This window comes from Elgaria multicarinata, chromosome 1, assembly GCF_023053635.1.
Source record: "Elgaria multicarinata webbii isolate HBS135686 ecotype San Diego chromosome 1, rElgMul1.1.pri, whole genome shotgun sequence".
In the NCBI taxonomy this organism is placed as follows: domain Eukaryota; kingdom Metazoa; phylum Chordata; class Lepidosauria; order Squamata; family Anguidae; genus Elgaria; species Elgaria multicarinata.
In genome coordinates this window covers 121,878,608-122,122,854 of record NC_086171.1, presented here as the reverse complement: position 1 = coordinate 122,122,854, position 244,247 = coordinate 121,878,608, and the positions used below count along the sequence as shown (strand labels likewise).

Sequence of the window (244,247 nt, the reverse complement as noted above, 5' to 3'; positions counted from 1 at the left end):
GCAAGCAGCGCAATGGAGAGGTTAGGACCTTGAGGGAACAAGAGTAGACTGCCCTGGGTCGCTGCAGGTGAGACACCTTTCCGCCCCCCTCTGCGGTGTTAAATAAAAAACAACTGCTCACGGTAAGTAACAAACCAAGCATATTGAAGAGAAAGCGCAAAATCCAACCTAAGTCCAACATAAAAAACCCACTGAAATGAATGAGATTTAAGTTAATCGTGACTAAATTAAGTTCCATTTATTTTAGTAGGTCTACTCTAAGTCTGACTTACGTTGGGGTTTGCCCAAAGTTCTAGCCCAACCTTTTCCGAGCTGTGCTGTGCTATCTTTCTAGTGGGGGGTAGCATTAAAAAAAAAAGGCGAATCCGGCGTTGGCAGTCTTGTATTAAAGTACATTCTATCATCTCTAGACACGACCACCTCTTTTTATGTTTTTTTGTGAACCGCCCAGAGAGCTCCAGCTATTGGGCGGTATAGAAATGTAATTAATAAAATAAACAAATAAATAAATGTTTTGTTTTATTGCAGAGAATGAGTGGGAGAATGCCTCAAGGTAGAGACAGGCATTTCATCCTCTTGGCCAAATTTAAAAACGGGAGGTACAGATTCAAGGTTTATTACTTGTCTATTTTTGGATAGAAGCTGCCCTCCCTTCGCAAAGAAAATGAACTCTGTATGTGCTTACAAGCACTCAGTCTGAATTGCTGGGATTTGGTGTTTTCATGGTGGAGGGCATTTTGCCAATCTCAAGTTTGAGGAGGAAGGAGACTTCAATGTTTCATTGCTGCTGGAGCAACTGAGGAAATGAAACAGTCGGCTGTTAATTGGTGTTTGGGGTGTGGAAGTCACACCCTAACCTCCAGTAACCCCCAGGTGTTTCTAAAAGTGCTGTAGGTAAGATAAACAGGTGCCCGTGCAAAGTGGCTTAGGATAGAATCCTGTGCATGTAGTGGGGGGTTCTGTCTAAACAACTCCCAGGATGTTTAGGGAGGTTGTAGGACTTTTCTCTGTCTAAACGTGCAAAGGACGGCATCCTTTTAGGAACATAGGAAGTTCCCTTATTCAGAATCAGACTATTGGTCCATCCAGTATTATTGACACTGACTGGCAGTGGGTTTCAGATAGAATTCTTTTCCTGGCCCTACCTGGAGATGTTAGGGATTGAACGAAGGACCTTCTGCATGCAAAATCCAATAATCATATTATTATAGATGAAGTCTCAAATTGGAAAAGCCTCATCATTTACCTTTTACACCAAGGGTGAGCAACTTGTCATCCTTCTAGATGTAGTTGGACTTCTATTCCTATCAACCCCTGTCACCATAGCCAATGGTGAGGGATAATGGGAGATGCAGCTCAACAATATCTGGAGGGCCGCAAAATGTCAACCTGTGTTTTACACTTTCGGTTTGCTTTTGTATTCATGCAGTGTACCAGTGTTCAATATTCCAGTAAGGATTATTCAGGAGAAAGTAGTCTATCATTTCTTAACTATTAGAGACGCTGGTGCAAATGTTCTGTAGACATCAGAAATTCAATCCAGTAGTACAATAAGGCTCCTGCAATAATAAGCAACAACACCAAGGGGATCTTCACCAAGATTTTAATGTCTACATTAATGTCTAAATTTAAACAAATGAAATCTTATGCAGTGAAATCTACAAGTCAAGGTTTTCTTTAAATTTTGCCCAATTTTTTGTGTGCATTTCATGTCTGGAGTGTGGTTTAAAGGTAACAATTGACCAATACTAATTTTAAAGCTTGTATGAGAGCTTTCATCTAAAATCAACATCTAAAATCAATAAATTCATCTAAAATCAATAAAATCAGCCAAACAACCAAATCCTGTGAGATGATACATTCCTCGCTTTGTGCACTCTGTGCCATGTGGTTGGCATAGATGCAAGAAACATCAACCTCAAGCTTTACATCGGGAGAAATTTTCCTGAGGATTTTCATTAGGAATATCATCCTGAGGATTTTCATTGGAAATCTCATTCTAAATGTTATCATTGTGCACTTCCTCTTCCTCCATTGCACTTCTATTACTCCAACCATGGCCAGCACAAAAAACCATACATTGTAGTACATAACAGACATCCTAATTTGCACTCACAGGCATGTTCAAAACCTGATTTGCAATTGCAAGCAGCCAGGTGAAGGAGATTTTTGGGAGCTGCAGCCTGTAATGTTCGAATGGGTTTCAGTGTATCACCATCCAAAAGTCCGCTCAATCCCAGAGCTAACAGATTAAAACCAAAATACCTCTGGACCTGATAGAAATATCTGAGACTATGCTGTCTTGCTACAAGGTCAAATTGTGCATGTAATCATTGGCTGCATACACCTTTTTTATACATGTGGTACCTTTTCTCCTTTATTTATTTATTGCATTTTTATACTGCCCGATAGGCGGAGCTCTCTGGGTAGTTCACACTAGATCATACACACACACACTCTTTCCCCCCAAAAGCCTGTGAACCGCATCATGGGAACCACACCAGGTTTGGTGAATGCAGCAAGGGAAGTGTTTCTTCTGGGTTGCCCCATACAGTGTCCATGGTCCGGAACAGAATTCTTCCCTTTGACAAACATTTGATATTTCACTTTGACAGACAACCAAGAAAGACTCCCAAAGCAGCTTATAAAGATTAGTATTGAGACAATTCTTGCCCTCAGGATTACAATCTAAAAGACATGGCACAAAAGGAAAAGGGATTTTCAGGCACTAGTTCTTAATTTCAAAGTTTTTATTTTTGTTCTTTCTGGCAGGGAAGGGTGAAACAAGCTCCCTGCAGCTCTTGCTTCTCTGTTTGATGCATGGGGCTATGTTGGTCTCCTTCTTGCCATGAGCTTTCTGCTGTAAATAAAAACCTCACTGTAGACAACAAATTTATGATCCTAGGTGATAATAGAACCCACAACTGTAGTAGTTTACTGTATTCAGACAATGGCCACCATTTTTTCAAGATGGAAGCTATTGCTCAAATGGGATTGTTTGGGACATTTAGTACATTGTTCAGGAGGCAAAGCTGCAATTATGTACCAAATTTCAGCTTTTTTCACATTTCTTCCAGGTTCACTGGCTTTTGGGGGCTGAAATTCCTGGACTACTCCTGAAGAGAAGTGGAACATCTCTAGCCTTCAGGAATTGCAGATACCAGACACAGGCATTTGATAGGATAGGCAACCACCAACAAATTTAAAAAGAAACTGTTTAAGAGCTACAAGAACTTGAAACTGCAGTGGTAGGACCAGGAAAAAAATATTGGGCAGAGAGGCACAGAAAAAGTAATGTACACTTCTAGAAGGTCAAGTTTCTCTGTAAGCAAAATAACATTTCAAATTAATGTTCCCATCCTAAACATATTTTCTCTAAAGTAAATCTTATTTGACTTTTTTTAAAAAAACAACAACCCCAAACTTTATTTATTTATTGTAACTTTATAACAGGTACAGTTTAGCCCATTCTGCATCCATTTAAGATACAGATAAAACAGTTTCTGTTTTGTTTCCTAATACATCCCTCCAGAATTTATGCTGAATGTTTGGTGGGCCCCACCTCCCTGCTTTTCCACTGAGGTACTCAATAAATAGAAACCAGACAGTGATAAACAAGTCTCAATTCTCCACCTCCTTCAACAACATCAGTTTATGAGTCAATTTCTTCGAAAATGCTATATCCCACATTCTTATCCATCTACCGCTATTCTGAGAGGTCCTCACCCATCTTCTAGTGAGCCTGCACCTCCAAATGTGCAGCTTCCAATAAAAGACTTAACAAGTCCTTGTGTGTTAGATGTTAATTCGCACCAATGAATACAGATAATAAAATTAAGGCACCACAGAAGTTGACTGTTTGGTTTGTTATTTCACCACTTATATTCCAGAAGCACTAGGCAGCCACCTAAGTATTAGTAGACCTCTGAGCCCACAACCCCTCCAGCATAGGGAGATAAGTTTGAGTTAATTTGGAACAATTTGATAGGGATTCAATGCCATCTATGCACAGTTTTTAAAGATGCTTCTTTGATTTGCACCGAAATAGTTTTGAGAGGGGGGATATCCAAAGCAGTTTCCACTGAGTCTCTTAACACCTGCATATGAAGGTCCATTTTTCATTGGATTTTCAAACCATGTGAGTTACTATAACTACCTTTCAATAGTAATCCATAAATAGACAATACCACCCCTTCAAAACAACATTACTGCCCAAGCAAAATTCTTCAAAAATGGTTAATGACCTTGGGTGCCCTATTTTAGCATGCATCTTCTTTGTGAAAGAACCAACCTGGATCTTTTACATCCAGTTTGGCTGAGAAAATATGTTCTCAAGTTGCCATAGTAATCGGCTTCCCCCCTGAGAACAAATACAGTAAATGGTATAAATGCTTGTCTTTCCATGACCTATATTAGGAATGTTTGTGCAGGCCCTAGGATACCAGATAATCTATAAAGGGATATAACCGTGACATGGTGCAAGGACTCCATATTTGTAGTGTGGCTGCAAAAAAGGGATTTCTTCAGCTAAAATTTTATTTGAAAGGTTCATAAATGGAAGCAGAAGACTGCTAACCTACCCAATAAAGATAGGTCTATTTTTCCACTTATGTAATTCTTGTTTAATGCTTTTAATTAACAGGTTGTAGTTCTGTATTGTCAGTTGGCAGATGTCTTTAGGAATGACTATGCTTTGATATTGCAGGCATGAATGTTTAAGGTTCAGCTGAAACTGAACTTGTATTTACCGTTGGGTTAGCCGAATTGATCTTGTTGGAGTTAACTTTCAAAGTAGCATGTTTAGAATTGCAGTCTTCTTTTAATGCCAGTTGATGAATTACTTCTAATTCATCTGCCTTTCCTTCAGGTAACCACAAAGGTCCAGTAATGGGACAGGAGGTGAGCTGCTTGTCTGGACCAGCAGGCATTTGCCCCCCTTTAGAACTGTCAATGATAAACTGTTGAAAAAAATATTGAAAGGGGAAATCTTCTAAAATGAAAGCTTTACAGCTTGAAGAAGAAGAAATAACCCAGCCTTATCAGTGGCATTATTGCTTGTTAGTGTGGTGTAGTGGCTAGGGTGTCAGACTGGGAGTCGGGAAATCCGGGTTCTGGTCCCTACTCAGCCATGGAAACCCACTGGGTGACTTTGGGCCAGTCACAGACTCTCAGCCCAACCCACCTCACAGGGTTGTTGTGAGGACAAAGTGGAGAGGAAGAGGATTATGTACGCCGCCTTGGGTTCCTTGCAGGAAAAAAGGTGGGATATAAATGCAATAATAAATAAATGTAATAAATAAATACATACTTATCAAATAATTGCTTTCAAACTGTTGTTAGTCTAATTAAAGATGCCACCTCACTTACTTTGTTTGACATTTAAAGGTGGTAGACTGCAAAACATCCCAATAAAGGATAGGTAGATTGAGTCTTAATAGAAACTTGTGAAGTACTCACCTATGAAGTACTCACCTATGAGTGTATAATGAATTCGGCAATGATGAGTGAATAGTTAAAGAAGAAATCAGCACAGTTTCTGTATTACTTGCTCAAGTGTTAACAGAGGGTCATATAAGATAAAGGAAAAATACCCCCACCCATCCTGAACTCTATTGGCTGGCCATCCTCTTTTAAGATTATTGGCAACGTCAATGATGAAATAGCTCTCCTGCATTTGCAACAAACTCTTGGGTAGCACAATGTGGCCTAGCTGTCACTTTGCCATAAATTTCAATATGGCTACCTATCCAATGCCTCACCTTAATGGTTGGGGCACCCAAGTAGGGCTTGATATATCTAGTGCAATGAATTCAATTTATAAAACACTCCAAATAAATATGTCAATATTTCATTGACTTTGTAAGCCATACAAAGACCAATAGAAATCTTTAGCATTTCAGTAATCCAACATTTAATCCAGTCTGACGTGACACGTGTCAGTGTTATCCAGTGCAAACAACACATCCATGTAGTCAAATATTTATTGAAATACATGTTTTAACAAGGTTTTGTACATGCACATCACAAATAGTACATGTAAATGGTGCCACCTCTCTCCCTTCAAATTCCTCCTCAAAGACTACCTTTTCTGTGTGGGCTTTGACTTAATCCATATTCCCAGTTCCAACCCCATTTTTCACTATGTGCAACTGCCTACATCCCTCCCTTCCTCCCATTCTCTCTCCTTTCCTCTTCTGTTTCTTCCCCTTTTCTATTTTAGATTGTAAGCGCCTTGGGGCCAAGAACCTGTCGATTTTTGCCTATGTAAGTCTGTATGATCCCATGTATATGCTTATATAAATAAATTGTAAGCATAATACAAAGTAGTACAAATAATGTTTTTTAAAAAGGATAAACAAATATGTGGGACGAAAGAAATTTAATGGAAAAACATTTTAAGTCCTGTGTGGAATTTTCCCCCTTTAAAAATGCATTTCTGTACAGCTGCTGCATGGAGACTAGATCAAATCTCATAAACTAAGGAATGTGAAACCCAGGACATTGCTAACTTGGGAGGAAGACCTTTAAGAAAAACAACACATTGTTCAGACTAATTAAAGGAAATATGCATTTGGAAACCTAATTACCTAGTCTGTTGTGTAGGTACATTGCATTTGAAAGGTTCAAGTACAGCCTACAATGGAAGAAGATAAATGGTGTTGTTGTTGTTTTAAAAAGTATAAATAGGATTCAGGACCAAAATAATACTTCTGTGGCGCATTAACAAGCAGAGCATAATTGAGGCCTCAGTGTGATAATGGCCTGGTTCAGACAACATGCTAAACCATGCTGCTTAACCACAAAATAGTTAACGGAATGCATTGACCAGGCCATAGTCTACATGCCTCCTTTTTTTAAGTGTTCTGTCAGTCCTAAAGTTGTGCTTTCTCTCTCTGCTCTTCAAAATATTCTTAAAGAGGGCGGTCTTTGCTCACACAATCTCTCATTTTCTACTAGACACTATTGTTTTCCGCTTCTATGGTACTGTGGCTTGTTGGAGGTGGTAATTGTGCTCAGTGTTAATTTCTTCAGAGTCTGCCACCTTCCCCATTTCTTCTCTCACGTTTCTGCTTGAGCAGTTTTCTTCTGGAGCCGAACAAATTGGCCGTTCTAACCTCTCACAAAGTAAAGTTGGAAGGTTCTGGCACATTGGATGTTGGCAGTTTTTCAGGGGCTAGTTATCACCAGGATACACGCTGATTGTTCCTTTTGTAAAGCTGACATTATTTGGCAACCTTAAGTTTACAATGGAACATTGCTCACATTTCATGTAATGTTGATGGGCTCTGCTTGTTTGCTGTACAAGCAGAGAAAAGGAAGTCCAGCAAATGCGCCACTAACCTGCCTCTTCCCCATACTAAGTGGAAAAATAGAGGAAATCATACTTCTTACCCTTCTTCCTTTACAAATAAGGTAACACCATTAAAATTGTCAAAGTGGCATAACGTGGTAAGGTATCATTTTACCTAAGGGGGGGATGGGACTGAAAGGGCACCTCAGCTTCCCATAAAAACATGCTGATGACTCATAACATAAGAATCTTACATCCCTAATGAAACAATTTGAAGATGCTTCCTGCTGATAAGATAAAATTCGGTGAGATCAAGAAACTGAAAGTACCTTGTTTATTGGCCTGGATATTATTGCCATTACTGAATTAGAAGTGGGCCTATTGCAACTCTTATATTAGGCCTTTCTCTGTGAAAGGTCCATACTTTTGTTTTGATGGGCTAATTCAAATAATCTTACCACTACAGAAACACTGAGGGTTTAGAATGCATGGCTTTCTCTTCCTTTTTTTATATGATCAGTTTTACTCCAAGATTTTCAAGCCACAAAAGTGGACACCCACAGTCAGCTACACAATATTCTCTTTGAAATGCCCAATCCTTTCTTAAACTGTTTTTTTAAGATCAATTTCACATATGGCGTTTGGCATCAGCTTTCATGCTTTATAATTGCTGTGTTTGATGTAGGTGTATGGATGAGGAGTTCAAGGCCAAGATGGCGATCGGGACATGGATTAGCATAATCAGCACACAATTTTTGCTATGATTTGCTTATAGCTTTGTATCAGAAAGCAGGGATTGGTATGGGGTATAAATAGAAAAAAAAATAACCCCACTGCGATGATGGAAATCCCCAAAGTTCAGGAAATGAATTAATGAGATGCATGCAAATATAGATCAGTAGTAAGTAACTGGGTCTTTGTGGCTTAGCTGGTTAAGGACTGTAAGTCATGCTTTCTCTTTTTTTTTTACAGTGTCACCTAAGAAACACAATTAGGTATACTAAGCATATACCTGATTCTTCACTAAAACATCATATGATTTGATAATGGAAATTTATCAAAAATATATAGGCCAGGATCCAAAAAGCCTATGGATGCATGGAAAGATTTTCTGCCTCTGTAAGGGAAAGCAGATAATTTTCCCTTTCAGCTGCAACCACTAATAACGCCAATCAGGAGTAGCAGTGGGCAAATGAGCTGATTTCTGGTCAATATCACTGTCACATATATTTCCCCTTTCTGGTCTGTATTAGTATTCTAAGAGTTTTAAATATTTCTCAATGTATTTTCGCTCAAAATGCAAATTTCTAAGTGCATTTTATTTTGAACGATGCATTTCTGAATGTACCTTTTCTCAAATTATGGATTTAAAAATGTGCTTTGGTATATTTTTTTGTGCTGAGAACTGCATTGGAAACATTCAGGAATTGCAAAATCCATTGGATAACAGGCCTAATAATCCCATAATTACCTTACACTGATCCAGAGATGCAGCCCACCAATCAGAGACTGTGCCAGCAATAACACCAACATGCCTGCCATACACAGAACCCCCACTCCGGCAACCTCCAGGGGCTCCTGCATTGGGCATGCGGCTGGGTAGCAGGAGATGGGAGGACATGTGGCCACAAACTTTTCTCATGCCTGGGATTTTTTTATTTAAGCAAGTCAGGAGCAAAAGAGATAGTGCAGCTATGACTGAAACCTACCCTGAAATGACCACTGAAGAGCTCCCTAACCATTCAGCAACAACAGCATCCAGCACATCATGGGTCATCAACCTCAGCCACAAGAGCCAGTCATAAGCCATAGTTAGACGGGGCTTTATCCCGGGGTGAGCCCTGGGATTGTCCCTGTGCATTCACATGACGCACATGAGATGATCCCTCCCTTGCCCTGGGATATGGCCCTACAATTTAGGCCCACTTTTTTCCATGGTCTCGGGATGATCCTGAGACCGTGGAAAGTGTGGCCCACCGTCCCAGTTTGTCCTGGCTCCTCACAGTTACTTGTGAGGAGCTGGGACCCGTGCACAGGATGCAGAGCTCCTCAGGAGCTCTGCACCCATCAGGAGTGGGGTGGGAGGAGCGGGGAAATTTCAAAAAATAAAAAAGCACTTCCTTTTGAGCACGAGCGCTCGTGCGCTACTTCCTCTTTATAAAAAAAATGGCGGACGTGACATCCTCTCCCTCCGAAGTCATCGCGCCCCACGTGTAAACAGAGGGGGAGATCTCATGATAAAAATATCTTGAGATCTTCACTCCTCCGTCGTGCTAGACCGGTAGGTCTAGCTGAGGCCATAGATGCCAAGAAAACAGGAGATGCAAGAAGAAACCTGATCTGGTTGGCCAAAAGACGTTTTACATGCAGGAGGCCCGTGGTTTAGATTGCAGGGAGAGGGAACCCCGAACAAGGGTGGAAAGTTCCCCACACCCAGGCACACCTGAGCCATTCAGGAGGAACACAGCATGAGCCAATCAGCCCCCTTAGGCCCACCCTCCTCCAAGCAACCATGTGACCTCACCTCTGTTTTTCTTGATAGGTCAGGTAGCATCGCAACGGGCTTAATTCCCCCTCCCTTGTCACCCCACCCACTCCATATCTCACAGCATCCTCTCCCCTCCTCAGACCCTTCCAGCTCCACTCCCTGTGATGATCAGGAAGGTCTGAAGAGAGACTGTAACCCAGTTTGACTGAAGCTGGCTGCACTGCAGTCCTCCCCATGATCAGGAACTCTGATCGTGCAGGGCTCCTGGTCGTACATAGGAATGAATGCAGTTACTGTCTCACTTTAGGCTTTCCTGGTCAGTGGAGGAGTGAAGGAACCAGGGGAAACACACACACACACACACACACACATTCCTGTGTCCCCTCCATGCTTCTAGCTTTTTAATATTTGCATGAGGCCCAAGTGACTGCTTATGTACCCTGGCAGCATCATGCCCTCTTGAGAGCTGTCCAGGGAACCTGAGTGAGCAGAGAAAGGAGATACTACACTGCCCCTGAGTCCCTCAAACTCCATGTGCCCCTTTGAGTTCCATCCAGAGGCCACCTGAAGCCAGATAATCCTAGGGAAAGAGAAAGGAATCTCTACTGGCTAAAATCTAGCAATGTATGGCAATGTGCCCCTTTGAGTTCCATCCAGAGGCCACCTGAAGCCAGATAATCCTAGGGAAAGAGAAAGGAATCTCTACTGGCTAAAATCTAGCAATGTATGGCAATGTCAAAGCCTTCATTGAACAGCATCCAGCATGGAGGAGATCCTGAAAGGAAAAGATGAGTGAAGAGTTGCAAAGCAGTTACCCCAGCAGAGCTGGAGTAAGGTAAGTACAAGATTGGTTGGCCCATTATCCAGTGGATTTCGCACTATGAGAATGTTTCCAATGCTGTTTTCAGCTCAAAAAACATGAGAATACAAAATTGGGAGAAAATACATTATGAAATGTGTGTTTTCTTTGTCGTGTTTTCACCACCACCCTCCTGGCTGACTGGACATAGAATATTGCCGCTGTTCCTCTGCCAAACCCACAGCATTTCTCTGGTCCCATTGTAAGTTATAGGACTGCTGAGGTTAATGCACATAATATTTTAGAATACACTCTGAATGACCATTAACCTTGAATGAAAAGTATCTTGGTTTTGCAGTTAATTTCCCCTAAGTTTAGCTTTGCAAAGTAGGGAAAGTTTCATTAAGATCAAACACAGTTTTCTTATCATACCTTGTTTCCAAAGCAGAAGTAATAAATTATTGTGTTAAACTTGACAGCCACCTAGCGGTAAACCAGGGGACAAGGTTCTTTTTTAAAAAAAAATTACAGCAAAAACAGACACACAGAATTCCCTGCAGAACATGTAATTGCAAAAGAAAACTAGATGTGAAACCAATCAAATTATTTTAATTCCCATTTTCTCTCTCATGAGTCAAGAATAACTTCAATAATGTTGTAACTGATGAGATAGGGAAATGCTATCTTTTGGTTGCTTTGATTGATCGTCCAATCCCCGTTGCTGCTGCCGATCTTGTGACCTTTGCACAGCAAACAAAGAAACCATCCACATCATAATTAGTTATATGCTTACTCTATGAAGCGTCTACTTGCCTCCTGAAAAGAAACGCAATGCCGTGATCAGACTCTGAATTTAAGTCAAAATCTTGGACCACAGAATAGAAAAGTGCAAAAAATAATAATCCATGGCCTCACATAAGAAGCACATGCGTTAATAACCATGTGCCTCTGAACATTATTCTACTTGACATTATTTTGTTAGAAATCTGTGTAAACAATAGAGACCACATTTCTCTTTTATGCATTATTATCACTCCAAACAGATAATCATATAAATAAGAATAAATCCATGAATGAAATCAATAGCAAGATCCAAACCATTAAGAACACATTCTGCCAATGGCAGGAGTGGGAGAAATATTCTGAACATGTGCTGGTTGTTCCCAGTGATCAGATGAAAGTCTAGGACATTTTTAAAAGTCAGGTTTCCAGAGGTACCTATAGGTCATTGTAATGGCTTAGTATATTGTAAATGGAATCTATATGAAGAATGAGTTGCTTTTGTTTTAAATAGTTCCATTTCTTACTGCATCAACACTTAGTGTTTAGGATAGGTCTCAGTAGCTATATCAGTATCTCAAAAGATTACGTTACATTCGGTTTTGCATGATGGGTTATAGGCACTTGTATTGGCACAAATACATAAGTGTTGCACTTGTGGGGGGGAAACAATAGCTCTAGCCTTGGGAATATGCTACAAGTTGTAATTTAGAATTGGGGGTGGGGGGGGAGAGAAATGTCCCACAAAGTACACACACAAAAGGAACACCAAAAGAAAGTATTTATCTGGAAATTTGGGGTGCTCCTTTCTGTCCAATATGGAGAGAAGGTAGTCTCCAATGTATTTTATATTTACTGTTGTTCCCCGCCTCGATCAAAATGGAGAGGCGGGTAAGAAATAGATGATGATGATGATGATGCAGATGCAGTAACATTCCTGTTTATTCCCAGGAGTGCTTAACCCATCCGTAGAATCATAGAATACCCCCATTGGCTCTAGGTAGTGTGGCCTTCATCCACTTTCCCCCACAGCTGTTATTAGTGGGGAAAAGAACACTGCTATTAGTAGCACGGGAACAGCAATCCAGATTAAGGGCAAAGGTGGGAGTGGGGAGGCTTTCTTCAGGAGTAAGCAGGGAAACCCCTTCTTGTCTTTGATCAGTGAGATATTGCTGATGAGTCTTTTGGTAATTTCTGCCTTTGCAGTGATTGGAGAGGAGACTGAAGATGAGATTTAAAGACATTTAATCCTTAAAACATATTATTATCTATTAAGTATTAAAGAACAGGGTATTTAAACCAGTTGGGCAAGGAGAAGGTGTGGAAACTGGAGGCTTGTGCTTTGAAAATCCATTCCCTCACCTCCTGTACTGTGGCTTACTTCTGAATAGACATGCATAGGACTGAGCTCTGCTTTGTATGCCTGAAAGCTATTGCACTGAAAGCTATTACATCTGAGTAGACATGCCTAGAATTACTTCTTAGTATCATGCCACCAAATACTGATTACTTCAAGTGGCTGTAGCTTTCTAAAGCCTGAGGTTGAAGCTTTGAGTTAAAGTTGCCAGGAATTGAATCTAGGATGTTCCACATGCAAAACATTTTGTCTTATGGGAATACCAAGGCTTACAGATCAACAAAGTGAAGGGTATGTTTTATCGCACCTTGAACAGGCTATTAGGGTGACCATATGAAAAGGAGAAAAGGGCTTCTGTATCTTTAACAGTTTATTGAAAAGGGGATTCCAGCAGGTGTCTTTTGTATGCAGGCAGCACCTGGTGAAATTCCCTCTTCACCACAACAGTTAAAGCTCCAGGAGTCCTGCCCTCTTTTGTATCTGGTCACACTAGGCAGAGCTCCTGAAGCACACCCCAAATCCGCACCAGAGGGTTGGGGGACCCTCCAGAGCTGATTTGGGATGTGTGCAGAGAGCTGCAGTGGGAGAAGAGTAATGGGAAGCCCTGTGGCATGAGAGGAAGTCCACTTGCACAACACTGCTTTAACCCTATGGCTGTTTCTTGTATGTGATGGGCAACTTGCCTGACTTGTCTGCCACAAGCTCGGACTGCAATTTTGAATGCCATTGCTCAACCCACATTGAGATGGTTTGCAGCGACATGCAAAATTGCAGGGTCTGCTTATGGTGAATCCGTCAATCTCAAGAAGCAAAGATGTGATGGAATCCCTGGCCCTGTCATTTGTGGTGTGTGATGAAGAGGAGAAAAACAGTACCTCCAACAGACAAACCTGGAAGAAGCAGAAAACTCTGGTGCTGAGTAATGGTAGAAAATGGAGTTCTACATGTAAAAACCCCTTCAGGAGCTTGGAATGAAAATGCTGTGTGCCGTTATAATAGGGTGACCATATGGAAAGGAGGACAGGGTTCCTGTATCTTTAACAGTTGCATAGAAAAGGAAATTTCAGCAGGTGTCATTTGTATATATGGGGAACCTGGGGAAATTTCCTCTTCATCACAGCAGTTAAAGCTGCAGGGGTCCTGCCCTCTTTTTAATCTGGTCACTCTAGTATAGTTCCTGCAGCTTTAACTGCTGTGATGAAGAGGGAATTTCACCAGGTTCTCCATATGTACAAATGATACCTGCTGAAATTCTCTTTTCTGTGCAACTGTTAAAGATACAGGAGCCCTGTCCTCCTTTTCATATGGTCACCCTATTTATAAATGCAGAGAACAAGAAAGCGTTGCTCCTTTGTTTTTCTAAGATTTTGTACATATCTACAGAAGTAAGTTTGTTTCTTACTTCTGGAATTTCTGCATTTTCTCTCCATGTGCCTCAAGGAGTATTTATGCCAAAATGCATAGAGCTACATCATGCAGGAGTTTTCAACGATTTTTCAGGTCAGTCGGCACATTTGGAATTTTAAGAGTGTTGTGAGCACTCTGAAAAGATGGCTGCCACGTGGGGGTGGAGCTTGTCCATTCATAATGAGTGCATGGTGAGCATCGCCAGCTACAAAACACTCATTTTCCAGGAGGCAAACTGATGAAACATAAACCCAGTTTGCATGTCATCATGCCAATTTCTGGGTTTTTTAACCCAGGAATTGCAGGGACACACAGAGCACAGAAGCTGCAGACTCATTGTTTCTGCTTTTAATTAACAACTCAGGAACACCCCACTCCCGGATTTCGTGACATGTGAACCTGGAAACTCTTGAGTTGTTTATGGATTAAACAACCTGGAGTTAACCCAACAACAAACCATGGGTAATTATTGGCTATATGTTGGCTAGGAAGTCTTCCCCTAGTGACTAAAAATGCTACTGCAGGCTTCAAAGACATGGACGCATCTAAAGTGGCTAAAATTAAAGAGTTTCAAAAACAAAATAAGGCAATACACACACTCACCCCAGGATCCACTTAGTACGCATACCAAGTTTTAGGTGTCTAGGTTTCATGTTTTGGAGCTATGGCACTGACAGACAAAGAGTAAATTAAACTGGCAGTCATCAGTTCGGAATACCCAACCATGGAATGTGTGCATGGCTCCCTCCCTGGCTGGTTATAAATGGTCCTTAAAGACCTGGATGACCCAGTCTGCTTTTAAATGAACAGACACCCCCTTTTTATTTTATAAAAATAGAGTTTTTACTGTTGCTGTTATCTTAAATGTTTTGTGCTGCTGTTCTTGCATTAAGTGTAAGGCAGCATAAAAATATTTTACTAGGGTGACCATATGAAAAGGAGGACAGGGCTCCTGTATCTTTAACAGTTGCATAGAAAATAAAATTTCAGCAGGTGTCATTTGTATATATGGGGGACCGTTAAAGGTGCAGGAGCTCTACTAGAGTAACCAGATTTAAAAGATGGCAGGGCAACTGCATTTTTAACTGTTGTGATGAAGAGGAAATTTCACCAGGTCCCCCATATATACAAATGACACCTGCTGAAATTTTCTTTTCAATACAACTGTTAAAGATACAGGATCCCTGTCCTCCTTTTTGTATGGTCACCCTAATTTTACATAAATAAAATGTATAGCCTGGTGGTGTGCACCTGCTGTCATAATTTATCTGTGCCCTGTTCTTTGGGATTATTGATCACGTAATTGCTATGGCAAGAACCAAGGCAGGAAATGTGCATATAAACATACACACGTGGCTCTAGTTTCACACACTTTGCTTTCTGCTTCTTCAGTGTTGAGAAAATACCGATTGATCACTAGGTGGAGTCCCTATGCTACATCTTTTCAAAAGAAGCAAAAGGAAAATAAAAGACATAGAAGAAACTGGCACTGAAAATATTGTTCATATACTGAAGAACACAAAAGAACTAACAAGCTAAACACAGACTTTAAATAAGCATTTTCTATCATTGAGTGTGATTCACTTTGATAGGGTTCCACCCTTATAGGCAGCCAAGAAATAATTTCAGACAAATAGAGTATGGTATTGACAGCAAAAAAAGGTGACAAATACGTTGCTGTTGTTATTTATTACATTTTAAGCCATCCCATAGCCAAAGCTCTCTGGGCGGTTTACATAAGATTAAAACAATTAAAAACAATACACAAAATTTAAAACCACAAAAACATACAACATAGCCAGAAACATATGTCTAAAAACAACTATAAACAACTTTATAAACAACTATAAAAACAGATCTAGAATCAATGAAGCGCATCACATATTGCTAAATGTCTGGGGAAAGAAAAAGTTTTAACCTGGTGCCCAAAAGATAGCAATGTTGGTGCCAGGCAGGCCTCATTGGGGAGATCATTCCATAATTGGGGGGCCACCACTGAGAACTCCCTCTCCCTTATACATTGAGGTTCAATGTATAAGGAGCATTTAAACATGCAGTTCCGATGCTGAAGCCCAGGAAAACTCCACTATGTGTTTCTCTGAACTTGTAACTCAGTTCTAAGCCACATGGTCAGGAAGGATTTTAGTACTTTTCTCCTTAGTATAAATACTTGCACTCACAAAAATGGCAACATTAAAAAGGCATGCTTGCACCTACTTTTTCAAACAACAGTGCATCCTTCTCACATTTATTTATATCAGCAGTAATGTACTCCTGTGTTTACACTGAGTCTCAAAGCATAACAAGGTATGGGAGGAGTATGTCTTGAAAGATACCATAGAAGTACTTTAAATAAAACCAATAGACACATACATGCATAATTCTGCAGGACTTCTAATAATAATTTCCATTTAGTTAGCACTCTTTCTACAGACGTTCCTATGGCAATCACGCTGGGCCACATGCAAACACATCAGAGTGGCACTACTCACTGCCGAACAAGCAAGCAGAGACGTGCATAAAATTTGCATATGCTAATTTATACCTATGAATGCAAATATAGAAATTGTTACTAGAATTTAAATAGTAATATAGCACAGCTCACCACAGTGAGGAAGACTGTTAGCAGGTGACAGCATAAATTCTATTTTTAATCGCTAACTGCTCAAGGCCCTTGCTCTCCCTTGTTAAAGTTCTTTATTTAAACCAGACTTGCTCTTCAAGTAGAAGACTATCTTTTTAAAGCAGGCCACCCTAAAACATATTTGAAGTGCGAGACACTTCCTATAGTGGTATAGAATCAATGTAGTAACATGTAATACAGGAAGCCATTCTGCGGAATGTGCAAGAAGGAAATAAACCTAGCGCAGTTAGTATCTTTTCCTGTTATGTGAAGCTTCACGGAGTTAAAAGAAAAGTCCCTTGTTTCATACTCTTCTCTTTGTGTGCAGCAGAAACTCTCAGACTACCAGCCAAAAGTTGATTGTGCAAACACAGCCCAGTGTTGGCGGCTGCAAGGAAAGTACTGCTCTTCCTCTTTGATGAGTTCCCACAAGGAGAAGTAACTGCTGTCCCATATTCTCTTAGATTACGTAAAACAGCATGGAAGATTTTGCAACTGAAGACAGCACACTGCATAATTACTTCTGGACCAAAGGAACAACCCAGGACTCCCAAACTGTCTGCATTGCTTCTTTCAGAACCTCCAGGGAAATTGCTGTAAACTGGAGTTAGAGCTTCCAAGCTGACATTTGGCACTAAACAGCTGCTAAGAGTGGATTCAGCAGGAAATGAGAAGTTAACAGTTCATGCAAGCACAGCCTCATAGTGAGAATGAAGGAGCACTTCCCTTTCCATGCAACTTACTTGAGAGGTGAACGAATTAAATTTGTTTAAAACATTCAGGTCCCAAGCCCGTTAGATTGCATAAAATCTGCAATATAAATTTGCTAATTTATATTGAACATGTACAAAGTTAGAAATAATTACTAGGGTTTATTTAAATTTCACAAGAGGCAAAGCCAGCCAATTAATTTCTTATCCAAGTCAGCTCAAATAAAATAATATCCTTCAATCAATTTGCACCTTGACCCAGTTCATCCCAAACTCATGGGAAAAGTTTTTTCTAACCTGAGATGCCATACAGCAGAAAGTGCATGGGAAGGAAAATGTTAACCCTTCTCTCCCCAACTGCAACCCCCCCCCCCTTGAAAATTGCCCCTACATGGCAAGGAAGTTGAGTGAGGAAAACCGCTCAGGACTCTGTGCAATAGAATCAGGGCCTTGAGAAAATACCAGGAGGAGGGCCTTCTCTGCTGTGGCACCCCAGCTGTGGAACGAGCTCCCTAAGGAGGTTCGCTTGGCACCTACATTATATGCCTTTAGACGCCAGGTGAAGACCTTTTTATTCTCCCAGCATTTAAACAGTCTATAAATAAATTTTAACTGGTGTTTTAAATTTGAAATTTTGCATTGCTGCGGTTTTTATCAGGTTGAGCTTTTATATAGTATTTTATATTATGGTTTTATACTGTTGTTTTATACTTTGAATGGTTTTAATTTTTGTGAACTGCCCAGAGAGCTCTGGCTATTGGGAGGTATAGAAATGCAAGCAAGCAAGCAAGCAAGCAATAAATAAATAAATAAATAAATTTAGGTCTGGGCCTAGCAACGCTTCTGCTCTTTAATCTTGGAGTGGAGTTGGAGTGAAGAGAGTGAGGAAAAGAAAAAGTTATAATGGAATCCTGTGCAGGCTTCCAGGAGGATACCTCTAGCAATACAGCAAGGTTCATCTGAGAAATGAAATCCCAAAGGCCTCCTTGGGCATGTGGAAGTAGTTGTGCAGCTTGCTGGATTTAGCCCATTTCTTGCTCTTCTATATATATAATGCACTGCCAGGTTTGCACAGCAATTATTTCAGGTGCCGACTTCAAAACATGCTTGAGAACATTTAATTGTTGCCATCACCACCCTAAGAGGCACATTATGCAAGATCAATCAAGGCTTGTCTAGCGCTTTGAAGAGAGAACAACTCATGTAAGTGCTGAGTGGTAATTATTATTCACACCTAATTCAATTTATTTATATGGCTAATCCCAGTCGTTATCACACATTAGTGTTACCACAACTGGTTCAAAACAATTTTATCTCCCACTCCAGTATTACAAAGTATGGATTTTGGGGTTGGGTAGAGAATAATTTTAGATGATTTTATAGCACCTTACATTGCCATTTCTGAGCCTTGGAGATATGTCTGTGCTAACTGCATATTTCTCGTTCATTTCCAGTCGTAAAAAGTTGGGGTTTCTTAACAGAAAAAAGCCTAAAATTTCATACATTAAGCTCCAGAAGCTAAGCCTTGAAGAAGCATAAAATACCATCAGACCTCTCGAAAATGTAAAGTAAAGCCAGAGAAATAATGTTTGCATGCTAAATTACGGGACTGCGGAGTACTGCTCTCCCAGTCAGACAGAGGCAGTGTGGTGTAGCTGTTAGATAGACTAGGAAGATCCATGTGCACATTCCCACTCAACAGGAAGCTCACTGGATGACTTTGTCTCGGATTACAACACTGAATTGTTTTTGGGAATAACACATGGGTGTGGCAGGAGAGAACCATGTATTAGCATGCTTTGGAGGAAGAGCAGAAATATAGTCATCATAATAAATATTTAAATTGCCTAGTTTTCTTCTCACCTGATGGTTAATAGTTTATTAATGGTTGTGCTGAAATGGCTTAATGTATTTAAATAAATTCTTCTTTGTTTAAAATCTTCAGGAACCGTTATTATATTAATTGTGTACCAACTTGTGCTACCGTCTCCTGCGCAGAGACCAGACCGGAACCTTCTCTAGCTGAGTGGAACGTTTTTGGCGGGAACCCCTCCCCCCACGCTACCGTGCATGTCCACGGGGTTCCCGCCCTTACCTCAGTTTACAGGAGTCCGACATTGTGCCCCCATAAACATGAGTGTAAATAAAATAAAGTACATTCCACAATATAACTGTGTCATTTATAAGTCTCACACCACCAAGAGGGGATGGTGGGTGGGTTGTGTGAATGCATAGATGACCACTCGAAGAACTACAGTTACAGGTAAGCAACCTGCATTTCTTCTTCGTGGTCTCTATGCATCACACATATGGGCGAGTAGCAAGCTGACATACCTTTGGAGGTGGGTTGGTGCATCATCTGAAGATCTCTGAAAGCACTGTCCTCCCAAACGAGCAGTCTTGCCTCGCACGGGTGTCCAAACTGTAGTGCTTGACAAACGTGGATGGAGTGGACCACGTTGCGGCTCTACAGACTTCTGCCAGTGGAACACCTCTGGTGAAGGCAACCGATGTTGAGACGGCTCTGGTAGAATGAGCTGTCACAGGTTTTACTAGCTCTAATTTAGAAATAGAGTAGGCCAATTCAATTGTCTCCACTATCCAGCGTGACAGTCGCTGAGATGAGACAGGGAGTCCCTTATAAGGCTCACCATAACAAATAAACAATTGCTTTGTCTTCCTAAAATTCTCTGTCCTGTCTTTGTAAAAAGCAAGAGCTCTTCTTACATCGAGAGTATGCAAAGAAGACTCAAGAGGTGATGTTGGATTAGGAAAGAAAGCAGGAAGGGTAATATGTTGAGACAGATGAAAGGATGACACTACCTTAGGCAGAAAGGCTGGGTCTGTGCGTAGCACAACCTTATCCTTATGAAAGATAGTGTATGGAACATCTATCCTGAGAGCTTTAAGCTCACTTGCATGTCTTGCTGATGTAATGGCTACTAAAAAGACAGTCTTTAAAGTTAGAAGCCTAAAATCTGTCGAAACCATAGGCTCAAAGGGTTTGCGTGTCAATGCCTGTAGCACAACTGACAGGCTCCATGGTGGAACAATACATTTTATAGCTGGTATTGTATTTTTGAGTCCCTTTAGGAATTTTTTGGTTGTTGGATGAGTAAAAGGTGTAAAACCATCCATTCCTCGATGAAAAGATGTAATAGCTGCCAAATGGACTCTGATAGAAGTAAGTTTGAGTCCCTGCTGGAAGAGCATCAACAAATAATTGAAGATCAAAGTTATACGGCAAGATTCTGGTGTCTGATTATTCTTCGCAGCGAACTTTTGGAATTTTTGCCATTTTGACGCATAAGATTTCCTCGTGGAAGGCTTTAGGGCTGCTAAAATAATGTGGTCTACAGTTAGGTCCTTGGTGGAAGAGGAGGCACGGCTGTTATCTTCCATGCGGTCAATTTGAGGGTCTACTCAAATTGACCGCATGGTACTCAAACTACAATTTGAGTAGTTTCGGTATCGACGGGAGCCTGATGTAATCCCCGTTCGATAGTCGAAGGGCGTGCGGGAACCACGTTTGTCGAGGCCACCATGGTGTGATCAAGATGCAGTTAGAGTTGTCCATCTGGATCTTGGCTAACACCTTCGTCAATAGTGGAAAGGGTGGAAAGATGTACAGTAGATTCCCTCTCCAAGTCCTGGTGAAAGCGTCTCCTAACGAGTGCTTTCCTCTTCCTGCCCTGCTGCAAAACTTGGTACAGACTGCGTTGTCCTCGGTAGCGAAGACATCGACAGCAGGGCGGCCCCAGTACCGAAAAAGACCGTCTCGGACCTCGGCATCGAGCTCCCACTCGTGGTCGACATGGAAGGACCTGCTGAGGGAGTCCGCAATGATGTTGTCCTTGCCGGCTACATGAATCGCAGTCAGGTAAGTCTTTTTCTTTATGCACCAGTTCCAGATCCTGAATGCAGAACAGTTCAAGGGGTGCGATCTTGTTCCACCTTGCCTGTTGATGTAAGCCACTACGGTGGTATTGTCCGTCGCGATCAAGACATTTTGGCCATCGATCATTTGTGCAAATGTCTTTACTGCATTTTCTACTGCCAAGAGTTCGAGATGATTGATGTGATGTTCTCTCTGTGATCGAGGCCAGCGACCTTGAGCGGTAAGGGAGCTGCAATGAGCTCCCCATCCTTCTAGGGATGCATCTGTTGTGATCGTTACCGAGGGCGCCTTCTGTTGGAATGGTACGCCGTCGAGGAGCGTCGACATCGAGAACCACCATTTCAGGGATGCCCTCACTTGCTTCGGTATCGAGAGGTAAGTTCGTCGAGCATTGTCTCGAAGATCGAAAGTTCTCAAAAACCAGGCCTGTAATATCCTCATCCTGAGTCTTGCAAATCTGATGACTGCAGTTGTAGCTGCCATCAAACCTAGTAGTCTCTGAATTGTCCATGCCGAAACTTTTCGGCGGCTCTCGGTATCGATGGCTAACTGCTGAAGGGTATTCGCCCTGGCCGAGGGTAAGTACGCTCTCCCATCTCGAGATGAGAGGGTTATCCCTATGAAGTCCAACCTCTGCTGTGGGGTCAAGATGGATTTTTCTTCGTTGACCCACAGACACAACGAGTCCAACAGGTTGAGGGTAGTTAGAATATCTGTCCGGAGCGTGTCGCTGTTGTCCGCTACCAGAAGCCAATCGTCCAGGTATGGATAAACGTAAATGCCTTTCTGTCTTAGGTGGGCGCATACCACCGCCATGACTTTGGTGAAGACTCTTGGTGCTGTGGCCAATCCAAACGGAAGAACCGTGAATTGGTACTGCGATGCACCGATCGAAAATCGAAGGTAAGCTTGATGCAACTTCCTGATGGAGATATGGAAGTACGCATCCTTCAGATCCACCACTGCAAACCAAACTCCCTTGTGTAGGAGTTGCAAAATCGAAGTAGCTGTTGTCATACGGAACTTCCTCGGGGTGATAAATTTGTTCAATTTCCTTAAGTCCATGATCGGTCGAAGACCTCCATCTTTCTTCGGGACCGTGAAGTATCGGGAGAAAACCCCCCGGTTGAGTTCCTCTGCGGGTACGGGAGAGATGGCTCCCTTCGACAGCAAGGTCTGTACCTCGAGCAGCAGAGGAGGGGATGGCGCCGTTACTTTCATACCCGAAAAAGGAGGAAGGGCATCGAGCTCGATGGCATAGCCCAAGTTGATGATAGTGAGCACCCAGGAGTCTGTTGTTATTGACTCCCATTGATGGTAATGGGGTGCTAGGCGGTTCGCAAAGGGAGGTGGATCTGGTACCGAAGAGTCAAATACTCTGCTTCTTACTGAAGTCAGGCTGACGTTTGTCATGCTGGAAACGACCCTGATATGGTCGTTTTCTTTGGAGCTGCTGTTGTTGTTGCCTTTGTTGGCCTTGATATTGAGGCTGTTGCTGAGATTGATGTTTTACAGGTGGCCTTGTCCATCTTCTGGGTTTGTACCGTACAGGGGGAGCAGAAAAACCCATCTTTTTAGCAGTCGTACGAGCCTTATAGGTCAGTATTTGAATTAAACAAGCCTTCGCCATCGAAGGGCATGTTTTCGATTCTGGATTTTGTCTCAGTCGGGAGGTTGGCTGAACGTAGCCAGGCATGCCTTCTCAAAGATATGGCCCCCATCATATTCTTCGAGTGGCAATCGACTTGATGTCTCGCAGTCGATAATTGTTGCCTCGCAATTGCCGAAGCCTCAGATTGGAAGACCCTCGCTAAATCTCTTTTATCCTCTGGGAGGTAGTCACATAGTGACCCCACTTTCTCCCAGAGGAAGAGCTGGTATCTTGCCATCGTCGCTTCATAAGTTGAGGCTTTGATACCGAGGGACGCTGCAGAGTAGATCTTTCTTCCTGCTAAATCTAGCTTCCTGCCCTCTTTATCCACGGGAGCGGAATGGGCTCTCTGTGATTGACCCTGAGCTGACTCCACCACAATCGAATTTGGTTTTGGGTGCTTGATTAAGAATCCCGCATCCCGCTCCTGAATTCGATAAAGGGTCTCCAATCTCTTTGAAGCCGATTGTGTCATAGCCGGTGTCTCCCATGATAATTGCGCTGTTTGCTTGAGTGCTGGAGGGAATGGGATCGCAATTGTAGAATTGGTTTTTGTTTGAAAGACATCATAGATGGGGTCGATCACCGGCTCGTCTGCTTGTTCAAGATCTAAGCCTAGTGCCCTGGCCATTCTTAACATGTGGTCCGAAAACCTCACCATATCAGCCGATGGTGATGAGGGATCTTCTCCATGCACAGCATCATTTGGCGATGGTACGGATGCTGCTACTGACTGTACTGAGTCGGAGTCAGATGGGTAGTTACCTCTGGCGATGAAACAGTAACCAGTTGTATTTGATGTTGTGCTGGTTGAACTAGCTCCTGCTCTGTCGGTACCGTGACAGTTGCAGCGGCTGGTGTTGAAGAGCGGCTTTGGCGTCGAGACGGAGATTGGTATGCTGATGGAGGCCGTAACGGCAATTGGCAGACCCTGGTAGTAGGTGGAGGTTGGGCAAAACATTCCTCCTGTGGATATTGATAACCTTGGTCGGAATGGTAATATCTTTGGGGTCGGTAACGATCCCAATCGTAGAAGCTCTGCCTGCCTTGGGGCTCAGAATACTGGGAGACCCTGTCCCAATCACGCCTCGGTGTTCGTCTAGGCGACACCCGCAAGGGGATTATATCCTGGGACGCTTGCAGTCTTACAGGCTCCCGTACCGAGGCTGCTGATGCCGAGTCTCGTAACTCACCCTCCGATAAACTGGGAGGGTGTATCGGTACCGTGTTCCTCGGTATCGACTGGGGTCTCGGCGTCGAGACATGCCTCGATACCGAAATGGCGGCAGGAGGAGTTGTCTGCCTTTGAGGGGGCTCAGATGGTCGAGGAGAACCACGAGAGGGTTTCTCCGCAGATTTCTTCTTCTTTTTCTTTTTCTTCTCCATTTCAATGGAGGATTTTGGCGTTCTGGCCTTTTTAGAAATTTTGTTGGCTGCAGAACTTGCCAATGACCGGCCAGGCGTCAGGGGTATCTGTGCCCTATCAGTTGCTCTGGCTTGCACACTCGTCCCTGTGCTTCGGTCAGAAACGGTCTTATCAGCTGCCGTTTTATCCATTGGAGCCTCTGTAGCTCTGAGGGCTTTCTCCCAAAGTATTGAGCGAAGGCGGTCTGCCCTGTTCTTTCTGGTCTGCTTTGTAAAGGACATGCAATGGTGGCACGCCTCTACAATATGACCTTCGCCTAAACAAAGGACACAACGGGAGTGTCTGTCCGTAGGAGGTAGTTTGGCTCTGCACTTGACACACTTGCGGAACGGGGCCTTCACTGCCATGCGGCAGTCGCGACCGTAGTCGCTAAGAAAAAACTATCTACAAGAGAATTTTTTTTTAAATATATATAGATAAGAGAGAAAAAGGACGAAAAAGAAGAAGCTGAAGAAAAGGTAAGCTAGAAAGTATTTTTTTAACAGATTTAAACAGAGAAACGCTAGCGGTTAAGTTTTTCGGTCTAGGCACAATGGCGGACAACGAAGAACTGAGGTAAGGGCGGGAACCCCGTGGACATGCACGGTAGCGTGGGGGGAGGGGTTCCCGCCAAAAACGTTCCACTCAGCTAGAGAAGGTTCCGGTCTGGTCTCTGCGCAGGCGCAAAGCCCATATGTGTGATGCATAGAGACCACGAAGAAGAACCCCTGCTGAGGGTTGCATATTCAAATGACACCCAGCACATGCTGTGGATCATTGGGGTTAAACAACCTCCGATGAACCCGGTTGTGTTGTAGGAACCGGTGCAATGTCTCAGGTTAATCTACCTTAGAGGAATTTTGCAAGAATAAACATGCAAGTGGTAGTGACTTGTCCAAAGCCTAAACCAAACTGGGCCCCTTTTTACCATTTCTGGTGCTTCCCAAAGTGAAGCAGGCTTCTTTCTGAAGGAACCAGAACCAAAGCTGTACCTTGCATGAGGCTTCCTTCACATTTCAGCTTTGGAAAGGCAGTGTGCCCCCCCCCCCCCCCAAACAGTATATTCTGCTTTCTTTCTCTGAACAGATTGCAGGGGGTGGATGTAGTGGTCACAGCACATAACTCTTATGTAGCAGGGGTTTCCTTTAGTAAAAAAAAAAAAAGAACAGGTAGCTTCTGAATATGGAGGTCTCCATGTATGAACTAGATTTATTGAATCAAGGACAGTAATGACTAAAGAGGACTAATCTTTTACATTTTGAAATACTTGGTATATAAGTCTTTTCTAACTACAAAATTAAAAGAATAAGGTACCTCACATGAGTTAAAGGTTCTCACTGAGGGAGAACATTTACAAACATCTTGAAATGGTGACTCTGATTCATGTACAAAAAAGCAAGTGATGCAACTAGGTATGACGCATTCCGAGCAAGAAGAGTCACAGGGAGAAAATTATGCAAACAGTAAAGGATTAGCCCTAACATGTATGGCTATTATAAGCATCTCTTTGGTTAGCTCAGCTTGGTTGCGAGACATTTGCATAGCTGGTCCAAATCGGAATAAAATTAAGCATCTCTATGAGATTATAAACAATGAAGACAAAGTTGAATATTCAAACATTAAATATAAAAACACATTTGAATTTTATTGCTTGAGGAATACAGCATATGAAAAAGCACAAATATGTCCAAAGGTCACAGGAATTTAAACATATTATGATACATACCAGATGCAGTAAAATATTAACCTGAACTCTGCATCAGGAAAAAAAGTGTGAAAGTTTATCTTTCTTCCTTGCTTAAAAAGAAAAAAAATTAACTAATTTAAAACAGGAAGGGTAAGGGTGTTACAGTACAAATTAGAAAAGCCAACACTGCACATTAACATGGTTTCACTAGCCTAGTGTTTCTACCTTTGGTACTTCAACCTTCATGAAGACTAGATCTTTAATCAGATCTTGTCCCAATACTTTTTCCCGCTGAACGCACAAATGTGTTTCAGCTTAACATTCAGACTAATGTATATCTCAGACACGAGCGTATAAATACGGGTGCAAGTTATTTCCGATGAATCCCCTTAAACTGCCGTTCCAGATCTTAAATTAACTCCCAGTTTGGTTCTCTGCTCCACAGACAAAACTTTCACCATTCAGTCTCAGTTCTTACATAATCTTTAATAGCCATCAAGGCGATGCTAGACAGTTTAACATCTCTGCAGTCTGATAATGCTGCTTTATGCATTCATATGCAAGATACGAGATTCTATCTCCCCTCCCCCAACAAAAAGTACCAGAAAAATATGCTGATAAATCTTCAAGTATATTTTCAAATTCTAAAATGTTCTTTATTTCAAAACAAATAGCTATCTAAGCACTGCTATGGAAAAAAAAATCCATTTCCATCACAACCTCAAAATAATGTTTCCTTATTCAGGTCCTGTTGGTCAGTATAGGGCTCAGGTCACCAAACTAAATTTGGAATTGAATCATGTATAACTAGTATCCTACTTGAATATAGAAGCAGTCAGTTTCACCAGATAAAGCTTTATCTATTGGTACACTAGTTTGAGAACTGTTAACATTGTGCTGACAACAAATAATCAGAGTTAAATAAAAAAAAATCCTCTCACTGTGAGCGTGCTCATTACTTCCAATATCTGCTTTCCTACATCTGACTGTTTAAGCATTCCCAATCAAAACAGAATTAAAACAACTCTGTCCACCAAGCCCCACCTTTCCATTTGAACACTTATGACTATGAACATGCTTAGACTATGCATGTAATCCCACCTAGTTAAAATTAAACGACTCTCAAACAAGAATAGCTTTAATTTTCCAAAGTGGTCAATATCTGAAATGAAATATTCATTTTGCTCAGGACACTGAATCAATAGCATAATGAAGTCGTGGGTTTTGTTTTTAACCCACCATACAAAAAAAAAAAATCTGTACAACTCCTATTAAACATACATTTTCCTAGTTTGGCAAAAATGTATCATTTCTCAGATGGGTGGTATTTGCACACATAGTATTTATTGCCATATCTCTCCCTCCTCATTTTAAAAAGACAAAGAATTCAGACCAAATTACCCTGAACCCTTTGCTTTTTCTACCCAAAGCAGACCAAATGCCTGCTCCCTTCCAAAAAAACAAATTAAAATATTTTTTAAATAAGATTCTATGGTTAAAAGGAAAGAGAAATGCAAATGTGAATTTAGAGCTTCTGTATAAATTCTGCTATATTTTATAAACTTTATTGTAACACTGTTTGTTGATCAAATAAGTAACGCACGGCTATCTAAAATTTCCATAAACACCATTAAAAATCCAAAGTTGATATGATACTGAACCTTAAGTCTTCAAGAGTTCAAAGAGACAGTTTTTACAAGTACAGCACACAACAGCAGACATCCCTAAAATACCAACAGCCGGTCCAAGATGCAGACAAAGTTACAGGCAAGCATTCATTTCACTGGTTTGGTTGTGCAGGACTATTTCTTTGTGGGGATCAAAACAGCCTGGAAGATTTCAGATGTCATCTTCATCATCTTCATCTTGAGAAGATCCTGCCTGGTTGGATGCACTGGCTGAGGCAGCCGCAAGCTGTGCTTGTTGGGCTGCTTGTTGCATTTGTAGCCATTCCTGCTGGGCTAGCTCTGCCTGTTGCTGTCTGGCCTGGGGACACAAAACTAACGTTCAGAGTTGATGGCATGAATTGATGAAATGCATGTAGATTGATATGTACATGAACGAGAAAATTAGTGTACAGCTTTCAGACAGATGGACATGGACTCCTATCTATAACAGTAACATTGGGGGGGACCAAACTTAGAAGTCTGATGTCTGTTTACTGTTATTTTCCACGTGCCTCGAGGGACACCGTTTTTAAATAACTGTAAAGAACTATAACGTAAAAGGGTATGTTGTGTTCAACACTTTATTTTGCAATTGTTCCCTCTAACAATATAGTTTCCCTCTAACAAACAAAAAAAGAGAGCCAAATTTCCCAGTGAGGTCTGCTCACAAAACAAAAACCAGCCCTCTTGTGGAAACAGAACTTTAGGAAGAGCAAAAATCTTTAACAATGACAAAAATAAGAGAAAGGGCTGCGGCTAGACAGTGCAGAGGGAAGGGGCTCAGGGGTGGGGAGATGGAGTTAAATTTCCCTATCCTGCTGTAGTACTCAGAATGTTTGAGGAAGCCATCTCCTCATGTGCAATGCTATAACAGTTAGGTTTTGTGCTGGCATGAAGAAGGGTTTACACTCCCCCTTTGCTGTACTATACTAACTAGATTGTGGGTTTTAAGGGTAGCCTCCACAATTTCCCTCTCCCTTTGAGGGAGAATAGAATCTGAGCTCTCCGCCCTGAATGAATCCTTGCAGATCCCTCAAGTTGTATCTTTCTAGTTCCAACTCCTTTTATGTGTATGATACAAGAAGGGTTTAATAGCAGAAATAGCTGTGAAGAAAGCATATATCTTGGGAAAGTTAAACACAAGCATATTTGAGTCTATTTTAATGTATTATTCGCAACTGCTGGACTTGTTAAATATAATCTCTTAGAGCATTTCTTTCTTCTTCTTCTTTAACATGTTGTATTGCAAACTGCTTTTGGAACTCTGCATTCCAAAACTGGTTTACTTGTTGGCACGGATGGGAGCAAGTGTTCAAGAAACACAAGTCTAAAGACGTGCCATATTCCAGACCGTCACCCTATTTGGTACAATAAAATATAATTTTGGGAAGGCAGTTGCAGGAAATAAGATACAGATCTGAAAATAAATATATTCTAGGAATAGCAACAAAGTCCTGTAGCATTTTCAGGTCCAAGAAATTTATTGTAGGATAAGCTTTTGTGGACTCCACTTCACCAGATGCATTAAGAGTTACCTCACAATTGGCAGGTTTGTATATACATGGATGTTGAGAAAAACGAAATATAAATATGTAAGTTTTCATCAGACAGACAATTTAATAGCACACATTTGTTTTTAAACAATTGTGGTGTGGTATTGTAACGAGTAAAGAAAACAAAAATATTAAAGGTGACAAACTATAGGTAAAATCCAACCTAAGTCCTACTTAGTGTAGGCCCATCAAAATAAAAGAGATTTAAGTTAGTAATAACTAACTTAAGTACCATTCATTTCAATAAGTTTATTTGGTTGGATTTTACCCATGAGTAGTGATTTTTATTTCAAGTTCTCATTTCCTTCAATATCTCTAAAAGGCACCTACCTGTCATTTTAACAACATGAATATATTTTTAAGTGATTAATTTGTAAAAAATATATATGGCAACTGACATGATGCATCTAAAATTAAGGAACTCGTCCATTTTCACCTATTATTGAACAAGTCCCAATTTACTAAATTTGTCACATCCAAAGAACAAACAACATAACAACACCCACATCACATTTCCAAAATTTAGACCGGCCTGCAATATCTAACTCTAGGACATCAGCAAAAAATCTTGTGGCACCTTACAGACTAAGAGATATATTCGCCTTTAAGGTGCCACAAGACTCTCTTGTATTTGCTGCAACAGACTTAACACAGCTATGTTCCCTCTGGAAACAAGTCTAGGAGGCTGTAGCTGATCCCATCTTCACTGATTGTTTTGAACATTTAATTGTTGAAAGATAAAAGAAAGCACTGCACATACAGTTATCTGTGACTATTTCTTCACTTACTTTTGCAAATAACTCTTGTTGCTGCCTTAGGAGCTCTTCTTCAGGAATGCCAAGATTTTCCAAACGAGAATTAGCCTTTCTCCTTTTTAGTGCTACTGTTTTGCATTCTTGTAAGACTTCTTTCACCTCACTGATATAGGAGCCAAACCCTAAACTTTCTAGCGCTGGGGGTGAGGGGTGGGGGAAGAAAAACAAAGATTTTCTAGTTAGCTAAAATAAATTATTTTAGGCAACACAATACATTAGCCTATCTGACACAGTTCTCTCTGCCCCTGGATATACAGTATAAACTGATGGTGTGTATTGGCCTTTACAAGCATAAAGTGATTTTGGGATGGCTAGAGAAATCCATACATTGACAGATCTAAATTACTACCTCAAGCCAGTAATTAACAACAATAACAACAACAAAAGATAAAGAACACTAGGTTGTATCCATTTAGTGTCTCTTTACAGATGGGAGGCTCTTGGATATAGTGGAGGGTTTTACTAGCATAACACAGAAGCAAGCAGTATTTTGCGATTCCCCTACAGCTCCACCATGCTGCCACCTACCCTCTGGAGCAGAACGGGGACGACGACACGGAGGGCTAAAAGTGGGAGGCAGAGTATTAAAAAAACCCCACCCCCATTCCACTGGCAGAAGCCTTTGCTAGATTGAAGACCTTTCCATCATCGGAGGAACACCAACTGGATACACCCATTAAGATTTTCTGATTTATAGTTAATATGTATTTACACAAACTTTACCATCTATTGGAAATGATTTCTTACATTGGACTGGACTTGGAGTTAAGAGAGACATTATAACCTCTATTTCTCTATTGGCAGTTTACAGTAATCAGGACCAAAGCAAATTGAGATAGAAGACTTTACTCATCTAAGATTCTATGCAGTTTTGAAAAATCTAGGGAAAAAGAATGTGTGTGTGTGTGTGAAGTTGCACATGTGTAAATGCTTATTTACTTAAAATCTCTCTGTTTGTGGAAAGCTAGAGCACCAAGTAGGTGGCTTCTAGCTGAGCTCATACAGAAGATTTTGAACTCAGGGAAACATCTGAATGGTCGAAGAGCACATGACATTGTAGCATTGTTAAACCTAAGATCCAATCCATGAGACTGATTGGATTCCACTGGCTAGCACGTTGATATAATAAATAATGCAGAAGCATCCAAAGTGTATACCCTGCTAAACACTTGTATCACATTATTTTGATACCATGCCATTTATTTTGAGTGCCATTTTTGCCAGAAAGGCAGGTTAGAAATCTAATAAATGCAAATTATATTAAGTGTTTAAAATTCACTATGCAATTCTGATAAACTTAAATGGAAGAAAAAATATATACCAATGGCTTTTAGTTTTGTCAGACTTGAGTTTATCAGAGAAATAAGCACAGATAAATGTATACAAAAATGGTTGATTAAGCTAGATGCAGAGAGAATTCGGCAAAGTTACTAAGTGAACAATCCTATTGCTCCTAGACAGCATCTGGGGGACATGGGATTGTTCAGTTTTCTAGCTCCATGGCTAGAAACAGGGCTCCAACCTCAGAGCCAGGAAACCTCAATCATTGTCCTTCCCCCTCGGAGCCCATGTGGAGAGAACTGCACATGTTACCTCTCCGTGCTTTATTTATTTATTTATTACATTTCTATACCGCCCAATAGCAGAAGCACTCTGGGCGGTTCACAGAGAGCTTGGGAACAGGAGCATGGAGAGGAGGGGGAAAAGGGGAGTTCCAGGGGTTTGGGGAGGAGACTGGGGTGGCAGCCATGCAACAAATCCTATGGCCGCCCCAGGCTCCTTCCCTCCTGCTCCCCAAAGCCTCTGCTAGACAGGTGAAAATGCTTGTCTAGCTTAAATGCAGAGCAGGAGGCTCAATGTATCTCAGCTCTGCACAGAACACTCATAGGCCTCCGAATTTGGAGGCTTACAAGTACCTGGGTGGATCATGTAGGACTGTGCTCTTAAGAATTCAACATGTGGTAGCATGTGAGATAAAAGAAAAAAAACAGTAAGTTCCGATTCTGCAAAGATGCATGCTTAGATCATGTCTTGGTATTTAAGCCACACACAATGGATATTAAAAAAGAAAAAAAGACCAAAGATAAAAACTGAAAGTATAGTAACTGAATCATTTCTTAAATTAGTCAGTGACTAACAGTCCTGCTGCTCATGAAGACGATTGCCAGAAAAGGTGAAATACAGTTTATGGTAGAATGATGTGCAGTAACCAATGCACAATTAGCTGTCTATTAATTAACCACAAGATGTTCTAAGTGCATAGAAACTGCAAAGTATGTCAAGTTATTTAACCAACTGATAACAAGCATAGAATAATATACAGTTATACACTAATCAGATCAGCAAGAAGCCACTCAGGGGATAGTCACCTGCTTCACTTCCCTGATGCCCCTCTTTCCATCTGTTATCTGTCCTACTGTTTTTCTTGAAACTGAGAGCCTAGTGGAGGTTGGGATCCACAATGCTGCAATATCAGGCTGTGTTCAGGGCTCAGGCTAACTTTGCAGCAAGCAGTCCTGTCTCTTGAGCCACATAAATGCTTGGATACTAATCCTTCTGTGGCTAGAAGAGGGAGAGAGATTCAAAACAAATGCATACAGCCAACTTGGGCTTGTCCTACATTAAAAACAAGGCCTAAGCTAGATAGAACCCTGTGCATAGAGCCATCATAACATGTAGGGCTATTGATGAGGAGGATCATGTATGCTGCTTAGAGGGAAGGCAGGATATAAATGCTACAAATAATTAGGGATGCACTTCTCTATGTTAGCTAACAAGTGGCCATTTTTACTTTGGTGATTCTTAAAATTATAAAGAGAACTATATCTATTAATCCTGTCAGACACTTTGCTAAACTGTAGTTTAGGATTAGTTTTATTATTAGGATTTTTTTTTTCATTATAGCTGTAACCACAGTTAAATATTCAGGTTTTTACAATTCCATTTGCATTTTAATAATTGCTGTTGTTTTTATGTGACATGTATATATGCTGTAATATGTTTATGTGCATGTTTTGATTTACTGTGTTATCTGTGGTTACAAAAATAAAATAAACTCCTCCTCCTCAAATAATTAATAAAATAATAGTTACTTGTTGCAAGTCAACAAAGGAAAATTTCAATCTGAATTAGGCATGGTATTTATGTGCCTGAACACAGCCAGGACATGGTGCATTTCACTATTCTGTGAAACCAAAGAAAAATGCAGTTTGTTAAGGGTCACGTATTTCAACAGCTTGACAACTTCAGCTTTCATTTTTGGATATGTTTTCTAAAAAGCCAATTAAAGTTACAGTTACAAAGATCCATTGGACACACACTTTCCAGCCCGAAGAACTCTCTTAAGCCAGAGGAGAGTAAGCACCATTTCCAGTGGTCTACATTTCACAGCCTTGCACATCTGCACATCTCCTTGAGTCTTCCCATGAAAACTGCAAGCAAAAGTGAATTACACAGAAAGTTCTTTTTAAATGATGTAATTTTTGTTTCACAGAATCCAGATTTTCTTGACACAGAACTCTGCTTAGTTTTTGAGACCAATGACACAGCTCTCAACATAGTATCTGCCCTATTGTAACAGATCCACTTTAAGTCAAGCAAGTACACTCTACAAGGATATGCAATAGGGACAGAGAACGTGAGGCCCTTCAGAGGGGTAGACTCTAACTTCCATCAACCCTAGCTAACATAGCCAATGGTGAGGGATGTTGGGAATTGCAGACCAACAACATCTGAAGGACCACATGTGTCCCATCCATGATATATAAGGATTAGTCTATCAATAGCTACTGTTCATGATAGCCGCACGCCATCTCCATATTCAGAGACAGCATGCCTCTCAATGACAGTATGCTAGGAACATGTCCTACTTGTGGGCTTCCCAGAGGCATCTGGCTGGCTACTGTGGGAAACAGGATACTGTACTAGATAGAGCCTTGGTCTGATCCAGTAGGGCTCTTGTTCCCTTACGTGTTTTTTTTAAATATTTAAATCAGCAAACGTGACTTGATCCTGAAAGTAGCATCACCAAGCAACAGCTGAACGAAACCAAGACTTGGGTTACTTTCACTGTTGCTGTTCTGAATGGTGAGCACAACTTGGAAACCACCATAAACCTAATTTTGTCAAGTAATTAAGAAAAGCAACAGGAAAGAAAGTAAAAACCTAATCCTAATCAGATTTGCCTTGTTTCTGTGAAGAGCAGCTAAGGAAACAAACATGGCTGTTGTTCTTAGACTAACATCCTTCTGTTTCATCAAAAAGGCAAGCAATTAAATATGGAAATAAAGAGTAAGAATTGTTTCCAACAACCTACAAGAAACAAAGAACAGGTGTGAGAGAATGATGATAATGATTAACTCTTCTCTAATGAAGCCAATTAATGTCTTAAATAGAAATAATTATGTTTGTTTCAACACTCAGTATTGCTACTTTCATCCAAGACTATGTAGATACTAACCCTCCTCCCTTATATTATCGCAAAAGCAATGAAACAGATTCGGGAAACTTGTGCAGGAACAATGTCCTCTTGTCTTTCTACAAAATAAACACAACAGAGCTTTCACTTTTATCATTAGGAAAGTATAGCTATACTTGTCAAGTTCAGCTGACTTCAGTAAAAGCTTCTCCCAAGCAGATGTGCTTAGGTTTAAGATTAAGATGTAAGAGCACATCTAGACAAACAACTTCTGCTTGTCTGTCCCATAATGAACATGACTTTTACAGTCAACAACTATTACTAAGTTGCCTGAAGGAGTGAATGTACCACGGACTAGCTTGTTTAACAGGCAGGGGCTGCAGCTCACCAGAGTCCTTCAAGCAACCTAGTATATTTTCATGTCAGTTACACAGCAAATGGTAAAAGTCACATCGGGAGGGGCGGTGCTCTGAATTTGTTAAAGTTGTGGTTTGCATTCTGAGGTCCTAGTAATAGAAAACCTAAAGTTACGATTTTGAATCCTGCAGAAGAGCAGAGGGCGGCAACTAAGTGGCTATAAGGAATGGGTGGATGGGAAGAGAGAGTGAGTTCGCGGACCAGGCGGAGGTTCTTGCCTTGGATGACGTGCTCCGGAGAGATGGTTTTCTTCTCGGATTTGTTACAGATCTCGTTGGCCTCGGAGGAGATGAGGTGGATGAACTCGGTGCAGCAGTTCACCACCAGCTCCCGGGCGTCGTTGGCCACCCGTACGTTCGGCAGCGTCTCCTTGATCATCTTATTGATCGCTGCCCGGGGGATGGTCAGATCGTCGTCGTTGCCGGACGACGAAGCCATGCTGGGCCGACTCGGGCGCAGGCCTCACGAAGGGGCAGAGCCCGTCGCCCCAAACCCCGGCTCGAGGAAACTGTAAGAGGGGCGGAACGAGACCAGAGAAGCGCCGCAGGACGCTGGGCTGGGTCAAGGGCCGCCGGGATCCGGACGGCTCGCCCTCCCCTCGCACGGCGGGGCAAGAGGCGGACCGAGGGGAGCCTCCGTGGGAAGCGCCCCCGGCTTCCTCCACAGCTGCCGGCGTTACAACAGCAGCCACCGGCGCCGCCTCCGCCACATCCCTTCAGGCGCTGCTGCTGCTGGGGACTACCGGCGATATCTCGTCAGCACTGCCGCCTCCAGGAATGGGAACTGGGAGGAGAACCGGCCGAAGAAGCGCGAGCTCAGCTGCGCAGAGCCGGCAGCGGCTTTTCTTTTTCCTCCCTTTCGTTCGTCCCCCCTCACACAACGCGCGACGGGCTGCCGGGAACAAGGAAAGGGCTCGCGACGGGCAAGCCAGCCCAGGCAGCGCCGCACGCCACTTCCGCCGGAAGCGTTCCTTTGCAGCCCACATTAATTCCGCTTCCGGCTGCTTTCCGCTTCTACCCGTATACGGAGGGTGGGCATGGCGGCTGTGGGCCTTCTTTCAGGTAGAGAATGACGGCGCGCGCGCGGGGCGCTCTACCTCCGTCGCGAATGTCCTGGCAGCGAGAGCGCCTGCTCTTTTGTTCCTCTACGCTTTAGCCGTTGGGCGCGCGCGAACAACCGTCCAGAGAGGACAAAGGACACGCGTTAACGGTTTGGCGACCTGCGCGTGCGTAGTGACGTCATCTCCCCTTGGGTTGCACGTTCGTCAATCGGGGCCCGTCTGGTTTTCCGTCTCAGTGGTGCTGGGAGTTTTCTGCGCGGGTTTTGTGATGGAGAGAGGCAGAGGTGTCCCTTTAGATGCGGGATCGATGTTCAACCGGGACGGAGGTCGACAAACGCCTTTCATTCTGGCATAGTGCCTGTGCAAAGGCAGTCAGCTTCGCAACAGGCCGACATTCAGCAAGTGGATGTTAAGCTTTTTCATTGTAGAAGGACCCTCCCTGCATTGTGGAAATACATTTTTCCCTCTTCCCTCGTTGTGTGTGTTGTCTTTTTTTCCCCGATTGTAAGCCTGCGGGCAAGGACTGTCCTTTTTCCTGATTTCTTGTAAACCACTCCAGGAGTTGTTTTTTTCACTGAAGAGCGGAATAAAATTTATTTAAAATGTGTAGGCATATAAAATCCTGATCCAGTGTGGTTTTGTGTTGGACCTAGACAAGGGAGAGCTACAGTTCAACACTATGCACGTCTACACAAAACTAAACTCCCCTGAGTTCAGTGGAATTTATTATCAAATAAATGTGCTTAGTACTTCAATGTAGATTTAAAGCCATGAGGTGACTCTTCTGCCCTGTGCATCAGTCACGATGACTTTAACCTCCTTTATAGCACTGCTGTCAGGATAAAATTGGTGGTGGAGGTGGCAACATCCATTACCCCACCTTGAGCGTTTTGGAGAACGTGTCGGTTACAAATTATGATTAATGATGTTACAATAATTTCTCTATTGGCTTTGTATGTTTCCTACCTTGCATACACCTTTGTGTAAATGTGCTTTTAAAATTGAAAGGTATGCAACCAGTACAAGGTATTTTTTATAGAAGCAATGCATGTGAATATTACCACTTATTAAAACTAGACTCATCACTGAGCAAGTTGTATCCTTTATTTTTAACTAACAGTGCAAACAGTTATCTACCTTAAATTATACAGAGATCCAGTCTGCATATGCTGCACAAACAACAGGTAGAGGAATGCTTTATTTTAACATTAATTTAGATCGTGCTTTCTGCTGAACCATTCAGGCTAATAGCATTTACAATTCCACTCTGGCATAATTTCCTGTAGACAGTGGTTTGCTTTGCCCTGATTACTGGGATGAAGTAGGCTATTTCACACACAAAAGGTTCTTGTCTACTACTACTACTCAAAATTACTACAGTATGTGGGTGTTTCATGTGGCAGGCCATTTTGTGAAAAGTAGCTCCATATTAGTGGTTCTAATAATTTTCCCCAAGCAGCAACAACAGAGTTTGTAATAGCAGGTGAGGGGTGCTAGTGACATGGGAAGGGTTAGTGCAGAGAGCGCCATTTCACAAAAAGCCTGACATGTACAGCAGCCCCCATGCAATTATGTTGTAAGTGGTAACTATATTGTTCCCATGTGTGAAAGTGTCCTTATTGGGAGTAAGGACACTTTTCCATACTTTTCCATGTTTTATATTTGAGACACATAAGCCTTGTAGCATGTTATTCCTAGGAATCTCCCCTAATGTCAGTTTGTATTATTGTATAGTGTTTTTATGAAAAACAGGTTCATCTTATTTTAAAAAACAAAGTAAGTTCAAAACGTTAACTTGTGTTTCCTCTGGAATAATATTACCCAGCCTAGCATTGCAATCTGTCTGCTCAAGAGCCACTGATATTTGAAGTCCTGTCTTGTTTTTGTTGCCCCTATATACAGGAAATTTGCCTTTTTAATTGCTTTATTCAGCTACTGCATATCCCCTACAATTAAAGAAAAATAAAGCCACAATTTGGGATAAGTAATCAACAGTTATTTTTCTTCTGAATTCTAAGTAGTTAGAAATGACAGTTGCAGGATTAATACTCATACTTGGATAAAATAACTAGAAATCTTTCATAAGTAAATATCTTTAGTACACTACTGGTCACATTTCATCTTTGCTAATTTGATGGTTGGGATTATACTAAATGTATATATTATAGTACTCTGTAATTGGGAAGTATTGGTATTAAGAATATAATTTAAACAGTTTTCCTAATCCAGCTAAGGAGGTCTAAATGTAAAAGCATTTACTGTATCAAAAACTGCAGGTGTAAATGAGATGCTCATCCAAGGGCTAATGAGTACTGCAAGTACCTCTCTCCACATTCTGGTGCAACGGCTGGTGGCTACAAATCACTATGAAATTTCACGCAAGCCATGAAGCCATTTGCAGCTTCCAAATGCAGAATCTCAGGTATGGGGGTAATCCAGGCCTTCTGTGGTTCCTCAGATGCCCTCACTCACCCACTGACCCTTTTGTAATTCCTGAGCTTTTGTGCAGCTTTTAACCCATACCAAAAGGTTGAAATAGCTCTAAGTTATTTTTGGCCCCACTACTTTTGTCTTCAGCACCATCCACCACCAAAATGTGGCCTCCAAAAGTTCTTGTGAAATGGAATTCAATCTTGGGTTGAAAGAGGTTCTGCACCCTTGATGTACACATAGTGAATAATATCCACATAAGAACAAGGGATTCATACAAAATCCAATGTGGAAGTGGATTTCTATCAACATTGTTGTGTGCGAAGTGGTCTTATTATCTGTGCCACAGGGGAACAGTGTGATTGTACTTTCAATTGAGGCAGCAAATAGAAAATCGTCAAAAACCTATGCGAAGATGGTGTGTGCATAGAAGTAATATTCAGAATAGCTCCATGGAGCAAGTGAGAAAGTGTGACTTGAAAAGTTGATAGTATGTTGGGAGTGAGGCATATGAAATTGAGTCCAAAACAACGAGAGGGTACCAGGTTGCCTACCCCAGAAATAGACCAATGAAGTGTGGTGTGCCTATGAGAGGGTTGTATTGAGTAAGTAGGTGAAAGTAGGGATCCAAAGGGCCTAATGTGTGCGCTTCAAGCTTAAAACCCTTTTCTTCATAGGCTCCTACTCCAGAAAAAGCTGTCATTGAAGGGGTGGAGAGGAGAGGACAACTCTCTGGTATCCTGTGTCACTCATGAGTGCGCAGACTTGGGCAAGTCAGTTGTTTCTCAATCTGGAAAAGAGGGGTAGTGAGCCAACCGTACATCATTTTAACAAGGATAAAAGCACTGTATACATTAAAACTGTGTTAAAGTGATAAAAAAGTGGACACTGAATAGCTTAAATAGAAGACCAGTTTATACATGTAACAGAATCAAGTGGCAAAGCTTTCCATGGACTATACAAGCTGATGGTGGGAAGAATGGCATGGTGGACTTTTCTCCTAATTAAAAAAATGCCTTCTTGAGATGCTCCTTTTCTATGCAAATAACTGTTTATGCACTGAGAGAAAAAACAAAGCACAACCCTCCCCACCCCATTATAGTGTGAAATAGTACAATCCAGGAAAAGCTTTACCACCTGATTCTGTTGCACTTAGAAACTAGCATTTAAACCGTAAAGGATTTATAAGAATCAATTTGAATTTTCAATAGACTTCTTTTCCTCCAATTTCCAAGTAGATGAAAGTGTTCCTTGGGAAAACATGCAGGTGGTCAGAATGACACGTTTATGTTCATGAGAGGAGCTACCAAACTAAAGTGGTGGTGATGGAGGATCAGAAACATTGATGTCTTCAGGTGGGGAGAATTATCTAGAAATACTGTGTTCTGAAACAGAGGTTCAGTCAGCACCATTTGTTTTGTGTTTTCTATACAGAAAGCGCCTCTACATAGGAAACATCAGAAATAGCCCACTGCAATCCCTCTTCATTGGGAGGATCTTCCTCCTAAGTCAAAGCTCTTTCTGCTTTTCCATCTCAGCAATTTAATGAAGTTAAGACTTGCGCTGAAGATCTTATCATGCTGAAAAACCATTTTGTAGAAGGTATCAATAGGCAGGTCTCCATTTGGGTCGGCATACTTCAGTGTCGTAATTGGAGTGTATAAGGTGTTGGTCTGGTGCCGAAAAGGTGGGTTTTCTGCCAGAATTATCTTTACTGTATGCTGTGAAAAATGAAAGAATTGGGCATTGTAAGTTGTGCGAACCAGTAATACCAATAAGCATTCTGGAATCACACGAGCCTGAGAATAAAATTATATCAATAGATTTGGAAGTGGGAGAAGAGAATGCAAGAAGGGGAAATAACTTTAGGAAATATAATCAGTGCTTTAACCCATGATTGCTTTTTGAGTTGCTTAAGCTGTTTCAGGAATAATGTGGGTTTACTGAAGAAGCTTACAATTTCTTCCACATCATGCCAGTTCGTACACTACGTACGACATGTGAACTGGGTCATCAACTCTGTTTTATCTCAGACTGCTGCTCAGTTTCCAGAGGAGTAGTTTGTGTTAGTCTGTTGCAGTGAAACCAACAAATATTCTGTGGCATAAATGTTTATGGCATAACTTTCATGGATTAAAATGCACTCCATCAGATGCATGAAGTGTTAACCTCAAATTGGCATATATGCTCAGTAGTGGGGGTGGGAGAGAGAGAAAATTCAAACCTTGTGTTCAGAGGAAATTGAAATACAAAAAGTATAGACTACTACTTCTTCTGATTTCTATACTGCTCCATAATCTTAATGGGTGCCATTCATAAAACTTCCACCTAACACCCCATATAAAATCATATTTAATATTTATATGAAATCCTTACATGGCTTGGGCCACAATACCTGATGGAACGCCTCTCCCAACATGAACCTACCTGTACACTACGCTCAACATCTAAGGTCCTCCTCTGAGGGAAGCTTGGGGGATGGCAACAAGGGAGAGGGCCTTTTCAGTGGTGCCCCCCCAGTTATGGAATGATCTCCCCAACGAGGCTCACCTGGCACCAACATTGTTATCTTTTTGGCGCCAGGTTAAGACTTTTCTCCCAGGCAGTTAACATATGCTGAGTTTTTAACTGACCCCAGAATAGCTGTTTTGAATGGATATTGCTCTTTTTATGCTTTTAAATTTTTGTATATTTGTTTTTAATAATTGTTTTTAACTTTTGTAAACCGCCCAGAGAGCTTCGGCTATGGGGTGGTATATAAAATAAATAAATAAATCATATTTAATATTTATATGAAATCATATTAAAATGTTAAAAAGCAAGCATGCTAGCCACTCTGAAAACAATCAATTCAAGTGTGTGCATGTTTACCTTATCTGCAATTTATACAGTGTAGAATCCTTGACTTCCTGGTAGCAAGATGAGAATTTCAGTCACTGAATTCTAGCTACCGTATTTCTTTGATTGTAAGACGCCATCGATTGTAAGACGCCCACTAATTTCAGTACCACCAACAGGAAAAAAAAATACCTAAGACACACCCACGATTCTAAGATGCACTCCATTTTTAGAGATGCTTATATGGGAAAAAGTGTGTCTTAGAATCAAAGAAATAGGGTATGTAGCAACATTGGACAGTCGTGCTAATAAAAGAACTGGGAAGTGGCAGGGTGAATCAGAGAAAATGACTGCATCAGGTGTGGCAAGGAGCAAGACTACCATTGATTGAAATCATACCTTCTCCCAGGACCTGGGGACAATAGGATCCAGAGAAGGGAGACATCACTTTAGCAGTTGGTAGGAGGCCATTCTTGTGGCCAACATGCATGCCCTCTATAGCTGTACCTGTTCTCACAGCTATCCCCAAGTTCAGGAATCACTGCTTCAAAGCAGGGCTGGGCAAAAATCAGATCTCCAGATGGTTTGGATTTCATCTCCCATAATCCCCTGCCAACATGGCTAATAGTCAGGTACACCGGTGGGTGAAGTCCAGAATGTCTGTGGAGATCTACCTTCAGCCTACCTCTGCTTTAGAACATCCTGGATGTCTTCAGTCTTAGCATGAGTTGGTAATGCAAGTGATTTCAGTACTAAGCCTTGGATGCTCAGATAAATGTTGCGCAGGGCGGTTGGCCCCTCACTGGTTACATTTAGAGCTGGCTGCACTTTTGCTTTCTAAAATGTTACTCCTCAAATGATCAGATTCTCATAAGCCCAGGTATTTTTAGACTTGGATATCACCTTTTCCTCTTTAATTGGATTGCAGGTTCACCAGTTAGGTCGATAGAATGATGGAACATGATACTCTTAAGCTGCTCATTAGCTTTTGACAAGTTGGAGAAAGTTGCAGTTCTAAATGGACGATTACTCTCCTACAAGGAAGAAGCTATTACATTCTTAGGTCATGATCCAATGAAGCAGTCCACTGCGCAGACGCTGCCCTCATCCACATCAGCATAGGCGGCTGAGACCCAGCAAACTCCAGATGTATTGGAGAGGCAGATACTGCATAGATCACAGGCTGAGCAGCTGCAAGTTGTTCTGTCCAAATCCTGGCCAGCAATAAGAGTGTTATTGTATACCCCACCCTTAAATATCACAACATCCTTTTAACATATTTACCTCCGCTATGTCCTCGGCAGTTTGTCCCAGAGTCTGGAAAATTTGCTTGTAATTTTTCAGGTAAATATTTACAAACATGTCTGCTGTTTCCACATCTGCGGCTGAAAGATCCATTTTCATTCCCTCTTCAAAAACCTTCCTTTCAAACTCTGTAACCACTGGGCCTGGTTCTACTAAAGTTAGTCTGTTTAGGGTGGGGTGGGGTGGGGAGAAAGAAAAATCCATGTAAGTCATTGGCTATATGGAAGAGATGGATGGGTAAATGCATCCCTCAATGCTGAGCAATTGTGCATAAATAGGCCAAGATGCAAGCCATAGTGCTTAGTTTAATCATTTAATCTAGGGGCAGGAAGACCTCAGAATTGTGAAATGACTTTTACTAGAACCTTAAGATCCACCTTCAGGTGCAAAACAAATACATGTAGCGTTTTAAGAATTCTGATCCCAGGAACTTGTTTTAAGTACCAGAACGGAATGCAGCTCATAGTCCTTCCACACAAAAATCCACTCCTGGCTTTTATCCCAACCTTCCTTCTTTTCAGCAGTATAAATTTAGGACAGTAGTAACATTTTGTTACTTTGGTTGTTAAACAATTGAGAATGAAATATCCTTGCTAAATTTTTACAGTGGATCAATTCAGTCAAAAAAAACCTATTTCATATGAAAGCATGGTCAGAGGCAAGCATGACATGATCTTAGTTGATACAGGATATCTGTATTTCCACGTGGTGCACATGTCTAAATGAAACCCACGCCCCCAACACATTACCAAATGGTCTTTCACATTTCAATAGATCAGGCGTCCCCAACCTGGTCGCCTCCAGATGTGCTAGACTATAATTCCCATCATCCCCAGCTACCTGGAGAATAGAAGTTGTAATCTGAACCCATCTGTAGGGCACTAGGTTGGGGAAGACTGTAATAGCTATTACACTTCAGATCAATTTTTTGTTATCTAGTTATCTCTCTTCATTGTTTTGCAGAGAAAGCAAGAAACCTTTTGTAAGAATCCTTTTGTGCCTATATAACTGATGTTGGCTCAATCTGCTAACTAGCTGCCATCATTGAAGCAAGTAGTCTCCATGCTTAATAGCTTTTTAAAATTAAAGTTATACATGAGCCAGGCCAATACTTACTGAAGTTTAAACTTGAGTGCTTGTATGGCTAAACTTTCACAGAATCCTTCCACTGCAAATTTAGATGCAGCATAAACATCATTGAATAGAATCCCTATATAAAAAAGACAGAAACATTGGTGACCTGCTAACTTTAATATACCCTAGTTTCCCTGAATTTATGCCAATGAAACCATCAGGAAAAGGTTTCTTGTTTAACATACACTAAATTATTCCAGATCCTGGTTTGGAAGCCATGGTTAACTAAAACGTGAAGTTTCCAAACTCCTCCTCTTGGATATGCAGGAGGGGCGGGGCAAGAGAGGTGAACAAGACTGGGAGAAGGCTAGGCATATTCATATGCTAAATCGTGGTTTGGCCACTAAACTTTCGCATGATATCCGAACAGCCTGGCCCCATTCACACATAACAGCAGCAAATCCGTGAGTTAATTAACTCACGATTCACTGCGTTATTGTGCTGTGCATGAGGCACTTCCAATTTGAATATGCAGCCTCCAAACTGCCTGATCGTAAGTTGCTCTTTGACGTGTGAACATGGAAGCCATGGGTTTAACAACTCAAAGATAACACAAGGACTAATTATAGGTTAACTTTGGGTTGTCTAACCCAAGAACCCATAATGTTCGTGTTCACATGTCACACAACAACATACAATCGTACTGAAGTAGCTTGCACGTGGCACACAACCTGGCAAATTAATTGGCCCACATTTTGCCACCATTGCATGCGAACCGGGTCATTTTTTTGCTTGTAAAAAGTGTGGTTTTTAGCATACAACCACACTTTTCTTTCCCAGCAGTAATTGCATCCCTGCATTTCATCAGTAGGTCACTACTTTATTTTGTTCTATGCAGTCTTTGGGTTGTATCCCATTTTAGTCCTACTTGGAGTAGACCCATTGAAATGACTGGGACTTAAGTCAGACTAACATTCCCTTTACAGCACTCTTAATGGGTGTTGCTGTCCTATGGCTAATACAAAGTTATGAGGGAAACTATAGTTAGTTGAGATAACTATACCGGCACCCTGGTTTGAGAGTCTGTTCTGCTCTGCTGGCTATCAAATGCTATGTAGTGGTTCACTGCAATACATCAAGCCTGTAAGGTGAAGGACAAACACCAGTTTTTAAGGTGGGTGAAAGGTGTTTGAAAGAGGCTTTGCGATTTTGTCCCTCTGCCACCTCCAGTCAGACAGATTTTGCAACTTTGTAAAACATAAGCTCATCTCTAGTCTTGCCACTGCTTCCCCATAAATCCCTGGTCCAGTCCAGTACTGTTACTGCATCTGATTGCACTGACACCGTGTCCCGGGTCACAGTGCCACAAATAATGGGTTGCCAAAGCAGACCTTGTTCTTGATCCAACATTGCAAATTGCAGCTCAGTGGTTTATAAAACTAAATTATTAGTTACTCTTGTTCCTTGCCTAAACACACATACACAAACAAAAGCTGATGAAAATCATATAATCCTTTCACTTGAATAAAAGAGGAAGGAAAATAAGGGAAACATAAAATTAACTTCCTGCTACAGGAGTAAGCGGTGCTAGATGCTTCACGATTAGCAAAGCTTTAGCTTAGACAGAATTAACTCTGGGTCAACATGGGTGCCATGGTAAAGGGCAGTTCCAAAGGTAATTACACCACTCAAACTGGGATAGAATTGTAGGGTCGGACAGCCCTTTGAACTACAAACACACTGCCGTAAGCAATTATATGTAATATATCATTTTGCCTTGTATTCCCATGACACTGCTAATAATGACGATGTGGCCACTCTTTCTTTTCTTCATGTCAGGCAAAATCTCCTTCAGCAGTCGGACCAGCCCAAAGAAGTTTGTATCCATCACGTTTTGCATCTCTGCAATGGTTTGGCATTCAATAGGTCCAATGAGTCCTACGCCAGCATTGCTTACTGTATAAATGGGAGAAATGGCAGCAACAATTGGTAATTCACATTTTGAACTATTGGACTCGGCAACAAATTTCCAAGGTAGCAGCATGGTCAGCATAAATTAACAGATGAATGGTTGCTTTCTTTCTTGATGGAGCTTATTTTTCAGTTATAGCAGGGGAGTGGAACTTGGTGCCCTCCAGATATTTTGCACTACAATTTCAGACTTGGTATGAATCTGCTCAGTTATTAAGATCAGCAGGAGAGGCCCTTTAGAAGCCCGTTTTTAGAGGCCTGTTTGCAGAGGAATGCTTGTCGGGAACATAGGAAAAGGCTCACTTTCCCATGTCTTTACAAAACTCTGAAATGTGCTCCCTTTGGAGTTGCAACTGGTCCGTACTCTCTCCATTCAGGAAGGGTGTCAAGACACATCTTTTTAATTTGGCTTTAAAAATTGTCTTGATGGGTTTTAATGGGTTTTTTAAAAAAATGGTTTATGTTTTCAGCTGATTTTGTATTTTTTGACACTGCATGGTGGGTTTCAGAAAAGCGATAGATACTTCAAACAAATAAAAATAATAATCTCCATGTTGCCTGGGGCTTATGGGATTTGTAGTCTAAAACATCTGGAGTACTGGATTGCCTACCCCTAGGTTACAATTTGGTCCTATATTGGAAACTTTGCATGTTGCAAAGAAGTTCAGAATATATAATACACTACTTTATATCATTGTGAACAGTGTGAGAGAGATGTTTTAAGACAAGGCAATTACCTTCCTAATTCTCTGAAGCCAGAAACTGGGCTGGCGGTTGGAAGATCTGGCTGTAATGCCCTTGTCAAGTTCAGATATAGGGAAAGATGACGCCATCCATGAGGGGGTGGAAGTATATTGGATATTTATGGCTTTAGAGCAGGACTAGGCAATCTGCTTTCCTCCAAATGTTTTGGGCTACAACTCCCATCAGCCCCAGCCAGCATACTCAATGGTGTGAGATTATGGGTGTTGTAGTCCAAACATCTGGCGGACACCACATTGCCTATCCCTGGCTTCAGAAAGGACAGAAGCATCTCCTTGTTATTTCCCCCAATGCTCTCAGTATTTATACACATTTGGAGTAGAAGATAATGGAAGGGTGGAAGTGGTAGCAGAGGCGCTTCTGCCCCCACCCCACGAAGCTGGTTGGAAGAAGCAGCCAAGCTATTTCCACCATCATGCCATCCATTTTAGGCTACAGCTGTAGGAATTAACCTTTGCAGAAAAAGTTACACACGGTTAGTCGTAAAAATATAGTGTAGGTGGAGTACATGACACACGCATACCCTGATAGTGTTTTGGGGATATACAGTAGATAGCATAGCTAGATTATACCACACATAAATCCCCAGGGCAGGGATGGGTAACTTGTGACCCTCCAGATATGTTGGTCTACAACAACGCCCAATAGCCCTCGCCAGCATAGCCAATAGTAAGAGAAGTTAGCAGCTGTAGGCAAAACATCCAGAGAACCACACGATACCTGCTGCTGCCTTAGTGAGAATGAGGACATTGGTGTAAAGCTAAAAGATATGATTAAAGATGTATTGTTGACTTTATAAATACATTTGCAGAAAAGGCCCTGTTTTAGAAAACGTGGGTTTCTGAAATCTCTACTAGATACATATCTACTGAAATGTAATTAAATAATAATTAGTTTAAAAGGGTACTTTAAAATACATAATACAATCTATCTTCTGCTTGTTTATCAATTACTTGCCTAGGATATCAATCCTCTTATCTGGAATGCTACTGATACACATTTTAATAGATTCTTCACTGCATACATCCAGTTGTTTGATCTCTAAGGTGCTTCCAATAGCATTGCCTGCAGCTTCTATAAGGTTGTCCTTTTTGGCCAGGCTCCGCATTGTAGCATACACTGTAAAAACAACAACCGAGAGCAGTTGTAAACTGGCTTTCTTTTGAGAATTATGAAAACTACAACACTAATTACTAAAGCATTCAGGTCCATACTCTTAAGCCAGGTATAGGCAATCTGGTGCCCTCCAGATGTTCTGGATGACAACACCCATAATTTCTCACCATTGACTATGCTGGCCTGGGTTGATGGGAGTTGTAACCCAAAACATCTGGAGGAAAGCAGATTGCCTAGCCCTGCACTAAGGCCATAAATATCCAATTTTGGGTGCAATCCTATGTATGATTACATAGAAAAAGGGCTACAATTCCCAGCATATCCCTGACAGCATGGACTCCCCCCCCCCATCTAACTCTGCATAGGATTGCACCCTTTATCTCCAATTTGAAAGAGTCCCTAGATTTAAACTTTTTTTTTTAAACCCAGCATGGCCACAATCCAATGAAACCAATGAGTTGTAGCATTTTGGAAGTGCCACCCTATCCATCTCTACTAAGAAGTAAATCCCACTGAATTCAATGGGACTTACTCCTAGTTAAGGTGGTATAGGATTGCAACCTTGCACACTAAACTGGATTGTGATCAGAAAATCCAAACTTCAGAACACTTGTGAAATTAATTTGGATTGTTCTGTCATTGCCGTCAGAGGACTAAAGGTTAGAGGTTATTTTACCTTTTTGTTAGAATCATCCCAGGTTCTGTAAATCAGAGTAAATAAGATTGATCTGATTTAATACACGAATTTACTAAAATGCTTGTAAAGTAAAAAAGATCCACTGCTTAACACTGAGCTTAAAAAAATGTTAACAAGTGTTGAGCATGCTCAAGTTGAGCAGATGACTATTCTGCAACAAGCAAATAAACCATTAAAACTGCTTTTTCTAAAGCTATACAACAAAATACTATAGATAAAGCAAACTATATTAAAAAAAAAAAAGGTAATGATGTGATCTGTTGCAGGCAGGCACTCATTAAAAGCAAATCTTTGGCCACTGGAATCAGAAGTACAACCAGAATGTAAATCATAGTGAAATCAAGCAAACAACATATGTATGCCGCTGAACATTAAGCGCTTTTATGTCACATTAAGGTTGCAATCCAATGTGGGCTTAGACAGAAAAACATCCTACAACTTCCAGCTGGCTGGGACATGCTGGGTGTTATAGGACTTTTTCCATCTAAAGATGCATAGGATTACACCCTAAATCTCTCCTATGGAGATCAGTGGGATTTAAAATTGCTTAATGGTGGCTTGTCCTTGCCTTTGTTTGGAGATGTGTTTATTAGGTAGTACCTGTGAGAGAGAATGCAATTAGATCGCAGCATATTATTATGGAAAACTTTATTCTGAGTTATTGTAATAGTGTGTTTTTAATCGCTGGGGATTTTAAAAAAGGCTATATGAATTGATTTGAATTATTGCTGTAAACCACCTTGAGCACTGTTAAAGGTGTTCTACAAATATACGAAATAAAGAATAGCCGTAACAGAGCCCCTATGAGAAAGATGAAATTAGTTGCAACCCAGTAATCAAGAATGGTCTCCAGAAATTAGTGTCACTACTTCAGGAGTTCAATATTATAATGGCCGGGGAAGGCAACGGCAAACCACCCCACTATAAGGCCTGCCAAGAAAACGTCAGCAAAAGCTGGCGTCCCTCCAAGAGTCAGCAATGACTCAGTGCTTGCACGAGAGCTTCCTTTCCTTCCCTAACCTTAGTAGGCAAATTCAGGAAACAAGATCTATTCCCTCCCCTGTCCGTATGTATTGAAGTTGCAGACAAGAACTGTGACGAATGTCCTCCCACCTCTGCCCCCACCAACAAGTCCTAATTTCATTAAAGCTATATTTACTGTGTTTCTTTTAAGTCAAGTAATAGAATTAAGATTTGGAAGACTTGTTCAGTGTAGACGGAGTTGGTCTTCTTAGCTCTGAAAAAAATGATTCAGAATATCTCCTTTTAAAGAGTTCAGGTTCAGAATATTCTCATGATCGTGTTACATTTCAGATCAATTGCCAGCAATGCAGCTGTAAGATCTCAAACTCTTCCTGAAATCTAGAGCGATGTGTAAACTTCTTGTGGTGGGAAAGGGGCTGGAGGAATTGAACAGATGGTTTTTAAGTACTGCCAGGTCATGAAGTGTAAAACTTTTAACTCTAGCTCAGCCTTTCTGACTACAACATTCATCATCCCCACCCATCCATCATAGCCATCAGCAACATTTAGCAATGTTAAAAAGCACATGTGTGTTACCTTTAAATCTTTTCTGTTCGTCTGCGGCCATTTTGACAGCTAATGCCAGACCAATTCCCGAAGAACAACCTGTAATAAGTACAGTTTTTTGAGGCATTATGGATGGCAGCAGAGAAACTGGCAAGTCTCCTTCAGAAGATCTGTGGGAAGCGTTGTAGCTTTGCAGGACAAGAGCTTAACATTCTCAACTCTGAATGCTTTTATCCATAAGTTTTTAAGGAGTCAGCAAATCTAAAGATGCATACCTAGGCATTACAGAGCTAAAGGGATAATCTCCATATGGACAGTGATAAACAAAAGCAGAAGCTTATGTATGATTATGTACTATGGTTATATAATCTGGACCAATGATGCATTGTTAGGAAGTTTGGCTTCAATATTCCATCGGTTTTTAAATTCAATTTCTGAATAAGACATAATGCTTGAAATGCTATCTCATGAATACGGGATTCCTAAGGCATGGGGGACATGACAGTAGCTTATTAAAATTATGAATAGGGTGGAGCGATTAGCCAGAGATACATTTTCATCCCTTTCTCATAGATTTGGTTAACTCAATAAAGTTGATATGCATTAGAATGAGTGACACTTCACGCAGTACACTTCTGGAATTCCGTTCTACAAAATGTAGTGGTGGTGGTCTCTTGCTTCCTTTTTTAATTTTTAATTAGACAAAGGTTTGGAGGATGGGTCTATCACAGCTTTTATCTATGATAGTTAAAGAGAACCAAGATATTCCAAGGCAGTACATCTTTATGTTCCACATGCTAGGAAGAAACGTTTCATGCCCTGCTGTGAGCTTCTAGAGCTATCTCGTTTGGCCAGTGTTAGAAACCAAATGTTGGATTAGCTGTGGTTCCCAACCCTGTGTCCCGACTCCCAAGATGTGTTTGAATTTAAATTCCCATGACCATCAGCCAGCACAGCCAATAGTCCGGGATGATGGGAGTTCTAGACCCAACAGAAAAGACCAGTACTACTGTAATATGGTGTCCGAGGCCCAGTGCTGCCAACCCCCCTGTAAATTAGAGTTCTTGCTTTTAGCCTGTTTAGAACCACTGTTTAGAACTCTGTTCTATAGTCACAAAAGATCTCTTTAGAGCAAATTATTCACAGGCACATGAAACAGGGCTGGAAGAAAGTGGACTTCCCCATAGGAGACCATCAGCCTCCTAGAAATGCTACATAGAGGGTCAAGGCTCTACTGACAGAAGGTGCCTTAGCCTGATTTTTGGCGATCCCTCTTTGCCCGCACAACAGCTCATGCTATTCAGCAGGATCCCTCAAACCCCCGTATGGGGTCTGTGTGCTAGTGAGGCTCCCAATGGAAGGTGGATATAGGGAAGTCTTCTTCTACTAGTCCAGTTGCTGGACCTTAGTCTGGATCCAACCCTTTTACCTAAGAAAGAATCAAAAGCATTTTTCTTGCATGGTAAAATACTATTTTAATAACAGTGTTCAGCATTTCTGAAAATGCATTTTAAAATATGAAGTGCTTTATTGATCGTTGGAAAAACATTATTGGTTCATAGGCTAAAACAGCCAAATAGTTTCCTTCGCTGAATATAATGCAGGTGTTTACTTGTTAAGCGATATATTTTGTATAGCTCAGGAGGGCATTTAGAATTTTTTCCATGAGGGGTCAACTGCTTGAATGAGGAACTGGCTTTGAGGCTGCAACAAAATAAAAGTGTTTGCAAGTTAAATTATACTCCAATCCATATATCTAAAACTAACAGAAAGAATGCATTCTATCATTCTTCATTGATTATATAATTCGTTATTGATGCAGAAGATCTTAGCATGCTGGGAGTATTTATTTATTTATTACATTTCTATACCGCCCAATAGCCGGAGCTCTCTGGGCGGTTCACAAAAATATTGTATTCACACAACCCCCACTCTGCTCCTGCTATTTATTTATTTAAAACATTTGTATCCTGCCCTATATCACTAGGATCTCAGGGCGGCGTACAGATAAAATCATACAATATAAAACAATAAATATACACAGCTAAAAACAAATTAAACCATTACTGTCAGGAAGGCCATCTGACTGCTTAGTATTTCTGAACTGGTATGGGATATCTTGGTTAGGGAGTTAGGTAGGGGAAGAAGGGAATCTTTGATGACTTTATAAAGCAAGTAAATGGTTGATGCTGCAATCTATGAGCTCAGTGAATAATTTATTTAACACAATTTAAAATTCCATTTACGTCCAGTGGGAATAAACTGGCTGAAAGTAGAGCAGGCAGCAACAGTATGCTTGTGGTAACGCACCTGCCGAGGCCCCACAGCCCAGCAGAAGCCCACAGAGAAGAGCCTCCTGGACTTGCTCCTCCTCTTCGCCCTGGCAACCTACTTGCTCACCTGCCTCTTGCTTTGGCCCGGACAACAGTGGTGGTGGTGAGGAGCAGAAGATGCCACGGCCTACATGCTTGCTGGCGCTCTGCCTGTCAAGCAAGCAAGCGGTAGCAATAATGAGAAAGAGGAGTAGGAGTGGGGTTCAGTTGAGGCCCCTCGCCCAAAGAACCTAAAAAAACCTGAAGCTGGCTGAAAACAGGCTTGGCTTCAACACCCAGTATGATGGGGGTAAAAGCAGAAGCCAGCAGCCTTTTAAAATTTTTATCCTCTTTTTTAAAAATAGGCCAAAACTATAAAGATGGCAGTGGCAACAGCTGTAGTTGCCTCACTCAGTACTTCTCTTCACAGCACTGGGCCAAGGATGTACCTGGAAGCTGGAGCTGTGCTGTTCTGATTCTTCGCTCCGGACGTGCTCTCTGGAGGACAACTTGCTCATGGCTCCAATCAAGCCTGGCACTCCCTGTCCCTGTCTGAAAGCAAGCACTCCTCCAACTTTCTCGGAGAAGGAAGTTGCACCCAACATGGATCTGACTTCAAGGGTACTGCATGTTTCCAAAATACATGAAAGCTTTAGGCAGTGATGTCAAGACCCTAGAGACTCCAAGCTACGAGTATCACAAGAATCATTATTATTGTTTCCTAAGCAATCCTAACTACCTATGCAGTACTCCCCGTTTCTCGAAACCTAGAACCCAATGTTCTGTTCCCAGTCTCTCACCATCCCACCACACTCTAGCATGATCAAGAAACAGAACCCAGGACAAATGTGTACCGATGGGAGCAAAGTTGATGCACAACGGGTAGATCTTTAATTCCCCATACACACATATATGAGTGGTTGCTATTCGACTGTTAGTCCTCACTGACACCGATCCCAAGGGATACAATGAGGCATAGCAATGTACCTCCGTGTGTGGTTCGAAGATGTATCACATAACCATTCAGAGTCATAGAATCATAGAAAAGTAGAGTTGGAAGGCACCTATAAGGCCATCGAGTCCAACCCCCTGCTCAATGCAGGAATCCACCCTAACGCATACCTGACAGATAGTTGTCCAGCTGCCTTCTAATATGCAAGCCTGAGGTCCTCACTACAGACACGCACGCACACACACACACACACAAACACACCATCCGTTATGATGACAAGCATTCTGTTGTAGCGGGGTGAAACGAGCAATACAATTTGAATTGTTTGTTTATTAATTCAGTAATATGTTTAGTTAAAATATCAAAGTATTGGGAAAATGTTTAAAAAGCAAGGCCCTTTGGATTTTTCTTTAAGAGTCAATGTAACAAAATAATATCATCACTGTATAAATTACTTCAAAGCAATAATCATGAAAATAGAACTGGAAAAATAAGGCAGGGATTGTGAGTCACTATAAATATCTCAACTATATACATGGTTTCTCTAAAACGTCCTCATAAACACAATGCCAACAAATCCATCCTTTGTTGACTGCTTGCCAGCCCGTTGTTTCTTCACAATCTTTGTTCCTGAAATAGACATATTTGCCAGTTAAAGCCATGTATTAATAATGAGATTCACTCAGACTACTTAAGGGTGCAATCCTATGCATGTTTAAACATAAAAAGTCCTACAACTCCCAGCATTCCCTAGCCAGCTGTCTAAACATACATAGAATTGCAATTTAAAGTGCATCATTGGATATGTGGCGTGTTCCTTACAAAATGAAATTAAAACAAAAAGATTGAATGGCAGAACCTCAAATCCTGCAGCTTGAATTGAAAAAGTTAACTTTAAATCATTTCCAAAACAGGAAGCGTTCTAAGGATATGATCCGCAATTTGGTGCATTACTGTACTTCGGCAGTAACGGACTGGATGAGGGCGAACAAATTGAAGCTTAATCCAGGCAAGACAGAGGTGCTCCTGGTCAGTCGAAAGGCAGATCAGGGAATAGGGATTCAGCTTGTGCTGGATGAGCTTACGCTCCCCCTGAAGACACAGGTCCGCAGCTTGGGCGTACTTCTGGATTCAGCCCTGGCTTGGGTACAAGTTATCTGAAAGACTGCCTGTGCCCTTATCAGCCTGCCTGTGCCCTGAGGTCTTCAGGGGAGGCTCTGCTCTTGGTCCCGCCATCACCACAGGCACGTCTGGTAGGAATGCAGGAGAAGGCCTTCTCGGTGGCTGCTCCAAGGATCTGGAACTCCCTTCTTGCTATGTTTCCGGAGGCAGATAAAAACTTTTTTGTTCCGGCAGGCCTTTGGGAATAGTCTGGACCTCTAATAATGCACTGGATTTTGTATTGTCATTTGCCTTTTTATTTTTTTAAAATGTTTTAATGTTACAGCTGGCTTTATTATATATCTTTTTAACTTTGGGATGCTTCTGTTTATATGTTTTAATTGTATATGTTTTAATTTTGTAAAGCCGCCTTGAGTCCCAGGATTGGGAAAAAGGTGAGATACAAATAAATATAATAAATAAATAAATATCTGGAGACCATGAAGTCACTCTTGAAACTGCTTCAAAAGATTGGAGAAGCCACAGTAATTCTCAGTAAGTCCATGCCTGTCACTAGGAAGACCTTGTCTCTGGTTCAATTACTCTAATAGGCTAAAGCAGAATATAGATGTTGCAGGAGCGCTGGGCCATTCAGTATCTTAAATCTCAAGTGTGCCTTGCATTTTCTGGAGCAAAAACGCCCATCTAAGTAAAATGCAGGATGAGGGGATTGCAGAGGAGCCAATTGCCTGTCAGCCTCTGAGTTCACTATGCAGACTTACCTGGAAGTAAGTTCTACTGAACACAGTGGGGCTTACTTCTGAGTTAATATGCACAGGATCATGCTTTAGCTGTAATACATTTTTGAATGAGTTTGCATCTTTTTATATATGATGAAAAATCTATCCCGGAGATACACTTATTAATGGATCTTGGTAGCCTTGTTTGCTCCACAGAATGAAAACCTTAGAACAAGAGATAATATCTCCCCACCCCCCAAAACATAGTTATTTAACTGTTTTTAGTTACACTGTATTATCATCATCATCATCATCTTCATTTAAATATCACCTTTTTTTGCTAAAATTAAATATGTAATTTTAAAGGCTAAATTAAAGAGATGGTTTTCAGAAAGGGTATGAAGACAAAAGAGATTGGGGCCAACTGTGCACTGCATAGTTTGGGAACAGCACCTATCCCACATGCTTGACAAACGGTAACAGTCTCACATCCCTAACAAACCCTCAGAAGTGTGTCTCCGGCAGATCTTAACAACCTGATTGGTCCATACGGAGACAGGAAGTTCCTTAGATAGCCAGGTCCTAAGCTCTTTAGGGCTTTAAAAGTTTAAAACACTTTAAAATGAGCCTGGAAAACAACTGGCAACCAGTACAAGTCTTCCAAGACAGGTGTAATATGGTCTCAGTTCCATGTCCCATTTAGGAGCTAGCTTTTGGACACTCTTCACTGGTAGCCCCATGTGGAGGGCACTGCAGCGATACCAAAGAAACACTATAGTACAAGAGTACTTACTTGATTTTCCTCTGCAGCAGGTGAATATTATGGGGAAGAATTTTCAGTATTCTTCATCTCTTTGTTGATATATTTTAGCATGCTGCTAAGAGTCTGGAAATCATTACTGTCAGAAGTTGAATCTTCATCTACAATGTGTGTCAAGGGATCAAAGGAAGATTCATTTAGACTTTTTGGTGAAGCATGAGTTACGTCTTTTAGCTTCCCACAAGCCACTGAAGAGTCTAATGTAAATATCTCTTTCAGATCTAATACATCCCCAGCAACGTCAACGCTCAGATCATTAGTGCTTGTAGAACGCCGCAATTTTCTGTGAGTAGAGTAGGAAATCTGAGCATGCTTGGCAAAGTCTACTTCTTGATCAAACCACCGACACGTAGTTAGGTTTTGTGGGTCTGATAGTTGCTTGATGCCTTGTGTTCTTTCATGACCTGCAATTCTAGTTTGCAGTCTTGTTACTTCAGATTCCTGTAGTGCAATAAAAACCAACCACAATTTAATACTTTAATAAACATTAGATTTAATAGACTTCTGTGTGAGGGGACTGGAAGGGAATATGACTGTTCTTATGTATTGGAAAAAGGTGCCTAAATATACAGTCAGGGCCTGTCTTAAGGTAAATAGTGCCCCAGGAGAAGACTGCCTTTGGTGCCCCTGCCATGGCCACCTTTGCAGGGCCACCCAAAGATTTTATGAGGCCTGGTACAGGTGTGATGTTGGTGCCCCTGTCAGCACAGCTTGGTGCCTCCCTCATCTCAGCTTGGAAGCCTCCTTCAGCTCAGCTTAGTGGCCCCTTGTCCAGCTCACCCACCCCTAAGTCCGGCCCTGTATACAGTTAACCAATAAAGTATACAGTAGAAAAGTGTCAAAGGAAGAGGGGAAGAACTAGCCTCAAGAGGACACATATTTGCCAAGGCCCCTGTGCCACCATGCTCCTTTAAACTGCGAAGGGGCATTCCCTCTTACAGCTCAAAGGATGCAACTGGAAGGGGGAGAATGACGGCCGCATGCACCCTGCATATGTCGCAGCCTCAAGTGCAAACCAGCCCACTGTGGAATCACATTGGGTCTCATTTCTTTTAAGCAGCCTTACTTAGAATAGTGGGTGTGCATTAGGTGGAAATGTTGAGAGCCCAAACTAGGCAGTGAGGCTCTACTAACATTAGAAAGCCTGAGGGTGCCATGTTGTGTGAACCAGGTCAATCTTTCCCTCACATTTACCCATCAGTATTGCGGGGATTCTAATTCTCATAATTCATTGTGGTAGGAAGATGAGCGTTTCCAGATAATTTATCTGTGAAATAAAATGTGCAGTTGGCACCTGGTTGCTGAGGGAATTCAGAGAGCTTTCGCCCAGCTGCTATGTCTGTTAGAAGAAAAATCACATTTTTCCTGGATGTGAACAGCAATATCAGTATTACCCCTGGCACTGCAACTTCTACACTATGCCCTTTGTAACTCTTTTTTAGTCCTTTACAGGCCAAGAGACCCCTCAATACTCAAGGATGAAAATGTTGAAGCCTTTACTAGCTAAGCCAAAACTGATCTATAAAGCTAAGGCCACCTTCTTCTCCTAAGCAATGCTCTACAATTTTGTAAATTTATTTTGTATCATTTCTCTCCCCAGCCCAACTCCACCGAGTATTTCTACTGTAGCTATGAGAGGGCGCTGTTTGGAACGCAGATGTCCAAGTGTCATAGACATGCACTGGACAGTGCCCATAAAATGATTAGAGATGAGCAACCTACATTCCATGTGTGTGTTATGGCCAGAATATAAAGAGCTATTTGAGTTCATTCAAAGGACTTGTCCTAGCAGAACAAGATCAAGCAACATAGTTCATATTCTAGATATGATTGTGGAAATCTGTAGAGAACATCTAATTAAGTCCTGAACTAGTACCAGAGATATATAAGCCCAATTTAGGTTCTTTCCTTTGTGCATCAACACAGTTGGATAAGTTAGTAAATCCTCCTTGTAGAAGGGATTTTAAGCCTGACAGCCTTGTGTTAGACAAAATAGTGCCGTGTTAACTCACTTTGAGAAGAAGAGCTTCATTTGCTGCTTGAATCATCTCATTTCTTGACTGAAGCTGTAGTTGTAGATTGCAGACAGTGCTTTGAGCATCATCCAGCTCCTGCTTTAGCTGCTGCAGTTGTCCAAGAGCATGATGAGATTTTGATATCGATTGCTTCCATTTTGCTTGCTGTGTTTCATGTGAGATTTTCCGAAGATTTAAAGTAAGTTGAGAAATCATATCATTAAGTGATAGTTCAAATTCAAAACACATCTCATTCTGGTAATCCAGCCATGGCCACGATAGCCTTGTTACTACTAAAGCCCCAGTTAATGACATCTAAATTACGGAATTCTCTGCTAGAATGATGACATCTAAATTACGGAATTCTCTGCTAGAATGACTTTATTAGCTCAATAATCAAATATTATGCCTTTACAGTTTGTCTGCCAATGTTAATTTGGTAACTTTACAAAATGTTAATTTAAAATGAATGTAAATTCCATGTTACTTTAACAACTTCCTCCCTATTCTTACAGAAACAATTGCTCAATGTGGAGCTAAAACCTTCCCTTTATGGGAAAAAAATGGCAGACATTTTGCTGGCAGTGCTGCTATTCAACGGCATTCAGAAAATATACCAGCAAAATTGAGAAACTGCATTTAAAAAAGAGGGGGACATGTGCTTAAATTTTGTTGTTTAAGCTGTGCTTACATTTTGGGAAGGGAGGATGTGGGATCGTAAAGTATTTTCCATCTATCTGCAGTGCTAGAGGCAATACTTAACTTTAAAAGAAAGAGTAAAACCTGAGGCCAGCTTTTATAGCCCCAAGGAAAGTAGGAACTGGTGAGTTCTCATACACATAACAATGCAGCACAAATTGAGAAGGGCAATTCCGGTTTACCTCTGATATATAAGACTGCTTTAGCGAATGTATTTCTGCAGAGAGCCTCTTAACCTCTGTTTCCATTCTTGCTTCTAACTGCGTTTCCCGTGCCTGAGATGCCCCCAGTTGTTCTGCCAAATTATTTGCATGACTTTCCTGAAAGGAAATTATGAAGCAAAGCATATAAGCAATTATCTCTTTATCCTATCTTATTAAAACTAAAAATGTTTTCTCTCAAAGTTTGAAAATTATTAGGATAAAGCATAGGCATTTCATCGTAAACGTTTGCCCAGTATGCTCCAAGTAGGTTCATATGAGAGACAAAAAACAACCAACATTTTTCTAAAGCAAATTCAAGGAATGAATATTTCTAACGGTATTTCTAGGGTTTTCTGAGAAATCGTAGCCCTTTAATACCTCAGGTTATTCCCATTACATGGGAGGGTTACTGCAAGTTAAGGCTGGTGCTATTATTAGATTTGTATACTGCCCAACTGGAAAAGGCTCTCAGGATGGATTACAATCATAAAACCAAACAACAATAAAATAACCAAAATAAATAAATATGAATAGCAATATAACAGTAGAAATATCAGACTAATGCAATATTAAACAAAAAACCACCACTGAGAACCACAGTAAAAGTGAAGGTCTTAATGCTAGTAAGCCACTAAGGAAAAACAGCGTCACCCCACAAGAAAGAATCTTTGGAAAGGCCACTATTTATTCTGCTACACAAATTGTATAGTGCACATCCTTTAAGTATGGAGCAAAATATTAACCCGGTAGTAAAAATCTTGCTTAAAAATACGTGTGCTATCAGGTACTCTATGGGAGGGTTTACCTGATCATGGAGGGAAAATAATCCACAGTGGCTTCTTTTCCCTCTCCGCATGTGCTGGTTGCAAGTCACCAAATTAACATAATTATCCTTGTCGGGCAGAAGTTGTCATGACATACCAACCATACGAGGGTGGGAGGCTGGGGTTGTTTACAAACCACCCGGCAACCCTAGAACAAGCCATGGGTTTCAGGATAACAAACCACAGCTTTGCGGAAGGTTTGCCATACAAAGCCAGGTATAGCCATCTCCCTGGGCACTATTTCAGTAAAGCGTACTGGTCTGGGATTCCCAGAGTCTCTGGGACACTCAAAGCCTTTGGACATCATAAGGAGACACCTACAAGCCTCCTCATCCTGAAGGCTGTGTTCCTATTCAAAGCAAAACACCACTTAGCTTAATATTTTACTTTTAAAAGTCATAAAAGCAGCAACTGGCAAACTGAAGTTGCTATGAGAAAATAATAATAATAAAAAAATCGTGGGGGCCTTGTGCCAAGACACACATTGTTTACTGATACCATTGTGAGTGACCAGATAAAACTCATAATGTGTCATAGTAACAACTGGCTGAGGGCAAACAAACTGAAGCTTAATCCAAACAAGACAGAAGTGCTTCTGGTTAGTCAAAAGGCAGATCAGGAAATAGGGTTTCAGCCTGAATTGAATAGGGTTTGCAGTTTGGGTGTAAGCCTATGCGGCAGGGTCTTGCTATTTACTGTTTTACTCTGTACAGCACCATGTACATTGATGGTGCTATATAAATAAATAAATAAATAAATAAATAAATAAATAAATAATAATAATAATAATAAACCTAGACGTCCAGGGGTCCATTTGCACAGCTAAGGGTAGTGTACAACCTGCAGCCATTCCTGGAGATGTCATTTTGTTTGTCATATATATAAAGTTGGGGATATGCCCCTGCTGCCCTCTGCCATAACCCTGAATTAAATATATATTGAACAAACAAAATGTAACACTTTGGCCAGATCAGACATCTCCAGGAATATGTGTAGATTGTATACTAGCATTAGCTGTGCATTTACACTGCTGGCCACTACCAAAACCTTGGCATGTGCTGCTGAAGTAGGTTTTAATATAGTGGGAGCTGCTTTTTTCCCCTTCTTACTGATGTGCTTTTATTTGTTATTCTATTTGGGATGTGTTTTATTATTATTATTATTATTATTTATTTATATAGCACCATCAATGTACATGGTGCTGTACAGATTACACAGTAAATAGCAAGACCCTGCCGCATAGGCTTAATGAGTTTTATTGTTTTAATATAACTTTATTTGATTTGTACTTTTCTGTTAGCTGCTTTGAGCACTGCTTTTAATGGAAAGGTGGGATATACATTTAATTATTATTAATGCCTTTTTAATAATGTGCCGCTTTTAATAATGTATTAGTTTTAAAAGTTTTAATTAGTTATATGTATTTTATGGTATTTTGCATTTGTGTTGTACCCCGCCTTGAACCAGAGGGAGAGGCAGGTAACAACTAATTTATTATTATTTAATAATTATTTAATAATTTATTTATTATTATTAATAATAATTTATTATTATTAAATTATTAATAATTTATTTATTTATTTATAGCTTGTCTTCTTCTTTTCCCCTTTCAGTAGGGGTTCCGCAAGGCTCGGTGCTTGGCCCGTTGTTTTCTTTATACATGTTGCCCTTGGGCAAGCTTATTCAATCTCATGGCCTCCAATATCAACTGTATGCCAATGATACACAATTATATCTTTCATATCCGGAACTTTCTCCCGATGTTCATGATTGTATCTCGGCATGTCTTTCAGATATCTCAGCTTGGTTGCTGCATCGTCGTTTGAAACTTAATATGGCAAAGACTGAATTGCTTGTTTTTCCTCCTAAACCTTCTCCTCACCTCTCATTCTCTCTTACTGTCAATGATGTTACACTTACTCCAGTCAAGGAAGCGCGTAGTCTTGGCTTTATATTTGATTCCTCGCTCTCCTTTATTCCTCATATTGAGGCAGTAGCTAAATCCTGTCGTTTCTTCCTGTATAATATTGCCAGGATTCGATCATTTTTGTTTGTCTCTTCTGCCAAGACTCTTGTTCATGCATTGGTTATTTCTCGGTTGGACTACTGCAACCTTCTTCTCACATCAGCTCGTTGGTTTCTGTTCACCACTCTGCTGCTAAGATCATCTTCTTGGCTCGCCACTCTGACCATGTTACTCCACTTCTGAAATCTCTTCATTGGCTTCCAATTCACTTCAGAATCCAATATAAACTTCTCCTGTTGACCTACAAAGCTTTTCACAGTCTAGCGCCTTCCTATCTCTCCTCTCTCATCTCACACTACTGCCCCGCTCGTGCTCTTCGCTCCTCTGCTGCCATGTTTCTCGCCTGCCCACGGGTCTCTACTTCCCTTGCTCGGCTTCGTCCATTTTCTTCTGCTGCCCCTTACGCCTGGCACGCTCTTCCAGAATATTTGCAAACTACAAGTTCAATCGCAGTTTTAAAAGCTCAGCTAAAAACTTTATTTTTTCTAAAGCTTTTAAAACTTGATTTTGATCTTACTTTTATACTGTTAGTTTTACTCTACCCTGTGCCTGTTTGGTGCATTCTCTTCCCCTTCTTATTGTTTTATTATGATTCTATTAGAATGTAAACCTATGCGGCAGGGTTTTGCTATTTTATTGTTTTACTCTGTACAGCACCATGTACACTGATGGTGCTATATAAATAAATAATAATAATATAAATAAAACACACTCATAGAAAGACAGGGAAGGTTCAGTGAGAATGCATGTAAGCCTCAGCTCCTTTTATAGTTCCAAGGGGACTGAAAGGAAGCTGTCTTCCCAACGGTCCGACTAGGGAAACTCTGGTCACAAGCCTGCTGCCACTGTGCAATAATGGCAATGCCACAAATAGCCCATCCAGGCCCAAGGACTTATCGAAGTCAGGCATGCTGCAGCTTGCTAGGGCTTCGCTTCTCCCGTCTTGCCATAGAGGCACAAAAGAGTAGCTTCCTCTCACTCAAGGGAGGAAGCTACCGTTGCCAAATACACATTAAATTGGTCACGGGAACAGTCCTGTATCAGGCCAATTATGTTGGCATGAAAGTACTCTGAAAACAAAACAAAACCTGTGGTTACTTTTTCATGAGTGAGATGGTTGATTTCTTCCAGTTCAAGAGAGATTCTATCCACATCTCTCTGAGCTTGAGCCTGTTGACGGCGACTCTCCAGTAGGTCCACATGGATGTGTTTCATCTGTTCACGTTCAAGCCTCAGTTGCTGACCCAAATCAAGTATTTCTTTGTACTGTTCTGCAATGCATTTTTCTTGTTCTTTCATCTTCTAAAAGGCATAAACAATTTACATTAACAAGTTTTGTATTCTCCCCTCCCCATTTTTTAACATTCCTTTCTGTTACCATACAAGACCAGATCTTATCTGTAAAAAACAACATACAGCCTTATGGAACCTTAATGACTAATAAATTTATTTAGGCATAAGTTTTCCTTTACCAGAGTCCACTTCATCAAATGCACAGATTGTTTTCTCTCTCTACACACATTTGTATATATACTTGCCAGCTCTAGATAACAATGTTAGCAGCAAGATCAGAGGGAAATTAAATGCAAGAAACACGGGCCATATTCACACATAATGCTAAACCAGGATTCTGGTGAATCCTGGTTTACTATGGATGAACTGCATCCTAATGTTTGGTTCCATTTGGCTCCTCCTACTAGCCTGAACAGTTATACAAATAAGAAGTGGCTTGCTTAGTGTGTTGTCCAAACCCAGTATCCAGGCTTGTGGCTCTCTTTACAAGCTAGGGTTATTCTGGCTTGTAAAGTGAGCAACAAGCCAGGATCCTGGGTTTTGATGATATATGCTAAACAAACCATTGCTGCTTTGTTTAGCAGCTCTCACTAGTGGGAGTAGCTAAGCAGAATGAGATGCATGCACCAACACTCATCTCATTCATGCTAAGCCATGATTCGCCATAATCATGGCTTACAGTTCCATGTGAATGCATTTTCTATAAGGAACCCTGAGGACCATGCGCCTTCTCGGGTGATCAGAGATCGCAACCAACGAAAACATAAATAATAGTAAAAAGTAAAGTTAGAAGGTAACAAGAGAGAGAGTAAGAAAGAGTGAAATAAAAATGCCTCTAGACAATTTTTTGGTAATAATTCTTCAAAGAGGAAGAGAATTTCCCAGACGAGGTTGGTGGTCGAAAGAGAACGGAGGAGATTGGGGTAGGAACCCCTTTGGTCATGAGCAGTACTGCATGGCGGAGGAGTTCCCACCCAAAACATCTCAGCTATGGAAGTTTCCTGAACGACACTCCGCACAGGCGCAGAGCCCATATATGTGTGATGCTCAGAGACCACGAAGAAGAACTTGATAATTACATTACAGCTCAAATGTCAAACTAATTATAATAATTGTTTACAATGCACTGTTGATAATGTAAACATACTGACATTGGTAGTTTAACACCTGTAAAAACATACCTTGATTTAAGCCACAGCTGATACAACTGATTTTCCTGAATAACTAATTCACCAAGAGTTTCCCTCTGAATTTCCTCTGTTTAAATATGGCCACTTTAAGATCAGAGGTAGAGTGTCCTAGGAGGTTGAACCTTTACTTTTGTAATTGTTTTTACATTTGAGGCATAAAATAATTATCACAGTTCCTGATTCTTGCATTTCATTCCTTTCTAACCTCACTGCTAACATTTCCCCCCTCTCTACACTCATTTCTTTAAAGCATTTAATTGTATTTAAGGCATGCAGAACAAAAAGATCGATAATAAGACAGTCCCTGCCCTCAAGCTTACTATCAAAAAGACACAACACAAAGGGAAAAGGGATTTGGAGGAAGGAGGACAAAAACAAACTCAGGCAATACTTCTTAGTTACACACGTGTGTGTGTGTGTGTGTGTGTGTGTGTAAATGTTACTCTGGGCGTTGCTAGACGTACCGGGTGTTCCGTCGTTGAGGAGCGGTGAAAGCGGCTTTTCCCGTTCAGCCGTGACGCCTCATGATCCACACCTGCCTTCGATTTATGGCGGAAGTTTGCGCCGGTTGTGCTGCTGCCGCCGCGAGCACGGTTGCGCAGCCACACCGGCCTGATTGCCGCGGCTTTTTTTTTCGCTCGCTGCACGGTTTGCGCACGTCCGAAAGACCGCAAACTTGCGCAGCCGTCAGCGATGCCGCCGCCGGCCCTGGCGGCGGCAGCGGCGGCAGTGCCAGTGCCAGCTGAAGTGCTGCTGGTGCTGTTGAGGGTCAACATTGATGCGCTCACTTCCTGATGGGGGTCGTGGCGGGTGTCATATGACCCGAGGTCAATCGTCTGCATGGCCACTCTGTGCCTACATCTCCCATCATGCCTCTGAGGTGTCGGCGGCGATGACCGCCTCTGTGCCCTGTGCCCCATCCCAAGGAGCCAACCCACATCTGGCCGTAGCCATGGCAGCAGCCCACAAACAGCTCTGCCCTCTGCCAGCCTGGTACCCACACTAACAGGCAGCGTACAGCACCGCCATTATGCGGCCACGGTAGCTGCCCACCGCAAGGAGTCACCAGCCACTTTTGCGGTCCTCCGTTCCTGCGCAAACTGTCACTGGGGAAATAAAAAAAAAAAGCCGCTCCGCCGCGCTGCCCCAGCTGCCGGACTGCGCGCAAATGGCGGAGGCGGCTTGACCGAAGCCGCTGACCACTCCCCCTTAGCACGCCTTTTCCTGACCAGTGCGGACCGCAGTGACCTCACATCCTCCCACACGTACTCCGAATTACCGCGGGACAGCAGGAAAAGGCGCACTACAACTCACTTTTTTAAAGTCGGGAGAAAGAGGCTTCACCGCGGGATAACGGCGGATCCTCGTGAACGTCATCTGGAAGCCTCGACGTGGCTGCGGAAGGTAACGCGCGCTACAGCCTCGTCTAGTAACGCCCTATATGTATATACCTGCCAACTCAGGGTAATACTTTATTTTTGCTGATAAAGTAGATACTGGTCCGCAAAAGCTTATGCCATAATAAATCTCTTAGGATGCAATCTTATGCATGTTTTAACATGCGATCTTATGCATGTTAAAACAATCCTATGGCTGGCTGGGAAACGCTAGGAGTTGTAGGACTTTTTTCCTGTCTAAACATGCATAGGATTGATCCCCTAGTCTTTAAGGTGCCACAAGACTCTTTATCATGTTTGTTCCAACAGACTAATATACCTCCCCTCTAGAATCGGTTATCTGTGTCCTTCTGTCCTCTCTATGATAAATTATTTACTTTGCAAAAGAACACTGTGACATGAAACACACACATTGAGGCTGCAATCCTATGTACAATTATCTAGGAGTAAGCCCCAGTGATCTTAATGGGACTTACTTCTGAATAGACACACATAGGATATTAGTGTTAAATGTCCTATATTAAAAAGGCAGCATATTACTTCTATCTTTTATTGCTTACTGATTTAAAAGTGATTAGACTGATTAAAAAAATCTGGCACAGCCAGAGAGCCAGGCAAGAATATTTATGCAAAGAAAAACTTACCTTTTCGATATCTGATATTCTTTGCTCCTTTCTTTCAGCTTCTTTTTTAAGACGATTTATCTCTTGATTTTGTTGGAGTATATTAAACTCTTTTTCGTGAAGCTCATCTTTTGAATGCTGTAGCTTGCTTTCTAAACTCTCAATCTGAAAACATGGCATAGGCCACAAGATAATTTATGAAGAAGCTATCTATTTCAGGAGTTCTTTATAGTATATATACTGTAGACAGCTTAATTTTTGTTGAAAATGTACAGCTGGTGAGCTGCACAGGTTCTCACTTACAATTATTTGAAATGGTATTTTGATTGTTTAAAGTACCTTTTTATTAGATTCCTTGGTCTGCAGCTCTGCTTTTTCTAAACTTCCTTCTAACTTAATGATTTTTTGTTCCATTTCTCCCCTGTGCTCACGAATGGACATATCCAACTGTGTAACCTTTAAGAGAGAAAAAGAAAGAGAGAGAGAAAATCAACACACGAAACAAATATTATAACATAATTGATACCACTTATGAAATTATGTACCTCAGAGATGTGGCTACCATTTGAGCCCCAATAGTATGTCCAAAAATGATTATATTTGCTAAGCAAATTATTCTGAAAAAGTTCTAACCTGAGCCGCTCTTTGTTTCAAATCCCAATTTCTTTCTTTCAGTGCCTTGTCCAAGTCAAGAAGTTCTTGTTTTTTATCCTCAAGTTCATCCTTGCACTGTCTGCAATTTTCATTTAAAAATAACATACAATGAGGTTTTTTTTCTTTCAACAAGGAAGCCAAATGATGGCTGTCACCAGAGGTTCCAATCCTATGCACGCTTACCTGGATGGATTACCTCAATCCTCCATGGAACCAAGTGGAATTTATTTTGGAATAAACATGCATAAAATCAGGCAGCTAATTTCTTACATGTAATCACCACAGCATTGAATTAACACTAAATATATGCTGAACTGTGAGAACATACCTATTAATTTAAATTGGAATACTTTAATGTTGATAAATTTCAATCTGGATTTTTAAAAAACTGAATTCCAGAAAGTCTATTCTCAGTGACTTATTTATAGAAAAACACCTGTCACATCTTTATCAAAATTTCATTGATTTCTCATAAAAACTGGATGACCAGTTAAAGCTATAGGATCACATTAAAAAACTTTGAAAACTGGGCAATGGGTTACAAATTAAAACCATGGGAGTTTCTGTGGGATAAAACCAGACAGAGAATTCTTTTGAGAAATGGAACGATTTTTTAGCTGTGTTTCCCAGCCCCACCCACACATCTGTGACTGCTATAGAATGCAGGCATACTTCTCACAGAAGTTTGCCATCCATGTCTCAGAAGAAGGAAAGAGGAAGATCAGCTGGGCTCCTGGGCACTATTTTGTTTCCTGTTGCCAGTATTACCTTCACTGTAGTGGAATATGGCAGAAATACTGTGGGAAGTGGCAGCATAGGCTTTCTCCCTAGCCACCCCCTCCTTTTTCACCACTTCTCTTCTCCTACACAGATAAAGGTGGAGACAAGAGGGAGGAGGGCTCAGCCATATTCATGTTGGGGCTTCAAATTTGTAGTCTCCATCATCTATCTCTTCCAGCAAATGGAGATGGATTGGAGAACAGGTTGAGCTGTTATTAATCTGGTACTAAAAGGGTTAAATACTTTCGAACTGAAGAGGCTACTTCAAACTGAAGATGGGCAATTTCATCTGGAATGGTTGAATGACTTGAATGAGGGTTTTGAAAAGACCTACAAAAATAGTCCCTAAAAGACTCTAGACCCTTGATAGTGAGGGCTGCAGTTCATTTTGCTCCTTTGCCTCTGATCTTTTCTGGACCAATGGACCTAAGGATTTGGGTCTTTAGACTTTTAGACTTTGGAAGTTATGACTTAGGGTATTCCTGATGGTACAACTTGGAATATTTTCTGAGTGTGAGTCTTTGCATTATTTCTGAGCTTGAGACGTGGAGTTATTTCTGAAGATGGGACTTAGAATTATTTCCAAGTCTTGGGTTTTTCCTTTCACTCCAGCTTCTGCCTTTATTCTTCACATGCCCAGAACTTAGTAATGCCTTAGTATAGCTTTTATATTCAAGTATTGTGCAGGAGGAAGTAAAAGGGAGAGTTAACAATTATGTTTTAGTTTAGTTTTAAACTGCAAGTAGTAAGCAGGAAAAGATAGTACAGAGGAGTCATAACAATGCTAGAAGCTCAAGCCATTTTATTATTAGCTGAATTTGTAGTACCAGCTTTGGCAGTTGCAATTTTTTAAATTAATCTCACATTTTCTTGCATTCTCTTTCCCTGTAATAACAGGAAGAAGTTCTAATGCTCATATAACCACCATGCCACCATTTAATTTTAATTTTGTAATTTTCTAAAATAAATAGATTCCAATTTACAATTTTGTCTGTAGTGATGCTTGTCTGTTTGGATCAGCTTGGTTACCCACTGGGATGTTAGAACCGATTTGGTGTAGGTTCTGACTTTAAACAGGATTTACAGCTGTTTTATTTCAAAACTTTGCAATGCAGCGTTTTGGGGGCAACGGAGTACAGCAATTTGAAACAAAATTACAAACACTAGCATTTTCACTGCTAAAAAAATACATATAAATTCAATATGTAGTCCTTGGTCTAGAGGGGTTGCCAGCCACAAATTTTGAAAGAAAAATCTGTAATCAGATTTCAAGTTTACTAGTTTGGAACACAGATGCAGTTCAGTAACAGGGGTTGGCCTACCTTAGTTCCTCTGTTAGTTCCTGAATAGCAGCATACTTCTCCTCCAGAGACATCTGAGCCTTCTGTATCATATCTTTAAGTTCTTGCTGTTGTCTCAAAGCGGTTTTTAGCTCCCCATTGGCATTCTGCAGGTCAGTCTCTAGAGTTTCTACTTCCTGCACAGTATCTTTTTGCTGTGTCTCACTCACAAGTAGTTTGTTTTCTAACTCTTTCACTTTTGTGCACATTAAAAGCAAAAAAGAGAGAATGCTTATCCTCCCCACCAAAAAATAAATAAAAATGATGTCATTGTACATGTTACATTGATTTAGAATTTTTATCCTGTTCTTCAATGCTTTTATTTAGCTTTACCATTTCAATATAAACTGTGTACCCTACAAGCAACATCTCTCATTCATTTCAATGAAGCTTGTGTAGAATACTCCCAAAAGCATTACTAAAAGGCATACTAGAGAGCCTACCTTGGTGTGTCTTTTTATGTAGTTCTGAGACTTTCTGCTCCAAAGTCATTTCCAAGTGGCCCAGCTTTAGTGCTTTATTATGACCATCACGTCTTAAGTGCACTAATTCTTTCTCCATGTCTATTAACTCATCTTTACACTGATCCATCTCTATTTTAATCTGCCTAAACAAACAGAATTAGCAAGTCTCAATAAGGAACTGAAATAACAGTGTTTTGAAGATACACTATCTTGTATACATTTTCTCCATAAATCTACAACACATGCAGTTTGATCATTCGAAGAAGTTAAAGACACTGGAACTATGTATATGTTTCAGAACAAAATGGATCTGAACCATCAAGATAATTTTAGGTATCCCAGCCTTTAGTGGTTAATTTGCTTAAGGCTACAATCTTCTATATTTATCTAGGAGGAAATCCCACTGAATCTTATGGAGCTTACTTCTGAGTAGACACAGCTAGGATTGTGCTGTAAAAGTTCTGTTTTTAAACCTTTTCCTTTAAAACACAGTACATTCAAGAAAAGTATCACCATTTTTAGTTATAAAATAAATAATACATAATATGAACTTAAAAGAACACTTCCATAAAAAAATATTCTGAACGTTATAAATGAGTGAGAATTCTGTTTCGATTTAAAATTTACAAACATTTGCAAATATCTTCATATTTGGGACAGAAAGAACTTGTTTTAAAAAACCTGAATTCAAGAGAAAGCGAAACAGACAGATTTATCCATTTTTTAGAACAAATCCAGATTTATAGAACAAACCTGATTGTCCCAGTAAGTTCTGTTACTTTTTGTCTTTTCAAATCAGCTTCTTCAGAAGCTAAATGGAGTTTCTCAGTTGTTTTTCTCAACTCTTCTTCCAAATTTTCCTTCTGCTTTTGAAGTTCTTGCTCTAGCTTTGATACCTATTTGAAAAAGTAACATATTTTTAGTTGCAATCCTAAGCACACATTAGGAAGTGAGCCGCAATGAATTAAATTGGACTTACTTCTGCATAAACATGCTTAGGATTGCGGCCCAATACTATATATTGGTTACTCAGGAGTAAATCTCACCGAGTTCTGGTTGCAGCTTGACAAAACAATCCTATGCATGCCCCCTCAGAAGTAAGGCCCACTGAGTTCAATGGCCTAGTAAGTGTATTTAGACTGCAATCCTATAGTTAGAAGTCCTGGGAGTTCAATGGGACTTGCATCCAAGTGAGTATACATGCATGCATAGGATTGCACTATTTTCAGTTATTTTTGTTATTTATATATATTAACCATTTATATATAGCTTTCAGGTATACAATCTCTGAAAACAAATATATATATATACATATATATATACACACCTTTCATTACTGTTTGCTTAATGAATATGATTCCTCCTTTTTGAAAATTATTGTTTTCAAGAAACATGTAACAGAACTGAAATATAAATGTCTCTGCTGCTTTTAAATCACAGTTCTGATATACAGGTATTGAATACTATTTAATTTTCCCATCAAAGGGCCAACAAAGTAATAGAGCCACTGAAGAATTACATTAAAAGCCAATTACTCTAGAGAAGTTTCATTAAATTTAACAAGAATGCTGTGAAATTATCAGCTTGGAGACTCCTGCCTGGCAATCCTAAAGCCATTTCCAAGGAGTTAAGTCTAATTACTTTCAGATAACAGACACTATCCAAATCAAGTCAAACCTCACTAAACCAACGAAGCACGGAAAGACTGAACTGTACAAACACATTTCTTAGGAAATAAGCCCCAATGAATCCAGGAGGGCATCTGAGTAATAATCCATAGGATTACACTAACGGTAGACGTAGGCTAGTATCTGGAAATAAATTTTACCAAGCTTCAGAAATCAAGAAAAGCATGATCCTGTGCAAACGGGGCTTGCACCTGACTGTAGAACAGCATGTGCATAGGCCTATGCTACACCCATGCGTTTCTGGACCACAGGCAATAGGCAGGTTCCCAAAAGATCCAAACACAGCTACTTTTGTATGCTCAACACGCCTTTGGGATTGTGTTCCTGAAACAGTAGCCCCTCATCCCACGTAGCAAAAAAACCCTAGTGAAACTGATAGGACTTTTAAGAACAACTTATGACATAGCACGTGGGTGGGGGAGGTCTTCTATTCAAAGAAAAACAGTCAAATTCCACTGGTCATGTTCAAACTCTTGGGCACACACAAAGTAGCTCTTTGGAGCCCAGTCAATATTTTAATTTTGTTTTCCAAATATTATTTGATATGCTTTCAGTAATAACTATAATATGAAGTCAAGATACCCTTTACAGATCATTTAAAATATTTATCATAAGGAATGCACCTGCTTTTGGAGCTTTGTTTGGCTGTCTTCTAGTTCACCATTTCTGATGGTTTCCTGATGTAACATCTGCTGCTGCTGCTGCAGTGTTTGCTGTAGAACTAAGTTCTGTTCACAAGTTGACTGAAGATTGTCATTCTTTAACTTTATTTCTTTCTGCAAACGTTGCACCTAGAAACACACCAATATGATGAAGCACTAAAACCATTTGATGTACATTCTCAGCTTGCTCCCATTTAATCGTCCTTAGAAGAGCAGATTGGGAACAACTGTAAACTACTACTAAATTCTGGTTCTTATCACTAAAATCCATGAGAAACTGAAATCAAATATACACAGCATGATCTATGCTTGAAAATCTAGTCCAGCTTGAAATGACTAGGTCCTGAAAAGGTGTATTTAGAGTAATTCAGGATGAGTTCTGATTTTCAGAGATATTTGCATGCTAATGAGTGACAGACAATGGCTGGGTTCACACATCACAGTAACCCACAGTGGGTGGCAAGCTATGGTGGTTGGTGGTTATGAAGACAACCTACTGTGCTCCTGTCAAATGATCAGGAAAGCAAGCTACACAGAGTAGCTTATTTCACCCTCCCTCCCACCTCTCCTCCTCCTGTAGTCCTCCCACCCTGCTGGGCAGGTATCCAAGCTTCCTTTGTGCCAGGAATGGAGGACACTTGAGAGGAATAGAGCAGCAACAGTGGTTTTGGCTGATCTTAATTCTTATTGCAGACTGTGGGTTCTCAGGGTGGCTTATTTGGGAGAAATAACCCATTGAGAGGAGGGGGAGGGAAACATTCCACCGACAACACGCTAACCCATCATGAGTTGTTCTGCAAATTATGGGTTAGCATGAGCCCAGTCTTTAAATCCTTAGCCACATGTTATGATTTCAGTCCTGTTGCAGCAGTATATCAGTAAAGCTTGCTCTTTCCTTACATTTGCTTCTAGTAAAATATCTATAACAACCAGACTAATTTTCTCCATGACCAGTATAAGTTTCTTCTAAACGCAGATTCAACTACCACCACATGGGGATATTGATACCATTTGCAACACTTTTTTTTTTTTACTTAGGCTGCAATCCTATGCCCACCTACTTGGAAGTAAGCTCTACTGAACTCAATGGGACTTATTTCAAGTAGACATGCATAGAGTTGCACTGTTACTGTATTCCCATAATACAAGTTAAGAAATATTTTTGTAAGCCGCCGTGAGAGCCTTTTTTGGCTGAATGGCGGCATAAAAATCCTTAAATAAATAAAAAATAAAAAAATAAGTTCTCTAGGCATATCAGAAAACAAATACAACACTGAAACACAATACAAAATAATAAAAATGAATGCATTTTTTTAAAATGCGCATTTTAAAATTGTCAGGCCCAAACTATGAGATGAGTTATTTAAAAGGGCTGGACGAAAAGATCTTCACCTGTCACCAAAAAGGCCAAAAAGATGGCACCAGGTGCCCTCTCCAGGAAAGCTATTCCACTACTAAAACGGTTCAATCCCCAGTGGTTATGTGCCTCACTTCATTTGGCAGGGACTTTCAGAGGAGGGCCCCTGAATATCTTAAGGTTTAGGAAAATATCTATGGGAGAAGGCATGTTTTAGAAATCTGGTCCCAAGCTGTTTAGTCCTTTAAAGGTTAAAACCAGCACATGAAGTTGTGACTGGAAACTGACTGGGAGCTAGGGCAGCTAACAAAGCACAGATGTAATGTGATAGTAAGACTATCAGAAACATCAAGTTTACCTCTTCAGATTTCTTCTTCAGCTGCTTTTCAAATAACATTTTATTTTCTTCTAGACGATTTAAATATAACGCTAGGTCTTCTTTATAGATATCCAATGCCGTCTGTAGTTGTTTAACCTAAAAGAGATCACATAACAATGGGAAGCAAGTAGCTGTGCCCAAATATTTGCAAAATCTAAATAAGCATTAAAGTAGAATCAAATATGCTGCTTTTGGTTACAGGTACATAGTCAACATAATTTTGGTTAATATCTTAGCAGACAAAAATATTTTTGTTCTTTAAATAACAATACATATTTGGTTGGATAACATGTTTTTTTTAAAAAAACACTATTGTCAGGATTGGGCCCAGGCTCCAATTGTTTGCTGCCTCTGATTCCTATTTGGAGGGAGCTAGAAGAAGCCCAGCTGAGACTGGGAGCAGGGGAGGAAATTCCCCAAGACTCTCCAGGAGTAAGCGAAGAACCTTCCCAAGGGCTTATCGACCAGGAGGGCCAGGGTCAGAGACCTTCTTCCCCCATCCCTGTGGGAACCCAGTCTCTGTCGGAAGGGGAGGGAGCATTAGAATTGACAAATGCCAGAGCCTGCCACCAAGCGGGTAGAGCTGAGAGGAGGTGGGAGCGCCTCACCAGATTGGCTGCCTGTCAAAAGTTGGGTCCAGAGAATCTTCCCTGAAGGAAGGAGCCCCCAAAAAGCCAGCCAAGCATGGCAGGAAACCCATCCATTAGTAGAAAGGCAACTGTCCTGCTTTCAGTAGCTCTCTTAACCAAAGCGCTATTTAGCTAATTCGGCTCTGAGGACAGCTTCCAGCCTTTGTAGTCGCTTCAAGTTTGAAGAAGTGCTATAACTGAATAAAAGAGTTTGTGGATTGCACCACGAGTCTCTGTTGCCTCACTTCTCAGTGGGAGGGCTTGGAAGACCTCATCTATAGGCCTATTCAGCAGTAGTTACCTGTACCTGTGAAGGGAAGAGTAGGGCTGTATATGTTAGTCCTGCCCTCAAAGCCCCCATGTACACCAGCTCTATGCTCAATTGTCTTCCCCCATTGAGTGGGAAGGTCTGAAATAACTGTTTCTCAGATTATTCCCCCCCAGCTTCAAATTGTATTCTTTGCAAAGCTATGTGCTGGTTAGGGAAGTCTGCCATGTAGTAACTGAAGAAAGTACTTTGGGTTTCAAATACACAGGCACATTTAAATTAATTAAAATTAATTAATGCATTTTAAAATAAAAATAACCACAAGGTGAACAACCTTAGGGTCCCTTTAGTATGCATGCCAAGTTTCAGCTGTCTAGTTTTCAGTTTTCATGTTATGGTGCACACAGACAGACAGATATATTTGTATTATTATAGATGAAATGATGATGATAACAATTAACATATACGGTAGTATCATTTAGGGTACAGTCCTATGCATATTTAGGCAGAAAAAGTCCTACAACACCTAGCATTCCTGAGGCATCATGGCTCGCTGGGAAATTACGTGAGTTGCAGGACTTTTCCCTATCTAAACATGCAAAAGATTGCACACTTAATAAACCTTACAAGATACAAGGTAAAACATGGAACTATGAAGAACTTTTTTTTACAAACATAAACAGCTCAACATTACCTTGATGGCCAAAGGAAAAACAACTTTATTTATTCTTTTTCAAAATGAAAGGTTGCAAATATTTGATGTTAAGTTGAACCTTCAGTGTAAGCAATGTAATACTTCAGTAATAAAATATAGAAAGGAACAGAAAGATACTGCAAGTCATAAAAAGCCAGAAGTGAGAAGCCACATACCTTGAGGGTTTCTTCAGTGAGTTGGCCTTGTAACGTCTTTAAAGCTTCATGCTTCTTGGTTTTCTGCTTTTCCATTTCCTGTTTGCATTCAGCATCAGCAGAAGAAAATATCTGATGTTATAACTAGGTATTACAGCTTACTTCTTAAATAGTCAATCTATAGAAAGCTTAAACTGGATCAAACCATATATGTCTGTGTCTTACGATGGCCAAGCTCTATCCCAACAGTTCTCAGTTATGCCATTTGGATATGGGGCCTCTAAGAGCTAATCCAGACATTGGCTGGGATCCAAAGAGCAGCTTAGGATCAAACAAGGGAAAGGGTTGAGTTTGAACTATAAAATGCTGCTTAAATGATGGGAACATCACAGAATACTTGATGGCAGGCATTGAGCAGGAGGCAGCAGAAAACCATTCCTCTGTCTCCCTAGCCACCTCTAGCAACTACAAAAGACATATGTAGACACAGCTGATATGAACATATGAAACATATACTTAGATATATACTTAAGTTTATCCAGTCTGACTAGCAGTGATTCTCAGAGTTCCCAGACATGGATGTTTCCCAGGCCACCTATCTGGCAATATTTTAAGTATGGGTGGCAGACGCTGAACATGGGACCAGTTGAATGCAAAGCCTCTGCTCTACTACAGAGTGACTGAAGGCAGGCTCTCCCCACTCCACCCATCCCCCAAACACCCCAAGACATTTTGAGATAGGCAAGGCAAGCATTAGTCTGCAAACAGCACTTTCTCAAGCAGCCAAACACAGTCCTGGAACAAGCATAAAATAAAGAAAAAACATACTCTGCAAGAAGTATTTCAGGAAAAATGCTACCTCTTGGCTTTCTATTAGCAGTCGATCCAGTGACTCCAGCTGACGTTGTTTACATAATAGATCTTGCTGTAAAATGGACATTGTGTTCTCTTGTTCCAGGAATTGTTGGTTTTTAGTCTCTAGTAGAGACTGAAGCTATATAAAAAATAATAATTCTTGATTGCCCTTTCTACAGTATTTTTCACATATTTGTTAGAAGAAACTTAACTGCTATTAATCACCAACAACAATGGGTCTATCTACATGCTACCTATTTCAACAGTGCAACCAACTATATTTTATACTTCTGACATATATATTGACCCTGACAACATGTAATTATTACCCGTGGCTTAATTAAGCTATGGTGAATTGACACTTGTAATTATGTCCAAATCCAGGAACATGGGTTAACTGTGAGTTGTTAACCACGAACAAGCCTCAAAGTGAACCCATAGCTTGTTGTTGGGTTCAAGCCATGGGTTCTTGTTGTATCCGAACCCAGAATTGTGGGTTGTGCACAGGCTGCTGGTGCGGCTGTTTGGTGTCACAAAGGCTCCTCAGATAGAGGCTAGGAGCCAGCGAGGGGGCGAAACAAAACAACCCATAATTTGGAAAAACAAAACACAATGTGCTTGATCGTCAATGGCCCTATTGTGGGTTATGTCAACAACTTAATTGAGGTATGGGTTCTCATGATGTGTAAACAGTCAATATGTTTTAGAATAAAACCTTGGGCTAACCTTTACAGATTCTACAATGTGGTGTGCTGAATTTAGGGGAAAAGAGCCAAAGCCCACCTTGGAACTAAATAGCTTGGCTGGAATCCTTCTTAGAAATGGAGGAGAGATGACATGCCTCTCCATCAATGGTACTAGATAAGCAAACATTCTGGAAAGACCCCTCAATCACCTCACACACTATTCATGCACACCCCTTTCACAAATACCCTTTCACTGCAGCAGTGCAAACACTCAGAACATCCTGGCTGCAGTTCTTGGAATGTTAAAAGTTGAACAAGCAGTTGCAATATTCCAGCAGAGCTATTTCTGGCATGAGGAAACATTACAGCAATAGGTAGCTCTACAGGGCCATGAAGTACACGCAAGTATGACAGCACTGTGCTGCTCTTTTTCTATGCTGGAAACAAGCAAAATTGTGTTTTCCAGCTTTCGAGTTCTAAGAGGCATGTAGCAGTACAGTGGATGAGAGAGGAGGTGGGCAGGAATAATTGCTTGGAGACAGTAGCTAATCATGCCAGACCAGTGGCAAATTGCATCTCTGTGCTAGAACCTTCTCATGTGAATTCTGGAGACGGTGTGTTCCAAAAGACTGAAAATCTTTTATCCTTTATGTCCAATCATCATCTAAGAACAGTCTTGGTCTTTTTAAAATCAGAAATAAGGCACAAATGCTTAAGAGCACAATCCTATACATGTTTAGACAGACAAAGGTCCTACAACTCCCAGCATTCCCTGTGACTGATTGGGGAATGCTGGGAATTTTAGGATTTTTTTCTGTTTAAACATGCATAGGCTTGCACCTTTAAGGGCTGGTTCAGACATGCAGCCCAACACCGGATGATGATGATTATGATGATGATTTGTATCCCAGCTTTTTCCCCAATACTGGGACTCAAGGTGGCTTTAAAAATTTAAAATATATACAATTAAAACATATAAATAGATATATACAATAGTTAAAATATAATTAAACCCACCGTAATACTAAAAACATTAAAAACATTTAAAATACAGATGACAATTTTTAAAAAATCCAATGTGGACTACACCCCAAAGGCCAGCCAGAACAAAAACATTTTTGCCTGCCTCCAGAAACATAGCAAGGGAGGGAGCCAGTCTAACCTCCCTGGTAAGGGAGTTCCAGAGCCTTGGAGCAGCCACCGAGAAGGCCCTCCCCGTGTTCCCACCAGGCGTGCCTGCGATGATGGCAGGACTGAGAGAAGGGCCTCCCCTGAAGATCTCAGGGCACGGGCAGGCTCATAAGGGAGAGTACAGTCTTTCAGATAACCTGAAAGTCTGTGGCAAATCATTTATGGGGAACTGTTCTCCACAATATTCTATCAATTCGAATGCCAGCCCATTCATTTTTTGAGACCTGCAATAACATGATGAGAACAGAGCCATGCAGGGGGCTGCCTCCCACAAACAGCAGCAGCTTCCATGCATCTACATTTCAAGTGGTCACACATATGGCTGCTTCCACATGTGGATCAAATCCAAAAGGAATATTGCAAAGAAATACTGCATCTTTTTAAATTGCTACAGATCACCAAAACCTATAGTTGCTGAAAAAAGTTGTATGTGACAGTCCGGAGAAATGGTAATGAATATTATATGAGTTAGAAACTTACTAATTCAACCTGCTTTTCCATCTCTTTGTGTTGCTCGAGATGAATTATCTTTGTTTTTTCTAGCATTATGGAGAAGTGCTCATGTTCCTCATTGATGCTTCTTTCCAAGTTGTGAAGCTGAGAATTCGCTTCCTAGAAAAATGACCACACTTTTGACATTTACTATCGGGTAGGAAAAGTATGTGGCTCTTTCAATGCCTTATCATTGCATTGTGAAGCGCACCTAGAAAATGGGTAAGCATAAATTGTAGCAAACTGTAAGCAAGAATTTAAGGAAAACGCTTTCATTTTTAAAATCACATTACAGGTATTTACATTGGTGAATGCACCAAAGCTTGTTCATATATTTTGTATGACATGACAAATGTGAATACATCTTCCAATGTTCCAAAATGTTGTGAAAAGATTACAAAAGTTTTACCAATAATTCCTGTTCCAGCTCAGTTTTTCTTGCAGCTGCATTTGTATAAGCAACTGTCTTTTCTTCTAACTGTTTATCAAGGGCTGAAAGTTGAGAAGATTTCCTTGCCATCTACAAAGAACATACGTATATTTCAAATGCACAAAAATAAAAGAATAAAGATGGATTTCTGCATAAATAGTGATGCCTTCCCACCCACTGAATGTTATCTGTGCCTCTTGGACAGTGTTATTTATTTATTTATTTATTTATTACATTTCTATACCGCCCAATAGCCAGATGTCAGTGATGGCAAGCAACACAACTCTTCCTGCCTAAAACTTTTAAAAATAATTCTTAGCTCAAAGCACACTTTCATTCACAATCCGCTCCATCCCCAGAAATACTCTGCATTTTATTTCCCATTTGCTTTTCATTAAAATAAGTAGCAGACAGCTGCCACACCTGGAACAAGGATTACATAAGCACCCCCAGCATTACACAGGGATAGGATAAATTATCCTGGATTTATCCTATCCCTGTGGATAAATCCACAGGGATAGGATAAATCCAGTATGCTGGATCCAGTATGCTGGATTTGGGTTTATGGAACTATGCTACAAAGGCAAAAATACACTTCGGGCACTCTTTGACTGACCATCTTGATAGGCTCTAACTGATGGTTTGGAGGAGCCAAGTTAAGAATTGCAATTCCAATGTGAGTTATCACTGTGAAAGCAGCAACAACCTAAAGGACAGGGCCTCTAGAATTACTAAATAAAAAGAAGTTTACTACCGGCATGTTTTTTGGTTTCTCTTCCTCTCTCAAAATACTAGAACCCAGGGCCATCCCATGAAGCTGATTGGTGGGAGATTTAGGACAAATAAAAGGAAGTACTTCTTTAAACAGCGCATAATTAAATTATGGAATTCACTACCATAATGTGGCCATCACTAGATGTAGTGATGGCCACCAATTTTGATGGCTTTAAAAGGGGGTTGGATAAATTCCTGCAGGCGAAGGCTATCAATGGCTACTAGCCCTGATGGTTGTGTGCTATCTCCAGTATTCAGGCAGTAAGCCTGTGTGCACCAGTTGCTGGGGAACATGGGTGAGAGGGTGCTGTTGTACCATGTCCTGCTTTGTTGATCTCTGGCTGAAACAGAGTCCTGGACTAGATGGACCCTCAATCTGATCCAGCATGGCTCTTCTTATGTTCTTATGATTAACTATGGAGCCCTTTAGACTGCTTTTTCACAGGTTCACTCACTGTGTTCCTGTAACAATAAAAAGGCCCACCCACCCCGTGAGTGGAGCTGATTGCTACCATCCAATCATGTCCTTCAGTCCTAATAAGAATAGCATCTATAACATCTAAAGGGCAATTGTGTGGCCTTTCATAACAGAAACTGTCTTTATGAAATTAACTAGATCACTCCTAAGAATACAGGCGTTTTTGTTTCCACTTACTTCTCTTTCCAAGCTGCTAGATTTTGTAGCTTTCTCCAATAGTTCTTCTTGTAGTGCTTGAAAATGACTAGTTCTTTGGGCCATGCTATTCTTTAAAAAAGAGTTCTCCTCTTCAGATCGTTCCAGCTGACTATGTAGCTCTTCTAATTGTCTAATTAATCTTTGCTTCTCCTTTTCAAACTGTTTACTGATAAGTTCCAATTGTTGGCATTTTCTTTCTTCACAAAAGAAACAGTAATTTTAGACACAGTAAGTTAATACACTTATAATTACAAACATTTAGAAACTACAGGGTTATAAAGGCATGCATTCCATTTCTGGTTTGGAAGAAACTGCAGTTTCCTGTTTTATCTATATGTTTCTTAACCTAAGGAGCTTCGCTTGGCACCTACATTATATGCTTTTAGACGCCAGGTGAAGACCTTTTTATTCTCTCAGCATTTTAACAGTCTATAAATTTTAACTTGGTGTTTTAAATTTGTAATTTTGCATTGCTGCTGTTTTTATCTGGTTGAGCTTTTATATTGTATTTTATATTATGGTTTTATACTGTTGTTTTATACTTTGAATGTTTTTAATTTTTGTGAACCGCCCAGAGAGCTCCGGCTATTGGGAGGTATAGAAATGTAATAAATAAATGAATAAATTATATTCAAACAAAATGGGAAATGGTGGTTTGTTCAAATCTTCTCCTCTCACAGATGAAGGAGTGAGGAAGGGGAGAAGAGCATGAACCAAGGCATGTCATAGCACACTTGCCTCATAACAAACCATGGTTTGTTGTAACATCTGAATGCAGCGAAGTCAGTCAGAACATGCAAAATTACCCAAAAAGAGTTCATTCTCAAAATTAGCCCAAAGGTGACATCACCTTGAACTAATACAATTAGGAACCAGTCTACATGTTACCAAATCTGCGTGACAAGCCACTGTGTGTGCCCTGGAGTTATGTATGCCAACATATCACATAGAAGCTCCCAATAACATAAACCTCCACCAAATGTTCCTGGAGATGTCTGTTGCAGGTACAGAAATTCTGCATATCATTTGGAGTGGACCCCATACATTACTGTGTGATGTAGAAAATCATCACAGGGAAGCAGCTCACCACACAGATCAGGTAACATGTATGCTAACCCGAAGCCCCAGATATACAAATTATCCCAGAAAATATTGGATTCTAGAGCAAAAAAATTAAACTGTACTTGCCTCATAACAATAAACATCATTAAGGTAAAAGGGTCACAGGTATCAATTGATATATTAAATTTGTAATGGAAAGTAAAATAAATTCAACAGTACTCCATTTTAATTGGGTCAACATGGAAAGGAAGAGGTCAGAAAGCATATGAGGCATCTAATAAATGTTATAATGGCTTGGCTGGCATGTCACGCTAAGCCACGGTGTGTTGCTCTGATGGGTGGTTTACCAGTGACGCAGCCCTTCTCTCTCTGCCCTTCTCAGCACCCGTTGCCTCAGCATGAATTTTAAATATTTCATTGAAATCTTGAAAAAAAGACACCAGAGAATGTCCTGAAGGCATATAGTAGTTCATTCCATTTCTCTCTCTCTTTAGCTCTTTTCTTTCGAATAATAAGTGCTTTGTATTCTCGTTTCAGTTCATAATACACTTCAGGAAGACGTTTATCACCCCTATTACAGTATATAGAATAAACCTGGCTAATCTGTTTCTTGAGCAACATACAATCACAGTCAAACCAGGTCTTATTCCTATAATATTTAGTACTAGCCAGAGAGCTATCTGTCCCTAGATTCCTTTGGATATCAGAAATAAGCACCTCATAATGATACAGCTTTCCTTCACCAGTAAAGGCTATACAGATGGACTTTAAATGGTAATATCATTGAGCAAGTTGCCCATATAAAATATCTAGGCATACAAATGCAGAGCACTGGAGCTTGGTCTGAACAAAGAAGGCAGACAATTAATTCAGCAAATTCTAGTCAGCAGCTGATCCTAAGATGCTTTTTTATGCAAGGTGGTCAATTCATCCCTTCTGCAATTCAAATTTACAAAGCTAAGACTCTGGCCCAACTTACTTACAGTATTCCTATTTGGATACTGGGATTAAATGCCCAAATTGAAAGAGTCAGATCTGTATTTCTTAGAAAACTACTGGGCCTCCCTTCCTGTGTGGGGAACGCAGCTATTTATCTGGAAGTGGGTATTAGATCAGTTGAATGCAAGGCATGGATCGAGGCCTTTAAATGGTGGCTACGGCTACACTTCCTTGCAGCTCCTGGTAGCTATCTCTTTTTGCTGCTCTCAGATTCCTATGTCACTCGTTGGATGAGAGAGATGGAGAAGAAGCTACTTAGGCTGGGCTCCTCTGTGGAAGCTGTAGGCAACTATGGGCTCCAGAAGGCCCAATCTCTTGTTGTTCAAAGACTAATAGAACTAGATCTATAGCATTTAAGAACTGCTGCTAACAAATCTTGCTCTCCACTGCTCTATAATAATTTTAATAACTATGGACTCACTGCAGCTTCATATCTGTATGTTTTAACTATTCCCAAGTATAGGAGAGCATTTACCCTTGCTCGCTTTAATGTGTTGCCATCAGCATTACTAGAAGGACGATTTAGTAAGATCCCGGTTAATGAACGGATATGTCCCTGTGGTTCTGGAGCAATAGAATCTGTTGAACATGGCATTTTGCATTGTAACATGTATGAGGAATGCAGAAAAAAGTTAATCTTTCCTTTATTAACAGCCTTTTCTGGATATAGCCCCACAACGTTGGTATTAATCTGTTTAAGGGATGTGTCCTCCCATATTACTGAACGGGTCTCTAAGTTTCTCATGACCTCGATGCAAATTAGAAAAATAACATTGCAATCCTTCTGAGAGAAGCAACTCACCAAGCTGTATTTTGTTTTTATGTCACTTTTTATCTATCCTTTGCATGTTTTGGTGTTGATTTTGCTGGTCTGTGACCGTAATAAATAACAATGAATGTCCTGAAGGCATTCACATTAAAAAAAAATCAGTCCTGTGCAAAAGTAAACATCTGCTGCTAGGAATTTTGTGTAATTTCCCTATCCATTTTACTCCTCTGCCTTTAAATTTACATAATTTCCCCCCTCCGTTTTACTGCTCTGCCATGATATTTGCATATATTTAGCCTCACCTGTCTGCTTTGAAATTCGCATATTTTTACCCACTCAGTTCCCGATATGTCATGAAATTTGCATATATTAAGCTATCCCGCTCACTACTCTGTAAACCTTATGTACATCTGACAATTAGCAATGGAGATCAGTGGAGGGAAGCGAAAAGCATGAAAGGGGAGGGGCGCCAAAGTGGCTGCAGAAGAGAAGGAACTTTAGGGGTGTTATTACTTCAGTAGAATGTGAGGCAGCCATTTTTTTTTAAAAAAAGGTGTTCACTAGCAAGGGAAGCACCAAAGTGGTGGATGAAATTGACAGGAGGGAGATATCAGTATGTTTGGCTAAATATTGGACAGACGGCCATGCCGTCTTGCACAAGACCCTAAGGGAAACATTTGCAAACACTTTCCTGCATTTGTAAGGGCTCACAACATTATTTCCTTTTTGTGAAGTGGATGATGAATCTGTCAAGGACATTGACAAGAGGGTAAATATGGCTATGTTGGGCTCAATAGTGGACAGGCGGCATTGCAGCCCTGCACACTTGCGTAAGTCCCCTAAAATAAACATTTGCATCTGTATATTTTAAGGTATTATACATTCATAAGAACAGCCCTGCTGGATCAAACCAATGGGCTGCCTAGACCAGCATTCTGTTCTCATGGTAGCCAACCAGATGCTATTGGGAAGCCCTTGGGAAGGACATGAGCGTATAGCACTCCCCCAGTTGTGTTCTTCAGCAACTGGTGGTCAGAGACATACTGCCACTAATACTGGAGATACAATATAGCCATCACGCATACCTGTTTGATTTCCAGTGAGTTTTACTGGTTCAGTTTCTAGGCTGTGCAATCCTTGTCCCTCATTTTCTTCAAAGAATCCTTGACCTATCTTACTGGCCATAAGTTCTGCCTGAAGTTTCTGAATCCCTGCTTCTTTCATTTTCAGTTTTAGTCTAGGAAAAATAAAAATTGTAGAACAGTCCTGTGTTTCTTTTTGTCACTTCTAATACATTCAAGTACTCTACAGTCACTTTAAAAAAAATACAATACCGTAGCTCTTCTATCAGGGATCTAGCTGACTCACAGCAATTGGCAGATGATGCTTCATTAGAATAATGCTTAACCTAAAAGTTAAGTGGAGGAGAAGACACAAACATAAAAGCATTGTTTATAATTGATCATTTATTGTTTGGGAAAACTTAATGGGCACCATCCCACCAAGGTGGAACACTTAAATTCTACTTTATTTCAATAGGTGATAGCCAAGCACACGTTTGCCCACTGCAAGTAGCAGGAATTAAAAGTGCTGATCTTTGGCTACATCATGTCCATATAGATGGGCTTTGATTCAAGGGTGGCGGTACAATAATTCTATGCATTTAATGAAGCTGCTCTCTCTTTATAGAATACCATCTGTCCCCATCACATTGCAAGTCACTTCTCAATACCGGAAAACCTTCGGGGATGTTTCTGAAGTGACATGAAATGTGACACAGACAGGAAAAGAAAAATATGCCAGGCATATTCAATCTTTGGCCTTCTCTATATCATGGCAAATTTTTATTTACTTTCCTCATTATTTGCTTTTGCACTTATGCCAATATAGAGATTAGAAATTGACACCTTTATGTCAGAACGCTGGGACCTGTGGCTGCTATTCCACAATATCTGACCGGGTTCACATGTCATGGTAAGCCATGGTGGGTTGTGAGCCTTGTTAGTGTCAGCATAGCTTACTGTGATTCCAAATCTGGCACAGGCTGTTTAGCGTGGGTTGTTTTTCCTGAACAAGTTACCACAAGAACCCATGGCTTATAATAGGATTGTTGAGGGTAGCTTGCCCTTAAGGTGGCTTTATTATGAAGACAGAACCCAATAACAAATTTCCTTGTATATTACCTACTCCATTTCAGGGCTCCCTTTGACAGCTGTAACATACAAGGAAATTGACAAGACAGGGACGGCTGAATCTGCGCTTTTGCGAAAAATCAAGTGGGCTGGGTTAGGGGTGGAATAGGATCCCATTTGCACACTTCAGAGGCACTGAAAAATCAAATTAAAAATGTGGCGAATGAAATAAGTGCTATGAAAAAGGGTAGTGATTAGAATGCGGAAGGGGCTGGGTTGAGGAGATAAGACGGGCTGCCATATAAAGGGATACATGTAGGGATAGGCTGGAGGTTTGGAGGGAAAGATTCAGGCCAAGCTGCTGCTCAACCAATAATCTGACAGGAGTAATATGGATTGGTGAGTGTAAAACCAACCCACATTGGCTTGTCCATCAGGGTGGCTTAGCGGTATGTGTGAACTCATCCTCTGCCTCTGTGAGGTGCAGATTGGCTTTTCAGACAGGCACATCACTTGCAAATGTTGAGGTGATGTCATGCCCTGATTGTCCTGAGAACTTGTTGAGGCTGCACTGACTTATGGGTGCATTATATGGCATATCTTTCAAGGAAGGATATGCCATATAACTAAGGAAGGGTTTTCTTTTCCTTTGAGGGACAATGGTAAGGAGTTACTCAACAGAAGTATGTAAAGTATCACCAGCAACCATTATTGCCCATATCAAGGGGAAGAAATTGTACTCTGTTCTTGATATTGGTCGTTGCCTATTTACAGCTTCCTAAGACAACACTTAACTAGCGAAAAAAGGGTATGTCATTTCCCTCTAGGAATTGCTCTCTGTGTAGAAATTTTGCAGTGCTAGAAATGGCCCTTGAGAGTACAATCTGAGCACAATTCCCATTACAAGCTCCAATGAAATAAATAGGTTACTCTATGTTTTTAAATAGAGCATTATACTCCGCAACTGTGAGTTCTATGGCCAAGATTTAGATCAGTGCTAACAATACAAAAGACATTTCAAAGGCATTACTGTACCTCATTTGATGAGCTTTGGGACAACTGGGAAATAACATTTTCTAAGGTTTTCAGTTCAATTTTTGAATTCTCAATTTCTTGATGATATAAATTAAGTTGATCCTTTTGCTCTACAATTTGTGCTTTTAAATCAGCATTTTCTTTTATCAGGGTATTTTTCTCTTCAAGCACTGTGTCTTGGTCCTGAAGTCTACTTTCAAGCATCTGGATGGTCTGCTGAGAATGTTTCAGCAGCAATTCCATTTCAGAACTCTTGGCTTCTATACACTTTATGTTCTCTTTTTCAGTAAAATTCTCTTCAGCTAATTCTCTAAACAAATACAAAACAAAAGCAGAAAGGTTCTGCAAAAATTTCCAAGGTCTGAAAGATTTCATTTTGAAGATTCCCTCTTACTGAGGGAAAGGAACATATGCATAATGTTTCCATTTTACTCAGGCAGAGTGTTCTAAGCAATGGCCTATGCATCTAGAGATAGCCTCAAGGAATCTGAAACTATCATCCTACTCTAACCCTGTCTTTTCTCAGAACCAATAATAAAAAAGCCAGTAATTAAAATTACATAAATCCAAACTGAACTTTCACTCCTATAAGCTATTCCATTAAACATTGAAACTGGTTCCACAGTGAAGTCTAATCCAGAATCCAATGGACAGCAGATTGGCGGAACAGTAACAGAGAACTGGGGAAACCATTTACCCCAAGTGTATAATAATAATAATAATAATATATAATATTTATGTATTTCTTACCCACCTCTCCCTCTGGATCGAGGTGGGGAACAACACAAATACAAAACACCATAAAATACATATAATTGATTAAAAACATATAAAACTAATACATTATTAAGAGGCATTTAAAATTCAGCTAGGTAGGCCTGCCGGAAGAGATCAGTCTTTATGGCTTTCTTAAATTCTAGAAGACTGTTAAGTTGATCTGTTAATCTCTCCCGGCAGGTGGCAGAAGAGAAGGTCCTCTGGGTAACGGTTGTCAGCCTAGTTTTTGCTGATTGGAGTAAATTCTTTCCAGGGGACCTGAGTATGTGGGATGGGTTAAACGGGAGAAGGCTATCCCGCAGGTAACTTGGATCCAAACTATGTAGGGCTTTAAAGGTAATAACCAACACTTTATACTTCGCCCAGAAACTAATTGGCAGCCAGTGTAGTGATTTTAAAGCTGGTGTAATATGGTCACCCCTAGATGTACCAGTGACCAACCTGGCTGCCATATTTTGCACTAGTTGAAGTTTCCAGAATAGGCACAAAGGTACCGTTATGTACAGTGCATTGCAGAAGTTAAGCCTTGAAGTTACCAGTGTGTGCAGCTGGCGTATCAGCCGAAGCTGATAGTAGGCAGTCCTGGCATTGCATCTATCTGAGCTGTCATTTGGAGTGACAGATCCAGGAGTACCCCCATCCAGAACTGGTTGACACACCTCCAAACCCAGGTTGGGAACTTTGACAGTAAGTACTTCTGTCTTGTCTGGATTCAGCTTCAGTTTGTCTTTCCTCATCCAGCCCATTACCTCCTCCAAGCATTCATTCAGAGGAGACACACTATCCTTAGCTGATGCTGTTGTCAAAGGCATAGAGAAATATATTTGGGTGTCATCACCATACTGATAGCACCCCGCTCCATGCCTCCAGATGATCTCTCCCAGCAGTTTCATGTAGATGTTAAACATCACTGGGGATAGGATAATGCCTTGTGGTATGCAGCTATCCCCAAGCATCACCATCTGGAACCTACCTGAGAGGTAGGACCGGAACCACTGCAGCACAGTGCCTCTGATTCCCAATCCCCTCAGGCGTTCCAGAAGGATACCATGATTGATGGTATTGAAAGCTGCTGAGAGATCCAGAAGTTCCAACAGGGACACACTCCCTTTGTCAATACTCAGGCGTAGATCATCCACTAAGGTGACCATAGCAGTCTCAACTCCATATCCTGCCCTGATGCCGGTTTGAAATGGGTCTAGAAAATCTGTATCATCCCAAACTGCTTGGAGTTGGAAGGCAACTGCCCTCTCAATCACCTTGCCCAAAAATGGAAGGTTTGATACTGGTCTGTAGTTATTAAGGTCCAGGGGATCCAGAGAGGGCTTTTTTAGAAGCGGCCGTACCACTGCTTCTTTTAAACATGTTGGAAAACTCCCCTCCCTGAGAGATACATTGATAATACGTTGTAGATGTAATCTAACTGCATCTCCTCCCTGGGTGACCAGCCAAGAAGGACAGGGATCGAGAGGGCAAGTTGTCCTCCTCACTCGTCCAAGCAGCTTGTCCATATCCTTGGTACTCATGAACTGAAACCGATCCAGTGTAATCCAACTCGCGAAATTGCTTGTCACCCCATTGTTAGCTTCTGCTATAATGGCGGCATCTAAATTGGCTCTTATACGAGAGATTTTATCTGTGAAATTATCATTAAAGGCATTGCAGCAAACTACTGAAGGCTCTAAGACCAGGTTCCGGGGGGAAGGTGTCTGAGACCCCTGAACAGTTCTACTGGACTTGAGTTCACGGACACAATGCGTGCAGAAAATAAAGCTTCCTTCGCTGCACATATTGCCACCACATAGGAACGAAGATGTTCTCCATGTCGTGTCTTGTCAGATACAAGTCGAGTTTTCCGCCATTGGCACTCCAGTCGTCATCTTTCCCGCTTCAGCTCCTTGAGATTTTCTGTATACCAGGGCGCCCAGTTAGAAGTGGGTCGGACAGGACGTTTGGGGGTGATTGTGTCAATACCCCTAGTCAGATCTTGATTCCATCTATTGACCAGGGCTTCTACAGGACCATTGACAGTACCAGCCATAGAATCCTCTAAGGCCTTCTGGAATCCAAGAGGATCCATCAGCCTTCGAGAGTGGATCATCTTAATAGGTCTGCCACCCCTGCAGGGGCAGATAGTAGCCGTCATATTAACCAGAAAATGGTCTGTCCATTATAATGCAGAGGTATTTAACACCTCAACCCTCAGAACAGTCCGTTTGGAACTGAAAACAGCATTGAGGGTGTGACCTTCTGAATGTGTGGGTCCAGAGACCAGTTGGGATAGGCCCACGTTTGTCATGGATGCCATGAACTCCCAAGCGGCACCTGACAAACTGGTCTCGAATGGGATGTTGAAGTCACCCAGGACCGAAAGCCCAGGCGACTCCAACACCAGCTCCGAGACCAATTCCGTGAGCTCAGCCAGAGAGTCTGATAGGCAGCAGGGTGGCCGTTACACTAACAGAATCCCTAGTCTATGTATGGTATGGTATATGACATGTATGGTATATATCTGACTGTTGACAAAACACTAATTTGAATACATTTAAGCTGATCTTCCGCCATTTGTCATGAGGTAAGAAAACTTTGTATGTCTGAAAATCAATCATATTACAGTTTTGCTGCTCAGTCAACAGTAACATGGATTAGACTAGCCAGGCAGTCACATTCATCAACCATTCATCTTTTGACCCAGTTTGCAAGTAACATCAGCCTATGGGTTGTTTAATCCATGGGTTGTTGAGGCCAAGTGTGAGACAGTGTGTAGCCTCCCACACACCTGTCACTTCTGCTTTGCATCTTCTAGGGGAAACAACCCCAGGTTTGTTAAACAACCCATGACTTGGCATTACATATGAACCAGGTCAAAATCAGAGGACTTCATTATCCAAATATCAAAACAACTTTAAAAATTATCCGTTAGCATATGTTTTCCATATGGAGGCATCAAAGAAAAACACACACACATTTACCTCAGTTGTTCCCTCATGTTTTCAAGCTCATTTCTATAGCTATCACATTTTGCGTGCAATTTTTCCTTTTCTTTTACACAGTCCATTAAATTTCTTTCTAAAATTTGTTCTTCCACTTGAACCTGAATGAAAAGTAAACATTTTTCAGCAATAATGCATTGGCTATTGATCAAAAAAATAAGTTATGGTTGCAGTCCTGCTTTGAGCAAGCTTTGAGCAAGATTCTTCTTTGGGAAGAATCTCCACAGCAGAGTGAGGGAATGCAAGTGTTCGGTACTGATGTTCATACTACACACTCACATGTCCCTTCCTAGAACTAGGACAAACACTTAGCTATGCAAAGAACTCAGTCGTGTGTGTGTGTGTGTGTGTGTGTCTAGGTCAGGATACAGAAAAAAGTTTTACTTTTGCCAATATTCTTCCGGGTTAAAATAAGCAGCATACTTGAATTAATGCAACCAGTCTTCCAAAAAGGGCTCAGTGGTGCCCTGCAGAGAATGGGGTTAGCATTCTACTCTTGAACATGTATGAGGAATATTAGAGCCTTCTTTACTGGCTCTAAAGCCCCTCAATGCCTTCCTGAATTTTAAGTAATAATCACACACTTGCTAAGGAAAGAAGAGACTAAGACAGCCTGATTTTGTGAAAACCATCCTGTTTTAGGAGGAAATTTAGCCTTTTTACTGCTTTTTGTCAGATAGACCTTTTTGTGGTCCAGTTTTCATTTTATTGTACTTTAAGGTGTTTTGAGTGGCATGCTGTGAACATCTTTGATTTTGCAGGATGAAAAGAACTATTAAACTAATTAAAACAAATAAAGCAGAACCTTATAGTCTTTATTTTTTTAATGTCAAAGGAATAAAAAGCAAGTTGGGATATAGCTATAAGGCATTTAATCCTAGATAACTGCACAATCTTATGGATGTCAACTAAGAAGTAAGATCCATTGAGTTCAATGGGACTTACGCCCAGGTAAGTGTAAAAGAAGTAAACTATTTTACAATGTTAGCTACGGCTGCCATCTCCCCAACCCTCAATCTTGCTACTGTGCCTTTAACAGCAAGCCTAGTTATTAAATTTAGCAGGCTATGCTCTCCTTGGTACGGAGCTGATTTCTGTTGTTCAAGCTGCATTTAAAAGGCGTAGGAGGAAAAGCATGCTAGAATAACATTGGTTAATTTTAGCATCAAAACACAGCTTCATCAATTCTGGGTACACATAAAATTCTGTTAAAATGATCGACTTTTTGAAGTCTTACCTTTTCCAATTTATCAGTTATTTTCTCTTTGTATTTTTTAAAAGTTCTTGTCAGCTCCTCAGCATTATACAGAGCTTCATTTCTTTGCTGCTCAGTTCTTTAAATGAAAGAGGTAACTCAGTTTTAAACTGGCCAAGGAAAGTAATGGTATAAGATTATATTTCCCACAACAGCAAAGCTTTAAAATGACCCTCACCATCCTGGTGACCTCCAGATGGTTTGGACTAGAACTCCCAGTATTTCCAACCATTTTATAATAAAAGCTGTATCTTTCAAACTATAAAAAAACCCCACCCAACATGAAAATACAGTATCTTAAAATATAAAACATTTTACATTTTATATCTGTTGGCTATATTTTAATCTGTTGGTTCACTCATTCATTTCTCTACATGGTGGGAAGAACAGGGGAGGGGGAGGAGCATGCATTCACAGCCACATCCAGGATCTCTGCAAGGGGAAACAACTTCTGAACAGGGCCTTGATGTTCCTATGCATAGGCAGGTATCTGCCAGGTCAGGGCTTCAATGTGTGAGGCAAAGCACTATCATCCATCCATGAGATCAAAATCTAAAATACTGAATCTAAGCTTTAATAAATGTAATATAACTGAGGTAGGACTGCTGTATCAATTTCTTTTCAACTCAAACAGTTTTTATTTATTCCAAAAGCAACACAACCTGATAAATTAATGGTATCTATAGGGCATGGCACCAATACTGTTGGAAACTCTCAATTTCAGCAAAAAAAGAAAAAAAAAAGAAATCTGGATTACCCCTGAAAGAACATGGTTAGTTTTGTTCAACAACACAAAACAAGGAATCTTACAACAAATATTTTGTAGCAAGTGATATGCTGTCAAGCTTTCAGAATAAAACCAAGCTCTTGTGTAATTTGTCACCTCTTTCCTTGTTTAGATCGTTCAATTACATCAAGTTTCATTTGCTTATATTCCTCCTTTAGCTTCTGCAAAGCGTACTCTTTTTCCATGACCATTTTCTGGCTTTGCTCTAATTTATCTTCTGCCTCTCTAAAAACAAATTAGAAAACAGCTTTTTAAACAAGACCCTTCTTTTTTACTAGCAAAACTATTTCGTTAAGAACATCAAGTAAGTAGTGGGAAGTATGTTTGTTTGTTTGACTTCAATACAGAGATTTGAGAGAAGTACCCAGCCTGATATATCTGCAGATAAGATTCTTATTTTTATTAAACTCATTCTTTGGTGGCCAGGTATAGGAAGGAAAGGGTAGTTTAAAATCAGAAACCTCTGTTTCTAACCTCCTCCTCTGCCAGATGAAAGAGGTGAAGATGTGCAAGCCTAAGGCTCCCCGGGCTCACTCATGTATCAAGAAACCATGTTTTTTCATTACATCTGAACTGGATCTTATTGTACTTGCATGATGAACACTATGATCCACTGGGTTAGACGTAAATTCCATTGAAAACAGTAGGCTTATATTCATAGGTTTGGGAACAAAGTGCAAATAATGTTGATTTCAATGTAAGTATTTTTTTCAAAATAACTACATAATTAATAGCATAAACACTGTGGGCCAGTTCACTTGCTATTTCCAGGAGAGAAATCTCAATCTGGTGCAAGTTTCAGACTTTCTAACTTACTTTCACTATGGAGAATAATGAGTGAGCTAGGCTATCCATTCTTTCCATGGACATTTTAGAATGGAGACACTACATTCAAACTCTTTCTCTCCATGGTGAGGGGAAGACGCACGTGTGCATCTGAGAGCCATGCCAAGTTGAGATTTCCCCCTGGAAAGTCATGGATGAACCAACCCTGCTAGTTAGAAAGAGGAATAAAAAACAAACAGTTCACTACTTCAGAGCGCTATCCTGAGCTTGAACTTCTGCTTCCAAACTTGATATCTGTTCTTCTAACATTGGAATGCTGACTGAATGGGTCCCCAAGGCAGATTCAAGGAAGGCTAACTGAAAAATAAATATAAGAAGAATCCATTAATGTTGTCTATTGCGTTTTGAAACATGACGGTCATACATATGCACACAGAGTCATTTCAATCCTTTGCAGACTATTTCTTCACTAGTTCCCAATGGGCTACCTTTGCTAGTTCTTGTTTTAATCTGAACACAGCCCAATCATTAAAGTTAATATTGCTCAATTTTACATAATTTATCAGCATGCCAAATACTACATTCTGAATACTTCCTGTGCATTCTTCTCACTCTATTCAATATTACTCTAATCACTCACTCGCTCCCAAATTGTACTTCTGCATGAGCTAGAGCTGTGAAATCTGGTATATACATAGGCGAAGGCATCCCTGATTACTTGGGGTGGGGGCACACATTGAGAGTGGGGACTGAAAACTCGATATCTTTACATTTCTCCCTCAAAACAGAGACCTCTAACTATACAAAATGGGTAAGCTTCTCACATGTTAAACTAGGAAGCTGAAATTTGGCAGACATGTAATCTAAGACACCCCGGGAAACCTGAAAGAGTAGGGTCATCTGTACATCTCTGCTTCAAAAGAGAGAGAGCTTAAAGTGTATCCCTGCGTGCTTAGGTATTCCTAGGGTAGTTGGTTGAGTGCAAATAAAAACATTTTATTTAATGAATTTATTTAAATATGTAATCAATTTTGCTATACAGAAAAAACTTCGGAAAGGACAAAGATACAATACTACCATAAAACAAAAGGTGACAAGTTGGGGCTGCTTCACAGATTACGTTTCTTAAGTGTATACATAAGAATATGCCTAAATGTACTGTGTGAAACAGAGAAGTGTGTTTTATAAGCTCTGTCAAGTGGACACTGTTACAAACTCTGGTAGGGTACAGAATGGCCTTTTCTCTTTGTGTGATTTGAAATAATGCTTTCCATAAGTCTACTTCATAATATGTGTTTTAAGCATCGCCACACCGATACCTTTGATCCTGTAAGCCAGCAAGTACTAATAAATACTACTGAATTATCAATAAATGGATGAATAACTAATGAACTCTACTAATACAGGGAAAACACCTCAAGTCAAGGTAAACGCAAAGAATGTTGCAGTGTATACCTTCATAATTAGCAAAATAGCATATCTTAAAACAAATAAATCTTTTCAAAACACCTACTCGTGCTCTTGTCTGGTTCAGCTCAAAGTTTATAGTTTCAATTTCATTCATTAGATGGTGATTCTGGGAAGTCAAAGATGAATTTTTTTCTCGGACTATATTCAGTTTGTCCCTTAGTAGCTCATTTTCTTCTTCCATGCTTTTATCAAAAGATAACGAGTAAGACTAGAAAACAGAATACAATATTTTTAACAAATATCAACCAATGTGAGCTGTTCATGTTACTATTTTTTATGATCAACAATATCATCAGGTCCAATTCCATAGGAGTATTATATACAAACTGCCAGAAACAGCCAAACAAAAGTTCATTAACTCTTGAATATTTACTTTGTTCCTGGGTTTCCTTGGTGAATCCTTCTTATGCCAAGACATTCTATTCACAGTAGTAAGAGATGAAGAATTTTGTAATTCACTAGGATCAACAAGATCTTCCATCGTTAAAATCTCAAGCTCACCATCATGAATACTGACGTCAGAATTATGTGAATTAGTACTAGGAGAAAAGAAAAGAAAAAATAAACACTTTCCTTTGATTTTTTTTCAACAACTCTTCTGAGACAAATTACATCAATATTAGGATAGTACATGCACGTACCTGTAAAGCTCTTCGCCCAAGTCTTGTAAATATCTTTCTGTATTCTTAAGCTTACTCCTTAATGCCATAACATTTGCAAGCACATCTTCCTCATCCTTGTGGTGATCATGAAAAGCCCATAAGTTAGGTTCCATTGATATTATACATCAGTCTAATGTAAAAGGTAACTACAAAAGCAATATTAATAAGCAATTTTCACTCTTTGAAGTAAAATACTCTTTAAAATCACAGATAAAATCATTTTATTTTAAATGTTTGCTTTCCCTTATGAACCAATGCAGATGTAATGCTGGCCTCTTCGGCCATGGCTAGACCAGGCCTATATGATTTGGTTTGATTTATTACATTTATATACCCCCCATAGCCGAAGCTCTCTGGATGGTTTAGAAAAGTTAAAAACAGTGAGCATTAAAAAGTATACAAAATTTAAAACCATCAAAAACATAAATAGTATAAAAACAACGGACCATCCAGGCATCATCTTTGTGCATCCAAATGGCACACAGGGGATTCTGGGAGCAGGCAGGAATGACCCCTCCATTTGCCCGGGATAATCATTAGGTCTAGCTAAGGCCTTAGAATGTGCTTCCTTGTTTCCATTATCCCTTCCTACCATTGGTAATAGTCAACACAAACTAGGTTCCCTTAGGACTATTGTTTGCAAATAATTTTCAAATGATGGTTACCATCTCGATTTAAAAAGAAACTGTGGTTTGTCTTAAGTTCATACATAATGCAAAACCATGGTTTACATTGTGAATTGAATGAGTGGGGTACATTTTATTGATTGATTGGATTTGTACCCTGCCTTTCAACCAATAAAAATGGGACTCAAGGCAGCTAACTTAATAACAATAATAATAATAATAATGCAATGCATTAATATACAATAAAAACACAGCAATAACAGAATAAAAACAGCACCCAACCCAACAGACCCACTTATATGCCAAAGGCCTTCTTGAATAAAACAGCCTTTGCCTGCCATCAGAAGGACAGAAGAGAAGGAGCAAACCTAGTCTCTCTTGGCAGGGAGTTCCATAGCCTAAGAGTGGCCATCACGCATGCCCTCTCTCACATCACCACCAAATGTGCCTTTGAAGGTGACAATATTAATAGAAGGGACTCTTCTAAAGATCTTAAAATATGGCAGCTTTGTATGGGAGAAGGCAGTCTTTCAGGTAGGCCCTGTATAGGGCTTTATTAACCAGCTCTTTGAATTGTGCTCAGAAGAAGACTGGTAGCCACTGAAGCTGTTGTAGCAATGGAGTCACATGCTCCCTGTAATTCATCCAGTTTAACAGTCTGGCTGCAGTATTCTGGAACAGATGAAGTTTCTGAACAATTTTCAAAGGCAGCCCTACACAGAGTGCATTACAGTAGTCTAAATGGGATGAAACTAGGGAATGCAGCAGAGCTCTATAAACTAGAGCAGTTTCAGTGGACCTTTCATAGTTTGCCAGGTCAATGTTAAGTTAAAAGCGCTTATTTTTCATTACAATATACATACTTGTGTGGGTGTATGTGTACACACACACCTCTGCATCTCTGCAGTGGTGTGATTGAAGCCCAGAGCAGCAGCCTCTGTGAAATGGGTACTCTGGGCCAACATGAACTTTATTATTATTTAATTTATTTCTTGCAGCACATTAATGTGCTCTGGCAGATAGAATGGAATTGCTGGCTTACACAAATCAGAAGATGGCATGAGATCAGGGCTTGTTATTCCAGGATGATAGATGTGTACACAGACCTTTCAAAACATATTAAATACCTTGAGCTTATCTTCTGTTCACTTAACTGATTTTTATAGATTTGATTTATTAGGCAACTTGGTGCCTTCCAGATGATTTAAATTATAGCTCTCATAACCCCCAACCATTAGCTACTCTGTCTGGGGCAGATCAGATTTCATCTATAATACTTCTATACCTAACTGCTGAAGCTCCCTGAGCAGTTCACAAAAATTAGCCCAAAACATCAGGAGGGCACTAGGCTATAAACAGATCCACACATACATGACTTGAGCCAGACCCAATATTGTCTTCTACAGGCACAGAGTAAACAAACTCTTCCCACTGGAGCACCTGCTCACCATTTCTCTTCCGAAACGAAGCTCTGTTGTAACCTTTACTAATAGTAAACTACTATCCGCCCATATAATCTCACCTTTCCGCTTCAGGGTCATCCTGGTCTGTCACAGCTGGGAGCATCTTCCAAGGAACCGCCTCGGCAGCGCGGGTTCCAGGCCAGAGGGCTTCACGTTGCTTAGCAACACTACATCTCTCTCTCTCTCTCTCTCTCTCTCTCTCCCCTCCACCCCCCCTTCCCTAGGCCGTTTGGTCCCAGAATGAATAAGCCACGACTATGCTTGAGGTCCAACCATCCCTCCCCGTCTTTTAACACAATTAATTTCTGCTGGGGGAGAAAAATAATGAACTAGGAGCTGGACTCAACTCCCAAGGGAAACCCTTTTTCCCAGAGGAAAAGCAAGCGCTTACTCACCCTTTTTTCCTTACCCTCTGAGGAAATATCTCTGTAATTTCCCCCGGCATTAACCCTTCCGCACTCGGAATCGTGGCCCTCGGGGCGATCCGTCTTCCCTGCGTTCGAACTGCGCGGGCCCTTCGGCAAGAGAGCCCGTGAGTGGCGGAGGAGAAGGAGACGGTTCAAGAGAAGCGGTCGCCTAGCCGCTAGTTGCTAGTCCTCGTCTCTCGGGAATCGTAGTTTTCCCTGGCTCATCCTTCCCGCTTCCCGCTCCTGTTTTCAACGAGCTGCGGACTACACTTCCCACAGTGCCTTGCAAACCGACACTCTTGAGGCGCCTCCTATCACCTTAGAGATAAAGCTATGTTTAAAAAAAAAAAAAGCGAGAGAGGCCCTTTTGCTCCCCCTACTCCTCCCTTCGTTGATTCAACCCCAACCCTCCTCCGTACGCTGTGCATTGTGGGTACGCACCCGCCCTTCGCTCAGCGCCGGAGGCGAACAGGAGCGAGAGAAGCAGCGTGGGCAGCCTGCGACGGAATTTCCCGCTTCCTGGGCTGTGGGGACGCGGCCGGGATGGCGACGGGGCTCGGGCGGTGCCTGCTGGCTTCCCTCTCGCTGTTAGTGCTGCTGCCACCGCCTGGCGCTTCGGGCTTCGCTACCGCCCTCGACAGCGACTTCACTTTCACGCTGCCCGCCGGCCGCAAGGAGTGCTTCTTCCAGCCCATGCAGAAAGAGGCCTCGCTGGAGATCGAGTATCAGGTGAGGAAGGGGGTGCCGCTGGGTCTCCACGACCGGTGTGAAGGCCTGGTGACGTTGCCCTTCTCAGGTCCTCGGCTTGATAATAGCCGGTTAGGAGCTCACGTGCGAATGGGTCATACCCAATGTTAGGATTTACGTAGAGTAGACCCATCGGGATGAATGGGACTTAAGTTAGACTATCAGCGGATGCAACACTGTGTGTTCACCCGTGCCCAACTTGCAGTTCAATGCCCGGAATCCAAGAGCAATTTAGCAGAATGAAGTGGTAAAACTTCTCCTGTGTTGCATTGTATTACTTTCGGCTACAAATGAGAGTATTCCGACACATACGGGAAACATACACACACCTACCTACATATACGACAGAGGAGAATCTGGCTTTTCTGACCTTCCTTCCCATATTTGGAACTCTAGAGTGTAACCCTGTGTCTGCTTACTCGGAAGTGAGTCCTACTGTCCCCAAATGGGGCTTACTGCCAGGTGAGTGTGCATAGGATTGCAGCCTACCTTTTGTGTTTTTATGGTCTAGTAGAGCTAGCAATGCCTGGGCAGGAAGAGAAACAGCCATATACTGTTTGCAGTTGCCCTGGTTAAAACAGCTGGATTAATTTATTTACTGTTGTACTGATATATTAGAGTGGCTACTTTAAGAAGTGAGTGATGTGCTGGTGACTCTGGCCCGCACTTCCACTAAAGGTGACAGTATACCTAGGCCACGTGGCAGAAACTCTGTCTTGATAATGCAGAGAAAAAGTATGATGGATTGCAGGTACTGTTTTTGCCATCTTCCATCTGCCTCTGCTTTGGGTTAGCATATAAGTACCAAATTGAATGTTTGAAAAGATACGCTTGGGTTCACTTTCATCTTATTGACTGCAGGATCAGAACTTTAGTGTGCAGTTCTAAAGAACCAGACAGAAAGCAATGAGAGTAGACCTTCTCTCTAGCTTGAGGAAGAGTGACAGTTCATATTTACAGAGCAAACAGGCTACTGAGATGTCAATGAAAGTCTGGGTCAAACTGGTTTTAGGAGCTTGATTTGACAAAGTGAGATAACAGAAAAGCCACGTAAGCTAAAGATGTTGAAACTGATGACAAAAAAATCTAAATGAGAATAAGGCGGAAATGGACACTTAACGCTCTAGTTGCATGGAACCAACTGCCACAAAACCAACTTATTTGCATATGTTGCTGTTACTCTGTTCTGTAGCATTTTTTGTGGAGTTTGCTCTATGGACATAGGAACAATAAATGAATTAAGGGAGCAATCCTACATCCCCTAGACAGCATCTGGGGGGACGTAGGATTGTTCAGTTTCCTGGCACCAAGCTCGTAGATAGGGCTCCAAGCTGGGAGCCAGGAAACCGTGTTCCCTCCCCCTCGTAACCAGCATGGAGAGAACAGTACAGGCTACCTCCCTGCGCTTGAAAAATGGACTGCGAAGATTAGGAAACGGAGCCAACCCTGGGGGTGGAGAGTAGAAGAGCCTGGAAAGTAGAGACCTAAAATTTCCGGAAATTTTGAAGCCATGGTAAAAAACTGTTTCCCCCGAAAAACATGAACATTTTCAGAAAAATTGAAATAATGCAATATTAGCATTTTTTACAGATTGAAAGTCACTTTGTTACTTTAGCAACATAAAGGGTAATTATGTCCAAGTTGGTTTGGCATAAAATTATTAAATTTGGTATATTAAAAGTATAGTGTATTCAAACAATTATTACAAATTTAATTTACTTTTTATTTTATTTTTTACTTTTTTTGGTAACAAATGGAGCTACAAGCTCCTGAACTATTAAGAACAACTGAACTGTAAGGAACCTCTTTGGTTTTCCCAGTTTATGAGGAGCAGGCAAAAAACAATTTAAAAAAACAACAGAAGAAACCACCACTATTAGTAACAAAGAAAATTACTGTGTTAAGACATAAGGCATCCATTCCCATAAAAAGAACTGAGAAAAGGGGGGACGAAGATTCAGTGAATATGCATGAAATTAAATCAGACTAATTTTCTGAGCTATAGCTATCAGTTTCAGTCTCTACTTCAGTGGCAGTGCCCCCTAGAGGCAGAAATGCATCTTGCATTTGAGAGTTGTAATCTCAGTTTGCAACCTAGGACTTGCTTGTCCTTGGTGCACTGAAATTGTAATAATCTGATACTGTACATAGTTTTTAGAAATCATTTGGAGAAGTAAATATCTGAACACCTTGTCTTAAACATTTTATTCATCATGCTAAAATAAAACATTCCATAATCTGTTTTTTCTTCATTTCCCCCCCAATTTTTTAAAAAATCCCCAAAAAAGGCTTCAGAAAAAACCTGTTTTTTTCTGAATTTTTCCTGGTTTTTTTCTGGGCCTTCACATCTCTACTGGAAAGATGGGTCTATGAGATATCCCCAGTTGTCCTCAGCCTCCTTCCATCCCTGAAGCCTCTGCTACATGGGTGAAATCACCTGTCTAGCTAAAATATAAAGGAGGAGACATGTTCGGAGGCTTATGGCAGATCTGATAGGATTGCGCCCCAACTCCTAATTTGTGCATGCATTTGGTTTTATTTGCTTTTGCTCCATTAGCTTTTTGGTCATCATATCTTCCAACTTCTTCATTTTTGCAATCTTAAAAGGTAAATTTACAAAATTGAATCTAGGGACTGTGTTAAATGCCATAGTTGCTAGTTGCAAGAATAGGTTTTCTGTACACTAATGGATATTTCTTGTAACACCTCACCAATGAATGTAGCCATTGTTTATTTATTTTATTTATTTATTACATTTATATACTGCCCCACAGCCGAAGCTCTCTGAGTGGTTCACAAAAGTTAAAACAGTAAACATTAAAAAGTATACAAAATTTAAAAACCACCAGAGACATAAAAAACAGTATAAAAACAACAGTATCCATTTAAAAACAACAGTTCTGGGGTCCATTAGAAAACAAACTAAGCATTGTTAAATGTTGTTAAATGCCTGGGAGAAGAGAAAAGTCTTGACCTGGCGCCTGAAAGAGAACAGTGTTGGAGCCAGGTGAGCCTCGTCAGGGAGATCATTCCACAGTCGGGGGGTCATCACCAAAAAGGCCCTCTCCCTTGTTGCCATCCTCCTCAGTAATGTGGATGATTATGAATGCTGGAATACCAAGTGCTGTTTTTAGCAGTTTCCTTGAATCCAAATTTATCTGTTATTTAATGCAGTGAATAAATTTAAATGTCTTGAAATGTTATTGCCATCTGTATCTATACTTCTCCCAAAAGCTACAATATAAAATAGGAATTCTAGAGATCTTCAAACTGAAATTTCAATCTGCTGTTTGTTGTCTCCCTAGGTTCTAGATGGAGCAGGTTTAGATGTGGATTTTCATCTGATATCACCAAAACATGAAACCCTTGTTTTTGAACAGAGAAAATCAGATGGAGTCCACACGTAAGTTTAAGAATGACCTTATTCAGACTTGACTAAATCATTTTTAAGATGACTCTCTTAAATGCCAAACTAAAAGGCTTGTATCCTGAGAACCATGAAAAGGAAGCTCACAGGAGGGGACTTTCTAATCTCCTACACCCCTGAAAAGCCTCCTGATTGTTGTGGAACCTCCTGAAAAGTGTGAAATGAGGCGCAGGGGAGAGGGCTGGTGGCAAGAGGAAACCATCCAAAGTCCGTCCTTATGTATGTCAAGTGTTTTAGGCATATAGCTACAAACTATCATAAAAGAGAGCTTGGAAAACAATCTACATGCTGCATGTTAAAGCATAATGTCTTGTGTTCACAGAGTGGAGACAGAGGATGGTGATTACATGTTCTGCTTTGACAATACATTCAGCACTTTGTCAGAGAAGGTGATTTTCTTTGAACTGATCTTAGATAACATGGGAGATGAAGAACAAGAAGACTGGAAGAACTATATAACTGGTACAGATCTTCTGGATATGAAGTTAGAAGATATTCTGGTAAGTATATAACCAGCCTTTAATTTTTGTGTGTGGAATGTGTGGCTCCCTACCCTTAGAATTAACTTGCTCTGCCTTTGGATCACGATTGCACAGCAAGCAAGACAGTGCTATAGAGGCTGCCCAGCTATCTCTAGTTACCTTGAAATGAGGGCAGGTATAGAACAGTGAAGGCTAACCTGTGTTGATGATGTAGAGTGGCCAGAGCAAGGATGACAAAAGGACTGTCCTTGATGGAGGGCATGCTGCTTGTTACTCTGGGTGAATAATTACTTTAGATTTCTAGGCAACATCAGGTTTATAATGCATGTGTGACCAAATACCTGAATTTTTTCTATGCCTCCTAGTGTATTTGGCTTGTGTGGTGTGGAGACTGACCTGTAGCATATCAAGGCAGCAATAGCTAGTGAGGTAGCGGCCTGGGCCCCAAGTTGGAAGAGCAACAATAGACTAGTATTGTTGGGGCTTGGCTGGAGGGTAAGGATTGCTAATTGTAAGGTAAGGCTTCTTCCATCACCCCTGGAGAACTGTTTGACCCTTACAAATCTGTGGCTAACCCAAAACATGCCAAGGGTGGGTGGTTTGTGGGCAGAGTTCTGGGAGTACATAAAGAACAGGATTCTTTTTATTGAAACGTTAGTTGACTTGGAGATATGAATGGAGCATTTGGAGCAAAAATAGAGCACTAATCTCAGCTTCAGGACTATGTAACTAAGAGAAGCATGAAGGAGATAACTCTTCTCAGTTGGAAGCTTTGGAGCTAGGAACAATGACTTCTAGGAAGAAAGGGTGGAGCAGGGACCAACAGTGTCAACACTATGAATATTCTAAGATTAGTCTACACTCTGTTGAATATGGGCCTCTTTAGAGAACTTATCATTCTGAAACAAGTATTTTGTTCTTTACTAGGAATCTGTCAACAGTGTGAAGTCTAGACTAAGCAAAAGCATCCACATCCAGGCCTTCCTCAAAGCATTTGAAGCTCGTGATAGAAACATACAAGAAAGCAACTTTGACAGGGTAAACTTTTGGTCCATGGTCAATCTGGCTGTAATGGTTGTGGTGTCAGCTGTTCAGGTTTACATGTTGAAGAGTCTTTTTGAAGATAAAAGGAAAAATAGAACTTAATACCCTAGAGTCATAAGAGCAACAAACAAGGGAAAACGCAATACACTGCTACTGAAAAGGAGATGGATGATACTTCCCAGCTTGTTTTGAATAGTTATTCACATGTGACTTTTTAATGTGAGCAGAATGCCTTTCTTTGCTCCAAAAAATTGCAGTCAGACAGTTTTTAGACTTGGTGCATAACTTAATGCTTGTCTGAATCTCCTAGGTCATCGATCTTGCACAAAATACTAGAGCAAACTCAGATTTTTAATATTTGCCGTATTTGTATATACATGTCTTAACCACTGTTAGCCTAAATGTAAGATTTTTATGAAGACAGCAAAGAACCATATATTTATGAACTAAAGATCTGTAGTCAGTATTTCATCTTATCCAACTTGGAGATTTTGGTTAACAGGAGGATTTGCCCTGGGCAAGCTATTATGTTATTTAGTCAACTGGTTTTACTGGGTATAAGACAACACTGTTGTTACTTATTTGTACCAAGAAAGTGATTCAACAAATGAACTAGCATCTAAAATTCTTGCTTCTGGACTGTCTGTTATTTTGTGAATGAAGTATTCTCTTGATATCAGTATGTTAAAAAACATAACAAGGTCAAGGGTCTAAGCCCTATAAAGCAGAATTTTTACTGGTACAACAGTATCAGCTACTATTTTCCAAACTAGGGAGCTAATATACCAAATCTGAATCAGGATATTATTATTATTATTGCAGTTGATCATTTATTGAAAACTGCAAAAATACAGGCTCAAGGTTGTATGTTTGATCAGGCACCATCTTCAGTTATGTACTGAAAACAAAATTTTACCCTGGCTTATTTATGTAACCTCTTAACTTTGCAAGTGCCTGGATCATGGGGACAGTTGTGTTTACACTTTGTCAGTGGACTTTTATTATTAGCAATTTAGTCTGTTGGCTTTCTTGAATCTTCATTAGTAAAATGTCATACAAATTAATAGATAATTTAAGTTGTTATATGCATCTGTGTGCTTTAAACTAGCTTTAAGGCCACAGTGCCATCCCATCACTATACCGCAAGGCATAGCATTTGGAAGTATAGTTATCTGAGCATGGTGAGAATTTGGATAATACTCCAGAGAGAGAGCTGCAGTTCTCTGGGTTGGTAGTGGGGAAGAAAATGCAGCATGTAGTCCTGTTACATTTCTGTCCATGAAAATGAGTCATTGCAAATAAAACTATCATTGAAATATGAGCTTTAATATTGTATGGTGGAAGTATACCTACTTTCTTGACCTTAGACATGTGTGCATGTGATGTAAGTCTGCATTTTTAATATTTGTTTGCAATACTGTGTTGACACAAGCACACCAAGTAGCTGAACTTATGACTTCTTGCTAAAGGGTTTATAATGACTTCTAGAGTAAGATTTTACTTGAACCCTTAGCTTGACCTCTAACTTACTGATTTTTAAAACATACTTCACAATGCTAGTTTGTTTTCCTTATGATTACTCTAAACCTAAAACGGGTATTTTGTGTGAAAAACACAAGCTAGAATTGTTCTTAAATTTGACTTTAAAACAGCACAAAGAAATGAACAGCGTGATCCTCAGAATGCTTACTTAGAAGCAAGTCCTATGAATCTCAATGGGACTTATACTCTAGTAAGAATGCTGAGGCTTGCAGCATCCCAACTTTGATTAAAGAAGTGAATCATTATTCACCAAAAACCTATACATGTTGTTCCCTTGGGGATGAGCTAGTGCACACACCCTCTATGCTTGGTTTGAATTCTGCGAGTAAACTCTGATTGTTTAATCCTGGATATGTCCCAAACCAATTCCTGAATGTGTAGGTGTTTAATCGTTATTTAGTATAATTGTTATACCATGCTGCTTCTATTATGAAAATCCTTTGTTTGAAGCTCTTCATAATTAACATTTTAATTGGAGGTGCTGAGATGGCCTACAGACCCTCATTCAATTTCTAGTGGACTGAATAGCCCATAACAGTGTGGGAGGAAAGGGTGCAGAAATCTCTTCCATTAGCAATATGCAATTTAATTTAACTTAAGTCATGTGAACACAAACCTGTTGGGTATTTTTAACTACTAGAAAAGTGCCATTTGCTAAAATAGCCAAGAACTAATCTAGACTTGAGAAACAGTAAGGGCTAAAAGGACAGATGTGTGAACATACAAGCATAATTTATGAGCAGCAAGCTAATACTTCACTGAAGCTACATTTGTAGTCTCTCTCTGTGTATATCATCTCACATCCATATGAATATTTTTACAGAATGATTGGTAGAACTGGGATGACTTAAGTGTGTCTTAAGACTGGTCTACAGGTGTCAGTTCTGAGTGTAGCAATAGGACTCCCAACCAAGATCCCTGAAAGATGGATGCAGCCATCTACTGAATACCAATGTTGTCAACAAATAAAAGGAAAGCCTGAAAGATGATTAAGTTTTTCTTATCTGTGAGGCAAAATACATACACAATACCATCTTCTGTAAATGTACACATATATGTGATGAGGAAAGAACTGGGTTTTTATTATAAAGGAAATCCAACTGAAATGAACATGCCGCTCCAATTGGGGTACTAGAGTTCAGAATGTGAATGGCCTCTTAGTTATATAGCATTGTTAATAAATGTTAACACATCCTTACTCAAAAGCTGTGATTAAGCCTTCTACCTCTGATGTTAGGCTATTACTTACTAACTAGTCTGTTCCTTGCCAGAGTTTACTTTTGGCTTCCAACAAAATAAATCCATAATTGTAGTTTATCAGACTTCTCAGACAGGTTTACTTACTATGGCACTCAAGGCTGCATTGTACAATTTAATAATGTTGAATAAAGCAAGTGAAAATGTAAAATGAATTTTTATATTAACAAAATAAAATAGTAAATGGCTAAACTTGTGGCTGTGAAATGGAGAAAGCTAATAAAGGAGTATTAAATCTCATGTGTATTTTTATTGATAAGCCTGCACAGTGATAGAAGTATATCTTTTGCTTTAGGAGCCTGGATAAGCCATGATCTTGTCGCTCTGGATCAGTGAGCAACTTACTCTGATTAACACATAGTCCCACCATTATTTTTTACAGAAGTTGCAGTAAGCATTTGTAAACTGCAGTAATGCCAGGACATTATCTGCAATGCTAATACATCCTCATTTAATCAGAATTGGAAATAACTAAGCAGTTTTATCAATCTAAAAGGCAAATACACAAGTTCTGCTTTATAAATCTCATAGAAAAATATACCTTATAGTACAATTCTATACATGTATGTTCAAAGTTAAGTCTCATTGAGTTTTGTGGGGCTTATTCCCAGGTAAGTGGGTAAAGGATTGCAGCCTTAGTGTCCAAATACTGCTGATCCCCCTACCCCAGAGTGCCATTAAAATAAAAGTTAACTCTTGATCCCTTGCTGCTGAGAACAATCAGCCCAATTCTGTTAAAATGGAAGGAGGGAGAACTGGCTTCATTCAAATTAAATATTGGGCCATGGAGTTTATAATAAATACTCTTTGCACATCACTCCTGTCTCTTTACCTTTATAAGTGGAATAAGTTGTCTTAAATGATTGTTAGTGCAAGAAGATAACCATTAGGGTGAATGCTTCTGATTGCATAAGTGCTGTGAAGAGTGTTCTTCCATCTAGCACTTGAACTTTTTCACCAAGTGTGATGACAATTATACTTTGTTTATATTACACATTCATACAGCTTAATTTACAGTAAACAAAACAAACAGGCAGTGGCTATATCTGGTACAAGGCATTCCAGCCATCTTAAAATAAGATTGGAGATGTAGTTGTTTTTAGCAGCCATAAAAAATCCTGGAGTTCCACAATTAGAAAGAAAAACACCTATAAATTATTGTTAAAACAAATCTTTTCATGTCAAAATAGAGAATTAGTTAATCAAAAAGAGGCTATAACAAGAAGTTTTATGCGTAAGTTATAGGTGGATATTTATGCATTGTGAGTATTTGGTAACAGGAAATTTCTTTGCCATAAAGTCTTTTCTTATTCAACCATTTCCTTTCTGTCTTTATTCTTGCTCAGTTCACATAGAGGACAATTGCTTCAATCCCTGAACCCCCCAAAGTAGGTTTTCAGAGGGCTCCCATTCTTTTGCCTGTAGAGGAAAGTCTAGCTCCAACCCTATAGGTGAAAGCTCAAATGGAAGAGTTTGGTAAAATGGGAGGGGTTAATTTTTTTTCCAATTTCAAGCTTCTTAAATTTTTAAATCTAAAAGGTTTGATAATACAAAGAGAACTTTAAAACCTTATGAGTCACTCTGGTTACCTGTTTCATGGGAAAACAAGATAAAATAGCACTTGCCCTAGTGCTATGATTACAAAACAAAGTGTAACAGCTGCCTACCTGCTGGTTAAATACAGTATAGCTATTTTTTGGTACTAGAACACATGCAGATCCATTAAAATCTGGATGGTCTAAGCAGTTAATTTGGAGGATAGTATTTACTAGCAGAACTATGAAAAGTCATACATGTTTAAGAATGCTATTGTAGAAAAAACAAGTATTCAAACTTTATACAGCTGTGTATCATTTACTAATTAGAATTTTGTTTTCTTTTAAAATAGTGTGGTCTGTCTTAATAGATTCATACCTGCCACACCACATTAATTTGACAAACAGTTGCTAGAACCCATGATCAATCTTGCCATTCGAAACTGAAGCCAAGAAAACCAGGATAGGCTACTAAAATACAGTGGTTTAGTTAGCAACATTGTAAACCTGATTAGGGCTTTATGTTTGTCTTAGTTGAGTTTTGTTTTTTCATACTTGTCATCACACTGTGCTGAATGTTAAATGCTACAGCTTGTAAGAACTAAAGGCTAGGGCAGCCTTCCTTAACCTGGTGGTCTCCAGAAGTTTCCGACTTCAGCTCACATCAGCTCCAAGCAACATGACTAACGGTCATGAATTCTGGTAGTTGTAGTCCAAAACTTCTGAAGGGTACCAGGTTGGGGAAGTCTGGGCTAGTGGTTGACAATTATTAGTAGGCAACATTCAAGAATACATTCCAGTCAATTTTCAGACAAGGAGCCCACTTCTATGTAGGTTTACTCAGAAGTAAATTCCACTGAATTCAATGAACTTATCTCCAAATACCCATATGATTGCACGACTAGATTATCTTGTTTACATACTGTCCTAAACAAGCTTAGGACTGGGCAGTTGCTGAAGTGCTTACTTGGAAGCAAGTCCCATTGAAGTTTGTAAGAATTCTGAGATTAGCTTGGAACTGGGCAGTTAGTAAATTGTGTTGCGTACAATCCTAAAACACACTGATCAAAACCCCAGCCACTACCATGTTTTATTCAGAAGTCCCACTGAATTTACTTAGGAGAAAACATCCTTAAGGACACATTCCTATGTATAAGCAGAAGTTCCAGCATTTCCCAGCCAGCCATGCAGGCTTGGAAATGCTGGGAGTTGTAGCACTTTTTCTGTCTAAATGTGCATAGGATTGTACCCTAAATAAGGCTTTAAGTTTATAGCTATAGTTCACACATGGGTAATAAATGAAAACACAAAGAAGTTGTCTTAAAAATACACACATTTAATGTTGATTTAAAATTCTAGAAAACAGTTTCAGCAATACAAACATGTCAACCACCATGACAAAATGAAAACAAACACACATTCACAATTAAATCTGTTGATAGTTTGTCACGTTTTCTCCCCCTACTAGATTCCAATTGCTATCTTTATATGGAAGCCCTACTGCAAATACTGCTGGTGTTCAATGTGAATTACAAAGATTGTAGAAAGGAAATTAATAAAAAACTGGTTGTGAGTAACATTACAAGACAACTACACTTTGTATTATCCCAAGAGACCAACATTCAAAAAGTAATCTGTGTCTTATCAAAATATTGCAGCTACAGGCAAGGCAACTTCAACTTAATAGCTGAGACTGTGTGATAGGGAAAGAGACCCACATTTTTAGTGAAGGCAAGCAGAAGTACATTTTAATTATTTTTGTAAAGCTTGTAAGTTTTCAGGCCAACCACAAGCACAGGGCAACAAATTCTGTCTATGCTTCCTTTGGCTATATAAAAAGGTGAGATTCTTTTCCTTGACAATCATAACAGTATTTTTTAAAAGTAAAATAATTAAGTAGTAGAATAAGGTTTAACCATACAACCCTATTTTAAATTGCTATGAAATTATTTAATGTCACATTTTTATTTTGTTGGCAAACTCATGTCTGACAGCAAAATAGTAGACAGTAAAATGAGAAACCATCAAAATAAAATACATTTACTCTTTGGCAAAAAAAATTACAACAAAAACGCAAAGGAAGAAGTACATCTAACCCCAGGGGAAAAAACTTGTTATTTTACAAGTAAAATAAAGTTATCCATTTAAAACTCGATTCATATTTATAATAACAGAAGAGGTAATATTGTAATAAAAGCAGTACTGTTACTTCAAGTGGCAACATACTGTTTGTTGACCCTGTGCAATTAAACACTTTGTTCCAACTATGTTAATTAAACATACTACAAAAATCACATACAAAAGGAATCTTGTGTGATTCCTGCTGACTTTTTTCTTTTTCTTTTTCTAGTAATTGGGAGACAAAATTTACAATCAACATGTCACAAATCCTTAGAATTTTTCTCCAAAGCAAAATTCGTGTTCTAATTTTCAAGTCCTGATTTGTGTCTCAAACAGCTAACTTTTCTCCAACATAAATTGAGGCTGCAATACTGTGCACAGTCAAGGCTGCTAAAGTCAAGGAGGTTTAAAGCACAATCCTATACATGTCAACTTAGAAGTAAGTCCCTCTGAGTTCAACAAGGCTTACTCCCGGGTAAGTGGGTGTAGAATTGCAATATCAAGCAACCTGGCCCAGGATAGATGCAACAGTTCCAGATCTCTTAACCATGGCTAAGAAAGCAGGAGCATGTACTCCCTCTCCTATTCTCAATCCCCATCTTTTCCCAGAGCTAACTTGGAGGCAACCATGGCTAGCATGAATCTCAGTGAAGATGTAGCACTGCAACATGATTAATGCTAAGGGAGGGAATTTGCACAGGAAAGAGAGAGCATGTGAACCTGAGAGGTACTCCAAATCTCTTCATCACCGGGCCCTGTGTGCAGGATTGCAGCCTGAATTATTTTCTAAGGCATATGACATTAATGACTGCACTCACTGCCAGAACATACAGCACTTATTTGACACATATTCTGTAGTATGTGGCAACAGCACCCAATAAAGCCTGAGAAGAAATGCTGCTGTGAAAATACTGCAACTATTCCTGATAAAAGAATTATGGGATATATAGTCAAAAGCTGCCAGATCCCATAATCTGTATTGCATAGGTCACAATCACACATATATACACATGCACACTGTATGTGTATATATACACACATGCAAAGAATATATTAAAAAGACAACAAAGTCTAGTCACAGAGCAATTTACAAGCTCAATATAATTTTTTACACTTTCCTTGAAAGAAGATTTCAATATTTTACAGTCCTCAGTAGGAATTATATACACTGCACCTTATGAAAATCTAGGGTTGTTAAAGTAGAAATACACTTCTGCAAACATTTGGGTAAGAAAAGTTTACAAATCTTACTAAAAATTTGTCCTAGCTACAGAAAATATTCCCTACCCACAAAATGTATCCATGGAATGTACTCTATACAAGTCTCTTTTGAACTCGTGCACATTTTAAAGCAACTGAAATCCCAGATTCCAACCCTAAAACAATCTAAATCCTCATCTTAAAAAAAGTTAGGAATCTAGCCTTATTTTAAAAATGGTAGCTCTTTTATCACAATGTTTGTACTGTTAAGAAGCATGTGTTAAGGCTAACTTGGTTTCCATTTTTACAAATATCAAAAAAACTTTCCTTCTGCACTCGTGGTTTATAAACTGTGCCTTATAAATAGGTAAGGGCAGCACAGAAAACAATGTTCAATACTAGAGTCAGGAGGCAGTTGCTCCTTCCCACTCCACAAGATACTGCACCTTTCCATCAAGTGTCACTCGACGTGCCAAAACACGGTATTTTTCACCACAAGCTATCCTACCTGCCGCACCAAAGTAACTGGTAATAGAGTTCTTGAGATGATTAAGTTGTAACTCCTGATCTGCCAAGTTATTCAGAATCTCTGTATTGAGTTCATCATACTGATAATCATCTTTGCCTTCATCTTCTTTTACAATTTCTGAATTCTGAATCTGGAGTGTTTTTCGTGGAAGGCGCCCTCTTCTTCTCAAGTGTGGTATTGCAGCCGGCCAAGTTCTTCCTGTACGTGTCCTTTTCCTAGAGTCAGATAAACTACAGAACACACAAAACATTAATTTCAATATTTTTAAAATATAATTTAGAATACGGTACATCAACTCAGGTCATTATGCTACCACACCAGAATCTGTTAGTGCTGTTACAGCTATCACTGCCAAAGGCAGCTAGGCAGTGAAGAAACATTGCAAGCAAAAGATATTCAAGGAATGACAGGACCAGCTGTGTCAGTGAAAGCCACACTGTGCACCAATGCCTACTTTAATGGTTTGGGCATCCATGGTTTTAAGACAGATTTTGCTCCTCAATTTATTAGGTATAAGAAAAACAGATTACGTGGCTGATTATATACTATATATGGGATCTGCTGACTTGAACACATGCCTAAAGCATTACTTAGTACAATAATTAGAGAAATGTCTGACATTGCTTGTAGCTTGCTTGAATACTGCCAGGATCCCTGACCCTTTGCAGTGCATTTTACATATTGCATCTCCCTATGGAATCCCCATCAGTGGGGGCTTGGCCACCCAATTTTAGGAAGGGGAAGAAAGTATTTGCTGCCACTACAGGAACCCCCATGTGTAGTAACTCATTTTCCTTCACAGTATATGGAAAGAAAGGAAAGCCCCTCAGGTACAGTTTTGACTTGGAGATTAAACCTGCTCCTATGAGCCTCGTGTGGCGCAGAGCAGTAAAGCAGCAGTTTCTGCAGCCGAAACTCTCCCCACGGCCTGAGTTCGATCCCAGCGGAAGACTCAGCCTTCCATCCTCCCGAGGTCGGTAAAATGGGTACCCAGCTAGCTGTGGGAAAGGTAATAACGGCCAGGGAAGGCAACGGCAAACCACCCCACTATAAGGCCTGCCAAGAAAACGTCAACGAAAGCTGGCATCCCTCCAAGAGTCAGTAATGACTCAGTGCTTGCACAAGAGGTTCCTTTCCTATGTACATAGTCCTGCTCCAAATTCCTTTTTTTTTTACATGCTGCAGAGGTGGGCAAGTTGTGGCCCTCCAGATGTGTTGGTGACAATTCTCATCATCCCTCACCATTGGCTATGCTGGCTCGGAAAGTCGTACACCAAAACATCCCCATGCAAGAATGACAGAACGTTGAAAATTTTAAGAGAGAACTTAATAACTAGATGCTTAATTTACTGCACAGCTTTTGTTTCTTGGAAATGCATCTGGAGGACAACTGATCTGTACTATTTTGTTTTTTGGAAGCCAACATAATGAGGTCGGACTGTTTCAGTGATTAACTATGGTATGACATCTACACAGTTTAAGTTAAATATAACACAGGGTAAGCTTTCACCTTTAATATACTTATGACTTTTTATTGTGGATTTTTGTTTCAATTTTAACTGGCACTATAATTAATATTGTACACAACCCTGAAATTTGTTAACGAAGGGCAGTATATAAATGTTTTAAATACTACATTTATTCTAGATTGAGAAGAGCTCTAAAGTTATACCCAAAATAGTGTTTGAATTTAGTGTTGTTTACAGCCTCAAAAGCTACACATCTTTATGATAAAAAAAATCCCACAGAACTTCTTTCCAAGCATATGACCATATATGCTTTAAAATGCATAAAGCTGGGACTTTATTTATAACTGCCTTTTGCACTAACCAAAGATAAGATAATACATCAAAATAAATGTAAACAATAAACTACATTAAGGCCAGAGCTATTTTAAAACAAAGAAGAATGGGACAGAAACCTTCAGTCTCATATTAAAAGAAAAGTAAAAATGTTTTTATTTCCTGCCTCAGGCTAATCAAAGATGGGGCCAATCTTTCCTTGAGATGGAATTCCACAGTCAGGATGCTACCACAGAAAAGGCCCTGTCTTTTGAACCTCTTTTGAAGGTGGAACATAGAGCAGGGCCTCAGAAGAGGATAATGGTCTTTCAGATACCCTGTCCACAAGCAGTTTAGAACTTTATAGGGAAGCAAAAGCACCTTGAATTGGAAACAAATTGGAAGCCAGCAAAATCAACAGGAAAATGCTTCCCTTGTTTAGCTCCTGGTGTACGTCATCCAACAAGGCAACCAAGCATTTAATTGTTCAGAAAGCACCCTAGACCTTTCAGTGAAACTTTTCAGGGCTCACAGATGACTGCAAGGGGAAGTGAGGGACAGGAAACTTCCTTTCTGTGAACATCCTTAATATCTTAGGATCCAAGGTTATATGTTTAATTTATAAGGTTTATTACTTGGCTTTCCAGTATATATTACAACCCTTCACTGCATATATGTGGAATAGATTAAATTGTAGCATACCTGTAATGCTTGGAAATACTGTTTGAGGTAGTTTCTTTTGTACTGGCAGCACCTGTTGATTCCACATCTGAGGTATTGGATGAGTGCACAGTTCCATCAGATCTCCTAAGCCATTTCATGTTGTCATGTGATCAAAGTAATCCAAATATTAAAAACTAATCAAACATGGTATTAGCCAATCAGTTGTTTAAAAAGTTTGTAATAAGTTTTTCCTACTTACCCTGTACTGCTAGGTAATTCCAAAGTAGGGGATTCTTGCACTACAACAGGTTCCTTTTCCAAGGTGGGGGAAAAAAAGGACAGCACTTTTCAGACTCTGTAAATATTTAACTTTTCCAGGTAGTGTAAGCAGTTTATTTTAATACAGTTTAACACAGTGGCCATTTATAGTCAAGAAAGTCATATGCAAATCAATGTGAATGCCACTTACCAAAAGAGATGGCTCAGACATTTTTTGAATCATTTTTCTGGTATATGGGCCAGGTGGACGACCTACAGATTTTTTCTTCCCCTTTCTCTCTACACCATTAGTAACTTCCCTAGAAGAAAGCCCAGAGTTTTGTTTTTAAGACAACACCATGTTGGGCTATATTTGATTGTTATTTACAATTTTGTTTACCTTGATCAGTTGTACTAAACATTTTTACTCTTCTGAAAGTATTTTTACTTGAACCTATAAAGATTTCCTTCTCTGTGACCCGATTTGCACATAATGAAAATTGTAGGTTAAATTGCCTCCAGAGTGCTCCTCACTTCTGCTTTCTGTAATCAACCCATTTGTAGGTTGCAAGCGTGATGTATGAACCCAAAGTGCTGGTTGTCGTGCTGTTTAGCCCCTAAACAACCCAGTCCTCTGAGTTTGCATGTCACACGCACAAGCCAGGCATAGGTTGTCCACAGAAAGCAGAAGTGAGCAGCATGCTCCACTCATGCCTGACAATTAGTTTATGATTTACTGTGACACTTGAACTGGCCTTACATGTAACTAAATATATAAGCTGCTGGGACTTCTGCCCTTTTGTCACACTCTAGCAGAAAAGAAAGCCACTGCAGGAAATGCAAGTCTGTGCATGAAGCCCATGCAGTTACCACTAGTCCAAGTAAATGAAGAACAGCCAACTTCCACTGTCTTGCCTTATGCAAGAAGCAGAAATGCTGAAAGGGGTGCTGATTGTGGTAGCTTCCTGCTCTGCTGTGAGCCAAGAGAAACTAATTTTAATGTAGGTAACGGATAAGGAATGGTGTTGGGAGTCCTCCATCCCCATATTGACAGATCTTTAGACTAGTATAAACTAAAGGCCATACCTCAACTGGAAAAATAATCTAGTAATACATGATGCAGCAAAAAAAAAAAAAATCAAGCAGAAGTATTAGGTAAAGTAGAGAATTCTGTTAGTGTTAAATTGTTGTGAACCACCCAGAGAGCTTCAGCTACTGGGCAGGATATAAATGTAAGAAAAAGTAAGAAAGATCAATAAACTTTAATTGATCAAGTTCATCCATTGTAATTTGCAAGGCCGTATGCCAGGAGAGTACATGTTTTGTTACCTCACACTCCTCACTGCAAAACCATTAACCACTTACCTAAATTTGTTTTTTGAAATTTTTTTCACAGGTTATACAAATTACCTGATCTTTAAAAGTGATATATTAAACTATAAACAACACTCCTGCCTATTAGAAAGCAACACTTTCCCATTCCCACTGCCTGGCAGTGTTTGTCTACTAAAACACTATTTTTTGCTGGTCTGCGACCGTAATAAATAACAATTGGAATTGGAATTGGTACTGAAACACTATAGCGCACTAACCTGTTCACCGCTACATATGCCACAAGCATTTTTTTAAAAAAAAAAAGCCAGGGAATGAACAAGAGTCCTTACAAAGTGCAATTTCTGCATCGGTGGAAGGGCAGTCTGCTCTTGCCAAGAGGCTCTGTAGCCAATTGGTACAACCCAGGATAAAATTGGGTCTCCTGGGTTTGGACGACATGACAACCCACCATGGGTATGAATAACCCAACAAGGCAGGGGTTCTCCGCGTGGCTTGTTCATGAAAAATAAGCCACCCCGTGGAAAGTGTGCCCGATTCAGATAACCCGACAACCACCCCTGGTGAGTTGTTGTGTCATGCAAACCCGGTTGATATGTGAAACCTAGCACACATCCAGCTGCAAGGCCTTCATTGCTATATAACAATGATTCAATGGCAGAAGCTAAAAATCTCAGCAGTTTGAACAGTCTTTCCTTTCTCCTCCTCTCCACTGGGGCATCCTCCCAAAATAGCCTCTCCAGAAGATCAGAGATGGACCTTCTGAGCATTCTGCACTGTAATTTATGTGGCTGCAGTGGAAGGCGGTGGGATGGATTGTCCACAAATCAAATGGAAGAATCCTGCAGCACACACGCAAAATTCTTGATTTTGGCGATTACACCCACCCACATACCCACAATGCTTGGTAGGTCCCCAAAACTTTTGGAAAGGCTTATGGGGGATAAAGGAGGGGATGTTAAAGATCATTTACACAAACTTGCATTTCACTTACATAATATCAGATATCACTGAATATTTGTACATTTCAAGATTAGAATACTCAATGTGTCAGAAATGCTTTTGCCAGCTATTTGTGGAAAGATATCTACTCCAAGAGAAAATAATATCTTTCAGTTGCTAAGTAGTTTTACCTCTGATCAGGCACAGGTTTAGATGATTTTCTGCCTTTAATTTTGAACTCATGTGAAGTTCCCTCAGGTTCTTTCTCAGCCTTAAAAGCAGTATTTGGTGGGCAAGGAGGAACACGAATTCTCAAGCCAAACAAATGCTTTTTCTTCTTTATTTCCTTTCCAGACATAAACCTGAATTGTTAAATATTAAATACAGAAAATGAGGATGCACAGTATTTATTCAGATATACACAAAAACCACAATTCAGTTTACAGTTTTATGGTCCTGCTTTAATCCCATTCAAATGCCAAGATTGGGGAAAAAAAGATAGCTAAACACTCAATTAACTCTTAACTTTTTTCTATTTTACAATAATGCTTTCTGTTGCCATGTGTATGTTTTTAGGGAACATTTCTAAAGAATTTCAAAATGCTAGCATCTGCATGAGACTAAACAATGTCAAACAGAAAAATGCATAAACGGCCCATCAACTTACATGGTCTTGTAATCATTTAATGCTTCCAGAACATGCTCATATCTTTCAGATTTTGGTGTGTCTGCCAACTGTAAAGTATTAAGAAGTCATTTAACCTACTAAAATTTGCAGTACAATTCCTAAACACTAACAATGTACTCAGCAGTTGAAAGAGTTGTAGAACACAGCTGAATTCTAGAATTCCTACATGAATTGGCTAGGACAAAGTTGTATTCTAGAATACTTAGGGTTGGATCCAGATTTACACTGGATCATCTGCACTGGCAGAATGGGACTTCCCCGTCCATTCCTTTCCACAGCAGCCTCCTGTAAACGCTACACAGAGAACCAAGAAACCCTGCTGAATGGAGTGGGCTGTGGTGTGTTGGGGAAAGGGATCCCCAAAAATCAGGCAGAGGGACTTTTGCCTCAAAAAAGGCAGATCCTGGATCCAACCCATACTCTACTGAAATGACAGCAAGCTAACCCAACAGTTACGGCAAGAGAAAGAAAGAATGCATTGACATGTTGGGTAACTTCCCTAGAAGAAAGCCCATATAATATGAAATGAGAATAAAGCTAAAGTCTACATCTGTTTGACTAAGTGTCTCATTCATATTTATGGGTGTTCTTTTATTAATGAAATAAAAATGCTTGGCCTTTTAGCAAAATATAAAATGCATTCTGTAACTGATAGAATAAATAACTTCAACAGAACTAGAGTTTTGACTTTTTTGTGAGACAGTTAAGTGAAAAGCTCAGCTTTCTGGACTGAAATAAAACTTTGGATTCTTTGGATTGAAATAAAACATTGGAATTAAATGTGATAAGACTATAAAATATTATGTAGCTCCTAATATTCAGCATCTTAAAAAAATTACCTACCAACATATATTTGACTTCCAAAGAAAGCAGCTAGATTATAGGATTGTTAAACCAGGTGTTTCCAAATGTGAGGGGAAAAGGATTCAGAAGCTCCATATCTATATCTGACCCCCAATGCAAAAGGAGGATCCCTTTTAGAATTGGAAGCCTGTAACTATAGATTTCTTTTTCACTTCTGAGTACACAGCCATTTAAAAATACACTTTAAAGTGGTTTTTATCTACAATTCTAAATAATTTAACGACAGCTAAGTTGTTTTTAAAGTTAAACATTAATTTAGGCAAGTATCAGCAACAAAACAATGCTTTATTCGTGACAGTACATGTTCTGTATTCTTCTGTCTCAGTCTATTTAAAATGTTGTATTTGTGTATGTATATTTTTAAAGTAACATTTTTATTTAAAATAATTTTCAAATCCTAGATCTTTTCTAGATTAGCAGCAGTTTGAGAAAAGTAATCAGAATAATCACCTCAGAAGTAACGACTGGCACGCCCTTTTTGACACTGGATTTGCTTCGACTATCACTATATTGGCAGGTAGGAAGACAACAAATGTTTCACATCCAGATCCTAATTATTCTTAGAGGTAAGTACTACTGAAAACAGCTGATGTTCCATTTAAGGAATACTGCACTTTTAAGCATACTTTCACACAAATAAATTCTATTAAGTGGCATGTAGGTAGGATGTTTGTTTCATATTGCAGTGGTACCTAAACCATATTGCATTATACACAAAATTATGTTTCAATCAACTGTATCTCAGTTTCCACTCAATGCATAAAGGAAACCAGATCCCATTAAGTGGCATGTACCTCCCAAAACATACTGTAAGCTTCTAAGCAAAATAGAGCTGCTATTAAGTCGTGTGTTGACTTAAATAAAATAAATAAAAACTATTACATTTATATCCTGCCTCTTTTCCTCTAATGAATTCAAGGCGGCATACGTATTCTTCCTCTCTATTTTATCCTCACAACAGTTATGCTCACCCCTTTTTTAAATGTGTTGTCAACCTATCCATGTCCAGACACTGTTTTTTTCCATATCCTCACAAACAGTCAGTTACGTAGCACAGAGGTGGGAAGACATACCAACCCAAAACAGCCCATCATAGTTTATTTAAGCCATGGTGGGCTGCAGAATGTGCCAGGCAGGATTTGAGTATTCAACACTGGCTACAGCTTGTTGTGTTGGGGATTGTGCGAGGGTTAAACAACCCTCACATAACCCATGGCCTGTTGTTGGGTTAACCCTTGCACAACCTCCACTGCCTGGGTTCACATGACACAACAAACTGTATCTGGAAGGTTAATATTCAAAATGGCTGCCCAAGTGCATTGAAGCCCACTGTCGCTTAAATAAACCATGACGCACAGTTCACTTGTTCAAACTGGCCCACCCAGTAACAATGTTTTGTCATGGAGTAAGTTATGCTACACATTACAGAGGGAGAAGAAACACAACACAAGGCTGCAGTTCCGAGCAACAGCTCTGTGTTACTTGTAACATATAGTTCTTCAGATTGTAATGCAACAAAATGCATTATAATAATTTGGATATGAACATTAGGCGATGATGCCGTTCACAAGTTGCAACATTAGTTTCTCACTGCTACAGAAAGCAAAAAATGATTTTTTCTGTAATCAGCAGTGTACATGTACAAGTCTCTGGAGTGCAACCTTAATGTAATTCTCTAAAAGTAAACCATATAACTAAAATAGTAATCCTGATAGTTTCTTAAAGTTTGTATAATTGTTCGGTAAATGAATTAAGCAATTTTTAAAAATTCTACAGATGTTAATAATTTAATCTTATGGATGAAACCACACACATGACCAATAAGAATAATTCAACAACTTACTTCACCAGGATTGAGTCGGTCCCAGTTTTCATTAATGTATGTCATGAGTTCAAGCTCTGAATCAAAATATTTCTTTTTGTGAATAACACTTAGGTTGTAAAGGCATAGATGTGCTATATCTACCCTAGAATTCAAAAGTTTTAATAAAAACAATTAGCATATTTTAACGTGTTGTAAATGCGATCACAATCTGACTAGAAGAAAAAGAAAGCTAGGGCTCTTTAGACACAAGCTGGCTTAATGTGCTACTTCAGCAGCACACTGCCTGGGGCCCTCCAAGGCCTTTACTCCGTCCTTCCCCCACTTCCAGATTTCCCTGTTGCCTGTACTTTCCACTACCTCCACCAGATATCCCCATACAAAATGCTCTTTTCCTACCATTCTTAGTGTTGAGGAAAGGTATCTGTATCAGTTCCACCATGGGGAGTGGGAGAGGTGGAGAAAAGGCTGTTCCCTTCCCTCCCCTAGAGATAGATCGTCACTAGTAATGCAGAAAGAGCAACCTTTATCAGGATTGCTGGAACGCATGCACATACATGTGTAGCCCCCAAGCAACCCTCAGGGTTGAAAAGGTTGTATACCCCTTTGCTACATAAAAGTAATCATAAGAATTTTACAGCTTTATTAACATGTTATATGGCTGCTTAATGGACATTTTGAAGCCAGCCAGGAGGAAGAGAGCAATAAAGTGATACTATTCACATAGTTGCAAGAGGACAACTTGTGTCTTGATTAGATAGACAATGGAAGGGCAAAAGTATGCATCTTGACAAGACAGAGCTACTGTAAGTAAATATATAATAAGAAACTTGGTTTCTCCCACTGCATTCTAACTGTACTTACCATTGCAAGGGTAAACGTTTGAGGTATTCTGGTCCAGAACTACAAACTGAACAAATGAATGTATAAAACCTTAAAAAAAAAATTGGAAAGGCATATTCAATGCAGTGAATGTGTTTACTTGTAATCAACACGATTTGCAAGAGATCCATTTTGTAAGATGTCTAGGACTTAAAAACCCCCAAAGAAGTCAGCATATGCTTGCACAGCTGAAGTTACATCCAATGACTAAACAATAAAGTTAATTGGCAGCTTTGAGATGAATGGCAGCAAGACCTGAATCCATTTTCTATTCAGCTTTGTGAACTAAAAATAACTTAAGACTGCCTATACATTAAATATACTTTTAGGAACATAATGAAATTAATTATATACTTAAGTACACATTTTTGTAGGCATTTTGTTTGGACATTTGTGTCCTACCTTCCTATGATATAACCGAATTCAAGACAGAGGACAAATAAAAATGCAGAACCTTAGTTAAGAACAATATTAACGTTAAGACATAATAAACAGTACAAAAATAATCATAAAAAATCTCATAAATACAGCTATACAGAACATAAACATAGGATGTTCTAACAGTTGTTGTCCCCCAAGCAAGAGGTAAAAACATATATACACACACAGCAAGATCAGGTAAAAAAATCTTACCTGTCACCATAAAGCATTGGCTTTTGGAGGCACTGCACACAAGCCTCATGAAACCACTGTTTACATTTGCAGCACTGTAGCATCTTTAAATACCAGCTTCATTAAAAGTAAGAAAGGAAAAAAAGATTTGAATTGTAATGTGGCAAGTGTTCCCTATTTTAGTGCAAATATACCTCATTTTGATATATTGGTAGTTCAGTTTTAAAAAGCAGATAAAATTATCCCACCATGCACTCTGTATAGACTATGTCACATATAAATAATGTTGCATATATGCAAATAGAAAGCCACCACATACAGTGGCTTCCTGACCTGTGTACTTATAGCAAAATAATCAAAACTCATTTCAGAGATGTACACATTCTTTCTACATAAAAAATGCCTTTGTAGTAAAAAAAATTAAGAGATGTATACGTGTAAGTGAATCTTAGGATATACTGAATTTGGGCATAGTTCAAAGACACTGTCTTTAGCTACATAATTACTTGAATAAATTACGCTTGTATTTATCTCTCATCAACCCTTTCACAGTTATCAATGCCTAAGTGATTATGTGAGTCTTTAACTATGCTTCAGGATACTGTCCAAGGGGTGCATATTGGCTTAGGCAACATATTATCCTCACCCAGCACTCTTTACACTGGCTACCTGTAGAGCAAGATGAAAACTACACTACACAGCTGGTAGCTATCTAGGTTCTACCTATATATGAGAACTACTCCTGGAAATGTATCTTAACTGTTATCTACATTCAGATACCAACTGCGTTTTGGGAGCTTCATTAATTATTTATTAGTGAGAGACTGGGCCTTCCCTGTGCTTCATGGTATGTAGAATTTAGCTCATGCTAGATACTTGTATTTATTTAAAATATCTTGGCTTGCTGGCTGACCAAAGTTGAAGTGTCACTTAAGTGCATAGGACTGCAGCTTAACTATCCCATTTTTCTTTAAATGTAGACTTCAAAAACTGAACAGAAAGTGTACCGAAAACCTGATGCTGCTGATACAATAGGGCAATATGGTCAGTGGAATTGTCTTACGAATACATGCATATATTTCTGAAACTCAGCTCGCATACATATGATTGGCAAGTACAGTATATAGGAATACATTTGAGAGCAAGTATCTTTTCATAGGAGTTTCTATATGCTTACTCTCCAGGACCTCCACAGTAGCAATAACACTGTTGGGCATTTGTTTTATGGCCTGCATCCCATTCAAGGTCGGCTACATTGTAAGGCAATGTTTGCTTCATAACTTGCAGTGCTTTGGCATTTGGTCCTTTCTTTAGCGCACCACCTCTCTGGAATAAAAGCAGCAAATACTATTATCTAATGCCATATAAAAATCAAGCCCTACTTTCAACTGAAGCCACTTTACTAAGTATTTAACTTACCTTTGTTGTTGTTGCAAAGACACACTGCCGGCAGAGCCATTTATCATCAGAATCTATCACACTAGAATCAATATTTGGTGTGTGACACAGTTGATGATAACCTGAATTTAAAGGGGAAGGGGGAAAAGAGATTTTTTTCACAGTTTGAAAGGACACTGAAAGTCCTTGCTGTCTTAACGCAAGTTTTTCTGGCACAAGTCAATGCAGAACCACAATCTATTTTCTAATTAACATTATAAATCAAATGTTCTGATACATTAGCAGATAAAATATGTATCCAACAATGGCTGCATTTATGCGACCTTAACCATACCAATACAAATATCTCCATACCCAGAACGATATATTAAATTGCTTGTCCATTTATTTTTGTTGCACACTGAAAAAAGTCACATTACCTTGACCACACTTATCACATATAACCATTTCATTGGGTGCTTCTGAATATTCTTCCTGACATATTGAACAGACCATTTCCCCACTCTCAGTAGCTCCTGCAAAGACAAAAGGGACATGATTTACATTAACATAAGGCTATTGAAGTAGTTGTGATTAGAATGCACGCGCACACACACACAATACATAGGTGGAATAGGGTTCGTAGGTGGACCCAGTAGATACTAGCCAAGTTCTATTATTTATTAACATTTAAATATCACCTTATTTGCTAAAAAGCCACCAAGGTGATAAACAATTTAAAACAATAAAATCTTAACACAATAAAAAGGAACATTAAAACTCATAAATCATTAAAACATAATTTAAAATACTAAATTAAAAAGCTGCATTTCACACCCTTTCAAAAAGCCAAGATGATAGATCTTCTACAATATAGGCGAGAGGCAGAAGGAGTTAGACAGGATAAGTGAATGAAAAGGGAGCAATGAATACAAGAAATATTTTAAAGCTAATGTTGATTGCAGTTCATACTAGATCACTGCAGTCATGAAAAAAGGGACCTAACAGTGTGATAAACCCAGGCACCCCCAATCAAGGACATAACTTTCCTCCTCTCCCTCTACAACAGGGGCGGAGAACCTCTGGTCTGTGGGCCAGGTTCAGTCTGTTGAGTCTTTGAACCAAACCTGCAGCCTCCCTCCTTACCCTCATACCTATTCGGTTTAAACTTTTCCCTCTAAACCTAATTAGGTGGAAACGTGTGGGAGGGACGGGATTTTCAGGAGGTGGCAGCTTGGAAGGGAAGATTAACCTTCCACTCCTCACATGCTGCCAATCCCCCAAAATACTGCACTGGACTTAGGGAAAAGGGTCCATTCCTAAGCTTAACTGCTGCACTAGGGGAAGGAGAGGGGTGGAAGAGAAGGGAAGGTTTAAATTAGTGTTTGTGGTGGTGGGGTGGTTCTGCCCATCACTGGCATGTGGCCCCACAAAGAAATGTGGCATTTGAGCTGGAAAATATTCCTCACCCTTGCTCTACAAGACATCTCACTAGGAGGGGTCCGGAAATAGTAGGGGAGGGAGTCTGAAGTTTCCCACCAACCAGTAAAAAAGCTAAACAAAAATAAAGTTCTTGCCTGTTTGTATGTCCTTCCAGAGAACCCAGGACTTGGAACTGTCTTCAAATATAATGAAGCAGCTCTGCTTAAGTTTGTTTATCTAAAATGAGAAGAAATTTGAAGCTGTCATATACAAACACCAAGAACAATTTTGATTTAACAAGGCTATTAGAAATGAATTACCTTTTTGATAGTTCCAAGATAAAACAAGCCATCTGACCATCTAGCTAGGACATCTTGACCTTCTTCAAATTTGCACACTGGCTTTTTGGCTTTCTGTCCATCCCGTGAGGACAGTTTGGTCAAGGATATTGGTGGTTTTTGGTTTCGGCGTAAAGGAGACCGCTTGTGGACCACTGAATTACCCACCCCCGTAGAGTCTCTAAAATTAAAAACCAAAAACAGAATTAATGTGAACATTCTCTTACATTTTCTTTTCCTTGTAGTAATAATATAAAGAGGGTCGCTTTGGAACTTCCAAAACCTTTATGTTAAGGGCTAACAAGGATGTACTGATCATGACACTGGCATTTAAACAAATACAAATCTAATTAAGTTGATATACCTATTCAACACAGGAGGCTAAAGTAAAACTAACATGAAGGCATGTCTGAGACATAGCTTTGGAAGGTGAAGCTAGCCTAGCCTGCCACATTTTTCCTCAGCAATTGCAAGTAGTTCAATAGTTTAATATAAGGCTGGGGAAATAGGTCATATTCCTATATATCAAGATAGAGTTGGCCGTGATTTCTACAGCGTTAGCCTAGTTCTTTGAAGTTTTGTTTACATCTTGTCTCTGTCTGTAGTACTTTCAAATGAAAATGAAATCTGCATGTTAAGCCTATGGTTGTTGGAGGTCATCTGAAGCCTGTCCTACTTCAAAATTGAGGCGTGCAACAGTCCTTATGAATGCCATCAAAAATGTTGACAAAACAGACAGTTGTCATTTTCCACATACAGTACAGCAATAAGCCTAGAGTAATTTCTGTCTTTGTCCACATACAGCATTAGGTGGCTCCATGGTGCAATTGACAGCACATTGGACTTCTAGAGGTTCCAGGTTTGAGTCCAGGTGGTGTTTCAAGTAGAATTTTAGGGAAGGGTTCAGTGGTACAGCACATACTTAGCAAAAGACCCCAGGTTTAATCCCTGGCATCTTCAAGTAAGGGCTGGGAAAGATGCCTGTCTAAAATCTCAGAAAACCAACGCCAGTCAGTATAGACTAGACAGTATTGAGCTATATAGACCAATGCTCTGATTTGTGTAAGGCAGCTTCCTATGTACCTATGCATTACTTCAATGAGTCCTTGCAGAAGTACTGGAGGAGTGCATCACAAGTAAGGCACTTACAAAGAGCTGCAAGGGAATTGAGTAAACATTGCTCTTGTTCTTTTAAACTGGGGACTGTTATAGTGACAAGGAAATCAAACGAACATTTTATTGCCCAGTCCATTACATTCTCTACACAACAACGTATAAGAGGAAATATGTGAAAGGTGCTCAACTATACCCCAAAATTTATCTATTGAATTTTAACAAGTGAACAGAACCCAGTATCGTTTTCCAAAGAAGCACAGAGGAACACTAGTACAGAGGCAGAAAGGAATGGAAGTCATCCATACAGAATGTCAGCTAGTAGAAGTCCCCAATAACAGCTATACACCACTTTAATGTTGGTAAGTACACAAATGAGGTACATCACAGACTTACAGCAAAATCCTACCTATATAGAAACAATTCCCACCATTTTCAAAGTGGACCTAGTGGGCAGGTTCAGATGTCACTTTAAACTCATAGTGGTTCAATTAACAGTAGCTTATTTTTTTCAATAATCCATGCTGCCCTTCCACACAAGCGGGCTAATAAACTTATTCATCTACATTGTGTAATTTGACTAATCCGCTCTCCTCCTGTCCTGCTGAAGTCCTACTGTTCGGGCACACTGGTATCCCATCTTGCCTTGCAGTGTTTAAATCTTCGCCACTGACATAGCTGATTTAATCTGTTCCCAATACCGCTGTTAGTGCCAAAGCACATTTCTCCTCCATAGACAGTGCTGGCACAGACACTTTAACAGTGCTTGCATAGACGTGTTCTAATACCACTCATTTACTTAAGCGCAGTTGAGCGTTTCCTTCCATAGACATTGCTGAAATAGCTGATTTGATCTGTTCCCCATACTGCTCATTCACTAAAATGCTGAAGCACTAAAGTAGAATTGCGCATTTCTCCCCAATAAACAATACTGAAATAACCTGTGTAAGCTATTTCCATTACAGAGACAATGCCCATGAAGAACAGAACAACAGCGATCTCAACTGCTCTTGCCACACAACTCTGTAGGCAACCAAAATAACCCATGATGACCACCAAAATCCACAATTAGTTAAATAACCTCTAATGCAGGTCGTGGGTTATCAGAGTGGACTATTTTGGTCAAATAAGCTATTGCTGAATAAAAAATTCCCAACACACAACACGATAACCCATAATGGGTTAAATAAACCATTGTGGCTTATTTAACCCATCTTGGGTTATCATGTCATCCAAACCCAGTTAGTGGGCCTGTTCAGACAACACACTAACCCACCATGGATCAAAAGTGCGATCTATGGTGGATTAGCGTGTTGTGTGGTGGGAGAATTCTCTACCAACAGTGAGCAGACTACCCACGCTTACTAAACATCTTCTGCAAGATGGTTGGCAGGCATCCATGGTAGTTCCCCTGTTGCGTGACAGGAACCCCATGCATTTTTCAGCTCATTTTACCAGGACAAAATGGCAGTGAACATAGAGTCCGCCAGTAAGAGTGACCACCACTTATGGTGACGCTCTTGCTGCCTTTGAACAGAGAGCTTCGGCTATTGGGCGGTATAAAAATGTAATAAATAAATAAATAAAATAATAAATTCTATGATCTGAGGCCATTTTTTCCCCATTTTCTGAGAGCAGTTGCTGGCCACCTATTTGGCACATGGAAGATGGCAGGATGCCTGGTTAAACCGCAACCTTACAGACAGATCCTATGCCCAATTTCCAGAAGAAAGCCCCACTGAATTCAGCAAGACTTACTCCAAAGTGCACATGAGTTTGCAGCCTCAAAAAATAAAGCAGAAGCTGGTGTATATTTCACTCTTTGTTGGCTAGTTACTTCTAGGTCAGTTAAGTTGATCAGTGTTCCTGTTTTAGGACAGCCACTCATAATTATAGACATGTTTAACATTTCTCTATTTGTTACTGGTTTTCAAATATTCTTAAGTAAAGTAATTTCTAAAATGCCATGGTGCCCAAATGATTAAATACTTAATACAAAATACAAATTGGCTGAAAAAAAACTAGATTCTAGTTTTGATACTATAATTTCTACGATAAACAACAATTATTAACTAGTTTACATAGAGGCTAAAAACTGAGTATGAAAGCAGTTTTGCCATGAGTCCCATCTCACAGACATCAGCTAGCAGGAAATCAATTATTGGGTTTGGACGACACAGTAACCATAATGGATTAAATAAACCATGATAGTTTATTTAATTCATTGTGGGTTATCGTGTCGTCTGTTGGGAATTTTTTAATCTACGATGGTTTACTGTGTCGTCTGTTGGGAATTTTTTAATCTACGATGGCTTATTTGCATTGAATAACCCATGGTCTGCAGTAAATTGGTTATTTAACCAATCATGGTTAAGTCATCTGTCAGGCATCGTGGATTAATTTGCTTGCCTATAGAATTGTGTGGCAAGCATGGTTCAGATTACTGCTGCTGCTCTGTTCTTTGCAAGCGTTCTGTATTCCGTCTTGGGTTCGTAAGGAGGAAAAAATGTGGGATATAAATGTAATAAATTAAAAATAAATAAATTCTCTGTTTAATGGGAACAGCACTACTGCGGCATTGGGAACAGCTTAAACTGGCTACTGCAGCTGCCATCTATGAGTTAAATGCGCAACCTTGCTTTAGCGAATGAGCAAAAGACCGCTACTACTGGGGTACAGCTTAAATGGGCTTCTGTGCACTTGGGTGGAATGCTTAAACACTGCAAAGGAAGATGGGATACTAGAGAACTCAGGTGGGAGGACTCAAGCAGGATGGGGGATAAGTCAAATCACACACAAACAGTAGCTTATTAACTTGTTCACACAGAGCACTGTGGACTATTTAAAAAATAAGCTACTGAGTGTAGCTCATTAAGCCATCATGAATAAAAGTGATGCCTGAACCCACCCAGTGTGCTATTAGATGTTGTATATAACAAGTCCTGTTTTATACCTAATACAACTACCATGATTTAAAAATAAGTATCTTTGCTATGACTGGAAGTACAGCTGACAACAGGTTAAGAACTTTTAAACTGATTGCCTAGCTAGCTTTTAAGTGACTAATCAAATAGTTTTTTGAAGGTGGCTTTTCTTAATAAACAACAGATTTTTTAAAAATTGTAGCTATTTTTAAATTGTAGCAAACAGATATTTTTAAATACAGGCCAGATGAAAACAGTTATGCTATTTTTCTCATCACATTTGGCAAAGGGAAGGAGAAGCAAACACATCTGTGCCATGTCTGTGCAAGCCCTTCAAGAGCCCCAGCTTTTGCTCTTCAACTCACCCTACAGGGGATGGAGCAAACTATAATCTGCAACTGAAACTTTAGCTGATCACAACAATAAAGTTTGCAATCCTAACGGAAATACTTTTTAAAAAGATGTTGAAACTGAAATAAGAGCAAGGGAGTCTTTCATTTATGAAGTCCATGACCAACAGGGGTAGGCAAACTTTTTTCTGTCAAGAGCCACATTCCTTTGGAGATAGTCTGTTTTGGGGTAGCTGTGGTGGTGCATGCTAGCAGTGGGTGGGGCTGAACCCAATGGTGAGCAGGGCCAGAGCAAAAAGTGGGCAGGCCTACCCATTTATACTCTTTCTGCTGCCCTCTCTCGTTAGCAAAGGGCTTTTGAAATTAGGGGTGGTTGCTCACCCCTTAATGTACAAAAGCAATAAAGTACTTAAGTACTTATTCCACTTAAGCACTGGAATAATGTACAACTTCATACTGCACTGAAAGTTTTTGCAAGTTTTAATTTAACGAATCCGAAGTATTTTTCTTTGCTGTTATCATTTTACAAAGGCATTAGACAATCTTATCTTTGAGTGCATTTTGAGATGTGGCTGAAACATTTTATCTGTATTTACTGAAAAATATCTGAGTTTTAGTTGCATCCTTGCATATTACTGGTTTATGAAAAGACAGATATTAATATTGGTTTGGCTGGCAGAAATGCATAGGCTACAATCCAATTCCCGCTTACTTGGAAGTAAGTCCTGTTGAAGTCAACATAATGTATTTCTAAGCAGACATGTATACGATTGCTCTGGTGGTCACGTTTTGGTGCTTCAAGGTTGTATATACATTAGATATAAAAACTTTAGACAGAGGGCTCAATCCTATCGGCTGTGCCCCAGGTACTCATAAAACTCCCAACTCAAAGGCTTATGGGTTTCTAGTGCATATCGGGACATGCAGCAGAGGGAATCTGCACCTCCTGCTCTGCATTTTAGCTAGACAGGCTTTTCCACCCCTCAAGCTAAGGCACTGCAGAGGGAGAAGGAAGGAGGCTTTACCAGTATCCAATGCAGAGTGGGATTTGCATCACACCTCCCAATCTGCATTGTAGCAAGACGGGCAGTCTATTGGAGGGGAAGGAAAGGAGGCTGTGGATACCTCATGTTCTCACGTCCCCAGTCTCTTATCCCCACCTCCGAGAACGCCTCCTTTCAATTTAATTTGTGTGAACCACCCACAGAGCTTTGGCTATTGGGCCGTATAAAAATGAAATAAATAAATAAATCCTAGAAGCTTGTGCTTGCAAGCTCATAGCAACAGCAAGCACAGTTTTCTCTGTAATGGCTGTGTGGGGTGGGGAAGGGAGCGCAGTTTCCTAGCTTCAAGCCCTGACTTTCTGCTGAGCCAGAAAACCCAAATATCCTATGTCCTCCAGACGCTGTTTAGGGGACATAGGATTGCATTCTAATCAAGTTTTTTTGCCCTATCCCATTTATAGAAAAGGGCAACTAAAATGATTAAGGGGCTGGAGCATCTCCCCCTATGAGGGAAGGTTACATCAACTGGGATTGTTTAACTTGGGGGAAAAAGGAGGCTAAGGGGAGACAAGATAGAGGTGTACAAAATTATGCATGGTGTGGAGAATGTGGATAGGAAGACATTATGCTCCCTCTCCAAAATACTAGAACCCAGGGTCATCCCATGAAGCTAATTGGTGGGAGATCCAGGACAAATAAGAGGAAGTACTTCTTCACACAGCACATAGTTAAATTATGGAACTCACTACCACAGGATGTAGAGATGGCCACCAATTTGGATGGCTTTAAAAGAGGAGTGGATAAATTCCTGGAGGCAAAGGCTATCAATGGCTACTAGCCCTGATGGTTGTGTGCTATCTCCAGTATTCAAGGCAGTAAGCCTGTGTGCACCAGTTGCTAGGAAACATGGGTGGGAGGGTGCTGTTGCACCATGTCCTGCCTTTCTGGTCCCTGGCCGATGGCTGGTTGGCCACTGTGTGAACAGAGTGCTGGCCTAGATGGACCCTTGGTCTGATCCAGCAGGACATTTCTTATGTTCTTACATGGGGCTGGTATACAAAATAAGCTAGTGTGGTTCTCACCTGTATTGATTAGCAATAATTATATTAGAAGAAAGTTACTTAGCTTAAATCCAGAATGATAAGATGAATATCGTGATAATACAAACTTAAATTTAGGTATTAGCATTGAAATACACCTGAAACGTGTTTTAAAAGAGGCAGGGCATTCTATCATTAAGAGAGTCAATACACTTTGGGATAGAGGTCTGGCAGCAGTGCTCTCAACTCACTGATCAGGTTCGCACAATGATGGGGGTAATCTGCTCAGAACGTTGCCTACCGCAAGCAACCCTCCTGCTCAGCTTCATGGGACTCCAGCTAGAAGCTCTTCCCATTCTAGCTTCTGGAGCCAGGCTGCACATGCCACCTCTGATGCCTAATGAGAAGGACCTGGAAGTACAGCAGCAGCTCCTTTTGTTGCCTGAGATGTGAGTTCTGAGAACTCCTCACCTCACCGTGCAAGTGGCCACTTGGCTAATCAGGAGGTAGGCAAGGGGTCACCTAGTCTAAGACCATCCACCATAAGGGGGAAAGAAGGAGGTGGGTGAGTATTGCTTGAAACCATGAACCAATGAGGAACAGAAGGTGGGAATTACTGCATCCTCTTTGCAATATATAAGCCTGAGAGCAGGGACTTTGTCATTGATGAAGCTGCTGCTTTGGAAGTCTTTTATATCATGGCTACCATCCGCCCTGCAGGGGTGGCGGATCTATTAAGATGGTCCGCCCTCGAAGGCTGATGGATCCTCTTGGATTCCAGAAAGCCTTAGAGGGTGCTATGGCTGGTATTGTCGACGATCCTGTAGAAGCCCTGGTCAATAGATGGAATCAAGACCTAACTAGGGCTATCGACACGATTGCCTCCAAACGTCCTCTCCAACCTGCTTCCAATCGGGCACCTTGGTATACAGAAGATCTCAGGAAGTTGAAGCGGGAAGGTCGACGACTGGAGCGCCGATGGAGGAAAACTCGTCTCATATCCGACAAGGCACGTCATAGAGAACATCTTCGTTCCTATGGGGTGGCAATATGAGCAGCGAAGAAAGCTTTCTTCTCTGACCGCATTGCGTCTGCAAATTCACGTCCAGCAGAACTGTTTAGGGTGGTGAGGGGTCTAACTCAGGCACCTCCTCCCCTGAACCCAGTTTTAGAACCTTCGGTAGTTCGCTGTGATGCATTTAATGATCATTTCACAAATAAAATCTCTTGGATAAGAGCCAATTTAGATGCCGTCGTTATAACAGAAGCTGAAGCTGAAGTGTCCAGCAACTCTGTGAGTAGGATTACACTGGATCAGTTTCAGTTGGTGAGTACTGATGATGTGGACAAGCTGCCTGGATGAGTAAGGAGGACAACTTGTCCTCTCACCCAGGGAGGAGATGCAGTTAGACTACAACTACAACATATTGTTAATGCATCTCTCAGGAAGGGGAGTTTTCCACCATGTTTAAAAGAAGCAGTAGTACGGCCTCTTCTAAAAAAGCCCTCCCTGGTCCTTAATAATTACAGACCGGTATCAAATCTTCCATTTTGGGGCAAGGTGATTGAGAGGGCAGTTGCCTTCCAACTCCAAGCAGTCTTGGATGATACAGATTTTCTAGACCCATTTCAAACTGGCTTTAGGGCAGGATACGGAGTTGAGACAGCTATGGTCACCTTAGTGGACGATCTCCGCATGAGTATTGACAGGGGGAGTATGTCCCTGCTGGTACTTTTGGACCTTTCAGCGGCTTTCGATACCATCGACCATGGTATCCTTCTGGAACGCCTGGGGGGTTTGGGAATCGGGGGCACTGTGCTCCAGTGGTTCCGGTCCTACCTTTCAGGTAGATTCCAGATGGTGATGCTTGGGGATAGTTGCTCCTCAAAAAAGGAGCTGTTGTATGGTGTACCACAAGGTGCCATCCTATCCCCAATGCTGTTTAACATCTACATGAAACCGCTAGGAGAGATCATCTGGAGGCATGGGGCGGGGTGCTATCAGTATGCTGATGACACCCAAATATATTTCTCTATGCCTTCAATAACAGTGTCAGCTAAGGATAGTGTGTCTCCTCTGAATGCATGCTTGGAGGCAGTAATGAGCTGGATGAGGAAAAACAAACTGAAGCTGAATCCAGACAAAACAGAGGTGCTTGCTGTCAAGGGCTCTGACCTAGGTTTGGAGGTGTGTCAGCCAGTTCTGGATGGGGCTACACTCCCCCTGAAAGACTGTGTTCGCAGTTTGGGGGTGCTCCTGGATCCGTCGCTCCAAATGACAGCCCAGATAGATGCAACGGCCAGGAGTGCCTACTATCAGCTTCAGCTGATACGCCAGCTGCGCCCCTTCTTAGAGTCAGAAGACCTAAAGACAGTAGTGCACGCGCTGGTAACCTCAAGGCTTGACTTCTGCAATGCGCTCTACATAGGGCTACCATTGTATCTAGTTCAGAAACTTCAACTAGTTCAAAATATGGCAGCCAGGTTGGTCACCGGTACATCTAGGGGTGAGCATATTACCCCAACATTAAAATCACTCCACTGGCTGCCAATTAGTTTCCGGGCAAAGTACAAAGTGTTGGTCATTACCTTTAAAGCCCTAAATGGTTTGGGTCTAGGTTACCTGCGGGATCGCCTTCTCCCATATAGTCCGCCCCGCACAATCAGGTCCTCTGGGGTGAACTTACTTCAGTCAGCTAAAACTAGGCTAACATCAGTTTCCCAGAGGACCTTTTCTTCTGTCGCCCCCAGATTGTGGAATGGCCTGCCGGAGGAGATTCGTAAAATTAACACTATGTGTGATTTTAAGGCAGCTTTAAAGACTAGCCTTTTCCGGCAGGCCTATCCAGATCAATGTTAAATCATGATTTTTTAAGATGTATTGATTCCTGTTCTAATGTTGTTCCCCGCCTCGATCCAAAGGGAGAGGCGGGTAAGAAATAAATATATTATTATATTATTATGGCTGAAGAACAAGGTTAAATAACCTCTAAATAATAATCTTCTCATAAAATAATTTTATTATTGTTGCCCCCATTCATCCTACCATCACTGAGAAAACGTGGAGCTGGGGAATTTTTAGGAGTAGATGCCAGGCGCAACTGAGAATTTAGTATTCCAAAAATGGGTTAAAAGCTTGAGAAAGTGAACCCCCATAGTAATTAAGCAGATGCCCTCAGTTCACTTCATGAACTGAGTTTGTTTTTCATACAAGGAATGAATACATTTACCTTGCTAATTTGAATACAACTAAAACAGTGTGTCCACCCTAGAACAAGTAGCATAGACAAACTGGAAATTCAAAAGAATATAATCTGTACTATAAATTTATTTATTTGTTACATTTATATACCACCCCATAGCCGAAGCTCTCTGGGCAGTTTACAACAGTTAAAAATGGTAAACATTAAAAAGTATACATTTTTTAAAAAACACATCAGAAACATAAAAACAACAGAATAAAAACAGTATAAAAATGTGGCAGAAAAAGAATAGCAAACAACAACATCATAGTTATTATGTCAGTAGAACAACATCCACAAACACCTCTATACAAACAGCATATGGAAAGAACTATGGCCACAGTACATATGAAATGGGGGATGGGGAAGCAATGACCGCCATTTGAAGTAAGTGAAGTAATACATAATACTATTTGGGGGGGGGGGGGAGTTGAGAGACCATTACGTCTAGAGTCTAAAATCACACTACTGTACCTGATTATTTTCTTAACGTTGTGAAATTCTCTCACAAACGTTCATACACACACACTCAAGTTCACCGTCCCTTTTCCTTTGTCAACAATGGAGAGGAAAACAACAACAATAGAGCTCTGTGGCCCATTTGACGACAGAAACAAACACAAGGGAAAACTTCCGTCATTTACCTGAGCCTGTTCTGCCATAACATAGTAAGTGACACCCCCCGACCACCACCACCAAAGGTTCTCGCCTTTGTTTTGATCTCCACAGGACACCAGAATCCCCCTTCATACAATCAGCTACAGATCCTACTTATATTACCAACACTTACAGGCGTACTTACAAACTCCATTAAATATTGGGCGAGGTGTCTGCAAGGCTTCATTATCTTGCTCCCCCTTCACCCCCACATAACCGGGTTTTGAGTGGGGAGGGAGGAAATGCTGTTGGCAATATTCTCTCAGCAGAGGAAACGAAGGGGGGCAGGGAAGACCAGACAGAAAGCGGGATGGTACAAAGCTCCCCCCTCCAACCCCCATAATCTACAAGCCTCCTCCAGCCCAGCTCCCCACCCACCCAGCCACCTCAGCCCTCTCTCACCCACCTCATTCGGTCTCTCCAGTGGGGCCACCCGCTTCATACAGGGAAATGAGAGCGCTCAGTGCGCTGTGCCCGAGCGTCTGCCGGGCTCCTCGCGACCTCAAGAGCCTCGGTGGGGCTCCGGCGTGTGGGAGAGGAGGGGGAGACAAGGAAGGCAGAGGCTCAAGGCAGCCTCACGGGCAGTCCGGCTCCACCACAGCCCTTCGCCATTTTGCTTTCCCGCGGAGGAGAAGCTGGTGCATTGTGGGAAACACAAAGGAGCTGCCTCGGCGGCCCCTCCCCCCTCTCAGCTGCACAACCTCGCCAGCCAGCGCGAGCGCCTCGAACAACCGCTTCTCCCCGAGCAAGGGGCGGGCCAGGAGAGAAGAGGCGAGGAAGCCCTCCGCGCAGAGTGCGGAAGGACACCGGCCTCCGGGGTGTTTTCGTTACTGGTGAACAAAGAGGGACTATTTTTTAAAAAAGGGGGGGGAAATGGGTTTGAATGGCGCCTCCTCTTCGCCTTTTTAGTAAACGGTCGGTTGTTGGTGAACGGAAGAAAAAATGTGAAAATTCGTTAAGCAAGGAGGGAAAAGAGAATTAATTAGGAAAGAAGAAGCAGGCGTAGCAACCCAGCTTTGCCACTTCCAAGACAGCTCGTACCTCCTCTTCCTGTGTCAGATTCGACACAGTGGCTCCAAAAGGCTTCCCGTTCGGAGGCATTTTGCGTCTTTTCTCTGTCATTGTATTATTATTATTATTATTATTATTATTATTATTATTATTATTATTATTATTATTATTATATGTACATATATAGCACCATCAATGTACATTGTACCCTTGCGTGCCTGGGTACTGCTCTCCGCAAATTGAAAAGTTTCTACTAGTCCTGCGCTAATCGTTACTACTGTTCCTTTGGACGCCAAAATAACAAAGGGGAGAACCTTCAAAGGGTGAGGGTGAGAGATCACATGCAGAAAAATCCTATGAATGTTTACTCAGAAGTAAGTCCCATCGTTTTCAATGAGGCCTATTTCCAGGGATACGTTATTCCCATGTGTTATGGGAGGCCAGGCTCTGGTAAAAGGAGAGCGTTTTCTGATATGTTAATTTCTATCTACAAATGGCCCATAAAGTTGTTCCTTGGTTGGTTGACAAGACAAAGGAGAAGTGAGAAAAGGAGAAGTGAAAGTCAAATTAAAGGAGTGGTATAAACCGTTTGTGTGATAATTCCACAATATGTTGAAAATAGTGATCAGATGTTTTCAGGGAGCACCCTGGCTAGATTTGACAAGGTCATCTTCCTTTTGGCTAGCAGTAAGGCCAACTCTCCTGTACAGGAGAAGAAAAACGGATCTAGATGTACAAAGAGGTGCAGAAGAAACTCATGGGCTACTTCTTGGTCCCACCCACAGTACTGAATAAATACAGTTTCCTGCGCTTTGGATGGTCACTTAATTTGGTGCCTTGAAACGTACTTGCAAAGATCATCACAATGCAAATCCTTTTCCAGGTTTCATTGCTATCAAAGTGAACACCGTGATGTTTGTTTTCCAGATTTATGGGGTTAAAAACCTGAAAACTCTAAATAATGCAAGGTTGCAGAAGTCCTTTATTGTTAATATAAGGGAACATTTGACATATGGAAGTGAGAATATTGGAGGTTGGAAACTGCTTTTTTAATTGAATTTCCTTTGTAAAAATAATAAATGAATGTTTTGACTTTACCATTATTATTTACAGTTCTGAAACTAACTGGAAACGGTTTCATCACTGTTCCTTATGAGGTAAGTATTAGGCCCTGGAAGCACCTTCAGAAATGTAGTAGCAGCTGTTGGTAAGACTGATAGTTCTGGAGATGAGGGGCAATTAAACAAACAAACAAGGCTGTGGGGCAGACAGGAGGTAAGGCCAGATGCAACAAAAGGAAAACCTAATTCCGCAAGAGGCTGCTAGTCAGATGACTGGTCTACTTAGCGATGTCTCACACCTTGATTGGCCCTGCATTTACACATGTCATTGTAGATCCTTTTAACAGTTGGGCTGAAAAGTTGGGGATCCCAGGCATGTAGGATTCATCCAGACTTCCTTATTCAACTACACCAGTTCTGATGTATGTGAATGGCTTCATGGGTTGGCACTTGTTTCCCAGCTTCATTCTTTTTCGATGAGCTAAGTTGGCCTGTCTATTTTAAGACAGTATGCCTGCTGCCCAAGCAGATATGGAGCTTCCTGAATTGTCTTTTGGAGTACCTGCTTTTCCTTCCCTGAACATCAGTCAGACAAAAGAGTGTTTCTTTATTGTGTATGAGTAATGTGAGGGGATTTTAACCCCTGTGTGCAGGAATGGCTGGGGCCTCTTGGCTTCAGTGTTCTTACTGCCTGTGCCACAGATGTCACAGCCAAGGGTGTTATACCATGTTTATTGTGTCTGCCATGAGCTTTTGGGATGTTTCCCAGTTACGCTTTGTTGATTGGCCCTTTCCATTCTTAGAGGTTACTCAAAACCACCATGATAGAAGCTCAGAATGTATACCACAGGTTAGGAAAGATAGCACCGTGTCCAAGAAGTCACCACCATGGTGAACAAGCAATGTCAAGGAAGCTATTAGAGAAAAGAAGACTTCCTTGAGAAAATGAAGTCTTGCCCAAATGAAAATAAAAGGGAGCACAAACTTCCACAAAGGAGATGCAAGCAGCAGACAATGAGTGTCATCAGAGGGCGGTGAGGAGGATCACATTTCCCTACCATTACTATGGCCTCCTGCTGCTGTCCTGCAATAGCGACAAGTAATCAGCAATGACCATTCAGTGGACATTTTTATTCCGCTGCTTTTCCTGCATACAGCAGGAAATAGCGGCAAGTTTTGCTTTAAATAAATAAGTTGGATTTACCAGGTTCCATCTTGTCATGGAAAAAAGATTAGAAGGGGCAGGAGACACACAGGAGGTGGACATCGTTGTCAAAAGGACATGTGAAAAACCGTGAGTGGGCAGTAACGAGCATTTGATAAAATGCCTGTCTGATGACACCCAATAAGAGATGCAAAAAAAGCATTTTGTAACAACCCAACTTCTGATATAGGGATCCATCACACCTCCCCCCCCCCCCCGGTTTGTCTGAGTTTTTTACCTCCATTTCATAAGCGCTGCAAGGGCTCCCTTGCACATGGTCCCTTTCACGTGGGTTTTCGCTTATTTGCTCTTCCATTCCACCCTGCCCCTTCTCCTTCCTCCTCCAGTTCATTGGTTGTGGTACTCTAATGGACATGGGCTCTTCCCCCCCTCGCTCTGGCTTTGTTATCTAGCAATTAAAGGTTTCACCTGGGCTCCATTTCGGCAGGCAATGAGGGGCGCACAGTTGGAGCACTAAAAAGTCCATTCAACTGACTAAAAAGTCTCTATGCTGACCATGCTGTAGGAGGAGAATTCCCCTTTCATCATCAAGACTCCATTAGCACACACACTCAACAAAGGAAAAAACGAGAGGGGAAAATAATCCAGATTTTCTCTGCATCAAAATAAAACTCAACAAGGGTGGGTGGGAAGGGGTGAGATGAGGAGGGACAACGCCATGTGCGTACTGCGCTGCAAATCCACATACTAGTAATGACGAGTGTGTGATAACAACACTATGAGGGAGCTCATAGATCCATCATGTCTCCTAGAGCATCTGGCCAGTTGGCACCCTGCTGAGAAACCTGACTTATCTAGCCTTAACTCACTTTTTTATCTTCGAAAATGTGAACAAAACCTTAATTCCTTTTCTTGAATATGCTGACTGGTTCCAACCACCTTGGGCTTTTGAGTTGTAAGTTACTGTCATGAAGAAGGTGGGTCCAGCCACTAGGTAATTTTCTGATTTGCTGGATAGACCACTGACATCAGAAGTGGGGGCTATCATGGTATTGGACTAACCACTCATTGGTCCCTGCAGTGGGGCTGGCTTTTAGTGACTGGAGATCCCCTTTAAAAAAATCCCCTCAGTCGTTCTAGAGCTTTCCTATACGCCATCTAACTGGGAGCAAAATGCTATCTCTCTCCATCCTTTCCCTCCTTCTCTCTCTCACACACATTATTGCAGAGATCGTCTTCTCTGCAATAAATCTGGCATATGCTCTAGGGCCCAAAACTCTACTCCAGTAGGTAATGTGTCTAGACTGACTTTTTAAATTTTTATTTGGAATTCTGTGTATGTGTGTGATTGTTGCCTTCCCTGTCTCATCCCCCTCTTGTTACTGTTTTACCCACTAAATAAACTTATATTTGGACATTTAGCTGTGTTGTTTTAAAAGGAATTTCTCACTGTTCTCTTTTTCATGTGAAAGACTGCATGATTTCAAAGCTACCACTTATAGTTTAAGAGTTTTTAGGAATTTGGTAAGCTCTCTGTATTTGGGCTTTCTGAAGGGAAGTCTCAATCCTACGCAAGTTTAGACAGAGAAAAGTCCTACAACTCCCAGTATTACCCAGGCAGCATGCACAAGATTATGCCTTAAATCTATCAAAAGCAGGAAAGCAACGAGGGAAGCAGTTGGATTGTTGGATGATAATGGAGTACTAAAGAAGATGAGGTTGCAGAGAAGTTGAGTGAATTCTTTTCACCTGTCTTCATTCCAGAATGTATAGGACAGATACCTGGAGTGATGTTTTTAGGAAGAGAATCTGATGAACTGAGGCAAATAGAGGTGACAAAAGATGGTTCTCAGTCTTATTGACAAATTGAAAGCTAATAAATCATTTTAGGCATTTATTTATTTATTTATTTATTTATTTATTTTATTACATTTATATACCGCCCCCCAGCCGAAGCTCTCTGGGCGGTTTACAACAATTAAAAATAGTAGACATTAAAAGTATACAAAAAATTGGCGCAAAAGTATACAAAAATTTATATGCCACCTTATCACCAAGTTCTCAGGGCAACTTACAAAAAGAACAACAAATTAAAAAATACATCAATAAAACAGATCAACAATAAAATATATAGGCTGCAGATTGAGGGGAGACATGATAGCACTCTTCAAATACTTAAAAGGTTGTCACACAGAGGAGGGCCAGGATCTCTTCTCGATCCTCCCAGAGTGCAGGACACGGAATAACGGGCTCAAGTTAATGGAAGCCAGATTCCAGCTGGAAATCAGGAAAAACGTCCTGACTGTTAGAGCACTATAACAATGGAATCAGTTACCTAGGGAGGTTGTGGGCTCTCCCACACTAGAGGCCTTCAAGAGGCAGCTGGACAACAATCTGTCAGGGATGCTTTAGGGTGGATTCCTGCATTGAGCAGGGGGTTGGACTCGATGGCCTTGTAGGCCCCTTCCAACTCTGCTGTTCTATGATTCTATGATTACACACAACTGAAAGCATCTATCTCGAACAAGTGTGTTAGTGCGCACTGCTTCATTGCTCCCACTTGGCTATTCCTGCCAATGGGAATGTCTAAATAAACCAGGAAGCCTCTGTCAGTGTTCATTCAGGACTTACCTTATCATTCAGGATGCTTCTAGATTAGGCTTTTATCACACTATTGCCCAGCTTCTTTCAAAGAATTTTACAGGGGTCTAGATGGTGATGCCTTCAACCCGTAACCCTCCCCACGTTTTCCTACCCCTTCTGTCTTTTTTCTCACTGCAGAAAATTTGTTAAGGAAGAAAAGACTATAGCGGCACAATACCTTCTGATTGGTAGCACTAAGAGCCCTCTGTCTGGAAGTATCCACAGACTATCTGAGTGTTCAAAGATCATGGTGGTTCATGATGATAGTTGGGAATCTTCTGGGATTTTTTTATTGATGATTGTTTGTTTTATATTGTATTTTTAAGGCTTTAATCTTTCATCAAGCACCCAAAGAGCGTTGGCTATTGGGCAGTATAGAAATAATAAATAAATAAATAAATACATACATAAATTTAGAGCCTAATTTACAGACAATTCGTGTGCTGACGTTTGTGCAGGGATCCACCTGGGACTACCAGGTGGTCACATAGTAGGAATCCTCTTTGTAACAAGCAACAGAACACAAATTTTAAATGAGTTGACAAGATCTGTGACCATTCCAATTAATATTTTAAACAGTAAATGCCAGCAAAAAAAACCCACTCTTTATTGTCTGCATCCTTTTAAGTTGGTTCTGACATGTTTCACCTTTGTAATTTTAATGTAAAACCTTACCTACAGCCAGGAGACAACATGCAAGCTTTAAGACTGGCTGTCTTTTCTGATATATTTTATGTGGCCAGCTGTACAGCCGAACAAATAAAAATCGTAATTCTTTATTCTATTCTCCCTTTCTCAACAATATTCACTTAAACAAGGCTTTCTTTCATTTTTTATGTCGGCAGCCTCCATGTGAATGAGAGTGGGAAGGAAGCAACTCCAGCCCTTTTCAGACTAAGGAAAATGTTGAGGCTCTGTGTCTTAACAGTTCCCAACATGGAGAGAAGGATTAATAATAATAATAATTTGGCAAATGTTATCAGCCACAACAAAGGGTTTAGCTCTCGCAACAAATGTAATGGCGCATATTGACCAGCAGAGGGATTGGAGGTTGGCTGCACTAGTGTATCCACAACCTTGAGTGTTTTTAAACTGGGGCAGCTGTCAGAGGCGGTGGCGAACTTTGCCGAACTGGGACGTCGTTTAGGCACGCCTGCTGCAGTTGCACATCTACCGCAGCCACCAGCCTGAGGCTCCCGCCTCATAGCCAACCAGTCAGGAAGGCAGCTCGGGTGTAAAAAGCCCAAATGCTTTCATTTCATCTCTCCAAAGAAAAAGCCGGTGAAGTGCTAAGAAGAGCTCAGGAGGCAGAAGTAAGAAGAACGTTCAGAGGTCAGCTGCCTTAAAACATCCAAATGTACCTAAGTTCGTTCTCCCTTCTGGGAAGGCCCCTGTGCTTTTAAGCATTGAACTGCTGGCAGATAGTCACCTGGTAAAACTTTTCCTGTCCTGCATCGCCTTGTTAGGAATAACTGCACCTGTTGAATGGTCTGTCTGACTCTTAAAGGTACAGTAATCTGTGTATGGGAGGGGGGAATATGGGTCCAGGTTCACGGGTTTCGCAATGTGTACAGGTTGCTGGCTTCTGCAGCATGAGTCTGTCAGCCCTGCTAGGTTTGCTTTTTTGGACTTGGATGTTGGAATGGGGGGGGGGGGGACATGAATGAGGGTGCACTTCAGAATTTCTTCCCTTGTGCAAAAAGCATGGGAGATATAATTTAGGAGAAATATCTATTACATTTCTGATTCGCCTACAATGCAGAATTGAAAACTCAGTTGCACAGTGGGTGCGGTGGTTCACTAGTTCAATCCTGAAATGTTCTAGAGATCTTCGCATGCCAATTCACACCCGAAACATCCTTCACAAAAAATGGTTTTGTGCAGCACTTTTTTTCCAAATGAAAATGTGAATCCTGAGCACATGATATCCTCCAGTGCAAACCACATTTGTTATTCTGCTAAGCTTTACCAAGTCCATCACAGATCAGTTTTTGTGGGTTCTAAGATGTTTGCATAGCACCAAGACTATGTTTAAGGAAATGGGCATTACCAGCACCCAAAGTAATTGAGGCTGCAATCCTATAAACACTTTCCTAGGAGTAAGTCCCATTGAATTCAATGAAGTGCTGTGATGGTTATTCTCATGAACAGGCGTCCTCATTAAAATAATACTTATATTTCTTCCTTTATCTCCTGCCCGTTTCCGTCTTCAGTTTGTCCTGACATTTGTATTAAAATTAAATTGTATCAGGAAGCTGTGGTTAATAGAAGTCTTGTGCTTGTGACAAAATCATGTTTAATGGAGGGGAAAACATTAAGATTAGTTTTAAAATGTTAATTATGTGACATAATTACATATTATGTAATTATAATTATAAGGAGGCTTTTGCAGGTTTGGCTCTAAATACTTGGATTGCTGATAGGCCATGTTCTAGAACAATAACATGCAAGTGTGCCATGAAAAAACAGAAAGAAAACTGCTGAGAGAATTGAAAGCTGATAAGACTTTGTTTTTAAAAGGATAAGAAGTCTATGTAATTTGGAAAGTTGTTAATAACTACTGCATGATCAATAACAAGTATTCAGAAATATATTTACCTAAGGCTCAGGACAAGATGGTGCATGTTACTATTATGTTTTCAGAAGCCAACTGAGCTGGGACTTGAATCTTACTACAGCAGTGGTGATGGGTCAGTGTTCTCCATCACACCAGGGAGCATCAGAATAGTTTAGGGTGTGCAGAGCAGGCTTTGGTACACACAAAGTTCTGTTTTCCAACATCTTGTTACCACTCCACCTGGCTTTTACTTGCTGTAAGTAGTGCAACACACATGCGTATTGTATGTGATGTCAGCTGAAGTGCATGTCCTCAGTTGGCTGCTTCTCTTCTGGCTGACTCGGTCATAGGAAGTTCTGCCACCCCCTTCCATCATTATCTGTGTCTCATTGAGAGAAGGAACAAAATCAGCTAGCATAGGATCCACCAGTCAGCATACAATGTCTTCCGTTATCTATATATATAAAAAGCTGAGGTATGTTTCCGTAAAGGCTTCAGCTGATACAGGTTGCTAAGCAACAGTAACAACATGTAATGTCAGCTGATACAGGTAGCTAAGCCCCTCGGCCGACACCTCTGGGCTTTCCAAGGTAATCCTACCCCTTTTTCTGCTTCTTCGCTCCCCCCCCACGAAGGGGGCAGTGCCATGGTCCGGCTGACTCCTCCGGGATTTCCAAGGTAATCCTACCCCCCTTTCTGCCTCTTCACTACCCCCCCATGAAGGGGACAGCGCCATGGTCCAGAGCATGAGCAAGGCATGGCCGGGCCCCTTGGTGGCCGGGTGGGAGGCCGCTCGCCTGCTGCAAGCCCAGGCCCTGCCTAATCTCATGCGAGCTGGGCCTGCGGCCCAAAGCTGACAGGAACCCCGGGGAGAGGGGGACACCTGCTCCCCCTCCCCCAGACCTCCCTGTCCCCCAGGTCTGCCAGACAGTGCTGTATCGGTGGCCTCCAAGCCCCCCCCAATGATATTTAATTAATAAACTTTAAGATATGCTACAACGGTGTATGTTGCGCCGGGTACAGCTAGTGATCTATATTCCTTTACGATGCAATCCTTTGTACGTTTAGACAGAAAAAAGTCTTATAACTCCCAGCGTTAGCTGGGACATGATGTGGGTTCCAGTACTTTTTCCTCTCAAAGCATGCATAGGATTGGGCCCTTATTCTATTCATCTTTCTTATAGTGATGGGGAATGTTGTCTCAAAGTAAAGCTAAATTCTGCTGGGGGTTTTTTCATCCAGAACAAACAGCATTAAGCTAGAAATTGGGGGGGGGGGAAAATACTTTAAATCTTATTGATAGAAATTCATTGGTATAGTTAGTATCCAAACAACCTGCAGAACTTTGAGAAAAGGTCTAGAGACACTTACTGCTTTCGTTGGCCCTAACTCACTGCACACACTATACTCATCAAAGACTGAGACACCAAGCTCTGTGTCTTTTCCAGCTGGACATCCTGGTTGAACACCCACTTGCCCTCTCCTAAGGTTAGCCCTGTACAGTTACTTGTTTAGTTGTTATATATATATTTATCATATCCTTTCTTTAGGAGGCTTAGTGCATATGAGGCCACAACTTCGTGAAGAAAATTAATCTGGGAGATAATAGTGCTTTCGCTCAAGACTCTTTATTGGGCTTCATGGCTTGGTGGGGATTTGAACCCAGGTCTCCAAACCACCCACTCTTTCTACTATACCACGCACACTGGCTGGATATGGAATGAATTAATTGGATTCCAGCCACGTAAATTAACACAGTATAAGAAAAATAATGCTACCTAAACATGACTTTGAGTTTCCCTATGTTTTGGTCCACCTGGGGCCTAATCAGTAGATGGTAGCAATAAGGGTGGGCAACTTGTGGACTCTAGATGTTTTGAACTACAACTCCCATCATCCCTCAGTATTGGCTATGCTGGCTAGGGCTGATTTAAGGCAATGTGCAGTGCAGTTCACAGTCATGGTAGAACTGGTGAATTTACCAGAGGTATTGGGAAGCCTATGACATGTTCTATCCCTTAGGCAGCCTCATTCAACCTGGTGCACTTCTACATCTCTCAAGACCCCAACCAGCATGCTGGGAATGGTGGGAGTTGTAGTCCAACACATCTGGAAGACACCGGGTTACAGGGGGCTGCCTTAGCATAAGGTTTCCTTAGTGCAGACTTAAGGGATGCTGGGATATCAGCAGTCAACTTTCTCAGGACAGATAAAAGGAAGTACTTCTTCACACAGCACGTTGTTAAACACTGGAATTCACTACCATGTAGAGCTTTATCACACCAGCATTATACTGTGCAATCACTGCGAATTGCGTACAAAGGGCTCCATGTTGGATCCTGGAATGGATCAGTTTTTCTTTATTCCTCAGCTTTAGTATGCCCTCTGACTGAAGACATACTGGAAATGTCAAGGCCACCATCTGGACACTGTAATAATTAGTTACTAGTGGTGTGGGTCGAATTGCCAATTATTGGCTGGACTGATTGTACAGTTTTGTCATGTATATATAGCTCATAATTATGTGTGTCTTATCATTCAATCATCATCCTATCTCTCTCCTGTGACTAATGTGAGCACGTGTATGTGCTGTATAATATCTGATGCTATGTGTGTGCTGTAAATATATTTGATTAAACCAACCTATATTTCAGTAAAGCTCTGTTTGAAACTTAAACAGTTTGTGAGCTTTCTTGGCCTCTACTGTTTCTACTGAGAAGCTTCTAAAAACTCTGCTTGCTCTTGAGGAGTACTTCCAACGCTCCAGTTTTCCAGCTTATAATCTGTTTTTATTGTGAAGTATGAAGTTTTCCAGTTTATAAAGCAGTTTATAATCTGCTTTAACTGTGAAGTACTCCCATGCATCCTGCTTTAATTGTGCTATAAAGCCAAAAGCCCCGACCTATTTTGCTACTAGTTTTGGAGTGAATCATTTGTTGTTTTCCGAGCGGCCACTGCAGGAGCAGGATTTGATATGGTTAAAGTACAAATTAAAACAAATGCTTACATCTACGTAAGTTTTAAAGATAAATACATCAAAGTTGGCACAGTAATAGATATTAAGGAGAGCTTTAAGCATACCAAATTTGAATCGGATTGGGTCATCCATTGATTTTTTAATGATTTTTTTTTTTTTTACATTTCACTCCTTAAACCCTTTTCCTGATATGCAAAGGATCTTAGGAGCGCTGCCGCCCGGGGTGTGATTTAGCTAACAACAACAATGGCAACAGCTTAGTGCTGTAGGGGTTAGTTTGAGGGAAACAGGTACGTGGGATGAAGCAGGTAGTGATGGCGACCAATTTGGATGGCTTTAAAAGGGGGTTGGATAAATTCCTGGAGGCAAAGGCTATCAATGGCTACTAGCCCTGATGGTTGTGTGTTATCTCCAGTATTCGAGGCCATAAGCCTGTCTACGCTAGTTGTTGGGGAACATGGGCAGGAGGGTGCTGTTGCACCATGTCCTGCTTGTGGTTCCCTGGTAGACAGCTGGTTGGCCTCTTTGTGAGCAGAATGCTGGACTAGATGGACCCTTGGTCTGATCCAGCATGGCTCTTCTTAAGTTCTTATGTCTCTTCGCTGTTTCCATGATGAAAACTTGTCGAGTTCCAACTTGAAAGCTGGCCTTGCTGCAGATTTCAGATGATTTCATGTTTTTGGCTTGTTTAGGTTGAGCTAGGTATTGGTGGCATGCAGTCCATGCTGCTCCTGCCACGTTTCAATGCATTTTTGAGTGCCTGCTGTTGTAACGCACTATGAGGTCAGGTGAAGGATGCAGAATGTGTGTTTTAGAACATTCCAGTGAATGATGTTTGTGCTTCAGTGTCTACTTGTTTTGCATCAAAAAATCTCTAACCAACTGTAACTACTTACAAACTGGGGACACAGAGTTTTTTATTGTTGTTTTATTTGAAATTAATTCTTTTCTCAAAAGTGGTATTAAAAGGCACTCATTTGAAATAAATTTTAGTCTGCAATCCTATGCACTCTTACCTTGGACTAAGCCCTATTAAATGTAATAGGGCTTACTTCTGAGTAGACATGTACAGGCAGTAAGGTTAATTTGCATTGTACTCACTATATGATCAATATATTGAAGTTATTGCAATGTACCCTTAACCAAAAGGGTCTCCTTTTCTCTTTACAACTTATTCATTTGAGCAGTAATTTTGTTCCCTACCACTCTCTCTTGGAAATGGTTTAGGCCAAATGAATGTTTCATGAAGGTAATTTTTGTCACCGTTCAGAAGTGGAAATGCAAATTTTGAATGAACAAGTGTCTTTTGCAAATGAAATACCCATGTGATGTGTACTTGATGGGTTATTATTATATCTGGATGCTGGCATTTGCCAATAGAGTAGCTGTCATATAATCCAAAACTCATATCGCATACAGTGGCAAAACTCATGCGTTGTATAGGGCTATATGTGTGTAAGAACAGCACAGAAAAGCTTGTGCAATACTTTGGTACAGACAAACTCCACCAACAACAGGTGCTTCCCCAGTGTTGTTTCAAAGTATTTCAGTGACATGGTCAGCCACCGTAAGCAGCGTAAGTGATAAAATGTACAAATGCATGCATTCTTCATGGGATCATGCAGTCCATTCTCCTAGTCATCACATGCCCACTGTTGGATCAAACAAATCAATGAATGCAAGGTGCAGTATTGCCACGTAATTGCCTAGATCCCCTTACCTTATGTATATGGTGTGGAGAAAGTGGATAGGGAGATAATTTTTCTCCATCTCCCAGAACTCGGGGTCATCCCATGAGGATGATTGGTGGAGACTGAAGACAGACAAAAGGAAGTACTTCTTCACAGAGTGCATGGAATTGTCTGCCGCAAGATGTAGTGATGGCCACCAATTTTTGGATGCCTTTGAAAGGGGATTAAAGAAATTCATGGAGGATAAGGCTGTAACTGGCAATCAATGGTCTTGATGGCTTTATGCCAACTCTAGTATCAGAGGCAGTATGCCTATGTACACCAGTTGCTGGGGCACATGGGTGGGAGGGGGCTTTTGCACTCATGTTCTACTTGTTGGTTTCCTGTGGCCAGCTGGTTGGCTACTGTGTGAACAGAATGCTGGACTAGATGGACCCTTGGTCTGATCCAGCAGGACTCTTCTTTGTTCTATTATTATTATTATTATTATTATTATTATTATTATTATTATTATTATTAAACTTATATCAGGCCTTTTCTTCTCTTGCAAGGTGACTTACATGATTCTCCTCCTCCCACAACAATCCTGTGGGGTAGGTTAGGCTGAAAGTCAGTGACTGACCCAAAGTCACCCAGTGAGCTTCATGGCTGAATGAGGACTAAAACCCAGATCTCCTGAGTCCCAGTCCAACATTCTAACCACTGCATAACGCACTGCACCATATAATGATGTGATGGAACATTTGGATTGCCTTCCGTCCAGAGGCTTAAATGTATGGCATTTTGTGAATGTATGTGCTTGTTCCAGCTTGCATGAACAACTCTGCTGGATTGCAGCTATTCCTGCTATAATTCACTGTGTCTCTAATATCCGTGAAGCTCCACATAAATGCCAGTCTTGCGCATCAAGACTCTTGATTTACTGCCTAAATGGTATCCAGGTGTGTCATGTCTAGCCCTGCTCCTCTTTGTTTGGAAGAAAGTGTTTCAGGCCGGATGGCTGACTTTTTAAATTTCATTAAAAAAAAAAAAAGCTTGTGTATAATTGTCACAAGTTTCTCTACTCTAACATTAGGGTGGGTGTTGTCAATCAATCAGAATCAGACTCTGATGTAGAGGAGTTGGTGCCAAACACAGGCCAGCCTGTATTAGTGGGGGAGAAAGCTCTCATGGGCTCTTCACCAGCTTCTTCCCGAGCTTATCTTGTCAAGTGCAAATAATACACAGTCAGTGGGAAGCCAACATTCTTCTGAAGGAGAGAGCACTGATAGACTAACCGATCCTAGAGTACGTTGCAGGCTAAAACGGGCGGAGTGAAAGGAAGGTGAGAGAAAGTCAGCCCGGCTCGCATCGCGTCAGAAGCCACCTCAGGACTAGCCTCTCTGAAGTTAACGCGTTTTGGGGAAAGGCTTTCTTCTTCTGGAAAGGACAATTGTCTCGCTTAGTTTGCCTAGTTTTGCCTAGTGGAAAGTTCCAAGAGATTAGACTCTCTTCTGGTGGGCAGAGATGTTTATTGCTTAAATAAAGCTTTGTAGATTACTTAGCAGGCCTCGTTATTGTCTCCCAAGAAGGCAGGAGGTTAAAGAGAAAACATGACAAGGTGTCTGAGAAAAATAAAGGTCATGATTCAGCAAGGGCTAAGTGCCTTTAAGACCCATTGGTTTCATTCGCTGAGATTTAAATACATGTTTAACTCCCCCATTGAAAATAATGGGATAATTTAGTGTATGTAAATGTTTCCAGTGCCAGGAGTTCATGCTGAAATTCATGTTGTTTTTGCAGTGCTAGGAACTCATGTTGACAATGTTCTGGTACAGCACTTGCATCAACATTGAAAAGTGTAGCAAAAAGGCCCAATTCCTTTTCCTGTGTGTGTGTAGGTCTTTCAACCTCTCACTCAATTTTTCAAGGACGTTTGCACGCTCCATTGCATATCCTACGGTCAACACAGGTTTGTGTTCCTGACCAGTTGAAAATGTGAAGGGCTTGGCAGTACTCTTTCATGCAACACATAGCTATACTATGGAATTCGCTGCCATGAGGGCCACCAACTCGGACATCTGTAAAAGGAAATTAGACATATTCATGGAGGATATCGTTATTAATGGCAACTAGTCAAGATGGCTATCAAGAACCATTATCAAGAACTTAAGAAAGGCTGTACTGGATCAGACCAAAGGCCTTTCTAGTCCAGCATTCTGTTCACACAGTGGCCAACCACCTACCTGTGAGAAGCTCACAAATGGAACACGAGTGTAATAGCATCCTTGGAGGCAGTATGTCTCTGAACACTACTTGCTAGGAAGCACAAGTGAGAAGCTACTATTGTGCCCATGTCCTACTTGTGGGCCTCCCTGAGGCATCCGGTTGGCCACTGTGGGCCTGAGCCCACATTGAGCCCTTTTGATGGATTTATGTGCTGCGACACCCTTTGCCAGCTGTGTTTGCTACAACCTTAACTTTGCTTCAAATGTTAAACGGGGGCTATAATTTTGTGAAATTTTGTTCCCCTTCAGCCCACCTACACAATGGTCTGTCACCTTGTTGACACATTTCAAATGTTTTATTTCTTCACAGATGGAAAAATTGTTTAATCTCCTTCTTTTTTGGGAGGTGTTTTCTTCAACAGTCTTCAGCTACCCAAGTGGAGAAATCGGTACAGCCTGTAATTCTATGTTACCCAGGCATAGAGACTTCATTTCACAAACCTCTCCACCACCTTATGCAATCTCCATCTCCAACACGTCATTCACCGCAGGAGACGAGATCATAGGTGAATACAGAATGCAGAATCATTTGCTGGGGGTGCTTCTGGATGAGGCTTTGACTGTGCAGGTGTACTTCTTCATGGAATTTTACAAAAAGTCCAGATGTCACTGTTTCATTAATTAAGGGTGCAATGTTATGCATGTTTAGACAGAAAAAAAGTCCTACAACTCCTAATATGTCCCTGGCTGGGGCATGCTGGGAGCTGTAGGACTTTTATTTCCCTGTCTCTACATGCATAGCATTGCACCCTAGTTCATTCATTTATTTAATTTTTATACTGACCAAATAGTCAGTGCACTCTGGGCAGTTTACAACTTAATAAAATATGGTATAAACCTTTTAACATACAAAAAATTTAAACAGTTTGAAATATTTAAAAACAAGAACAAAACTACTAAGACCCAATTAAAAAAACCCTAACATTAAAAAAACCACCATCAAATGCCTGGGAGTAACTCTCATGCTTTCTCCCACCACTTCTACCATCTTTTTTTTCTTACCAGAAAAGATCCGTTAAAGGAAAAGAGATGGAATGCCTGCACAATGCCTTCTGACAGTTAGTTCTAGTAGCCCTCTGTGTGGAAGCACCCGGAATGTGAGAGAAACAAAACAGCATATTGTATTTTTAAAAAATTAAAAGCTTTGTATTATTAAGTGCTTTTCATCCAGCATTGTGTCTGTTTGGCAGTGGAGTTTCGTTTAATAGTTCTTGATCCCCAAGCCCAAATGTGACAGGGCCGGCCCTACCATGAGGCAGAGTAAAGCAGCTGCCTCAGGCATCAGATGCTGAAAGGCACAGAATGGATAGGTCTGTATGTTCCATGTTGACCTGCTCTGTGCTCGCTAACCTACCTTGCTCCCTCCAGGTGCAATGGAAGACTCTTTCCAGACTCCGTTGCAATAAGATGGAACTGCCACTCTGTTTGGCTTTTTTACATGGAATGGGGGGTTGGGGTGGAAGCGCCATCATGTCCTTTGCCTCAGGCATCAAAATATTTTGGGCCAGCCCTGAAATGTGAGATTACCACATCGAGGATCCAAATTGCTCTCTGTGTATGCATGTGCGCACACTGATTCCTCCCCCCCCCCTTTTCTGGCTGCAGCCCCTTTCAAAACATCAGCTGCCTTTCTCTTGAAAATCCCCTGATTATCAGGAATAGCTGTTGGGTGATGGGGGCGGGGCGGGGTTCAAAAGCTCTGGTGTGCAGGTGGAATGGATCCCAGCCAAGAGCTGCAACGAATGTGTTATGCATTGCCAGCAAGATCACAGGGATTTGGTAATGAGCAAGACAGAAGGATTCTTTGTCCAGTTGAAGAGTTTTCTATTTCATTCTTATTATAGTTTGCTATAAAGAGAGAAGAAATCTGTGTAGCTTATTATGCTTCCCTTGAATGCAGGCGTTTAGAAACTTAATTGGTTAACCAAACCCAAAGATGGCATTCCCTTACAGCAAAGGGGATCTGCATGTTGTTGTCCTCCAACTGCTTTGGGCTTGGCTCTTTTTCTAATATTATTTGTCATGTTCTTATGTATTCTTCATATGAAGCTATACTAACACACAGCTGGCATGTTCCAGCTTATTTATACAAATCCTTTATTAAAATAATAATGTTTGGTGTGAGCAGTGTACTTATACAGTGTCCCAGTCAAAGTTAAGCATTTTGGAATCCCATTGCTTTTAAGGAGTCAATCACATCATAAAATGGTGACTGTGATTGTGCTAGAGCTCGCCCTGTTTGTCCAAACTGAAATAGCTACAACGTTCACTTCTGTCCTTCCTTATTCCTGCTATTTATACTAGTCATAGCAAGACATTCCAACATACGCTTATTTTTTTAAATGTTTTTTTCTACTCAGTATCTCTAACTGCAATCAGTGACTCCAGGTTTAAGGGATTTTTACTACAGGCCCAAGAAATTCGAAGAGATTCAGCTGTTGGAAGTTTTCGGATCTTAAATCCTGACATGCAAGGCCTTGCGTGCAACAGCGTTCAGGTATGTTTAACTCAGCCTTGTGGAGCTCTACAGAGAGAGAGGAAGAAAGAGAGAGAGAGAGCGCGCTAGCTTTCTGGTTGTGCCTAAGGATTTGTCTATGACTCCTCACCCCATGTCATATTAAAAATGCTTTAAAAACTCTCCTTGGTTTCAAAAGCAGTATGCTGTGAGGGTTGGGGAAGAGGGCTGCTCTTTGAGAAATAGCGTTTCGGCTTCATATGCATCATGGATGCCCAGTAGTAGTTGCATGATTCTTTGGATCATAGTAGAGTGACCATGAATCCTACTTTTAAAAGGACAGTCCTCTATTTGAAGGGTTTTCAGAGGGCTAACGAAGGCTATTCAGTCCAAGTCCACTTTAAAGATAAAGAGCCGTATCCAATGGTACTCCTACACTGAGTAGACCATTGAAGTGAATGGGCCTAGTCTACATAGGACTACCATTGGATACTGCTCAAGGAACCATAAAAAGGGAGAACAGGGGCCTTGAAGTTGGAACCTGAACAGCAGATTGATGAGGCACATGGGCTAACTTCTTCCCCACTATGGCCAGGTATTGCATTCCTATTTAAATTATAGAAATTCTTTCTCATTTTGTATCTATACATATTGTCAAGAGATTTGGAGTTGGTCTAAATTAGTCTTTCCCAACCTGGTACCCTCCAGATGTGTTGAACTACAACTTTCATCATCCCTGGCCAGCGTGCCATGCTGATTAGGGATGATAGGAGTTGTAATTCAACACATCTGGTTGAGGTAGGCTGTTTAAATGAACCATCAGAGATCCTTTGTAGCCCTGGGATTCTGGGTTGTGGGGTTTGGGGTTTGGTCAGGAGTAGGTTAATGAAGCCAGTAGGACTGCTGGAGATAATCTTGATGGGTTTGGCAGGGTAGTCAGTACCCTGTTTTGTTGAGAACTATTTGGGAATCAGGGCTTGCCTTCCACCTCCCTAAGGAATGTACTAATTTGGTCTGTGAAGGGTGTGGACAAAGGTTTCTACTTGAGCTAGTACAGCCTTCTCCAACCTGGTGCCCTCCATATTTCCCTATCCAGCAACTGGAGGGCACCAGGTTGGGAGGACTCAGTTAGTGGCAATTTTGGGGACGTCTCAGAGCCAGAGAGCTGAGTGTGAGCTCCACATCAGCCTTTCTGGGTGCTGCCTTGTCTCCCTAAGGATTTGATGTAGGAGCGGTGAACTTCGGGATATCTGTTGAAATGTTAACGCTGTGAACTTCCATCTCACTCAACGTATATATGGGGAAATAAACCATATATCACAAAAATGACATGAGCCTCTAGTACCTCTTTCCAAGGAAACCAAAACCCTTGATAACACTTGGACCCCTGGAAAATGTGTGTGTGTGTGCATATGCACAACGTAGAGAATTTATATCAATATAAATTTGGAGAATTTGTATCAGTATAAATCAGCCCATACAAATTGTGCATGCTTGCTTGCCCTCTTCTTTTGGTGATTCTTGACCTCTTTCTTTTGCTGATGTGCAAATGGCCCTACAGCCTAGACATAATGCATAGGACTGTTATGGTTGTGGAAGCATCAGAAGGACTTGGGCCTGCTGTTAGGATGGAATGAGCACATCCCTGTTGCAACTCTGATAGTGGTGTGATATTGAGCTTCTCTATATTAAGCAAATATCAGACACTTTTACCAGGCTTTCTTCTTCCAGAGTCTTTCTGGGTTTACGATGGGCTCCTTTAGACAGCAAACACATGATTTGGAATTGAAAAAAATCTCTTCTTGGAAATGTTCTATATGTTCAATGAAACAGTACCATCTAGTATTTGAGGCAGTAAGCCTGTGTGCACCAATTGTGGGGGAACATGGGTGGGAGGGTGCTGTTGCACCATGTCCTGCTTTGTTTGTCCCTGGTTGACAGCTGGTTGACCACTGTGTGAACAGAGCGCTAGGCTAGTTGGACCCTCGGTCTGCTCAGCATGGCAGTTCTTATGTTCTTGGTGGCTGAATTACAGCGCTACACTGGCATTACACAGTGCCAATATAGCACCATTAACTGTTATTTCTGCTTATCTCTGAACTTTTTGAAAGTGGGATAAAGGAGGGAAAGCTTGGGAGATGATCTGGAGGTTGATGACGTCATGTAAAGGACGCACGAACATCACGAGCTTGCAATAAATCGCTCATGTAGAGAAGCTCATTGTGTCCCTGTTTCCCAGTGTAATGGGAGACACTTGGCAGCTTTCCCATCCTGTATGACTAATCACCCAGGAGTGTTCCACTTCCCTGTTACCCCAGTGCCAAAGCTACCCCTGCAACATGGAGTTGTTGCTGCCTTAAAAATAAACTGATCCCTTCCTTTCGTACTATTCTTATAAAAGGATCAATACTGATGTGGTTGATTGGTTTGTGTTTTCAGTGGAAGTTGCAAAATCTTCCCATTTTACCACATAGCCTGGTACAGATGGTGATGTAAAGTATGTGCTAAAACGGTTGTGTGTATGAGCATGAGGCTCCTGGGTGAGATAGCCCACAGGGGGTAATTTGGTCATTGGTACTGGCTCACTGCCATAAAGCAATATTGAGAATCTTGCATTTTGAGAATCCAGGAACTGTTATTTTCTTCACTATCTGTTTTTTTAAAAAAAATATTGTAGAATTCTTCATTGAGTCACACAAACCGGAGAAACAAGCGAAATGTAACAGCAATTTGGATTGCACCTCCTGGTGTGGGGGATGTTGTATTCAGGTAAAGGCTTATTTATTTATATATTTGTTGTATATAAAGTAGCAACACTTCATAAAGCTTTAATTTGAAGGCTAAAAAACCTTTATCATCGTGTAAATGATCTGGAGTAGAAAACTATGCACAGACCCTTTCTTGCAGTTATTGTTTAAACATAGTTGCAAATGTAATTTTATGGAATTTCTTCCTTTATTTTCAACTGTTACATTCAGTTAGAGGGATTTTATTCCTTTTTATCTCAAGTACATAGGAGGTTTTTTGTTAAAAAAAGAGAAAATCATAAAATACATTTTGATTTTTAAAATGGACCATAACTCTGAGTACAGATTCATTATTATTATTATTATTATTATTATTTATTTATTTATTTATTTATTTATATAGCACCATCAATGTACATGGTGCTGTACAGAGTAAAACAGTAAATAGTAAGACCCTGCCGCATAGGCTTATAATCTAATAAAATCATAGTAAAACAATAAGGAGGGGAAGAGAATGCAAACAGGCACAGGGTAGGGTAAGCAGAAACAGGGTAGGGTAAAACTAACAGTATAAAGTCCGCACAACATCAAGTTTTAAAAGCTTTAGGAAAAAGAAAAGTTTTTAGTTGAGCTTTAAAAGCTGCGATTGAACTTGTAGTTCTCAAATGTTCTGGAAGAGCGTTCCAGGCGTAAGGGGCAGCAGAAGAAAATGGACGAAGCCGAGCAAGGGAAGTAGAGGCCCTTTGCATTCATAATGCAAAGATACATGTTTTTAGCTTGATTTTTTAAAGTCAAACTCAATGTCCCATCAATCCTAAAAAAAATGAGCATGCAATTGCATGCAACTCCAACTTGAGTATGTGAATTATTATAATATTAATAAAGGGTTGAATTATATTTAAGAGTTTTTCGATGGCTATAGAACTGAGTGAGCCAGGATTTGGGGGTCTTTGCATTCCCAGGAAATATGGGCTGGGGCCAAAGAATCTATAGTCATAAGGACAACTGTGTATTCAGCAGTAGCTTTGTTGGTTCTTTTCATGGTTCAACGTATTGCTAAAAAGACAAGCCAATTTCCAAGTCACACTGTAAGCTTCATCACACCTTGGAAGAAATGCTTGCTAACACTGTCTACTGTTGCTTCTCCATGGACACTCAGTTACTTCCAGTTTTCAAACAGGAAGTAAACAAGGTGCACGAGGGCCAATCAGTCCCTCGTTGTGAACACGCAGCTTCTCCCACACATAGCAGGAGAGAGCAGCAACTTTGGTTTAAAAAATATTTTGGCATTTTTCTGGTTTTTCTTGCGGTGCAAGGAAGACCAGAAGGGGCAGAAGGCACGCGAGAGAAGTACACAACGTCTTGTGAGCTACCTCCGAGGAATCCGTGAGTGCCCAGTAATGAGCGTGTAATAAAACGCTCGTCGGATGGAGCTTTGTGATTGATTCTTTGGGATTAGGAACTGTTACATTAAAGTTCTTTGTTCAGATGCATGATGTCAAGCCTGTAAAACTAAGCAAACCCAGGCTATTTGTCTTCCATGTCCTAATCTACACCAAGCAGGATATTGCACTATGAAAGCAGTATGAAAGCGATATATAAAAGGCAGGAGCCACGCTACTGCTTTATAGCGGTATTGAAGTGCACTGTTGGGGCTCATTGACACATACCATATACTGCTTTCATACCACTATATCCTGCTTGGTGTGGCTCCTGCCTTTTACATACTGCTTTCATAGTACAATATCCAGCTAGGTGTAGATTAGGCCATGTATTGGGAACATCTGGGTTCTCCTTTAAACTACATGATTTTATAGCACACCCGACTGTAGAAACAAGGGGCTTATCAAGAATTTGTTAGGCTGCATGCTGGCATGATGCCTGATGCCTGATAAAGGATATATATCAGTATGCGAAATAGAAAGTTGTTGTTCTCAATAACAAAGCTTGATATTTTACATTAAAATGATAATATTGTAATGTGGAAGAACTAGTTTGTTGTACCTGGTCAATGCCTCCTAAAACTGTAGTTCACTGATGCTTTTCTCCCCTTTTTAGAGCAACAGTGCTCCATAATTTTAGTGTATTCTGGGCTAACGTTCAAAGCCAAGTTCTTGCATCTTCCAGCCGGTCAGTTGTTCCAGTAAGTTTTAATGTGATACCCTGATCACTTTGTTTTATAAATGTTTAATAATAATATGCATTTAGTTTTTTAAAATAAATAAGCAAACCTTAACCCCTATGAAGATGGCCACATCATTTTAGCCTTCTCTTCAGCATGTGAGACCAGGATGACATGAAGGTGAACGATGCAGCCACTTTGCTGAAGCCAAGCAGGTCTGGGTCTGGCTAGTACCAGGATGGGAGGCCACCTGCAAAGCCCATCTATGCTGCCTTGAGTTCCATGGGATATTAATGTATTTAAATAGTGGACCATAATCCATTTGTAATTGATCTTTGTTACATGGCAGTACTTGTGGCTCACCTGCAGCCTCACACTTACTTGTGAGCTAGTTGAGGAGAGTCAGTATAAATCAAGAGCCAGGTAGGTGTTAGTTCAGCCTTTCCCAACCTATGATGGCCTCCAGATGCATTGGACTGCCTCTTCCATGATTCCCAGCCAGCGGCTGTGTCGGAGTTGCAGACCAACGTATCTGGAGGGTAGCAGGTTGGGGAAGGCAGGTGTAGTTGCTAGAGACTGGCTTAAAACCCGCCCTTGGCTGTGACGCTCAATGGGTGGCCTTGAGCAAGTGAATTACTCTGCCTAACCTGAGTGAGTCTTGTGTAGACAGAAAGACACGCTTTGGAGGAAAGGTGGAAAACAAATGTGACAATAAGCCAGGTGGGCTACAGTTGGCAGTGACCATGGCAATACTTTTTGCCAGCCACCACGATTGAAGGAATCACTGCTGCTGTATTTGTGTATTTACTGCTTCCCACTGTCAGTTCATAATGTGACTCTCTCTCCAAATTTGGCAAGTGACTATGTTTTGTTTTTTAAAGGAGAAAATGGTTGGGTGAAACTTCATCCTAGTGCACTGCCTCCTCTTTGAACACAGGATTTTTTTGACAGGGAAGTTGAGGGAAAAAATCCTTTTCCTTAACCATTTTATTTTTGTAACTAAACTAATTTATTTATTGCTTGCTTGCGCTATTAAACCTTCCAGTAATCCAAGTTCTCTGGGCAGTGTACAATACATTAGGGATGCAATCCCAATGGATCCCCCCCTGATGATACTGATAAGCCTCCACTTGTGGAGATTTATGAGAATCCAAAGCAGTTTGGATTCTCATAACACTAGTAGGAGCAAAACACTATGCCTCCTACTCTGCAATTTAGTTAGACGGGCATTTTCGCCCATCTAGCTGAGGGGGAGGGAAGGAGGCTGGGGAGACTCACTTGGAGGTTGGACTTCTTGAACTAAATGGGACTTACTTCTGAGTAGAGATGTATAAGATTGAGCTGTAAATGTATTTACGATGTACTTCAACAGGAGAACACAGTCTTAATTAAGAGGTGGCATTTTAAATAAAGTGACTTACAGTTAGCTGACAAATTTGGTGACGGGCTGAGGGGTTCTTTTCATTGCAGATTTCCATGGAGGAAGGGTGCGGGATGCAGAAATTCTGTTTCAGTAGCCCTACAGGCTGCAACCCACGTGAGCCAAACTGTTACTTCATGTCATCTGAGGCATTGGAGAGTGATGCTTTCAAATTTGAAATGAGCGGACTTTCAGATGGTTATTTAGCTATTGGATTTTCCGATGACACTATTATGGTGAGACGTTAAAATGTTTCATTATTTATTAAAAACTCTTATCCCATCTTTCCATTACACAGCAATGCCCAAGGTGGCTTAGAATCAACACGATTAAAACAATGTTTAAAAAAAATCACGAAAGTAGCAGCAGACAAGCACAATTTGGTTGATCATATCAAGCACGTAATTCGATTAAGCCCAAAGACTTGTTTGAACAAAATAGTTTTTGCATGGAGACAACATTCCGTCAAGGCAGTTATACTGGGCTAAGGAGTTCCAGAGTCTGGGTCCCTCTACAGAGAAGGACCAGTTCTGTTGCTGATGGAATACCGATATGAAGGCTCATGTGAGAGAAGGCACTCCTTCAGATATCCTGGTCTTAAACTGCTTAGCAACTTATGGTCAGCCAGATGTGTTGGCCTACAACTCCCAGAATCCCTCCCTCATTATTGGCTGTGCTGGCTTGGGCTGATGGGACTTGGAGGCCAAAACAACTGAAGGGGCACAAGTTGACCACCCCTGTTTTAGGGCATTAAAGGTAGTTAGGTCCCTAATTTTGTGTTTGTTAGGATACCTACGAACAAACATGCAAACACGAAATCAGCATAGGATTTGGAGCAAGTACAAAGTTTGGGGGTTTTGCTGTGGAGTGAGTTTGGCTCCCCTCCCCCTTTTGCTCCAGAAATGACTCATCCATGTACTTGTTCTGAATCCTACACTGATTTCCTTTTCTTCTCCTCCCAGATTTCAGATGGGCTTTCTGCTCATTTAAAGTTATTTTTAAGCACTTTGCAGGTTCGTCTGATTAAATGTCCCGACCCCAAAAAAATGCTCTGAGAAGCCCGAAGAATACGGGAATGGCTTTGTGATTGGCTGGCCCATGTGACAATCAGCATTGTGCATAACTGCTGGGTCTGCAGACAAGAAGAATGGGTTTTCCTTGAGCACTGTGTAAGGCCAGGGGGTCCCAAACCTGGTGGATGCATTTTACAGCAGACTTATCCCTAAAAGTATGTACATCTGGATGCAGCCTTAGCTAGTCTACAGCTGCTAATGATTAAACCTGGCTAATTTCACATGGGCTAGTAATAGCAGAATAAACCAATTTAAGCTAATTTTATCCTGGATAATACTGGATCATGATGATACTTTTATGTGTATATCTCTTTTTCCAGGGAAATGATGATATCTATATTTGTGGTAGGAATGCCACAGGTGATGTAGCAGTTCAACATGCCTTCTCAACAGGACGTACTACTCCCAGCCCTAGACCTCTGGTACTAAAAATGTCTTCTGCAGCTACTATATTTTAAAAGCTTGACAGGTGTTATACTGAGCTTAAATGTGATCTGACTCATTCCTATCTGGGAGCTATGGGTTTACATTAAGTGCAAAGGGTGCTTTTCCTACCTCGACTTGGGTGGTGGGTTTTTCAAAACAGTGTTTGACAAATCTATTTCATGCATCTTTTTCTGGGGTGGGGGAAAACCCTTGTGGATTTCTAATTTTGGCATAAAGGGCTTTTCTACATGAGGCTTCTGCTTCCAAATGCTTTGTGGGATTAAGATCAGCTCCTTTACACATTTTCCCCCTAACGGTTTCCTTTCTCTGCCTTTCTATATGTTACATTATGCAACCACTAGGTGGCACTGTGGTAAAGCAGAATTGAGCAATTTGACAAATTTTCTATGCCTTTATAGAGGCTATTCAGAAAATATACCACACTTTTCTCATTAGGAAAAAAATGAGATAATGTTGGCAAAGCACAGGAGAGGCCTTGGAGGATGATGACATTGTGTAAAGGACTCACAAACTGCCATGAGTGAGCAATCAGAAGCACCCAATAAAAACATCATGTACACTGATGGTGCTAAATAAATAAATAATAAAGGCTCAAAATCAGTCCAAATACTTTCCTATGGAACACAGTGTTATATAGGAAATGTCCATAGTTTAATCCACAATCTGTTTAAAATGCAGAGATACTTTAATAGCTTCAGATAATTTTAACTGGTTATTATCATAGCAATTGATATTTTTATTTATAAATTTTTGTATAATAGTCACTGTCAAAATATCAATGATAAAATAGCTGTGTTTTTAGGGTGAGGTGGATATTCTAGCAACATCCTTTAACAACGGAATCGTCAAATGTTCTTTCATTTCAAGAAATTCCATAGCAACTCAGTCAAGAAATGCTGACAGTCTGTACTATATATTTTTGACTTTTGGACCATCGTTAGCTGGTGAGTTCTATTTAGAAGCTTGGCAAAAGGGGCAGCATTTACAAGAGAAACGTCATACACAATTGTGTAGTTGAATTCTAAGAAGCAGCTGAAAAGCCTTAACTGTAACAAATTTCTCTGCAACAGCAAACAGACTAATTTTTCCAGTGTTCTCTGCAAATATTTAGATTGGGGTGATGAGCTTCAGGCAGCCTCAAGACGAGTTTCACCCTCCTGGACCTGCTGCAGCCTGCAGTCCCACTGCCATGCCAGTAAAGGGGGAAGGAATAGCAATTTGTTGCTGAATTTTGGTGGCAAACCATTATGGAGGCGTAGAGTAGATAAATTTAGTTTGAAAACAAGTTAAATGTGTCTGTTACCGTAGTCATGATGGCGCTGCTATAGGGTCTGTTCAGATGACACACTAAGCCATGGTTAGGCTGCTAGCCCTTTTGCAGCAAATGGTTACTTAGGGCCCATTCAGAAGACACCTTAAACCATGGCTTTAACCATGGTGGTTAAAGCCAGAAAGCCAGGCTGTGTTCAGAAGACACCTTAAACCATGGCTTTAACCACAGTGAATAAGGCTTTTTGCTTTATTCACCATGGTTAAAGCTGTGGTTTAAGGTGTCTTCTGAACGGGGCCTGAGTGTGTTTAAACCCTGGTTATGTAGCCACCATGGTTAGGAATGGTTCACACAACATGCTAAGCCATAATGTTTAGCTCAAAATGCTTAACCCCTGTGACTTCATGTGTAATCTGAACAGAGTCTTAAAATGGCCAAATTTAGCTTGTTTCCAAGCTAAATTTGTCTGCTCTAAACCTCTGTAGTGGTTTGCTGCTGAACCATTGGCAAACCATTGCTTGACAAACCACTACTTTTTCCTTTATTAGCAGCACAGCAGGGGGTGGTGCATTGGGGAAGCAGCAAGAGCCGTGTTTGGCCCACAGATGATGTGTTGCTCACCTCTGATTTAGAATGCTTATGCCAGCCATTAAAACATGCTATAAGATGGAAAGAGGCCCTAGATTCTCTCCTCCTTCATAAAATAGCTATTTTTTATCATAAGTTATATCGATCCTTCCTGTGCTCGTGGAGCTGAAGCTAAAACCGCACCACCCATGCACAAAAGAGAAGCATCGGCAGACCCTATTTTGCAAATACCCCCAAAAAAATGTTTAAGGGGAAAAAACACCTAACGAGGAAAAAAAGAGCTTCACCTCCCAAAGAGACCCATAGGGCATGGCTAGACAGGGTCATATCCTGGGGATCGCCCCGGGATCATCCCCGTCCATCCACTTGACGCACAGGATCCCAGGGGCAGGGAGGGATGAACCCTCCCTTTCCCCGGGATATCGCCCTACCCTTCTATCCCGACTTTTCCCACGGTCACAGGATGATCTCACTGATGGTGGGGTGGGGGGAGCGGGACTATATTTTAATTTTAAAAAACCTTACCTTTGCGCAGGAGTACTCCTGTGCTCTTTTTCGATAAAAAAATAAAATGGGGGGGGGGCAACGTCCTCCCGGGACGTCACGTGCTGCTTGTAGACAGAGGGTGACAATCCCAGAAGTAGGTAAGTCTGGGATCACCCCCTCTCTGGCCCTCTGCACCCATAGATGTAGACATGCCCATAGTCGCTCACTAACATGAAATGTTGTGTGAGTGAGATGAAGAAGCCTACAACTAGGTGGGAGGACGGAATAGCTCCTCCCACCTAGAACAGAAATGCATATATAAAGGGTAGAAAGAACCACTCCATTGCCTGGATAGGTTGTTAATGATTCTCACTGAGAAGCTATTTTTAAATGCCCCCTGGAAGGGGGAGCTGTCCATAGATATCACTTGAGAAATTAAGCAATTGAATGTAGCTGGGATTGGGCTCAGCTGTGTCCATACACATATACACACCTGAATAGAAGGGAAGGAACTTAAAATGGAGACAAACAAGCCAAACAACCCAATGAGGATTGAGCATGCTCAGTGGGCATGGAATGCTGACCGACTGTTGTGAATAGGGGAAGGCAAAGGGGGTGGAGTGGAGTGTTTAGAACCTGGAACCCAGAACAGAAGCACTCCAAACTGCAACATTTTGTTGGAGCGCCCCACTTATATAGCTTATGAAGCCTCCCCATTGCAGCCATTTTGTGAGAGTGTCTAGCACACTCAAAATTTCAAATGGGCCCACTGAAATTTGGGAATCCCTTGTTTAGGACATGGTTAGGGTAACTAGATGCTAGAAAGGACAGGACCTTTGCATGACAAATCTGCTGAAATTCTCTTCTACGCAATTAGTTAAGGTATAGGAGCCCTGTCTTCTTTTGCAATAGATATATAGTGTGGTTGTTCATCCAGATGTATATTAACTGTGGTACAGCTTCATTTTGTTATAATGGGGAGATACTTGATAACTGCTTGTTCTTCCTGTTCTAATATATATTTGAAGGGCAAATACGGAAGCATCCCATGAGACCTTTTATTACTGATCAGAAGGTGAACATTTCAGGCTTTGAAGCACAAGGTGGCACCAATTCTACACCCTTGATTATTAAGGCTCATGGTAAGGCACTGTCTTGGAGTGGATTCATGCCATTGCTTCTTTCCACACCAGCTTTTGCAGTATCCTTATGAGGGAGGCTCCCAGTAGGTCTTGGTCTTGTGAATCGATTCTGCACATGCTTAAGCTGTACAGAGAGGGCAGGGGGAGATATCCTTCTGTTCCTTCCTTCAAGGACTATCCTTGAGAAATTACACTGATCTCACACCTTTAGATACCTTGCAGGCACTAGAGGTTGTCTTTGCTTCGTTGTGGTCTCCTCCAAGGAAAATATGTCAGAGACTATAATTCCAGTTAAAAACTGGTGCTTGAGCTTGCTTGTTTTCCTCTTCCCTACCTATCCTTTTTATTCTCGAACGTTTTGTCTTTTAGATTGTAAGCCTATGGGACCAGCTTATTTGTTATTGATCTCGTCTAAGCTGCTCTGGAAGCCTTTTGGGCTGAATAGTGGAATAAAATGTTTATAACAATCCTAACTAAATCAAACAGAAAACCAATGCATCTCTATACGAACCTTGCTCCTGGATATATGTCTTTCATAAGCCTTGCTGGTTAGCTTTCATTTTGTCTCTACCTCTACCATCCCCAGGTTCTGGCAGCACACTAAAAACTGCATGCTTCTTCCTGTTGCTTACCATTTCTGTCTTGGGATTACAGGTACTGCACAGCCTTACCCACTCACCTTCCCAGGCACCTTCAGTTGTCTGCAAAAATCCATATAATTTTACCAAGTAATAGTACTTGTTCCAGAACAGATTCTGGGGGTTTTCCAAGTGTATTTTTACTCTAAGGAGAAGACACACTTACCTAGGCGTGTACAGATTTTGTTAAATACCTTCTGTCTGTTTTTCATGGATTGTCCGGTGTCTTTTGTTCAATCACCTCCTCGCTGATGGAATTGTATTTTCAGGAAGAGACTTTTGATTGTTTGGAATACACATTTGAGCACTTTCACATTTGTTCACACACACCCAAAAGGAAAATACTGATCCACAATTCCACATGACTCAGAAAAAGGCAGTCTGTTGCAGAATCCACAGGCTGGATTTATAGAAATCTGAACTCATTTGAATCCCTTGTGGATGTCTCCAACATCCTTACAACTAACTATCCTTGTTATATTCCTTTGGCTGAAAAGACTAACGTGTATGCATTTTGAGTCACAAAATTCAGGCAGCTTCATTGGAAATACCATACTTTTAATAAGTCATTTTTGTCATTGTTCCTCATGACTATTGTTTGCTTTTCTCAGGAGCCCTCATGCTGATCGCGTGGATGACCACAGGCAGTGTAGGAATGATATTTGCTAGGTACTTGAAGAAATCCATCAAAAAATCACTTCGTGGTAAAGATATTTGGTTTCAGGTATGCATGCTTATAGATCCATGATCAGACAAAGAGGACTGTTATTTCATGTAGACCTCTATAAATAAGCTGCAGATAAGTGTTTTGCTAGACTAGTTTCAGTTGGTGAAACAGCATTCAAACTTTGGAATTACATAGAGCATAAACTGGCCGCATTTACCCACTTCTGTTCACAGAAATAAGAAAACGTCAGCGAAAGCTGGCGTCCCTCCAAGAGTCAGTAATGACTCAGTGCTTGCACGAGAGGTTCCTTTCCTTTCCTTTAGTAAAAGTTCAATGCAGCTATTTTTAAAAAGCATCTTATTTATCTTTGTGCATTCAGAAGTTGCCAAAATAATAATAATTTCCCTATTTCTCTGGTGTTTTGGTTTGTTTGAGAAAAGAAATGAAATTCATGCATCAGCCCTTTTCCTTTTTATGCTTTTTTTTGTCTATTCAGTATGGTTGTTTCTGCTTATTGAAATAGATCAGTCTCTGACACAGCCCTGCAACCTTCACCTAAGGGTTTTGCACATTTCTGCCTGCAGATGGTGGAAGGGAACCAATTCCTTTAAAGAAGGAATCATTCCCAAAGCTGTTGAGAGAGACCGCATGTGTATGCAATTGAAATACAAAGCAGACCAGAGCAACAGCACATGACAAGGTTTAGAGACATTATTTGTTCACGTAAAGGATATGTTAATTTTAAAAAGCTGCTTTTTAAATGTTCATCATATATCAAAGCAATAGAGCAGCCAAACAGAAACAATCCTTCACTTCATATTGTTATAATCTAATTTGGGGCACAATCCTATACATGTTTAGACAGCATGTCCTACAACTCCCAGCATCCTTCCAGCCCTCCATTGGACCCTTAATCACTCATCATCTTTACTCTTTTAGATCCACTTTTTGATGATGTTGCTGACGGTAGCGGCAACAGTAATTGCTTTCATACTGATCTTTGTGGCAGTCAAAGGATGGAGTGGTGTAAGTTACTTTTTCTCAATTTATACAACTTCTAAGGCCCTCGTTTTAATGGAGAGTTGCTTGAGGTGATGAAGGAGTGGGGTTCAAAATGCCACCCCTCCCCTTGAGTTGACAACTGGAATTCAGATGGTCTCAAAGGAATCAGATTTGGTCCCAGGGCCCCGAAGCTCCTCCCAACAGTTAAAAATTGATACGATTGAGTATGTCTCATTTCATTTCTTCACATACGGCTGGGCTGGAGAAATTAGGGCCCTCCAAACATTGTTGGACTCCAACTCTCATGAGTCCCAGCCAGCATAACCAATGGTCAGGAATGTGGGCATTGTAGTTCAACAGCATTTGGATGGCTATAGGTTCCCCACTTCTGTAGTATGGCATCAAAACGATGCTCTTAGCAATCTCAGAGTTGACTGTTTTTCTTTGTGTCATTTAGTGGCTGGGTTCACAGAACATGCTAACCTACCATGGGTTATCATGTTGTCTGAACGCCGCACATTTTCCCACAAGGTGGCTTTTTATCCATACAGTGTGGTTGATTTTTCTCCAGCAAGCCACCTTGAGAACCCATGGTTTATTGTTGGGTTGTTCAGGGTGGTTAACAAATCACATTGCACGGTTAACAAGCAACCCTGTGGAAAACTCTCTGTGTTCAGACTACACAATAACCCATGGTTCAACAACAACCCACACTGGGTGGGTTAGTGTGTTGTGTGAAGCCATCCACTGTGATATAAAGAAGAATTGAGCTGCAGACTACATTAATTTTAAAGTAACCTCTTTTTAAGGAGGGGGCTTCAATTTCTATTAAAGCAGAAATGTAAATTGCACACTTTTCTTTTCCACAGAGTGCAGGAGTTCATGCCATTATTGGATGCATTGTCATGGCCCTCTCTTTCCTTCAGGCAATGATAGCTTTTTTTCGACCTTCACTCCAAAATAGTCGGTCTGTACATTGTTATTTTAAACAAATATATGATAAGTTTACTGCATTGCTATGAAGATGCAATTCCTTGGTTTAAAACGGTTTCATGAATTACCAAAGTAGTCCATGCTAAAGGTCGAAAAGCCATTTCTCAGTATTTTGCACTGCCGTTTAGATAGCTTTAAAAAAAAACCCCACAAAACCCAAATTCTGAAAGATCTTCCATTCACAAAACCATTTGAACTCACGGATGTCACTGTTTGGGATTTGAGTTGCCTCCGCCATAAATTTAGCTGATCTTAACAAGCCAACCAGAATGCATGGACTGCTGTAAGGTGTTCTGGGTGGCTTGTTACCTATGAGGAAAGCCATCCTGGCTGGTTTGCATGATGGGACATGCTGCTCTGCTGAGGGTAGTTATGCAGATCCCCCAGCACGCAACTGCCACACACAGCATAGTTAATAAGCCACCGTGGATTGCTAAGTGCCTGCTAGTTGTGTGAACTGGTTCATGGTGTACCTGCGCCTTGAGGACAGAAAGTCACATTGAACTAGACACTTAAAGCTCCATCACACCTTGGAAGAAACGCTGGCTAATGCTGGCTACCGTCGCTTCTCCGTGGACACTCAGTTACTTCCTCTTTGTAACAAGGTGCACGAAGGCCATTCAGTTCCTCATTGTGAACACACTGCTTCTCCCACACACAGCAGGAGAGAGCAGCAACTTCGGTTTGAAAAATATTTCAGAGCTTTTCTGGTTTTTCTTGTGGCGCAAGGAAGACCAGAAGGGGCAGAAGGCATGCGAGAAGCAGACGACGTAATGTGAGCTACCTCCGAGGAATCCGTGAGTGCCCAGTAATGAGCGTGAAATAAAATGCTCGTCGGATGGAGCTTTTTCTGTGACCAAGATACAGAAGCTGGCTAGTACAGTATAATTCAGAACAGCAGTTCTTTAGATGTGTGGGTGGATATTTTCTGGTCAGAAAGATTGATGGCAGAAAATAGTGAAGGCTCACTAAGCCCTGGAACTTGGCTTGTGTTCCAGAGCTCAGCCTTAATAGGATGTATGAAATAGTATCAAAGAAGAATGTGTCTTTGAGCATGACTAGCCATAACCTGTTCGCAAAATCTGGGATTAGATAAAAATTATAGGACAGAAGACCTGACTTTCAAGTAGGACTGATCCCTGGCACATCTAAAACTATACAACATTGAGGTCCTGATTCTACAGCTTAGCATTTGGCCCATCCTATTGCAGTAGCTTGAATGCACAGGGGTAACAATAGAGTTCCCAGCACAAACCACCACTGGATTTTTGCATTGTTGCATGTGGAAGATAAATGAATACTATTCAGATTTGTTCTCTTTCAGACATTTTGGACTACAGCTCCAACAAGCCCTAGACACCATGGCCAAGAGGCAGGGCTTATGGGAGATATTGTCCAAAACTTCTGGAGGGCACCTCGTTGCCTACCCACGATAGCTCTTTATATCACTATGTTTGGAAAAGGGTAGCAATTGGTGTCTCACATACTCTCTTCCATACAATGTCCCTGTGACCTCTACTCTAGACAGCTGTCAAAAGCCATCATGCAGAACCACAGCCACACCACTAAAGCGAAAGTTGTCTGAATTGCTGCTATAACCCGAATCTTTTTATTCAAGACTGCTATATAATTGTTGTTGTTGTTGTTATTATATTTCTATCCCATTTTTTTGCCCTTGCAAGGAATCCAAAGTAACTTGCATGGTCCTCCTCGTTTCCATTTAATCTTCACACTACCCTTTGAGGTAGGGCTAGGTGAGAGCCAGTGACTGGCTGAAAGTCACCCAGTGAGCTTCATGGGATGAGTGGTAACTTAGGATCTGCTGAGTCCCAGTCCAACTCTCTAACCACTACACCACACTGGCTCTCAGGCAGCCATGCCTAGTGGACAACAGCCAATAAATATAGTTTTCCCAGCTGGCAACCTCAAAAATATTATCCATTGCTAACCCCTGTTGCATTTAGAAAAGGTAATGCTTTCCTGAGCTTCAGTGCCTCTAGGACTTACAGAAAAACCTAATCCATTGGTTTGGAATGTAAAGTAAATACATCAGTGTACATGAGAAATAAGAGACTGCTGCATCAAACCAAAGGCCCATTTAATCCCACATCCTGTTTTCCACAGTGGCCAGCCAGGTATCTTTAAGAAGTCCACAATTAGTGTATGAAGATAACACACCCTTTCTCTGCTGCTGCTCCGTAGCTTGCAGCATAGGTACCTTGACTGTGAACATGAGTATTCTGTAAGCTAATAGCAATGTAGTTGCTATGTCTTTCCCAGCCCCAGGTGTGCTAGACAAAGAGGATTTCTCCATCTACTGATAGTGGAACAGAGCCTTACCACCTCCTCAAATGTCTGCTCCATCATGAGGAGCGTGTGATGGTGGAAAGAGTATGCACAATGCTCTACCTCTGCAACCAGTGACTGTTCACACCTCAGAGGTCAAAGAGATCTAACACAATGTTTTGCATTGCACCAACAGGAGGTTCATTTTTAATTGGTTTCACATGCTAAACGCATTAGTCATCAAAGTTTTGGCAGGTAAGTGGGTCGGTATTTCTGTTCTAACTTAAAAATACAATACTAGGATTCCATTGAGCAAGGCACTCTAGACATTTGCATGACAGTGATGACTGCGGCAGGGCATGGGATAGGATCTATAACAACAAAATCTGGCTGCTGCAGTGAAATGTTAACAGCCCGGTCCTAAGCACCCATGCTTAGAAACTCTAGGGCTAGGTAGAAACTTGGCACACAACAGCAACATAAGAGAAACTTGCCTCCAACTACTTGCCTCCAACTATGCCCTTATCTGGACAGAGATAGCCTAGTTACAGTTATCCATGCTCTGATAACCTCTCCTTTGGATTACTGCAATGCGTTATACGTGGGGCTGCCTTTGAAAATGGTCCGGAACTTCAGCTAGTACAAAACAGGACAGCCCGCCTACTAACAGGGACTGGCCGGTGAGACCACATCACGCCAGTCCTTCTACAATTTCATTGGCTGCCAGTCCAGGTCTGGGCCCGATTCAAAGTGCTGGTACTAACATTCAAAGCTCTAAATGGTTTGGGGCCAGTTTATTTGAAGGAACGCCTCCTCCCATATGAGCCTGCCCGGACCTTAAGATCATCCACAGGGGTCCTTCTCCATGAGCCCCTGCCAAAGGAAGTGAGGCAGGTGGCTACTAGGAAGAACAAGCTCCCCAGAGAGGTTCAGTTGGCGCCTACACTGTATTCCTTCTGTCGCCAGCTGAAGACCTTTTTATTTTCTCAGTATTTTAATACCTATTAACTTAAATTTAAACTTTGCTGTTTTAATCTCATATTTTAACCTATATCAATTTTTGCTGTGTGGTTTTATCCTGGTTGTGCTTTTTATATTGTATTTTGTATTTGTGTTTTTAGATTGTTGGGTTTTTTTTAATGCTCTTCATGATTTTAATTCTTGTGAACCGCCCAGAGAGCTTCGGCTATTGGGTGGTATAAAAATGTAATAAATAAAATAAAATAAAAATAAATGTCTTCAATGTAGGTCTGTAATGATCAAAGGGTTTGTTTGTTTTTGTTCTTAAGTGGCAGTGTTCTAACCCTACATTCCCCAGAAAAACCGAAGTACAAGTAGAAATTTCTGTGAAATACATAGAAATCTAAGGCGATTTAGGCAACGCTTACGAAGTTAGACAGGGCATACCCATACTATGGATTTACATTGGTCTAACAGTATACCCCCTATAGCAATCCTGAGAATTCTAGTCCTGTGAAGTGGGTAACCATGTCTTGCAGAGAATTCCCACTATCTCTTCAGACTAGAATTCCCAGGATTCCTTATGGGAAGCTATAACAGTTTGTGTTATAAACCATTATAGATATGCAGTGCAAAAATTTCCAAATTTCTATTTAGGATTCCAGGATCATTTTGGTCAGTAGAAGCCATGATAAAGCTCATCCTGTAAGACTTCAGACTAAAAGTGGGGGACTGCCTGTTTGAATGCTCCACCTAGTTAAAAAAATTAATAAATGTCAAGCTCACACTCTCCCCAATAGCTCCCCGATAGCTCACACCCTCCCCGATAGGGGTGGGTGTGGGTGTGTATGTGTGGTATCATGAAAAGGTTTGTCATCTAACTGCCACCTACTTGCCATACTCCCAGATTGTGGAATGGCCTGCTGGAGGAGACTCGTCAACTTGACAATCTATTAGCATTCAAGAAAGCTATCAAGACTGATCTCTTCCGGCAGACCTATCCAGGGGAATTTTAGGATGTTTTAACAATGTATATTATGTTCTTAATTCAGTTTTATGTATTTTATATTTACTGTTGTTCCCCGCCTTAATCAAAAGGGAGAGGAGGGTAAGTAATAATAATAATAATAATAATAATAATAATAATAATAATAATAATTTATCTCTCTTTCTTCTTTAGTTGCTGCCATATTTCTGGGACTGCAAATGCTCAGCAAGCCTCCTAGTCAGTGGATGATTAAAACCATGGGAGGCTTTGTGGGCTGGGAGGCATTCATAGTCATCATGTTGGACATAAATCTGTGGTTGAAAAAGAAAGGTAAAGCTTGATTCTAATCCACATTAGAAAGTTTTTCTGCCTGTTTTTAACAAAGCAAAGAAGTAAAGTAAATTCATAACCGTCTTGTTTTGTTTTGTGTTTTGCTTCCCCTCCCTCCCGCCCAGAAATATATGAGGATTCAGAAACCAAGGTAATATTTTTGTTCTTGCCGTTTTAAGCAATATACGTTGGGCTGCTTCCAGACAGAGGGTTCCCATTGCTAACAACTGTTGCTCTTCTGCTGTAAGCTAAAAGCGGAATTCCCACTGACTGTCCACACTTTGACGGGTTCTGGAGCTTTTTTGGTGCGTGCATGTTAAAAAGCACCGGACCTATAGCAGCTCACAACGATGGCAGTGAGAAAATAGACTCACTCTGAGGGTGGGGAGCCATTGAAGATGTCTTGCTCAAAGCCCCTCAGAAACCTAGAGCTGGCACTGAATGTAGTTATAGATTTTGGGCTTTCTTGTGGTTTGTCTCCTGTGTGAAGGAATAAGGTTGGCAAACTCACAAACAGACATCCAAAGCTTTATTGTGGAAGATCTTGCATTTTATATAACTATGAATAACATAGCTTCTAAGCAAAACAGAAGGTTTACATAATATATATGTTTTTCCTTTCTAGGCAAAAAGTGAAATATTACTGCTGCTATTCTATCTCTCTGGCAACCTGGCGTTTTCAATAGCTCTGCTTATAGGTATTGGAAGATCTTGAAACAGACTTCCTGTTTGGGGGAACATTGAAAATTACTTCTGCTCTTTTGCCCCCCCCCCCCCGTTGCCCCCCCAAAAGAGATGACCAGAAATTTTAATCTCCTCAGTGCAGTTTCTACTTGGGCATCCTGACTACTTTTTGAAAGCCTCAGCGGAGTGCTGTGCATAACATTGTATGGTAATGAGACTAAGGAAAACGTATTTTTAAATGGATCCAAAAATGAAGGATCCAAGTGCAGAAGTGAGTTCACATTAAAGTGGGTTCACATGTGGCATAGTCTGGAGCAACTCTGCATATTTGACATAACTGATCTAAATTTGCAGAGACGTTGCATCTTTATAGTAGATTTCAAGTCTTGGGGCTTGTCTACATGAAGGGTTTGCCCCAGGGTGGCTTCGCAGTAGCAGCACATCATCTACATGACGCAGCCGCCATTGCAAAGCCATCCGGGGGCAAACCCTGGAAACTCTGCTCCAAAAAAGTCAGGCACTTTTTTGGCAACGGAACCCATGGCACCCCGATTGGTTGCCATGGGAGGCCCCGTGCCTGTAAAAGTAAAATGGGGCCATTCCTTCCCACTTTTAAATTTTTTATTATCTGTATCTCCGCAGCTGCGCAGATACAGATAATGAAAATAAATGGGGGGAGGAGGAATGGGCAGCCAGAGGGAGTAGAGGTGGTTCGCCTTGAGTGCCCTTTCGCACCCTCTGGCTGCCTCGTTCCTTCCCTACCCCTGTTCCCCCCCCCCCCCGCGGAGATACAGATAATCAATTAAAAAAAAAAAGGTGGGGAACGGGCCCATTGCTCTCCTCCCTCCCCCCCCCTTTTTTTTTTTAAAAAAACTTTTAAAGTGGGGAAAGTTCACACTTGCGTTCCTTCCCGTGTAGATGCCAGGAAGGAACGCAAGTGTGGGAGCAAGGTGCATTGCGGTTCCAATTCCCTGTAAAGATGGGGGATTGGAAAAGGAAACTGTTGCTCTCTTTTGTGATGCTGTTCTAGTAATCAGCTGTTGTTATTTTAAATATAAGGCTGCATTTACCATTTCACTCTCAAGAAACAACTTCTAGCTAGACTTAATCAGCTTGCCTGATGGGAACATAATCTAGTTATTCTTTCAATGCTACCAAACTGTGGAGCTGAAACACAACAAAGCATTTGTTTGTGAGTAGAAGCCACTGATTGGTTTGGAATTTTCTCCTGAAGAGCATTGCACTGTATGTGTGTTAAGATACACACAGATCTCTTACATGTGCAAGTTGGAAGAACTCAATATGTGTTTACTCTTTGGTGTGAATGGATCAACTCCCTCCATGGAAACGAATGGGAACTTTTGAGGAATTAATAGAAACTCCTTCTGTGCATGGGAGTTCTTACATCTGTAAATAATTATTGGGCCATGGCACATGTTTAATTATGGCAATCTCCAGATAAATCACACATTCTGCCTATTCTGTTTTTCTGTTACTCTGTTGCTCAACACCCCTGATATAGACCTTTCACAGATCAGTAAGGTAATTCTTATGTTTTTAAAAATTAAAAAAAAAAACACTGGTGCTGGTGACATAATGAATATTTCTGATATTCTTGTTTATGCAACAAGTTTGTAGTTCTTTTGTAATGTTCAGATTTTATATGATTAAATATAATTCTTTTTGTATCTTCTGAAATAATAAAAAATCATTCTAATACCACAGTGTTATCGTTTGTGAACACATATAATGTTTCTATTTCCTAGCCTGCCTCGTTTCCATTACAAGAACCCCCATTTTTCCTGTCTTGGTAGCTTCTAAGCACAAATAGCTCAGAGAAGGGAAGGGCAGGTTACCTCAGAGCTGGCCCAAGAAATGTTGCTGTTGAGGGGAAAGAGAAGATTCCCGCCTCCCCACTTCAATCTAACTGATCTGATGTTGAATTGTAATTCAACACTGGTGAGAGGTCAGCATCCTCCACCCACACATGAGGGCTGGAACGCTCTTCCAGAACATTTGAGAACTACAAGTTCAACCGCAGCTTTTAAAGCTCAACTAAAAACTTTTCTTTTTCCTAAAGCTTTTAAAACTAGATGTTGTGCAGACTTCTACTGTTACTTTCTACTGTTAGTTTTACCCTACCCTGTGCCTGCTTACCCTACCCTGTACCTGTTTGCATTCTCTTCCCCTCCTTATTGTTTTACTATGATTTTATTAGATTGTAAGCCTATGCGGCAGGGTCTTGCTATTTACTGTTTTACTCTGTACAGCACCATGTACATTGATGGTGCTATATAAATAAATAAATAATAATAATAATAATAATAATAATAATAATAATAATAATAATAATAACAACAACAACAGACTAGCTTAGTGGGCCAAAGGCAGTCTAGCTTAGGGGCTCAGGAAGAAGGGGACTGCTTCTGTCACCCCACACCTCATCTACCACCTGAGGTGGCCACCTCAGTCTACCTACAATAGTAGAGCCACCCATATCAGGACTGAAAGGCAGGTGGTACAACAGAGACCACCCCCTTGACATTGTCCAAGCTATTACGAAGTGGAGGGAAAGGAGGGAACTGTAATCTTCATCATTTTTAACACCTGTTGGCTATTTGTACCTATTTTGCCAGATAAAATATATTATGCTTTGAGAGGGGGAAGCCAGCAATAACTATGGGTCCTTCCAGAAGAAGCTTTTATTATGCAATTGCCCGGTGTTGTTGATGGAATTTTACGACTGATGTGAGCTTCCACTTGAAACCCTCTCTGGTTTTCAAACTGCCTCTTGACTTCTCTGAGGGGTGGGGCTTTGGGGAGGGGGAAGGTCCGGATGGGTAGGCCTGACAGGCTGAATACAGCTGGTGGGCTGGAGGTTCCCCATCCCTGGTATAAAGGTAATATCCTCTTTCATAGCTTTTTTATTATTATTTTATTGTGGAGGGTTAGCTGTACATGGTTTGTAAACAGAAGTTACAAACTTAGTACCCATAGCCCCTAGTTAAAGGATCTTAGGTTGCAAGGCTGGGAAAGATTTTCTCCACCTGAGACCCTGAGGAGGTGCTGAAATTCAGAACAGACAGCATTAAAGCTGATGGATCAATGGTCTGATGATACAAGGCAGCTTCCTACGTTCATCCCTAGAAAACCATAGCACTTCCAAAGGCCACTGTAGAGATCAGCTTTCCCTGAGATGGTGCACTATATGTCCAAGCATTCTTAACCACTAGCCATGCTGGCTGGGGCTGATGGAAGCTGAAGTACAAAACATCTGGAGGGCACCAAGTTGGGCAAGACTGGTATAGATAAACCCTTAAATAGGATTGAAACATTCTTGCTCAGTGTGTCATTTTCCTTCCTCCACTGAGAGGACAGAGACCCCTTTCATATTTTGCCTTCTGTCCATGATCATTTAAAAAGCCAAAACAATAATTATAAGTACTAAGCAGACATTTTGTACCTATAATCTTTGCCTTGTGCTCCATTGCATAGCTCAATAGCAACATCATATCCTTCAGCCAGAGGAAGTAGCAAATAGTTAAGTCTTTAAACACAGAGTAATCAGTCATAACCCCTGGCAGAAGAAACTATAGTCATAAAGCATATTTTTTTAATATATATATATATATATATATATATATATATGCTTTAATTAATCCACTTTTAATTAATCCACTTTTAATTATGTTAGATAAGACCAATAATATAATTAGAAGAGAAAAGGAAATATTTGTTGTATTATATACTGTTTCCTGCAGCTACCAAAAAAGAACCAACCCTCTTGGAATGGTTATAACAGCTCTCCCACTATTAAATCAAAGTAAGCCATGTTGATCCATAATAAAAATGCCAAAATCCAAGGGAATACCTTTATCAGGACCACCCAACTTTGGGTTCCCCACCCTTGGTCTAAGCCCTTCCAATAAAAGGCTTACTAAGACTGAGCCGCGGCCACTGCAACTCCTCAATGAACATGCAAATGGGTGAGCAACCAGGTGATCGTCTGGGTCACTCTTCATGCCCCATCTTGACTAATTGAGAATAATTGTCCAAAGCAAACTGTATAAAGTAGCTTGCCATTTCCTTTGACTAGCTTCCCATGATTGATTTTAAAACTGTTATTGTCTTGGTGAGTGTGCAAGCTGTTTTGCAGACTGATGTAAAACATGGATGTATTGCAATCCAATAGACCAAATAGCACAATGGATAATCACGACAGATTGGATGGCAATTAACACCCCTTAACTTTACAAAAGAACTTCTCCTGGTGGAGCTAAAACTGCTAGAACTGGCTTGTTGATGTGGATCAACAACACAGCTGCATAAATGTTTGGACCATCCTTGGGGGCACGTCTATGGTGATCGCCAATGATGAGTGCCAGTGCTTCAAAATTGACCACTACAGAACTGCTCAAAATGAAGTTGATATTGGAAGACTTTGAAATCTATCTAATCACCCACAGTTCCTTTCCTAACTGTTATGTATAGTAACCTAACCTGATGTGGAAAAAGGAGAAAAAGCACCACAAAGTGGTACAAGAGAAGAGACTAACTCTGGTGCTGTGAAGGATAATAAATCTTTAATGGTATTGTCGAAAAAACAGATTTGTAGTTAAAAAAGCGAAGCTTTTTAAACTACAAATCTGTTGTTTTTTTGACAATACCATTAAAGATTTATTACCCTTCACAGCACCAGAGTTAGTCTCTTCTCTAGTAACCTAACCTGCCAAGGGTGGGTATTGCTACTCCATTTATCCATAAGAATTTTTTTGGTAAAGGATACATATTAGTCACATCAAAAAGTAATTGATTGGATGGCAGGAATAGACAAGTACAATTGGCTGATGCTGACTAACAAGCCAGACTGGATTCTTTCAGTTACTTCTGTCAACTTAAACTACTACATTCAGAAGTCTATGTTTCTATTTTCATATTTATGGCATAAAACAGAGCTGCATAACTGTGCCTAAAGAGCTAATGATCAACATTGTTACTCATACACACTTGTGTAATATAGCATGATTCATTGCGAGTTGCCTGTGCTGTTTTTTCAAAACCAAACCACACCTCTTAGCAATCCTGTCTTAACATGAGTGAAAATTAAGGATGATGACACTTGTTGGACGACTCAAAGATCTGTGGTTCTCGGATGTGCACATGCTATGCCCTGTGCATGTAGAAGCCTTGTTTTGGGTCAGTTGGGAAATGCATAGGAATCCTCCATCGTACCTTACCTGGCTGTGGCCACAATGGCAGGAGATTGACTCCTCTTCCCTTACCTGCCTCCATGGCTTGCTGTTGCAATATAAAATATATTGTTGAGACCTATTTCTGTTCTAATGAAAAGTATTTTGCAGTGCCCTGTTCTTGAAAGGGCAGTTAATACCCATTAGCTTTACAAAGCACAAACTCCTGGTGGAGATGAAAACTGTTAGAATGGGTTTGTTGAAAAAGATCAAGACTGCTGCCTGTATTTCTGGACTCTCCTTGAGGGCGTGGCTATGGGGAATATCATGATGATATTGGATTCCCCCCCTTTTAATCTGTTACTGTTTTTTAAAATTGTAACATGTTTTTAATTTTACTGTAGGTTTAATTCTATTTTAACTTTTGTAATTTATATTTATACGTTTTAATTGTACATGTTTTAATCTTGTAAACTGTCTTGAGTCCCAGTACTGGGAAAAAGGTGGGTAATAATAATAATAATAATAATAATAATAATAATAATAATGGATGCCTGTACTTCAAAATTTACTGCTACACCACTAGTGGTATACAAGAGGCATACACATACACACACGCTGTAACACAATAATGCCATTAAACAATATCACATTTATGGGTCTAGCTCAGTGGTTCTCAACCTTCCTAATGCCGCGACCCTTTAATACAGTTCCTCATGTTGTGGTGACCCCCAACCATAAAATTATTTTCGTTCTTCTCTACACGATCCATTGTCATGGGATGGTTTGCTAATGAAAATAATACATAACAATAGCTTTAATAATACAAAAGATAATACATGACATAGTTCAGTCAATACAGTTTCCTAAGACCATCGGAAATATGTGTTTTCCAATGGTCTTAGGCGACCCCTGTGAAAGGGTCATTCGACCCCCAAAGGGGTCCCGACCCACAGGTTGAGAACCGCTGGTCTAGCTTCTTTCTTACTCAAATGGGTGCCTCACTAAAGCCCAAACTCTGTCACCAATTCATATCCCAGACTTCGGTCATTTTTAATTAAGCTTGGGAAGAGCTTATGGTCCTAGGCCCATGCCTCTGAAGGACAGCCCCTTTCCTTCCATGATGTCTCCTTATTGCTGAACCCAAGTCCCACTTTCCATCTATTCTTTCTCAGATGCACAGTCCTTGCCTTTGTTGAGCTGTTGCATTCTTGAAATGGAACAGGATTTGGAAACTGCGGAACACAGGCCACATGCAAGGATAAATTAAAAACAAAACAAAACTGAAAGCAAAGCCCCAATGAGCTGGTATCACTGGACTGATTGCAGCGCAGGATGACAGTGATGAAGAGATAATAGGTTTTGTACACAGCTATCACACACCCAGCTTTTCTCATTTGGCAGGGCTAGTAAATAAGTCATCTTGTCTCCGAGACTTCTGCTTGTGTGGACCTGAGGCCACCTCCCTCTCAACAGGGAGGAGACACACACTCTACTTATGGAACGAGGCATACAACATTCAAGAACCGGAGGCAATTATCTCAATTATGATGATGTCCTGTGTAGTTCATGCGCTCGACTCTGAAGGCCCATTCTTTTCTAGGAACCTGGAAACATTGGCTTCTGCATGTTTGTGATAGAGAGTCTTTTGCGTAAAAAAGCTTTTATTGTGTGCTGGTGATTCCTCACTCACAGTAGTTTGCAGGTCCTTTTCATGATGTTGTCATCCTCTCACGTACTTTGCAACCATTTAGCAAGTTCCCCCCCCCTACTGAGGAAAGAAAGGTATTTTTGTAAATGGTGGTATGAAGCCTAGTGTATTTGAGCAATTCTGTTGTACCACCACAACACCTAATGCTTGTTGCTCCCATCTAGTCCCTGTTCCAGGCACCCCTTCTTCTGGCATTTTCCAACAGGCCGTCTATTTTATCCAGGCAGCAGCTGCACAATGCTGCTGGATTAGTAAACTGTGCTGCTGTGCTGTGCAGGTCTTTGGGCCAGAATCTTAAAAGGGGATTAAATAGCCTAAGAAGCCAGTGCCCTTCAACTCCCAAAGCAACACAACTGGTCAAGGATGAACAAGCTGAATTTGAGAAGATAAAAGCCTTTTATTACTACTGATCAGCTCCTATAGAGTCTTGAAGGTAGCTCTTGACTTTCTTGTCAAGCAGCTTCTTTTTAATTATGCACATTTACTTCATTTAAAGATGAGCAATGTTACAGCATGACCAGCACTAAAATGGATCACAGGGTATAATTCACTAAAATAGTGGCATTCAATCGCCAGGTCACCAAAGAGATGGTTCTAAAGCAGCCTTCTCCAAACTGGTGCCCTCCAGATGTTTTGGACTACAAAGGCCAGAAGCACTAGGAAGCATAACAAATTGTCAGGCACATGGGAGTTGTAGTCAGCAAAGCTTTTGACAAAGTGCCCCATAACAAACTAGCTAAAAGTGGGCTAGATGGAACAACTAATAGGTGGATCCACAGTTGGCTATAGAATCGGACTCAAAGAGTGCTTATCAATGGTACCTTCTCAAATTCGGGGGAGGTAATGAGTGGGGTACTGCAGGGCTCAGTCCTGGGCCCAGTGCTCTTCAACATTTTTATTAATGATTTGGATGATGAGGTGCAGGGAACGCTGATCAAATTTGCAGATGACACAAAATTGGGTGGGATAGCTAATACCAGTTGTTACCGGGCTGCTATAGACTTGCCTCCTTACCTATCTCTGCACTACAGCTTTATGCATCCCTTTACTTTGCCCAACTGGCCACCTTGTGTTTTGAATTGCTCCACTGCTCTAGATGCTCGGGATAGAATCTTTACTCAGGGGTGCTGACAGTCGAAGTCCAGAGTGTCTGGTGATCTACTTTCAGCCCATCCCTGCTTTAGAGCATCCTGGAGCTCTTCAGTCTTATCATGAGCTCATAATGGAGAGATGCAAGTGATTTCAGTACTAAGCCTTGGAGGCTCAGACAAAGGTTTTTTGGCCCATTGCCTGGTTACATTTAGAGCTGGCTCAACTCCCAGAAGGCTTTGCCATCATGGCCAATGGTCAGGAATCCTGGGACTTGAAGTCCAAAACAGATGGAGATCTACTTTCTGCCCACCCTTGCTCTAGGCCGCGTAAGTCTTGCCTGCACCTGTACCATTATTATTGGGTTATGTTTGAATGTAAAGCAGACTCCCAAACCTGGTGCCCTCCAGTTGTGTTGGACTACAACTCCCATCATCACCAACTGGCAGAGCCAGACTGGCATAAAAACTTATTTAATAGACAATTGCTTTGACTGATTAATCAGTACTTTGCTTGACATCTTCTTTGATACCAGGTCACAAGACTGCCATTTAAACAAACATCTAGAAGAATCAGAGAATAAACACTGGGGGGAAAGACCAAATGGAATTTGGAGATCTAAGCTATACATTAGGGAGCATTCCATTGTCACGTATGGGACATTTATACTCAAGTTCAGGACAAAGAATCTTTTACATATACTACTAATGTTTAAAGTGAAACGATTTATTTTGCAGCATATGAATACAATGGTCATTACTAGCAGAACAGGGTTAGTAACTTTAAATTCAGCAAGAAACAATTATCTTAGATACTATTAATATTGTGTCACGTATGGGACACAAGAATTTCCATCTTCGTGCACATGGTTATCTTCAATTAAATATTTCTGTGAACTGTGAACTTGAAACTAATTCAACTTTTTTTCTGATAATTCCTGAGATATCACCTCACATTTATATCCATGTTAGACTCAATTTTTACATTTTAGCTCAGTCAAAAAAAGTTTTTTTGATGTCACGTATGGGACATTCTCTGTCACGTATGGGACACTGTCTGCACTACAATATTAAAAACTCACTTAGGACTACTAAATATTAGTTATTAATTGATTTAAGACACTAGCATCAACAAATAATGTAGTTAGAGCATGTAAGCATTGATATTTGAGAAGTTCCTTTACATTAGAATAATTCTTAAAACTTATACATGGTGCAGCGACGAGAGTTCAAAGCCACAGCTGGTGGGTCCTTAAAGGAGTATGTAATACAATCAGGAGTGTGGGCCACTTATAATGATGTTTGTTGGCAGAAACCATTACACTCACTTTAACTCCATCCATGCCACAGACTTTCATAACACTGCCTGGGTAGGCCACCTTATTATAACTAAAGAAGTACCAAGCACCTATATTGAGTTTCACATTTGAAGTAGGCCTAGTAACAGGAACAGATTCTTCACTCTCCAGGGCATGGTGTTTGAAGGAAATTAGACCATTTGGTTTAGCCTGCACCATATGATATGATGCTATCCCAGGCACAGTGATAGCTCCTTCCCAAGGCTTGTCTTTCTCTACTTGGGAATGTATTTCACTCTGGGAAATGTACAGAGTGCATGTTGAGGGAGCAAGTTCATTTGCTAACTGTGCAAACTCCACTGCATTCTGTACGACACTGACGTTGCCTTGGCTCATGGTCTTTTGTCGTACAAGCCTTTTCACATTGCCTCCCACACCATCCACTATTCCTTTGCCATGTGAGGTGGCAAAATATTTCCAACTGAACTTTCTTTGGTATTTTTTTGCTAGAAGCTTCAGCACGTGCACCATGTATTTGTTCTTGAACTCAGATGCAGGTGCATCGCTCCAAATGATGTCCTGAGTAACACCAGTTTCTTCACTCATTATCTCATAGAGTTTCATCAGCATTACATACACAGTGTGTTTGTCCTTCTTTGTTATATCTGAGCCCAAGAGGAAGGTTCTACAAAATCCATTTAAGAAGACAGCTGCAGTGAAAAGCGTTACACTTGCTCAAGACCAAAGGGCCCTCTGAATCTCGTTCCGATACTCACAGCTATAAGACATAGCAAAATCAATTTGCAGGACTCTTACTTTTTCCAGTTTTTGATCACTTAAGAAAGCATTTGCTTGTATTCTTTTTATGTGAACATGACCCAGAAAGTTTTCATAACTTGAAACAATATCTTCGTGTAATTCACCAGCACAACCATCTTTCATGCTTAACACTAGTCTTCCATCAGCATCCTTTCCCCACTGCTCCCATGTGACGTGCTTTGCTGGCTCTTCAGGAAATGGAATATTTTTACCACTGGAACATTTTTCACATGTATTTAGTTTTTTTCTTGCATGTTCTCTCAACCTCTTTCGAACTCTTTCATACTTCTTCCTCTGCAACTTCTCTCTGCTACTCATAGACATATTTTTCTTTCTTCTCGGTTCTTTTGAAGTTCTGGATCCTCCATCTTCTTCTTTAGTCTCATTTTCTTCATTCTTTCAGCACGAGTGCTCTTTTTATTTTCAGTTGACACATTCATTGTGCATTATCTGCATAATAAGTGTTTTTTGATAAAGAGATGTGTAATTAGATTTATACTGTACATAGACACATTGCACAAATTATACATGTCACATCATGCAGGCCTTATGAACAAACACAAAACAAAACAAAGCCATTAGATTGGGAGTGTAATGTCATCCCAGTCACCGTTTTCCATTGTAAGGAAAAAAGCTCAAAAAGCTGAGAATCATGAACTGAAGCTGAAGCTTGATTTGGCTTGACTGTCCAGTTCAAGCAACTTTACACAGAAAGCTTTGCAAACTACAAAAGGTGTCTTAAAGGTCAGGAAGAGAATGACTATTGCCATAGATAATTTCATCTGGCATGTGCTAATTCTGGGGGTGGAGATTCAAGTGTCACTGATTGGCTGCTCGCCATCCTCCCTCTTGTGACTGGTTGAGCCTCCCAGTTCTTCATTGCTATTTGTCACATCCCCCTCAGGGATTTACACTACAAGGCGGCGGCACATAAGCTACAGAGGTACCACAGCTGACCAGCAACAGGGATTATTAAGGTAGGTGGCTGGAATTCTGAAATGAACAGTTAACAACCTGTGCCATTCATTTTCATAGACACTGGATTGCTTGAATCTTGACTAAAAATAAATAAATGCGACTCTGGTAGTGAAGTGTGGCTTTCATACTGAGCCCTAACATGTGGTGCCCCAAAGTGGCTTGCTAGGGGTATATTTCATACAGGAAGCAAAGCTTGGAAGTTGAAAATGAAACAAGCAACTGACCTTTTGAGGGATTGTGTTGTTGTTGTTTTGGTTACTATTGAAGAGTTGAGCCAAGAGGCTGAGAATCTAATTGACTCTCCTGTGAGCACCAGGGCTAGTTCAGGACAATTTGCTGCTTGGGGCAAATGCTAAAATGATGCTCCTTTCCACAGACGGAAGCCAACCGGATTGGCATTTGAATCTCTGGCAAGCCGATGGCATCCTCCATCACACCTAAAGGCAGCCGGCTAGTTTAGGGGATAGGCTGTCATCAAGGAGAGAGGAATGCCCAGTGGGGTGTTCAGGAGGATTGAGTGGGGGGTTGTCACTGCTACCCCCCAGCACCTGCTGCCTGATCTGGTTCCCTTGCTCTGCTGGCCTGAATGAGAACTGTTGCAGAGGAAAGTTAACCAGATAAGGCTATGTACATAGTGCCATGAAGCCAAGCTAAGCTCAAAGTGTGTTGAGTGAAGGTTTCAGGGTTCGCATTCTGTCAACAGCAGAAACAAGAGCATGGAAATACATTGATGAGGAAAGGAAGAGAAGTATGAGCACCTTCATTTCTCACATTCCTACATAGTAGCTCATGACACTAAGCAGGAGTTGCCTCCATGTGTCTGAAAAGTGCAGGGGATCAGTTTTCTTTGTCTTCACTCCACTATGAATTGCATAACTTCCCATCTGGCAAATATTTCTTTTTATGAGTCTGAATTTACATTTGGGTTTTCTTACACAATGTTGTTATCCCAGTTTAACCGGCTGAAAAGAGTGGGTTGCTGTGATGAGAAACAGGCCCGCAGACTAAGGGTGGGGTACATTGTGGGGCTCACCTGACAATTCATGTGTCTCAGGAAAAAGTGGGAGGCAGGCCTGCATATATACATTTTGCACCAGGCCCAGAAACTCGTGTTGGCAGCTCTCCCAGGACTATTCAGACCACAAGTCATGTGGGCTGCTGATTCACCTGCCTGATGAAGGAGCATCACAGAGAGAAGAGCAAGTTCATCCATCGCTTTGGACTGAAACAGGCTTTGAGCAGGATACAGCAAGAAGCTGCTCAAAACCCTGCCTCAGAGTTGTCCACCTAGTGAAGCAGCGGAGAAAAGGACTGCAAGTAGAATCTTAGGGAGCTGGATTTACAGTCATGTTCCAACAACTATTCCAGTCTGAGGGCCTTGCTAGACGAGGCCTTAGCGCGCTTTGAGACCCTGTTTCCCTGCTGTGCGTCCAGATGACGCACAGGGGAATCCGGGCCCAGGCCGCACTGAGACCTCCTCTAATGCGCCATAAGCGAAGTCGCTTATGGCGCGCCTTTTTCGCAGCCCCAACCTCAGGCCGGAGCTGCGAAACGTCTAGGAAGGTCCGTGGCTTTTTGTGGCTACTCGTAGCCGCGAAAAGCCATGGACCTGGCACAGCGCTCATACGAGCGCTGTGCCCATCGGCCCGGGGGTGGGAAGAGAGGGGCAGGGGTAAGGATGGCAAGGGGGGATGGCAAGGGGGAAGGGCGGGTGAGAGAGAGTGCACTGCGCACCGCCGCCCGAGCAAGTAGGCGAGCGGCGCTTGCCCGGGCAATGCCGCCCCATGCCAGGCCTTGCCCTGGCAGCGCCGCTCGCCTGCTTGCTCGGGCGGCGGTGCGCAGCGCTCTCTCTCTCACCTGCCCTCCCCCCTTGCCCTCCCCCCTTGCCATCCTTCCCCCCCCCCCCGTTTTAAAAAATGGGCTTACCTGGTCCGAAGTCTTCGGGCCACACGTGGCCCCTTTAAACTAAACTAAAAAAAAAAAAAGGTGGACGCTGCAGGGATCCCGAAGTCCCTGCGCGTCCGGCGTCTGGAAGCTGAGGTGGCGCGCGCTGATGTCAGCGCGCCGTCGCCCCGTCTCCCTGCTGGCTTATCCCAGCAGGTCTAGCAAAGCCCTGAGTCTCTCTATTCCTAACTACTAGAGACTTCTTCCAGAGCATTCTGAGGACTAGCTTCATCAGGTACTCATGCCTACGTGTCACTGAAGGTGTTTCTTCATTGGGAGATTCTAAGCAAGAAGGCGTGCCATGTGCTTCCTTGGGGTCACCTTAAACCAAGCCCTTTCTTTGTACCTTTTCTCTCATTGTGGGGGTCAGTCTGCTACCTGGCTCTCGTGTGTGTGTGTGTGTGGTGTGTGCTGGCAACAGCTGTGGGGTCATTGGACTCAGCTTCCACAATGTGACAGGTGGGAGCATGACTCTTAGGATTGGGGTGTCACTAGTCTTATGCAAATATCCCTGTTTTATGCAAATACTCCATCTCTGTCTAAGGCTAGAGACATAAGACATCACCAATAAGAAATAAATAACAGTACCCGTGAAATTAAAAACAAACAAACAAACCAATTTGGCAGCAAATCCTTATAAGGATAGCAGAAGCATAACAAAAAATACTTATTTTAGAATGGGGTTGAGGCAACAGTACAGCTATTGTAACACAGCAAGGCCACCATCTATTGTAAAAGTAAGGAAGGCAGTGGCTCAGTGGTGAAGCACATCCTTTGCATACAGAAGGTCCTAGCTGTTAAGTATATGAAAAGAAATACTTGCTTAGTCATTAAAATTGTGTGTGTATGGCTATCTCAGGGTTAAACAGAGAAAGACCATCTGTGGGCAATTACCTTGAGATAGAGGCTGTTCTGGGAACCTTGCCAAGATTCTAAGTTAGCCTCATCACAGCTGTATGTAATGTAGATAAGAATTGTGTAGATCTGTATATAGTTTCTCACTTGTGTAAAATGGAACTGATCACTGCTTACTGATCACTGCTCTATGATCACTGCTCTCTGTGTATGCCTCAGTGTGCTGATCTGAACTGATCTGAATTGGACTGCACAGAAACCTGAAGGAAATAAACCAGCTCTGCTGTGTAAGACCTGTGTGATGTGTGTTTGTTTCTGAGCACAAACAGAGTTCCAGAAGGAGAAAAGTTCTGGCACAATAACCCAACAAAGGTTATGGGCCCAGTCCAGTCCAGGAAGCCTACGCCAGCCTAATCCAGGCAGAAGAAACAGAACTTGGTGGGAACGGTGCAGTATCAGAACCAGAACCAGGAGTCTGCTAAAACAGAAGACTGTTGATGAAGGAAGACATCAAGCTAAAGCCAGTGCTGCAAAGTGAGGAAAAATCTCAGTCGGCTGACTCTGAGGAGGACTCTGAGCAGGAGGACGGTGAGATACCAATTCCTAAAGCAGAGGAAATGGCAGGAGCTAATATGTCTGGTTTGCATCAATTGTTGGAAAAGCTGAATGACTCTAACTATGCATTATGGTCTTACAAAATGCAAATGTATCTGATTCAGGCTGAACTGTGGTATGTAGTCACAGAGGATCCACCAGATAGAGCAGATCCACAGAATGCTAAATGGTTTAAGGACGATGCAAAAGCAATGGCAGTTATTGCATTAGCTGTGGAAGACTCTCAAATTTCCTTCATTCAGTTTTTGAATACATCAAAAGAGTGCTGGAATGCGCTACAAGCTGTATATCAAAGAGAAACAGCGGGCAGTAAAGTAATTCTAACCCGGAAACTGTATGGAATGAAGCTGAAACTAGGGGAGTCTATGTCAAACCATTTGAAAAGCATGAGAGAACTCTTCAATCAACTCAGGGCACGAGGGATGGAGTTTACAACTATACACCAAGTCTATGTGATTTTGTCAAGTCTTGATTCATCGTACGACGCGGTAGTCACCATGATGGAAAGTCAAGAGGAGAAAAATTTAACCCTCGAGTATGTAGCTGGAAAACTACTGGAAACCTATGAAAGAAGACAAGCTTCAAAACAACAGAGTTTTAAACATCCTGTGGCTGAATTTCAACAAAGCCATAAATCTTCTGATGTGGTGGCTGCATTAAAGGCAAGGAAATGCTTTAATTGTGGTTCCACGGAACATTTACGGCGGGATTGCAACAACAAGAAGAAAAAGCAGTCAACAGCAAAGTGGAGAGAAGAGAACAACATGAATGAAGCTGAATCAACAAAGAAGTGTCTTCTAGCAAGAGTCAAAGAGACAATGAATCCTTGGTTTTTGGACTCTGGGGCTTCAATAAGTATGGCAAAAGACAAACTTTCATTTGTAACCTTGGAAACTTCTACTTCAGAGCAAAAGTGTGTTACCCTTGCAAATGGAACAAAAATCCAGATATGTGGTGTGGGTAATGTATATTTTGATTGTCTGGGAGTTGAACTACAAAGTGTTTTATATGTACCAGAATTAGAAACAAACCTTCTAAGTGTGTTTCAGTTAACAGAAATGGGGTATGAGGTTTGTTTTACTGAAGAAAATTGTACTATAAAACAGGGAAACAAGGTGTGTGTGCAGGGAATAATGAAAGATTCTTTGTATGTGATTAATACTTGTACAGAAAATGAAGTTGTAGCCAGCAAAGTCACAACAAAAACAATAGCCAATTGCAAACCACACCAAGAGTGTATCCATTTAACTCATAAAAGGTTTGGTCATGCTAACTATAAAACAATTTCTAAGATTCCAGAATTGTGTGAAGGGGTGAAAATCAAACCATGTTCTAACTATGTAGAATGTAATGTATGCAGTGAAACCAAGTGTCATAAGTCAAACATTCCAAAACATAGTGAGAGAACAACAAAAAGAATTTTTGAATTAATTCATGCAGATCTTGCAGGTCCTTTTGAGACAAGTCAAGGAGGAAACAGATTTTTCTTGTCTATTGTTGATGATTACAGTAGATTTGGGTTTGTGTATGTGTTAAAACAGAAGAGTGAAACTTTTGGAAAGTTCAAAGCGTTTGTTAAGTGGAGTAAAAATAGATTTAAAGAACCTATAGCTAATCTAAGAACAGACCGGGGAGGTGAATTTCTTAGCAACCAATTTAAAAAATTCCTCAGTGATGAGGGTATACAACATGACCTTACTGCTCCATATTCACCATTTCAAAATGGAGTTGCAGAAAGGAAAAACAGAACCTTGCAGAACATGTTAAGAGCTCTATTGAAAGAGTCAGGATTGTCTAATCTGTTCTGGGCAGAAGCTTTGTCCACCTCAAATTATTTGTTAAACAGGCTTTACCACTCTGTACATGAAAAAACTCCATATGAAATGTTTTACAAAAGAAAACCTAGAGTGTCACATATAAGGGTTTTTGGAAGTAAATGTTTTGCTCATATTCAGAAAGAAAACAGACCAGGAAAGCTAGCTCAAAGAGGTTTGGAATGTAAACTGTTGGGATATGATACACAAACAAAAGGCTATCGTTTGTGGTCTCCATATCACAAAAGTGTAATTGTGAGCAGAGATGTAGTTTTTCATGAACAAATGCAGGAAACAAAACAGTATGTAAGTTTGCCTGTAGAACAGAAAGCTGTAGAAACAGAAGAAATTCCTGAACAATCTCAGCAAGAGAGGGAGGGGGAAGAAACTGTGGAGGAGGAAACTATGCCTGTAACTATGCCAAGACGATCAGAAAGGGAACGCAAAGCTCCAATTCGTTATTCAGATGAATACCAAAGCAAACAGGTTTCTCATAGAGCTTTACTAATAGCCTATGAACCTACTTCATTTGAGGGTATTCAAAGTAAAACAAAATGAGAAAGGACAGGTGGAACGTTCAATGGTAAAACACAAAGAGATGTTTTAAAGCTGGGTCTCAGATTGTAACACAATTTAAACAACATGCGCAAGAGGAGGACTGTTAAGTATATGAAAAGAAATACTTGCTTAGTCATTAAAATTGTGTGTGTATGGCTATCTCAGGGTTAAACAGAGAAAGACCATCTGTGGGCAATTACCTTGAGATAGAGGCTGTTCTGGGAACCTTGCCAAGATTCTAAGTTAGCCTCATCACAGCTGTATGTAATGTAGATAAGAATTGTGTAGATCTGTATATAGTTTCTCACTTGTGTAAAATGGAACTGATCACTGCTTACTGATCACTGCTCTATGATCACTGCTCTCTGTGTATGCCTCAGTGTGCTGATCTGAACTGATCTGAATTGGACTGCACAGAAACCTGAAGGAAATAAACCAGCTCTGCTGTGTAAGACCTGTGTGATGTGTGTTTGTTTCTGAGCACAAACAGAGTTCCAGAAGGAGAAAAGTTCTGGCAATAACCCAACACTAGCTTCAAACCATGGCATCTGAATGCAGAGTTGGGAAGCACTCATGTCTGTATAGACAAAATTGGGCTAGATAAACCAATAGTCTGAATCAGGCTGCTTTGAGAAGGCAGGCTTCTAGCGCTACCAATCAAAGGGGGTTGTGTGCTTGTTCCTTCTTTTCCCCCTGAACAGATTTTTCTGGTTAGAAAAGTGATGGAAGAAGAGGTGGGAAAACAACAAGGCCAACCCAAGACATTTTGCTGCCTGAGGTAAAGGGCAAGATGGCACCCCAGTCCATTCCATGTACAGAAGCTGCCTGGATTGGTAGAAAAATTGTATTTCAACACTGGAAGCTGGATAGTGTCTTCCCCCATACCTGGGACTGTAGTCTAGTTTAAGGAGATACATTCTTTTACCGAGGAACGTCTGGAAACACAGGAGGAATAGCTGGGGAGCTGCAACTTCTGCCCCCCCCCCCGGCATCTATCACCTGAGGTGGTTGGTTGTCTTGTGTTAGGGCCAGCCCCTGAAACCACGGCAAGGTTACAAATGGAAGATTGCGTCATCTGGACCCCCTGTGAATAAGTCAGGGTGACTGCACAATAAATAAATAAAACTCATCTGGAAACATCTCTGGTATAAAGCAGTGTCCTAAGTATAGGATAGCATGCAATGTCATTAAAATGAGACTTCTGAGATCATTGCTCAGAGGATGAAATGTGGTTGGGCCATTTTGTCTCATTATGTAAGATAGCCTCCTACATATATATTCCTTGGAATATATCAATCTTTGTAAGGCCCCACCTTTTTTGCTCAACACATAATCTCCATTTCTGAGCAACTATGTAGCTTATCTGCATTTCATCCCATCTACTTCTTTTGATGTTTAATGTTTCTCAAACAAAAAAGGCTTGAAGGATCAGGATTGCTGTTTTTGTTCCAGCTTCAAGAAAGAGGAAAACTAAACATGCATCCTCTGCTTTCTTTGATGCCGAACCAGAGCACATAAATATACTGAATATCCTTTAAAATCAGAGCATTTAAATGCGCATGATAGATGTACATAATTTAGATACTCTGAAGTGCACTCATTGTATTCTGGTTAGACAAACAATTTTATATCCAGAATGGAGTCCAGTTAAAAGTGATTCTGCCAGTTTGCTGCAGAGTATAGAAGTGTACAGAACTGATTGGCATGTTGCTATGATGTCACAGACCTGCTCTCCCCCCCACCCCGCCCAGTCCCCAGAGCAGGTTTGTAGCATTCAAAAGATGTTTGGGAGGCATTTTATTATTATTTTTAAAATAAAATAAAGGGTAAATGTACATTTTGTTGAATAAATGTTCCTGCATGCTTTGTTGAATAAACGTACATGCATCCTTTGTAAACTGCTTTGAGATGTTTTTTGAGATAGAATCAAGTGGCCTATAATTTGATTAAATAAATATATAAATAAAATAGAAAGCATGGGGAGAGAGCAAAGGCAGTAGAATCATCAGTATGTCCATTTGTTATTAGCATATGAAGGTGTGGGGAAAGACAGGTTCAAAGAAATAAAAGCATTAACATCTGCATTTTAGATACATTTGGATGTACTGTAATTAGTATGGGATCTAGTGCACTGGCTGTATGAGTCAGATAAATACAGTTTCAAGTTCAAATTACAACCAAGTTTCAAAGGAACGTTTCAGTTTAACAAAACAGGTTTTACATTATGGGGTGTCGCATATGGCAGGATTCAAATTGCGAGTAGCATCTCCTTACTCCCTGTGCCACCAGCTCACAGAGAAGGGAACTGGAAGTATCAGCAGATACTTTCAGATAGAGGTTTCTTAGCCAGAAACTAATATGATGATGGAGAACCTATCTTCTCTCATTTCCACCTAAATATTCTGTAATATAACTATTGCTTTGCTTCACTTTGAGCAAAAGAGTAGTACTGTCTTCTCTTTGAGGGCAATAATGAAATTAAATCAACCATAGGAGCTTCCACGTAGCAGGGTCCTAGTGCTATTAATCAGAAGGCATTGTGCAGCTCTTCTGTCCTTTCCTACTTAATGGATTTTTCACAGTGGGGTGGCCACTTATGCATCACCCAAAAAAGAAAAAAAGAGGACACTGATTTGCATAACATTTGCATTGCAAATTTGTATGTATAGGTAGAAATTTAGAAATAAGTTTATTTAAAATAGAAGTACAAGCCATCTCACCATAACAGAGAGACTGAGTAGGATCGGGGTGGGGAACTGTCTGACCCTCTAGATATTTTGGCCTACAATTCCCATATCCCTCACCGTTGGGTATGCTGACTAGGTGTCAGGATTAGGCCTGTTCTCCCTAGTGTGGGGAAGGGACTTCAGGAGGGCCAATTGGACTCAGAATCTGAAGAAGAAGAAGCAGGATGAGAAATTTACCAGTCAACATAGGAAGCGGGAGAGAAGATTCTTTATGACTCTTTAGGGGTTAAGGGTGAATCTTCCCAGGAGCTTATTGGCAAGTTTGTCAATGGCTCAGAGACCATCCTCCCCCTGTCCCTGGGAGCTCAGCGTCTGTCAGAGGGGAGGGAACATTGTAGTTGACAGATCCCAGAGTCTGCTGCAGGTTCAAGAGGGCGGAGGTGAGAAGAGGTGAGAGGCAGCGCCTTAGGGTAGCCACTTGCCAGAGGCTTCTCCAAATACACCCTCCCTGAGGTAAAGTGCCTATTGGACTACAGGGAAACTGTCCATTTTAGTTGAAAGGCAACTGCCTAGGTTTGTTAGCCTAATTAAGCTTAGAGAATAGCATTCACACACTCTTCAGGTGTGAAGAAATTTTATTTGCTGAATATAGCTTTGTAGATTACACAGCAGACCTCTTTTTTGTCTCACATCTTGATGGGAGGGCTTGGAATTATGACACTAGGGCTGATTGAAGACGTAGGCTAGTGCATCTGGAGGATGACAAGTTTACCATCCCTACTAACTGCTGATGGGCATCTTCAAGGCTCCTGGTCTCCCTTCTTAGGGTTCAAACAGAGGACACCTTCAAACAGAGAACTGCGCTGTTTGAAGTAGGATACATGGCCACCCTATATCATAATAAGGAAAAATATGGGTGAAATGGTGGGAAAAGACAGAATAAAAGCCTGGTCTGGAAGCACCCAAGAAAACACTATATAACCTGAAGTGGAAAATGTATTGGGAGTTGCCATTAATACAGTTTGCCACCTAGAGGCAAGGGCCAAGCATTGCTTTTGGGGACACAGGCCCTTTCTTGGGCCCTGCCTAGAGGAATAAAGAATAAAAAACACCAGAGGTTTAATTTCACTTGTCTAGGTTTCCTTCTCCTGTTCCTGCTACTTCCTTTGTAGGGTCCTTTTGTTTCAAAGTCTTCCCTCCCTGCAAGAGACAATATCACCCTCTGTTTTAATCATTAGTACCTAATGGAAGCAATAGTTCAAGGCTAACTGTTATACATTTTGAATAGCAACATTCTGTACCTAATTATAATTACAGGTATTATAGTATTAATTCCTCATTCTTCTCAAGGTTTACCCCACCCCACCCATTGCTTTCAAAGCAACAGCCTATTATTTGGTAATAGCAGCCAGGAATGCCTTTCAGTTCTTCAAGCCAGCAGTATAACGTTTCTTAGGGATCGTCTCATGAGTTACACCAGCAAACATGAGTGTCTCAAGCAGGTTTAAAAAGAAAGACAGAAAAGACAATAGTTTCAGGTAAAGCAAATATCTAAATATAGTTCATTTCTAAAGGTTAGTTTCCTCATCTTTCAGAGTTCTTTCTCTCTCTCTGGTCTAAAGGAGAATCTGTGATTCCCTTATTAGTTGGTAGTTCCAGGATATAATTCCCTTCAGCATTTAAGCTCTGCAGTATTTGATAGTTTGTGATGAAAACAAAACAAAAACTCAGACTGTTTCAATTTGTTATCTTTTCCCCACATAAATAAGCAGTGCTGGCTCCAGAGTTTTAAGGGGCCTTCAGCAAGACACCCTCAGTGGGGGCCCTCCCTCAATGCATCTATTTTCTCACTGCTATTGCCAAGAGTTGCTATTGCTCCTCATCCTTTTTCTTGTCATTGCTACTGCTCGCTTGCTTGACAGGCAGAGAGCTAGTGAGTAAGCAGGCAATGGTATCTACTTCTCCTTACCACCACCGTTGTCTGGGCCAGAGCAAGCTGCAGATGAAGAAGCAGGTTGTAATGGTGAAGCGGAGGAGCAGGTCCAGGGGGTTCTTGTCAATGGCCTCCTGCTGGGGTATAGGCCCTTGGCAGGGGCTCAAGCATTTGATGCTGGCCCTCTAAGTAAGTAACAGAATTACAATGATTAAAAACCACATACACTGAAACCATTAACACACCAACAATTGATTAGTTCTAAGAGACACGTCCAGGTAAAGCTAACCATTTTCTACAGTTATTTTATTTCACTTAGTGTCTGGGTTCGGACGACATGCTAACTAACGGCGGCTTAAATAGTCAATGGTGGGTTATTCACACCACGGTTGGTTATTTGGGGGAAATAACCAACACAAATAACCAATGCTATGCAGAGTTGATTATTTGAACAACTGTTGATTATTGCGTTGTGTGCCGGGCACGGTTGACTATTTCATTGCACACAGTTGGTTATTTTCGGTGTCTACAGAGTTTCCTGGCAAGAGAGACCAAAGTGGTGGCTGCCGCTCTAATCCAGCTGGCAGAACTCACAATAGCGTTTGGGATAGCAAGAGGACTGAGGAGAGGGGATGGGTAATGTGACAATCAAACACATGGTTGACTAATAATCAACTCGACCCTGGCCTTAATCCACACCAGGGTTGATTATAATCATGTTGTATGGTGAGTAACCCCTCGATAACCAACTGTAGAATTGACTATTAACCCACTATTGGCTAATGTGTTTTCCAAATGCAGCCAGTGTCTTGGTTCACACATCACAATAACCCAGTTTAAAAAAAACACCAATCTGGGTTATTGTGAACCACTGAGCATACATGTGCATAGGGCATGATAGCTCCCTTTGCGAGTGGAAATAACTAAACAAACCAGGGACAGTCTATCCTTGGGTTGTTTGCTATGATGTGCAAATCAGGAACTCTGACATGTCTCTCTCCTGACAACACAGAGTTGGAATCCTGGGTTGTATAGCTATTCAGACTTGCAGCAAAAGTGATCAGGCAGTGTGAATTAGCATGTTTGCTCGTTCATGGCACCTCAGGGTTTAACAACAACAACAACAACAACATGGGTTGTTGTCATGTGTTGAACCAGGCCAAAATGACAGCTTGATGAAAGAATGTAAGTGAGAGATTCTTAAAGAATCCATGGATTTGAAGTTATGCATGGAGTAAACTGTTTTTTATATTTTATGATGTATTAGATTAGGAATGTAGTCTTTTAGAGTGATGAACCAACTATGGGTTGGATCCAATGTTACTCCAACTTAGGTCTTATTGAAATCAACGGGTTAAGTTAGTCCTGTCTTCACATAACTCCCATGGAGAGTAAGTTCAACTAACTTAGTCTGGATCCAACCAAATATCTTTTGCTGTTTTGCTAAGGAACAAGATACATCCATCTTTAGTTCAGCCTTCTGCAATCTGGTGCCCTCCAGATGATTTGGACTACAACTCCTGCCATTACTGACCATTGACTATGCTGGTTGAAAGGATCATCTCAGACTTCCTATTATTTAGCAGTTACTATCTTTAGTTCCATGTCCTCCTTCATTTTCATCTCTATCTTCTTCTCTACCAAGCAGTACTCTTCGTACATCAGCAATCTGGCTCTGCTTCTGTCTGCCACCTTGGAATTTTCAGATGAGTTTTGGAAGCAGGGCCAGCTCTACTGTTAGACAGATTGAGGCAGTTGCCTCAGGCAACAGGTGCTGGGAGGTGGCAGCAAGGTGTTAGAGGAGAAAGCTGTGGGCTATGCAACTTGCCCTATGCTCCCTAAACTAGCCTGCTACCTTCAGGTGTGATGAAGGACATTGTCCCATTGCCGGTATTGAAGAAAGATTCAATTCTTTGCCTCAGGCAGCAAAATGGGCCAGCTCTGTTTGGAAGGAGGCAAAGGTGCTTCCTGCTCATGGTTAAAAATAGCACAAGTGATAGCCAAAAAATGCAAGTGGGCTTTATATTGGAGCTCACTTATTTATTTACTTAAAACGTTTATGTATCACCCTTCATCTTATGTTAAGAGCATAAGAACACAAGAAGATCCATGATGTATCACACCAAGGGTCCATCTAGTCAGCACTCTGTTCACACAGTGACCAACCAGCTGTCGACCAGAGACTTACAAGCAGGACATGGTGCAACAGCACCCTCCCACCCATGTCCCCAATTTTGTAAACTGCCCATGTACCAGGGTAATTTACGAAATGTAAGGTTTTTTGTTTTGTTTTTTAAATCCTCAGTAAAGCTATTACCAAACCAAAATGTACATTTTTCAATGTTCATCATCTGGTGAACTTGAATTACCGTATTTCTTCAATTGTAAGACGCCATCGATTCTAAGACGCACCCTATTTTTAAAGATGTTTATATGGGGGGAAAAGTGCGTCTTAGAATTGAAGAAATATGGTAATAAAGTTTGTGGGGTCACATTTAATATAATGTAGTTGTGTAATTTTCTTAAATATTATTTGCTCATCCATGTTGGCAATAATCCTACTATCTTCTCATACATGGCTTTGTTCTCTTTCCTCAGATGGAGAAATATTCCTTCTTTGTGGCACTTTTTTGCACGGTCTTTGTGCACAGGGCCCTTGGATTTCCATTTAGTGATGTTTCAATAGCTTGTGATTCCATGTTACCTGATCACGGAACAGAACCACAGACGTCGACTCCACCTTATGTCATCTCTGTATCATTTGATAGATATGACCCAGGAAATGAAATACAAGGTAAATTGCACAAAGCTGTTGATGATATAGGCCAGAGATTGTGAAATCATTAGCAACATTTGGCCAGTTCTGTGGGTCCTTGAAGTTGTCTTACCTACCCAGGGTGGCCCTACTGAACTTTAATCCAGATGCAGTCTAATGTTTCCCCCCAATTTCACTCAATAAGTTATAATAAGAAAAATGTTTTTATGTTGCAAGTGACCGGGGCTGCCTTGACAGGGCTGCCTTGGCACCGGTTTCCGCCTAAACCCTGTAGTTTCAATTTGGTGGGGTTGCGCTGGCTAATCCCCATGCCAAGGAGAGAGTGTGGGGTTTCCTGCGGTCATCCGGGTACAGGAGCCACCACCCCGCCCTCTTCCTGCCTTCTGGTGACCTATTGCTAGTTGCCATCTGCCCAGACCTCTCCCCCGAATTGACCATGGATCAAGATCAGATGGCAGAAGAGCCGGGGTGACCTTGCTCACAATGGAAGAGTTGGGGTAAGTCATAAGAACATTAGAAGAGCCATGCTGGATCAGACCAAGGGTCCATCTATTCCAGCACCCTGTTCACACAGTGGCTAACCAGCTATCGACCAGGGACCCACAAGTAGGACACGGTGCAATAGAGCCCTCCTGCCCATGTTTCCCAGCAACTAGTGTATACAGGCTTACTGCCTCTGATACTAGAGGCAGCACTTAACCATCAGGACTAGTATAGGACGACCATATGGAAAGGATTACTGGGCTCATGTACAGGGCCAGTGCCGGACTATTTTGTGCCCTAGGCAAGGTGAGCTACTTGCGCCCCACCCCAAAAAATGCCAACTTCAATTCAGCTGTTCAAGTAGAGTTTCTGAACTATTATATTTTCCTTTTATTATGTTTTTTCTTAAAACAGCTAATTTGTATAAAACTGTGACCCTTAAAGGGCAGTACTGCGCCCCTCTGTCTGTGCCCTCGGCGGCTGCCTAGTTGGCTTAATGGTAGCACCGGCCCTGCTCATGTATCTTCAACAGTTGTCTGGAAAAGGGTATTTCAGCAGGTGTCATTTGTATATATGGAAAACCTAATGAAATTCTGTCTTCATCACAACAGTTAAAGCTGCAGGAGCTATACTAGAGTGACCAGATTTAAAAGAGGGCAGAGCACCTGCAGCTTTAACTATTGTGATGAAGAGGAAATTCCACCAGGTTCCCATATATACAAATGGCACCTGCTGAAATATCTTTTTCAATACAACTATTAAAGATACAGGAGCCCTGTCCTCCTTTTCATATGGTCACCCTACATTTGTATGCATGCAGCACCTGGTGAAATTCCCTCTTCATGACAACAGTTAATATTGCAGAAGCCCTGCGCTCTTGACCAGATACTAGTGGCCATTGATAGCTTTCTCCTCCAGGAATTTATCCAAACCCCCTTTAAAGCCATCCAAATTGGTGGCCATCACCACATCTTGTGGTATTTTATTTATTTATTACATTTTTATACCACCCAATAGCTGAAGCTCTCTGGCCGGTTCACAAAAATTAAAACCACGAAGAACATAAAAACAACCAACAAATTTAAAACACAAATACAAAATACAATATAAAAAACACAACCAGAATAAAACCACACAGCAAAAGTTAATATAGGTTAAAATATGAGATTAAAACAGCAAAGTTTAAATTTAAGTTAAATTAGGTGTTAAAATACTGAGAAAATAAAAAGGTCTTCAGCTGGCGACGGAAAGAAAACAATGTAGGTGCCAAGCGAACCTCTCTGGGGAGCTCGTTCCACAACCGGGGTGCCGCAGCAGAGAAAGCCCTCCTCCTAGTAGCCACCTGCCTCACTTCTTTCGGCAGGGGCTCACGGAGAAGGACCCTTGTGGATGATCTTAAGGTCCGGGCAGGCACATATGGGAGGAGGCGTTCCTTCAAATAACCTGGCCCCAAACTGTTTAGGGCTGTATAACTATGCGCTGTATGAGGAAGCACTTCCTTTTATCTGTCCTGAATCTCCTACCAATCAACTTCATGGGATGACCCCGGGTTCTAGAATTATGGGAGAGGGAGAAAAATGTCTCCCAATCCACATTCTCCACACCTTGCATAATTTTGCACATCTCTGCCATTACCCTCCTTTTTTCCAAGCTAAAGAATTCCAGCTGTTGTAACCTTCCCTCATAGGGTAGATGTTCCAGCCCCTTGATTAATTGCCCTTTTCTACAAGATATATAAGATGGCTACAAAAATACACTTGAAACTATATGAGCAATGCTTTCTGACATCTCAGAGTCCACAATAGAGTCCCCCGGATTGGAGACAGGACTTCATGGCTTCCTTGCCTCCCCCACACCATTAGCAGAACTAGGATAAAAGCCCACATTGCAAATTAAATTGTGCAATGTAGGCGAGATTATAGAAGTGTGCTCTATTTGAATAATTTATACAGGCTACAGAATCTATTTTTTCCTTGATTTACTATGTAAATATTTAGTTCACTCTGTGCACTACTTTAGTTAAAGGTGACCTGATGCAAAGGAAAACAGGTAGGCCTTGACTAGATGGGGAGAAGAGAGACCTTTGGATAGTGCACCTTTCCTCATTCTTGCAGCACTGTGACCTGAAAAGTTACAATCACCAAAGTGTCCTCTTGCACCCTTGAGTACACAGAACGTATTCAAAATTGATTGCTATTCCCTGCCTTGTATGACATTTCTCCATGGCAGAGAATGCGCTTTATTAATGGCACATAATAGTCAGTGAAGTTTCTCATTGAGACAAGACCCCATGTTAAAATGGAAGACCAGAGCAATCAAAGGGGAAAACTCCAATGCATTCTTTAGACTTTCAGTTATCTATCTGTTGGCTTCTCCTAGTGATTCTAGAAGCAATGTCGCCGCCTGGATTTCAGGCATTTATGGTGCAGGCCCGAGAAGTCCATGGAAATGTTCCTGTTGGTATGTTTCGCATCATCGATCCGAATTCACAGGGCCTTCCATGTGCCAATATTTCGGTATGTACTCCTTTGTTCAGATAATTTACTTAGTTAATGGTGCCACTGGGTTATTTGTTTGACCAAACCCTTCCGATTTTTTTCTTTCTTCACAGCATTTTTGTTTCAGTTGCAATTACTACAGTACTTTAAAACCGTTTTATAACAGGCATGCAAGACCACATGCAATGCTGCGGAACGGAATGCATCCACGTTTTTCTCCTTTTAAATTAAAAAGTAGTGGAGTAAAACATATCTGTCTTTCACCCAGGGCTACTCTGAGTCAATTTGCTACCTGGGCAGAGCAGCAAGCAATAGACATGTATTGTGCTGTTCACTGGTGATGTCATGGCATTAAATGTGACTAAGAGCTAAATGCCATGTTACATTAAACGTGTAGTGTAGTATGTAGTTGATACTGTAGTGTAAGTGATCTGGATCAAGACCACCACACTGGGTGGGGAGGTTAAACGTTTCCAACCAGCCACTGTATCTCCCTAAATTTATCCCCCACCCCCAGTACAGTGTTAAAAAAGACCAAAAAAACCCCCCACACCCCTCAATTGGTTTAAAACATCAACCCATAATTAGTGATCTTGGGGGCTGTCTTCACGGTGCTGGGTTGGCACCGCCTCCTTCCTCAACCCTGCACTTTTTCTCTCTCAGGACAGCATCAGATAATCCTGACGCAGAAGAGGGAGTGCAGGGTTTCTGGGTGGACATCCTGGTCCCAGAGCCACCCCCATCCTCTTCCTGACGGAAGGCAACCAATCGCTGGTTGCCCTCCGCCAGACTCTGCCCCCAGGTTGGCCCTGGATTAGCCATGGAGTGACATTACATGGCGGAAGCATGGCACTGACATTACTCCCTTTGAAAAAGCTGGGGTAAATCCCCAACTTTTTCAAATTGGAGCATCACGGGGCAGCTAACTGACAGGGAGCAAATCCGCAGCCAACACAGGGTTTTCCCCTCATGTAGACAGCCCCTTGATCTAGATTGGGAGCCTGTGCATTTACACTAAAGTAAAAAATAGAAGACATTATCAGTTGCACATTATGCATTTAATATAGTGCTTAGTTTAGCCCTCCAGTGCCTTGCTTTTATCTTTAAAGAGGGGGAGTAATGAGCAGGTGTATTTGTGTTTCCATGATTCTTCGTTTAATTTATTTTCTCTTTTCAGAATTCAGCAGTTAGTCACAGAAATCCCTATGTCAAGCACAGAATTACAACTGCTTGGGTTGCTCCCGAGGGCACCAGAAAGATTCGGATTATGTAAGTTGTGAATTTCTAGTTGTGGAATATTTATTAAGGACATAATCCCATGCATGCTTACACAGAATTTTTTTTTTTATAACTCTCAGCATTCCCAAGCAAACTTTAGCTCTCCTTGCAGAAGGGAACATCTTAAAATAAACAACCAAAAAATAAACACCAGTGCTTTGGCTCATAAATTTAGAATTCATAAATAGTCATGTGGACAAGGCCATGTTATGGAGCATTATATTTGTGAAGAATTGGGGAAGATGAGTGTTTGGGCTGAACACGTTCAGATGAATAAGGTTAAAAGATCATGCTGTATAGCCAACTGTTCTGCACATCATTGTGATTCGGTGCCCCAAAGAGAACAACAGCTTGAAAGTCAAAACAGACATTGCTTTAAATAGGTATCTAGCAGCGATCTCTCCGCCCCCCCATTTTTACTCTAGACTATGTCAGGGCCCCCAATCCAGATCAAGACCCTAGCATGGGATGTAGGGAGGCTTTAAAGATCAGGATTGGCCTCCTTGTGCCTGCTCTAGAGAAAAAATGAAAAGAACACATAGCTGTTAGACACACACTTAAAGTAATGCCTGTTTTGGCTCTAAGCCTCATAATTAGAAGTAACTGGTCAGCAATTTAAGCTCTCTTTGTCCTTTTCATTTGTTTGTTCTTGTTAAAGTTTCTTTGTACTTTGTGCTGAAAAGTATAATGCAAATTAGCATGAATGTAAAAGCTCCATCACACCTACACATTTCCCCTGAATTATCCCACTTCGTTTCCATAGCGCATGAAAGCTTGCAAACTTACACCTGTGCACTTGTATGTCCAAACGTCTTTACACCTCTCCTGTAGCGCTTGCTGTTATCCTGCTGAGGTTCACTCTCATAACTTGTTGTTTTCGCCATCTCCTTTGTACCTCCCCCTTCAGTTTATTGGCTGTTGGAAGTTGGACAACCCCCCCATTCATCCTTGTCCTCTCCTCTCCATTGTTTCCCCCCACTCCCAAGTTGGGTATCATTCTGTCCCATTGCAAGGATTTTCCTCTCCTCCCCCCTATTTCTGTATCATTGTGCTCCAGGTGAATGACTTTCCTTCCCTGCTTCCTGCTGTTTGTGTATAGCCTCTCCTGTCATCCCCCACTCCCCAGTTTCTGAACAATCTTCATGAACTTAAAGTTGCACAGCTTTGCATGATCAAAGGAATGGAAAAATGCTCCTGCGCTCCTATGATCCTTCACACTGGGGGACTATAAGCTCCAAAGGGTTTGAGAGAGAAAACTTTAAAAAAATCATTAAAAGTCAACAGATGACCCAATTGGATTCAAATTTGTTATGCTGAAAAGCCATCCTTAATACCTATCACTGTGCTGATTTTGATCTTTTTATCTTTAAAACTTACTGAGATGTAAGCATTTGTTTAATTTCCATTTTAAAAATCCCATAGAGTTCAATTGATTAATCAACTAAAACTCCTATCACCTGCCACTGGAGGTTGCTTTGTGTTCCCCTTGTCACACATTTCCAATCAAGAGGGAAAGGGGTGAGAGAAGCTACACAGCTCCTCCTCTATGATGTTACCAATGCATCCTCCTTTTGCTTCCCCCCAAAGCAAGTCATGAAGCAAAGGTGGAGGATTAAAAGTACAATAGACCATTCTTTCATTCAAGCCAGCAGCGAGGAAGCAGGAGGAAGAAAGGATTTGAATTTAAAAACACCAGCTGGAGAAAAGGCATGCTTCTCTCTTTCGTCAGCAGTACTGCCCCTTGAAAACACGCCCACAGAACATTGGATTGAAAACAATGGATGAAAATACACTTTGAAATTTGAGGGGGTGGGTGCTTTTGCACTACTGGAAGAACTGGACTTTCCGTGTGCCAAAATATGTCACAAAGGGGGGGGGGAAGAACCACAATCAGAGCAGGACATGAAGTACCAAAATGTGGAAAATTATACTCTGTTCTAGAGCTAAGCAGAATTAGCAGCGGCTCTCAGTATAGGAAGCAGCAAAGACTCAAAGGAGGAAAAGGATTCTTTGCTTGGTTAAAAACAAAGCCTTTACTGGCAGTTGAATATTTTAGTTACAGAAGCACATACACAGACGATCATTATACAGCAGCATACACAGAAAAAGAGAGAGAGATGCAGACACTTATATAGAGGCAAAACTGTACAGTCAGGGAACCACTAATTGATTAATTGAAAAACACTTCCAGCCAATAATTCAATAATTGTCCAGCTGAGACCTTGACATTCAGAGAATACATTTGCTGCTGACTTCTTCTTTTCTTCATGTCTCCAGGTACTTGAAAAACAGTGGTAAAAGTAAAACTGAATCCAATCCAGGATCCAACAGGTTGACATCATCTGAGTCCTTTGCATGCAATTCACCTTGACAGCAGACTATAACACTGGTGTGATGGAGCTTTAAATCTTAAATGTTGATGATATTACAGTCAATCAATCCAAAGTTTATTGTACTAGCCAAAGGCCATGACAAATACATCAGAAGAAATTATCCATACATATGTACAGTAATACAAATACCTCGAAATTACACAGATAACTTGAAATTTACCATAACTAAAACTCAGCTTTTGAGGTTTTTGTATTACTGTTTATGTGGATGCTTTCTTTTGATGTATTTGTCATGGCCTTTGGCTAGTACAATAAACTTTGGATTGATTGATTGATATTATGTATCTTGTTAGAAAAAGTCCTATGCATGCCAATAATAATACCTCATTTTTTTTCTCCCCAGGGCAACTTTTGTTCAAGATCCTAATACCTATTGGGTTGGTGTTCATAGCAAAACCCTCTCGCCCAGACTTTCAAAGATAGCCAATGATTCCACACCTGTCAATGATTCCACACCTGTCAATGCTTCAATGACAACCAATAGCTCAGACAAAGCCAATGAGCTTTTAACATACATGGCTTCTGAATCCATTGCTGCTGATTCTGAAGCATCCAATGATTTCAACACCCTCCTTGCTGATATTGAAGATGCTGATTTCAACACCCTCCTTGCTGATATTGAAGATGCTGATTTCATCAACCTGCTTTCTGATATTGAAGATGATGATTTCATCAACCTGCTTCCTGATATTCAAGATGATGATTTCAACAACCTGCTTCCTGATATTGAGGAAGTTGGTGACTATGAGACACCTGTCGATTCTGAGTCAATTCGTGACTCCAGGGAAAATGCCACAGGAAGAAGGAGGAAGGTAACGATTAAAAACAACAACACTGGTTACTAACTATGGGGATGGCAGTAAGCCTCTGAACTTAGAAGCGTATGACCATCCAAAACAGAGCGGGAGGCGCGGTGGAGGCAGTCTTCGCCTCCGCACTCCTTCCACTCTGTATTTCAACTAGATGGATGTTTTTGCCCATCTAGCTGAGAAGGCAGTGGAGGGGAAGAAGGCTGCAGAACGCTGGGGATACATCCTAAGCTGTCCCCTCCTTGCCCACTGGCACGCCCCCTTTCCCTCACCTCCAAGGTTGCCTTTGTGACCTGCAAGGAGCAGCCGGCTCAGTTCTCCCCACACCAGCTGCAAAGAGGGCAGGGGAAGGGGTGGAGAGCTTGGACTCCTAGGTACGAGGTCAGAGACCTGTCTCCAATTTTGGATTCTAAACAATCCTATGGGCCCCCAGACTTTGTCTAGGGGCCCATAGGATTGCTCTTCAAATGTGTTTTAAATATTTTAGTATGTGTTTTAAATATTTTAAGAAGACAATTCAACTGAATGGCACAAATGCAGGTTAGGTTTCAAGATTTAACCAAGATGTTTTGTATCACCTCTCCAACACAAATGTGAATACGGAACGTTATTATGCTAGCTTAGCTTAGCTTAGCTTAGCTTCGCTTCGCTTCGTTTAGCTTCGCTTAGTTTAGCTTTGCTTTGCTTAGCAGCATGTTTGGCTCTTTTTCATGGTTGTTTCCCACATCACTCTAGCCATGTAAGAAACAGTGGAGACAATCTGAGAGCAATTCGTGATGTGATTCCTTCTAAATTTGGCCCAATCTCCCCTGAAGGCTGCCACATTGGAGCAGGAAGTCATCCAGCCATACGCTGCTTCTGCATGTTTCTTTTCAGTGCACATTTTAGCATAAGAAGCGGCCACATGGAAGCGTTAACTCTGCTGTCATGGTACTAATGATGATGATCTAATCATTCTTATAGCACTTTATAAACCACAGCAAAGTTCTAGGCATAGGTAACATTATTAACAGGAGAAGTTTAATGGGAAGTGGAGTCAAACATCTAGGTTAGAAACACTTGCCCCTGCTCTCAAGTGATGGCTATTAGAATTACCATAGCACGGCCGGTAATGAAGAAAGATTAAACTGCCAGCTCAGTCAGCTTTTGAACATGGAAAAGGAAAGGGCGCTATCTTGTTTTTCCCTCAAGCAGCAAAATGTCTTGAGGCAACCCTGATCATGCAGTTGCCACCAAAAAAATCATTCCAATGATGATAAATGATACACACACACACCCATAGACACACCTGCATCCACAATGTGTTAGTGTTGTCACCCTATGGAGGACAGCCATCACATTGTGAGCATTCCCGCCTAGTCATGTGTGTGTGCATACATGTTGTTCCATGAGATAAGAGCTGTAAAATGTAACAAAAGCACAGTGTGTCTGTAGAAGGCAGAATAGGAAAAAAGGAAAGGAACCTCTCGTGCAAGCACTTGAATCATTGCTGACTCCTAGAGGGACGCCTGCTTTCGCTGATGTTTTCTTGGCAGACTTTTGTAGCGGGGTGGTTTGCCATTGCCTTCCCCAGTCGCAGTTACCTTTCCCCCAGCTAGCTGGGTACTCATTTTACCGCCTTTGGAAAGATGGAAGGCTGAGTCACCCTCAGCTGGCTGCCTGAGAACCAGCTTCCGCTGGGATCGAACTCAGGCCGTGGGGAGAGTTTCGGCTGCAGTAACTGCCGCTTACCACTCTGCGCCACATGAGGCAGGATAAAAATGCCTCAAATAAATAAATACATATTGAAATTTTCCATGGGAATGATATCGTCATTGGCATCCCTGTGGTGATTGTAAAGGCTGTTTCTGCTCCAGTAAGTGTGCGGTAACCAGTGATAGCACTATTGTCTACTTGGTTTGCTCCCGTTGATGAGTAATTATCTGGTCCTATGGCTGGTGATACCTGAAGAATCTCTCTGGCCTAGTTACAGATGATTAGCCACACAATTCCTATTTTACAAAGCAACGTTTTTATTTTTTTATTGGTTTTTTTTAAAAAACCAATAAACAGTAAAACACCATGAAAGTACATTGACTACAGTCTGCATTGCCTTACCTATAATCTTTTCCTTTATCCTTCTCTCTTCATCTCCTGTTATTCTAAAGAATCTTTCCATAATAGTCCATGTGTCTGTGGTGATTTTAATGTTTCCTTGTGCCTAATCATTTAAATTATAAATTGATGTCATGTCTATTTTCTTTTCAGACAGTTCTGTCTGTTAATGTAAACTGTGCACAGGTAAGAATAATCCTTTTTCAACAATTCCTCAAAGTTTCCCTAGTTGACTATCTGATGTCAATGAGCTCTTCTTTTAATTGCACAAACTATGGGACAATGCAGCTGCATTTTCCTTCTAATACAGGGGCAAGGAACCTTTTTCCTTTTGAGGTCCACATTATCTCAGTCAGGGAAACTTGTCCGGGTCTACATTCCAGCAGTAGACTGGACCATCAGGGCCCCAAATGGGCAGAGTTACAGATATGACTGTTATCCTACTTCTGAACACAAGGAAAATAAAAGTTGTTTATATCCTTCCCACAATTTCTGCAAGTTCCCTCTATCAGCTTTGTAGCTAGGGAATAGAACAGGGTGGAGTAAATAATATCATTAAACCAAAGCAGTAATAGTGAGGGGCCATGGCCAAAAGAAACGAAGTGTAACCTGAGGAGAGTTCAGACTGAGAGACCTGGAGGTCCACATTTGGTCCACAGGCTGGAAGTTTCCCACCCCTGTTCTAAACCATTAGGGACTTTTCTTCATGAGACATTTATTGTCTACTTGTCATTCCCTACTCATGGTTATTTACAGGTTCTTTAGACGACAACGTTACCTTCTAGTTTTGCTTCTGAGTCTAACCAGCACTTTCGGCGAGTTGCTTTTAGAGCAGGGAAAATGTGGCATTTAATTGTGAAAGTGAAGGAAAGTGTGGTTTCTTCTTGTGTATTTGCACTATTGTGCAATACCACAGTACCATCTAGAGGTTATGTAGCAGAAAAGCAGGAAAGGAAATACTCCTCGTGTAGAGCTTGGATCCTAATTCTGCAATGAAACCAAACATAGATATTGCAAATGTAGATAGAGCTGATTCAGAGAGTCATGAAGAAAGGCTCTAAAACAGCCCACAATGCCTGAGTTAATTTATTCCCTTCTTTACCTGTGAATAAGCCCACCTGTCTATATCAGAGAAGACAAGTGGTTGTAATGGTGAGGAAAAAGACTTGTCTGGTTTGGCAGAAGGCCATAACGTGGTTTGATAGGCACATGGGCTGGGCTGGGGCAACAGTGTTTCATTGTGCTGATATGACTAGTCCAGTGCTGGACATGTTTGAGGAAGAGACAAAGAGTCCCTCTTAATGTCACGTCATGGCTGCTGCCCACCCTTCAAGCCATTTCTGTGATGTTGGAAGAACTGGGTCATGTGGCAGGAGCCCGCGATGGAGCTCCTTCTCATATTGACATATGAGGTGACTCTGTGTGAGAAGGAGGAGCCCTTTCATGGGCTCCTCCCACATGGCCCAGGTCTTCCAAACTGAACAGCATCAGGAGGGCACTGCAGCATGCAGTGGCTCTTATGTCACAAACATAAGAGCTAACGGGTCACAAAGAGATGCTACTCGCAAGTCCAAAAGGAAAGGGCAAGGTTTGGGTATAAAGGTAAACCCCAGGAAAAACAAAAACAAACCGTTGGGTAGGGGACTAGATCATGAAAGGAAGGCCTGACTTTCTTATATGTTGGCAAATTGAAGGGTACCCAAAAATAATCTTTGGTGGATTTCACTTTTTGTCAGGGTGGAGTATCCCAATCAAGCAGTGGCGATTGTGTTAAGGTAAGCATTATTTCCCCAAGAGTCCCTATTTTCCTTAAAGACATAACAAGAATGTGCATATTTGCCTTATAATTACTTGCTACACTAAGGGTGCAACCCTATGCATGTTTAGACAGAAAGAAGGCCTATAACTTGCAGCATTCCCCAGCCAGCTGGTTGGGGAATGCTGGAAGTTGTAGGGCTTTTTCTGTCTAAACATGCATAGGACTGTGCCCTTGCAGGATCATAGGAAGTTGCCTTACACAGAATCAAACCATTGGTCCATCCAGCATTATCAACAGTTTCAAACAGGTTTCTCTTTCTAGCCCTACCTGGAGATGTCAGGGATTGAACCAAGGACATTTGGCATACAAAATCTAATTGCACCCTTAAATGTTTTAATTTGAGACATGGGGGGAGTTTTACTCAATATTTCTGATCTGTCAGGATCATTCCTTTACATAAAATTCCCTGGTCCTTTTTGCTAACCGTTTGCCTTTTCTGATCTATTGTGCAAATGTCTTTCTATTTCGACCCAAATGACGTAGAAAAACATTGTTCCCGATGACTGCTCAAAAGATGCACTGAATAAATCACATAACAAAGATTCTAGCGAGGGCAGGTGGGTGTTTTTTTTTTAAAAAAAATGCTAGGCCACAATCTACCATAGTTTTAGTGGCCCACTGAAATGAACTTCAGAACAGCTCCATTTATAAAGGAAATTTTATTTATTTTATATTTAAACAAAGATTTGGGTTGAAATGAATTCACTGCCATATTCTATTTAAATTTTTTATTTATTTTCAGAGTGCACAAGGAACATCTCAGAGCACCGGCAGCCAACCCAAGGTAAAAGTTGCTTTCCTTGTCGAGTGAATTTCTGTTCCTTCCCAAGGCTTGCTTTCACTGCACGTTACACTTAGCCACATTTTGAACTCCATCAGACGAGCATTTTATTGCACACTCATTACTGGGCACTCATGGATTTTCAAATACCGCTCTCATGACGTCATCTACCCCCTGCATGCCTCCCACCCCTTCTTGCCTTCTTTGCATGACAAAACCCCCCACAGTAAGTCTGACTTATTTTTAAATTCGGAATTTCCTGCTATCTCCTGCTGTGTGCAGGAGCAGCTGCGGGATCAAAATGGCCCACTGAATGGGCCCCATGCACGTTGTTTACTTCCTCTTTCAAAAGAGGAAGTAATGCGGGACAAATGCATGGGTGGAGAAGTGACGGTAAGCCAACGTGTTTTTCCCCTGTGTGATGATGCTCATAATGGCAATCCCGCAACAGCTGCTCCACAGCAAGGAATCTTCATGGAAGATGATTTTGCAATGGGAAATGGTTGGGAGAGTGCTGGGTAATCCTTCTCCCTCATGCTGTTTCCTTCTTGAAGCTCCCCCTCTCCCTAAGGCTTTTACTCTCACTGAGGTTCCAGACCTCGTTTACCTCATAAATGTGGGTCTGAATCCCCAGCAGGAAAAATCGAGTATTTCAGGGGGGAATAGTGGGAGGTAAAAGAGTTAGGCCTCTTTTTTCATAGGCTTGGTGCAGATCTAACTGCTCCATGATTAAGAGATCAGAAGTGGCCTACAGGTTTACATGCTCCTCCTTTTTCCCTCTTAGGTTCACAATATTTCTAATCTCCCTCCCACTCTAATTCCCCCACTTTCCAGTACTAACTATGGATAGAGTTCCGTCTGCGCCAACTTGAATCCTAGCCATCGCTAGATTTAAAGCAGGGTTTTAAACTACCATTGGAATCAAACCATTCTAAACCGAACAATGTTTAGCATTCAACTTAAAGACGATGTGACACAAACCATAATTTAACACTGAAAAGAGAAAAACACACACCCTGAAATCTGAGTAGAAAGGGGGATATGAAATACACAAGCTTAAGGAGCACATGCAATCTCTTATCCATGATTGAGGAACCAGGAATTACTATGTCTGCACCAAGCTATCAAATGCTTCAAATGTCTATATAATACATAGCAGGCTACTATCCAGATTTATGAATAATGACCGGATTTTTTCTTCCTTGCAGATTATAGTGAAAGAAAAAATTGTGGTTAAAGAAGGAGGCAGCAGTAGCAGCGGCTGTGTTGGGGTAAGCTCTTTGACGTGTTGATTTATAATAAGGATGCCGTCATGTGTCTGTGTTACTAAAATAATGGCATAAAGGGTTGTATCCAATGCTCATCCTTTTTAGAGTAAAATGAATCTACACTATTGAATGGGATTAATATTAGATGCAACCCAGTATGATTACATCACTCTGTAATTGTTCTAAAAATCATTTGTCCCTTCCTCCCCTGTGAGGGGGGACGTTTTCAGTCAATTTGTGGTGGGGAGCCCTATAAAAATGAGTTATCTAAAGAGCCCTCTTTGGGTGTAGGGCTAAATGTGGGACAGGAGGGATCACACCTCTTGGCCCTGTCCTCTGACTTCATGTATACAGATGTACACGCAAAGGCTTCCATTTGATCAGGGACCCCACATGTGCAGGATTCCCAAGCATGGACGCCGCCTTTGCACATGCAGCTGTATAGATGAAGTCTTTCCTTTTGCTGATGTCTGCATCAACAGATGCCTAAATAAGAGGAGGCAGTGGTTGGAAATACCCCAGCTTTTGTTGTTGCATCAACAGATGGACATTGCGAGGGCAGGGCCGAGGACAAGCTGTGCCAGTGGGTGGGGCAAGGAGGTGTGGTCCTGCTCCCTATATACATGTTTAGTGAAATAAGTATACAACTGTCCCCTATTTTGTTCACAGGATGGAGTCTCAAGTGTGTATAACCAATATGGTTGCAGAGATGTAAGTACTATTATCTCTTCCTTCTCTGTACTATCCTTGTGTGTTGTCAACAATACATAGAAGCATAAGAAGCTGCCTTATATCGAGGTAGACCATTGATCCATCTAGTTCAGAATTGTCTATCTTGATTGGTAGCAGCTCTCCAGGATTTCAGACAGGGAACCCTTCTTGTAGCGAAGGCTCCTCCCATAGTATTTCCCCCCACCCATTATGAATGGTAGCATAGTTATGAGTACTTTGATACTTGCAGTAGAACAAAGCAATATTGTTCTGCCTAGGAAAGGACTAGAGGGACCCAATTTGTCACACATTATATCTGAAATGCGCTGCAGAATTATGGCTGCTTGAGTACCAGATAGTGAGATATATCAAACAGATTATTCTTTTGTGGAATGGCCATCTGTTGAACATATAAGTGGCCATTCTAGGTAGTTCAGCATTGTGATGATGGTAGCCAGATGTTTTCTGTAAGCCCACAATGAGGGCAAGTTGGAGATTGCCCTCAGCAATGGCAAAGCGTGAGATGGGACTCCAGTAGGAGGTACTGGCAGCTTCAGACACATGAGTCCTGCCCTTAGCCTTTTCTCTCTTGGATGGAGAAAGGAGCAGATGATAAAGGGCCAGAGAGGCCAGTAGGCTTTCACATTTCCCCGCAGTTGGGCGGATGGGTTAATTCACTGTGCCTCCTGATCCGCAGTCTATCAGGCCCATCTTGCCTCATCAAAGGGCCAGCTCTGTCTGCCCTTAATGAACAGCCCCACTACTCCTCAGATGCCAGTGTTATTTAATCAACTTATTTTTTAGTTGATTAATCTACTGATTAAACCAATACTTCTAGAAAGAAAAAGATTTTCATCTTGATTTCCCCCCCTGGTGACCACAGACATGAATGGATAATTTATTCTGTTAAGATTTCACCTGATGATGGTGATAATGGAGCAAGCTGAGGGTAAGATGGCTACTAAATGCGTTTTTATTTCAAGGAATTATAACTAACCTATATGGTTGTTCTATTTCTTACAGTCTGATTCCACCAATACAGGAACCAAAGTAAAGGTATGTGTTTTTTCTTTTCAGTTAAGCTTTAATTAAATGCTAGTCAACTACGATCTCATTGGTTTGATGTATGATTCTTTTGTCAAAGATAAAAATCCACTTTGGTTGTAAAGCAACTCTGTTTTACTGAGTGTAATAAAGCTGTATGGAGAGAGTCCTTCAAACGAAGAACTTCTCTCCTGGCAGTGTGAAAAGCAGGTACTTTTATACACAGTAGCATCTTAACCAACTAGCTGTACTTCGCGTAACATACGCCATTGTAGCATATCTTAATGGTTATTAATTAAATATATTGCATTTTATTTATTTATCCATTCATCTATTTCATTGTAATCACAATTAACAATCTCGTTCTTCTCAGATACAACACTTAATGAGCCCAATGATCAAACTCTTGAGAGAGCAACATATAGTTGCCCGTGACTGAATACAGGTTTCGGGTGCTCAGTTACATTCTGCTGCCCCTCGCCCTACTCCTCTGCGTTTTCCAAGGTAAACCTTCTCTGCTTTCTGCCTCTTTGCTCCCCCTCCCACGAAGGCAGCAGCACCACGGTCCGGAGCATGTGCGAGGCACGGCTGGGGCCGGGGCTCGCAGCAGGCTCGCAGCCTCCCACCCAGCCACCAAAGGCCCCAGCTGTGCCTCGCTCATACTCCGGACCGTGGCGCTGCCCCCTTCGTGGGGGATGGGGAGCGAAGAGGCAGAAAGGGGGGAAGGTTTACCTTGGAAAGCCTGGAGGAGTAGGGCGAGGGGGCAGCAGAACATAACAGAGCACCATCCCGATCATGCTTGTACAGAAACATTAAGACGTTACACGTTGTTACTGTTGCTTAGCAACCTGTATCAGCTGAAGCCTGTACAGAAACATACCTAAGCGTTTTATATATATAGATTAGCAGTTGGCAAAATTCTAAAGCAAAACAAAGACAGATCAAAGAAAACTTCTTCATTATACCTTATCAAGAGATGGCCCTGATAGCAAGACAAACTCCACTCCTTTCCATGTGGGATGGAGATATCGCTCGATATGTTTAGGATTAGCAAAAGGCTAATTCAACATTACCCACACACATGGAAACAAAGGGCTGTATCCAACACTGCTGCAGAATCCATACAAAAAACTAGCAGTTCCACAATGGGACGTCAGTGGAGCTTTCAGAAGGGAATCCCGCTGATTTGTTCCATTCAGGAAGCACTAATTTGGTCTAGTTTCTGGGGTTGCTCTAGCAAGCACTAGCTTCCCATTGCACTAGCATTCATTTCTGTTACTGCAGTGCATTTCGTTCTGGTGAGAAGAGCCACAGCTTACGATTTGGGCCATTTTTGTTTCTATCTTACTTCATAACAATCTTTATTTTTAAGTTAGAAAATGCACATAACTCTTAAATTATGAACATTTTTGGTGAAATAATGGGCTGGTTTGCATGATCACTGCAGCTTAAACAAGTGGCTTGTTTAAGAGGGAATCTACACGTCGTTGCGAAGGCGCTTGCTTGCATTTGGAGTGCGCCCTGAAGCTCATCGAGACACACAGGTGTACTTTCAAAGTGCCTTTTCCGGGCTTTTGGGCACTGTTATTTAGTCCGCCTTAAGTCAATTTAAGGCATCCCTTTTTCCAACGTGTATAACAATTAGTCGCTCTTTTCTCCCCGCCCCGCCCCGCTCAGACTTATTTTCTTGCCTTTCGACTTCCGATACCATTTCCGGTCCGAACAGCAGCATCCATCTTTAATCATCATCTTGCATGCCAGGCACGATTTGACCAACAGCCCATGGGTTATTTGAAGGCTGTTTAACCCTCAAACAAGCCATGTTGCCTGGGTTTGGACAAGAGAACAAACCGGGTGGTGATTATTCAAATTGCATCCAGCATGCAATGCAGCTTAAACAAGCCACCAGGTGCAAACCAGGTCAATATCTGGCCATTTTGCTTCTTACTTGTCAATGAAGCCTAATGGATAATTAGTAAATGCTGATGACACAACAGTTCCTTGAGGTTTTATTTTTCCTTAAGGTCAACAAGGTTAGATATTTGTAGCAAAGACAATTAACATAAAGCACAACAAAACTCCTGTTTAGAAAGTCTCATTTTCCCTCTTTTTCAGTCCTCATTAATTTCCCCCCTAATTGACAGATGTTGAAAGGTAGTTAAAATTAGGGTAATGGTGGAGGCAGGGAGATTATTTCCTGAATTTTCTGACTGTATTCCATTCATTAGTATAGAATTAATATATGAGTATAGACTTTCCAATACCATGTATCTTCCACCCTTTCTAAGGATTTTGAAGACTTTTCTTTATCCAGAAAGTAGGCAAAACTACCACCATTCCATTGGAGAATAATAGTATTATTGTTTTCTTGTTACAGGTGGTGTCCTATCCAGAGAGCCAACCCTTCCCACCTGAGGTAAGGACCTTTTCTCTGCCACATTTTGGACTGCCTCACCCAGTGAAAGTTAGGGTCAAGCTACATCTGATAGAAACAGGCCAGTTTGTTTGGAACAGACCTGAGCTTAATCAAAACATGGGGCCTGTGTTTAATTTTCAGGGGAAAGGGGTGTGTGGGGAAAGGGTTCTGAACCCTCCCCCCCCACCGCCACTTGCCTCCCTTGGCCTCTCCTCCCCCAAATGCTTTTCTCCCAGCCACTTCCCCCACTTTTGGTATCAGATCTTAGCTGAGGAAGAAAGCACCCGGAGATGGGGGCAGACTGCAGGGCAATAAACTTCAGGTAGGGGGGAGTGTTAGCATGGTCCTTTTGCTCCCCAAAATTAGACACCACCATTTTTGAAGTTGAGCTGGTGATTAGGGATGTACAAGAAATTAGTTTCGGTCCATTTTGGACCAGAATTGACCCAGTTTGCAGCTCCTGGAACAGATCATGGACCTGAATCTGCAGCCGAAGTCTGTACATTTCTGAGCTATTGAAGTGATTCATGGAACAACAAAACATTTAAAAAATAAGTACATTTGTAAAGTGTGCATGAAAATAATTGCACTTTTCAAAAATGCACCCAAACACACTTTAATCAATGGAAGAAAAATGTGTGCATTTTTTTTTAAAAAAAAGCGCACAACTAATGCATGCATTTGGAGAAATGCACATGAGATTATGCACAAATTTGCATATGAAAACAAAAAACAACAATGCCTTATAATCTGATATGGACACAAATCAGAATAAGTTTGAGGTGGAATCTGGAGAATGTCAAAGAGCTCAAGTTTTGCTGATCTGCACATCCGACTGGTGGCATCACAATTGGCACATTTTGAAATAAAAAGGAGAGCCATAGGAGTGATATCATGTTAACAGGCGCCATCCTGCCAAACTAGGAGAGATTTAATTCTTTCCACTCTTTAATGTCTGCTTTAAATTGCGTAATGGTTGGGTCAAAATTCTTTTTTTTGCAACTGTTTTAAACCTTTTGCGATTATAATCCCTAAGTATATGTAAGATCATTTCCCATGAGATCATTTCTACAGCAATGAAAGAAACATGTTCAAAGCCAATTTGTAGATGATATTTAACACCAGGCAAAATAAATTACATCAATAAAAAAAAATTGAGCAGAAGCTCTTTGTTTCACATGTGATGGCCTTGTAGTGTCATACAAAAAAAAAAAAAAAAAAAAAAAAATGGATTCTGGTGTTGAGTTACATCTCAGAAATAACTCAACAATTGGTTAACCCTAATCCTTTACAAACCCTTCAGTTTTTGCTGATGAAAGTAGCAAGCAAATCTTACATGAGGATCTTCCTATATTACTTGTGGCAGCTCAAAAAATGGAGGTAGCTCAGTAGGGGAAAATGAGTAAGGGATATACAATAGAGGTCTGGGTTTTCTTTTCTTTCTTTTCTTAAAAATCTGCAATATCGCCCTGGAAGAAAAAGTAACACTGTACAGTAGACTAATTAGTGGAGTATTTCAGGAAAATTCATTTTTTTGAAACAGGATTTCCTTTATTGTCATACATAACAAAGGCTGTGAAGAAAGGTATCCTGAAAATCAATTCTGGGTTTTTTTGTGGGGTGGGGTTTGGAAGCGCATTATCACCTGAAAAAACAGATAGACACCAATTACCACCAATCAAGTGCACTGTTTCTTGGTTTTATACAGTGTAACATGTAGTTTTTTTGCAATGTTACTGCAAAATATATATATGACAACACCCCCTGCTTTATACAAAACTGAGGCAAACCCAGGTTTAAACAAATGAGCCTGCCACTATCACATCTAGTTTCACCTGTGGTGTCCCATAAGTGTCATTGATTAAAAGTTGCTCAAAGATTGGACAACAGTTAGATACTTGATGTTCTTCAAGAAGTTGAAATTTACTCTATTGATGTGTTCATTGCTAAAGATATGTATGAATATCTCTGCCTGTGTGACATTAGCATAAAATAATTCGGGTGATGTCCTGGCATAGCCACTGATAATGTCCCACATTTGCAATTCTGTGTTACGGTTAATCTTCTAAAGCTTCTATAGTTTGGCCTGCACTTTTAAAGATATTATAATCTTTGGTCATGAAAGGCTGCATTCTTATACACACTTACCAGGGAGAAAGCCCCACTGAACTCAGCTGGCTTTTCTTTTGAGAAGTCATGTATAGGATCGCAATGTAAATAATTCATTACGAACTCTAAGTTTGCTTAACTGCTCTTGGGATCAGGCCTTTAGAAAGGGGATAAGAATAAAAAAGAACCTACAATGAGGTAACATTTTCTGTGTTTGTTTTTCATCCATGTAAGGAGCCCTTTTGCAAGCTAATAATATATTTGTGTTTGTTTTTCCCTTTACCAACAGCGAGTCTCTTCTTCATCGGTAAGTACAATGCCTCCTTTAATAGTCTTAATCTGTCTTATTAGTATGAGGACAAATTCTAGGCCTACCTAGTCACCCCAATCTATGCATTGTCCACAGCTTTTCATCAGTTGAAATCTACTATATAAACTTAGCTTTATCTTGAAAATTCAACAGGCCGCATATAAATATTTCTGTATTATGAGTAGTTTCCAAGGGTAGAGAACTTCTGACTCTCCTGGTTTTATTTGGCTCAGTTCAGGCAACACGTTAGTCAATGCAGTGTGAAAATTCCACTGAATGATTGAGTTTTTAAGGGTACTCCCCACACAACATGTTATAAGTCCACCGTTGTGTGACTGTGGGCTACCATGGAGTTGAGTAAAATCCATCATGATGTTTGATTGACAGTTCCTCCACCCTCTCTCCTCCCCCAGTCCTCCCAATGGTATCCCATCAGCCATTGCTGTAAAAAAACAACACCCCAATCCCAGCTAGAGCAGCACTCACTCCTTTCACCTCTCTTGCCAGAGAACTCTGTAGCCAGTGGGAAAAGTCAACTCAGCGCAACAGAAAACTCTACAGAGCCCTCCACACAACACAATGGTTGTGCAGGAACTCTTCTCTGCACAGTGTGGATATTCAGCGTGGAGTATTTTGTGCCAGACATCACATTTCTCAACGGGGGTGTAAAAACTCCACCATGGCATTCTAAAACCACCGTTAAGAAATGTGTTGTCTGAACTGAGCCTTTATCTCCAACTCCTATCAGTCCTAACCAGCATGGCCAGTTGTCAGGGATAATGGGAATTGTAGTCCAATAGCATTGGTGGGGTAGAAGTTCTCCATCCCTTCTATAGAACAGTAGTTCACAAACTTCCTAGCTTGAAGGAACTTTTTCCACATAGACATGTCTGCTGAGGAACATCTATCTGTTGTAGCACAGTCTGGGGGAAGTGTTCTAGGTTCATGGTATTCTTGCAGATTACTGCACAAGACTGTTTTTCTGCATGAACTGAAAGCACACTCTAGAGAACATCCAACGCACCCCTCTGGTTGTACATTTGAGGGAAGAATGGGCAGAGGTAGGAAAACTGTCTTTCCAGTAGGGATGTGTGCGAATTAGCAAAACTCAGGCTTGCTGAAGTTGTCCGAATTCCATCTCAAAGCTCGTTCTGACTCGAGTCTGTATCAGATTGTGAGCTTTGATTTGTTTTTTTCACATGAAAAGCCATGCGTATTTTTGGGACATATTTTTCCAAATGCATGCATTTATTGTGCGCATATTTGAAATGTACGCATTCTTCTCCTGTTGATTAAAACGTATTTGTGCACGTTTGTCAAATGTATGCATGCTGTTGAATGCATTTTTTTGGATCTGCAAATTACAATGCAAGCTCGGAAACATATGGACTTCGATCGCAGATTGTCTCCGAGTCCGTGTTCAGTTCGAACACGGAAATCGAATTTCTCATAGATCCCAACTTTGAGGGAAGCTTGCCTGCCATTACTGATCTTATTGAGGAACCTTTAAAAAGCTTCTGAGGAGCATCAAGGCTCCCTGGAACAGAGTTTGAAAACCTCTACTATAGGTGATCAAGCTAAAGAGCAGCCCCTGGTTTATTGCTTATAGATTCCTCCCATTTTCTATATCTGTACAATTGCCAAATTAAATTGTTTTCTATTTTCTTTCAGGCAATTGCAAATTCCAAGTATGGTGGAATCATCTACTCGCAGGTAAGAAGTCTTTCTTCGTCCATTACCAATGCTGAGGTGTTTATGTTATGACCAACACTACTTTGTAAACAGTCACAGCAACAATTTTACATGCATTTAACCTTTAATGTAATTGACACAGTCTCTAGTTTTTGCATTCAATTTCCCTCTGACTTCACTGTTTACAAGCCGAGTTCCTCCTTAAGGGGGAATGGTGAATTGTGGGAGCGAGCAGCCTGGCAGTGAAGGGAGAAAGGCTGGTGAAAAGTGACTTCACAGCTCCACCCGCATCATCTCCTTCCCAGGAGGGGACTGCTGAGCCAATCAGTGCTTTGATATGGTGGGGCAAAGAGGCGGACCCAGGAGAGCAAGGTCTCTCCTTTGTTCTGACTCCAGTTCAACCTGAGGCTCCTAAAGGCAGACCTCCAGTACAGCTCCAGGATTGCAGTTACTGACTTAACTACCCATCCACTCCCAGTAGTAAGATGTCTTGCTGGGAACGAATTTTACCTGCATACCAATTGGCAAAGAATGTGCAGGGTTTTTGCTGTCCCCATTGCAAGATTAATCCCATTGTAAATAAGTTGATCTGGACTAACAATAAATTCTTTGTGGATGCTTCATTTTATAACATTTGTCACAACTTAAGTAGGCATGATAGGCATTGGGGCTGGATCCATTGGTGTGAGGGAGCGAGATTGGGCTCCCCTGCTCCCCCACAGTGAGGATTCCTGTAAGGGATTTGGGGGACGTTGCAAAAAGACCAGCATGAGGGCTGCGAGCTGGCCACATCCAGGGTGGTGGAAAGGGGTTCACATTAGCAGTCTGTGCCGTGGTATGCCCCTGGCTCTTCCGTCCACCACCAGTGCCCCTGGCATGTGAACCAAGAAGGGGAATCAGTCAGCAGGTGGGCTGGCCAATTACAGGATCCATGCCCTATGCCACCGCCAAGCCTATTCAAGTGTGTCAATAAAGTTGTGGCCAATTTATTATCCCAACTATGCCTGCGTGTCTGTTTGTTCTCGTCCCTTTGCCAACTGGACCCAATTAAGTGCGGCCCACACAATTCTCCCGCAACCATGTGTATATACTTCTGCCAATTTAGGATAACACTACATGTATCCACAAACGTTTAGAACATAATAAATTTGTCAGTCTTTAAGAAGTCAGAAGACTCTTTGTTGTATTTATTAATATAACCACAAATCCCACTTCCCATAATAACAACAACAATGGTTATCTGGTATGTATCCATGTTACATGGAATATGTAATACTCCTTATTGTCACCCTAACTGGCAGACAGTAACTGCTTGTATACCCAGTTGCAAAGCCATTTCATAGGATAATTCTAGAGAGACACAGTTGTGTGGTTTGAACTAGATTCAGTTTGAATTACATTACTTTGAAGGTTTCTTTAAGTATTTGTAATTTTGATGGTTTTACTTCTGGTAAGTCACTCTGGGAATAAAAGCAACTAACAACAATTCTTTCTCTCCAGGGTAAAAAACCTCAAAGTGGTTCATCAGAAAGCGTCCGTATCACTGTTCAGGTAACTATCATTCAGTTACACTGCAAATTTGAAATGTGAAAAATAGTGTTTCTCGGGTATGTGCTGTATAGTGAGACAGACCAGAATATAGACTTCTTTTCTATTTAATGACATTATCTTAGAGTAGAACCCTCATCAATACACTAGGGGAAGTGATGGGTGGCTGGGTTGAAATAGAACTGGAGGTTCCTTCTTATATCCATTAATAAATATGAGGAATAGGAGAGATAGGGAATTGAGTGGGCGGAGCATTGTGGTGGGTTGTTGTTGTTGTTGTGGATTATTACCTTGAAACAGACCCATTGATAAAATAAATAACCAGTTGCCTGATTTCTTGATTTTCCTAACAGAGTGGAAAAGGCATCCCAGCTTGTGATAAGGTCAGTGATCTTTTCCCTCCCTTTTTATCTATATTTTGTTGTTTTTTTTTTATTATTATTATTATTATTATTATTATTATTATTATTATTATTTTTCCCTATGCTGTTTAAGCCTTCCTGGGAAAGTTTTTGATGAAGCTTGATAAATGAGGGCCATTCAGTGAAACAGAATGGGGTGATCTTCAGGACAGGTGTAAGGAAGGACTTCTTCACACAACGTCTACCTCAGCCAAAGCCAGCTAAAATCACCTGACTGTGCCAAATTACACAGGTCTACTAGCAGCACTTGGAACTGTGTGAAGTCCATATTTCTGCTCGCTAACAAACAAACTCACTACAGAAGCAGTATGCCAGTCTGCATACCAGCGGCTGGAGAACATGAGAGTGTTCTATTGCCCTCATGTTCTACTTCTCGAATTTCCACAGACTAAGAAGTTAGACAGGCCAAGTCCTAGGTCTGTCTAGAAGCATTTATAGCCAGGGTAGGGCAGAAGGAACCAAGGGGCTGTCTGGGTAGGTTGGTGGGTGGGTGGATGCAGCCATGCTGAGACATGCTAAAACAATACTGCCCTTTCTTCCTCCATGCTGTGGCCACCATCAGTGCACGGATCAGGAGGCCCCTGTTTTGGAGTGTTTGCTGATCCTCCTGATAATTGTATAGCCCATTTCCTGTTCCTTTTGTAGGGAGCTGAGTTTATGATCATATATACAGCACTTGTTTAATTTGCAGAAGTGTAAATGGCCTGAAACAGCTTGTTGTTTTAAAGATAAGGGGCGAAATCCAATGTTGTGCAGGCAGACGTCTGCTTGTACAGTGATTTGCTCCATCTCTCCTTCCCCCAGCCTTTGCAGCCTCGTGCACTCTAAAAAAAAAAAAAACTTCTCCAGAGGTTCCCCCAATGCTCTGGAGCAGATTTTGAGGGTGCATAGGAGTCTGCAGGGGGAGAAGGAATTGCCCCGTCCTCATACTGTTCCATCAGCAGGAGATATTAATTGGATTACGACCCAAGGAACTGAAGCTCACTTCCCCATGCTATGTGTTAATTCCATGGCTGAACAGGATTTGGTTGCTGATCTTGAATTCAAGTTTAATACCCTGTTGTCCACCAAGCCAAGCTCTTCCAATGGCAGGATCCCAACAATGCTATAAATACCATTAGGGCTTTTCTACATGAGGCATTTATTGTGCCCTGGTCATTCCCTACTCACAGTTGTTTACAGGTTCTTTAGAGGACATCATGGCCCTCCAGTTTTGATTCTGTGTCTAAAGACTTTCTGCAAGTTTTTTTTTTAGAGCAGGGAAAATGCAGTATTTAATTGTAAAAGGAAACACTATTTTCACTTGTGTATTCGAGCCATACAACAGTACCACCTAGAGGTTATGTAATGGAAAAGCAATAAAGGACATGCTCTTCATGTAGTGCTCTAAACTCAACTCTGCAATGAAACTGAAAGAAGATATAGCAAATTAACAGCCAATTAACAGCCTTATGTAGAAAAGCTATATTAATTTTCATGTCTCAGGAGAAAAGTTGTATTCAAATAACCAGTTTCTCAAACAAGTAAGTGCTACTCATTCTCCTTTACAGAGTTCACCTTCCTATAACATCCGAATTTGCAACCAGGTAAGCATCCCTGTGTCACTGTTTTCAAAGTGATCTTTTTTTAGTAACCACTGAAGTGGGTTTGTAATTGTCCCTTATACAGCCATGCACTGTGTGGATGCGAGATTCAGGCTGGCCTCCTCATAGCTCCTAAGAATGGCTCTTTTCCTGCTGAGGAGTGCCTCAAAGGGAATGACAAATGAGGGAAGTCTGGAGAACAAAATTGGTTAACAATGATTCCCCTTACAGGTCCATGGTAATGGACTGGATGAGGGCTAACAAACTGAGACTCAATCCAGACAAGACGGAGGTACTGTTAGCGGGTGGTTCATCTGTCCAGCGAGGTGATGTTTGCCCTGTCCTGGACGGGGTTGCACTCTCCCTAAAGGATCGAGTCCGTAGTTTGGGGGTGCTCTTGGATCCAGAACTGTCACTTGAGGCACAGGTGAACTCAGTGGCAAAGAGCACCTTTTATCAGCTTAGGTTGATATACCAACTATGCCCTTATCTGGACAGAGATAGCCTAGCTACAGTTATCCATGCTCTGATAACCTCTCGCTTGGATTACTGCAATGCGTTATACGTGGGGCTGCCTTTGAAAACGGTCCGGAAGCTTCAGCTGGTACAAAATAGGGCAGCCCGTTTACTAACAGGGACTGGCCGGCGAGATCACATCACACCAGTCCTTTTACAACTTCATTGGCTGCCAGTCCAGGTCCGGGCCCAATTCAAAGTGCTGGTATTGACATTTAAAGCCCTAAACGGTTTGGGGCCAGGTTATCTGAAGGAACGCCTCCTCCCATATGTACCTACCCGTACCTTAAGATCATCTACAGGGGCCCTTCTCCGTGAGCCCCTGCCAAAGGAAGTGAGGCAGGTGGCTACTAGGAGGAGGGCTTTCTCCGCTGTGGCACCCCGGTTGTGGAACGAGCTCCCCAGAGAGGTCCGCCTGGCGCCTACACTGTACTGCTTTCATCGCCAGCTGAAGACCTTTTTATTCACTCAGTATTTTAACACTTAATTTTAACTTAAATTTAAATTTTACTGTTTTAACTCTGTATTTTAATCTTATAATCAACTTTGCTGTGTGGTTTTATCCTGGTTGCGCTTTTTATACTGTATTTCGTAATTGTGTTTTAACCTGTTGGGTGTTTTACTGTGGTTTTAATTTTTGTGAACCGCCCAGAGAGCTTCGGCTATTGGGCGGTATAAAAATGTAATAAATAAATAAATAAATAAATAAATAAATAAATCCAAAGCCCTTGAAGACAGGAATGAGCGGATTTTTTTGTTTTCTTTCTTTCTTTCTTTCTTTCTTTCTTTCTTCCTGCCTGCCTGCCTGCCTGCCTGCCTGCCTGCCTGCCTGCCTGCCTGCCTTTCATTCATGATTTCTTTCCTGTTGCCATCAATGGGAGAGAAGCAAACTGGCATAGTTCTCCCGCTGTTCTGGGATGTGACTGGGGACTTGTAGGCTTTCCCAGCACACCCAAGGTTCTCCAACTGATATGTCCCCCTTTCCCCCTCTCTGATGTTGGTGGCCCAATGGTGAAGAGGTAAAGGCTGAGGTAGTTTCCACAAGGGCTGGGAGAGGTGTTTCTAGGTGGCATCATTTCTTTCAAGGTTGGATCTCTCTCTCTCTCTCTCTCTCACTCTTTCCTCCCTTGAAGTACCTTAAGATTATCATTCATTATTTTGCTTTTCCACTCTGTTCTATTTTTTAAAAAACCTCTAAAGTATACCTTTCCATTTCAGATTGCCTTTTCTTATGATGAATATCTGTATTTAACTTTTTCTCCATGACATAGCATGCTTTTTATCAAATGTTGTTTGCTTCCTAAAAATGCTACCAGTCCAAAAGATTGATTAATAATAGCATGGCTGATGTCTATTTTTTTCTTCTTTTCCCCCCCTTTCCCACAGCAGGGCCAGTCTTCAACCTCACAAGGTAGCAGCTCCTTTGGCACACAGGTATATATATATTTCCAATAATTTATATCAAATATCAAAGAACTGACTACATTTTACAACATGATAAAAAAGAACTCCTTTAAGTGTGCAATCCTGTGCATATTTAGTCTAGGGCATGCTGGCTGGGACATGCTGGGAGTTGTGGGGCTTTTTTCTGTCTAGATATGCATAGGATTGTGCCCTTAATGGGTAAGTGCCCATTCCCCTCCACTGAATCCATGCTTTTGGAATAGAGAAATCATGTGGGATGGAGAGTGCATCAGCACTGCACTTCCCAGGGGCACTGACATGATTTTCCCATTCCTCGTGCATCCTTCCTTCACGCATGACATTGGAATCATGGGATCCAGGCACAGAGAGGTCAGCCCAGTAGCATTTTTCACTGGGCTTCTTTTTCTACCATGTTGAATGGGTTTTCAGTGGTCAAGAGGACAAAGCTGGAAAATCATGAGGGACCGTTTCAGATGCTGTACGTTTGTGCTCCATCGGCCTGCCCTGCTCTGGCACAGTGACTAAGTCAGCTGTGCCTCTTAAAAACCAACGTATTTATTAATATAATTCACTAATGCCACTTAGTGTAGTAACCGGGACAACCAGTGTCTAGTGCAGGGATGGGGACATGTAGCCCTCCAGAAGTTGTTGGATTGCAACTCCTTCTTTTGAGCCCACTGCCTTCAGAGGCGTGTTTGGTGGCAATGCAAAAGAGGGCCTTCTCGGTGGCTGCTCCCCAGTTGTGGAACTCCCTGCTGAGAGAGACTAGGTTCGCCCCCTCTCTGTTATCCTTCCGCCGGCAGGCAAAGACCACTTTATTCAAGAGGGCCTTCGTGTGTAAGTGAGTCAGAATGGAGAGGCGGGTTAGAAATAAAATTATTATTATTATTATTATTATTATTATTATTAATAATAATAATAATAATCTTACCATTCCCTTTCTATGGCAGCTGCAAGCAGTGATTCTTTGTATAAATAATTACAAAGCCCTGTCATAGAGTAATTCTAGAGAGCCACAGCTGGGTCATTTGGACAGGACTTATTTGAATTACTTTGCCTTTACATTTTTAGATGATTTCTTTACTTATAATATTTGGTTGCAATTTGGATGGTTTTACTTTTTGCAAGTCATTTTGTGTATACTTTTATAGAAAAGCAATTAACACCCCCCCACCTCCCACCATTCTTTCTCTCCAGGGCTCAAAACCTCAAGGTGGTTCATCAGAAACTGTGCGCATTACCATCCAGGTAACTACCATTCAGTTCCCCCGCATAGTCATAATTTGAAAAATGGGTACAACATATGTGCAGTATAGCAAGCAAGTCAGCCTAGATTTCAACTTACGTCCTGTTTGACTTCAGTGCCTTAGGGCCTTGCTAGACCTGCCGGCTTACGACAGCAGGGAGGCGGGGCCAAGGCGCGCTACCGTTAGCGCGTCTCCCCCAGGTTTCCACACGTCGGACGCGCAGGGACGTCGCATCCCTGCGGTGTCCGCCATTTTTTTTTTTTTTTTTGCTTAAAGTAGGGTGACCATATGAAAAGGAGGACAGGGCTCCTGTATCTTTAACAGTAAAGTAGAAAAGGGAATTTCAGCAGGTGTCAATTGAAGAGGGTGAAATTCCCTCTTCATCACAACACTTAAAGCTACACTAGCTATAGTAGAGTGGCCAGATACAAAAGAGGGCAGGGCTTCTGCAGCTTTAACTGTGTTGATGAAGAGAGAATTTCACCCTCTTCAATTGACACCTGCTGAAATTCCCTTTTCTACATTACTGTTAAAGATACAGGAGCCCTGTCCTCCTTTTCATATGGTCACCCTAGCTTAAAGGGGCCGGGTGCGGCCCGAAGACTCCGGAGACGGTGAGTGTTTTTTTGGGGGGGGGGGGTTGTACGGGGGGGCGAAGGATGGCAGGGTGTGATTGCGCCGCGCGCCGCCCGAGCAAGCAGCCGAGTGGCGCTTGCCCGGGCAATGCCTTGCATGGGGCGGCATTGCTCGGGCAAGCGCCGCTTGGCTGCTTGCTCGGGCGGCGCGCGACGCGATCGCACCCCCCTCCCCCCTTGCCACCCACCCTGCCATCCTTCGCCCTCCCTTCTCTTCCCCCCCCCGGGCTGATGGGCACAGCGCTCGTATGAGCGCTGTGCCAGGCAGGTCCGCGGCTTTTTGCGGCTCCTCGCAAGTAAGCGAGGAGCCACAAAAAGCCGGAGCTGGGGAAAAGGCGCGCCATAAGCGCATTCGCTTATGGCACGTTGGAGGAGGCCTCAGCGCGGCCTGCCGCTGGATTCTCCTGTGCGTCATCTGGATGCACAGCAGGGAAACCAGGTCAGAAGGCGAGCTAAGGCCTCGTCTAGTAACGCCCTTAGAGTGTCATCACATGGGGGGAAATCGCGTTTGCTTACTGTCGTTTCTCCCCCTGCCGTGTTTGTCCCTCATTGCTTCCTCTTTTGAAAGAGGAAGTAAACAATGTGCAAGGCAGGCATTCAGTGGGCTGTTTTGATTGTGCTGCTTCTCCTGTACACAGCAGGAGATAGCAGTAACTCCCGTCTTTAAAAATAAGTTGGGTTTACTGGGGTTTTTTTGTGGTGCGAAGAAGGCTATAAGGGGCGGGAGGCAGATGACGTCGTGAGAGGGACCTGCAAAAATCTGTGAATGCCCAGTAATGAGCACACAATAAAATGCTCATCTGATGGAGCTCTTAGAACAGAAGCCACACCAATATTTGGAAGAGAATATATGGAGTTGGCGATGTCTGGATCAGGGGTTCCACTGGCAAATATGTGGAAGAGGAGAGGCAGGAAGGTTTTTGGGGGGAGGAATGTTATGTTGAGAGCACATCTTCATAAGCTGCTTTTAATATCCTGATATTTAGCTTCATCCCACATACCTGCTTCCCCCGTAGTGCTAAGCTTTTGCGGTTGTTGTTTTTGCTACCGGGCAACAGCGATCCTTTGCATACCAGGAAGTGAGTTTAAAAAATCATAAAAAATCAACAGATGACCCAATTAAATTCAAATTTGGTATGCTTAAAGCTCTCCCTAATATGTATTACTGTCCAATTTTGGTGTCTTTATCTTTAACGCTTACGCAGATGTAAGCATTTCTTTAAAATCCTGCTCCTGCGCCCCAGCGGTGGCTCGGAAGATACGCTCAAAAAGTAGGGGCTGAATACAGTGAATCTTTTTGCTTTATTGCACAATTAAGGCAGGATGCATGGGAGTACTTCACAATCAAAGCAGATTATAAGGTGGAAAACTTCTGAGTCCTTTGCATGCAATTCACAGTATAATGCTGGTGTGATAAAGCTCATTATCCCTCTCCTGATGCACTTCAGTGCACATTTCAGTCAGCTCACATTGCACCCATCATGAAACCACCCTTCACTTGTTATTCCCTTGCTCTTTTGCAAGTTCAACAGCAGCTCAGGATCAGTGTGGGGAGCACCATCTATGAGATGGAGTGGGCATCTCCCACATTACAGCATCCTGCTCTGAGGAGTACAGTTCTTCTTGTTTTCCCACTCCTAGGCCTAGAAGTCTAAACTTCCAAAAACACGCCCCTGCCCCTTAGATGCCTTGTTTCTTGGCAAAATGGTTGTGATTTTTGCTGTGGCTATGGCAGCAAAGTTGGCAGTGGTAGTAGAGTCTCTGCAAAAACAGCCCTGGGAAGGGTGTGTGGATTGCCAACCCCTGGTCTAATCAGATGTTTCATCCCACTCAAGCCCACTCATTGGAATCTTTATCCAAAGAAAACACTCTATTGAGTATCTCAAGTTAAGGAGAAGTAGCTACATGATAAATGCAATTCAGTTACTAACAAGAGAGAGTATTTTTCCTTCACGGCAGCTTCAAGCTTGCAGAATAGCAACTCCTTCGGCAGAAAAGAATTTATACTTTTATCATTCTAATGTCAGTTACTTTCACCAGTAAAATACAACTTATTGAGTAACAATAGCATGGCTGAGGGACAAGCAGAAAGCTGCTTGTGTCACCTCTAAAATGATTTGGGGGGTGCTTGAGGGCCCCAGTTGAACATTGAAACCACTGAAGTGGGGGTTCAGTGTTCAACAGAAGTCTCAAAGGGCCCCAGTTTATCTCTCCCTCTTTCCTGCCTGCTACCCCAGAGTGGTTTCTGATTTCCCCTCTCTGCCAACCCATCTTAGCCAAGGGGGAAAGCTTACATAATGAGTGGGAGCATCAGAGCAGATGGCAAATTCTTGGAACACAGAAGAGGCCGGTTGGACACTGACTGAACATCACAGATCAGTCCCCATGATCTCAAATGGAAAGCAATGTAGTTCACATTGGGCATCTTTACATTAAGGGGAAATCACGTTGCTTACCCTGGGTGTTTATGATTCCTGCTTTTTGGCGTGATTTTTACACAGATGGTGAGGGGTGACCACGTGGTCTGAATTGAATACTTTCCCTCTGTTCAGTTCCATTGAGACAGCGCAATCTAGGGGAGGGGGGAGACCCTGCTTTTTCCCCTGGATGTTACCACTTTAAAAGTGGTTCTTTTCATGATGGAATTTTCAACGGATGCCATATGAGACATCCTGGTTGTTCACAGCGTCATTCAAAAGACTCACAAACTTTTGTGAGTGGCCAATCACAAGCATGTAATAAATCACTCGTTTAGAAGAACCCACTGTTAGAAAACACCTTTCAGAGAGCCGCCCCCTGCTACTCTGTCCCAATTTTTCCACGCTTGGGGGACCAGGAAGATCTGGTAGGGTGCCTGTGCAAGCAGAATTGGGATGGGTGACCAGCTCATGGTAGCCTGTGTTCCCAATTCTGTTGGCAGGATTTGAGCAAAGGCGACCACCTAACAATCATTCCCACACACCATCCCTAAAGGCTGATGTATGTTTTTCCTTACAGGACCAGGCTCCAGGCTCACAGGCCGGCAGCTCCTCTGGCACGCAGGTAATATATCTATGTGTAGTGAACAGAGCAGCCTTTCCCAACCTGGTGTCCTCCAGATGTGTTTTTTTAATAATATTTTTATTAAAGATTTTCATATATTCAACATATCACAAACATTATAATATAATATAGTATAATATATCTCCCTCCCTCCCCTAAATGAATAATAGTAATAATAATAATAATTTAAGAAAACAATGGAGTGAAGCTTATTGCCCTTATTACATTTTTAAATTCTTGATATTATTGTAATTTTACTATAAATTTATTCTATATTGGAAATTTCATACCATTTATACAGTCCATATATCCCTAGCTGTGTTCGACATATATGTCAACATCTCAGAATCCAGATGTGTTGAAATACAACTCTCATCATCCCCCAAACAGCACAGACAATGGGAGTTATAGCTCAATACATCTGGAGGGCACCATACCAGGGAAGGCTGTGTATTGAAGCATTTCTGTACCAGGGAATATCCCACAAATTCACCTCAGCTTTATGCTTCTGCCCCACGATCACAACATGCTCCCTTTACACACACTTCCCTCCTCCCATTCCCCTTTAATCTAGACTTCTATATGTTTCATTTATACAGCCACAATGTGGCAATGACTAAAATACAGGTTGTGCCAAACAGGTGTAAAATGGCAGGCAGGTAGGAAGTACTGAACCCAACCCTTTCCTCTGCCCACACTGCATCCATCCCAAATTGCCTCTTCCAACTCAGTCCTCCAAGTCCTGCTAGGAAAAAAGCAAAAGGAGAAAGGCGCTTTCACAGGAAGGTGCAGGTGGAGGAAGGATGTAGGACCCCTTCTCTGCACAGAACCATGGCCACTTATAAAATGGCAGCATCCCATTCTATAAAACACAGGTACCCTCCTATCATGTCTGGTTAAATTCAAAACATGGCTGCCAGTTCAAGCCACTGTGGACTTGACCTGGCGGGGCAATAGATCCACATCTAAGGTCTTCTGTGGACTTTACCTTTAGTGAGGCTGCCCATTCAGAACAGAGAAGATTAACGGATTTTGGGAGCAGTAGCAATTCTATGTGGTGACTGATTTCTTGTTTCTTCACAGGGCCAAGCATCTTCTTACAACAGCCAGGTTGGGATTCTTTCCTTGTCTGTTTTTTTCAAGTTAGAAAATGGGTCTTTTTATTGCTAGTTTATTTCCAGTTCAAATTAAGCTGCGGAAATCCTTCCAAAGTACGAGAGGTGTTGAGGTTGACGGCATCATGTAATCAACCCACAAACTCCTGTGAGTGGCCAGTCACAAGCAAGGCCAGTCATTTAGAGAAGCCCTTGGATTTGGCCCTGAGAAATCTAGTTTAAATACTTTCTCCATCAAGAAGGTCACTGGGTGACCATAGGCTGTGCTCTGGGTCTCAGACTAACAGCGTTGTTGGATTGGGTGGGGGACAAGAACCATGTATACTATCTTGAGCTTCATAAAAGAAAAGTGGGATACAAATGTAGTACTAATGGACATTTCAATTTGAACCTCAGCCTACATCAAACATTTTATAAGCATTTTTTGAACCTCAAAATGAATACCAGCTGTTTCTGTTAACCTATATCAAGTTAGAAAGGGATGGATAGATAGAAGGGGGAGCATAAGAGGAAGGAAATAAAGGAAGTGGCTGGAAGTTATTTAAATAATTAAGGGGTATTTAATTGATAAGCAATATGATCACATCCGGTCCAGACCAGAACTGATTCTGGGCTACAAAATGCATCTGTACTTTTGATGAGCCAAGTAATAATCCCTTTTTATTGCATCCCGGTTCCCTTCTATGCGAATGAGTTTTTGAAACATTTTATTTGTGGCTGTCCCTAGTGTTTCAACTATTTTTAGGTGAATTCTATAAATTCGAAGAAGGTTAAACTGTTATGGATTAACTGGGGGGGGGGGAATCCAACAATTTGTGGGAACGTGTATACAAAATGCATCACGTTAAGAACATGAGAGGAGCCCTGCTGGATCTGGCCAAAGGTCTATCTAATCCAGCATTCTGTTTGCACAGTGGCCAACCAGATGCCCATGAGAAGCAGGATGCAGGACATGAATACAAGAGCATCCTTTAAGACTAATAGCACATTTTCATTTCTTATTTTTAAAGCAGGGTGGATCTTATTCAAGTGGTAGCAGCGCTTGTGGTCAGGTAAGTGGATTTATTTGACATTTTATTTAGAAATTTGTCTCTGTTATCTGAGAGTAGAACAGCTGGTCAGAAGGAGCTGTCTGAGCAACAATATTAAAATATACCACAGAGGGAGAGTCTGAGATTTCTTGCTATTTCTAATAGTAACTATACTAGAAGGGATAGGTACCACAAATGTAGTAATAATTATTAGCACTTGGCAGTCGTCCATTTTTTATTTTCTTTTGGAATAAATATATCACGTTTGGGTATAAAAGGAAGGGGGAACCTCAATTTGCACCTCTGGATCAGGGTCCTGTATACCTACCTGAAAGTAAAAAAGGAAGTTAGGTAGGGTGACCTAAAATGAAGACAGGGCTCCTGTATCTTTAACAGTTGTATTGAAAAGGGAACATCAGCAGGTGTCATTTGTATATACGGAGAACCTGGTGAAATTTCCTCTTCACCACAACAGTTAAAGCTGCAGGTGCCCTGCCCTCTTTTAAATCTGGTCACTCTAGTATAGCTCCTGCAGCTTTAACTGTTGTGATGAAGAGGGAATTTCACCAGGTTCTCCATATATACAAATGACACCTGCTGAAGTTCCCTTTTCTGTGCAACTGTTAAAGATACAAGAGCCCTGTCCTCCTTTTCATATGGTCACCCTAAGTTAGGACCATCTGCCTACTACATATTTAATGTAGCATATAGTTTAACCCTGTGTGGTTCTCATGGTAAAGATTCAACTCACCCCTGTCCCCCTTGTTCAGCCCATCTGGCACACTGGGGACATGACCACCACTGGGGAAGGGCTGGTGGGTGGAAACTATGTTACATCATTTCTCCACAACCTTTGCACTTGTCCAGAGCGCACTCGGGTTCCGACATACTAGGCAAAGACAAAAGGAGCAGGAAGGGACTCTGTGAGCTTTTCTACTTGAGACTGTTAATCCACTGTACCTACTTCTGGTTTCGTCGCAGAAATGAGATCCGAGCAAGATACAAAGAATGTTTCCTTTCCTGCTTTCCACTACATCAACTTTAGGTGGCACTGTGGTATAGTGGAGTAGTGCAATTACACAAGTGGAAATGGCGTAAACAACTGTGGGTAGGGGATGAAGAGCACACAATAAATGACTTGTGTCGACAAGCACTGAGTGGTTTTCTACATGAGGCATTTATTGTGTGCTCGTCATTCCCTTCTCATAGTTGTTTACGAGTTCTTTAGACATTGTCGTGCCCCTCAATTTTTGCTCCTGTTTTTAAACAGCACTTTCTCCGGGGGGGGGGGTAGGGTGTTGAGCTGAGGAAAATGAAATAGCATTTCTGAAAGTGAAAGAAACAGTATTTTCCTACTTGCGTAATTGTGTATTCTGCTATAGCACAGCACCGCCTAGGGGTGACATAGCGGAGAGGCAGGAAAAGAAAAACTCTGTAGCGCTCAGATCTCAATTCTGCAATGAAACCGAAAATAGATACAGCAGATTAAGAGCCTCATATAGAAAAACTCTGGCAATCTTTTGTTCACGAGTTGGGCTGGAGCAAAATTAGCATCTCTGTGGCCACAATTTCCATCCGTTTGACATAGTGATTTCATTGGTGTATTTAATACATCTTTTGATACTGCGTGGAAATCATTTAAAGCAGAGGTAGATAGCCCTCCATATAGGTTGGACTACGACTCCCATAATCTCTGACCACTAGCCATGTTATCTTGGGTTTATGGGAGTTGCAATCCAACACATCTAAAAGGTACCAGGTTCCTATCCCTGGCATAGAGATGGTATAATATTAAGTGGTATGTAAGTATTATGAAGAAATAAATTATATTTATATATATATGAGAGAGATTTCGTAAATGTTATGAACAGGAATTATAGTTCCAGGGGCATTCTAGCAACAATTGTGGATATGGGGGTCATCGCAATGCTGGTTTTAAGAACTGTCTCCAGAAATAAATATTGCATTAAAAAGTTAAATGCCAGTCCCGTTCCCCCAACAATAACGAGAATAAACTTTTATTTTCAATAGGGAACAACATCCACAAATCCCTGCAATCCGGTAAGCTTCCTATTTCACTTCACTTTAAGATGTATTCCTAAGAAACATCTAGTTTTGGGATCTAATTAGGTGTGGCAGTGACTAAAATACAGGTTGTGCCAAACAGGTGTAAAATGGCAGGCAGGTAGGAAGTACTGAACCCAACCCTTTCCTCTGCCCACACTTCATCCACCCCAAATTGCTTCTTCCAACTCAATCCTCCAAGTCCTGCTAGGAAAAAAGCAAAAGTAGAAAGGTGCTTTCAGAGGAAGGTGCAGGTGGAGGAAGGATGTGGGACCCCTTCTCTGCACAGAACCATGCCCCACTGCCCCACTTACAAAATGGCAGTATCCCATTCTATAAAACACAGGTGCCTTCCTGCCATGTCTGGTTAAATTCAAAACATGGCTACCAGTTCAAGCCACTGTGGACTTGACCTGGCGGGGCAATAGATCCACATCTAAGGTCTTCTGTGGACTTTACCTTTAGCGAGGCTGCCCATTCAGAACAGAGAAGAATAACGGATTTTGGAAGCAGTAGCAATTCTATGTGGTGACTGATTTCTTGTTTCTTCACAGGGCCAAGCATCTTCTTACAACAGCCAGGTTGGGACTCTTTCCTTGTCTGTTTCTTTCAAGTTAGAAAATGGGTCTTTTTATTACTAGTTTTTTTCCAGTTTAAATTAAGCTGTGGAAATCCTTCCAAAGCACAAGACGTGCTGAGGTTGACAGCATCATGTAATCAACCCACAAACTCCTGTGAGTGGCCAGTCACAAGCATGGTGTAAATAACTCATTTAGAGAAGCCCTTGGATTTGGCCCTGAGAAATCCAGTTCAAATACTTGCTCTATCAAGAAGGCCACTGGGTGACCATGGGCTATGCCCTGGGTCTCAGACTAACAGCGTTGTTGGATTGGGTGGGGGACAAGAGCCATGTATACTACCTTGAGCTTCATAAAAGAAAAGTGGGATACAAATGTAGTACTCATGGACATTTCTATTTGAACCTCAGCCTACATCAAACATTTTGAAGCATTTTTTGAACCTTTGTCCATTCAGAAAATAGAAGATTAATGGATTTGGGGTGCAGTAGCAATTCTATGTGGTGACTGATTTCTTGTTTCTTCACAGGGCCAAGCATCTTCTTACAACAGCCAGGTTGGGACTCTTTCCTTGTCTGTTTCTTTCAAGTTAGATGATGTACAGATTTTCAGGCAATTTCAATGGAAGATTGTGGAGGCTGGTGATTCCGATGTCAGTGGCATGATGAATCCATTCTGGATTTCAGTCAGTTCCGAAGCACCTTGGAAATCTCCTTTAGAGTTCTAACTCAAACCTGGAGCAGATACACTGCCTCACTGAAATCGGAGCCACCAGCCTCCACTGCTGGAAGACATGATCCATAAAGGTCCATAAAAGACAACCTAGGACACAACCCGCTGGGAAGTTCCTCTTTACAATCCCAATCAAACTATTGCCCACCTCCCATTCATTTCAATGGAAGGTGTCCTGGGAAACTTCATGTATTTTGCCCTAAATTATTTTCCTCCTCCTCCTTCTCCTCCTCCTCCTCCTCCTCCTCCTCCTCCTCCTCTTCTTCTTCTTCTTCTTCTTCTTCTTGATTGTTTTAAATTCTAGTAAGTGAAGTGCCAAAAACACTTCCATATGGCCCCTGAAGATTTTAAGCATTACATTTCTGAAATTCAGCTGACTTTTAAGAGCTATTTTAATGTGTGTGTGTCCCCTGCATTCTGTTTCTTTTCTTTAGGCTAGTTCATCACAGTCTCAAGGCAACAGTAATGCTTGTATTCCGGTAGGTTTCCTTTCTCTTCATTTATATAGAGATTAGTCCTGATTTGCTACCTGGAATGTAACTTCTTATACAAATTCGGTTCTGTCCTTCTAAGTCCCTGGTCGGCAACTAGTTTTCCCGGACAGCCAATTTGAAAAGCAAGGGTTTGGGGGAGGGCTCACTACTTCAAAGCCCACCTTATAAAGTGCCCTCCCAAGCAAGTTCTGTCACCCATTTCCTTCTCACTTATTTTGCCCATACGTTGGCAGCCTAGGGATCAGACCCCAGGGACTTCCATTTGCTGATCCTTTCTTTAAGATGATCCAAGGTTATTTATTTATTTGATTTGTACCCCACCTTTCTACCAAGAAACATGGCACTCAAAGCAACTAATGGCTCTTAAGGCCAAACAAACATTTTATTTTATTACATTTTATTTTATTATCTTTTTATCTTGCTTTTCAGTAAAAAAAAAAAAAAGTCTCCTAAAGTGACTCATGTCAGTAAAAAGAATAAGAGAGAGGCTTTGCTCTTAGGCTTACAAACCAAAAAGACAAGGGATTGGATCCGAACTTAGTCATAGTTAGAGCATATAACTGTCGTTGGCCAGGGAACCAAGAGCCACCTCAGAAAAACCGCTCTATAATCCCTTGAAGGTTTGCAGGATTGGGACCACACTTCATAGGTAGCCTCCCTTAGTTGGGAGGCACCCAATACACCTTCAAAATCCAGCACAATTTCACTCAGTGGAGGGAAACTCCTGGGTGCACCAAATAGGAGGTGGCAAAATAAACCCTTGGAAAATAAGCAAAAACAGCCAAACATGCACATTTCTCCCATAGCCTAAAGTGCACAATTGTGCGGGTGCAAATTCATGCAATTGCAAATTTGCGCAAATTCGTACCGACACAATTGTGCACTTTAGGCTATGGGGGAAATGGACAGTTTTGGATGCTTACTTTATTTTTGCTTATTTTCCAAAGTTTATTTGTGCCACCCTCTTTTTGATGCACCCCAGATTTTCCCTTCCCCTGGATATAATTGCACAGGGTTTCGAAGGTGGATCAGGTAGGGAGGCTGCATATGAAGCAAAACTCCATTGGTGAACCCCGGATTCTCCCCCCTCCAGATATAATTGTGCAGGGTTTTGTTGTTGGAATGGATGCCTCCCCATTAGGAGAGGCTGTGTGATGTGCTGTCATGATCCTGCAAGGTTTTATAGCCATCATCCCCTTTTTAGTGCATTCAGGATTTCCGCTCCTTGGTGAGTAGGCGCGTGGGGCTTTGATGTTGGATTGGGTGCCTCCCAGCTGTAAACTTCCAGTGCTTTAGAGGTGAAACAGCACCACTGCTCAGACAGGAGGACTGCAGCAGGTCAGGAAGCAGGGTGTGAGTCAAATTACACACAGTAGCATGGTGACCATATGAAAAGGAGGACAGGGCTCCTGCCTCTTTAACAGTTGTGTAGAAAAGGTAATTTCAGCAGGTGTCCTTTGTATGCATGCAGCACCTGGTGAAATTCCCTCTTCATTACAGCAATTAAAGCTGCAGGAGCCCTGCTGTCTTTTGTATCTGGTCACTCTAATTTAGCCCCTGCAGCTTTAACTGTTGTGATGTAGAGGGAATTTCACCAGGTGCCGCATGCATACAAACGACACCTGCTGAAATTACCTTTTCTATGCAACTGTTAAAGACACAGGAGCCCTGTCCTCCTTTTCCTATGGTCACCCTATACAGTAGCTTATTAGCCTGTTTGTGTGTTTCAAAATAAGCTACTGTGCATAGCTTATTAATCCGTCATAGGCTATTATGATGGCCAAATGCAGCCAATGGCCTGCTGTGATAAAAGCAGTGGCATGGTGGCTGCTGTACTCAGGGAAGAAAAGATGGAACTGAATTTGCAGGCAGAAGCAACTCTATGTGGTGACTGATTGCTATTTCTTTCCAGTCTTACCCTTTCATGTTGGAGACAGCAGGTGCTAATTGAACTTGCATTGTCAGTGTTAATATATCTCCTGAAAATGGAAATTGCAGAAATTCAAAATATGGCCACAAATTTGAACCAATGTGATCCTGACCTGGTAATGCATTAGATGCACATCTCAGATACTCTATGGACTTACTGCATAACCTTTGACAAGAGATGAGAAAATGAATAGATTTTTTGGAAACAGTGTCAAATTTATGTGGTGAGAAGTGTCTGAGTTTGGGACTTGTTCATGTAACAATAAACCGTTGTTTCTCATTACATCCAAATGCAGCCTGTGTATCTTGGTCTGAACCAGCAAGGCAAACCTTACATTCTTAATAGTTGTGTGAATCCAGCAACCCATTTGAGCGTTGCTGTGATCATGTTGTCACTGAATTTGTAGTGAAGCAGCCACCTGAGATCTTGGGGAGAAAAGAAATTTGACTGAAAAAAGTCACACGTGCGGCAGAGTAATTATTAATTTTGTATTTTTCTCACAGGGTAAAGATACTTCGTACAACAACAATAGGTGTTGAATGGTAAATATAAATTCCTATTGCATGGCAAACAATTTCAAAGTGTAATGCTTACTCTTCAAATGTTTCATAGTATTACATGATTAAACATGGGAGATTTTGTTGGCAGAAACCTTAGGTAGTGTGTGGGTCCGGACCAAATTTAAGTCCCACACACCTAATCTTTCTTTGCCCATGCCTTACTTAAGGCGTGCATGAAATGGATTGTGTGTTGTTGGTATTATTATTATTATTATTATTATTATTATTATTATTATTATTATTATTCCAATGATGCAATGATGATAATAAAAGAACTGTTGGATGACATGGTTATATTTCTGTGTTGTAGTGATGTGTGTTGGAATAAGAATCCTGTCTGGAGCTGAAGAAGAGAATAGAAAAGAGAGACCATGAAAGCAACTTCTGCACAGGAGGACCGCTGAAAACCCACAAAGTACAAATGCATTGCAAAATTACCCTTTTCTGTATTGCTTCCCTGACATATGCTGCTATTGAATAGAAATTTTCACATTCGCTCGAGTCCAAAATCGGGTAAAATTAAAAATAAAAAGAATCGTTATTGTACAATGTTCTCAAGTCTTCCCCTCATTTATTACACAAGCCTGGAATATTTGCACATCCCTATAGGCTGTCCTCTTCTTTGGCATATGTTACTGCTGATGCCTTTGCTCATACCACTGAAGATGGCCATTTCTACATGAGGCATTTATCCGTGGGCTTATGATTGGTCACTCACAGAAATTTGCAGGTCCTATACTTGACGTCGATATCTCCAGGGCACCTCCCACTGTTTGCCAGCTTGTCGCGCTGTTTTTCATGACGACAAAAATCCAGCATTTTTTTCCCTCTCGCAATGAACCACTTTAACTGTATAGTGTACTGACATCATGGTGGATTATTGCAAATAATGCAACAGTGAACCGCCCAGAGAGCTCCGGCTATTGGGCGGTATAGAAATGTAATAAATAAATAAATAAATAAATAAATGGTGCCACCTAGTGGCTTTATAACGAAACATATAGATTTGCCAAGGAAAAAAGAAGGGGAAAAAACACATGGAAAGGACCCAATCTAATCTCACAAGGAATCCAAAAGCAGAAGCCCCAGTAAAGTTGCCTGGTGTAAAGATGCTGCATATCTTATCTACAGAGTCAGCAATCCTTAATGGCCCACCAAACCTAAGGTCTAAACTAGGTACAATGGTGGTCATTCTCAGACAGAACTGCCCTAATCATATTGAAAAGGGGACTGTGGATTCACTTCCAAAAGCAAAAGGAGGGCATGGTGATGAACCATACCACCACCACCGCCACCACCCTGCTCACAGTTTACTTCTAGTAGCTTTTTTCTCTGTGCCTGCAGTTGCAAATCAGCGCCACCAGAGGACACTGTAGGACATTTCTCTGTGTGGTTGTGCCCATGGTAAAGAGGAATGAGAATTTCAGCTCAGTTCATAAATCAAAGTGCCCCGTTTGCACCCCAAACAATACTAGAGTGCACGTTCTCAAAAGATGTTTGCAAATTCCTGAACTCATGTTCAGATTTTTTAAATGTGCACTTTTAAAAATGCACACAGGAATGCATATTTCCCAATCAAAATGCCCACTTCCGTTTGAACAAACCGAAAAATGAAGAAGAAAAACACAGTTTGCAAACGAAAATGTAAGTGAAATGAGCTTTGAAGTGTAGTTCGGAGAATTTTGGTGAGCTTGAGTATCCCTGGTTCTTCCATCCCTGGCTCATGGTCTTTAAGCAGTATCACCACAGTAAGCTGTTCTTGATGCAGTAACTGTATATCCCTAACCACTGTATGGTAAAGATCATACCCTTTACAAACTTCAAAGAGAGCCAGTGTGGTGTAGTGGCTAGAGTGTTGGACTGGGAGTCAGGAGATCCAGGTTCTAGGCCCCACTTAGCCACCAAAGCTCACTGGGTGACTTCGTGGCAGTCACAGCCCCCATCTATACGACAATGGGATTGCTCCTCATTAAATATAAACCTGAATTTTCATTGATTCGAATCTAGCTAAAGAGCTTCACACTGCAGCAGCAACAACTATTTATTTCCTGAATTTTTTTTGTAGTGCAGTTAGAAATGTGCACATGCGCATATATACGATGGTACGATGCTAGGGAGGAGAGACGATAAAAGCTATAAATTTTATATGCAGAGCTTCCCAGATTCATAAACAGACAAACTGGGAGCGAGGGAGGGGGAAGGAACGAGGCAGCAGAATCCGAATTCAAACTAAAAATGGCACACGAAGGAACGAGGCAGACGATAGGTGGGAAATCATCCAATCACATTGTCCTACCCTCAAAGTTCTGCCCACATGTCAAAATGCAATTTAACTCCCCCAAAGACACATAGCCATAACACGGTGCAAACTCGGACGTGATCTAAAAGTTGCAGTAAATCGCGAATGCGAAGATGTGCATTATTGCATTAAAAACTCGGCGCTACGGCGAACGGATGGCTGCGACATGTGTCCTGAAACACGAATATGCGTATTTAGGTCCAGGTAAACAAGCCGTATAGACAAGCCCACAGACTCTCAGCCCAACTTACATCATGCAGTGGTTGCTGTGAGGATAAAATGGAGAGAAGGGGGATTATGTATGCCATCTTGGGTTCCTTGAGGGGAAAAAAGGCAGAATATAAATGTAATAATGTAAATATAAATGGTCGTAGTCCAAACACCACTGGAGAGCACCAGGGAGAGGAAGGCTGCCCAAGACTGAAGAAGTTGCACCAGCAACTGCTGAGTGGCGGCTTCTTTCCTCTGCAGCTGTGGCAGCTCAGCTATGATCACTGAAGGACATAAGTCATCCAAAACGTAGGGTGATGAAGGGCTGCTCACACACTGACTTTGTCCCTGTAAGTGTCCGCACCTGCACCTGCACCTCCAGGATGCTGGGCCAGTGGTGCGCCTGATGCCAACGGCAGGGCCAGTTCCATCAGCCTTACTCCCCATTTATCACGTGGAGGTTCCTTCACACGTTTAACCCATGAAAGGGGCCTTAGGTGCAACCCGATCCAAAAGTCCTTCTTTGGAAATAAGTCCATGCATTTTGAATGAATTTACTTTTGTGTAATGTAGTTTAGGTGTGGGATAGAAAACTATTGAAAGAAATGGGATTTAAGTGCATGTAATTGTAGCAAGTTATAAGACCCTAGAGAAGGGTGGCCATATGGAAAGGAGGACAGAGCTCCTGTATCTTTAATCATTGTATAGAAAAGGGAATTTCAGCAGGTGTCATTTGTATGCATGCAGCACCTGGTGAAATTCCCTCTTCATCACAGCAGTTAAAGCTGCAGGAGCCCTGCCCTGAGTGACCAGCTACAAAAGAGGGGTGAGCAAAACTGACTTGAGTGTCAGTTGGGGGGCATCAGGGATGGGGATGTGGCTTTAGTAAGTGACCTGGATGGGGAGGCCTAATGGACTGAATTCAGCCCATTGGTTCCCCATTCCTACCTACTGAGACTCCAAAAGCCTAACCAAGCTATTCTGGGATGCTCAGGTGCTTGATGACTTGGACATGCTACCACACAATCTTGTTCCTAATATTGGGAACACATCATCGAAAGCTTGGAGTTTATGACCTTCACCCACCCAAATTGCTTTAAAAAAAAAAAATCACCTAATGGAGTGGAGTATTTGAGAGTCACCTTGGAATGTGGTTGAACCAGGGAAAAGAGTAGCGTCGCTTTCCACCATAACCAGTTGCAAACAATGCCCACAAAACACTAATGAGCCTCGGGCAGCCGCAATCCGCGCAACAATTGTTTTGAATAAGTTGCCTGGAGGAGATAGGATAGGATAGGATAGGATAGGATAGGATAGGATAGGATATGACCATGATGGTTGAAACAACAAATAAACAACTGGTGAACTGCTATCATATTTCCCAACTAAAAATATCAAATATATAGACTGCTTGGAAAACCCACCATTTCTAGAAGAAAAAACTATTTACATGAACAAACTGTGCATACATGACCCCCACAAATAAGAAACAACTGGGCCTTTATTTATTTATTATTGCATTTATCTCCCGCCTTTTTTCCTCCAAGGAACCCAAGGGGGTGTACATAATCCTCTTCCTCCTCTCCATTTTATTCTCACAACAACAACCCTGTGAGGTGAGTTGGGCTGAGAGTCTGTGACTGGCCCAAAGTCACCCAGTGGTTTTCATGGCTGAGTGGGGACTAGAACCCGGACCTCCTGACTCCCAGTCCAACACTTTAGCCATTACACCACATTGGCTCCAATGGAAGTCCTACTTAGATTAGGCCCATTCATTTTAATGAGTCTACTCTGTGTAGGAGTTCCATTGGGTACTACCTCTTGACTTTAAAAATAATCTCCAAGTAGAAAAGCCTTTGAGGCAAATGTCCATGAAAATACTGAGCATGATCCAGCAGAAGTTGAACACTTAGCAGCAGTACCCTATACATGTTACTCAGAAGTAAGTCCTGTTGAGTTCAAAGTCAGTGGGTGTAGAGATTGCAGCCCTTGTTGCATCGATTTCAATTGGAAGGGCAGGGCATTCCTACCAACTGACACAGAGAGCTGTGACGTTGGAGCCTCCAAGGAACCCAAAAAACTGTTGTCCCGATCCCAGCAGGTTGGAAAGGAGGAGGCGCATCATTTCTGCTTCTCCTCCTCCTCTGCCTGGGCTATTTTACTAGAAATAGATAGAGTAAGGCCTGCCGGAATCTTTTATGGCTGCAAAAGCAATTCTAGGTTGTTGGAAGAGAGAAAGAGTCCTGAGTTAAATCTGTGCTGGAAGCAACTGCTCCAGTTTTTGAAAACTTGAGAAACAGACTGGAGGCGGGGGGAGAAAGAATCAAGGTTGGTCCCATCCTACCAGGCCACATGCCATAATATTTAGTGAGTTGCGAGATAAATATGCAAAAGTTCATTGATATGAGAAGATCAAATGTAAAATGGGCGTGCATCTTGGTATTATTTTGCAACCACCACTTCCCAAAGCAGTAAGAAGTTCCAGGGGCAACTTTTTACAGAGGCCGTTGCTAGACCAGACATTAGCGTGGTGTGAGGCCTGGTCTCCCTCCTGTGCATCCAGATGACGCACAGGGGATTTCGGGGTCAGGCTAGGCTAACGCCTCCCTTAAGCCGGGATAAGTGGATTCGCTTATGGCCTGGCTTTTCCGCAGCCCCGGCCTGTGGAAAGTCTAGCAGGGTCCGTGGCTTTTCCTGGCTGCTCGCTTACTCGCGAGTAGCTGGGAGAAGCCACGGACATTGGGCCGGGGGGGGAATCACGGGGGGGGGGAGATAGGGGCCAGGGGAAAGGCCGGACCCAGCAGGAGAGGGGGGGGAGAAGAACGGGCACGGGCATCGGGGAAGGGGGATGGGGGAAAGAAGGACAGGGCATCGGGCATCGGGGAAGGGGTGAGGACGAGCGAGCGGGCAGGGGGGCATCAGGCATTGTGTGTGGGGAAAATCAGGGGCAGGGGGAGCGGGGAACCCTATATTTATTTTTTTTAAAACTTACCTTGCCTGGCAGCGGTGCGCTCCTGTGCACATGGCCCTTTAAGGCTTAAATAAAATGGCGGACGCGACGGGGCTTCCCCTTGCCCCGTTGCGTCTTATGTGTGGAAAAGGGCGATGGCGTGCGCTACTTGCAGCTCGCCGTCGCCCCAACTCCCGGCCGGATTATCCAGCAGGTCTAGCAAGGCCCAGAGTCTGTGTTCTTTGTGAGGAGAGAAATACTACTGAAGTACGATGTTGGAGCAGACCTGTGCTTATAATATCTGTCTATTTACAAATACACAAGTCGAACATGGGGAAGTAGGTGAATACCCAGACAGAATGCGAAAGTTGTTCTAGCAAGCAAAGAACACACTCTTGACTCCCTCTAAGGCAGGGACAGCGAATGTGTGGTCTTCCAGATGTTGTTGGCTGAAACTCCCAGAATCTCTCACTATTGGTCAGGCTGGTTAGGAATGATGGGAGTTGTAGTCTAACAACATATGAGGGCCACACACATTCCCTGTTCCAGCTCTAAGGGGACAAGCCCTCATCCAAACAGAGGGATGTTGGTCACCTAATATCTAGCAATCACTAGCCATGGAAATCTATCACTGCTCTTTTTTTCTTTTCTTTTTTTAAGTATCTTTTGCTCATCAGTGCCGATTAAATTAAATTCTTTATCTATTAGCTATACAAAAAACAAACAGAGGTGATGTAATTAGCACCAATGCACCCATGACTTCAGAACATGATGACATATGGCCTGCCATAATAATATGGTGAAAATAATGGTCAAAGTTGAGAATCATAACATTTTCGTCAACCGTGCCAAGGTCAGCCATGGCCCTGCTGGCTGAGAATTAGGGGAATTGCAGTCCAACACATCTGGAGGGCACCAAGTTGGAGAGGGCTGGTTTAATTTTTGCAGGGGCAAATTATACACGACTACCTGGGAGTTAAGAGATCATTAAAGTTGCCACAGTAATAGGATGAAGACTTGGGGCTTTGCACATGAGAAATAGTAGCCACGAGAGATTTTTGAAGATGCTTGCTTTAAAGTATCGGTGTACTGCTACTCTGCCTGCATGGTTGACCTAATTTGAGCTGATTCTCCTCCCTGCCTTTGTCACTCCACCCAGGGCTCTGAATCTAATGCTACCGAGGTCTCTTCTCCACCCACTGCTGATTTCCTCTCCATCGGCCTTCATGATTCCATCTGCATGCGGAAGAGTTTCAAGGTCAGGCTGGCTTAGTCGTGCACCTTCTGTCATCATTGATTTCACCACTAGAGGTGCAGCTGGGCTTACATCATGCTGAGTTCGAAAAGACAACCCAGCTCCTTCCTACTTGTATCTGTTTTCTCCTTGAGACTAAAAGGTCCATCACACCGGGGGTTAACACGCTCCCTACCTTTGCTTCTCCGCCTGTGTTTTCTTTCCTCAGTTACTTCCTCTTTTCAAAAGAGGAAGTACACAACGCGCACGAGGCCCATGCACTCCGCTGCTCTAGCGGTGCTGCTTCTCCTGCACACATTGGACTTCATGAGGGTTTTTTGTTGCACAAGGAAGGCCAGAAGGGGGCAGAAGGGGCACAGGAGGCAGATGACATCATGTGAGGGACCTGAGCAAACTCCGTGAGTGCCCAGCAATGAGCATGCAATGAAACGCTTGT

The 244,247-nt window shown here is 41.3% G+C and overlaps 8 protein-coding genes across 9 annotated transcripts; 4 read left to right on the top strand and 4 right to left on the bottom strand.

The window, feature by feature from the left end:
* Positions 1 to 26,028: 26,028 nt before the first annotated feature.
* Positions 26,029 to 35,908, bottom strand: DR1 (down-regulator of transcription 1). Its single transcript, XM_063135859.1, has 3 exons — positions 35,184 to 35,908; positions 30,105 to 30,268; positions 26,029 to 28,082 (listed from the first exon to the last, which is right to left on the bottom strand). The coding sequence occupies exons 1-3, from the start codon at positions 35,401 to 35,403 to the stop codon at positions 27,936 to 27,938; spliced, it is 531 nt and encodes a 176-aa protein (XP_062991929.1). The 5' UTR covers positions 35,404 to 35,908; the 3' UTR covers positions 26,029 to 27,935.
* A 3,822-nt stretch (positions 35,909 to 39,730) lies between these two features.
* Positions 39,731 to 50,241, bottom strand: LOC134404925 (retinol dehydrogenase 8-like). Its single transcript, XM_063135934.1, has 6 exons — positions 49,779 to 50,241; positions 47,359 to 47,524; positions 45,449 to 45,624; positions 43,715 to 43,808; positions 42,578 to 42,761; positions 39,731 to 40,176 (listed from the first exon to the last, which is right to left on the bottom strand). Exons 1-6 carry the CDS (start codon positions 49,873 to 49,875, stop codon positions 39,940 to 39,942), a joined length of 954 nt encoding a protein of 317 aa, XP_062992004.1. The 5' UTR covers positions 49,876 to 50,241; the 3' UTR covers positions 39,731 to 39,939.
* Positions 50,242 to 53,327: 3,086 nt separating this feature from the next.
* Positions 53,328 to 97,464, bottom strand: CCDC18 (coiled-coil domain containing 18). The gene is made up of 29 exons (XM_063135869.1): positions 97,329 to 97,464; positions 94,824 to 94,990; positions 94,556 to 94,721; positions 94,222 to 94,390; positions 92,960 to 93,065; positions 92,023 to 92,151; positions 91,122 to 91,218; positions 89,864 to 89,985; positions 86,115 to 86,424; positions 84,282 to 84,355; positions 84,033 to 84,184; positions 80,097 to 80,314; positions 78,647 to 78,757; positions 78,226 to 78,357; positions 75,873 to 76,007; positions 75,035 to 75,112; positions 73,247 to 73,363; positions 71,493 to 71,660; positions 69,935 to 70,077; positions 69,161 to 69,324; positions 68,700 to 68,913; positions 66,577 to 66,676; positions 66,283 to 66,399; positions 65,965 to 66,108; positions 62,539 to 62,742; positions 58,570 to 58,707; positions 57,686 to 57,853; positions 55,647 to 56,114; positions 53,328 to 53,642 (listed from the first exon to the last, which is right to left on the bottom strand). The coding sequence occupies exons 2-28, from the start codon at positions 94,955 to 94,957 to the stop codon at positions 55,674 to 55,676; spliced, it is 4,251 nt and encodes a 1,416-aa protein (XP_062991939.1). The 5' UTR covers positions 94,958 to 94,990; positions 97,329 to 97,464; the 3' UTR covers positions 53,328 to 53,642; positions 55,647 to 55,673.
* Positions 97,465 to 97,795: 331 nt separating this feature from the next.
* On the top strand, positions 97,796 to 105,182 carry TMED5 (transmembrane p24 trafficking protein 5). The gene is made up of 4 exons (XM_063135847.1): positions 97,796 to 98,069; positions 101,393 to 101,490; positions 101,837 to 102,014; positions 102,924 to 105,182. The coding sequence occupies exons 1-4, from the start codon at positions 97,884 to 97,886 to the stop codon at positions 103,140 to 103,142; spliced, it is 681 nt and encodes a 226-aa protein (XP_062991917.1). The 5' UTR covers positions 97,796 to 97,883; the 3' UTR covers positions 103,143 to 105,182.
* Positions 105,183 to 108,689: 3,507 nt separating this feature from the next.
* On the bottom strand, positions 108,690 to 135,165 carry MTF2 (metal response element binding transcription factor 2). Of its 2 annotated transcripts, none has more exons than XM_063135881.1 (15): positions 134,942 to 135,165; positions 124,188 to 124,386; positions 124,023 to 124,104; positions 122,886 to 122,981; positions 122,488 to 122,588; positions 122,246 to 122,415; positions 121,090 to 121,185; positions 120,439 to 120,507; positions 119,596 to 119,719; positions 116,868 to 116,935; positions 116,392 to 116,562; positions 114,138 to 114,246; positions 113,928 to 113,980; positions 113,708 to 113,812; positions 108,690 to 111,454 (listed from the first exon to the last, which is right to left on the bottom strand). In XM_063135881.1, exons 1-15 carry the CDS (start codon positions 134,944 to 134,946, stop codon positions 111,100 to 111,102), a joined length of 1,803 nt encoding a protein of 600 aa, XP_062991951.1. In that variant the 5' UTR covers positions 134,947 to 135,165; the 3' UTR covers positions 108,690 to 111,099. The 2 variants fall into 2 exon arrangements, with proteins under 2 accessions (XP_062991951.1, XP_062991958.1); XM_063135888.1 differs by having other exon boundaries at positions 122,246 to 122,394.
* A 6,456-nt stretch (positions 135,166 to 141,621) lies between these two features.
* Positions 141,622 to 172,238, top strand: LOC134392889 (putative ferric-chelate reductase 1). The gene is made up of 16 exons (XM_063117637.1): positions 141,622 to 141,922; positions 150,218 to 150,413; positions 152,268 to 152,404; positions 155,040 to 155,131; positions 157,168 to 157,252; positions 158,702 to 158,887; positions 160,045 to 160,146; positions 160,974 to 161,115; positions 163,544 to 163,657; positions 164,907 to 165,019; positions 165,902 to 165,988; positions 166,834 to 166,931; positions 169,440 to 169,498; positions 171,384 to 171,521; positions 171,647 to 171,672; positions 172,147 to 172,238. The coding sequence occupies exons 2-16, from the start codon at positions 150,218 to 150,220 to the stop codon at positions 172,234 to 172,236; spliced, it is 1,665 nt and encodes a 554-aa protein (XP_062973707.1). The 5' UTR covers positions 141,622 to 141,922; the 3' UTR covers positions 172,237 to 172,238.
* A 10,981-nt stretch (positions 172,239 to 183,219) lies between these two features.
* LOC134402636 (putative ferric-chelate reductase 1) lies at positions 183,220 to 203,967 on the top strand. The gene is made up of 5 exons (XM_063132282.1): positions 183,220 to 183,287; positions 196,293 to 196,488; positions 199,333 to 199,469; positions 200,629 to 200,720; positions 203,466 to 203,967. The coding sequence occupies exons 2-5, from the start codon at positions 196,293 to 196,295 to the stop codon at positions 203,965 to 203,967; spliced, it is 927 nt and encodes a 308-aa protein (XP_062988352.1). The 5' UTR covers positions 183,220 to 183,287.
* A 5,091-nt stretch (positions 203,968 to 209,058) lies between these two features.
* On the top strand, positions 209,059 to 237,638 carry LOC134402571 (uncharacterized). The gene is made up of 19 exons (XM_063132152.1): positions 209,059 to 209,127; positions 209,834 to 209,896; positions 210,563 to 210,604; positions 211,628 to 211,660; positions 214,026 to 214,064; positions 216,463 to 216,480; positions 218,155 to 218,196; positions 219,676 to 219,726; positions 220,077 to 220,106; positions 221,696 to 221,731; positions 223,631 to 223,678; positions 224,867 to 224,917; positions 228,549 to 228,593; positions 230,719 to 230,760; positions 232,771 to 232,800; positions 233,911 to 233,937; positions 234,548 to 234,592; positions 237,041 to 237,079; positions 237,408 to 237,638. The coding sequence occupies exons 1-18, from the start codon at positions 209,059 to 209,061 to the stop codon at positions 237,074 to 237,076; spliced, it is 747 nt and encodes a 248-aa protein (XP_062988222.1). The 3' UTR covers positions 237,077 to 237,079; positions 237,408 to 237,638.
* Positions 237,639 to 244,247: the final 6,609 nt, after the last annotated feature.

Coding starts and splice junctions, on each gene's coding strand:
- CCDC18 (XM_063135869.1), bottom strand. CDS start 94,957: ATGGAACCTAACTTATGGGCTTTTCATGATCACCACAAGGATGAGGAA. Junction 80,315..84,032: donor ACTCACTGGAAATCAAACAG/GTATGCGTGATG, acceptor TCTTTTGTGAAG/AAAGAAAATGCCAACAATTG. Junction 75,113..75,872: donor TGCTAATAGAAAGCCAAGAG/GTAGCATTTTTC, acceptor GAATGCAAACAG/GAAATGGAAAAGCAGAAAAC.
- TMED5 (XM_063135847.1), top strand. CDS start 97,884: ATGGCGACGGGGCTCGGGCGGTGCCTGCTGGCTTCCCTCTCGCTGTTA. Junction 101,491..101,836: donor AAATCAGATGGAGTCCACAC/GTAAGTTTAAGA, acceptor TTGTGTTCACAG/AGTGGAGACAGAGGATGGTG. Junction 102,015..102,923: donor TGAAGTTAGAAGATATTCTG/GTAAGTATATAA, acceptor GTTCTTTACTAG/GAATCTGTCAACAGTGTGAA.
- MTF2 (XM_063135881.1), bottom strand. Junction 116,563..116,867: donor TTAAATGATTACAAGACCAT/GTAAGTTGATGG, acceptor TTAACAATTCAG/GTTTATGTCTGGAAAGGAAA. Junction 113,981..114,137: donor TGTCTGAGCCATCTCTTTTG/GTAAGTGGCATT, acceptor ACCTTGGAAAAG/GAACCTGTTGTAGTGCAAGA.
- DR1 (XM_063135859.1), bottom strand. CDS start 35,403: ATGGCTTCGTCGTCCGGCAACGACGACGATCTGACCATCCCCCGGGCA. Junction 30,269..35,183: donor TCCGGAGCACGTCATCCAAG/GCAAGAACCTCC, acceptor CCTCACCCCCAG/CGCTAGAAAGTTTAGGGTTT. Junction 28,083..30,104: donor AACAAGAGTTATTTGCAAAA/GTAAGTGAAGAA, acceptor TTGTGTCCCCAG/GCCAGACAGCAACAGGCAGA.
- LOC134402571 (XM_063132152.1), top strand. CDS start 209,059: ATGGCAATCCCGCAACAGCTGCTCCACAGCAAGGAATCTTCATGGAAG. Junction 224,918..228,548: donor CTGTGCGCATTACCATCCAG/GTAACTACCATT, acceptor TTTTCCTTACAG/GACCAGGCTCCAGGCTCACA. Junction 230,761..232,770: donor GTAGCAGCGCTTGTGGTCAG/GTAAGTGGATTT, acceptor TATTTTCAATAG/GGAACAACATCCACAAATCC.
- LOC134404925 (XM_063135934.1), bottom strand. CDS start 49,875: ATGCCTCAAAAAACTGTACTTATTACAGGTTGTTCTTCGGGAATTGGT. Junction 47,525..49,778: donor CGAACAGAAAAGATTTAAAG/GTAACACACATG, acceptor TTGTTTTTACAG/TGTATGCTACAATGCGGAGC. Junction 42,762..43,714: donor GCACTCAAGTTTAAACTTCA/GTAAGTATTGGC, acceptor CACCCTAAACAG/ACTAACTTTAGTAGAACCAG.
- LOC134392889 (XM_063117637.1), top strand. CDS start 150,218: ATGGAAAAATTGTTTAATCTCCTTCTTTTTTGGGAGGTGTTTTCTTCA. Junction 165,020..165,901: donor GTAAAGATATTTGGTTTCAG/GTATGCATGCTT, acceptor TTACTCTTTTAG/ATCCACTTTTTGATGATGTT. Junction 169,499..171,383: donor AGTCATCAAAGTTTTGGCAG/GTAAGTGGGTCG, acceptor TTTCTTCTTTAG/TTGCTGCCATATTTCTGGGA.
- LOC134402636 (XM_063132282.1), top strand. CDS start 196,293: ATGGAGAAATATTCCTTCTTTGTGGCACTTTTTTGCACGGTCTTTGTG. Junction 199,470..200,628: donor TTCCATGTGCCAATATTTCG/GTATGTACTCCT, acceptor TTCTCTTTTCAG/AATTCAGCAGTTAGTCACAG. Junction 200,721..203,465: donor ACCAGAAAGATTCGGATTAT/GTAAGTTGTGAA, acceptor TTTTCTCCCCAG/GGCAACTTTTGTTCAAGATC.